Below are 288,358 nucleotides of genomic sequence, written 5' to 3'. Positions count from 1 at the left end.
TTTTCGGTATAGGTTAATGTCTTCATATAGCCCCATAGAACGATACCTCCCGATTTCCAGCATTTTGGAAGTTGTGGCTTTCATATCCTTCCGAAATGGCTGAAATTTGGTATTTAGTCTTGGTTTTCGGTAAAAAACGTTAGGCCTTATAAAGCCCCCATAGGACGATACTCACGGATTTTCTATATTTTAAAAGTTTTAGCCAGGGGTATAAAACATTATAACAGGTACAAAGCATTCTTCCAAAAATCAGACTGCATACGTCCACGTTTTGCCAAAGGCCCCATGTAAGGGTACCACCAAATTTAAGATTCTTTTGAATTAGTTGTTAATTGGAATTTTGTGTTGCCAGAAGATAGAAAACTTACTTTAAAAAAAAAACAAAACAAAAAACTATCCATATACATATGTATATTTTCGTCCATAGGTGAACAAGATGAGCATTCGCCTTTAGGTTCTCGTACAATTCACCATGCAAATGCTTTCTTCGTGTTCATCATTGTTTCCCAGCAAAATTTGAAAGAAGGGGTTCCATGCGATGATGTGATTTCATGGCATCTTTTGCATTGGTTCAAACGAAGTCACGAAAGATCCGATCTTCTCATTAGCATATTAACCAATGCAAAGGAAGTCGAGAAAGATCCGATCTTTTCATCAGCATTTGAGGAAGAAAGGAAGTCGTGAAAGATCCGATCTTTTCATCAGTATTTGAACCCATTTTTTATCGATCCAATAGAGATGAATTTTGTGTTTTTATTTATACAATTTTTTCTAAATATATAAGATAAATTATTTACAATAGGTTTGATGTTTTCGAAGACTCGAAATCACAACCAACGTTGTTAAAACTCTCGTCGTAATGATAATGTCATTGCAAAAGGTTGGTGAAAATGACATGCCAAAGCATTGGTAGAAATGATATGCCAAAGCATTGGTGAAAATGACATGTCAAAGCATTGGTGTAAATGACATGCTTTGGATCCAAAAATGAATAGCATCTTTTGGGGTCCACGCTCATATAAAATTCATCGATGAAGATGCTAAAAAGATGACATGCCAGCTCACTTGAACCCATGATTGAATGGCATCTTTGGCATCGAACATTTTGCTGGGTTTAATCTAACCCCATGAACCAATATTGCCCAATATTATGTACCTCTAGGGGTTTTTGTCAAATTTTCGAACCGAGATTGCTATAATTTGGTATTGTGTTTTGTCAAGGGTAGCAAGAACAACGAAGAGCTCTTTTAAAGGGTGTTGCTACATTTTCCATCCGAAGTGGATCTTACTTGGTGTATAAAGTGATTATCATCAGTTAAGGTATTATTATGTACCTCTAGGGGTTTTTGTCAAATTTTCGAACCGAGATTGCTATAATTTGGTATTGTGTTTTGTCAAGGGTAGCAAGAACAACGAAGAGCTCTTTTAAAGGGTGTTGCTACATTTTCCATCCGAAGTGGATCTTACTTGGTGTATAAAGTGATTATCATCAGTTAAGGTATTATTCTCCTCAAAGGAATTATACTTAACGTAGAGAAAGTGCTTAGTAGTTACTAATTGTTAGACAGCGGAATCCTATGCAAATGCATATATGGTTAGGATGGTCGTAGAGAAAATCTGATTAGACAGAAACTCGTTTTATTACAAAATAAAACGAATTAGGCCCAGAAATTTTTGCATATTTTGCATATCATGCATATTTGGACATATTTGTACATATCTGCATAAAATGAGCATATGCAAAACCATATGCAAAAATATATTCAAGGATTTATGATCTAAATATCCCACCGAAATGGCTGAAATTTGGTACTAAGTCTTCGTTAGGGGTATGCTACTTTACAACTGAAATCTGTCCGCATAGCTCCACGTCTTCATATAGCCCCCATAGAACGGTACCTACCGATATTCGGTATTTTGAAAGGTGAAGCCTCAATATCCCACCGAAATGACTGAAAGTTGGTATTAAGCCTTCGTTGGGGGTATAAAACATTCTACCTGAAATTTATCGGCACAGGTCCACGTCTTCATGTAGCCCCCATAGAATGGTACCTCCCGATTTCTGGTATTTTGAAGGTTGTGCCCTCAATATCCCTCCGAAATGGCTGAAATTTGATATTAAGTCTTCGTTGGGGGTATAAAACTTTAAACCTGAAATTTATCGGTATAGGTCCACGTCTTCATATAGACCCCACAGAATGGTACCTCCCGATTTTAGGTATTTAGAGGTTGTGGCCTCAATATCCCTCCGAAATGGCTGAAATTTGGTATTAAGTCTTCCTTGGGGGTATAAAACCTTTCACCTGAAATTTCTCGATATTGGTCCACGTCTTTATATAGCCCCCATAGAATGGTACCTCCGGATTTTTGGTATTTTGAATGTTGTGCCCTCACTATCCCTCCGAAATGGCTGAAATTTGGTATTAAGTCTTCGTTGGGAGTATAAAACTTTCCACCTGAAATTTATCGGTATAGGTCCACGTCTTCATATAGACCGCACAGAATGGTACCTCCTGATTTTCGGTATTTTGAAGGTTGTGGCCTCAATATCCCACTGAAATGACTGAAATTTGGCATTTTATCTTCGTTTTGGGTATAAAGCTCTCCACCTGAAATTTGCCGCTATAGGTTCACGTCTTCATATGCAAAAATTTATGCATTTTTCATAATTTTGCATATGTCATATGTTTCGATTGCAATGTAATCAGAAGCCGAAAATATGCCCAGTCCAAAAATTTGACATAAATCGGACCAAAAATAGGGGTTGCATAAAATTCCGCTGTCATATTTACTTCAATACAATGGTGGTGGATGGTATAAAAAGTTCGGTCGAACTTAACGCTTTTCTTACTTGTTCTGACCACGGCTGCTGTATTTTTTTAATGTGGCCACTAATGGTGTCGATTTGAGTACATGCGTGCCCAATTTTTAATATTTCGACCACAAACTTTCTCACTCGACCACGGTACGTTGTCAATTCTCGAAACTGTTGACACCACCTCGTTGTCAAATTGACAACGACGTGCTCTATTCGACCACAAACGGTGTTGATACACAATCGACAACGGATTTGGACAGTTTGGTGTCATTTTTTTCTCTGGGTGCAGAGCTGACAATTGCTTACAAAAATCGAAAAAATTTAAAATATTCCAAAAGGTTTTGTTATAAATTTCGCACTACTATGGATTTCTTGTCCGTATGTTGGAATACATAACTATAATGTCTTAGGGTAATCCAGCCTATTTTTCCATTCTTCAAGGCATATGTTATTTCCCTAAATATCTATATAAAATTATAATAAAACAAGCCGTACAAAGGACACATTATTGTCGACATTATCATTTCCCAAACTGACGCCATAATCATCATAATATTATCCATTGGGAAAAGCCAAGATACCTATAACGAAAAGTTTTAATGAAGAGCCACTTAGCAGCATTACAACAATGTCATGTGAAACCTAATAAAAAATAATATGAAACTTTAAATTACACGAACTTTCAAAGTAAACTAACTTTGCATTAGTACCCATAGCAGCAGCAAATAGCAAAAGAGTCCTTTGAAAAGGAGTACTTACAACGAATGTGTAACACAAACCCTTACATATTCATGTGTACCATACTAGCAATCTAGCTGTTACCTGTTTTCTATGTTGAATAATATATTAAGCAAAAGGGTCACATTGATAAGCCGGACATCGTTATGCGAACTATGCTACTCTGCATTAGTTCGGCTTTCAGCAGCAATAAATGTAATTCGATTTCATATGGTCAAGTGGTGGTCATTTATTGCAATGAGTAGGGAAGGAGGTCCTTATCAATTTAAAACAATTTTGTACTCATAGATAACCATCGTCGTATCTTCTTCAAAGCTTTAGAATTATTTCGATCTTTGGCAATAACGTTATCGTTCGTTTCCCCTTCCTCTGGTTTGTGGCATTTTCTTATCTTGACAACATTTTGCATGGTGAACATAAATTCTTCTGTTCGAAAATTTGTGCAGCTAGGAAATAAGACAAACAGGAAATCAATGTCTACACTCAGGTATGTTAAACTTGTAAAGGGAGAGAATTTCACAAAATATATTCATGTAAAAACAGTGGAACGAAACGTTCTTATCTCTAGCTTAGTGAGTGAGATGCATTGAGCGTTTGGGTAGGCATATCAATCAATAGAGGGCTCCATTAATTTACTATAATCTATTCTATAATCCAACCAAATTTAACGATGTTACATATAGTTACATAGTTGTCACAACAAAACCTAAAGCTGACGCACCGCATTAAAGATACGATGATTTAAGGTATGAGTTCGGTTGCGGATTTGTAGTTAGCTAAAAAAAATTCTACAGCATCAGTTTTATTATATTTTACGAGCGCTTAGAAGAAACATATTACCACTGTTCTGCCCAGAACATTAAAATTATTCTAGGCGATTTTATATCAGAATTGGAGAGGAGAATATCGTTGACCTAACAGTCGAGAAATTCAGTCTCCACAGCGAAGCGTCGGAAAATAGAATGAGGCTGATAGACTTCGCACCGGTCCCTCACTGGGAACCTCAAATGTCAAATTACAGATAGTTTGGTCAACAAGTGTAGCTAAACTCCTCAAAACACCTAAAATCAGGAGGTACCTTTATATGGGGGCTACGCCAAAACGTGGACCAATATTGACAATTGTAGTTGGAGAAGTTTCGTTACTATTGAAAAACTCAAATGTAAAATTACAGGTAGTTTGGTTAAACAATGAAGGGGGGAGTCTATAAAGGGCTATACCAAGACGTGCACTTATATTAAAACTTTATTTTGGAGATATTTCGTGGCCACTGGGAAACAAATGTCAAATTACAGGTAGTTTGGTTCATAAATGTCGATACATTTTTTAAAATGACGGAAACCGGGAAGTCCAAAACATGAACCTATCTTGACAATTTGTGGTGGAGAAGTTTAGTGACCACTGGAAACCTCAAAAATGTAGGTAAGAAAATCGGGAGATCTATCTTGACAATATGTGGTGAAGATATGTTGTGGCCACTAGGAACCTCTAACGGCAAATTGCAGATAGTTCGGTCAAAATGTAGCTACCATCCTCAAAACATGGACCTTTCTCGACAATTGGTGGTGGAGAAGTTTAGTGACCTATGGGAACCTCAAGTGTAAATTACAAGTAGTTCGGAAAAAATGTAGGTAAGATATTCAAAATACCAAAAATCGGGAGGTATCGTAATAGCGGGGCTATACCAATACGTAGATCTATCTTGACACTTTTTTTGTTGAGATATATTGTGGCCACTAGGAACCTCTAACGTCACATTACAAGTAGTTCGGTCAAAAAATGTAGCTATAATCCTCAAAATACCGAAAGATGAGAGCTACCGTTGAATTGGGGCTATACTAAAACATGAACCTATCTTGACAATTTTTATGGAGATGTTTTGTGACCACTGGAACCTCTAACGCCAAATTACAAGTAGTTCGGTCAACAAATGTAGTTAAAATCACCAAAATAAGGAAAATCGGGAGGTACCGTTGAATTGGGGCTATACCAAAACATGAACCTATCTTGAAAATTTTTGGTGGAGAAGTTAAGTGACTACTAGGAACTTCAAACGTTAAATTACAGGTAGTTTGGTCAACAAATTTAGGTGAAATACTCAAAATATCAAAAATCGGGAGGTAGCTTTACATGGGGACTATACCAAAACGTGGACATATCTTGACAATTTTTGTGGAGAAGTTTTGTGACCACTGAGAACCTCTAACGTCAAATTACAAGTAGTTCGGTCAACAAATGTAGTTACAATCACCAAAGTTTCGTGGCCCCTGGGAACCTCAAATATAAAATTAAAGGTATTTCAGTCACAAAATATACGTAAAATACTAAAAATAACGAAAATCGAGAGGTACCGTTATATGGGAGCTACATTAAAACATGGGCCGCTTTTCGAACTTGACCTGCCTGTGTCAAAAAGAATCTCTGGTGCGAAAATATAACGTTCTAGATCAATTATTTCGCACGATAGAGCAATCACAACAGAAAAAATTCTCTCATTTTCCTGCTGAAAGAAGTTACTCCTCTCTCCTTTTCCCCCGATACCTCCCTCGGAAAAGCGGTCATATGAAACAATTGAGATATACCTTAGCCAAAATGAAGTCCGATGATTATACTAAAGATTAAAGAATCAAATCCGTTGTTACTAGTGTATCAACACCGTTTGTGGTCGAAGTGACCACGCCGTTGTCAAGTTGACAACGATATGGTGTCAACGGTTTCGAGAATTGACAACGTACCGTGGTCAAGGTGAGCATGTTTGTGTTCGAAGTATTGAAAATTGAGCACGCATGTGCTCCTATTGACACCGTTAGTGGTCAGATTAAAAAATACAACAGCCATGGTCACAAAAAAAAAATTGAACACAACTGTGCTCATATTAACATCATACGGTGTTGATTTTGAATCGACTTTTTTCCTCTGTGTAGTGTACTCAGAATATGGAAAGAACATTTTTGTAAACAGTTGGTATGTATCTAACATTGGCTAAGACGACTAAAATACTACAGCAGGTGCTGATGGTTTACCAGTCGAGCTGTTCAAACCCGGCGCCACGGTTATAAGGTTTATTCATCATATAGTTAGCACCATCTGGCAGGAAGAACACATACCCTACGATAGGTAGCTGAGCATATAATCGTGTCAGGGATATTGTATGAACGACATATGGTCAACGAAATAATTGGGTATAATTGGTATTTACCTTGCGGTCGACACTTACCATATTTTTGCCTATTATAAATCAGAGGGGGCCACCGTAGGGCAATGGTTAGCACGTCCGCCTTGCACGCTAAAGGTCGTAGGGTCGATTCCCAGGCCAGACAACATCAATTTTTCAACGGTGGCAAAATACCCCTCAGTGATGTTGGCGACATTTCCTGAGTATTTAAGCCATGAAAAACTTCTCTACAAGTGGTGTCGTAAGACACGCCGTTCGGACTCGGCAATAAAAAGTTGGTCCCATATCATTGAGCCAATATGAATCGGCGTGCACTCATTGATATGAGAGAAGTCTCCCTTGTCCCATCTGGGATGTTTGTGGAACAATTATTATTATTAACTAGCTGAACCCGGTGCGCTTTGCTGCCCCGACTACGATAAAATATAATGGAATGCCAGAATTATTTTAACGTTTTTAATATCATAACAAATAAGTATAGGAGATATGAAGGCGTTATATACCTATTCAGGGTTGTTATGGAGCTACTATGGTATTTTTGTATGTTTCAGGAGGTAACACTCCTCCGAAAGCCTTTCCGCCTATAAGTATTCCTAATGATTTAGATATATCATAATAAAACATAAATCTTAAGAAGTCTCTCAAAGACATGATACTTAATAGCTGTAGGCTTGGTCAATTCCTTCCCGACTATAAGTACTTCTGTAAATAATGATGAGTTTTACTGACTGCTAAGTCTTCAAAATTTCATTGAAATTGAACATACGTAACAAAAACATTATAGCGACCGAAAATATATATGGGTAGCTATATTCCTATATGAACCGCTCTCGATATAATTTGTCATATTTATTTTTAGACCAAATCCCGTCTCACATTCACATTTTGTGCATAAAATACAGAAAATCAGCCGAAAATATATATGGGAGCTATATTCTAATCTGAACCGATTTCGGTATAATTTGTCCCATTTATTTCTAGAACGAATTTCGTCACGCTTTCCAAATTTCAGTGAATTTAAACATATGTAGTGTGTCCAAATCTGAACCGATATAATTTGGCATATTTATATTTGGAACAAATTCCGTCAGACATCCCAAATTTCAGCGACATTGGACACATATAGCGTGTTTAGAGCATCAAATACAGAAAATCGGCCTAAAATATAGATAGGAGCAATATCCAAATCTGAACCGATTTCGATATGATTTGGCACATTTATGTATAGACCAAATCCCGTTAAGCATTCCAAATTTCACCGAAATTGGACATAAATAGTGAGTTTGGTTCATAAAATACAGGAAATCGGCCGAAAATGTATACAGGAGCTATAACCAAATCTGAACCGATTTCGATATAATTTGGCACATTTATTTCTAGACCAAGTTCTGTAACACATTCCAAATTTCAGCGAAATTGGGCACATTTATGTCTAGACCAAATTCCGTTACAAATTTCAGCGAAATTGGACATATACAGCGTGTTTGGTGCATAAAATAAGGAAATCGGCCAAAAATATATGTGTGTGGGAGCTATATCCAAATCTGAACCGATTTTGATATAATTTGGCACGTTTATTTCCAGACCAAGTTCCGTCGTACATTCCAAATTTCATCGAAATTGGACATAAATAGCATGTTTGGTACATAAAATAAGGAAATCGGCCGAAAATATATGTATGTGGGAGCTATATCCAAATCTGAACCGATTTGAATATAATTTGGTAAATTTATTTCTACATCAAATTCCGTCACGCATACAAAATTTGGAGATTGTATCTGTAACAGTTCTAAAGATATTTGCATACAAAATCTAAATTTTTTGGAGGTACCTCCGGTTTTGATGCTATATCTCCAGATCAACGCGAAATTTCAAAAAATGATATAGCCTATTTTCATTCCAGGCCATGTAGCAATGTACCCTAAACATTTCAGTAAGATCTGTTCAGCGGTTTTCGAGTCTATAAGGCACAAACAAACAAACAAACAAACAAACAAATAAACAAACAGACAAACAAATTTCAATTTTATTTATATAGATAGCTGAACCCGGCGCGCTTTGCTGCCCCGACTACGATAAAATATAATGGAATGCCATAATTATATTAACGTTTTTAATATTTTAACGAATAAATATAGGAGATATGAAGAAGTTATATACCTATTCAGGGTTGTTATGGAGCTAGTATGGTATTTTTTAAGTTTCAGGAGGTAACACTCCTTCGAAAGCCTTTCCGCCTATAAGTATTCCTAATGATTTAGATATATCATAATAAAACATAAATCTTAAGAAGTCTTTCAAAGATATGACACCAAGGCCGTTGGTCAATTATAACTATAAGTACTTCTGTAAATAATGATGACTTTTACTGACTGCTAAGTCTTCAAAATTTCATTGAAATTGAACATACATACGTAACAAAAACATTAAATCGACCGAAAATATATATCGGTAGCTATATTCCTATATGAACCGCTCTCGATATAATTTGTCATATTTATTTTTAGACCAAATCCCGATTTCGGTATAATTTGTCCCATTTATATCTAGAACGAATTGCGTCACGCTTTCCAAATTTCAGTGAAATTGGACATATGTAGTGTGTCCAAATCTGAACCGGTCTCGATAGAATTTGGCACATTTATTTTTGGAACAAATTCCGTCAGACATCCCAAATTTCAGCTACATTGGACACATATAGCGTGTTTAGAGCATCAAATGCAGAAAATCGGCCTAAAATATAGATAGGAGCAATATCCAAATCTGAACCGATTTCGATATGATTTGGCACATTTATGTCTAGACCAAATCCCGTTACGCATTCCAAATTTCACAGAAATTGGACGTAAATAGCGAGTTTGGTTCATAAAATACAGGAAATCGGCCGAAAATATATACAGTAGCTATATCCAAATCTGAACCGATTTCGATATAATTTGGCACATTTATTTCTAGACCAAGTTCTGTAACACATTCCAAATTTCAGCGAAATTGGACATATATAGCGTGCTTGGTGCATAAACTACAGAAAATCGGCCGAAAATATATATGGGAGCTATATTCAAATCTGAACCGATCTCTATATAATTTGGCACATTTATTTCTAGAACAAATTCCGTAAGAAATTCAAAATTTCAGCGCAATTGGGCATTTATAGCGTGTTTGGTGCATAAAATAAGGAAGTCGGCCGAAAATATATGTGTATGGGAGCTATATCCAAATCTGAACCGATTTTGATATAAATTGGCACGTTTATTTCCAGACCAAGTTCCGTCATACATTCCAAAATTCATCGAAATTGGACATAAATAGCATGTTTGGTACATAAAATAAGAAAATCGGCCGAAAATATATGTATGTGGGAGCTATATCCAAATCTGAACCGATTTGAATATAATTTGGTAAATTTATTTCTACATCAAATTCCGTCACACATACAAAATTTGGAGATTGTATCTGTAATACTTCTAAAGATATTTGCATACAAAATCTAAATTTTTTGGAGGTACATCCGGTTTTGATGCTATATCTCCAGATCAACGCGAAATTTCAAAAAATGATATAGCCTATTTTCATTCCAGGCCATGTAGCAATGTACCCTAAACATTTCAGTAAGATCTGTTCAGCGGTTTTCGAGTCTATAAGGCACAAACAAACAAACAAATAAACAAACAGACAAACAAATTTCAATTTTATATATATAGATTATAAATCAGCATTCGACATCACCATACGCTTAAAGTAATTCCAAGCCATGTCGTCTGCTTTGTCATTGCCCTAAACACAACAAACAACATCAGTTTTGAAATAAGAAAGACAACAGTATTGTCCAACAGATGCGACTTTGGCTCCAACAAAAATACAAAATTTTGATACTACAAAACTTTGACTAAAGTATGGTTCTGAAGCTTGGGTATTCGCGCAAAAATAACGCAGTGCCTGTTTTGTTTGAGAGAAAAATTATTCGAAACGAAAATTATTGTAGACGTATCGAGATACAACGATTGCATTTGCTAGGTCATGTCATAAAAATTAGCGATGATGAACCCGCTAAAAAGGCGTATAAATACGGCTCGCATGCCGGTACACACAAAACTGGAAGACCACTGCTTCGATGAGTACATAAATGGAAGATGAGATCAAAAACACGATATTCCGAATTGGAATTGCCAAACAGCAAAATGAAGGAATGGCTGTCGTTTCTTAGTAACCATTATGGTCGCGCAATTCTGAGGCCGTAAACGCTCTGAATTTGTATCATTCTGTCCTGGAATTTGTTTGGGATCTATGTTTCACTTTTCTGATAACCTTCAGTAGTGCTATTCTGTAATTAACGACAAATGTCGGTAGTTAACGACAACTTTCGGTAAGTGCTATTCTGTATATCAATTTTAACGATTTTTGTTGGTAAATTCTGTCGTTAATTACCGAAAATGATTGTTAAGTTAAGTATTAACGACAGTACATTATTACAATATTTCGCTGATTTCTTTTAACAACGGCGTTTTATATGAACATATGCTATGTTAATAAAGAGGATACACAAGGTAAATTCCGCTTTATTGAGAAAAAATCTTCTTAATGCATTTACATAAGTTTTAACTGTGTACAATAACATGGGGCAGCTTCGCCACTGTTGTGCTTTCGACAGTGCCGATTTTATTGAAACTGCATAAAGATCATCAAAGAGAACTTGTATATCTTCGATCAGATCATAACTTTCCTTTAGACCACCTTTATGCAGCATCAATTAAATCGGCGCTGGGAAAGGCGCAACAGTGGCGGAGCTGCCCTATGTTACCCTGCGTATGAAGACTGCGCTAACCTTTGTTTTACCTATTAAATGCTTCAAAAGAACTCAAGTGTGGTACTGCTATGTAAGACCTATACCAATGTCCTTTACACTATCTTTCTAGGAGGATTTCGTTAGCTTTAATTTAGCATTGAGGCCAACACGTAAATAGTATTACTATAACCTACTTTGTTCTGTGATAATCTTATAGATTTAAACTCAGCATCACTAACAATCAGAATGCTAAAAATGACGTATAAGCTTGGATTTTCGAACTTTTCATACTCTCCGCTATGAGAAGTTTTATTTAATGTGGGCGTGAATTCAATATGTGAATATATAATCTCAAATTACGGTAACGTTGAACCACGATCACTGAAGGGGCTTAAGTCATGTCAAATATCAAAGCTGAATTTCGTCGGTATGAGTTAACGATTTCTACAATCGGTAACATAAAGTTACAGAATAGCACATTCGTTAACTCAACCGAATATTTTCGTTAACTACCGATGTCGGTTCGTTATTGAAAAAGTTACAGAATCGCACATTATAGTTTCTTATGTTGGTAAAGCTTATATCAATGACTACAACTGTCTCCGTTTAGTGTTTTAAGTACGAGGGGAACTAGAAACGTTTCAGTCCTAGGCAACATACAGTGTTGTCAGGCGCCCTTTGATTTTTTTTTGCAAAGTTTAACAGTTTTTAGCCTAAGCGTACTCAGGATAGTTTGACATACGACCATGTGCTGTGTTGTTTACAGCAACTTGAAAAAAATCAATTTGGTAAAAAATGGAATTTACTTGTGAACATTATTGTCCGACCATTCTTCACAATTTTCGACGTGGATAATCACGGCAAGAGTGCATCGATCAAATGAAATCTATGTATGTCTAAAAAGGACATCTTATAGCACTATGAAAAACCGGTTAAATTAAACCGTGATTTATCGGATAAGGCAAGATCACCATGTTATACGACTATATCGTGAGATAGAGGCATCCTAGGACATTTCTACCACCAACTAACATTTGATATTTTATGAACACTTGGCCGCAAAAATGGAGTTTTTTTCGTTAGATCCAGCAGAATTTGATAATGGCTCAAAAAGGGCTACGATACGATGGCGGTGCTTCAAACGACGTTTATAAGATCGTCACAGACAACGAATCTTGGATCTATACGTGTGGGCCCGAAACAAAACAGAAATCGACTGTGTGGGTCTTCAAAGACAAGCCAAATCCAAAGAAAGTTGTTCATGGAAGAAACACTTCGAAGCAGATGGTCACCGGTTTTTTCGGCTAAACTGACCATGTGTTACTATACACCACGAGGAACGTTTGTCTGAAATCTACGGAGAAATTCGAAAAACGAAAAAGAAAAGACGAATCATTGTGAACCATTACAATGAGATCTCTCACACCTTTGATCTCTTTTGTCATGCATGTAAAGTTCGTCACGAAAGAATTCATTTCGCAATAACTCAAAAGTTTGACCTACGGCATAACTGTCCTTCCCAGTTCATAATATTATCTTCATTGACTTTCATTGTCAAAAGGAATTTTTCGCCCCCCAGCCTTTGATCTTCAAATTTGGCGTGCTGATATTTTCCCTTAAAATCGGTTCAAGAAAACGGGGTTTTTGTTCTAAAGGGTGTTTTTTTAAGCTAGATAGAACTTTAAATTGTAAAAAGTAACACAAACAAGTAAAAAGTCGTTAAGTTCGGCCGGGCCGAAATTTTTATACCCTCCTCCATAAAATAGTCTTAATTAAAATGGAATAATTAGGGTCCTTTTACAATTTTAGGTGGAACAACTTTTCGACAATGGTTAGACTCCTACTGCCTCCCACTATTGCTTAAATTACACTGTGAACACAAATGTTGGGACAGAGATAATTCCTTTTGGAGATGATTCGAACTTCCGCGTTATGGCGTGATGAAGTTTTTGCAAGAGACCCTGTAAGCCATCATGAATTAGCATTATATCTTTGTTTGTTGTTTTTGCAGAGCACTTAAGCAACAGTGAACAAAGATATAACGCTAATTCCTGATGGCCCACAGGGTCTCTAACAAAAATTTCATCACGCCATAACGCGGAAGTTCGACTCACGGTGGATCTGTCCTTCGGGGTTCATAATATACTCACCAAGGCCTTTCTTCCCCAAGAGGAATTTTCCGAGCCCCAGACTTTCACCTCCATTTTGTTGCACAGTGTTATCTGATCTAATCTAAAAAAATGTGTTCAGCTAGGGGAAAGGTACCACCTACGGGGCTATATCAAAGAGTCAACCTATCTTTAAATTTGTTGGCGGAAAAGTTTTATACCTGCAGGGAACTTCAAGAGTCAAATTGAGGGTAGTTTCATCAAAACAATGTAGACCCTCAAAAATGGACCCATGTTGACGAATTTTAGTGAAGAAATTTCGTGACCACTGAAAATTCCCGAAAATCGGGAGGTACAGTTATATGGGGGGATATACCAAAACATGGACCTATATTGAAGATTATTTTTGAATAGACAAAATTGTACCTAAAATTCTCAAAATACCGATCATTACAGCTAGTTCGGTTAAAAATTGCAGCTAAAATTCTCAAAATACCGTAAATGGGGAGATACCGTTATATGGGGGCTATACCAAAACATGGACCTATGTAGACGATTTTTCGTTGGAGATGTTTTATGAGCACTGAGAACTTCAAATGTCAAATTACAGCTATTTCGGTTAAAAACTGTAGCTAAAATTCTCAAAATACCGAAAATTGGGAGGTACCGTTATATGGGGGCTATACCAAAAATTGAAACTATGTTGACGATGCTTGGTGGAGATGTTTCATGACCACTGAGAACCTCAAATGGCAAATTACAGCTAGTTCGGTTAAAAATTGTAGCTAAAATTCTCAAAATACCGAAAATCGGGAGGTACCGTTATATGGGGGCTATACCAAAACATGGACCTATGTTGACGATGCTTGGTGGAGATGTTTCATGACCAATGAGAACCTCAAATGGCAAATTACAGCTAGTTCGGTTAAAAATTGTAGCTAAAATTCTCAAAATACCGAAACTCGGGAGGTACCGTTATATGGGGGCTATACCAAAACATGGACCTATGTTGACGATGTTTCGTGGAGATATTTCATGACCACTGAGAACCTCAAATGTCGAATTGCAGATAGTTCGGTTAAAAATTGTGGCTAAAATTCTCAAAATACCGAAAATCGGGAGGTACCGTTATATGGGGACTATACCAAAACATCGACCTATGCCCATATCCTTTGGGATATAAATTTGTTGATCACTAGGAACCCTAAATCCCAAATTATAGCTAATTCGGTCTGCAAATGTGGCGAAGAACGTCAAAATACCTCAAATCCGGAGGTACCGTTATATGGGGGCTATACCAAAAAGTGGACCGATATAGCCCATCTTCGAACTTGACCTGCCTATGGAAAAAAGACCCTCGGGTGCAAAATTTCAGCCCTCTATTTCAATTATTGTGGACGCTAGAGTGATTACAACAGACTGACAGACGGACAGACAGACGGACATGGCTAGATCGTCTTAGAATTTTATCCTGATCAAGAATATATATACTTTATAGGGTCGGAAATGATTAGTTCGATGTGTTACAAACAGAATGACAAACTTAATATACCCTCCATACTATGGTGGAGGGTATAAAAATTAAATTGTAATCAATTTTTTTTTTATTCGAAAGATCAATACGTGACATTAACATTTGAAAATGATTTCGGGCATATGGGCACCGCGGAATTGAGTTAGAAGAATGAAATGTTCTACAAAAAGATTCGCCAATCGATTTGACTGAAGACATGTAATGTCAAAACGAAGCTACAATATCACCAAACAGAGATTTAAAGCTATTTTCTCAAGCATTATGTGGGGAAAAGCAACAAATTCATCACGCGATATCTCCGAAACTTGACATATGGCGAACATTTTTCTTTTGGGTTCTTAATATACTCACTAAGGTCTTTCATCTCCAAATGGAATTTTCCACCCCCAAAAATGCTGCTGCACAGCGTTATAGCAAACCTTCAGGTGGATGTGGCGGAATATGATTTCTCTAAGTTGTCAGATCGTATACGCTATCTCTGCAAAAGAATTACCGTTGAAAGTAACAAATGCGGAACTGTTTTGAGACACAGGTGGTCTTGTTTACTTTTTATATATCCTGGTACATTTTTAGTCGATCTGGAATCGAGATATCATAAAACGCCTTAGCTTTCAGATATTACCGGTTTGAGACCTATAGGACATTGTCTACATCTATAATCCACATGTTCATCGACCTACTAAGAATATTCTGTGCCTCATATTGATATTGTAGCCAGATAATTGATACTTGTAGCTAGATAATTCTTGTCATGAATAAAATTCAAAAAATGTCATGATTTTTACAAACGTTTCTGCAGAAAATTTTTCCCAGATACTTGAGAATGCCAGATACCGGGAGTTAACATGAACATGATATAGGACTATACCAAAATGTGTACATTAGGCCGGGGCGATTTGAAAACCTTAATGAGCCCTTCGCGATTCTGATTCCAGCGATTGAACTGAGCAAAACAGTCCACTGGACCATATATCTACCGTGAAAATCGAGCCTCCCGATTTTGACTTTAAGTTTTTTATTGACGTTTTTTGGATATTTTGGCATATAACAGCCAAACCATTGAGATTTTCGATCCAACGCAAATACAAAAATTGTAGCCAAGACAGTAATTAAGAACTCTCTAATCTCTAAGTGGTCAAAAACCTCCACTGCATCCACCTAAAATTGATGCTGACATTTTGAAGCCGGAATTTCGGGGTTTTTTGATTTTTTTTTAATAATTCGGTCGCGCAAGAAGATAATATTCAAAGCTCATAATAAGATTATAGAATTCGTGATTTTACGTCGTTTAATGCATATGTCATGAGTGTGCTCCTTACAGCATCCTGAATTTAGTTTTTTTTACGCGACCTTCCGCGATCGAATCAATCCACTAAAACCGCGGATATACATAGATACCTTGGAAATACGAAAATCGGCAAAAATGTATTTTGACAAATCGGCGTATTAAACCGCGATTTTCTTTAACATTTCTTACATAAATGGAATCCTTTATACGCGATTATAATATTTGCGAAAACACGTGTCATAAAAAAACAGAGATACGCGAGTAATATGGGTATTTGGCCAAAAATTGAATGTGGAGGCACATCCGCGGTTCTTGAAGAATCTATTTGAAACATGTATATATAGACGTATTTTTGATGGGTGCTACTGAAACCGGGTGCGCATCAAAATCGTATGCAATTTGCAGGATTTTTACCCACTTTAAGGTTTTTTGCATTGTGTGATGCACCTGGCGGCACACTTTGACCGCTAAGTGAAACATCGAAATATGCATAAATATTGAAAGAGATTGATTCGCTGTATCCAAAAACGGATGAGCATCAACTGATTTAAACTTACTCTCAAATAATAAGCTTATTAATTTCCACATTTTTTGAATGATTGTGATTTCAATATTACTCTTAATTTCCTATCCTTATAGGTTATCACAGTAAGCATATAAGCTTTCACGATGGTAAACCATATTTCTTGATGAAGTTTTGCAGTACACATTAATTATTGTATGGGATTTTTGCGAAATAGTTGGAAAATTCCCAAATATTTTTTTCTAATTTTTCGAATCAAACCAAAAAAAAAAAAAAAAAATAATTTAAAAAATTAAGTTTCAGTGTTTTATTTAGAAATGCACTTAAAACTAAAAAATAATTTATCGCTTAGCCTCAATAAATATATTCTTTCTCATGATAGAATCTCTCAAATAAAACGCTTGCATTTAAATTATGAATGGTGGCAAAATCAAACGGCAAGCGTTTTATTTGAAAGATTCTATCATGAGAAAGAATATATTTATTGAGGCTAAGCGACAAATTATTTTTTAGTTTTAAGTGCATTTCTCAATAAAACACTGAAACTTAATTTTTTAAATTATTTTTTATTTTTAAATTTTACAGTCCATTTGAGCAGAAAATGTAGAAATTGGGTGGCTATATTAAACCTTGACCTACGTCCACAATTTTTAGTGGGTAAGTTCCTGGACTATTGAGAATTCCAAATGCCAAGTTACAGCAAATTCGGGCTGAAAATGAAGACAAAATCCTCAAAATACCAGAAGTCGGGAAAAATGGACCCATATTGGTTTTGGTTTCATATTCTTGTATTGTCATCTAAATCTGAAAAATGTGCAAAGTTTTAGTTCGATTGGTCAACTGCAACCGTGCTAAAAATCAGTTACCAGATTTTAAAAGCGGGTCAAGTTAGACACCGTAAAAACACTGTAAGAATGGACCCATATTAGTTTTGATTTCATATTCATGTATTGTCATCCAAATCTGAAAAGTGTGCAAAGTTTATGTATGATTGGTCAACTGCAACTGCGTGAAAAATGAGTTACCAGATTTGAAAAGCAAAATACCGGAAATCGGGTGCTACCGTTATATGGGGGCTATAGGAAACAATGGACCCATATTGGTTTTGGTTTCATATTCATGTATTGTCATCTTAATCTAAAAAGTGAGCAAAGTTTTAGTTCGATTGTCAACTGCAACCGTGTTAAAAATCAGTTACCAGATTTGAAAAGGGGGTTAAGTTAGACACCGTAAAAATACTGTAAGAATGGACCAATATTAGTTTTGATTTCATATTCATGTATACTTACTTACTTACTTAGCTGGCCCATTACAGAACATTTGTTCTATAGGCCGAACTAAGAAGAGATCTCCATTCCTCTCTATTTGTTGCTTTGCACACTGGAATACCGCGCCTTGTCATCTCATCATCCACTTGTTTGCGCCATCTATTCCTTGGCCTGCCAATTCTGCGTGCACCGCCATGTGGCATGTATTCATACGCCTTTTTAGCGGGTTCATCATCGATCATTCTTATGATATGGCCTAGCCAACGCAATCGCTGCATCTCGATACGTTTAACAATATTGATGTCGTTGTATAGCAGATACAGCTCGTGGTTCATGCGACGTCGATATTCACCGTCAACGCAGATTGGTCCGTAGATCTTTCGAAGAATTTTTCTCTCAAACACACCAAGCACTGCCATGTCTGCTTGCGCAAGTACCCAGGCTTCGGAGCCATACATCAGCACGGGTAGTATCAGTGTTTTGTAGAGCGTTATTTTTGTTTGACGAGATGTGGCTTTGTTTTTAAACTGCTTACTTAATCCAAAGTAGCATCTGTTGGCCAATACAATTCTTCTTTTTATTTCACAACTGATGTCGTTTGTTGTGTTGACGGAGGTGCCGAGGTAGACGAAGTCTTTTTCTACCTCTATATTATAGGAACCAACTTCCACAGTCGGTCCGAGCTCAATGGACGCATTGCGCGTCGACACCATCAACTTGGTCTTCTCACCGTTTACCGCCAGACCCACTTTAGCAGATTCTCCTTCGACCTTTATAAAGGTATCAGTTACTTCTTTTACTGATCGACCCATGATGTCTATATCATCAGCATAAGCAAGTAACATGTGACTGTTGGTGTAGATTGTGCCACTTCTTTTGACGTTTGCCTCTCGTATAACCTTTTCTAGCAGGATGTTGAAGAGGTCACACGAAAGGCTGTCTCCTTGTCTGAAACCTCTTTTGGTACCAAACTCTTCGGAGAGGTTCTTTCCTATTTTAACTGAGGACCTCGTGTCAGTTAGAGTCATTTTACAAAGCCGGATGAGCTTTGCGGGAATACCAAATTCAGACATGGCTTGGAATACCTTTGAACGCAGCGGACTGTCGAAGGCTGCTTTATAATCGACAAAAAGGTGGTAGGTGTCGATCTGCATCTCTTGGGTCTTCTCCAGGATTTGCCGCAGGGTAAATATCTGGTCAATGGTGGACTTGCCAGGTCTAAAGCCGCATTGGTATGGTCCAATAATCTCGTTGACCATTGGCTTTAGTCGTTCGCACAATATCCCTGACACGATCTTGTAGGCAATAGGGAGTAGACTTATGCCCCTATAGTTAGAGCATACAGTCTTATCTCCCTTCTTGTGGACGGGGCACAGGATACTCAGGTTCCAATCGTCGGGTACTCGTTCTTCCTGCCAGATGGTGCTAACTAGCTGATGAATACACCTTATCAGCGTGTCGCCTCCGGTTTTGAACAGCTCGGCTGGTAAGCCATCGGCCCCTGCTGCCTTATTATTCTTCAGCCGATTTATTGCTGTCTTTACCTCATCTTGGCTGGGCGGTATACATTCAATACCATCTTCTGGGATTGGGACTGTGGTATCTTCGTCGTCTTCGCTGCTATTGGATACCAACAGATTTGAAAAATGTTCTTTCCATATCCTGAGTACACTATCTGTATCAGTTACCAAATTACCTTGCTGGTCTCTACAGGAGGATGTGCCTGTACCAAAGCCATCAGTTTGATGCTTGACTCTTTGGTAGAATTTTCGGACTTCATTCTGGCTCCTGTACATCTCGATTTTTTCACACTCCCGCTTTTCCATCTCTCTCTTTTTCCTGCGGAAAAGACGTTTCTCCTCTCTCCTTTTCTCCCTGTATCTCTCTCGTGCGCTACGCGTTGCTACGGATTGTAAAGTAGCCTTATATGCCGCATTTTTCTCTTCGGTGGCAGCACGACACTCCTCATCATACCATGGATTCCTTGGTGGAGGTCTCTGGTATCCAAGTATGGATTTTGCGGCTGTTTGCATGGAGTGGGCAATGCTTTGCCATTGCGCTGATATGTTATCGGGATGAGGAGGGCTTTGATTAAGCAATTGGGCTAGTTGAGTGGAATATGCTGTGGCTATCTGTTGTGATTGCAGCTTACCGATGTCTAACTTTCGTGTTGTGTCTGTTCGTACTTTGTTTGCTACGTTTAAGCGGGTGCGTACCTTTGCTGCAACAAGGTAGTGGTCCGAATCAATGTTTGCGCCTCGGAACGATCGTACATCCAACACGCTCGATGAATGTCTTCCATCTATCACAACAGGATCAATTTGGTTTCTTGTTTTCTGATCTGGAGACAGCCAGGTGCCCTTATGAATATCGAGATGATTAAATCTGGTACTGCTAACTACCATGTTTTTTGCAGCTACAAAGTCTATCAGTCTCATACCATTGTCAGATGTTTCACTGTGGAGACTGAATTTCCCGACTGTTGGGCCAAAGATATTCTCCTTTCCAATTTTGGCATTAAAATCGCCTAGAATGATTTTAATGTCATGGGCAGGGCAACGGTCATATGTTTCTTCTAAGCGCTCGTAAAATATATCTTTGGTCTGTTCATCCTTTTCTTCAGTGGGAGCATGAGCGCAGATAAAGCTGATGTTGAAGAATTTAGCTTTTATTCGAATTGCAGCAAGTCTTTCATTCACTGGAGTGAAGCTGGATACAAGATGTTTTAGTCTCCGACTAACTACGAATCCACAACCAAACTCATGCTTTACGTCATGGCAGCTATAATACAGTGCGTCACCTTTAGGTGTTGTTGTGACGCCTTTCCCAATCCATCGTATTTCCTGTATGGCAGTAATATCGGTCTTGTACTTTTCAAGTACGTCTGCCAATGCGAAGACTGCACCTTCTCTATAAAGAGTGCGAACATTCCAGGTGCAGATTCGCAGATCATGGTCCTTAAAACGTTTGCGGGGTTCGTCAACTTTAGAGGGGTTTGTTTTTCTTTTCTTTCGTTTTTTCATAGTAGGCTGTTTTTTCTAGGGGAGGGTTACTAACCCGACGCCCAAACCCAAGTTTTTAACGTTCTTATGGGTGAACGCGCGGCACATGTTAGCTCACTACCTTTAACGGGTGTTAAAGGCAGTTCCCCAGGTGACACCACGGGGAGGTCAGTGTCCACTTGGGATGAAAGAGGGACCAAGATAAATCCTGGGCTTTGCCATGTTAAAACCGGTCAGGACCGTTCCTTGGTATCTTCCATCCCCTACGTCACCCATTCATGTATTGTCATCCAAATCCAAAAAGTGTGCAAATTTTAAGTTCGATTGGTCAACCGCAATTATGTGAAAAATGAGTTACCAGATTTGAAAAGCAAATTAGATAAGACACTGTAAAATAGTGTAAAAATGGACCAATATTGCTTTTGATTTCATATTCATGTATTGTCATTCACATCTGAAAAGTGTGCAAAGTTTTAGTTCGATTGGTAAACTGCAACTGTGTTAAAAATGAGTTACCAGATTTGAACTAAACACACACCAAAGCAAGTTAAATAAAACACTGTAACTGTAATAAAAACACTGTAAAAATATATTTGCAACAATATTTTCCAACAATAAGTTTTTCTCTTTTGTTGTTGCTATAATATGCAATTTATGTACCCAATCTTTATAAATTTGGTATCATATTTTTCTACGCATTATCTAGATTCCGCATATATTTTTTAATTTATTTTTTGACGGTTTGTACGGATTCTGGGACAGGATAATTTGGATTTACTTAAAATTTTTTTTATTATTTGTTGATTTTCCGCGAAAATAATAAATTTATTAACTATTAAACATCTACCAATAGATATGGAATGCTGTTAACAATTTATGCATACATTTTCTCATAACAACAAATACGAAATTTTTAAATATTTTTTATTTATATGGGAATAAAACCCCTATAATTTTTGCGCGCATAGTCCAATTTTGTGAACGCGAAGAGATTTGAAACCAGAATTTTTTCTTAACCTCTATGCCAAAAATTGTAGATGTGCTCGGAAAAATGTTTTTTTAATTTTTTCAAATGGAATTTACATCGCCAGAATATGCTGTTGAAGCGTTCAAAACCCATGTTTTGGAGATGTCTCAATCGGAGTGGAAAAAGTGCTTGAACAATTGGTTTGGGCGAATGAAAAAGTGTATAAATCATGTTGCAGACTATATAAGAAAACAATAAAACTATTTTTAATGGTACATATTTTTTTCATTACTAGGTCAGAGACATTTCCCATTCCCTTCGTATTACATATTTTGAAATTTCTTATTTGTAAAGTAAGCCAGCTTTATCATAGATTTGTTGTTTTTAAATTTTAAATTTTATTAAGCTGGCTTACTTTACAAATAAGAAGTAAAACAGACATCACAACAAAACTGCCGAAGTGAATCTATTATGAAATTATATTTTATATTAAAATTGAATATTGAGTCACCCCTGGTATTGGTATCGCTCCTTCCCCAGAAGAAATGATGCTAATCGTATGGCTTTCTAGGAAAAGATCGATTTCCTCTAGCAAAATATATGACGCAATTTTATACCTCGTTAGAATTTTGTATTACACATTTCGTTCACAATTATTCTTACACACCCACTGTAAAGCACTTAACAGTTCCTATAACCAAATGAATTGCACAGTTGTGTAAGGGGGTTTGGGGTTATTTCGTCTAAAGTTAATAACTTAGTTGGTGTACTGAGATTACAGATAATTGGCTCTTAGCTATCGTCTATGTCAATGTTGGTTTTCTTTTCTGTTCTTATTTTAACAATTTGTTGAAAACAAAAATTTCCAAAAAACTTAATGAAAAGGAAACAGACCAAAAAATCTATAATGATAACCATCTTCAACTGAATTGAATGAATCTGAAGAGGGATTAAATCATAGACTAAAGGGTAAACTGTGGATAATCATTGTTAAAAAGTAAGTTATGTGCAAAAAATCTTGTTCTGTGGCTGTTTTGTTCATAAATGAATGTTGATGATAAATTATAAAATTCATGGAATTTTTCTCCATAAAATTTCTGGAGCATTTGGGATACCGGAAGTTATGGATCAAATATGTAGATTTGTAACACAGCAATGTGGTATTCTCGACATGCATAAACTGCTTAGTATGCTCATATTGTTCTTGTTAAATATGTACTCGACAAATTTGTGGGATGATTGTGATCATTAGCATTTGAACTAATGCAAAGAAAGGCTTGAAAGATCCGATCTTTTCATCAGCATTTGAACCCACGCCAAGGAAGTCGTGAAAGATCCGATATTTCATCAGCATTTGAACCCATTCCATCTATCCAATAGAGATGAATTTTGTGCTTTTATTTATACACATTTCTTGTCGGAGAATCAAAATCACAACCAAGGTTGTTAAAACTCTCGTGGTAATGATAATGTCATTACAAAGCATTGGTGAAAATTACTTGCCAAAGCATTGGTGTAAATGACATGCTTTGGATTCAAAAATGAATAGCATCTTTTGGGGTCCACGCTCATATAAAATTCATCGATGAAGATGCTAAAAAGATGGCATGCCAGATCACTTGCACCCATGTTTGAATGACATATTTGGCATCGAACATTTTGCTGGGCATACATACGTTTTATGGGAAAGAAGTGTTTCAATTCACACAGGCTTAGGCAAAGCCGACTGATACTTTTTATACCCTCCACCATAGTATGGAGGGTATGTTACGTTAAGTTGTTGTTAAGTTTGTAACACATCGAACTAATCATTTGCGACCATATGAAGTATATGGGGGTTTCTGAGTGAAATCGGACACTTTTTCAGGATGAGGTTTTTGATTTCCTTTATTTTTTCCTGTGGTGATGCTGCTCATTAGCAAAATATTTTAGTATATTTTCAGATTTTTTTGACTAACGGTTCCAGAGATATCGCGCCTTGAAAAAGTCAAATTCTGTAAAAACTATATGCAAAGAAATACTCATAACTTCTTTAATATTGGTCCAATTTGAATAAATCTTTTTGTGTGTGTTTTGTTGTTTTATCTCTTATTAAATAAAAAATAACAAAAAAAAATTGCACAGTGGGCTTGAATGCTATTTTCGCGATTTAATATTTAAAATCAATATTTGAAGATGTTCGACCCCTTCGATTTTCTTTAAATTTTTTTGTATTAAACTACGTTCAATTACAAAACTTTTATGTCCTGTGTGGTAATGGGATTCGGACTATTACTATTTTTTCTGAATTTTTTAAAATTTGTCAATACAATTTTTCCTTTATACCAGCGTGAAACATTTGTTATTTTACACAAAAAATACAAAATTAAATTTGTTTAACATTTGTTTTGTTGCTTTATTTACGAACTTATCTTAAAAGTCTTAAAAACCGCGACATTTTTCGATTTTGAAGATGGTTTAGCAATTATTGTATTTAACAATTATTGTATGACTGAATGGCGTTTTTTGTGCCCACGATAAGTTTAGCCACTTCATATCTCAAATTCAACTCCTCTTTCGAATTTAAATAATCATCTTCTTGAAAAAATCTCTCTTTAATAATTGGTAGATTATTTGGCTCAGATGCCCATTCATGTAATTCCCAAACCGTGGTTATTTTATTATCAATTTATTTAGCTTATTGTCCGGCTGGTACATTTATTGCTAATACATTTTCAAAATAGAAAAAATTACGCACTTTTAAGATTCCTAAATAAAACAACAAAATTACAGCCTGTTCATGTATGTCGACCGAAAGGTTTTTTGCGCTTCGGAAGTGGAATAAAATCATTTTCTGTTCATGTAAACGCCTTCGAAACGAAAATCTATGCGACCGACAAGCCATACGAAATAACACGTAAACGTACACTTTTCCATTCAATTTGGGTTTATGTATTTCGAAAGGACTGTCTCTTATAGAAAGAGAATGTCAAAATCACTCACTTGCTTTGTAGCTGCCGAGTAGAACGTAAACTCGCGAATTACACCGAAAATCTTACAACAAATTTATGCAACACATTCTTGAAACAAAATAAAAATTTTATAGGCACTTTTTAATGACGATTTCATTCATTATGTTCAAGAAATCAATAAAATAAAATTATTCAAAATACCGACACATTTTATTTTTCAAACAAAACAAATCACACATATTCCAATGTTTGTATGTATATGTGGATTTTGTTTTCATTTCTCATTTGGCTCTCATTTATGGAACATAGTTGTACAAATGTACATTCAAATTAGTAGTATTTCGCATAGGATACGTAACGGCAGTCGCACGATAGTTTGCGAAATACATGAACGCATTTTTAGGCGGAAGTGAGTGACTGCTTTCCTTTCGTACAGGTTTCCGTGCGACATACATGAACAGGCGGTCAATGTAAAAAAATTTATTTTGTATTGTTTTGGTAAAATAAAAAATGTTTCACTCGTTTCAATACAATTGAAAAACTTAAAAAAATTCAGAAAAAATAGTAATCGTCCGAATCCCATTACCACATAGGACTTAAAATTTTTGTAATTGAACGTAGTTTAATACAAAAAAAATTAAAGAAAATCGAAGGCGTCGAACATCTTTAAAAATTGATTTTAAATATTAAATCGCGAAAATAGCATCCAAGCCCACTGTGCATTTTTTGCTATTTTTTATTAAGTAGCTGATAAAATAACAAAGCATACAAAAAAAATTTTTCACATTGGACCAATATTAAAGAAGTTATGAGTATTTCTTTGCATGTAGTTTTTACAGAATTTGACCTTTTCAAGGCGCGATATCTCTGGAACCGTTAGTTAAAAAAAATCTGAAACTATACTAAAATATTTTGCTAATGAGCAGCATCACCACAGCAAAAAATAAAGGAAATCAAAAACCTCATCTTGAAATAGTGTCCGATTTCACTCACAAACCCCCGTATATATTCCTGATCAGTATAAAATTCTAAGACGATCTAGCCATGTTCGTCTGTCCGTCTGTTATAATCAATCTAGAGTCCGCAATAATTGAGACAGAACGCTAAAATTTTGCACCTGAGTGTCTTTTTTTCCATAGGCAGGTGGATGCGGATTTAAAGTATTTTGAGGTTTTTAGCTACATTTTCTGACCGAATTAGCTGAAATTTAATATTTATAGGTCAGGTTCGAATATGGACAATATCGGTCCACTCCAACGGGTACCTCCCACACAAATTTCGGATAAAGTGAAGTTTAAAAGCTCCACTCGGATCGTTTTGAAATTTGTTTTAGCAGGTTGTCCTTGCGTTCTCCTTTACGACGGTACAATTTTTTCTTGCAAGTCCATACTTCCCGAGATAATGGCCTAAAAACTCCAAGAAACCTGAAGACGCCAATAAAAATGGTAAATCTGCAAGATACTTCTCGAAGGGAGTTTCTGATTGGTTCAAACTTTGTACATGGTATTATTTTATCCAGTCATGTATCAGGTTCGAATATGGACTGTATCGGTTCTCTCCTTCGGGTACCTCCCACACAAAATTCGGATAAAGTGAAGTTTAAAAGCTCCTCTCGAATTGTTTTGAAATTTGTTTAAGGAAGGTTTTCCTTGAGTTCCCCTTTACGACGGTACAATTTTTTTGTGCAAATCCATACTTACCGAAAGAATGGCCAAAAAAAACTCCAACAAATCCTGAGGACGTCAATAAAAATGGTAAATCTGCAAGATAATTCTAGCAGGGAGTTTCTGATTGGTTCAAACTTTCTCGGTTCTCTCCTTCTGGTACCTGCCACAAAAAAATCAGAAAAAGTCAAGTTTAAGAGCTCCTCTCGGATCGTTTTGATTCTTAATTCAGTAAGCTGTCCCAGCGCACAGTGGTCAAAACCACTGATCTAGCGGCGCGAAATTAAAAACTTGCAAATGAATTGAGATGTCTCACTGAAATTTTGCACAAGCTCAGCCTGTGTCTGTGAGTAATAATGGGCCAAATATGAACAATATCGACTAATGTTATTTTTTATTATAGCCCCCATATAACGGTACCTTCTGTATTTTGAGGATTTAAATAGATTCGTAGTAAATTAGCTGTCATTTAATACTTGGTTCCTAGTCATCATTAAATATTTCCACCAAAAATTGTGGACATAGGTGTACGTTTTGATATAGTCCCTATGTAACCGTACCTCCCGATTTAAGGTATTTTGAATATCATAACCACATTTTTCAACCGACTTGACTGTAATTTTGCATTCCTTGTTATCACTGCGTGTAAAATCTTCTTACAAAATATTTTCAATACGAATTAATGTTTCCATGTAGCCCCCTTTTATGGTACCCCGGATTCCTTGAAAGTTTATTTGTTATCCCATGTGTAAAACAGTGTTTTAGTGCCTCCGGCAGTAGAACTTCTCCATTCAAACATTTCTCAAGATAGTTCCATATTTTGATATAGCTCCCATACAAATGCACAGCTAAATTTGTATTAATTTCAGGCAAAATCCCATATTTTAAAAGCAGTTATCAGAAGAATTGCAGATATATTGGTTATTCCGTATCCAGAAAGTCCTATTTAATTCCCCAAAAAATAATCGAACCCAATTTTGGCCAAGTTAACAATACGTACAAGCGCGTACAACCAATAAAAACACTATGTAAAAATAATCCCGCGACGGCCAGTTCTATGCACCGGATTGACTCTGGGGATCTTCGACCAGGGGCCGTCACCTCAACAATTATGTGTTTGTGTTCGTGAATTTTGTTCACCATGGGAGCGGCAATTTATCCCGGAAAGCCTGCTCCGAGCACTTCTGGTCCGTGCCGGGATAGAAATGAACCCCGGGCCAGTATGGATCTGTTCCGTTTGCCAGATCCGCATCCACCAGATGTCAACAATGGTGAGATGTAATGGATGTATGGAATGGGTGCATTTTCGTGGGTGCTCTGGCCTTAGTAGTACCCGGGATTACAACGACAGGTATGTTGCTGCTTGCTGCATCAGTGCATCACCCAGCGCGTCTTGTACGTCGTCGTCTGACTCTTCGTCGTCGTCGGAATACGAGACGCACCCGCAGTCTCCCCAACAACAACAACAAATGCATCTGACACCACATGTTGTTGTTTAACGGCCCGGAAATGCATCTTTGCTGCAATTCAATTGCAACGGTCTCCGCAATAAGGTCAGTGAAATTATGGACTTTATGAGTCGGAAAAACATCATGGTCACCGCGATCCATGAAACAAAGCTCACCGCCACCTGTACCTTAAGTTGTGATGGTTACAACGTTTTGCGGAAGGATCGCACAAGAAGCGGAGGGGGAGGACTTGCCTTCTTAATACACCAGTCTGTCCAGTACAGACCTATCTCGCTTGAGCTTAGCTCTAGTGACCCATACATGGAGTGTATGGGGGTAGCAGTAAAGTGTGGTACTGCCGAGGTAGAGCTGCTTAATGTGTACATACCACGGATGAATAGCTGTGCCCGGCGTTATATGCCCAATATTCATGAGCATCATGAGCTTTGGCATTCCGCCCTAGGTAATGACCAGAGGGGTACAGCGCTGGCAGAGCAAATCGATAGCTCCACGTTTTGCGCGGTGAATGAGGACGCTCCTAGGAGCATTAGAGGAAACTGCCACAGTTCGCCAGATATCACCATTGTGGCACCAGGTCTGATAAATGACGTATCCTGGCAATCCGTGATTTCTCTTAGTTCGGACCACCTACCTATCATCGTTTCCGTAAACAGACCACCCGACTTCATATCCTCTGAACGCCGTACTTTCCTGAATCACCGCTTCAGACAATTGCCCACCCCCACAGATCCTCGGGTAGCTGAGAGAACTTTCCGAGACATCATCACTAAAGCAGCCGCTCGCTACATATCTGCTGGTCGAATACCCGAAATAAGAGAATATAGAGAAAACTAATCTCCAGTTATGTTTGAAACGTTGGGTAATCAACTATATGTGTGGACGCCAGTCGTTTGTAGAATTCAGAAACAAGAAGTCCAAAACCCGTAGAGTGAAACAGGGAGTTCCCCAAGGAGGGGTGATATCTCCCGAACAGTTTAACCTCTACTTTTCTGAAATTCCACACCCTCCAGACGGCATAGAGATCGTGGATAATTGTACGATCTTGGCATCGGGTCCTATCGTCGATGACATATGTGATAGGTTAAATGCCTACATAGCTGACCTAGTGCAGTTCTACCATCTGAGGAATATGAAAATATCCGCCGCTAAATCCACAGCCACGCTGTTCACCACATGGATGGCTGAGATGAGGCTCCCACTGAACATATTGGTCGATGGTGCACTGATTCCAATCACTAACTACCCTTAAATACTGGGTGTAACGTTCGATAGCATGTTCAAGTCATCCGCGCATGCCACAGCTATTTGCAATAAGATCAGAAGTAGGAACAAGGTTCTCAAGTCGCTGGCCGGCAGCACTTGGGGTGCTGATAAAGAAACCTTGTTGACCACCTACAATGCAATAGTCCGGTCTGTGGTAAGCTATGCGGCGTCAGCGTGGTCTGCAAAGGCGCATTGCAGTGGAAGAAGATTCAAACCTGCCAGAATGCCGCCCTAAGGACTGCAACAGTGTGCCACCTCATGACACCAGTGGACCATCTTCATTAGGAGGCGAAGGTTTTATCGGCGCGTCTGCACAATAAGATGTTGTCGATGCAGTACCTGATTGGGTGTTACCGTGAGCATCCCTGTCATGATTTAATGGACAGGCCCCCCACCCAGACACGTCAGGAGAGACCTTCATGATCTAAAGAGAGAGAGAGAGGTCCAAAGGTATAAAAGAGAACCGCTAGATCAACGAGCCTATCAGGCAGGCTTGAATCGCTTTCACACCAAGATGTTTGCGCAAGCAGTGCGAAGATACAGTGTGAATGCTGTACTTGGAGTCCATCCCCCATCCATCGCAGCAGAAGAACTCCAGCTGCCAAGGCAAACACGATTGGTTTTAGCTCAGTTAAGATCCGGACGATGCAGCCGCCTCAATTCGTATTGGGCCAGAATTGACGCCACGATACCCAACATATGCACAGCATGTGGATTGGGACCACACGATACTCTGCATTTTTTCAACTGCCCAGCTAACCCCACTCACCTGTCACCTCATTCTTTATGGACGCAAACAGTCCAGGTTGCAGAAGTCTTGAGTCTGGATACAGAGGAACTTGATAACTGAAATAATACACAAACGAACATACATGCGTTGCGACAACAACAACAACTATGAAAATTGAATTTTTCAATTGAAAATAAATGTTGTTCAGTTTTATTACCACTTTATTTAACATTTAAACTAATATGAAGTTAATTTTTAGCAACATTTTTTAATTCTTATGCAGCAAAATAACTGAGTGAATATTGACAACAACAAAAATCAAAAAGCACATGTTTTGTCAGCAAAGTGTCTGTGATCGATACAATGGAAAATATTTCGTAATTTTATAGTTTGATTTTTTGACTTTCGCGCCGTTTCGACCAGTGTGCACAGGCCCAATTTACAACGGTACAATTTTTCCGGAGTAAGTCCATACTTCCTGAGATAATGTCCCAAAAGCTCCAAAAACCCTGCCTACACATTCTAAAATGGCTGTTGTGCAAAATAAGTCTAAAACAATTTCAAAAATGTCTTCCAAACTTAGTTTAACGTAATTTAATATTTATGAAAAAGTTTGGTTACTAAAAATATTTGGTATATTTCAATGGTTTGGTATAGCCCCACAGTACGTTACCTACAGATTTTAAAGCAAGCTCGTGAAACAAAATCAATGTATTTTATATACGGCATTATTATTGTGTTTGGTTTGGTTTTGTTGATGGTTTTTTTTTTTTGTCAGTTGCTGAGGGTATATCTTCGTCAGCAAAGCTGACTGATACTTTCTTACTTGTTTTCTTATAAAACAAATACGTATATCAAAAAATGTATCTTTCGTTGCTCTGTCATTTAAGGAAAATAAAAATAAACTTTTTTGATAAATTTAGAAAAAATGTTTTGCGAAAAATCGGAGTCCAGTTTTTTTCACGACTCCAGCAAAATTGCTCAACATTGACTCTACACCCCAGGTTGTACCTATAAAACTTGGAACGGTTAGTGACATATTTTAGAAAAACAAACCACAAAACTGAAAGCATGTGTTGAAAACATATTCTTGACTCTATTATAAACATCACCTTTATTTCGTTTCTTTCACACATTGCGCCTTTGACTGCTAATGAATGTTTTATAAACTCATATGCTACGACATTGTTAAAGAATGTATATACAAATCAACAAACAACTACCCGAAGCTTGTACTGAAAATAACCAAAGAAAAAAACCTCGACACATCTTCTGTTTATTAAGGGCCAACTGGTGTTAACAACATTCAACCACAAGTCATAGCAAGAAAATGAAACAATGCAACAAAGACAGAACAACCAACATTCATGTTAGTTATGTTGACTTGTGTTCGTTGTCCTGTTGGGTTTTAGCTAAGATCCAGCAACAAAAGGGCTAACAGAAAACAAAACACCAAACAACAGCCATTGTCGAAAACTTTACAATTTTGACCTCTCTTAACACAATACTCAAAGGCCAAACAGTTGCAACTAACAACTACAACAGAGGCAGCAGTAGCAATAACCAAAAAGCAGCGGGAGTTTGAGAACATTCATACACACAAAATGCTCAAGCCAAAACAATCCACAGCTTCCGGTAAGAAAAAGTTTTCCTTTTTCTTAGCAACCACCACCTCCACATCTAACACAAGCAACAACAAATAACCTTTTGTTGACATGCCAAAAGACCAAGCTCATTTAATGGAGGTGAAGGATAAGGAAATCTTTTAGTTTGTCCGAAAAATCGTCCTAGCTAGCTGAACTATGTATTATGCATATTTCCAAAGGACATCGTTTAAAATGTCACAGTAAGTGTTCTACACCAGCTGTTAGCCCCATGTTGCCAACTTACCAAGCTAGGCTGTTGCATGCTTTTGACTAAACATGAATTGGTCATTGGTTGGTTGGATGGATGGTTGCTTGGTGGCAAGGAAAGTTTTTTCCCTCTTTTTTTGTCAGACGACAACGCTTTGTTAAGGCTGATTGCTGTGTTGTGGCAGCATTTTTTGCTGTAAACGACAGCAATTTGTTTGCTACTGTGTATTGCAATTTTTTAACATAAACATACAAATTTAATTGACAATGGACAACACTCAAAAGGCCCACAATGAAAGCAAAATAACTTTAGGTTTCATGGTAGACATCTTGTCTTAATAGCAAGTGGACAATAATATTGAAACCCCAATTTAGTGTACTGGCTTTGGTTAAGAACGGACTACTTTCATGCTTTAATTATGAAATCTCTTCATTTCATATATCGAAAAGAAGCTAAGCTCTCCTTGATTTAATGGCAACAACTCATCATCAAAAAGTTAACAAAACCTGCCAACACTCTACTCAAAACACAACATAAAGCCAGCCAGTCAGTATGTAAATCATTTGACAACTGGCTAACAGGAAACACAACAGCATAGGCAAATCTATGGCAGGACATTATTCACAAATTCAAACAAGAACAGCAACAAAAAAACTCAGTAGTACTTTTGTGTGCAACACATTTGTCGGACATTCATAAACATGATTATGAAGTGCATTATGACATTGACGACGAGATGTTGGTTAACCAGAAAACCTACAACTGTCATAACAATGTAAACGAACATGCAAGCTTTTAGACTTTTAGAAATATGCATCCATTAAATTTAAAGGTGTGAGAATGAACATATTACCATGTATATCAATTGTGGAAATGAAATTTTGTAGAAAAATACGAAATATCCTGCTCCTCTATGAATACATGTGTATGTACATTATGCTTGGCCGGACCGAACTTTATATACCCTCCATGGTATTTAGAACCAGGGCTTCGGAGTAAAGCCATTTTTGGTCAGACTATATTTTTCGTTTTCTTCGCGGAGGTGTTCTATCCGTTGAGAACCCAGGATACAAAGTAACACCCACTTCAGTATGAACTTGTCACTAAAATCGTACAGTATTGTTATAAGATTCTCTACGAAAACAAAGACCTACGACCTTAACACAGTTGCAGTTGACCAATCGAACTGACATTTTCACACTTTTCAGATTTGGATGACAATACATGAATGTAAAACGAAACCCAAAATAGCTCCATTTTTTCCTATAGTCGGACGGGGCCGACCATGTGATATCCTACACGACAACTTCTAGGAATTAGCTATGTGCAACCACTTTGCACGCTAAATGTCCGGATATGATTCCGAGGCCTGGCCACATCAAATTTACTGAGTATTTCAGCCGTGAAAAACTTCTCTACAAGTGGCAACTTAGGACACGCCTTTCGGATTCAGCGATAAAAAATACGTCACATATCAATGACATAACATGAATCCATTGGTATAAGACAAGCCTCCCTTGTCCCTACTGGGATATTTGTGGAACAATTATATAAATTATACATTTCTAAACAATATGCCAAAATTGGAAAATTCACATTGATTGTGGGTTTACTGAAGATCTATCGTCCTCACATATGCTTGGTAATGCACGCAGTTTTGTGATTTTCAGGGCATTTCGAAAATTGTTAATTGTGGTTACATACATATTTATATACCAATAGAAATAACTAATAATGACTAGAAAATAATCAAACAAATTTCATGCAAACAAATTTATAAATACCAAAATTATTCATATTCAACAAGTGAGCACAGGCTATAGTCGGGATGGGACCGACCATGTGATACCCTACACCACTACCCCTGTGCATAAGCTTTTCACTGGTAAACATTTCTTTTAGGGAATATAATCCGACTACCACCGAAAATAATATGCCTCTTTCTCTCTGGGACCCCCATAAGCAACCAAAATTTCGTGAGCATCCGATCAAAATTACGACCTGTAGCTTGATTGCAAAAAATGGAAGAATTGGATGCACTACCGACTATTGTGGTATCTCCCTTGTTTGACCACCTTCGCCAACCTGCTTTACACCAATGTAAAGGTAATATTTTCTTCTTCCACTGACAGGTTTTGCCGTTGGAATACCACTACTAGAAGCCGATATATTCACAAAGAATACAATTTTGAATTTGTCTCCTAATGAGTTTTTCCCCATTCCGACCCCTAAATATTATCCGACTATAACCAAAATCAATAGGCTTCTTCCTCGGTGGAGCCCCCATCTACCCCCAAAATTTCGTCACTATCCGATCAAAATTCGAACTTGTAGCGGGATTACAAAAAATGCAAAAATTGGGTATATTACTGAATTTTGCAATATCTCGGTTTGCACACTTACGCCAACATACTTCGCATCAATATAAACGAGATCTTTTCTTCTTCCATTGATGGGTATTCCTTCTGGAATACTCCAACCAGAAGCGGAGATACTCGCATAAGAAAAAAACGTCGACTTTCCTCCACATAAGATTTCCGCTAATTCCGACTCCTGAATATTTTCCGACCATCACCAAACTAAATAGGCTTCTTCCTCTGTGGGACCCGCATCCACTCCCAAAAAATTCGTAACGATCCGATCAAAATTGCGACCTGTAGCGTGATTAAAAACAAATCAGAAAATGGATTGCATTACCGACTATTGCGATATCTCTGTTGTTTGAGCAGCTACGACAACCTACTTTACATCGTTGTAAAGGTGATATTTTCTACTTTCCTTGCCAGGTTTTGCATTTGATATACCTCTTAAAGAAACAGGGATATTGGCTCTGAAATAAAACGTAGATCTTTTCTCCAAATAAGTTTTTGCCAATTCCGACCCCTGAATATTATCCGACCATCATTAAAATCAGTAGGCTTCTTCCTCTGTGGGATCCCTATTAACCCCCAATTTCGTGACAATCCGATCAAAATTGCGACCTGTAGCGTGATTACAAAAAAATCGGAAAATGGGATGCATTATCGACTATTGCCATATCTCTGCTATTTGACCACCTACGACAACCTACTTTACATCGTTGTAAAGGTGATATTTTCTACTTTCCTTGCCCAGTTTTGCTTTTGATATACCTCTTAAAGAAACAGAGATATCGGCTTTGAAATAAAATGTTGACTTTTCTCCAAATAAGTGTTTGCCCATTCCGACCCCTAAATATTATCGGACCATCACCAAATTCAATAGGCTTCTTCATCTGTGAGACCCCCATTAACCCTCAAATTTTCGTGACGATCCGATCAAAATTGCGACCTATAGCGTGATTTCCAAAAAAATAGAAAAATGGGGTGTGTTACCGACTACTGCGATATCTCCGTCATTTGGTTACTTACGCCGACCTAGTTTGCATCATTGTAAAGACTGGATCTTCTACTTTCATAGTCAGGCTTTACTTTTGGAAAGTTTACAACTAAAGATGTCATATTCGTCAATATAATTAAAATAGCAAAAATGAAAATTGGCGTTTTATTTGCTACTATTGTGATATATTCGTTGTTTTATCACCTACGGGCACCTACTTTACATCATTAGAAAGGTGATATTTTCTACTTTAATTTTCAGGTTTTTTGGTATACCCCATATAGAAGCTGAGATATTCGCTTTGGAAGAAAACGTTGTCTTTTTATCCACCTAAGTTTTTCGCCCTTTCCGACCCCTAAATATTATCCGACCATCACCAAAATCAATAGGCTTCTTCCCCTCCGGGACCCCCATCAACATGCAAAATTTCCTGACGATCCGATCAAAATTGCGACCTGTAGCGTGATTACAAGGTTTAGATGGACAGACGGACAGACGGACGGACGGACTGACGGACGGACACACATAGCCAGATCGACTCAGCTCGTCGAGACATTCATGTATGTATGGGTAAGTATGGGTCTACGACCATTATTTCGATGCGTTACAAACTTTTTTGGCAAAACCAACTTATAATACCCTCCCCACATAGTGGTGTAGGGTATAATGAAGAACGCACAATGATTAGTGCAAAATGACATCACTTAGAAAAACCACACAATAGAGTGGTAGTGGTAAAATAAGTCAAAAACCTTGGAATTGTCTTTAAAATGGAAAAAACACTCACATATTTCTGCTAGTATTTGGAATGCTAAAAAAATATAGTTTATTCGTTCCTGCTACATGAAAACAATTTTGATAACACAGTCGAAAAGTCATAACCCTTTTCTTTTATATACACAATTGTTTAATTTATACCTCTCCGTGTACTCGATAACTTGTACTAATTATTACCAATTCTTTGAATTTTGACAGTTGTTTAATGGAGAAGTTGGTAAAAAAAATTGTTTCAGCAACATTTAGTACAAATTATCGAGTACAAGGACACATTAGTCTTGTTGTATAGGATATAAATAAATATATTAAGAAAAATATTCGCCGCAATATTGTCATTAAAGTTGCCAAATGCACTATACACCTAAAAGGCAAAGATTTCAAGGAATATTAATTTACAAAACGATGAAATTCCACATCTGTCTCTAGGTTTGCTTACATCCTGATGTTAACTTTAAAAGCGCAATATTTCGAGCACTACTTTCACAATCTGATTGGCTTTTTCTTTTTCCGGATTGTCGAGTAGAAAAATCTCACTATTTTTTACTCGTAGAGCACTTTCATTTAAGTGTTTGTTATTACCAATTACAATTTAAAAAAGTATTATTATATAACTTCCACGAGTGATTTAATCATATAAAATAATTTATTTTCCTTACAATTCGTTAATCCGAACAATTTGATAATTCGGACAACGCCGAAACCTGTGGTGTAGGGATTATCGCGAATGTACTGTATATATGGGAGCAATATCCAAATCTGAATCGATTCTTACCAAAATAGGGATCGCCCTAGGGCTAAAGAATACCCAATTTTTATGCGAAGTGGTCTATAAATGTGACCTGTGCTTTGTTTTCAAAAAGACATGGCGAGATGGATAAGTGCGAATCTATGCAGATCATCAAAAGGAACTGTGGGTCTATTTCGTTTCATTTTGCATGTTGCAAACTCATTCACTAAGACATAATACCCTTAGGGTATTAAAATATAGTTATCAGTGAAATCATGAATAAAAATTCCGTGCAGAATTTGTTTCCTTTCCCCAACTTCACAATTTTTTATTTCCGTATTTATGCCCAAAAAGGGAATATTTGTGTCGATTCGACTAGAATACGCCATAATGAAGCGAATCTAGTAGTTTTCAACTTTTAAAAAATATTGATTTTAAAAGAATTTCACTTTTTAAAATTATTTTCCGTGTGGAAAATTCAGAGGGAAATATTCATGATGGCACCGTATATATTTTTTATATGCTTTTAATAAAATATGAAAGATTTTATGTAATATTCAATATTTTCTTAGTCTTAATTTCTAGCTCATTTGTTATTCTGTCAGACAATTTTGGCCGAGCAGAAACTATCAACATATTTGGATACGTACATTTTGACATTTCTGATTGAGTTTTTGAACAAATTTGTATTAGAAAGCAACTTATGTTGTAATAAGAAGGCAGGGTTATAGAAAATTTTCTAAGTTTTTTAGTCCAGATTTATTGCTGTGGCGGAATAATAATTAATAACATGATAATCTGCTGAGAAATCGACGTTTAACGACAATAAACTTAATTTAGAACACTTTTTGATGACTTTCCAAATTTAGTTTGATGATTTTTGTCAAAAAAATTACTTGCATATTTTTTGCATATCTTGTGCATATGCAAAATATGCAAATATGCAAAAAAATAAAAAATATGAGCCTGTCATTGCATTCAGTTTTCTTCAAAACGAATTTTGGTCCAATCAGAATTTTCGTATCTTTATAAATAAAAAATATGCAAATATGCAAAATCCGATGTCTATTAATAACTAAAACAACTTTTATTCCACTTAAATATTGAAAAAGGTTACGCACAAACCATTTTTAACTTATATGATATATGAAAAAAGTTATATATAATATAAAATTATATATATAATGATATGTGCCCTTAACCTTGTTTTCAGTTTAATATCTGCTTACAGTGACTTAAAGAAATTGTCCAAAATTCTTAAAAAATAAAAACTTTAAAAGCTTCTTGTGCAGAAGCTTTTTTATCGAATCACTTTATAATAAATATTTTATGCAATCTTAGGTAATAACTCCTACTCGTAGTAAAAAATACTGAATATATTAAAATAAAAACAAGTGAGCCAAGGCTACAGTCGGGTCGGGGCCGACTATATGATACCCTACACCACTACCCCTGTGCTTTTAACTGGTAAAATTCAAAATATTTGAATTGGGATAGCTTAGCTCCTTTGCTCTAATGTGTTCATAAATACAGGTCAATTTTGTTGAAACGCATTTAAGTACATCGTCTGTACAACTTAAATAAAAATTGGAAAAGTGGGATGTACGCCAACCATCAATATGCTTCCTTCTCTGTGAGACCCCCATCAACCCCCAAAATTTCGTGAGGATCCGATCAAAATTCCGACCTGTAGTGTGACTGCACAAAAAATGGAAAAAAGGATGCATTACCGAATATTGCGATATCTCTGTTGTTTGACCACCTATGACAACCAATTTCACATCGTTGCAAAGGTGATATTTTCTACTTTCCTCGCCATACCTCGATATACCTCTTACAGAAGAGAGATATTCGCTTTGAAATAAAAAGTTGGCTTTTTCTCCAAATGAGTTTTCTTAACATTCCGACCCCTTACTAATATCCGACCATCACCAAAATCAATGGACTTCTTACTCTGTAGGACCCGCATTAACCCCCAAAAATTCGTGACGATCCGATCAAACTTGCGACATGTAGCGTGATTACAAAAAAAAAATTGAAAAAATGGGATGTATTACCGACTATTGCGATATCTCCGTTATTTGGGCACCTACGCCAACTTACTTTGCATCATTATAAAGATGGGAATTTTTACTTTCATAGCCAGACTTTGCTTTTGGAAAGTCGCCAACAAAAACTGTTATATTCGTCATTATAACTAAAATCGCAAAAATGAAAAGTTCGGTTAAATTTGCGGCTATTGCGATATCTTTGACCACCTACGACAACTACCTTTACATCGTAAGAAAGGTGATATTTTCTACTTTCATTAGCAGGTTTTGCTTTGGATATACCCCTTATAGAAGCGGAGATATTTGCTTTGGAAAAAACGTTGATTTTTTCTCCAAATAAGTTTTTTTCCCATTCCGACCCCAAAATATTATCCTACCACCACCAAAATCAATTGGCTTATTCCCCTCCGGGTCCCTCATCAACACCCAAAATTTGGTGACGATCCGATCAAAATTGCGACCTGTAGCGTGATTACAAGGTTTAGATGGACAGACGGACGGTCGGACACACATAGCCAGATCGACTCAGGTCGTCGAGACAATCATTTTGGTATATATAAGTATGGGTCTACGACCATTATTTCGATGCGCTACAAACTTTTTGGGCAAAACCAACTTATAATACCCTCCCCACATAGTGGTGTAGGGTATAATGAAAGTAACATAATGTGTAATATTTTAAAATAACTTCGTTTACATGAACAGTAGGGCTATAACCAAAAAAATACCACCACATATCCGTGTAGAGCATGGAAAACTATTATGAAATACGGCGTCAATTTTTCTCTATCGCGAAAAAAGTTTCCGCGCCAAATGCATTGAAGTTCAGTAATGCATTTTTTAATTTTAGCTGTTATGACAACATATTTGCTTTTAATTAAAATTTTTATTTTTTTGTAATCTAATTTAAAATCATTATCAAAGCGTTCTGGACCAATTTGTTCTCAAATCGCGCCATTTCGGAGCATTTTATGAATTTTTGACACTATTGCAGTTTTTGCTTTTTCTTTATAAACTCGTGAATTTTATGTTTATATTTTTTGTACCTACCGGACAAAAGAATATGGGGTCATTTGCAACGAAGTCGCGAAAGTTATAGGCTGTTTTTGTTGACTTTGCCTGTGAGAATCGTATATGTTTTTTACAAAAATACAACACCAGTACCACGTGGGGAATTTTGTCCTAATAATGAAAACGCGTTTTTAAGATCGATTCGGTGAAAAAAGTTTCCGCGCCGACTGTAATTACTAAAACCCTTTTGATATTTTTTCTACTTATAATTTTAAATTTGCTTTGTTTGAATAAATATTCATAGAAAATAAGTATGTAATTAAAAAAATTAAGTAACAGTGTTTTATTTATAAATGCACTTAAAAGTAGAAAATAATTTTGATGATGGAATCTCTCAAATAAAACGCTTGCATTTAAATTAAAACTTGTGATAATATTGAACGGCAAGCGTTTTATTTGAGAGATTACATCATCAAAATTATTTTCTACTTTTAAGTGCATTTATAAATAAAACACTGTTACTTAATTTTTTTAATTACATACTTATTTTCTAGTTTTTAGTGCATTTAAAAATAGAACACTGAAACTTATTATTTTATAATTACACTGTGATACAAAAATGGACAAAATTTTTTTGCAGGATTTCTGATGCACAAATTCGGTTTTGTGGGAGTCCATAGAAGACGAAAATACCTTTGGTTTCTTTGGGTCACTTCGGGTTTTGATTTTATAACGGTAAATGTTGTGAAAAATTGACTTTCTTGGATTTTCAAATTTAAACGGACATTACTTCTTTTTTCCACAACCGATTTGCATACACTGTTTTGTATTATTATTTTTATTATAAAGGAAAATATGAAAAAAACCAAAAAGTTGAAACACAAAAAATTCCATAACGCATTCATTTTTTAACGGATTTTCTTAGTTTTTCCCATTTTGGAAAGCCAACTAAATTTCCTACTAGCTAACTGTAAATAATTGTACTGTTAGGCGTCATTTACGCAGCCTAGATCACAAGGAAAAACATTTTACTGTTTTTTAATGCGTTTTTGTCACACTTAAACCACTATTACATAGCCATTTGTTAACCGATTTTAAAAATCGATGGCTTGTTCGAAAGGCATTACTCTCCCCTTTATAACGAAAAACAGTGTGTGCAAATCGGTTGTGGAAAAAAGAAGTAATGTCCGTTTAAATTTGAAAATCCAAGAAAGTAAATTTTTCACTACATTTACCGTTATAAAATCAAAACCCGAAGTGACACAAAGAAACCAAAGGTATTTTCGTCTTCTGTGGGCTCCCACAAAACCGAATTTATGCATTAGAACACCTGCAAATTTTCACTGTAGCACAGTGTTTTTTTTAAGATTTTTGTAAATACATTTTTTTTAAGATTTTCAATTTTATTTGTATATACTTGAGATTATAAATGATGGTGCCCATATAGCGGTACCACCCGATTTAAGTTGTTTTGAGGATTTTGTCTACGAGTTCCCAGTTGTACAGGAACATCCCCACCAAAATTGTGTACATGGGTCAGATTTTGAAATAAGTATTTATTTTTTGACCGTTTGTGTGCTTGTGTGTGTGGATGTGTGTAGTAGTGAACAAGTTAGACTGAATGTGGAAAAGGCAAGTTGAGAAGGGGAAGTTCGGAGAAGGTTGTTTGGAAGTTCGGAGGGGGGTGGAAGTTCCTAACATCCACCTTCATAACACCACCCCTTCGAACAACCTACACCGATCTTCCGAACAACCTCATCCAAACTTCCGAAAAATCTCCTCCGGACAACCTCATCCGAACTTTCAAACAAACTCCTCGGAACTTCCGAACAACATTCACTTTAACACCTAACAACTTACACCGAACCACCGAAAAACCACCGCCTAACTACCTCCTCCGAACTTTCCCCTCTCAACATGCTTTTTCACCCCATAACCAATTTAGGCCGAAAATGTAGATACAAACTTTATAATGCCTGAAATTGGGTGGTACCATTTATATGGGGCTATATCAAAACCTGGACCTATGTCCACAATTTTTGGTGGAGAAGTTGGGAACTCGAAATCAAAGTTACAGCAATTTCGGCCCAAAAATTAAGACAAAAACACTTGAAATCGGGTGGAGCCGTAATATGGGGGCTATACCAACACCTGGACCTATGTCCATAATTTTGAACGGGTACGTTTCTGCACCTAGTTGTCAAAAAGCAGCCAATACGGGCTTAAAATCACGATAAAATACCTTAAATCGAGTGGTACCGCTGGATGGGAGCTACAGGAAAAAATGGACCCATATTGATTTTGGTTTTATATTCATGTATTGTCATCCAAATCTGAAAAGTGTACAAAGTTTTAGTTCGATTGGTCAATTACAACTGTGTGCAAAATGAGTTACCAGATTTGAAAAGCAAATTAGATAAAAAACTGTAAAACAGTGTAAAAATGGATCAATATTGGTTTTGATTTCATATTCATGTATTGTCATTCATATCTGAAAAGTGTGCAAAGTTTTAGTTCGCTTGGTCAATTACAACTGTCTTAAAAATGAGTTACCCGATTTGAAAAGCATGTAAAATTGAACGCTGTGCAACACTGTAAAAATGGACCAATATTGGTTTTGATTTCATATTCATGTATTGTCATCCAAATCTAAAAAGTTTGCAAAGTTTTAGTTCGTTTGGTCAATTGCAACTGTGCGGGAAATAAGTTACCAGATTTGAAAATCAAAATACCGGAAATCAGGTGGTACCCTTATATGGGAGCTATAGGAAAAAATGGACCCATATTGATTTTGGTTTCATATTCACGTATTTTCATCTAGATCTGAAAAGTGTGCAAAGTTTTACTTCGATTGGTCAACTGCAACCGTTTTAAAAATCAGTTACCAGATTTGAAAAGGGGGTCAAGTTAGACACCGTAAAAACACTGTAAGAATGGACCAATATTAGTTTTGATTTCATATACATGTATTGTCATCCAATTCTGAAATGTGTGCAAATTTTAAGATCGATTGGTCAACTGCAACTGTGTGAAAAATTAGTTACCAGATTTGAAAAGCAAATTAGATAAAACACTGTAAAACAGTGTAAAAATGAACCAATATTGGTTTTGATTTCATATTCGTGTATTGTCTTCTAAATCTGAGAAGTGTGCAAAGTTTTAGTTCGATTGGTCAACTGCAAACGTGTTAAAAATGAGTTACCAGATTTGAACTAAACACACACCAAGGCAAGTTAAATAAAACACTGTAAAAATACAATTCTCACAGGCAAAGTCATTAAAAACTGTCTGTAACTTTCGCGAATTTGTTGCAAATGACACCATATTCTCTTGTCCGATAGGTACAATAAATATAAACATAAAATTCACGAGTTTATAAAGGAAAAACAAAAATTGCAATAGTGTCAAAAATTCATAAAATGCTCCGAAATGGCGCGATTTGATAACAAATTGGTCCAGAACGCCTTGGTAATGATTTTAAATTAGATTACAAAAAATAAAAAATTTAATTAAAAGCAAATATGTTGTCATAACAGCTAAAATTAAAAAATGCATTACTGAACTTCAATGCATTTGGTGCGGAAACTTTTTTCGCGATAGAGAAAAAATTACACCTTTTTTCATAATAGTTTTTCATGCTCTACACGGCTATGTGGTGGTATTTTTGATATTTGCAAAAAAGTGCAAAAAGTTATATCCCTAATGAACAGTGAAACAAATATTTCATATTACTTCATATTCCAATAAAACTATAGCATATGAGATATAATTGCTGTCACAACAATTTTGTTTTGGCAATGATAAAAATGTAGCAGAAAAACATATTTGGAATTCTTTTCATTTTATTTCAGGAACATCGGCTAACATTTTCATGCATAATTGTGTGGCTGTGAAATTGTGAAGTATGTACTCAAATACATATTACAGTGCATTTTAATAGTTTGGGCCACCATATAGCCGTATGAGACAACCGTGCAATCAGCAGCATAAACAGTGCATTAACGGGAGTCATAATTGTCTGAGCATAGGAGACTTTAATGCACACCATGTAATGACCAGAATTAGCGGAGAGTGCCATAGGTCGCCAACCTTTTTCCTGGTCTGACAAATGACCTCACTTGCCAATCCGTAATTTTGATACCCTCCACCATGGTAGTGGGGGTATATTAAGTTTGGTTTTCGGTTTGTGACGCATTGAAATAATAATTTGCGACCCTATAAAGTATATATTCTTGATCGGGGTAAAATTCTGATCTATGCGTATTGGTTAGTCCGTCCGTCTGTGGTATTCACTCTAGCATCCTCAAAATTTGAAATAGGTCGCTAAAATTTCGAAAAATGCGTGATTTGTTTGAAGGCAGGTCAAGTTGAGCTCTATCGGCCCAAGTTTTGGTATAGCCCAAATATAAGGGTACCCCCATCTTCAGTTGTGTTAGCTTCATTTTTAGGCCGAATTACCTATTATTTGACATTTGGGGTTTGACATTTAGAAGTCAAAAAACTAATCTACCAAAAATTTTGGACATAGGTCCATGTTTTGGAAGAGCCCCCATATAGCCCCCGATTTCCAGTATTTTGACGCTGGCCATTTAGAGTTCCTAACTGCCAAGAAACTTATCTACCAAAATTGTGGAAATAAGTCCACATATTGGAGTAGTTCCCATTTAACAGTTTACCCGATTTCAGGTGTTATGACGGTTTAAGCTACATTTACGGACCGTATTAGCTATAATTTATACCTAGTGGTCAGAAAACTTCTCTAGTAAAAATTTTGGCCATATAGACATACGTTTTAGTATAACCCCCATACCACGGTACAGCCCACTTTCAGGTATGTATTTGGATGTTATTATCTACATCTGCCTGTAATTATACCCTACACCACTATGTGGGGAGGGTATTATAAGTTGGTTTTGGCCAAAAAGTTTGTAACGCATCGAAATAATGGTCGTAGACCCATACTTATATATATCAAAATGAATGTCTCGACGAGCTGAGTCGATCTGGCTATGTGTGTCCGTCCGTCAGTCCGTACGTCTGTCCGTATGTCCGTCTGTCCATCTAAACCTTGTAATCACGCTACAGGCCGCAATTTTGATCGCATCGTCACGAAATTTTGGATGTTGACGGGGGTCCCGGAGGGGAAGAAGCCTATTGATTTTGGTGATGGTCGGATAATATTTAGGGGTCGGAAAGGGCAAAAAACTTAGGTGGATAAAAAGACAACGTTTTTTTTCCAAAGCCAATATCTCAGCTTCTATATGGGGTATACCAAAAGCAAAACCTGACAATGAAAGCAGAAAATATCACCTTTTTAATGATGTAAAGTAGGTGCTCGTAGGTGATCAAACAACGAAGATATCGCAATAGTAGCAAATAAAACCCCAATTTTCATTTTTGCTATTTTATTTATATTGACGAATATCACAGCTTTCATTGAAAATTTTCCAAAAGCAAAGCCTGACTATGAAAGTAGAAGATCCCGTCTTTACAATGATGCAAACTAGGTCGGCGTAGGTAACCAAATAACGGAGATATCGCAATAGTCGATAATACATCCCATTTTTCTATTTTTTGGAAATCACGCTACAGGTCGCAATATTGATCGGATCGTCACGAAAATTTCAGGGTTAATGGGGGTCTTACAGATGAAGAAGCATATCGATTTTGGTGGTGGTCGGATAGTATTTAGGGGTCGGAATGGGCAAACACTTATTTGGAGAAAAATCAACATTTTATTTCAAAGCCAATTTCTCTGTTTCTTTAAGAGGTATATCAAAAGCAAATCCAGGAAAGGAAAGTAGAAAATATCACCTTTACAACGGTGTAAAGCAGGTTGTCGTAGGTGGTCAAATAGCAAAGATATGGCAATAGCCGATAATGCATCCCATTTTCCGATTTTTTTGTAATCACGCTACAGGTCGCAATTTTGATCGGATGGTCACGAAATTTTGGGGGTTAATGGGGGTCCCAAAAAGGAAGAAGTCTATTGATTTTGATGATGGTCGGATAATATTCAGGGGTCGGAATGGGCAAACACTTATTTGGAGAAAGGTCAACGTTTTATTTCAAAGCCAATATCTCTGTTTCTTTAAGAGGTATATCAAAAGCAAAATCAGGCAGGGAAAGTAGAAAATATCACCTTTACAACGATGTAAATTAGGTTGTCATAGGTGGTCAAATAGCAGAGATATGGCAATAGTCGATAATGCATCCCATTTCCGATTTTTTTGTAATCACGCCACAGGTCGCAATTTTGATCGGATCGTCACGAAAGTTTAGGGGTTAATGGGGGTCCCACAGACGAAGAAGCCTACTGATTTTAATGATGGTCGGATAATATTCAAGGGTCGGAATGGGTAAAAACTTATTTGGAGAAAAGGTCTACGTTTTATTTCAAAGCCAATATCTCTGTTTCTTTAAGAGGTATATCAAAAGCAAAACCTGGCAAGGAAAGTAGAAAATATCACCTTTACAACGATGTAAAGTAGGTTGTCGTAGCTGCTCAAACAACAGTGATATCGCAATAGTCGGTAATGCATCCCATTTTCCGATTTGTTTGTAATCACGCTACAGGTCGCAATTTTAATCGGATCGTCACGAATTTCTTTGGAGTTGATGCGGCTCCCACATAGGAAGAAGCCTATTGATTTTGGTGATAGCCGGATAATATTTAGGGATCGGAATGGGGAAAAACTCATTTGGAGAGAAATTCAAAGTTTTATTCTTTGTGAATATATTGGCTTCTAGTAGGAGTATTCCTACGACAAAGCCTGTCAATGGAAGAAGAAAATATTAACTTTACATTGGTGTAAAGCAGGTTGGCGAAGGTGGTCAAACAAGGGAGATACCACAATAGTCGGTAATGCATCCAATTCTTCCATTTTTTTGCAATCAAGCTGCAGGTCGTAATTTTGATCGGATGGTCAAGAAAAGTTGGTTGCTTATGGGGGTCCCAGAGACAAAGAGGCATATTATTTTTGGTGGTAGTCGGTTTATATTCCCTAAAAGAAATGCTTTCCAGTGAAAAGCTTATGCACGGGGGTAGTGGTGTAGGGTATCACATGGTCGGCCCCGTCCCGACTATAGCCTTTGCTCACTTGTTTGAGATTTAAGGTTCCCAGTAGTCAACAAACTTCCCTATTAAAATTTATGGATATAGGCCCACGTTTTTGGATATAACGGTATCGGCCGATTTCAGTTACTTTTATGTTTTTATTTAAATGTTCGGTAGTTATCAAAAAACGTCTCCGCCAAAAGTTGTGGACATAGTACCACATTTTGAAATAATACGGTACCGCCATATTTAAAGTATTTGGATGTTTGAAATTTGGGGTTCAAAGGTTTAAAACTTACCCGTAAAAAATTGTGTGCATCGGCCCATGTTGTGGTATAGCCACCATAAAACAATGCCAACCTATTTTAGGTATTTTCAAATTTTTAGATAAACATATTAACTAAAATTTGGTATTTGGGGTTGCCGGAGGTCAAAAAACAAAATCGGTCCACCCGAATTTAACGTTTTTGTATTTCTGTTGGTTCAGACCATCTCCTTGTAGTCATTTCCATCAACAGACCGACCAATTTCATCATTCTCTAAACGCCGCGCCTTTATCAATCATGGAAAAGCTAATTGGCTTAATTTCTGAGAGTTCGCCAAACACCGCTTCAGAAAAACAGAAGGGTTACACAGTTCTGTTTTTCGAAAAAGGGCTTTCCGAGACGTTATCATTATTGTAGCTGCTCCCTAAATACCTGCTGATCGAATATCAGACAGAAGCAAGATCAAATTTCCAAGCAGAGGCAGCGGAACCAGCAAATTAGCGTGATGAGCTTCGTCAAGGTTTGTGGGTAAGAACAAGCAAAATATAAAAGGTGCATGATTGGAGACGCAATATGTGAATTGTGGGCAACGTTTAATTCACTCTCAAACACTGGAAAAGAAGATGATACGACCAAAATTAAGTATGGCTACTTTACGCTGAACGATCCGAAGAGATGCTCAAGTTATTTTAATCGGCAGTTTAGTTTAAAACTAGTTAAAAGTAATGCAGTGATGCACAATTGTCCACTGCCTAGCTCATCCCCATGTTAAAATAGTTAGTTGGCGTAATGGAAAATAATCGAAAAATAACCACTTGTGGTTATTTTTAAATTACTTATAAACTATTTTTAAAATAATTTATTTCCCCGCAGGGATGTTTAACTGGTGTTATGAGGAGACACCCTGTTGAAGATCCCAGGGTGTCATTCCGGCGGGTTTGAATATTTTCCGCTGCATACCATACTGGCGCCGCATAGCTTACCACAGACCGGCCAAGGTTTCTTTGTAAGCACACCAAGTGATGCAGGACAGCGACTTGAGAAACTCGTTCCTACTCCAGGTCTTGTCGCAATATGTCTTGCACGGACGACTAAAAGATGCTGTCGAAAGATACACCAAATATCATGGAGTGGCTAGAGGTCGGAATCAGGACACCATCGACTCATATGTTCAGTTTAAGCCCCATTTAAGTCGTCAAGGTGGGGAACGGTGTGGAAGTGAATTTAGCGGCGGATATTTTCACATTCCTCAGATGGAAATATTGCACTATGTCAGCTATGTAGATATTTAACTTACCACAAACAATTGTCATCGACGATACGACCCGACGCCAAGATCGTACAATCAGACCGCCTGATTCCATAACCTCTGAGCGCCTCACTTTAATCAATTATGGGAATGCTAATTGGCATAGTTTCAGAGAGTTCACTCACCGCTTCATAGATCTGGCCAACCATTCTGGTGTTCGGGTAGTAGAGAGGTCGTAGGTGCCATAAAAAACTATCATGTGAATGCGGTCCTCGGAGTACATCCCACAAACTTGAGTATTTTTGGCTCACCTACTTTCGAGATGGTGTAGCCGTCTAAATTCTTGTAGGGCAAGAATTGCTAGCACCGTGCAAAACATCTGCACAGATTGGGCTATAAAACCCACACCTAATCAACTAACTCCAGTTGATTTTTTTTTACAACTCATTGAAGTAGCTAGACCTGCAGATAGAGGCAGAGCCGGAATAATCAGGTACTGTTATAACCACTTAGCAAAATTCTAGCCTAATTTTCTGAGTACTTGAGCTATGGGTACTCGCCTTTCGGACTCGACGAAAAAAGGATGTCGCACTTAAAAATGCTGATTTTCTATTTTTTACTATGCCTATACCATAAGAGTCACTGTCCCGACTTAATATAAATACTATACATATTATATATTTTTATTGAAATTTATTTTCACATTTTTGTATGTGTGTTTTGTCTACAAATACATGCATGCATTTATGTGGTTTATGGTAAACCGCAATGCGAAAAATGTCAACTTGTGGCATGAAAGTGTGCAAAAAATGTATAAGACACACTACATGTGTACAATCTAGCAAAAGTTTCATAAAAAATATTTACCCGAAAAAAGTTTTTAAAAATTCAACAAGGAAAAAAAACAAAAACAACCCGAACTATTTTGACTCATCATTTAAGGATAGCTAAAGCCTGGTAAAAATACACATCTACATCCCAAAAGGGAAGCTGAAAACAAACATGCGTTTGTGTGTCTTCGGGCATAATTCAGCCATTTTTAGGGAATGGGTACAAACACTTCAGCCTGTTTATTTGACTTTGCTGATATGGCACATGATAACTTCACACTTAAGCAACAACAAACATATGTTCAAACAAACTTGGGCTTGAAGGCCCACTTATATTGTGATCAAAATAAGTCAGGGGGTGCATGATGGAGAGGACACGACACAAAAGCCCCCGAGTAAGCAAATAAAAAAGACAACAACTTCCGCCAGAAAATGTCACACAGTACGATACGAAGTTTGTGTAGTATTGTCGATGTCTGCACATGTTAGGCTGTCAAATTGTTAGACACCAAGACACTCCGGCCGGAAGTACTTGTTAAACCAACAACAGAAACATTCTACAATGACAGTGAAACGTAACGCACCAAGCATAGCCAGAATTTCATTGGCAAACCACAATTATTTCCCCTGCCTCCCAAGACAACAACAACAAAAACAGCAACAACGACCAAAGCTCGGCATAAATGTTGCAGATGATCAAACTAAATCGTCCTCAAACATCAGACAAGCATCAACCCACAAGAAATGTTATTTGAAGTGAAATTTTATTTGAGTTCAAAAAAAGTGCACACACACACACCCGCCTTACACACATCTAATAGAACAACAATAAGAACAACGGAATTTTTACAGACACTTGTCTTTTCATAGCAAATTTAACAATTGAATAAATGAGCATTTGGTTCTGTGCCAATAAGGATAGATGAGACATATTGTTTTGATGTTTTTATTTAAAACACATGCAAAAATGAATTCCATATTCATTGGAAACAAATGCAAAGACTTATACGAATTCTAAGGCGTACTGTGGTCACTCACAAAATATGCATACTCGTTAGGGTTTTGTGGTTTTTGTGAAGCATATTACAAAGATGAAGGTGTGAATTTTTGGTAACATCTGTGTTCCAGACATGACCAAATTAAGGATAACAAGTTAAAAAATCGTTAATTTCGGCCGGGGCAAACATTTTGTACCCTACACAATAAAATATTCTGAACGAAAATGGTATAATTAGTTTTCCTTCCTCTCCATAACATTAGAAAAAGATATTTTATTACCACGCACAATCCCAAATACCTAAATTAGATCAGAAAAGTGTGAAATGTGTGGAACTATGTTGAACATTTTTCGTGGAGAAGTTTTGTGACCATTGGGAATCTCAACTGTCAAATTAAAAATAGTTCTGTCAAAAATGTAGCTAAAATCCTCAAAATATCGAAAATCGGGAGGTACCGTTATATGGGGGCTAAACAAATACATGGACATATGCTGACAAATTTTAGTGGGGATGTTTTGTGGAAGCAGGGAACCTCAAATGGAAAATTACACCTAGTTCGGTTAAAAAATTTTGCTAAAATACTGAAAATCAGGAGGTATCGTTACATGGGATCTAGACCAAAACATCGACCTATATTAACATTTTAAGCAGGAAACTTCAAACGGCAAATAACAGATAGTTCGGTTCAAAATTGTGCCTAAAATCCTCAAAAGACCGAAAATCGGGTGGTATCTTTATAGGGAGTTATACCAAAACATGTACCTATATTATTAATTTTAAATGGAGAAGTTAGGTGACCACTGCGTATGTCAAATATCAAATTACAGGGAGTTCGGTCGAAAAATGTAGCTAAAATCGAGAAAATACAAAAAATCGGGTGGTACTGTTACGTAGGAGATATACGAAAACACGAATCTACATACATTGACAATTTTTGATGGATACATTTTATGGCCACTAGGTATCTAAAATATCAAATTATAGAGAGTTCGATCAAAAATTTAGCTAACATACCCAAAATACAGAAAATCGGGAGGTACCGTTATGTGGGTGCTATACCAAAACCTGATCCTATGTTGTCAATTTTAAGTGGAACATTTTTGTGAACTCTGGGAACCTAAAATGTCTAATTAAAGCTAGGTCGGGAGGTACAGTTATATAGGGGTTATACCAAAAAAAAAAAAAAGAACCATGTTCACAGTTTTTAGTGGAAAAGTTGTGTGTAGCGGGAAACCCCAAGTGGTTAAAAAATTTACCTAAAATCCATAAAATATTGGAAAACGGGAGGTATCCTTATATGGGGGCTATACCAAAACATGGACCTACCTTAATAATTATACCCTATGTGGAAAGTGTATTATAAGTTTGTTTTGGGAAAAATTCATGTAACACCGCGAAATATCGGTCGTAGTGGTATACCAATCTTCATATCTCGACGAGATAACGCGATTTTGAGATGTGTGTCCTTCCGTCCGTCCGTCTGTCCATTATAAATTGTAATCAAAATCCAGGCCGCAATTATGGACCGAAATTTTGCATGGAGATCGGGTTCAGAACAGAATAGACACCTATTGTTATTGGTGACGATCGTGAAATATTTAGCGCGTGAAATGGACCAAATACATAATTTTTATTCGATTTTGTAGCTGATCTGTAGGTCGCAAAAGTGGTCCGATCGCCTCGAAATTTTAACTAAAGTAACAGTATAACTCTAAACCCTTCAGAAGGCCACGGCAAACCACTGAAGTACAATCCCTAGTAAATCATACAATTACAATGAATACAGAAAATAACATATGGCCCTCAGTCTCCGGCAATCAGAGGGTGCTAAGAATCCCCGGAGGTAAAACAAAAACAAAACTTAGGATAGGAACTTGGAATGTGAGAAGTCTTTATGAACTTGGAAAACTAGACAACACCATAAGCGAAATGGAAAGACTACAAATTGATATCCTGGGTATCAGTGAAACGTGGTGGACGGAGGATGCAGAATTTATTTCCCAGAACGTAAAAATTTATCATTCCGGAAACAGAGAGGGAATTCACAGAAAGGGCGTTGCTATTATAGTAAAAAGTCACATAGGGACCTGTGTCACTGGATACGTTCCAATTTCTGATAGGGCGATGATGATAAAAATATCTGCAAAACCAATAAACATGAATTTAATACAAGTATATGCACCCACAAGCGATGGCGATAACGATGAATTGGAACAGTTTTATTGCGACGTTGAAAAGTTATTAAAGATGAAAAACCCCACGACATTACCATAATCCAGGGCGATTTTAATGCTAAAGTTGGGCAAGAAGTAACAAACGGAATCACAGGAAAATTTGGCTTAGGACAACGGAATGAAAGAGGAGAACGACTGATACAATTCTGTCAGGAACACAATTTTAAGGTTGCGAATACTATGTTTCGCATCCATCCAAGACGACTTTACACCTGGAAATCGCCACAGGATAATAACAGAAACATTGTTAGAAACCAAATTGATTACATTTTAATAAATAAGCGATATTCCTCCTGCATAAATAAATGTTCTACGTACCCAGGAGCTGATGTACCCTCGGACCATAACCTTCTGCTGTGCAAATTACAGATAAAGCTAACTACCATCCGAAAGAAAAAACCAAAGAAAAGAGTTAACATTCAAAAATTAAACGATCCCTCCACTAAACAAATCATGAAAAATCACCTTAATGTAGAACTACACAATATTGATGGAGAAGACATCGAGAATTTATGGAATAATGTAAAAAACTCCATGAATACAATAACCAGCAATATCCTTGGAACCACAACATCTAAAAGAGAAGACACGTGGATGACGGACGAAATACGCGCGCTTCGCATAGAAAGGAGCAAGCACAAAAATTCTAACTATGAAAGATATTGGGAAATAAATCAAGAAATAAAAATTGCAACTCGGGCCGCAAAAAATGCGCAACTCAATAAACAGTGCCAGGAAATTGAAAGACTCCAAATCCTACATGACGATTTCAATCTCCACAAAAAGTTAAAAGAGGCATCTGGAATTTATTCAAAAAGATCATCTACATTTATTTTTGCTGAGAATAATACAGCCATATACGAAACTGCAGAAAAGAAAAAACACTGGGAAAACTATATTAGAAATCTCTTTACCGACACTACAAGAACAGAAACTAATAACACTGATAGAGAAACCAATTTTAGAGGAAGACGCATTACCAAAAGTGAACTAGATATGGCCATAAATTCAATGAAAAACAATAAGGCTACCGGGCCGGATGAAGTCCCATCTGAATTATTTAAATTACTAGATGAAAGAAACACACAACTATTGTTGAAATTATACAACCAAATTTATGAAACAGGACAATACCCTCAAGATTGGCTGAAATCTACGTTTATAACGATTCCCAAGAAAAATAATGCGAAGACGTGCGGAGACTATAGATTAATAAGTCTTATGAGCCATGCTTTAAAAATATTCTTAAAGATAATACATAGGCGCATATACCCAATATGCGAATCACATATGGGAAAAACTCAATTTGGTTTCAGGGAAGGCATGGGTACTCGAGAGGCTCTACTTAGTTTGAATGTACTAATACAAAACTGCCGAGATGTGCAAAAGGATGTTTACATATGCTTTATCGACTACGAGAAGGCATTTGACACGGTCAACCATGACAAGTTGATGGAAATTTTGATATCAATTGGATTAGATGAAAGTGACCTTAAATGCATTAGAAACCTGTACTGGCAACAGAGAGCCAACATTCATATAGATGGTGAACTTACCAACGATGTTCCTATTTCAAAAGGCGTAAGACAGGGTTGTATACTATCCCCTCTTCTATTTAATGTATATTCCCAAAAAATATTTGAGGAGTCAATATGTGGGAAAAATATCGGAATTAGAATAAATAATACATTCATAAACAATATACGTTATGCCAACGACACCACATTACTTGCAAGCAGCCTCGCAGGATTACAAAAGCTAGTAGATGCTCTAGAACATTCTAGTACGTCATATGCCTTAAAGATTAATATAATGAAGACGAAGTATATGATTATAAGTAGAAGAAATATCGAATCCAACATTCCCTTATGTATTAATGGAACTCAAATAGAAAGAGTCTCCAAATTCAAATACCTCGGAGTGCAAATTAATGACCACTGGGACATATCAAAGGAAATAAAATGCCGAATTGAAATGGCAAGAAACTCTTTTTTTAAATATAGAAAAATACTAACGAGCCATGACATAACCATGGAAACTAAAAACTATTATACTCGGCAGAAACATGGACGCTAAAAGCAGCAGACGAAAGAAGACTGCACTCGTTTGAGGTTTGGATATACCGACGGATCTTAAAGATATCCTGGACAGATCACATCTCAAATAATGAAGTACTGAGACGAATGAACACCGAAAGTCAAATGATCAGATTGATAAAAACGAGAAAAACTGCTTATTTGGGACACCTTATGAGAAATAGCAAATATAATCTCCTCCAAGCAATCATAAGAACCAAAATAGAAGGACGTCGACCAAGAGGGAGACGAGAAATCACATGGATCAAAAACATTCTGGAATGGACAGGACACCAAGATGAAATAAGCCTTTTAAGCGCCGCCAGAAACAGAGAACTAGCTATTATAGAATGAAATTTTTAATTTTATAACATATAACCAAATAACTCTGTAATAATTAACATTGTATGATCGCTTATATCCGAATACGGATTTGCAAATAAAGAAGAAGAAGAAGAACAGTATATGACAAAGAAGAAGCTTGCAATTTGAGATAGTGATCAGATAATATTTAGCGGGTTAAATGGACCACAACTTTTGTGTGAAAATTTTTAATATACAGCTTATATATGTATTCCTGGAAGATACATTCCGCCCAAGTAAATGAAATTTGGAAGGCCATTTCTTGACCTTTCCATTGATGCCAATTATGTTGATTTACGTGCTCAGATAACAGAGTTACAGCCTAATATATCTAGTTATTTCTTTGTAGTATAATCAGAAGCACGCTAGAGGTGGCAGTTATAGATCAATAGTCACGATATTTTGCACGATGTAAGAGTTTAAGTCGAATTTTGGATGATAATCTCATATTATCTAGTGGGTTAAATGGACCATTACTTTAGCATGAAAAATATAAAAATTTAAATTTAAATTTATATAAAATTTAAAATTTGGTCCATATTTTACTTCCTGGAGGGCATGTACCAGCAAAGTAGCCTACATATGGAAATTTAACTACTGACCTTACCCCTGATGCAAATTGTATTAATGTGTCTCCTGGGTAACTACCGGGCCTACTGCCTAATATATAATAGGTTTTGTGTAAAATACAACATTTTCTTCCCATGCTACAATTTGTCTCCACCATGATATATAAATTCCCAGCATTATTGCAAATTACGTGGAACCCTAGCCATAAAATTGTTTGCATGTAAATTTATTGAATTTCTACTCATTATTAGTTGTTTTTTACCGGTTAAAATATATTTTTGATATCACAATATATATCCACAATGAACTATTTTCGAAATACCCTAAAAAGCACCAGATCGCGTGCATTTCCAAACAATATGTATGGTACAAGTGCACTTTTTTTGGACGATAGATCTTCAATAAACTCACAATGTTCCCTTTGAAAATTTGTATATAGCATTTGTAGTGTTCAATAAAATTGGAGCAATGTCCGTCTGTCGAAAATTTCATTGGCGAATTGCATTGTAATTGGGTATATTTGCAGCGGCTTATATATTTATTTATATTAGGTGTATTCCAAAAAGGAACCTGATATTCAAAGAAAATTTATAGATGTATCAGAAGAGGCTGCCAACGTCAATTTTCCAATTTTGGAACTTTTATTAGAAATGTATAATGATATACATAATTGTTCCACAAACTACCAAAGGACGTGTCCTAAGACACCGCATGTAGAGAAGTTTTTCATGGCTGAAATATTCAGAAAATGTCACCATCATTACTGAGAGGTATTTTGTCACCGTTGAAAATTTCATGTGGCCTGGCCTAGAAACTGAAACCGGGCATTCAGCGTGAAAGCGGGTGTGCATAACATTGCACCACGGTTGCACCCTATTAGATATGTCAAAACATTTTTTGATTTTTCAAGAATAGACTTCGGAGACATTTAATATGCTCAAAGCAAAAAAAAAAAAAATCATTACGTATCTTCGTTTCTAATATTATTCCATAGAGTGGACCTATATTTCAACTTCACATCAGCCTTGTACACACATTGTCGTCTGTTCGATTCTTCGGCGAGGTAACATCAAACTTTCAACGGTGGCAAAATACACCTCAGTACTGTTGGCGACATTTTCTGAGTATTTCAGCCATATAAAATTTCTCTTAAAGTGGTGTCTTAGCACACGCCCTTCGGACTCGGCGATAAACTGTGTTTGGTCCCAAGCTTAATGTGATAAGGTGGCAGAATCCAAAAAAAAGTATTTCTTACAATAAGCTTATTTGTTCCATAAAGGAATTTTGATTTGCTGAAAGCTAATTCCCAGGGACAGTGGTGTAGGGTATCACATGTTCGGCCCAGTCCGACTATAACCTTTGCTTACATGTTTTTGTTGGAGAAGTTTTGTTACCACTGGGAACCTCAAATGTCAAATTACACGGAGTTCGGTGAAACATCCTGAAAATACCGAAAATCGGAAGCTACCGTTATATGGGGACTATACCAAAACATGGACCTATGCCGACAATTTTTGGAGGAGAAGTTTTGTGACCATTGGAAGTTTCAACTGTCAAATTACAGGTAGTTCGGTCAAAAATGTAGCTTAAATCGTTAAAATGTTGAAAATCGGGAGGTACCGTTATGTGAGGGCTATACCAAAACAGAGACCTATTCTGACAATTTTTGGTGTAGAAGTTTCGTCACCATAGCGAACCTCAAAATGTGGAATTATAGAAAGTTCGGCCAAAAAATTTAGCTAACATCCCCTAAATACCGAAAATCAGGGGTACCGTTGTATGGGGGCTATACCAAAACATGGACCTATGTTAACAATTTTTGTTGGAGATGCTTTGTGACCACTGGGAACCTCAAATGTAAAATAAGAGATATTTCTGTCAACAAATGTAGATAATATCCTCAAAATACCGAAAATCGGGATGTACCGTTATATGGGCGCTATACCAAAACATGTACCTAAGCAGACAATTCGGGTGGAGAAGTTTTGTGTGCACTTGGAACCTAAAATGTTGAACTACAGCTAGTTAGGCCAAAAATTTTAGCTAAAATTATAAAAATACCGAAAATCAGGGGGCATCGTTATATGGGCGCTATACCAAAACATGGGCCTATGTTAACAATTTCAAATAGAGACGTTTTGCTACCAAAAACATCAAATTACAGGGAGTTCGGTCACAAAATATAGCTCAAATACTCAAAATAGTGAAAACCGGGAGCTACCTTTATATGGAGACAATACCAAAACACGGACCTATATTAACAATTTTTCTTGGAGAAGATTTGTGATCACTTGCGACCTTAAAATGTGAAATTATAGAGAGGTCGAAAAATGTACCTAAAATCCTCAAAATACCGAAAATCAAGTTATATGGGTGCAATACCAAAACATGAACCTATGTTAACAGTTTTAAATAGAGGCGTTTTGGTACCACTGGGTGTCTCAAATACGAAATTACAGGGAGTTCGATCGAAAAATGTTGCTGAGATCACCTAAATACCGAAAATCGGGAGTTACCGTTATATGGGGGTTATAACAAAACATGGACCTACATTAACAATTTTTAGTGGAGAAGTGTTGTGACTACTCTGAACCTCAAGTCAAATTACAGCTAGTTCGGTTAATATGGGGGCTGTACCAAAACATGGACATATGTTGAAGTTTTAAAAGGTTCATTTAGTATGGTTATCCAAAAGGCGAATTCAGGCCTTTGTCGTCATTTGCTGTCAAAAATTTTTGTGCGAAGAATCCACCAAAGAAAGAAGGAAACGAAAAAATTATTTTGCCAAGCTTAAAGTTTATTCAAAGAGTGACACATCTCAAAAACTCTAGTTTTGAGAAAAACGATATATTCTTGATAGAACTGAAATATTAGTCCAGTCGACCCCTACGAAAACATTGCGACTTTTTTGAATTTTTGTCAGAAGGTAGGGTTTGTTGTGCTGATTACGGAAATGTATAATTTTCATGGCGGATCTGGTTCGCCGGTTATTTGGCCCGAAAGGCTACATTTAAAACCGGGTCAGTCCCGGTTCTACCGAACCGATTACTGCAAGGTGGGTATCGTTTGAAAGCATATGGAAATACCTAACACGTGGCGTAGTTATTTTAACCGGTCAGCCTCATGATGTCCTTACGGACACTAATATCACGATATCTCATGAACGGTGGCTCCTATTGAAAAGTCAAGAAGACCATTCTTGTAGACAAATTTTAAGCCTACTTGTTATACATTAATCGATATCTGATAGGTCTTACCGTTTTTGAGAAAAATAAAAAAAACTGAATAAGGCCTCCAAAAAATTAACTTTCACCCTGAATAACTTTGTTTGCACACGTGGGATCGAATGGGACTTTTGGGACGTTACTTCCAATGGCAAACCCTAGCTTTCCATCAAAATTCAGCTTTGTGGGAATTTTTGCTATTTCCCCCTTATACGCATATCTATTTTGACTGTAATTCATTTTAATTAAAAATATGATTTTGGAAATAAATTTTTCAAGCTCGACTTCGAACTTAAAAACAAAAAAGTCGAAAATCAAAAATAATAAATTAAAAAATATGAAATCAAGACCTGAATTCGCCTTCTGGGTCACCTGGTATTTGCATAATGAAAACACCCAATAAAATACCATGATTTTTTAATTTTTATTTTTTATAAAAAAATTTTTATTATCACCAAATGACTATCTCTTAACAAAATCATAAAATATGAAAACATATGGGTTAATGCAAAATTTAAAAAAAAAAACAAAAAATTCGAAAATTGTATTCTCACTTCAAATATTTGCATATAATTTTAATTGAAGTGAAAGCTAATGATGTTTCCTGTCGTGCGATTATTAAATTGTGTCTATCTGTACAAAACAATTCTAAATTTCCGTGGTGAGTAAATATACTAATACGCAATTGGGTCTTACCCTAATATATTTACTTATATGTATGTACATTCCTTGCTAGATATGCCTTTTTGTGTTCAGAGCACTCTCATTCCAATGTTATTTTTTTCTAAATATCTACACTGTTTATACTGTCTATGGTTTTGCAACCGACAAAATCAACTAGCTGCAATGCCAAGGTTTTCAACCGATCACACAAAACCATTATTCATTAGCGACTCTATTCGAAAATACACCTTTTTCTGTTTTGGCCGATCAATCCGAAACCACGCAAATCGGGGTATAAGTGTAATTATTTTCGAAACAACCGCTATTCACCACAGCATTCTTTCTATAATAGTTATGCCTGCCTAAAAGTATACTTTGATAATTAGATTGTATTAATAAATGTTTTAAATTTAATGGTTGGGAAACTAACGTTAAACAAGTAAAAAGTATCTGTCGGAGATATACCCTCAGCATATTTGAATTGTAACTTTCATCTACGGATAGATCGAATGTATTTAGGGTCTTTTCAAAATTTTGTGGCACTTTTTGGACATTTGAACTTGCTGATTAGGATTAAAGCTCAAAAGTTTTGCGGAGGAGGGAATGGACCGACATAGTGCATTACGGAAGTGGATCTTATTTTGAGAGTCATATCTTTTCGATAGATGTCGCTGTTGGACCAGTATGCCAGGAAGCATGGACTTGTCCACGGAAAACATATATGGCTGTAAATAGGACTACAAAAAACATCATCGGTATAAATTTGCAAAGGATCTCCGAACAGACCCTAAACTGCACTTGGACACAAATGTTGAACTATTGTGGGGGAGGTATCCTAAGGAGGGGACTGATATGGGCCATTTTAGAAGTTAAACTAAGTTGGGAAAAAATATGACGAAGGCCAAATTTTGGACCAAATCGGTTTATCAATTCGAGAGTTATTGTGCTCTCCAGCTACTACATATGGTGCCATAACCACTGCCACTGACAAAATTTTTACCGTTGTAACTGAGACAGCGATTGCAAGTTGCTTCAACAGAAATCAAAGTTAGTCAAGAGCAGGTCTTAAAGTGAACTTATCCGAAATTTTGTGTGGGAGATACCCGAATGAATGGGCAAATATAGTCCATATTCAAACCTGATCTATACCTAGAAGATATATTAGCATACGTAAAGTATGGACAAAATCGGTCCTTCCCTTCAAGAGTTATCGTGCGCAAAATTTTTCCGAACATTTTTGAACTTTTGTGGGGGAGGTACCTGAAGGAGTGAACCGATATGGCTTATCTTAAACTAAGTTTGGACAAAATATTATCAGGGCCAAATTTTGGATCGAATCGGCAGACCCGTTCGAGAATTATCTTGCGCTCCAACCACTACACATGGTGTCATGGGGGTTTTTGAACCTTTGAGGCTTTTTTCTCAGGAAGTACGATTTTGTCCAAGTTGTTACAACAAAAATCAAAACGATTCGAGAGCAGGTCCTAAACTAAACTTTTCCGAAATTTTGTGTGGGAGGTACCCGAAGGCGTGGACCGATTGAGTCCATATTGGAACCTCATTTAAGTTTTGTAGAAATTTCACGATATGCAAAGTATGGACCAAATCGGTTACTCCCTTTAAGAGTTATCGTACGCACAAATTTTCCGAACATTTTCGAACTTTTGTGGGCGAGGTACCGGAAGGAGTGGACCGATATAACCCATCTTCGAACTTAAACTAAGTTTGGGCAAAATATTGCGAAAGCCAAATTTTGGACCAAATCGGTTCATCCGTTCGAGAGTTATCGTGCGCTCCAGCCAGACAGACAGACTGACGGACATTGCTAAATCGAATCCAAATTGTCTGAAACACAGTTCGTCCAAACATACTTGTGGTCTAAAACCATTATTTCGATTAGGCACATTTTGCCCGTAAATTAAAATTAAGTTTTAAAATTTTTATACCCTTCACAATATATTATGTTTGTTTTCCCTTTGTAACAATTGCAATAATCATATGCGACCATACAAAGTATGTACATCCAAAATCATTAAGATAGCCGACTCAAATTCTGCTTAATATTAGCTTATTTATCATATTTATTATTTTTTATTAATTATTTATTTTATGAAGGCAATCTGATATGAAAAAAACCCTAGCTCACTTTAAAATAAGTAAAAGAAACGTAAAGTTCGGTAATCCGTACACTAAAATTATTAGGATTTGTTTCTAGTCGATAATCCGGACATTACTATTTTTACACGTACTGCATTTTTTACTTCTGTATGTCTGTATGAAGGAGAGGGAGGTGAGACATATTGTAACCCTTTACCCTCAACACTATTTTATTTAATAGTCCGGTTAGTTTCTTTGTTGTTCGGTAATCCGGACAATTCGATAATACGGACACCGCCGAAACATGTGGTGCCAGGATTATCATGATTATACTGTACATATTTTGAACTAAAATATAATAATTAGTTTTCTTTCTGTTACGACTGTACCTATATATCGGTATTTTGAAGGTTGTAGCCTAAATATCTCATCGAAAAAGCTGAAATTTGCCATTTTGACTTCGGAGGGGGATATAAAACTTTCCAACTGAGTGTTCTCGGTACCTCCCGATTTTCGTTTTTTTTTTTTGAAGATTGTGGTCTCCATATCCCACCGAAAAGGCTGAAATTTGGTATTTATGCCTCGTTCATACTGACGGTAATTCGCTCTCTACTCGTTGTTCAAGCCCAAATTATCTATTAATTAATTTATTTTCCATACAAAATTCTAAGAGCGAACAACGATTTTTGTACATTGTTCAGTTCAAGGCACATTTATATAAGGTAGAAGTGACAATCAGCTGTATTTTTACTTCTTTTGTAAATTTTGTTTTAAAAATGTAGTAGGGTCTACTCATGATATTTGAAACTTCGAAATTTGCTACCATAAAATATTTCTGTTCATCCTAAACGTATAATAAAAATGACCTACGACAGTTCTGAATGCTTTATATTAATATTTTGATTCAAATTTGTTCTATTTTAAAGGATTTTCAAAATGTATTTATGTTTGTTGTATTCAATGTTAGTATTCAATATTTTCTTTGACATTTAATTTTCAATAACAACAATGTTGCTTTTGTTAATTTATTAGTTGTTGTAATTCATGTATATACCTTATATAAATTTGCCTTGGTTCAATTTAAATTACTCTCCGTACGACAATAAAATATGTCCCATCTCTAACAAATGTGAGTATTTATCGAAATAAATTAATTATGACAGATAAAATACAAAATTTAAATATTTGTGAAAAACAACAACTTTTTAATGACAGACAAAATACAAAATTTAAAAATTTATGAAAAACAACAACATTTTTAGAAAAACTGCAAAAGCGGTGAAGCGATTAGTATACATTCAAAGCACAGTTAATTTTGAAAATAGAAAATTTGAAAAATGTGTTGAAAGCATAACAATTTTAAGAAAAATAAAAACCATGAGTGAAAAGAATAGAATATAACATAAAATAGATGTTTGAAGGAAAGACAATTATTTTTATAGTTCATATCAAATAAAGGCTAGAGTTGGGTCATCTAGTTCCTAGTTCCTGGTACTAGTTCCAAAGCGTATGAGTAACATCATTAAATATAACGTGTGATAGTAAGTATACGCAGTTTGTTCAAAGAAAAAAGGTGGGCCATTGGAACTGCGAAGTGAACGAGATAGTTCCATATAGTTCCTTTGGCACAACTCTAATAAAGGCCTGGACACATAAGAAGCATGTCATTCTTGCTAAAGTCATATCTGGTAAATGACTAAAGACCAAGTTCGACCTAATTCAAATGTGATTCTGAAATCTTTTTATTAGGACGAACTTGGTCTTTAGTCTTTTATCAGATATGACTTCAGCAAGAATGCCATGCTTTTTATGTGTCGAGGCCTTAATTTTGCATGTCTTTTGTGTGAAACTTCCTTTAAAATAAAAAAAGTATCTGTATATATATCAAAGAGGTTAGTGAGTGAGTGAGTGACTGACATATTATCGCCCTGACGAAACCGCTGAAGCTAGAAAGCTGAAATTTCGACTGTGGGTTGCTGTCGGTGTGTAGGGGTGAGATAAGTCTGGGTTTTTGGAAATTCGACCTAGAAGGGTACGAAAAGTACTAAAAGGTACTAAATATGGTACCCTTTGTATTAGACAAACGGGAAGAGCTAGAATTCTGAAATTTGGAATGAGGGTAACTGATGGAGAGTTAGAAAGATGTACCAAAGGGTTTTTGGAAATTCGACCTATAAGTGTACGAAAAGTTACAAAATTCGGTACCAATTGTATATTTTGAGCGGATATAGCTAAATCTTCATATTTGGTATGGGAATCAAGGTTGTTCGTACTTATGTGTACGAGTAGTACTAAATGGTACTAAATTTGGTACAATTTGGATTTGGGTGAACGGATAGAGCTGAAAACCTGAAATTTGGAATTAAGATTACCGTTGAAGCGTACGATTGAGATATGGGGGTAGTTTTGGAAATTCATACTTATGTGCACAAAAAGTACTAAGTGGTACCAAATTTGGTACAATTTGGATTTAGATAGACATGGAAACCGGAACTTTGGAATTAAGATTACTGATGGAGTGAAGGATTGAGGTAGTTTTGGAAATTCTTACTTATGGGTACGAAAAGTAGTAAACGGTACTAAATTTGGTACAAATTGGATTTGTGTGAACGGATAGAGCTGGAATCCTGAAATTTGGAATTTAATTACTGGAGTGTAAGATTGAGTTAGTCTTGGAAATTCGTACTTATGGTTACGGAAAGTACTAAATGGTACTAAATTTGGTACAATTGAACGGATAGGGTTGGAATCCTGAAATTTATAATTAAGATTACTAATGGAGTGTATGATTGAGGTAGTTTCGGAAATTCGTACTTATGGGTACGGAAGTACTAAATGGTACTAAATTTGGTATAATTTATATTTGGGTGAACGGATACAGCTGGAATCCTGAAATTTCGAGTTAAGGTTACTATTGGAGTGTGGGATTGAGGAAGTTTTGGAAATTCGTACTTATGGGTACGAAAAGTAATAAATGGTACTAAATTTGGTACAATTTAGATTTGGGTCGACGGATAGAGTTGGAATCCTGAAATTCGCAATTACTGTTGGAGATAATTATTGAAATTCGTACTTTCATACGAAAAGTATTAATGGTATTATGAATAGAGGTGGAATTCGGAAATTTGGTATTATAGCCGTTGTTGGTGTGTAGGGTTGAGATATGGATGTGGTTGTGGATATACCGTGTTGGTCACACAATTAGCAAACCTCACTACCAACATTTATTTTGCCTAAAAAGACCTTCAAAGTAGTTGTATGGAATAAAGTATTTGTACTAATATATTCTCAGTAGTATGTTTAAAGAATACAACGCAATACAGAAACTGAAACATAACTGTCAATTTGACTAACCCCCAAAAATGTAAAAAATGTCCTAAATTCACTGGACACGTAATTAGCACACCTTAAAGAATCACTAATATTGTGAATAGTCTCAATATGTTCGTCCATTTTCAGTTTTAAATCCTTTTCGTTTGGGAATAAGTTCCAGTCTGCTAGTTATACTCTCCACCAGTCTCCGAAATTTCAGTGTCAGAAGGGATTATATGAGGTACACCTTGGGTCCCAAGGACTGATGGAAATTTCAGTTGTTTAGTGTTTTTATCGATTTTTGCACATGTAAACGATTTTAATGAGGCAAGTAGTTCATAGAAACATCAAATAAAACATCATATTCTTGTTCATCTCTGTAAATTTGCGAATAGTGGGATGTACCCAACAGTAGTGTGCATCTGTAAAATCCGTTTGACACAAAAATTTTCATTAAGAAACTGTAATATGATGGTTTGAGCTATTGATTATATAAACACTTATCCATCTGGACTGAATTTTACCGATATGTCGTGATGTATGCCACGATAAACCTATGTTAATCTCTATGGGACCTACGCAAATTTCAATAATTTTGTAAACATAAGGCAAATTGGAGATAGTCTAGTGAGACCACAAGATAATATGTTTCCCGGAGCTTAAAACGATTCAATTTAAAATCAATAATCCAGAAAACATTTAGTAGGCATATACTGCCTACTTTCATGGATTCTGACCAATTTCAGCAAACCTCAAAATCCTTTATTGTTAGAAAGGGGTTATACCTTTAAACATACTCATGTGCTACGTGTTCACCTAGCGCCAGCGTTCGAAAACTTACACTAAGGTACCGTACAATAACGTTTTGTAGCGTACCTAGCATGAAAAGTTACACTACGATAAGGTACCGTACATGTACACAAACTTTAAAAGAAATTTTAGAGTTTGTGTACATGTACCCAACGAAAATCGTAGCGTACATGTTTGGTACGCAACCACCATTGTAAAGTAACAACCACGTACCCAACCGAAATGGTTGGGTACGTACGTTATAAATGTTGCGTGTACATTAAAAAACCACGTAGCGTACATCATTATGTACCCTAAAAAATAAATAGAGGTTGCGTACACCTAAGTGATGTTTATAAAGAGGTTGCGTACGCCCGAGTGATGTTTATAAAGAAATATAAAATACTAGCAAAATGCCCGCTACCTCGTATGCGAAAAAGGAATAATATACAAATAAACAATATTTAATTTGGTTAACACTGAAAATTTTTATGAACCTATTTGAATTGATATTTAATTTCATTCAAGTACTGTTCGTACACGTTTTGTTCGAGTTTCAAAAAAAGACCTCTACACTTCAACTGCGGCCTACATTTAAAATTCCAATCCGCGTTTTATTAGAACGGTATGGGTATTTTGAACATTTGATCCACATTTTCCAACCGAATTTTGGACTTGTGATATCAAAATGTAGAAAACCTTTATTCAAAATATGTTGCCCTATATAACAGTTAATTTTTGAGACATATTATTTTATGCCTTTTTATTCTCAGGGTGTAAAAACCCTCTTGTAAAACATTAGCCGCATATATCTACCTTTTCAAATGAACTAACTATAACGTTCAGAATAGACATCAAAAATAAAAACAATTTCGTTGAAAAGGTAAGGTTGACTTTTTGATATCAGAACATTATTAAGAAACCGAATTAGTGTTAACATAGAAACAATAGTACATTATTCAGTACAATTTTTAAAATCCAGGACCTTAGCTCAAATGTTACATTTTTAGCTCTACTTGTTCACCCAATGCCAATGGTATTACATCTAGAAACCTTTCATACATTTAAAGCAAATGTGTTCTTCTTTGGCACGGCGGTGTCGATGATTTTCGGCAATTTACACACACACGACCCGAATGCACAGAAAGAGCGTACAAAAGAGAACAAATGTTTTGATTTGTTATTGTTTTATAGCTTGCGTGAATACAAACTTACTAACACACTGTTATAAGTTGCCAATATTTTGAATTTTCTCCGTTCTCTTTTTGGTCATGTCTGATTTAAAGGCGGATTTTAATAAACATTCTGATCCAATCTCAACAGTGATCCTCATAACAAATTTCATTTATCGGTTCACTCAATACCAGTGCTTCAATATTTAGTATTATTTAATACTTCTAGTACACTTATTGTAAGACCACCTCAAACAATGAACCTGACAAAAAGTACATTTCGTATTTTTCAAAAAATCAGCCCGCCCTCAACCAAATTTCAGAAATTTGTATGCATTCAAAAAATCCTTATCTAAACACCAACATAATACCTCATACAACAACAACTCATACAACATATCCCTTCATGCAACACTAAACTGGTACCAAATTTAGTACTCATAACATGTATAAGTTTCAAAAATTACTTCCTTTTATCCAAAACTATATCCCAACCGCGATTTAGTATTTTTTGTATACATACGTACGAATTTCCAAAACTTGCTGTCTATCTCCACTCTAAACATCAACTGCTATACTAATACTGAAAATCACAATTACAGCTTTACCCCTGTACACAATAGCAATTTGAACCAAATCCTGTGCCACTTAGTAATTTTCGTACAAACTCCACATTGTACCAAATTTAGTACTTTTCGTACCCATAAGTACGAATTTTCAAAACTTCCTCAATCCTACACTCCAGTAATAACCTTTACTTGAAATTTCAGGATTCCAGCTCTATCCGTTCACCCAAATATAAATTGTACCGAATTTAGTACCATTTGGTACTTTCCGTACCCACAAGTACGAATTTCCAAAACTACCTAAATCCTACACTCCATAAGTAATCTCAATTATAAATTTCAGGATTCCAGCTCTATCTGTTCACCCAAATATAAATTGTACCAAACATAGTACCATTTAGTACTTTCCGTACTCATAAGTACGAATTTCCAAGAATAATTCAATCCTACATTTTCAAATTTTAGGATTCCAGCTCTATTCGTTCCCCAAATCCAAACTGTACGAAATTTAGTACTTTTCGTACCCATAAGTACGAATTTCCAAAACATTTTCAATTCTACACTCCAACAGTAACCTTAACTCGAAATTTCAGGATTCCAGTTCTATCCGTTCCCTCAAATATAAATTGTACCAAATTTAGTACAATTTAGTACTTTCTGTACCCATAAGTATGAATTTTCAAAACAACCTCAATTCTTCACTCCATCAGTAATCTTAATTCCAAATTTCAGGATTCCAGCTCTGTCTGTTCACCCAAATCCAAATTGAGTACCATTTAGTACTTTTCGTACCCCCTAAGCACGAATTTCCAAAACTTGCTCAATCCTACACCCCAATAGTAATCTTAATTCAAGATTTCAGAATTCCAGCTCTATCCGTTCTCCTAAATTTAAATTGTACCAAATTTAGTACCATTTAGTACATTCCGTACCCATAAGTACGAATTCCCAAGACTAACTCAATCCTACAGTCCAACAGCAATCTTAATTCCAAATTTCAGGATTCCAGTTCTATACGTTAACCCAAATCTAAATTGTACCAAATTTAGTACTTTTCGTACCCATAAGTACGAATTTCCAAAACTACCTCAATCCTTCACTCCATCAGTAATCTTAATTCCAAATTTCAGTTTGCCAGGTCTGTCCGTTCACCCAAATTGTACCAAATTTAGTACCGTTTAGTACTTTTCGTACCCATAAGTACGAATTTCCAAAATTACCTCAATCCGTCACTCCATCAGTAACCTTAATTCCAAATTTTTGGTTTCCAGGGCTATCAAAATCCGAATTGTACCAAATTTAGTACTTTTCGTACACATAAGTATGAATTTCCAAAACTACCCACAAATCTCAATCTTACTCTTTGACGGTAATCTAAATTCCAAATGTCAGGTTTTCAGCTCTATCCGTTCACCAAAATCGAAATTGTACCAAATTTAGTACCATTTAGTACTTTAGTAACATGAGTACGAATTTCTAAAACCATTACTTTTCATAAAAACGACTTACCAACCTTGATTTCCATACCAAATTTCAAGATTCTAGCTAAAGCCGTTTAAAATATACAAATGGTACTAAATTTTATAACTTTTAGTACTTTTTGTACACTTATAGGTCGAAATTCCAAAAACCCTTTGGTACATCTTTCTAACTCTCCATCAGTGACCCTCATTCCAAATTTCAGAATTCTAGCTCTTCTCGTTTGCCTAATACAAAGGGTACCATATTTAGTACCTTTTAGTACTTTTCGTACCCTTCCAGTTCGAATTTCCAAAAACCCAGCCTTATCTTACCCCTACACACCAACAGCAACCCACACTCAAAATTTCAAGCTTCTAGCTTCAGCCGTTTCGTCTGGGCGATGATCTGTCACTCACTCACTCACTTATCACTAAGCTCTTTTATATAATAAAGATGAATGGCATGAGGAAAAATGCAACCATAAAAATAAGAGTGAATATCGTATAAATAAAATACAAAAGTAACTATATTTATATTTAACCAGTAAATATGAAAACATTTATTTATTTTATAAAAAATTAACGAATATAAAAAATATTAACATACTAAAGAAAATAGAATTTAACAGGAGAAAGCTTAACCTTCATAATTGAAATCCCCATTAACTTTTACCATTAATATATGTTCAAGATTTGTTGCTGACATGCAGTTGCGCTGATCAGATAATATGTACTTCATAGCAGAAAATAAGCGCTCCACGCTCACTTGGGTTGACGGTATTGCCTGTACAATATTAGCAATACAACTGATGATGGTTTTCTGAGAGTTCCAAAACGCTATTATATTTTAATTTAGTGGCAATCTTGATTGCCGCTCATAATTGGCAAAATCAACTTCTAAATTGTGTAAATCAGATGAACTCGGAATTTCTGTGGTAGGATCTATAATTTGCGGATAATCGGAAAAAGATTTGGCTGCATCTGGTCTACTCGGTGATGGAGCTTCCTCTAATATTGGGTGACTTGTATTGTGTTCTGAAACATAAATGATGAATGATATAAATAAATAGGCATTGTTCTGGTTTACTTAAGCAAACTTATCTTCTGTTGAGTTCATGCGTTTATATAACGATAGTATGTAGTTCTTCGCCCTTTGTTTTTGTTCGCAGGTTAAGCATACTTTGATTCGTGGATCCAAGAACACAGCTGCGTTAAACATTTCATTTTCTAAAAGTTTATCCTTTCTTATCTTCAAGGACTCCTTGAGAAGGGTTTTCATGTTGCTATTCGGTAAAGCGTCAATTTGAAATGTTATATCCATAACAATAATGTATAGTTCACTATAGCACAACTGTTCGCTTTGTAACTTAATGGTAGCATTGTAAATAGGTTTAAATTGTCCCAAGAATTCAGTTGCGAAAGACCATTCTTCAGATTCAAGAAATAAATCAGGATAATCCTTGCTTAGTGTATTTATAATTTCCTTCATTTCCAGGATATCTTTCAATCATTTTATATGTTGAATACCAACGTGTTGCACAATCAATGATAGGTTTTTTGTAGAGTTCACTTCTTAGAAAATTTAAAATCGTTTTACTTCTAAGTTTTTTTACCACGAATCGTATCTTATCGACATTGTCTTTTACTGCCGACTGTTTCAGAACATCGTTTACACACAGTTGGAGAGTGTGAGCACCACAACGAATGCTAGTAATTGTGTTCGATGAGAAAATCAATTGATTCAATTGTGTCAATAGCTATTCGGCAATCGATATCATCTTCATCTTCTTCGAAATCCACGGCATCATTATTTATCGACAATTGCATTTCACAGTTCAGGATTCGTACAGTTTTGAGCATATTTGATCCGTTGTCGGTTGTAATAGTTAATATATTACGTATATCAACATCATATTCCTTTCCAACATCATATTCCAGAAGTGTGACTTGATCTAAGCTCCTTTATAGCCAACGTTTTAACAACGATTTTACCATGTTTAATGTACTGAACATGTACTGAACTTAAGTCCAGCCTTGTTGCGACATCCATCTTAAGGGAAAATAATATCCCTTTAAGATCGTTTGAGATTTCCGTTTTAATATTTTTTTGAGAAAGCGATAATTCGTTCCATTACGTTATGTTCATTTACAGTTATCCCGAGTACACTTAAAACAGGTTCTATAAGAACTTTGAAGGCTTTATCTTCGGCCATATGTAAAGGACGTCCATTTTTTGTAAAAAGTTCCACCAATGCTGTTTCAATGTTTTTTGGATTCACACTTTTTTTAATAATACTTTGATGACTCTTTATACCCTACACCACTATGTGGGGAGGGTATTATAAGTTGGTTTTGGCCAAAAAGTTTGTAACGCATCGAAATAATGGTCGCAGACCCATACTTATATATACCAAAATGCATGTCTCGACGAGCTGAGTCGATCTGGCAGGTCGCAAATTTTGATCGGATCGTCACGAAATTTTGGGGGTTAATGGGGGTCCCAAAGAGAAAGAAGCCTATTGATTTTGATGATGGTCGGATAATATTAAGGGGTCGGAATGGGCAAACACTTATTTGGAGAAAGGTCAACGTTTTATTTCAAAGCCAATATCTCTGTTTCTTTAAGAGGTATATCTAAAGCAAAACCTGGCAAGGAAAGTAGAAAATATCACCTTTACAAAGATGTAAAGCAGGTTGTCGTAGGTGGTCAAACAACAGAGATATCGCAATAGTAGATAATGCATCCCATTTTCCGATTTTTTTGTAATCACGCTAGAGGTCGCAATTTTGATTGGATCGTCACGAATTTTTTGGGAGTTGATGCGGGTCCCACAGAGGAACAAGCCTATTTAGTTTGGTGATGGTCGGATAATATTCAGGAGTCGGACTAAGCGAAAAGCTTATGTGGAGAAAAGTCAACGTTTTTTATGCGGTTCTGGTTGGAGTATTCCAAAAGGAATACCCGTCAATGGAAGAAGAAAAGATCTCGTTTATATTGATGCAAAGTATGTTGGCGTAAGGGAGCAAACCGAGATATTGCAAAATTCAGTAATATACCCAATATTTCCATTTTTTGTAATCTCGCTACAAGTTGAAATTTTGATCGGATAGTGACGAAATTTTTGGGGGTAGATGGGGGCCCCACAGAGGAAGAAGTCTATTGATTTTGGTGATAGTCGGATAATATTTAGGGGTCGGAATGGGGAAAAACTCATTTGGAGACAAATTCAAAGTTTTATTCTTTGTGAATATATCGGCTTCTAGTAGGGGTATTCCAACGGCAAAGCCAATGTCAATGGAAGAAGAAAATATTACCTTTACATTGGTGTAAAGCAGGTTGGCGAAGGTGGTCAAACAAGGGAGATACCACAATAGTCGGTAATGCACCCAATTCTTCCATTTTTTGCAATCAAGCTACAGGTCGTTGCTTATGGGGGTCCCAGAGAGAAAGAGGCATATTATTTTTGGTGGTAGTCGGATTATATTCCCTAAAAGAAATGTTTACCAGTGAAAAGTTTATGCACAGGGGTAGTGGTGTAGGGTATCACATGGTCGGCCCCGTCCCGACTATAGCCTTTGCTCACTTGTTTTTCTTTTACGTTTTCCCGTTTTTGATCAATATAGTTCGCATACAAATCGGGATGCACAATTTTCAAATGTCGCTCTAAATTTGCGGAATGCCAATTTAAAACATTGTTGACACAATTTTGTAAATTGCACACTGTTTGATTTGATTCGTTTGTACTGAACATATCACGAAGAACAATATTTTTTGGTCTTGCCATTGTATACCCTCCACCATAGTATGGAGGGTATATTAAGTTTGTTTTTCCGTTTGTAACGCATTGAAATACTCATTGGCGACCCTATAAAGTATATATATTCTTGATCAGGGTAAAATTCTGAGTCGATCTGTGCACGTCCGTCCGTCCGTCTGTGGTAATCACTCTAGCATCCACAAAAATGGAGATAGAACGCTGAAATTTTGGGAAAATGCGTCTTTTGTTTGCAGGCAGGTCAAGTTCGATGATGGGCTATATCGGTCCACGTTTTGGTTTAGCCCCCATATAACGGTACCCCCAGATTTTCGGTATTTTGCCGTTTTTAGCTACATTTTCAGACCGATTTAGCTATAATTTGACATTTAGGGTTCTTAGGTGTCAATAAACTTATATAACAAAAGTTGTGGACATAGGTCCACGTTCTGGTATAGCCCCCATATAACGGTACCCCACGATTTACGGTATTTTGACGTTTTTAGCTACATTTTCAGACCGAGTTAGCTATAATTTGGCATTTAGGGCTCTTAAGCGTCACTTAACTTATATAACAAAACTTGTGGACATGGGTCCACGTTTTGGTATAGCCCCCATATAACGGTACCTCCTGATTTTCGTTATTTTGAGATTTGTACCTACAAGTTTTAACCGAATTAGCTGTAATTTTAACATTTGACATTTGAAGTTCTTAATGGTCACCACACCTCTCCACCAAAATTGTCTGAAATTTTGGGAAAATGCGTCCTTTGTTTGCAGGCAGGTCAAGTTCGATGATGGGCTATATCGGTCCACCTTTTGGTATAGCCCCATATAACGGTACACCAGATTTCAGGTGTTTTGACGTTTAAATTCACATTTCTAGACCGAATTAGCTATAATTTGATATTTGGGGTTCTTATTGACCAAAAAACTTATATTCGATATAATTATGAACGTAGGTCCATGTTTTGGTATAGCCCCAACGGTACCTCGGTATAACTGATTTCGGTAACCGCATATAACGGATTTTCGGTATTTTGAGTGTTTTACCTACAAGTTTTAACCCAATTATCTGTAATTTAAACATTTGACATTTGAAATTCTTAGTGGTCACCACACCTCTCCACCAAAAATTGTCAAGAAAGGTCGATGCATTGATAAAGTTCCTATATAAAAGTACCTCCCGATTTTCAGTAATTTGATAATTTTAGCTACAATAATAAACCGAACAATATTAACCGAAGAAAGGTCGATGTATTGATAAAGCTCCCATATAAAAGTACCTCCCGATTTTCAGTAATTTGATGATTTTAGCTACAATATTAAACCGAACTAGAAGTAATTTGACATTTGAAGTTCTTAGTAGTCACAACACCTCTCCATAATTCGGATATAGCTCTCATATAACGGCACCTCCCAATTTTCAGTAATTGGCAATTTTAGCTACAATTTTTAACCGAACTAACTATAATTTGACATCTTAAGGTTGTAGTGGTCACCACACATCTGCATCAACAATTTTCAACATAGCCCCAATATTATGATACTTTCCGATTTTAGGTACTTTGAGGATTTTACTCGCCCACCAAATATTGTCAACATATATAGTTAGATATAGGCACCATAAAATGAATGAAGCATTTTATGTACATTATCTGACATTTTAACGTACCCACTTTAAGTTAAGGACAGGAATGAAAACTAATTATTCCATTTTATTTCAGAATATTTTATGGTTGAGGGTATGAAAAGTTCGGCCCGGCCGAACTTAACGCTTTTTTACTTGTTATTATTAGTTTCACTCAACGTTTAAAAATGAACTAAATAGCATTTGCGGGGGTTCTTTGCATATATAGTTTGCAAAAAATGAATTTTGTTAAAAAATTACGCTACCTGCAACTATTCCAAAGGGTTTTCGCGAAATTTCCGTAAATTATACAATAAGACTACGATTATTGATGTGGTACCTGAATGGTTATATTTTATTACAATACACAAGAAAGGTAAAAACCAATATTGTGGTTTACAATTTTTTAACTCATAATTTTTATGATGTAAAAAAAGGACAGGTACTTTATGGAGTTGGTGTGCGAGGAATAATATTTCCACCTAGTTCTGACTTTCTAACTTATCAAAACCAAAAGCTCAGATAATTCTACCTTTAAACAAACTATAAAAATATAGCAGACCCAAAGACCGGATGTTGCCTTCACAGCTAGGTACCAGTCCTTGGGTACCTCAACGGCAATTCATAATTTGGAAAAACACAAAAAAAGCAAAAAGTAATTCTTATTGTGGTGATGTAGCATTTCTTTTTGTAAGATGATGTTGATACTCAAAACAACTAACTTGAAACTGTTCTTCGATGCTTTCTTGACTTTGCTAAAATATTGAAAATGAACCACATGTTTTCACAATACAAGTGATACGATTTTTAATAATAAAAAAACACCTCCATAACCTACAGGCCTATAGCAACCCTTTTGTAAATTGTCTAGATTTTAGATATTCGATGAGAGCGTTTTGTTTAGGCATTACTAACTTCTTGCATATGTATTTATGACATTTAAATAATGATATTTATAGTCATAATTAGTTGAAGATACATATTCATTTATATTTACTTGTATTTCATTTGTATATATTCCACAAAAATTAAACTTAATATTTTTAATACCTTATTAACCAAACAAATGTAAGTGTACCCTAGCAACACTTTCTTTCTAAAGGTACATTATGATGTACTCTACGTGGTTTTTTAATGTACGCGCTGATGTACGCAACCTTTTCGGTTGGGTACGTGGTTGTTACATTACGATGGAGGTTGCGTACCAAACATGTGTGTTTGACGAACTTTTCGAATCTCGTTGGGTACACTTACATAAACACTAAAATGGATTTTTAATGTTTGTGTACGCGTACATAAACTTTATAACTTTTTTTAGTGTTTGTGTACATGTACGGTACCTTATGATAAGGTACTGTTTGTTTCCGAACACTGCCTAGCGCTTTGTTGACAGTTTTGTAGTGATAGGTCTTTGGTGTTATTCAGACTTGTAATTTTGAATAACAAATGGTGTTATAAGTTGATCCTTCTTTACATAAGGGTGCATTTTATTGATCTTCATTCTATAAACCCCTTCTAAATCGAACATTTTCTTGAATGTATCATCTACCTTAAACACTTTTTGAAAAGTTTTTGCACTTTATATTTAAATTTCAGTAATCGGTTAACAATTCCAATAATTTCAGATCCAATTATACATTTGTTTTTAAAGTTTTGGCGACTTTCTGAAGTTTAGGTGTACATTACGAAAAATGGTCCGCTATTGGGATATATTTTGAGATTCCGGGGTGATAAATTATTTTTTCTTTGAAAAAATGATTTTTTCAATGCATTTTGAATATGAATTAACTTCAATATAAATTAATTTTTGTATATTAATTGAATTAAATTAAAAAATCATAGGGTGTGCTAATTATATGTCCCCTTGATAATTTGGGCGTCTTCACAAAACTTTTATTTTCAAAAAACCACTGATAATACTATTCACTTATATCATTAAATCTGTTAAATACATTATAGGAAAGGATTTTGTTTACGAAAATATTTCAATTTGCCCTATCAAAACTCTTAGCTGACTGAAATCATTTTGCCCCAAAGGGGTGTGCTAATTCTGTGACCAACACTGTACGTACAATAAGTGTACGAAAATTACTAAATGGCACAGAATTTGGTCCAAATTGTTATTGTGTAAAGGGGTAGAGCTGAAATTGTGAAATTCGGTATTAGTATAGCAGTTGACGTTTAGAGTGGAGTTAGAGAGGATGTTTTGGAAATTCGTACTAATGTATACGAAAAATACTAAATCGCGGTTGGGATATAGTTTTGGATAAAAGAAAGTAATTTTTGAAACTTATACATACTATAAGTACTAAATTTGGTACCAGTTTGGTGTTGCATGATGGGATATAGGTGGAATTTCGAATTGTTGTATGAGGGATTGTGTTGGTGTTTAGATACGGATTTTTTTGGAATGCATACAAATTCTAAAATTATGCTGAGGGCTGGATGATTTAATGAGAAATACGAAATTTACTAAATGCTATTAAATTTGACGTTGGGTGTAGCAATGAAGATGGAATTATATCATTAGTGCGTGAAAAGTACAAAATTGCAGTAAATTTGGTATAGGGCTAAGGAATAGAAGTGAAATTCTGATATATTATTGATTTGTCAGGTTCATTGTTAGAGGTGGTCGTACAATAAATGTACTAGAAGTATTAACTAATACTAAATATTGAAGCACTGGTATTGGGTGAATCGATAAACGAAATTTGTTATGAGGATAACTGTTGAGATTGGATCAGAATGTTTATTGAAATCCGCCCTTAAATGTATGAAAGGTTTCTACATGTAATACCATTGACATTTGGTGAACAAGTAGAGCTAAAACTATAACATTTGAGCTAAGGTCCTGGATTTTAAAAATTGTACTGAATAATGTACTATTGTTCTAGGTTAACACGAATTCGGTTTCTAAATAATGTACTGAAATCAAAAAGTCAAACGTACCTTTTCGACAAAATTGTTTTTATCTTTTTTTGTCTATTCTGGTAAGTTCATTTGAAAAGGTAGATCTATGCGGCTAATGTTTTACAAGAAGGTTTTTACATCCTGAGAAAAAAGGCCTAAAATAAAATGTCTCAAAAATTAACTGTTATATAGGGTAACATCTTCTTCTTCTACATTTTAATATCACAAATTCCAAAATTCGGTTGGAAAATGTGGCTAAAATTTTCAAAATACCCATACCGTTCTAATAAAACATGGACTGGAATTTAAAATGTAGGCCGCTGTTAAAGTGTAGAGGTCTTTTTTTGAAATTCGAACAAAACGTGTACATATGAGCAGTACTTGCAAGAAATTAAATAGCAATTAAAATAGGTATTAGTACATCAAAATTTTCAGTGTTCTCCATATTAAATGTTGTTTATTTGTATATTATTCCTTTTCCGCTTACGAAGTAGCGGGCATTTTGCTAGTTAAAATATAAACTATGCTGGTATGAAGTATGTACCAAGTCGTATGAACGGGTTAATTCGTATACTTATTTGTGAGAGCGAACAACGCACAGTGTTGCCGCATTGACAAAAATCAAAAAATGTGATGTTAACTTCTACATATCGCAACAGTTCAACAAAAGGGTAGTAACTCAAAATTCTGAAATTTTCACTTTTCATCAAAAAACGATACACAATAATCAACTCCACCTACTGTAAAAATCTCCTAATGTTTTATATACTCTTTCATCAAAAAATACCATTAAGTTACTCTTCATGTCTTCAGAGTAGCTTCTGTGTATCAACAAAAGAGACGTATTTCTAGTTGCGCCCACGTGTTTCAGGCATTTACATCGCCATTTTTTTCAACAAAAGAGTAGCATTTCGAATTATTACCTCTTTTTGTTGTCGATCGCCCCTATTTTTTAAGTTAAACGGGCGTATGTGTTATTTTCTTAGGCCCCTGAATAGCTACACCGATTTTCAGATTCGGTTCAGATTTGGATATAGTCCCCATATATATCTATCCCCGATTTTGCTATAACTCGGCCAAATTTAATCGAAAAGCCTTCAAATTTTATATGTGATATTTTCTTAGGCCCCTGAATAGATTCACCGATTTTCGTAAAAATCGGTTCAGATTTAAATATAGCCCCCATATATATCTTCCCCCGATTTTGCTATAATTCGCTCAATTTTGGATGAATAGCCTTCCAATTTAACATGGGCATTTTCTGAATATACATATTGAGACTACAAAAACCTTAATTGGGTTTTGTGTTCTTAGATCGGCTTTAGATTTTATGGTCTCATATAAACCGACCTAAAATGAGCCTTTTTCCAGTGATCGGACCTTTTTCTCCGAAGCTAATAAGAATTTTGCTTTGCAGTCTTCAGCAATATTGTAGCCCTAAAGTAGTAGAACTTATGTGTCAAACAGATGAACTAGGAAAAGCTGCATCTAGCGCATCAAACTCGTTAAAATATGGAAACGTTTACATAATATCTGAAGTTCTGGTCAGTAACAACTAAACTGTTGGAATTTGAAACCAGTAGCCATTCTAAAAATGTTCCAAATAATGTGACCATCAATTCTTCAGAACATTTCGAAACTCTAAAATTGTTATTTCACGTTGTTTTAGGGGTATTTCATAACATACCTTTTACAAAACTTATTTAAAACAATGTTCATATAGGCTGTTTATTCTCATGTTGGGGTTTTCAATTAATTATTGAAATATTTACCAAATTGTTGTTGAAAAGTTTGCTATAAACAAGGCGATGGAGGCATTTTACAACAATATAATGTTCTGAAGAGTTGTGTATTACATTCCAGAGAATATTTTCCCAAAAGGTAACATTAAGAAAAATTTAACATTTTTGGAGATACGCTGCGAAGTATACACAAATTTTAGAATTTTTAGATATGTTATAAAATTTGAGGCAATAAATGCAGTTTTTCGAGTTCACTATTCCTCCAAATATTTTCTTCTTGCTCTTATCTTCAAGTGTGTTGCAGATGTCAAAACAAGATTCGTATTGGTTTCAGAGATACAGCCCCGATTTGTTTTAAAAATTCGATATTTAACCATGTTTAGATGAGGCCATAAAAACCGAACCCGATCTAAGAAAACAAAACCCAAATATGGTTTTTGCCTATTGGTCCTCTACTTTCATAAAATTCTGGACAGAAGTTGTTTGCACGCGATTGGCTCAAAAATGTTGCACAGTGTTTGTAGGCTATTTTTCAAAAATTGACCGATTTATAGCAAAATTGGTGAAAGATATATATTTAGGCTATATCCAAATTTGTACCGATTTTTGAGAAATCAAATCAAAATCGGTAAAACTGAATAGTGGCCTGAGGAAACATCCCATGTTAAATTTGAGGGCTATTCATCAAAATTTAGCGATTTATAGCAAAAACGGGGAAAGACATATTTTACGAAAATCGGTGAAACTACTCAGGGGCCTAAGAAAATATCACATATAAAATTTAAAGGCTATTCGATTAAAATTGACCGAGTAATAGCAAAATCGGTTAAAGATATATATGGGGGCTATATCCAAATCTGAACCGATATGGACCAAAGTTGAAATGTTTCATTTCCTATGCCCTTATAAGTACTTGCACAAAAATTCATCAACCTAGGTCAACTCCTTCTATTTTTGTCCACTTTTGTATGGAAGCGGCAACACTGTGCAACGTAATTAAAGTACTCGTATGAACATGGCATTAGTCTTCATTGGGGGTATACAACTTTTCACCTGAAATCATATAGCCACCATAAAAGGGAACCTCCCGATTTTCGGTATTTTGAAGGTTGTGGGGCCAATATCCCACCGAAATGTTTGAAATTTGTTATTTAGTCTTCGTTGGGGGTATTAAAATTTCCAACTGAAATTTGCCGGTATAGGTTCACGTCTTTATATAGCACCCATAAAACGGTACCTCCAATTTTCGGTATTTTCGGTATTTCAGAAGAGAATTATCAGTATAGTTCCATGCCTTAACATATTTTTAGGTTTTATGTTTTTAAAGGTTTTAGCCGCATTATCCGACAGGAATATGTAAAAATCGTATGTTGTTATCGTTGGGGATGTACATAATTTCAGCATAGAATTATCAGTAAAAGTCCACGTTTTGATAAAGCTCTTATAATAGTAACTCGCGATTTGCGGTATTTTAATGGTTTTAGATTCATTATCCTACAGAAATGAGTAAAATACGGTATACAGTCTTCGGTGGGGATATACAGCATTGCTTTCAGGAATTGTTATATAGGTGTATGTTTTGATATAACCCTATAGAAGGTACCTCCCGAATTTCGGGATTTTGACGATTTTAGCCACATTATCTAACCAAAATGGCGGATTTGGTATTTTGTTGTCGTTGGGGGTACAAGATTTTCCCGCTGCGAATGGTAGGTAAAGATCCACTTTTTGATATAGCACCCAGAGGGCGTACCGCCCGAATTTCATTATTTGGATGGTTTTATCCACATTATCCTAACGAAATGGTTGAAATTTGGCATATTGTATTCGACATGGGTGTAAACATGTCTACAGAGGATTGTGGGTAAAGATGGACGTTTTGATATAGCTGTTATCAAAGAGATATTGCGGGTTCACACAGAAAATTATACATATATGCTCTGTTCCAGAAACTGCAAGAATCTACTATTTCTTACTACGATAACAGTTTTTCCTTTATGTTATCGGTAATAATAGTAAAAATTAGTAGATTCTCGCAGTTCTGGAACAGACCAATAGTTTAATATTTTGGTATGTACGCAGGCACCTATTGATTGCGGGAAGTTTTCCGAACACTGGCAACCCTACAAGAAAAATTACATCCAATTTGATCCGAAAATGTCGACAAAACTTAAAAATATCTGAAATCGAGCTGTACGGTAAACGTAGGCCTAAGTGCACAATTTTTAGTGGAGGAGATTTTCGATCACCCGGTACCCTAAAATTTATATTAAACTTCAAAATACCTAAAATCTGGCGGTACGGTAATATGGTGGTTATTTATAAATGTATGTCTATGTTCACAATTTTTGTTGGAGTAGTTTTCTGCCCGCTTTGAACACTAAATGTCAATTTGGCTGTCGATTAAAACTTCAAAATATCCAAAATCGGGCGTAACCTTTATATGGGGGTTATGCCAAAACGTGGACTGATATAGCCCATCTTTTCCCACATGCCTGCAAACAAAAGACGACTCTGTGCAAAATTTTAGAGACCTATCTCAATTCCTGATTCCGGCACATAAAGAAACAAGTAAAAAACGTTAAGTTCGGCCGGGCCGAACTTTTTATACCCTCCACCACGAACTGTATTGAAGTGAATAGGAACAATTAGTTTAATTTCTTTTATGAAAGTACTAAACTCTTCCTTTAATTGCAGGAGTAATACATATATCTCAACTGATAATACTCCCTTCAAAACAGCTCATATGGGGTGTCATCGTTGTTCTTTCCAAAACATGAATCAATATTTACAATTTAGAGAATTGAGCGAAATAAATACAATTGGGCAATACCGACTAGACCTAAACCTGGATATTCTGGATTTGGATAGATAACAACATCGGGAGCACCGTTCTATGGAGACTGTATAAAACGTTGACATGTACCGATAAATTTCTGGAGGTAGGCTTCGTAACTCCAGCGAAGACTAAATACCAAATTTCAGTTATTCCCGTTGAATAATGTGGCTAAAACATTCAAAATACCGAAAATTGGGAGGAGCTTTTCTATGGGCGCTATATAAAAACATGGAAGAATACCGGAAAATTTCCGGTGGAAAGTTTTATATCACCAACGGAGACTAAATATTACAATTCAACCGTCTCGATGGGATATTGAAGACACAACCTTCAAAATACCGAAAATCGGGAAGTACGCTTCTATGGGGGTTATTTAAAGAAAAGTGCTTATACCGATAATTCTCTTCTGCAATATTTTATACACCCATGGCAGTTTAAATACTAAATTTCAGTCATATCGGTGGTATATGGAGGCCACAACTTTCAAAATACCGTAAATCGGGAGGTACGGTCCTATGGGGGCTATTTGAAGACGTCGACCTATACCGGCACATTTCGGGTTGAATGTTTCATACCCCTATCAAAAACTTAATACCAAATATCAGCTATTTCGGTGGGGAACGAAGACTAACTACCAAATGTCAGTCATTTCGATGGGGTATTGAGTAGCAACTTTGAACAAACCGAACATCGGGAGGTACCGTTCTATGGGGGCTATACATGGACCTATACCGACAATTTCACGTGAAAAATTTTCCCAGCTAACTCTGAATACCAAATATCACAAATTTCGGTGAGATATTGAGGACATGAACTTCAAAATACCGAAAATCGAAAAGTACCGTTCTATGGGGGCTATATGAAGACATGGACCTATACCGACAAATACCAGGTAGAAAGTTTTATACCCTCAACAAAGACTAAGTACCAACGTGTAGCCATTTCGATGTTTTAATGAGGCTTCTTCTTCTTTATTTACTCATCCGTTATTCGGATATTGGTGATCGTACAATAATATTTCAATGATACATATATGATATTAAGTATATATTTATAATTATTTGTTGTTACACAATGATGTTCAGCTCCCTGTTCTTAGCGGCTTGTAAAAGAGTGTATTCATCATTATAGCCGGTCCATGTCTGGATATTTTTGAGCCAGGTTGTTTGTTTTCTACCTCTTCCGCGCATTCCGTCCATTCTTGCCTTAAGGATTATTTTTGTTGTCACATTTATGTCGTGACTTGTTAATACTTTTTTGTGTTTAAAAAGGCATCGCTCACTATTTCTATTCGGCTGTTAATTTCTTTTGAGTAGTCCCAACGGTCATTTATTAGTACTCCCAAATATTTAAATGTGTGTACCCTCTCGATTTCGGTTTCCTTTATAGTAAGCTTCACGTTGCGATGGTCGTTTTTTCTGCTTACCTATACTTTTCACTTGTGAGTGCCTTTTGGTTCCAATACAAATTTTTAATACATCGTAATTATTTTCCTTGTACTCCGATAGATGTCAAAATGTCCATTAATTTATCATGGTTAACCGTATCGAAGGCTTTCTCATAATCGATGAAGCAGATGAAAACATCTTTTTGGGCTTCTCTGCATTTCTGGACTAAGATTTGTGAACAGAATAGAGCTTCTCGGGTACCCATCCCTTCCTTAAACCTAAACTGCGTTTTTCCCATAGCATGTTCGCACTTGCTATATATTCGTTGATGAATTATTTTTAGGAATACTTTCACTACGTGACTCATTAAACTTATTAATCTGAATTCACAATATCGTTTTGCATTGTTTTTTCTTGAGAATGGCTATGAAAGTAGATTTGAGCCAATCTTCTGGATATTGTCCAGTGTCGTATACGTGGTTGAAAAGGGTGATGTGGAGTTCTTTATTGCTGGAATCTATTAGTTTTAAGACTTCAGAGGGTATTTCATCTGGTCCTGTGGCTTTTTTATCCTTTAGTTTGTACGGCGCGTTCTACTTCTAATCGTGTTATTGATGATCCAACTAGATAATTGCTTATATTATTCTCAAGAGGTGCTCGCTGCTCATCCGTGAAAAGTTTTTCTATATAATCTTTCCATATAGTCTTTCTTCCCTCCATATCAAACACTGCTTCATTATTATCATTAAATATAATTGCACTTGTCTTTCTTCAATACATCCCCGCAGATTCCTTTATCTTTTTATGTAGGTTAAAGTCGTCATGTATGGACTGTAGAAATTCAATTTCTTGACATTTTCTATTTAGTTGGTCATTTTTTGCTGCGCGGATTGCCTATCTTGTTTCTTTGTTTATTTCCCAGTACCTTTCATAATTTTTATTTTTATGTATACTTCTTTCTTCCCGAAGTTTTCAAATTTCTTCTGTTAGTTCTTACCATTGTTCGGTTTCCTAGGATGCTTTTAGTTACTGTGTTTATAGCCGTTTTTAGGTTGTTCCACAGTAGATCCTGATTGTCTCCCTTGATGTTTTCTAATTCTCCGTTGATTTGATGTTGCGGTTCGTTTTTTATGGCAGGGTCGCTAAGTTTTCCGATATCGATTTTTGGCTGGGATTTCCTTTTCCGTATAAGCGCAAGTTTGAGGCGCAGTTTTGAGACCAATAGATTGTGGTCTGTTGGAACATCTGCACCCGGATATGTTGTACACTTGGAAACACAGGAGTTATATCTTTTGTTTATCAATATATAGTCTATTTGATTTCTTACTATATGTCCATGGTTGTCTTGCGGTGATTTCCATGTGTATAATCTCCTGGGGTGTAGACGATAAAATGTGTTCATGATCTTCATATTATTTTCTTGGCAGAATTGGATAAGTCGGTCACCTCTATCGTTTCGGTCTCCAAGACCATATTTCCCAGTGATGTCTTTAACTTCATCGTTACCAACCTTCGCATTAAAATCACCTAGTATAATATTTATTTCATGGTTTTTTGTCATTCTTAATAGTTGCGCAATGTTGTTATAGACTTCCTCGATGTCATTGGCATTTGCATCGCATGTGGGAGCAAAAATTTGTATTATGTTGATGTTTATTGGTTTTGCCATTATTTTGAGTAGGATGACTCTATCTGACAGTGGAACATACCCAGTTACGCATGAGGCTATGTGGTTTTTTACAATGATACACACTCCATTTCTATGAAGGCCGCGCTGATTTCCTGAGTGGTAAACAGTGACATTTTCTGATCTAAAGTCACAACTGTCCTTCCACCATGTTTCGCTAACACCTAATATGTCTATTTTAAGACGATTCATTTCACTGATGGTGTTGTTCAGTTTTCCAGTTTCATAAAGACTTCGGACATTCCATGTCCCAATTGTTAATTTTTGTTTGGTTTTACCTCCGGGGATTCTTAGCACCCTCTCATGGCCGGAGACTGAGGGCCGTGTATTTTGCGTTGTATTGTTCATGTTGTACGATTTTCAAGGGATGTCACTTCAGTTGTTTCCCGTTGCCTTCTGAAGGGTTTATAGTTTTCCGTCTACATATTCAGCCGCTCCAATGGAGTACAGACGATGTTTGCTGCCGCCGAATCTCGATCAGACGCTGCCTTTTTCCTTTTATTTTTGGTTCGCCTGGGGAGGCGTCCGATGGGAGAAAAAAGAAAAAAAAATCCGCATGGATTAATGAGGCTAAAACCTTCAATATACCGAAAATTGGGATATACCGTTCTATGGGGGTACATCAAAACGTGGTTTTATTTTGTGATAAAACGAGTTTCTGTCTAATCAGATTTTCTCGACGACCATCCTAACCATATATGCATTTGCATAGGATTCCGCTGTCCACTAATCACCATAAAATTTTAAGTCGACAGAACGAACAATCTATCTGTCTTTCCGTCTATTGAAATCCACTCACTGTATCAAATATTTAAGGTAGAACTTTATAATTTGATACAGACGTTTCTATTACTACTAGGACAATAAGTATTGGAAATGGGCTATATCGATTCACGTTTTGGTATAGTCCTATAAATAAATACCGCCAGGTATTTTACTTTTGTTAAGCTACATTTTCTAGTCAAATTAGCTATATTTTAGCATTTAGGATTCCTAATTGTCCGATAACTTATCCACAAAAATTGTAAACAAGATCCACGTTTTGGAATATGTAACGGTACCACCCGTTTTCAGGTATTTTGAAAAATTTAATGTTATTTTATATTTAGTGTTCAAAATGGTAAAAAAAACACTTCACCAAAAATAGTGGAAAAAATCTATGTTTTGGTATACCCACATATAATGGTAACTGCTCGACTGAAGTTGTCACGTTCACGCTTTGGAATAGTCGACGGGTTTCGAAGTTTTTAACTGCACTTTCGGTCAATATTGTGTTTAATTTGGCATTTAGGGTTCCCATTTTCGGTCTATATTGGCTGTTATTTTATTTTAATTTGGTTTGCATATGCGGCTACGAGAGTTTTTAAATGTTTCTGTTGAATTCGCATTTAAACGAATTCGTCGGTCACATTTATTCTTGAGCTTGAGTCGTCATAAAATTGGGGAAGAGTTCTTTGCTTCAATGCAAAGAACTAAGAGAACTGATGAGTCCAAGTGGCGTTGGACGAAACTAGTATTCTCTGCCCTTCCGTAAAGTAAATCTATTTAAAAAATTTGTTGTTTTTAAAACTTGAAAACAACAAATCTGTGATTAAGCTGGGTCTTGCTTTAAAAATAAAAAGTAAACACACATCACAACAAAACTGCCAAAGTAAATCGGCGGATAAATTGTTTTTGTAAAGTTGACCTTTGTTTATTATACCATCCACCACAATATGGAGGTTATAATTTAATTTTCCATTTCAGTCCATTGTCAGAGATCCTATAAAATATATACATTATTGATCAGCATAAAATTCTATGTCGATATAACCATGTACGTCACAGCTCGCAATAGTTAAAATAGAGCTTTATAATTATACCCTACACCACTATGCACAGTGGGTGCGCCCGACGACAAAAATCAAAAAATTAATATCATCATTGTAAGAATTTAAGGATGCAAATCGCTTCCAAACAATCCACATTTTTCGAAACTCAACTTTTTTGCCATTTTTCGCGGTTTTTCAGGTGAAAATTCTTACGAACATGACTAATTTTGAGGAAAACATTGTAATATTATAGTCGAGTTTCTGAAACAGCTTAAGTTGAATCATTTAGTAAATTTCCTAAACTTCGTTTTCCTACTTATAACAATTCCTCTAATTTGCAAATATTTATACCCTCAGCATTTATGCTAACGAGGGTATATACACTTTCATACGGGCAAAATGTGCCTCATCGAAATAATGGTTTTGACCCCAAGTATGTTTGGACGAAATGTGTTTCAGACAATTTGGAGTCGATTGAGCAATGTCCGTCCGTCTGTCTGTCTGTCTGTCTGGCTGGCTGGAGCGCACGATAACTCTCGAACGGATGAACCGATTCGATTCAAATTTTGGCTTTCGTAATATTTTGTGCAAACTTAGTTTAAGTTCGAAGATGGGCAATATCGGTCCACTCCTTCCGGTACCTCCCCCTCAAAAGTTCGAAAATGTTCGGAAAATTTGTTCCCACTATAACTCTCCCTTCGATTTGGTCCATACTTTGCCCATCGTAAAATGTGTACCAGACTTAGATAATGATTCAATATAGAATCAATAGGCCTACTCCTTCGGGTACCTCCCACACAAAATTTCGGAAATGTTAAGTTTAGGGCCATCTCTTGAATCGCTCTGATTTTTGTTTTAGCAACTTGTATTCACTGCCCTCCATACGACGGTTCAAGTTTCATTTGGGGCAAGTCCATACTTCCCGAGAAAATAGCCTGAAAGTTGCAAAACACCCCTATGACACCGTGTGATGTAGTTGGAGCGCAAGATAAATCTAGAACGGATCTGCCGATTCGGTCCAAAATTTGGCCTTAGTAATATTTTGCCAAAACATAGTTTAAGTTTGAATATAAGCCATATCGGTCCACTCCTTCAGGTACCTCCCCCACAAAAGTTCAAAAATGTTCGGAAAGTTTGTTCATACTGTAACTCTTGAAGGGAGTGGCCGAATTGGTCCATAGTTTACACATCCTAATATATCTACTAGATATAGATCAGGTTCAAATATGGACTAGATTTGTCCACTCCATCCGGTACCTCCCACACAAAATGTTGGATAAGTTCACTTTAAGACCTGCTATCGAATCACTTTGATTTTTGTTAAAGCAACTTGCATTCGCTGCCTCATTTACGATGGTGAACGTTTTTTTTCAGGGGCGAGTCCGTACTTCTTGAGCAAACATCCCGAAGGGTGTAAAAAACCCTTACCACTTCCTTTTAGTATCTCCTCCGGAAAACTTTTGATCTCTAATCTTAATGAACATTTTTGTCGGTTCAAATTCCCAAAATTAAAGAAAAAACCTAAATACATAAGTTTTTTGGGAAAAAATTGTTTCAATATATACAGGCTGAGGGTATATCTCTGTCGGCAAAGCCGATTGATACTTTTTTACTTGTTTAATTATAATATTGGTCAAAATGAAAATATTGATTTTAGATGTGTGGATTTCCCTTAAGTTTTAGTTACTTTCCAAGCATTTGAAAGAATCGCCAAAATACCAAATTGAAGCCAAGGGTCTGTAGATTTGAAAACTGTTTAGACTTTTTGCGGACAATTGCTGTGTTGTCAGTTATGACCAAAAGATTAAGTCTGTTTTTTGGTGCTGAATTTATATTTATTGGAACATTTTTAAGTAATTTTATTATGCTTTCTTATATGTATGTATAATGCTTTTTGTGCTATTCGCGATTGCTATTATCAGGATAACTTGGAGTTGCACTGAAAAGTCGTGAAAGAAAATGGAAAGTTTTGGGGGTATTCACTTAAATAAATACTTTTTTTGTTTGGGACACCCTAATGCTGAACATTGCCAAAACGTGGAGATTTTCCACGCACTGAGAGCCAAAAATACATTATTACAGATAATTCTGCAGAAAAAGGTGATTAAAATTTATAAAGTACCGAAAATGGATGATTACCCTATATGGAGACTGTGGTCAAAAGTGGACCGATATCACATTTCTTAATATGGTGGTGTTCTGAACTTTGAGTTCATTATTAAAATCTATTCCTTTTGAATATTTGATTAAAATCTGCTGAAATAAATCGAGATATAAATCATATATGTAATATACCAAATCAAGAACCAATCAATACTGACAATTTTTCGCGAGGAGGTTTACTGTGCAATAAGAATTCCTTGTACCGTATTACAGCAAATTCGGTTGAATAATCTGTTGGTAACAGTAAAATACTTCAATTCAGGATGATTCGTTACATGGGAACACTGCAAGACGTAGAACTGCAATATTTTTGTTACAGTGTATTTAGGTCACTAGGTCTCATTGATAAAAATTTCAAAAAAATTTACGATATATTATCTAGAAATATTTTTGTCACTGTGCGTGAACAAAACAAACAAAAAACATCATTTGGTTGTTGCTTTTTTCACTCATACATTCACACATTAATTTGTTTTGTTTATATTTCTCTGTTCGGCGCTGTCGTAGACCCATACTTATATTTACCAAAATTATTGTCTTGAAGAGATGAATCGATCTCGATGTGTGTGTCCGTCCGTCCGTCTGTCCATCTAAACCTTGTAATCACGTTACAGGTCGCAATTTAAATCCGATCGTCACCAAAATTTGGGTTTTGATAAAGGTCCCGGAGGGGAAGAAGCCTATTGATTTTGGTGATGGTCGGATAATATTCAGGGGTCGGAATGGGCAAAAAACTTATTTGGAGAAAAAGTCAACGTTTCAAAGCGAATATCTCCGCTTCTATAAGAAGTATATCAAAAGCAGAACCTGCTGATGAAAGTAGAAAATATCACCTTTGCAACGATGTAACGTAGGTTGTCGAAGGTGTTCAAACAACGAAGATATCGCAATAGCCGCTAATAGAACCCAAGTTTTCATTTTTGCGATTTTAATAATAATGACGAATATCACAGCTTTGGTTGGGGACCTTCCAAAAACAAAGATTGACTATGAAAGTAGAAAATCCCATCTTTACAATGATGTAAAGCAGGTTGGCGTAGGTGGCCAAATAATGGAGATAACGCAATAGTCGGTAATATATCCCATTTTTTAATTTTTTTTGTAATCACGCTACACGTTGCAATTTTTATTGGATCGTCACGAAATTTTGGGTGTTAATGGGGGTCCCAAAGAGGAAACAACCTATTGATTTTGGTAATGGTCGGATATTATTCAGGATCGGAATTTGAAAAAAAAAACTTATTTGGAGAAAAGGCCAACGCTTTATTTCAAAGCGAATATCTCTCTTCAGTAAGAGGTATATCGAAAGCAAAACATGGCAAGGAAAGTAGAAAATATCACCTTTACAACGATGTGAAGTAGGTTGTCACAGGTGGTCAAACAACAGAGATATCGCAAAAGTCGGTAACGCATCCCCTTTATCCATTTTTTGTGCAATCACACACAGGTCGGAATTTTGATCGGATCCTCACGAAATTTTGGGGGTTGATTGGGGTCTCACAGAGAAAAAAAGCCTATTGATGGTTGGCGTACATCCCACTTTTCCAGTTTTTTATTTGAGTTGTACTGACGATGCACTTAAATGTTTTTCAACAAAATTGACCTGCATTAATCTAAGCTATCCCAATTTTAATATTCTGAATTTTATCAGTCAAAAGCTTATGCTCAGGGGTAGTGGTGTCGGGTATCACATAGTCGGCCCCGACCCGACTATAGCCCTGCCTCACTTTGGATTTTAATTTTACCGATTTTTGACGGTAACCCAAAAACAAGTTAGAGAATCCCACTACAGGCGTTAATATCTGTTATATTATAAAAGTTATAGACAAACTTTTAAAAATAGAACTTTTGTCGATTTGTTCCATATCCACGCTTATGACACAAATGTAAAATATTGTATAACACATGGAACAATGTGACAAAAACATTTCCCATATCTGTCCCAATAAATGCAAACCTTCTAGATCGAAATTTAAAGTTCTGTGGCTGAATTCTGGTTCTATGAAAATTTGAAATGAAAACTTTTATAAAGGAAATAAATGTCAAATGAAAAATTTGAAATGAAAACAATCAGTCTGTTCCAGAACTGCAAGAATCAACTAATTTTTACTATTTTTTCCGATAACATAAAGGAAAAAATGTTATCGTAGTAAAAAATAGTAGCTTCTTGCAGTTTCTGGAACAGAGCAAATTATAAAGGAAAAAAAAAAGTCAACTGAAAAATGTTATAAAGCAAATATTTTTCGAGTCAAATTTTCATTGAACAAGAATCCACACCCTGATTTCTTTAATGCGTTGTTAAATTTGTGAGTTAAAATAATATTAATTTCATACCTGAAGAAAACTCAAACTTTCGGGTCGAAACATGTATGTACATACATATATCTTGGAAACTGGGCACATAGAAAAAGGAGCATACGCGAAAACCCTAGAAACCACCTATATCTCAAAAGGTCAAAAATCTCGTATGGAACACATAAGCATGACACCGACAAGTTGTAGTCCCTACAAAAATATTAGTCAAATGTTCCGACTTTTGGAGCTATTTCAGCGTGCGAATGAAGTAAAAACTAATATATTTTTAAAAAAGTTCCATGTCATAGCTGTCACAGTCGCCAGATGTTGTACCAAAAATTTGACATTCAATTTTTTATTTTTGGCCTATGGCCAAATGGAACCACTGTGCGGTATTACATTGTAAATATGTTTTAGAAAGAATAACGATGACGGCCCATGAGAGCTTTCCTAAAGGGCTCAATGTGTAGAAAAACTCTACCCAGACAAATGTAAAGCCTAGATATTGCTCTTTTATGATTTCGATATTTTGTAACGAATAAGCGCACAGGTTGCTAATTTAAGTCATGGAATGAGAATATAAATATACATTATTCTACATTACGCCCATTTCAGCCGCTAAATATAATCTGGTATTCATACAACATTATTGTAGCCTTCTTCTATGTTACAAGCCTTAACCCCTTTGTAATCTTAGAGAGACGACAGGAGTCACGATTATATTCAGATAGTAGTCGGCGCAAGTGCGCATCGTTTAAAATACATTTTTGTACAGAATTTGTAAATCTACCACTTTTACTTTAGTCATTTTTGAAAAGACTTACATTTTCTTAGTAAATTAAAAAATCTAATCAGGAAAATTCACCCTCAACCCTGAATAAGACATTGCTTATACAGTGCCCGAAATAAACATAGGTTCACATGTAAATTTGTAATTTTTTCATAATTCAGATGACTTTTATAGGATTTTATAATTTTGTATTTTGGAGTTGGGCATTCCCCATGATGTCAATATATCAGTTATTTGGTTTTGCAACAAAATAAAAATATAAAATTTTTTTCCTTATTTTAGGTGCGAAAAAATGATAGTTTCAGGCCAATTTTTGCGGATTTACACGTATAAATTTTAGGAAAACTTTTTACAAATCGTTGTGTTTTTAAATCGCCGATGTCCAACGAGTAATTTAGTTTAGAAGTTGTCTCCGAATTATTTTCAAAACGCAGACTTGTTCAACACTTTAAAGCAGTTTTCAAGAAACAAATTTTTAACGTGGGAGAGGAGGCGAATCTGTGGTTGTCAGAGGCAATGATCACTTCAAATTGCATGAAAAGAGTAACAATCAAACAACTAAATCCAATTTATTAAAATGTTTTAGAAATTGGGCGCAAAATTTGAAAGTCAAAAAAGTCTGGAGGGTTCTCCAACACCACTTTGACGGCAAGAATCGCTTATTTTCCCATTTATTGGAGTTTAAATAATTTTGCATCTCAAAACAACAGTCAACGTGATCTTCCGGCATCGAAAATGCGATGTAAACAAACGTTAGTAAGCTCGAATCGACCTAGGAAGAATACAAAAATTGCCAGGGAAAACAGCAATCGAGCCTGAAGAAGAACAGACGTAGGTTTAGGTAAAAATGCTTATGAAAAATGGATGGAAAATTGTTTGAGTAATAGAAAAAATCCTTCCTAGCCATTTGGCATGAGAGCTCACAGAATTGTTAGTCGAAATCTGCCGGTTTTCTTTTTTGGGCTCGGTTGCAGTTTTACTTGGAAATTTTTGTATTCTTCCTTGGTCGATTCGAGCTTACTAACGTTTGTTTACATCGCATTTTCGATAGCTGAAGATCAAGTTGACTGTTGTTTTGGATGCAAAATTATTTTAACTGCAATAAATGGGAAAAATAAGCGATTCTTGCCGTCATAGTGGCGTTGGAGAACCCTACAGACTTTTTTCACGTTGAAATTTGCGCCCAACTTATGAAACTTTTTTAAAAACTGGATTCAGTTTTTTGATTGATACTCTTTTCATGCAATCTGAAATGATCCTTGCCTCTGACAACAAAAGATTCACCTCCTCTCCCACGTTAAAATTTTGTTTCTTAAAAACTGCTTTAAAGTGTTGAACAAATCTGCATTTTGAAAATAATTTGCGGACAACATCTAATCTAAATTACTCGTTGGACATCGGCGATCTAAAAAACAACGATTTGTAAAAAGTTTTCTTCAAATTTATACATGTAAATCCCCAATAATTGCCCTGAACCTATTATTATTTCGCAACAAAAATAAGGGAAACAATTTTACAAATTTTTATTTTGTCGCAAATTCAAATAATTGATATATTGATATCATAGGGAGAGTCCAACTCCATAACACAAAATTATAAAATCCTATAAAATTTATCTGAATTATGAAAAAAATAGAAATTTACATGTGAACCTATGTTTATTTCGGGCACTGTAATTTCAGACTTCTATGGAGGTAAAAGTCATTCTTTAATTTAATTCCCGCATTTTATGGCATTCGTTGGGTAGTGAAAGGCTCTAAGAGCTTCTGTCTTTTTTAACTCTATCCAGCGTCAGTTGGTCGCTAAAGCTTTGAAAGTTTCGTTGACGAATAATTAAATCTCTTTTTAAGAAATCGCACTACTGATCAGCAAAACTTCAAAATTTCAACTGTGTTTTCCAAACATCTATTGCAATTTAACAATAAATAAATTCAATATATGTATGTATTTGAGGTATTCTAATTCAACTTTAATAATGTTACAAAATGAAACTAAATTTCTATGCAAACAAAAATAACTAAATCAAAAATAATAATAATAAGTAGAAAACACAGTACTTATAGAAAAATTAAACTAATTCCTGAGATTCTTTATGACCTTAAGCCTATGGACCACGTAGTGGAGGTTCTGTAAATTCTTCATTCTTTGAAACACAACGTTTTGCATCGCGTACATTATCAATCAAGACATCCGAACTTAATGCAATAAGTTTTTCCAATGGGCATTGGAAATCACAGCCAGGTACAGTAAGAGGTAGGGCAGAATCTTTGGGATTATTACGGAAATAGATCTGTAGTTAGAAATGAAAACAAACAAAAAATATTTTAATTATTGATAATATTATTAAATTAATTTCCTTCAGAAATTACCTCAACATAATATTGTCCGCTATCCTTATTTTTGTGTAACTCAAACAATGTCATCGAGGAATAACGTGGCAGCTGCCGTTTCCAAATTTTCAGAGCTTGCATAATATTAACCACGGTAGAATCATGGCCACTGTAAATGAATAATTTACGTCCGGCAGGTTTTAAGGCATTGTGGGACTTATCTTTCATTTCATTAAACATTTTAGTTAAGAAAGGACCAGCCTTTATTTTTTGCATTTCACGTGTGTAAGCGTTGTAAATGTAACTTTGCTCGGCCAGGTATTGCAATTTGTCGGGGAAATATTGTTTAGTCCAGGCGGGTAATTCCAAGCCGTATTCAGTCTATTGATGAAAGAAAGTAATAACAAATTTGGTAAAATAAAATATCTCATATTTACACTCAATACAATTTCATACAAACCTCAGCCAACAGAGTCAGATACAGCGAATTGATATCCTCAGGTTCGGTAACATTTAAACCAGTTAGTTTCGTTAATTCACTGAATAAATACGCATGAGGTTTAATTTCTTCTTGTACTTTGGCAGAACTTAATACTTCTGTGAAAGCCTCGTGATAGCGGGGGCATGGTGTGCGAACCAATAAAAGCTGTAAATTAAAAAAAAAAAAAACACAAATCAAATAAACCAAACACATATTCAATTGCAAACATTTTTTGCTTACCGTATCCTCATTTAATTCTTGGGAAAATACCGGAACAGGTTGCCAATTAAATTTCGAATTCCATTCCATGGGAGTCCCTTTGGGTGGAAAAAGACTGGCCAACACAGTTTGTAGGCTCATGTGGGTCCGAGGCACACCCGTGGCCTGAGCATGGACCAGCTATAAAATATTTTTTTTCCCATTATTATTATTACTGAGTATTGGTTTTGTTTCCAAATATTTTTTAACTTACATCGGGAAAATAGTAACTATCGAAAAAGTTACCATAACGTTTTCGCAACCAGTTACCAATGCTGAATAGTTCACGTTTACCACTCTATTATGTATGACAAGGGTGGGGGGAACCAGACACGAGACATTCATTTCGGTTCAATTTGAAGTAGACAAGTAAAGTAGATTGTTTACGAGACAACATCATCATAGGATTGTTGTTGCCACAACAAGTGCAGCATGCAGTGATTTATTGCCACATACCACCGCAACATAGACCAAGGCAAGGGCAACCAAATCATCATTGTTGTTTTTGGTTAAAAAGTAAGCAAAACCATCAGGAAAAATGACATGCAAAAATAAGGAAAAAATACAAAAACAAATAAATAAATAAATCCATGAAAATGTATACAAGATTGTTAACTGTAATAGTTTTTTGTCTCGTTTGTTTGGTTGTGGTAGTTTCAGACCAACCTTTGTAACTGGGATTTTTGTCCAATTCATCATGGAAATCCTCAACACTGTTACAATGATATACCACCTGACCATATATTTCACCCGGTTTGGTTATGTGGTGTCTGAAATGCGTTTTCATTCTGCAGCGAAGTACTTTTGCATTTGCATAGTAATTTATTTTTAATGCTTCATATGTGGTCGCATAACTGAGGGATGTTTAAAAGCGTCGGTAGAGGCAGGCTGCTAATGGAGCCTTTATGTGTGAACAATAATTTCATGGAATGTTTATTTCCGTTTGCCAATAAAAACGCTTGGTTTCCTATGCCTATTACTTTAAAGCAGAATTCGGCACCTCTTTACTCGTGAGAAAGCAAAGAGAGCTGCTCTCTCCACTCACTAATTGAAAAACCATGCGCTGACAACAGTGTTTGCTCAAATTGTTGTTGTTGTGTGCCGAATTCTGCTTTAAAGTGATACTGTAAACCAGTGTTAATCACCACTGGGCTCGCGAGCCGTGTCTGTGTGAACACACACAGTCTCAATTGTGGTGAGTTTGAACGTTGCTCTCACCACCGACCATCTTCTTTGTTTTAGCAATGAATTAACTCACACGATGTTTATCTAGAGAGGGATAGATAATCTCGTGTGTGTGCCCAACACAAACGCAGCGGTTGAATTTGTTGTTGCTGGTGAACACTGCTGTAAACCAGCATCAGGCAAAGGGTGCACGCACGCTCTTTGGGAGCGTACATTTATTCACATCAGAATTCGGCACCTCTTTACTCGCGAGCAAGCACAGAGAGCTTCTGTCTCCACTCACTAATAGAAAAACCATGGACTGACAACAGTGTTTTGCTAAAGTTGTTGTTGTTGTGTGCCGAATGCTGATTCACGTATACAACATGTGGAGCAGTGTTAATCACCACTGGACTCGCGAGCCGTGTCTGTGTGAACACACACAGTCTCAATTGTGGTGAGTTTGAACGTTACTCTCACCACCGATCATCTTCTTTGTTTTAGCAATGAATTAACGCACACGATGTTTATCTAGAGAGGGATAGATAATCTCATGTGTGTGCCCAACACAAACGCAGCGGTTGAATTTGTTGTTGCTGGTGAACACTGATGTGGAGAGAACAAAACAATTTAGTCTCAGCTGAGCAGGCAATGAAGAAGGTTGTGTGTCGCTTCTTTTGTTTTTTGTGGATGCGTCCTCTTAGCGAAATGACTATTAAGCATGTTATGTCTCCAATACTAAGGCAAACAACGCAATGTACGTTGGTATGGGTTGCCTGGTGCTGCTGTAAACAATGGGGCAGTTCTCTATAAACCCCCATCGTCCCGAAGGAAACCATGAAAATATTCAATACTGCTCCATGGGTTGGTTAAGATTTGGAAATAATTCTTTCGATTTCACTGAACCTAACGGATAAGCGTCCCTATTTCAGAGAGTTCGTTGTTGTTGTAGCAGCTCAAATACATATGTTCGTTCGTATATTTTATTCAGTTATCTGGTTCTTGTTTCTCTGTATCCAGATTTAAAAAATCTGCAAACTGGACCGGCTTCGTCCATAAAAATCAGGAGACAGGTAAGTGGATTTAGCTGGACAATTAAACAAATGCAGGGTAATGTGCATGATGCATCGTCCGGATCTTAACTGGGCTAAAAGCTCTCGTGTTCGCCTTAGCAGCTACCGTTCTTCTGCAGCGATAGTAGGGGTGGTCTTCACACTGCATCTTTGTACTGCCTGCGCAACTGTATCAATATGAATTATCTAGAGGTTCTCGATTATACCTTTGGATCTCTCTCCAGATCATGAAGATTTCTCCTGACGTGCCAGGGTGGTTGAAGCCTGTCCACTAGATCGTTTCAGGAATGCTCACGGCGGTTACACCCAACCGGGTACTGCATCGACAACATCTTGTCGTGTTGATGTACCGGTAAACTTTTTATCTCCTCATTAAGATGGTCCACTTATGTCTGAGGAGACACCCTGCCGCAGTCCTCAGTGTGGTATTCTGGCAGGTTTGAATATTCTTTCAATCCGTAGCGCTAAACTTAACATACACCTCTGTCGCCGCATAGCTTCTCTCTAACTCTTGGGTTTTTAGGGTTCGAAGGACGCTCATTTGGATTCGTACCACACTTATTTGCTAGTCCCTTCGCCTCTGCTCTGAAATTTGGTCTGATTTCGAGTGTTCTAACAGCAGGTAAATTCTCTCAGCTAACTGAGGATCTGGTGGACAGAGCAGCTCTCTGAAGCTGTGATTGGTAAATTCTCTGAACTTTTGCCAAACAGCTTTTCGGGGATACAGAAAAGTACGGCGGTCGGAGGTTATAAAGTCGTGTGTTTCGTTAACGTAGACGATGATTGGAACATGGTCAAAGCCAAGGAAAATAACGGGTTGGCAAGACACGTCGGTTGTCAGACCGGATGTCACAATAGTGATGTCTGGCTAGTCATGTAAGTCTCCTCATATCCTCGTAGGGACGTCTTCGTTCACCGTGCGAAATGTAGAGCTATTAATTTGCTGGGCCAGCGCGTTACCCCTATGGTCATTGCCTAGGACGGAATGGCGAATCTCGTGAAGTCACCTAGAACAAGACGATTGTTGCTCTCCAAAAACAAACTAATATCGGGCATATAATGCGGAGCACAACAATTCATCGGCGCTATGTACACATTAAGCGATAGAGTCAAGCTCAAGCGAGATAGGTCTGTACTGGAAAGACTGTTGTATAAAGAAAACAAGTCCTTCTCCCCCGCTTCTTGTACGATCCTTCCGCAAAACGTTGTTGCAATTGTAACGTTGCAAGCTACAGGTGAAGGTGATCACTGTTTCCTAGATCGCGGCGACAAAGATGTCCTCTCGACACATAAAGTCTACAATTTCGCCGACTTTGTTGAGAAGACCGTTGCATTTGAATTGCGGGAACGATGCAACTCCGGGGTGCTGAACAACAACATGTGGTGTGAAATGCTGTGTTTGTTGTTAACAGCAACATAAGTCCTATCGGCTAAGGCCAGCGTAGTGGGTGCACCCATTCAATACACCCATTACATATCACCGATGTTGACATATGGTGGATGTCGATCTGCCAAATAGGTCCCACAGGTTCTTCTCTATCCCAGCACATTCCGGGATACGAGTATATTGCCGCTCCCAATGCGGAAAAAATACGAACGCAAACTCATACTTATGTGACGACCTCTGATCGAAGATTCCTCCGAGTCAATCCGGTGCAATAACCGGTCGCCGTGGGATTAAGTGTCAGTGGTAGTACTTGCTGATGCAAGGGTGACGTTTTAGTTTAACGCGCACCATGCATCATGATAAAACCCTTTGAAGTATTACTAAAAGCGGTACAGTTTTGAACATGTAACTACTTATTCCAAGCAATCATTACAATTCATAGGCTACGACATACTCGTCAATCACATACCCGATTTTGTTTAGTTCCGGCATAGACAAAAAGAGTACGGCAAATGCTAAGATTGACCATTGTTACGCAAACATTCAATATTTTTATAATTGTTAATTCTCATGTTTTCTAAACACTTTAGGGTATCAAGTGATCGTTGCTTATGCTCTTCCAACAATATCCTTACTTCCATTTTGTGTTTTTGAATTTATTTTTTTTACTTACATTTGTTATGTGTCCCCAACCATAGGGGTAGAAGGTTTGATTTACATGCGGATCATTGGGATAGGTGTCGGCAGGTGTGCGTGGTCCATGACGAAATACCTGTAATTTTACAAAGAAAAACATGAAATAACAAATTTTAAAACAACTTGAAAACGAAGTAAAAGTAGAAGTGATTTATACAGCTTTAATAATACAAGCATACAACCATCATATGTTGCAAAGATGGAATATTTTTACAATCATACATATGTTTGTATGACTACTTTACTACAGTTAATAGAAAAACATCATAATCTGGGGTTTATTTATATTTACTTGAAAATGTGAAATAGAATACAATATGCGTTCCTGTGCACAAAATAGCAAAAACATTTTTCAAATTGAGAAAGGAGAACATTTTAAAATTGGAGCTTTTGTTGGAGCACGTTGCAATGTTTCTTATGCAATTGTTGTGTGTTTAAGGTCTTTGGCTAGATTTTGTAATTTTTCTTTATTTTTATTCCTATTTCCATTCCTATACTTTATAAATGTAAAACAGCTAAAGAGCAAACTGTCAAATAGTCCCGTCATAAACATTTTATTTTCAAAATGTTCTAGCAGACGCGCGAAAATCAGTCCAACGCCAATCAGATGTCAATAAACAATCGTCTAGATTCTTCTCGACCCAAATTGCCTAGGAGAAAATATACGATGTCGCCTTCAAATTGCACCATGAACGGTAACTTTCATTTTTCTTTCATTTTATACAAATTTCAGCGGATTTGACGGTAGAAAGAGTGGTAAGTTTATATTTGTAATGGTAATCATCCACACAAGCAATGCTGTTTGTATACTCTTAGGTGGAAGTTGACTTTTGGCAGGTCTGGGAATGCACAATAGGGTTATGACTTTTTACAGCTTAGAACCCCTGTATGATATTTTTTAAAGCAGAACTTTTGAAAATTTTTTGAAGTCACTGTAAGCAGACATTTAACTGAAATCAGGGTACAGGGGCAGGGGCATACCACATAACCAAAATTACATAACCGTTTTTTTCCACTATAAATATACTTCACTAAAATGGAACTATTAGTTTCCTCTTAGGTGCAAACATTTTATCCTATGAAAATACCCAAAAGCCTAAATTAGGTCAAAAAATCTATCTAAAAATTTCTTCAATCTGGTGGTACCTCTATATGTGGTTCATACCAAAACAATGACTTATGTCGACGGTTTTTGTTGAAGCAGTTTCGGGATCTCTGGGAACTTCAAATGTCAAATACAGCTAGCTCGATTAAAACTTTCAGCTAAAATCCTCAAAATAACGAAAATTGGGGTAAAGTTATATGGGGGCTAATGTTAATGGTTTTTTGTGGAGAAGTTTAGTGACCATTGAAAACCTCAAGTGCTAGATTACAGCTAGTTCGGTTTAAAATTGTAACTAAATTCCGCAAAATACCGAAGATCGAAGGGTACCCTAATATGTGGGCTATTCCAAAACATGGACCTATATTTAAAATTTTTGGTGGAGAAATTTGGGGACCACTGAGAACCTAATTCATTCAAAAAATTTAACTAAAATCCACAAAACACCTGAAATCAGGAGGTACCGTTATATGGGGGATATACCAAAACGTGGACTAATCTTGGTAATTTTTAGTGCAGAAGTTTTTTGGTCATTGGGAACATTAAATGTAAAATTTCAGCTTATTCGGCCAGATAATGTAGCTAAAAGCCTCAAAATACCTTAAATTGGGAGGTATCGTTATATATGGGCTATACCCAAACATGGACCTATCTTGTCATTTTTTAGTGAAGAAGTTTTTCAGCTAATTAGCTCAGAAGCCTCAAAATTTAAAAACTTTAAATAACCGGGAGGTACCGTTATATGGGGCCTATACCAAAAAGTGGACCTATCTGTGCCATTTTATAGGTGCAGACGTTTCTGGACCTCTTGAAATTCCAAGTGCCCATTTGAAGGCAATTTGGCCGGAAAATGTAGCTAAAATCTTTATTTAGTTTACAGAGTTTTTTAAAACTTATCCGCGTTAAAACTTATTCGAATTTTAAAGTTTTTGCATACATTTTCTAATCGAATTAGCTATAATTTGGTATTCAAAGTTTCTAGTGGTCAAAACATACAATATTTTATAATACAACTAGCAAATGCCCGCTACTTCGTATGCGGAAAGGGCATAAAATATATATGAACAATATTTAATGTGGATGTGGTGAACACTGACGATTCTGTTGTATTAAAACCTATTTTTAATACCAACATTTAATCGATTTAATAATCCCTTTAAATCCAAAAAAAAAGCATATCTGCCGTATCGCACCCCTACACAGCTACATTTTTTTTATTTCGGATTTCCAAAACTACGACCTCATATCACAGACATACACCAACAGCGACTCATATTGTAAATTTCACACGTGACTTCTGGTTTTACTCCTTCACTTACACAGCATTCCCTCCCAATACGAATTTCCAAACAATAAACTTTATCTCACCCCTTCACAACAACAATAACGCACATTCACAATTCAAGGTTCTAACTCCAGCGGTTTCGACAAGAACCCGAATAGGTTCGTAAAATTTTCGGAATATATCCCCATATAACGATACCCACGACTTAGTGTTTTTTTAAAAATAGAACAAATCTATACTGTCCAATTTTCTTTACATTTGGACCTTGAATACTCAGAGGATATTAAAGCTTAATTTAAAAAATGTCTACTTCAATCCACTTTTATTAGAAGAGGTATTTTGAAGACTTACTGTATATTGAAGATTTTATGCACATTTTCCAACCGAACTCCGAAATTTATCTCAAAGTTCAGAGTGATCTTCATAACAAATATTTTTACATTTCGTGTTTTTTGTCCAAATTATATAATCCAAGCTTTGTTCCTACACCCAACACCAAATTTAGTACCATTTAGTACTTTTCGTTCACCTATAGTAGGTATTTTTCACTTTAACCGTTTACACAATACCAAAATGGTTTTGGTACCAACATGTTACCAAACTTTTCGTACACATAATTTAATGTTTCAAAGCTTACTTCCTTATACTCAACATATATCCCGACCGCAATTCACTTCTCCAGCTTTATATGTTCCGCTGAAAGCAATTATATTACTATTTAGTACTTTTTGTATAAATAAGTGCTGTTCACGCAAATACAAATTGTATCGAATTTAGTACCTTTAAGTATCTCAATTCTACATTCTAACAGTAACCTTAATTCCAAGTTTCACGATTCCAGCTCTATCTTCACCCAAATCCAAATCATACTAAACTCACTACCATTTAGGAATTTTCGACCTTTGGTACACCTTTCTTACTCTTTATCAGTGATCCTTATTCAAAATTTCAGCACTATTCGTTAATTCAAATCCAAATTGTACTATATTTAGTACTTTTCGTACACTTTTAGTACGAATTTCCAAAAACTTGCCTTTGTTACTCTCCATCAGTGACCCTTATTCAAAATTCCAAAATTCCTGCTCTATCCGTTCACCTTAATCCAAATTATACTAAATTTAGTACCATTTAGTACTTTTCGTACGCTTATAGTTCGAATTTCCAAAAACCTTTCTTTGTTACTCTCCACCAGTGACCCTCATTCCAAATTTCAGGATTCCAGCTCTATCCGTTCACCCGAATCCAAATTGTACTAAATTTAGTACCATTTAGTACTTTTGTTAATCTCCATCAGTGACCCCTCATTCCAAACTTCAGGATTCCAGCTCAATCCGTTCACCCAAATCCAAATTGTACTAAATTTAGTACCATTTAGTACTTTTCGTAAACTAATAGGTCGATTTTCCAAAAACCTTTCATTGTTACTTTTCATCAGTGACCTTCATTCCAAATTTCAGTATTCCAGCTCTACCCGTTAACCGAAATCAAATTGTACTAAATTGAGTACTTTTCGTGCACTTACGAATTTCCAAAAACTTTTCTTTGTTACTCTCCACCAGTGACCCTCATTCCCAATTTTAGGATTCCAGTACTTTTCGTACACTAATAGGTAGACATTCCAATAACCTTTGATTGTTACTTTTCTCGGTGACCTTTATTCCAAATTTCAGTATTCCAGCTCTATCCGTTCACCCAAATCCAAATTGTACTAAATTTACTACCATTAAGTACTTTTCGTACCCTTATAGTTCGAATTTCCAAAAACCTTTCATCGTTATTCTTCATCAGCGACTCTCATTTCAAATTTAAGGATTCCATCTCTATCCGTTTTCCGAAATCCAAAATGTACTAAATTTAGTACCATTTAGTACTTTTCGTACCCTTATAGTTCGAATTTCCAAAAACATTTCATCGTTATTCTTCATCAGCGTTTCTCATTTCAAATTTCAGGATTCCACCTCTATCCATTCACCCAAATCCAAATTGTACTAAATTTAGTACTTTTCGTGCACATACAGTTCGAATTTCCAAAAACTTTTCTTTGTTACTCTCCATCAGTGGCTCTCACTCAAAATTTCAGGATTCCAGCACAATCCGTTCATCGAAATCTAAATTGTACTAAATTTAGTACCATTTAGTACTTTTCGTACCCTTATAGTTCGAATTTCTAAAAACCTTTCATCGCTTCTCTTCATCAGTGACCCTCATTCCAAATTTCAAGATTCCAGCTCTATCCGTTCACCTAAATCCAAATAGTACTAAATTGAGTACCATTTAGTACTTTTCGTACATTAATAGGTAGAATTTCCAAAAACCTTTCTTTGTTACTCTTCATTAGTAACTCCCATTTCAAATTTCAGGATTCCAGCTCTATCCGTTCACCCAAATCCAAATTGTACTAAATTTAGTACCATTTAGTACTTTTCGTACCCTTATAGTTCGAATTTCCAAATACCTTTCATCGTTACTCTTCATCAGTGACCTTCATTCCAAATTTCGGGGTTCCTGCTCTATCTGCTCACCCAAATCTCAATTGTACTAAATTTAGTACCCTTTTGTACTTTTCGTACACTTATAGTTCGAATTTCCAAAAACCCGTTGGTACATCTTTCTAGCTCTCCATCAGTTACCCTCATTCCAAATTTCAGAATTCTAGCTCTTACCGTTTGCCTAATAGAAAGGGTACCATATTTAGTACCTTTTAGTACTTTTCGTACACTTCTGGGTCGAATTTCCAAAAACCCAGCCTTATCTCACCCCTACACACCAACAGCAACCTACACCCAAAATTTCAACTTTCTAGCTTCAGCGGTTTCATCTGGGCGCTGATGAATCAGTCAGTCAGTCAGTCACTCACCTCACTACTCTTTTATATATATAGATAAAGTCTAGTGGGTACTTTACACGATATGTTTTTTACATGTGGGTTGCCACTTTGCATATGCATTTTGTATTTAAAAAGTGACAATCCATATGTAAAAAACATATCGTGTAAAGTACCCATAAATACCAAATTTCAGCTATTCAGCTTAAAAATTCCCAAAATCGACAGGTGCCGTTCTATGGGGGCTGTATCAAACCGTGGACCTGCACCAGCAATTCTCTGCCGGAATATTTTATACCCCAACGAAGACAAAATACCAAATAGTAGTAATTTTGGTTGAGTACTGTGGCTGAAACCTTCAACATTCCCGAAATGTTGATCGATATATCCCACTTTCAATACCAAACCTTTTCTAAACTTAAGGTGGATTTGCCTGGTCTAAAACAACATTAATATAACCAAATTATTTAAGTTAATCAGAGGCTTTACACAATACACTGGATACAATTTTATAACCGATTGAATGGAGATTTATGATTCTATAATTAAAACGTACAGTCGGCAGATAACCCATCGGCACCTGCTGCCCTATAATTCTATTAGAATTTCTTTGAAGACAAATCCGATGTTTAACTGGGATTAATTAAACTATTTCCGTTAATTGTGTGAATAATATTGGAATAAAAATATTGGTATCAAACGAAAAATTCGCATTAATCATTGATTAACAAAAAAATGATTAAAGAAGAAAAGAACTGCAGTTCCAGTTGTTGCACATAAATAATTCAGCAGATGTAATCACAACCCATGCCATCTTGTCCATGGTCTCAGTAGGACGACCTAATGTACGTATTTATGAATACTCATTCCAAACTAAATACATTATTATTTATTATGTGTCCGTGGGACACCCTATTGTACATATTTATGAGTACATATTATAAACTAAATACCTTATTATTTATAATGTATAAGTTGGCACGAGACTTTCTGTATAAATTACCCCCTTTTTGGGTATGTATGTATGTAATTTAAAACCGCTTGCACCCACCAACTCACTCACTCACTACTGAGACGACAAAACCAATTATTTGATGAGGCCTACCACAATATCAACAGTTCTAATTTCAATACTCACTCTGTTGCTTTTATAAATGTTTTCAAAATTGTTATTCAAATGAATATTAATTTTTTTGCCACCACCCAACGACAACAGAAATATTTTATAGGCACACAAGCAGACATACCGTACATACATACATGTGGACAATCAGATATGGTAGAAATTAAAATAATTTATTTTACATTTGATAACGTTCAGCATAATTAAACTCTAGCCTGCACTTTGTTTGGGTCGCGTAAAAATTAGAAAAAATGAAAACAATTTGCATATTTACTAAATTAGAAGCGTATCGTTGCGACAAGTTTCAATTCTTTGTCACTTTGATTAGAAATCTATGCAAATGAAATCAATGTTTATTTAATTAGTATTTTTTGTTTTCGCGTTTACCTTTAATGTCTTATCATCAATTTGAAATGGAACACAATTGGATTTAAATTGTAATTGATACGAATCATTGATAAAAAAGGCTTTATTATTTTAAGTAAGATATGTGATTTTGTTTGATAATTGTAGATAAAATATTTCCTTGACCTGACTATATGTGTAGAGTGTAGTCATCCTTATTTAAACATAAAGAAAATATTTCTTGTTTCAAAACCCGTACAGTCGAACACACCGTAGGTTTTTGTGGATTTTATTGTTAATGGGGATCAACTACCAATAAGTATCAACAGAATAACTCGACTATAAGGGGCTAGGCTAAAGGAGTATTTGCAATCTCTTGCCGGCGGCTATCAACTACTCCACTTTAATCCTATGGGTTCTATCATACCGGATTGACCTAAAACCACACAATACACGTGTTCCGGCCAGCAGCTGCAACCTCAGTGCACACATGTTTGTATTTGTATAATTTTTCTGTGTTGGTAGCAGCATATGCCGGAACCTATGCTCCGGATTCTTTTGGTCCCTGCCGGGAATGAGGAAATCCCAGGGTCAATATGGATGTGCTCAGTTTGTCACATCAGTTTGTCACCACACTCAAACTTTGGTGAGATGCAATAGATGTCGGGAGTGGATGCATCTCAGGGGAATAGCTTTCCTATTGCACCAGTCTTTTAATATAGACCTTTCTCGCTTAAGCTTGGTTTTAATGACCCGTACATGAAATGTATAAGGGTAACATTCAGGTGTGGAACAGTCAAGGTAGATTAACTTAACATACATACCGTCGATAAATAGCTGTAATCCAGGTTATAGGCCCAATATTAGCCGCTTTGAGGGTCATAACAGTCTGGTCTTGGGGGACTTTGATGCTCATCATAAGTTGTAGCATTCGGTCCTCGGAAACAATCTGAGCAGACTGATAGCTCTACATTTTGCATGGTCAATGAGGACACCGCTACCTGAATTAGCGGTGAGTGCCACAGTTCGCCAGATATAGCCTTCGTGACACCTGGTCTGACAAATGACGTAACCTATCAATCCGTCGTTTCTCTTGGGTCAGACCATCTCCCCATAACTCTCCCAATCAGTAGACCGCCCAATTTCATCACCTCTGAACGAAGCACTTTTATCAATCGTGGGAAGTTCACAGAGTTCACTAATCACCGCTACAGAAGTCTACTCAGACCTTCTGATGTTGGAGTAGAAGAAGGGACGTTCCGATATATCATCCCTGCTGCAACCGCTCGCCATTTACCTGCTGGTCGAATACCCGACGGGATTAGCAAATGAGCGTGATGAGCTTACCGCAGAGTCAGGAACCTGACACTGGAAGTTAACGGGTTAGTCGGTAAACATAAGCGGAAAAAGTGAGTAAATAATACGAAGTGTTGCGACATTGGAGCAGGCATAAGTGAATTTTGGGCAACGTTTAAGTCACTTTCGAACCATGAAAAGATGGTAAATAGGACCTCAGTCACGTTTGGCGACTTTACCCTGACTAATCCGAAGAGGTGTGCAAGTTAGTTTACCCGACATTTTTTCGAGCACCCCGGGAGTAACAGGGCGGAGAAAAGAGTTTTAAGTCGCAACAGATCGAGAATGAACCACCACAATTTGCAATGGATGATGTTGCGAATGTTATCAGACACGCTAAATCATTCAAAGCATTGGGCCCTGATTGAGTTTCCATGGTAATGCTGAAACAACTGGATGAGCCGGGAGTCAAGAATCTCACTAACTCATCCTGTCCCGAAATCTGAAAAATGGGCAGGTTGGTCCGCTACTGAAGCCAGACAATAATGCCAGCAAAGATGAATCGTACAGACCGATTTCGCTTTTGACTCCACAGCGTCAAAAATAGCTATCCCGTTGCCGATCATAAGCATGGGTTCCGTAAGCAGCACGACAACAGCGTAGCACGCCATCTCCACACATATAAGTCGAGGACACAACCAAAGCACGCCGTGTGATAGAACAGTGATGGTGGCGCTCGACTTGTGAAAACCCTTTGATACTGTCAAGCACTTCCCGCTGTTTGAGGACATCCAGCAGACTATCCACCGGCCAAGTTTAAAACGTTGGATAATCAATTATATGTGTGGGATCCGCGAATTTAAGTGCAACGTGAAAATATTCAAATCCCAGGCATGTCAGGGGGATCTTCGTGATTTGTTCCAACATGTTTAAATAGCATTCACACATATGCAGTCGCAGATGGCATAAACACATATCGTGTGGATGCGGTACACGGGGAACATCCCCCATCTATTGCACTTGATGGGCGTCAGCTGCCAAGCCAAACCAGTGTAGTTTTGGTTCACGACGACAGCGTGCAAAACATTTGCCCAGCATGCGGCACAGGCCCGCACGACTCACCAATGCACCTTTTCGACTGCCCTTTCGAACCTACTCAACTAACTCCAGTAGCTTTGTGTCTACAAACCATCGAAGCAGTCACTTTTCTGGAAATAGACCCAGAGCCAGATTAAGCAGGAAAACAAACATAAAATATACTCTTACGGGAACAACAACGACAACTGCTCTTCGCAATGGCGACCACAAATGTCAAATTGCTGCCAACTCATACCACGTGATCAAAGCCTTAAATTGTATAGATCTATTAAATGGGGGCTATACAAAACATGAGGCTCAATAGTGTTCCTGTGAAATGAAAAACAATTCACTTCAAATTTTCATAGAAAAATAATCCGGTCCCTGGAAACACATGATGTCCCTTATTTTCATAGACCTGTATTTCCAAGTACTACAAACGAAATCTCAAAACTAATATAAGTTCGAAAAAATTTTAGTATCAAATCAAAATGACAAAACATGTGGAATTTGACACTTCACAGAGAACACTGTTTTACGAATATAATTTTTCGAGTGTATAAAAAAGTTAGATTTATGTTTTCTTGTTTTCGTTTTGAAATTAGTTTGTTGTATATAAGTTTGACAGAATTTTTAGGGGTCAATGGTCGCAATGAGAAAAGTAAATAAACAATAAAGCAAAGCAAATAAACATTGATTAAATGTTCATAGTTGAAATAACATTTAAAGAATAATAAAATAAATAATTGTAAAATATTAACGACAAATATCAGCTGGACGCATAAGGAAGTGGTTTTGCAACAGAAATACAAAATTCTATCTAATTATTTTTGGCTCTTTATAATGTAATCGTAAGCATGTAATCTATCATAGTTATTTTGAGAATATTAGGGCGACCCAAAAAATCAAAATCCTTTTTTCAGGAGTTTTTGTACGATTCGTCTTTTAGCCAATGTACTGCTAAAGATTTTCATCGATTGGACCATAATTGCAGTCTTTAGAGAAGAACAAAAATTGTTCAGTTCACACGAGTTAACGTTAACCGATCGCCATAAAATTTCATATATAAAATTTTTGAATCAAATGGATAAAATGTAGGAGGTAGCAGTTCCAAAAAAATGGGTCACCCTACTATACCCATATGTAGTATTCACCAATGAAAAGATTACGTCGAATTCTTAAAAACAAAAATTTTCATGAGAATAGCATTGCATTCATCATTTAGAAATGTTTACCGTATGTAGTCCCCAATGACAATGCTGTTGTCGTTATGGGAAGTGACCGAGATAACGGGCACGAAAATTCCGAAAAATACCGCCACAAACTTAAACATTGATTCTACAGGGAAATACTTTGATCGAACAATATGGAACCTTTTCAACCTTGACAGAACGAATAATTCTCCGTTTACTACATTTATGTTTCGAACATGGCCGACCATGTGATACCCTACTTCTCTACCTCTCCCAGCAAAAGTTCGGATATGTTAGTCTTTATGTAACCCATTACAAAGTAATGTAAACAAAAATAACTACTAATATTACTCTTTACTAAGTTATGATTACGGTGGCACAGAGCGTGTGTGTCCGACTACAAATCCGTGGGTTGTGTGTTCAACACTCACAGCCGCACAGTGCGAAATATTGGCACTTTAGTGGAACTTAACTCATAACTTCTAATGTAAACGACGTAAGTTACTAAAATTTTTCAAAAACGTTTCTTATATTTGTGTGTAGTATGTGGACAAATATGGGCCACAAAGAACCGCGATTTCTTATAGCCCCACGTATCGGTGGCGACGAGTTTTTACTTATTAGGTTCATTTTCCAACCGATTTTGGTATACTGGGGTTTCAGTGGATGGTGAACATCTGTAAAAAATATGGCCAATATCTTTTCGCGTTTTTGGTATAGTCCCCTTTGAGCGTTACTGGCCGATATGACATATTTTAAAGGCTCCAAGCACATTTACCAACCTATTTCTTTGTATTTTCGCATTTTCTCGTTTTTTTATTAGGTAGAAACCCGCTATGCGAAATATTAGCAACGTAGGTACTCGTTTTACTATAGCTCCAATATGTGGGGTCCCCTATATCAGATATTTTGAAGGTGTTAGATAATTATTGCCAACCGAGTTTAATTTACTTGAAAATTTGTATTCGTTAAATAGAACATTTTTTAATAAAACAATTTAAAGCATAGATCCTTGCTTTGGCCCTAACCGCCCTTCCCCCAAACATCCACAAACATTAACAAATGAAAATAAAAAAAAATATATATATTTTTTTTGAGTTTTTTTTTTTTATTTTTAGTATAGTGTCATTGATATATCATACATTTTACAAATTTAACGTTTCGATTACGTTTTTTGGCCCCTAAGGACCCCAATTTGGTCTCAAAATGTAAAACGTAAAAATACAGAAAATCAGAAGGTACAATTCTATGAGGGCTTTATCAAAAACTTACACTGACAAATTTCTATGGGAATTTTTGTAGCCCCAAAGAAGACCAAATACCAAATTTCAACCATTTCGGTAAGAAAATAAGGCTGAAACCGTTAAAATACCGAAAATCGGACCTATACCGACCAAAACGTGGACCTATACCGACAATTCCCCGCAAAAGTGTTTCATATCACCAATGAAGACTACATACTAAATTTTAGTCATTTTCGTTAGATAATGTGGCTAAAACCTTGAAAATACCGAAAATCGGGTGGTACCGTTCCATGGGGGCTGTATCAAAACGTCAACCTAGATAAACAATTTTTGGTGGAAATTTCTTTTAGGCTCTGAAAACACAAAATACCAAATTGAAACCAATTCAGTGGTCAAATGGGCCTAATACCTTCAATATTCATTAAAATGACGCGAACTTTATACGGGGCGTTATATGAGGGCTATACCAAAACGTGGACCTAAATACATAATATTTGGTCAAATTGTTTTTAGCCTCTAGGAACACAAAATACCAAATTACAACCAACTCGGTGCTCAAATGGGACTAAAAACATGTCTACTTTGAGAGTGGATTGTTCTAATCCTATGAAGGTTACACTCTCGAGTTATACATGCAAAAAAGCGTAATCACGAGTACTACTATCACATACTAAGCATTTAGATAAATCCCCAGCTGGATTTCCCGATTAGAGCAAAAATTCCAAAAACACAATTTTTCAGTCTTCAAAATGTCAGCATCCGTTTGAGGTAGATGTAGTGTATATATTAAAAAATCATATATAATAATCTTGTCTTTGAAGTGTATTCTTCATCTTCTTCTTTGAACATTGAGCTCTAGATTGTGTTATAAAGCCACTAATTTTTCCTACCATTTTAAATAAAAACAACAACAGTTTCCTCTCAAATTATTATTTTGAGAAACCCATCGGTGAATCCGGGTAAAACAGTTTATTTTCCCGAAATGCATTTGAAAGTTCTGATATACTGCTTGCGAGTTGCAATACACCGTAACATCAGTAAATTTTCTACAAAAAGGCTAATATGTTTTTTAGCTCATTTTTCTACTTTCAGTGGCCATAAAATAACTAGTTATTCTAGTGGTCATAGAATAACTAGTTATTCAGTGCGACATGCCCTTGTTAAAGGGGTTTTGGCCTTATTCTGAGGTGCTACCAAACTTTCCCCCCAAAAATGTGTCACGGTACCTCTCGAGTTTCAGTATTTTGAAGGTTTTAGCTACATTATATCACCGAGATGGCTGAAATTTGTCATTTCTCCCAGAAATGTGTCGGTATAGGGTGACGTTTTGATAAAGCCTTCAGAGAACGGTACCACCCGTCTTTCGTTATTTTGAATGTTTTAGCCACATTATCATACAGAAATGGGTGAAATGAAGTATAAAGTCTTCGTTGAGAATGTACAAAACTTCTGCAGAGAATTGTCTGCATAAGTCATCGTATTGTTATAGCCAGAAAAGCTTTTACCTCCAACAAAGACTAAATACCAAATTTCAACCATTTCGGTGGGTTGCTGTCGCCACAACCTTCAAAATAACTAAAATCGGGAGGAACCGTTTTATGGGGGCTATATGAAGGCGTGGAAAAATTTGGTAAAAGTGGCAAAAGTAAGGAAAAACGAGTAAAAGTGGTAAAACTTGAAGATTCTTGCACGTAAAGGAACAGGGCAATTAATATTATGTGAAAACATGGCTATATCGAGCCAAAAATCTAATATACTTTAAGTTTACTCAAATGTGATTGGTTGATTTGAATTTGTTGTCAAATTTTCCTTGGCCGATACCGGCCAACATTTAACTACAGAAAGGCTATAATAACGGGCTTTAGTATAGTTGTGTGACTTATATATTAGAAGGGAAATACCCAACGTTTTGCAAGCAATTATTAATAAATGTGATTCAATATTATTTTTAGATTATTAGCTTTTAGAAGTACAAAGAAAATGTGATATAATGTATGTTTTAATATATAACATATTACTACTTATATACGAATTATTTCTGTTAAGCTTTTATTTTGTTTCAGTGTTTAATAATAAGAAAAAAATTGTGCTACTTTTTGTGTCACTTTTTCGAAATACATATGACACTTTTTTCAGAAATGATACTTTTTGTGATACTCTTTGAAATTTTCCAGCGGTCACGCTGAAGCCACATTTCCGAGTATGTGCTCAAATTAGTTGGTTGCTCCTTTTTCTTCGTTTACAAATTGTCGATTGTTTTTGCTTCTGTATAACGTAGTGATTTCTCAGTATCCGCAATTTGTTATACGAGCTTTTGAGTTTTCCCATTCAACGAGGAGTACTCAATTGCGTATACCATGTATAGTTCATTTAATGAACGCGTCATTTCAGGTTAGGCTAGCTCGTTTATATAATTCTTGGCCTCCTGATTTGAGAAATTTAAGTTTTTCGTATTCAGCGCATTCTAGGAGTTTGCTTTGCCAATTTCAATAAATGCCTTTTAGCTAAAATCCTTTATTTTCTCCTAGATTGAACAATTTGACAGTTTTTGATGACTGTTATTTATTTTTTCTGCTATGTTTTTAAAGTGCACTTAATTTATGAATCATATAACTAATATTGTCCATAGTTAATTTATTTTAATCTGTTAATATTTAATAGAATATTCGGAGAGTAGTATATCCTTATTTAGGTTAAGCCAATTTTTGTGGCATACTGTAATTTATGTATATCAAATGGCCTGAAGGCCTACAATTATATGTCAATTAAATTAAATTAATTAATGTTTACTTTTCGAGTTGCATAGTGTTAAAATTTAACAATTTTTCTCATATTCAAAAACAATTGCAAGAAATTAAATTTTAGTGTTTTAAAGTGTAAGCATGAAATGCGATGACATTAGAATGGAATCATCAACTGGTGGTTGTTATCAGTATTTAAAAAATAATTATAACCAAAGTGGGTCAGAAATATATTTAAAATTGGAACATTAGAACATTGTTTAAATATTTTTTTAAAACAACTAATTTATTAGCAGGAAAAAATTGGCATTGTTCGCCAAGTGTAAGGCATGGAATACTACAGTTGGAAAATCGTTATACCCTAGACCACAATGTAAGTTTGGTTTTTGCAAGAATTCATGTAACACCGTAAAATACTAGTACTAGTAGTCTCCTCTTTTGGTATATTCTTCATAACTCGAGGAGATAGAGAGATAAAGACATGTGTGTCCGTCCGTCTGTAATCAAATTTAATCAAACTCCAGACCGCAATTATGGACCGATCGCCACGAAAATTTGTATGGAATTCGGGTTTAGACAGGAATATACACCTATTTTTATTGGTAATTATCGTAAAATATTTAGCGGGTTAAATGGATTAAATGGACCAAAACTTATATCTTAAGAGTTTTGGATGATGATCTAATATCATTTAGTGGCTTTTGTATGAAAAATATAGAAATTTAATGTTTGATCCATATGGGTGGCTTTTCCACCTTTTCGTTTTATGAAATATTAATTTTGATAAAGGCAAATGCCCCTTCTGGGGTATAAATGAATTTGAATAATTTTGGCATTTGTAATTATTTTTAGCATGTAAATTATTTGGGTAGAATATATTCTTGATATAACAAAGTATACCCACAATAAATTATTTTCGAAATACCTAAATCATATGTATTGTACAAATTCCAATTTTTTGACGACGATAAAACCTTAATAAACTTGTTATTTTCTCTTTAACCATTTTTATTTAACATTTGTATTTTTTATGAAAGTCGGAGCTGTGTTCATCGGTCGAAAATTTTACGGTTAAATATCAGAGATATGGCAAATTGCATTGTTATTGGGAATATTTGTTTGTATTAGGTGTATTCCCAAAGGAAACCTGGAATTCCACGAAAATTTAAAGATGTAGCAGAAGGGGATAAGCAATCTAAAATGTGATAGTTTGAAAATTTCAGTACTTTTCTGATTTTCAAAGAATAGACGTTGGAGACATTAGTTATTTTATATAAAAAATAATTTTTACAGTGTTTTATTTAACTTACTTTAGTGTGTGTTTAGTTCAAATCTGGTAACTCATTTTTAACACGGTTGCAGTTGATCAATCGATTTAAAACTTTGCACACTTTTCAAATTTGGATGACAATACAGGAATATGAAATCAAAACCAATAATGGTCCATTTTTACACTGTTTTACAGTGTTTTATCTAATTTGCTTTTCAAATCTGATAACTGATTTTTAACACGGTTGCAGTTGACCAATCCAACTAAAACTTTGCACAATTTTCAGATTTAGATGACAATACATGAATATGAAACCAAAACAAATATAGGTCCATTGTTTCCTATAGCCCCCATATAACGGTACACCCGATATCCGGTATTTTGCTTTTCAAATTTGGTGACTCATTTTTCACGCAGTTGCAGTTGACCAATCGTACTTAAACTTTGCACACTTTTCAGATTTGGATGACAATACATGAATATGAAATCAAAATCAATATCGGTGCATTCTTACAGTGTTTTTACGGTGTCTAACCTAAACCCCTTTTCAAATCTGGTAACTGCTTTTTAACACGGTTGCAGTTGACCAATCGAACTAAAACTATGCACATTTTTCAGATTTAGATGACACTACATGAATATGAAACCAAAACCAATATGGGTCCATTTTTTCCTATAGCCCCCATATTTTGAGGATTTTGTCTTCATTTTTAGACCGAATTTGCTGTAACTTGGCATTTGGAGTTCTCAATGGTTCAGGAACTTCCCCATTAAAAACTGTGGACGTAGGGCAAGGTTTAGTATAGCCTCCATATAACGGTACCACCCATTTCAAGTATTTTAATCTACATTTTCTGCTCAAATGGACTGTAATTCGGCATTTGGGGTCCTCAGTGGTAAAAAAAAATTATTTACTAAAAATTTAAAAATAAAAAATAATTAAAAAAATTTTGTTTTTTCAAAATAGTATGGCTTAATCCCATTGTTGTTGTTGTAATATTTTAAAACAACTGGTTTATTAGTGGAAAAGATTTGGCATTGTTCGCCAGGGGGTAAGGCAGGGAATACTGTAGTTTCGATCCACGCCACTGGATCTCATCAATTCCCTTGTCTCTTGTTTGTGGATATTCTCCACCGAAGTTATTTTTCAATAACTTCTTCAACAAGAAACTTTTTATACCCAAACATAAAGGTAAGCAAAGAAAAAAGTTCAATGAGAAGTTTTTGCTGTAAAGCAGACCAACCAAATTTTGGTGTGTGCATTCGTCGAAATTCGACGACACATACTAGTGGAAGAGGTTTGAATTGTTTTCGCAGACACTTTCGTCGGAGTTGTGTGAGGTTGCCAAGGAAAAACTTCTCATTGAACTTTTTTCTTTGCTTACCTTTATATTTCGTGCTGACGATTGATGTTTGGGTATAAAAAGTTTCTTGTTGAAGAAGTTATTGAAAAATAACTTTGGTGGAGAATATCCACAAACAAGAAACAAGGGAACTGATGAGATCCAGTGGCGTGGATCGAAACTATAGTATTCCCTGCCTTACCCTCTGGTGAACAATGCCAAATCTTTTCCACTAATAAACTAGTTGTTTTAAAATATTAAAACAACAACAATGGGATTAAGCCAGACTATTTTGAAAAAACAAAATTGCAAACGCTATCCCAATAAAAAACGCCACAATGTTTCTAATTAAAAAAATTAATTTACAGTGTTTTATTTATAATTACACTAAAAGCTAAAAAATAATTCTTCTTCAGGATGGAATCTCTCAAATAAAACGCTTGCCGTTTAATATGGTCGCCATTTGTAATGTAAATGCAAGCATTTTATTTGAGAGATTCCATCCTGAAGAAGAATTATTTTTTGGATTTCTGTGTAATTATAAATAAAACACTGTAAATTATTTTTTTTTAATTATTTTTTATTAACATTTGTTTTGTTTTTTTATTTAGGAGTTTATATTGAACATAGTAAAAACTGTGTATTTTTTTTTTTTTTTTTTTTTTTTTTTGATTTTGAAAATGGTTCAACAATTATTGTACCAGACGAACAATAAACTAACTAAATTGATGATCAAATAACTAAAGCTCGGGAATTGTATGACTTGGACGATCCAAATAATCTACCAAATATTAACGTGCTATTTTCTTCAGAAGATGATTTAAATACGAAAGAGGATTTGAATCGGAAATAAGGTTTATCGCGGGCACAAAAAAACATCATTCAGTAATACCCACTAATGTTGGTACAATAATTGCTGAACCATTTCAAAAATCGAAAAATTATAAATTCCTAAATAAAATAACAAAAGCAAATGTTGAAAAAAATATTTTTTATTTTTTAATAAAATGACATATGTTTCACACTGGTACTGTACTGACCATGGCGCTGTTGAACCAACTTTAAATGGATAGCTTACACCTGGAAAATTTGCGCGGATTCTGAAATTACAATGTTCATAGATGAGAAAAATCAAAAAACAAAACAAAAATCGCTGGGAAACCGGTTATATGAAGGCGATACAGTCAGTGCATTGTCCCAATCTCTCAAAAACGGTAAAACCTACGAAAATATCATAAAGGTCAATTTTGTAGAGAATTTTCTCAGCTACAATATTTAATCCCATTTTGATAGGACAAACAGCATGTCCTATCGAAATGACAAGCAAAATCGTGAAAACCTAAAAACCCCAAAAATGTGAAATTTGACCGCGATTTATTTACAAAGCGCTACGGCGATTTTTTTTTGTTTTTTGATTTTTCTCATCTATGAACATTGCTGTTTCAGAATCCGCGAAAATTTCCCAGGTGTAAGCACATTCAATTGAATTAATTGAGCTTATCATGACCTAAGGAGTTTTGTATTGAAAAAGTGATATCTAGCGAAGTCCACACACATCCAACCAATATGCTACGATCGTTTCGCTGGTGGTTTCAGCCAGCTCATCCGGCATATTTAGATGTGGTGCTAGACAAAGGCTGAATTTGAAAACTTGCATATATACAAAACGTATTGCAAGTTTGCAGTTGTGAAGTATTTTTGAAGCCTTTTTACTATTAAGTCAGCCTAGTGTCTCTGGTCTTCCTAGTATCCTTCTTCAATACACACACACGTATACAATCGAAGACTTTTTTCTTCATGAATTGTAATGCCTTCCAGTTAAGAAGTTTGATAGATTGGCAGTGACTTAGAACGCTAAGACCTCGACAACATTGTCTGTTTGTTGGAGAGGACCCAGGTTCAAACCTCAGCCGGGCTCATGCTATGCATTTTTAATTAATTGTTGTCTTATTAGGACGAAGGACATTTATTTGTGAGAGTTTTATTTAATTGAATTAATTGAGCTTATCTTGACCTAAGGAGTTTTCTATTGTAAAAGCGATATCTAGCGAAGTCCACACACATCCAACCAATATGCTACGATCGTTTCGCTAGTTTAAGCCAGCTCATCAGGCATATTTAGATGAGGTGCTAGGCAAAGGCTGAGTTTGAAAATTTGTATACATATATACTAAACGTATTGCAAATTTGCATAATTTTATCCGGATCATGAAAATACATGGGGAATTCTGAGTGAAATCGGACACTTGCTCATTTTGATTTCCTTTATTTTTTGCTGCGTTAATGCGGCTCCTCAGTAAAACATTTCAGTATATTTTCTGATTTTTTTACTAACGGTTGCAGAGATATCGCACCTTGAAAAAGTCGAATTCTGTAAAAACTATATTCAAAGAAATACTCCTCATAACATCTTTAATTTTTGCCCAAATAAAAAAATATTTTTTTGTATTTTTTGTTTTTTTTTTATCAGCTATCGAATAAAAAATTGAAAAAAAAAATTGAACAGTGGGATTGGGTGAAATTTTCGCGATTTAATATTTAAAATCAATGCTTACCAATGATTGTACTATTCGATTTTCTTTAATTATGAACATTGTAGTTCCAGAACCCGCGAAAAAGTTGGTTCAAGAGCACCGTGTGACAAATTAAAAAAAAATTAATGGCCTGTTTCTCTAAGACGATCCGAATTCAAATTCGTTCGAATTACTACCGAACTTTTGTTGTTGAATAAAATGTTTGATTGAGGACGAAATCTATAGCTCTGCGTGTTGCGTGTGCGTTCAAAAATACAAAAACAAAATACATGTATTTCAAATGGAAAACAACAACAAATCCATGTATTTTGTTTTTGTATTTTTGAACGCACACGCAGAGCTATAGGTTTCGCCCTGAAAAAATATTTTTCAAAAAACAGAAATTTGTTTTAGTTCGAACCAATTTGTATTCGTATCATCTTAGAGAAAAAGGCCATTAATTTTTTTTTTTTTTAATTTGCCACACGGTGCTTACACCTGGGAAATTTTCGCGGATTCTGGAACTACAATGTTCATAATTCAAGAAAATCGAATAGAACAATCATTGGTAAACATTGATTTTAAATATTAAATCGCGAAAATTTAAACCAATCCCACTGTTCATTTTTTTAAATTTTTTATTAGATAGCTGATAAAAAAAAAACAAAAAATACAAAAAAAATGATTTTTTTATTTGGACAAAACTTAAAGAAGTTATGAGGAGTATTTCTTTGAATATATTTTTTACAGAAAATATACTGAAATGTTTAACTGAGGAGCAGCATTAACACAGCAAAAAATAAAGGAAATCAAAATGCTAAAGTGTCCGATCTCACTCAGAATTCCCCATATATATTCATGATAAGGATAAAATTCTAAGTCGATCTTTTCACGTCCGTCAGTCTGTGGCAATCACTCCAACGCCCACAAAAATTGAGAGCTTGACAATAAAATTTATTTTAGATTTTTAGAAAGATGCCACATTTTCAGACAGAATTAGCTATAAGTTGCCATTTATAATTCCCAGGGATCAATAAATTTCTTCGCCAAAAATTATAGACATAGGTCCACGTATTGGTATAGCACCCACATAACGACAGGCATGGTGCTCTTGAAGCAACTTTAAATGGAAGGTGCTTACATCTGGGAAGTTTTTGAGGATTCTGAAACTACAATGTTCATAGATGAAAAAATCAAAAAACGAACAAATTCGCCGGAGCTCTTTTTAAATAAATCGCGATTCAAGTTGACATTTTTAAGGTTTTTTTTTTGGGGTTTCACAATTTTGTTTGGAAACCGCAAGTCCTATCGAATTTAGACAAAAGAAAATGTTGTAGCTATGAAAATTCTCTACAAGATTGACCTTCATGATAATTTCGTAGGTTTTACCGTTATTGAGATATAGAAGTTAAAATTGGGACAATGCATTGACCGTATCGATACCTTATAAAACAATGTCATACATGGTTCGCCTTAACTAACCTTAAGTGAAAACCGTTTACATCTGGGAAGTTTTTGCGGATTTTGAAACAGCAATGTTCATAGGTGAGAAAAATCCAAAAACAAGAAAAAATCGCTGGAGGGATTTTTAAAGTTCACATTTTTAGTTTTTTTTAGGTTTTCGCGATTTTGCTTGGAAACCGCAAGTCATATCGAAATGGGACTAAAGAAAATGTTGTAGCAGTGAAAATTCTGTACAAGATTTCCCTGCATAATATTTTCGTAGGTTTTACCGTTTTTGAGCTATAGAAGTTCAGATGAATCATTCAGATTTTTTTCTCTCAGGTCTTCGGGCTTTTGCTTGAAAACCGCAAGTCCTATCGGAATGGGACTAAATAAAACGTTGTAGCTATAAAAATTCTCTACAAGATTGGCTTTAGTATCTTTTTCCTAGGTTGTACCAGTTTTGAGATATATAAGTTTAAGTTGGTAAATTGCAGACGATACAGTCAGTGCATTGTCCCAATTTGAACTTCTATATCTCAACAACGGTAAAACCTACGAAAATACCATAAAGGTCAATCTTGTATAGAATTTTCATAGGTAGAACACTTTTTTGTCCTACTTCGATAGGACTTTCGGTTTCCAAGCAAAATCATGAAAACCTAAAAAACCCTTAAAAATGCCGACTTGAATCGCGATTTATTTAAAAAGAGCTCCGGCGATGTTTTTTTTTTTTTTTGTTTTTTGATTTTTCTCATCTACGAAGATTGTAGTTTCAGAATCCGCAAAAACTTCCCAGGAGTAAGCACCTTCCATTTAAAGTTGTTTCAAGAGCAAGGTGCAGGTATTTTAACGTGTTTAGCTACATTTTTAGACCGAAGTAGCTATAATTTGGCATTTAGGTTTCTCAGTAATTAAGAGACTTCTCCATCAACCATTGTGACCATAGGTTTACGTTCTGGTATAGCCCCCCAGGTGGTAACGATACCACCCGATTTTAGGTTTTTGGGCGTGTTAAGCTATATTTTCAGACCGAATTTGCTGTAATTTGGCATTTGGTTAGTGGTCAGAAAACTTCCCCATTACAAATTTTGTACAAGTATTATAGCCACAATATTCGGAAGGTTTTATCTACATTATCTGTATGAAATTTATGTAAAACGTATCCACAAAAATTTTAGACATATGGGCAAATCCCAGAAACAGTCTACCAGCCAAAATTTTTTTTATTTTATCCAAATTAATTTATTTTCTCACAGAAGATTAGACTGGATATCTAATTTTAGAAATATGTTAAAAACTTTTTGTTCTATCATTATTAACACAAAAATTATTACAAAATTCTACCCTACCTCAGGTTTTTTAATTTTATACAAAAATTGTACATTTTTTACATGTTCATATTATTACTTTAGTGTTAACATAAGTGGTAAACTTGAAAGCTATATTGTTATTCACTCAATTCTCTTAGATTTTGACAGAAAATATTATCTTTTACTATTTTGGAAAAAGTGAAATTAGGTATGAAAAGACAGATCCAAGTGGTGTAGCGTTCCTCACGAAAAGTTATATTTTTTTTATACCGTGGGCAGAAATTTCTTTTTTTTAAATTCATCTATAAATTTAAATTAAACTAATATCCTGCTTTTAAGGAAATAGAAAAAAATTTACAATAATAATAAAAAAAAATTACAGTGCATTAATTTCTGTAGCGTTTGTCACGATTTGAGTTCTCCCAGAAAAAAAATTGCCTTTTAATTCTGTTTTCACTTTCTCTTGTATTCTATTTGTTGTCTGTTTTCGTCACGATTTGAGTTCAGTTAATTGTTAAGAAACTTAAAAAATGAAATGATATTTCAAAGTTACATTTACAGTATAGTCTCGATAATCCGGACACTCGTTAATCCGGACAACGCGGTAATCCGACACTAGAATTTTTTAAATTGTAGACTCTGTAATCCGGACATCATACATTTTTCGTACCTCGATAATCCGGACACCAATATTTTCTTCTATTTTGAGTATTAGATTCTTATTTATTTCATTGACGTTTTCGTTCTTAGCAATAACAATTGGTGTATAAATGAGAAAAATTAAGCTTTTCAAAGTTTTCGGTCCAAATCATTCAAAACTGTTTTTTGACAATTTTAAAAATAAACCATATTCATCGGATTGACTGGGGTTCATTTTGAAAATCAAAACTATTTTGATATTCCTCAATCCATAAAATTCACACACACATTCTCATATTTTGCAAAATGTACACATACATACTACTTCAAATATTGACATAAAAATTTGATAGTGTATGGGCCGCTTTATAAAGGAAAAATACTGTCAAATGAAAAAAAATATATAAAGGAAATATGTATGTGTTTTTCATTTCTAATTTTCATAGAACAAGAATCCAGCCTGGCTGATAAGCAAAGATCAATGTTGCGTGTTCTTTTCCTCTGAAGAAATTAGTTCATTCGCCCTCCGATTAGTGAGAAAGTCCCTTGGGCCATGTAATGTGTTCCAAGGACATTTTATCCAGACATGTTTAAATCACTTAAAGCGTCGGGTTTAATAGTTTAGTTTTTATTGGGATTTGTAACTAAACGAGGAAACGAGTAGATACCATAGATATCAATAAACTAAAAAATCGTATGGCTCCTTTTATTTGCTTTCTTTGACATTCAAAATCACTGACGACTAAGGATTGTTGTATTGCATTCTCTGCAAAAGATTTGAATTCCATTTTGTCTTATTCGTTAGTCGACAAGATGAAGTCATTTGGTGATGTTCATAGAAATCGCTAAACATTCACCATAATGAGATGAGAGCATATGAATTTTGTAGTTCTATCGTGTCCCATGGAAAAGGGAAGTCATTATATGTACATGGACTACAAAGTTTATATCCTTAAAATAATTTTGAATTAATATACACCAGTTGGAAGGAAGTTTTAGGTGACAAAAATACTTAAGATATGTAACTTTACGATGGAGGAATATAAGAAGTATATTTGGTAGGCAGGAAAGCTACTCTCGGTCTTAAAATGGTCGCCACCCGTGATATTTGCTTAATATGAATTCGTTTACCTTAGATGTCAGGTTATTATATAGTAAAAGTCCCTTATTAATGACTTAAACTTTCAAAATTATATGTTTTTATTACTACTCGGTAATCCGGACATTTCGATAATCCGGACATCGCCGAAACATGTGGTGTCCGGATTATCGAGACTATACTGTATTTATTGATGGATGTGCAAGTCAATTTAAAAACAAATTCATTTTAAGTAGTATGCCCTTTTTCAAAGAAAAATTTGAGTGGAATTTTTTGCAACTGCTCAGGGAAAGGGTGCAGTAGACGGAATCGGAGCTGTCGTAAAGAAAAAAATTTGGAAAATGGTAAAAGGTCAGAATATTGTTCTTAATAATGCCCATGATTTTTTTAAATTGGCAAAAATGAATACAAATGGTATTTTCATTTTATATGTAAGCTGTAGTTATATAGAAAAATCAGCTGGAATTCTTTCGGAGAGATGGGCTAACGTTAAGAGCATTCCCGGAATTAAAAGCAAACATTATTTTTCGTCATATAACAAAAATGCGCTCAAAATCGCACTAACGTCAGATTCATTAAAACATAAAATTTATTTATAAACATATACGCATTGATAAACTTATTTAAGAACATAAAATATGACTTAAATATCGTTATTTGCAAGAAATATAGATTGTTTCGTTAAAATAAATACACAGGTTTTTATTTACTATATACTGGAAAAAATGTAGCGTGCGTCACATTAGGTTCGCTGATTTTGGAAAAAAAATACAAAATTGTTTGCCTAAAAATTAATTGTTTCAGAATTCTCTTATATTCATCTTTCTTTTAAATTTTTCATTTTGTGTGCTTTATTATTCAAAATTTGCTAAAAATTATGAAAACATACCACAACATCGGAAGCTACTTCCACTTTTTGTAGCGTGCGTCACAATAACTTATAATCAATTTTTTCCGCTAATTATACTTGTTAAACAAATTTTTTTTATAGCATTTGAATGTGCTCTCAAATTCTATTAAATACCATGTATAGATTCAATGCATCTATCAGGAAAGTTCAAAAAATGTTAATATTTTTGCCCGAAAACGGGTACAAATGTAGCGTTCGTCACGCAGGATTTACCCATATGTATGTGGGTTTTGGTATAGCTCCCATATATCGGTACTGCCCATTGAGGTCTATAACAAAACATGAACCACAGTCCATAATTCGGAGTCGGAGTCGTGAAAAATCCGACTACTGAGCTGGGGTCGAAGTCGAACCAAAATTGGCATGACTCCGCAAACCTGATCCTAGCTTTATTGTTTGTTTTTTACTATTTCATTCGCCACTATAATTTGAGTACGAAATATAGCGTTCAACTAGTAATGTAATTATTTTTGTGTTTGGAAATTCTATACGCCTCTTATTCTCGCTTAGAACACTGATAAGCTAGAACAAAAGAACATTATGCGGGCTATAAATGAGGCAACCTTGTGCTGCACTTGTTAGATCTACATACAAAAGTAAGTGGCGCCAATGTACATCTCTTGGTAAAGCAGACAGCAACAAGCAATGCCTAATATTATTTAAAAATCTAACCAGATAAGAAAATGCATAGCTCAGAGTCACTGTATTAAAACACGCGTCGTCGTAATGTCTACCATGTGTGTGATGCATCCCTGATTCAATGAAAAGACTTTGACCACATCTAAGTTTATAACGATAAGTGATTAAATCATAGCAATAGCAATCACGCTCACTAATTCAGAAAGTTCTTCTTCTCTTTCAGCAACATGAATTCATTTGCTCACTTTTAGCGATAAAACACTTTATAAATCTCTACTTACCACATGCAACAGTTCCAATGTTGATTGATCCGTTGAGCTGACAGCTGCTGCTGGCTTGACTGAATCGGCGGGAGTACCAAATAATCCCAAGACGGCAAATGTTAACACCAGAATAGAGACGGTAGCCGTCATTGCGAGACAAAGTTTTCGAGTTAAATGTGAGCGAGCCATAATGATTAGAGGTATTTTATATATTTAATTAATTCAAATACAACAACAGCAAAAAACAAAAACACATTACAGCAACAACGACAACGCACATGTGAAGCGTCACGAGAAATAAAAACGAAACATCAACGTACACACAAACTCACGTTTTATAAAAGTTTGTTATTCACACAATCTGCAAATAAAATAAAAAGCACAGATCGAAAACCGAGAAACAAATAGGTATTTGCCAGAATTTTTAACTGTTGCTTTTTTACAATTTGTGTTTTTTGTTGGATTTTATAGATATTGTTTATATTGTTTTAGCTGTGTTTAATTAAAGCGTAGCTCGCTTTGTGATTCCCACCGTCAATTATTGGTTAATGTTGATTTAAAACTTGTCGACTTTACCACGGACCGTTTTTCGTGAGTGTAGTCTCTTTTATGATATGTAATAATAATTCCGTATCGTAGAAATTTTGGGGTTCTTTTTTAAAACGCGTTTGTTTACATCATTTGTTTGTTGTCTTCTTTTAAACGTATATTTCACTTTATTACGAATCTACCTAAAATGAAAACAAACACAGTAAATTAATTAAAATTTTAAACTTGATTTTATTTTATAGATATGTTTTATTGATGGATGTGTCTAAAGTTCAGCATAAATTATTTACATTACTTATAAAAAATTATCTTATCTTTAAAAGTAAAATTTTGCAAAATAGACCTTTTTGGGCATGATTGCCTAAGAAAGCCATGAAAGTTGATATCAATCAAACCTTCATAAAGACCGCGAATTTCCAAACAAAACGTCCATAGTATAGATCATTCAAACAGGATAATAAAATCTCAACATGAACTAGGTAAGTAACATGGAAAAATGACAGGAAGCTCCCAAAACAATTACGAATACTCTTTTAGTAACTTTGGAAGTGGCAAAAGAGGGAAAAGTGGCAAAAAGGATCAGATCTCCCGAATAACTTGACATTTCGTGGTCAACTTACGCCGAAACGGACAATACACGCTTCGGGAATGCAGTGATCGAAATCAATAGAGTACATAACCACTTCATAGCTATGTGTTCAAAGGGGAAAATGTGATAATACTCGCAAACATTGTCTCGCCGACATAAGTTATTGCCGATTTTGATCAACCCTATCCCTTCTGGGAAAAATCACTAAGTCAGCCGTATACGTTAAACAAATGAGCAAAGGCTATACACGGTGCTCTTGAACCAAATTTAAATGGAATTTGCTTACACCTGGGAAGTTTTTGCGAATTCTGAAACTACAATATTCATAGATGAGAAAAATTAAACAAGTAAAAAGGAGTTAAGTTCGGCCGGGCCGAACCTTTCATACCCTCCACCATAAAATATTCTGAACTAAAATGGAATATTTAGTTTTCAATCCTGTCCCCATCTTTAAGTGGGTACGTTAAAATGTCAGATAATGTACATAAAATGCTTCATTCGGGAGGCCCTTTTTTATGGTGCCTATATCTAACTATGTATGTTGACAATTTTTTGTGGGCTAGAAATTGGGAGGTACCGTTATATAGGGGTTATAATAAAACAGGGACCTATGTTGACAGTTTTTGATGGGAGCCTTTAATGTCAAATAACTCCTAATTCGGTTAAAAATTGTAGCTAGAATCCTCGGTACATAATGCGGGAACTTCAAATGTCATTAACAGCTAGTTCGGAGGTACATATGTGGGCTATACGAAAATGAAAAATTTTTGTTGCAGAATTTTTGTTGGCTTTTAAATTTCAAATTACAGAAAGTTCGTCCAAAAAATAAAGCTAAGGTACGGAAAATCGGGAGGTTTGTTTTGGGGCTATACCACAACATGGACCTACTTTAGGTTAAACATTTTAAGTACAAAAATCCTCAAAGTACCGAAAATCGGGAAGTATCGTTATATTGAGGCTATGTTGAAAATTGTGGTGACCACTACAACCTGTGTGGTGACCACTACAACCTGTTTGGTGACCACTACAACCTTCAAATGTCAAATTATTATTAATATTATTTGCCAAATTACTGAAAATTGGGAGGTACCGTTATATGGGAGCTATATCCGAACATGGACCTATGTTGACAATTTTTGATGGAGAGGTGTTGTGACCAATAAGAACTTCAAATGTCAAATTACTGCTAGTTCGGTTCAATATTGTAGCTAAAATCATCAAATTACTGAAAATCGGGAGGTACTTTTATATGGGGGCTTTATCAATACATCGACCTTTCTTGACAATTTTTGGTGGAGAGGTGTGGTGACCACTAAGAATTTCAAACGTCAAATGTTCAAATTACAGATAATTCCGTTAAAACTTGGTAAAATTCTCAAAATACCGAAAATCGGGAGGTACCGTTATATGGGGCTATACCAAAACATGGACCTATGTTCATAATTTTTCGAATATAAGTTTTTTGGTCACTAGGAACCCTAAGTGCCAAATTATAGCTAATTCAATCTGCAAATGTGGCGAAGAACGTCAAAATACCTCAAATCCGGAGGTACCGTTATATGGGGGCTATACCAAAGAGTGGACCCATATAGCCCATCTTCGAACTTGACCTGCCTGCACCCTCGGGTGCAAAATTTCAGCACTCTATCTCAATTATTGCGGACGCTACAGTTATTACAACAGACGGACGGACGAACAGACGGACATGGCTAGATCGTCTTAGAATTTTATCCTGATCAAGAATATATATACTTTATAGGATCGCAAATGATTAGTTCGATGTGTTACAAACGGAAAAACAAACTTAATATACACTCCATACTATGGTGGAGGGTATACAAATGGAAAAATGGAATGCTTTACCGAATATTACATCTTCGTTGTTTTACCACCTACGCCATTCTACTTTGCATCATTGTAAAGGTGAAATTTTCTACTTTCATAGTCAGGCGTTTCTTTTTTCAACCAAAACTGTGATATTCGTTACAATCACAAAAATTAAAAGTTGGGTTGGATTACAATAAAATCTTCTTCTCAAAACAACAATACAATAACGCCAAACAGAGATATAAAGCTATTTTCTCAGGCATTATAGGTGGAAAATCAAAAAGTTCATCACGCGATATCTCAAAAACTTGACCTATCGCGAAAATTTCCTTTTGTGTTCTTAATATACTCACCAAGGGCTTTCATCTAAAAAAAGGAATTTTCCACCCCCAGACTTTGTGTTCCATTTTGTGTCACAGTGTTGGCAACAATTGCGATATCTCCGTTTTGTGACCGCCTACGCAACCTACTTTACATCGTTGTAAAGGTAATATTTTCTACTTCCATTGTCAGGTTTTGCTTTTAGTATACCCCTTGTAGAAAAAGAGATATTCGCTTTGAAATAAAACGCTGACTTTTTCTCCAAATATATTTTTTGCCAATTCCGACCCCTGAATATTATCCGACCTTAGGTATATTTTTGACCGCATTCTTAAATTTCGGACTGTTTGGTACATATCTATGGACCAGAATTGGAGTAAAAAGTATAAAAATCTAATGTTTATGTTTATTCGATATTTGGCTTTTAAGTACCTTTCAATGACAGTTCGTATGTTCCAGAAAGGTACTTACTGGTATCTCTGCTATAATATTGTAGTTGATTGTTTTCTTCAATATTGAACGGTTTAGTATCTGTGGACCAGAACCATAGAAAACAGCTTTGCTTAAATTTTGATCGGTTTGATATCTGTGGACCACAACCCGCGAAAAATTGTGCTGGTGTTGATTTTTTTGGTTACAGTCCTAATCTACACGTTTATTAGGAAGCCTACATCATTTATACATACATATTGGATTTTCTTGTCAATTTTTATCACTCAGTTAATAGGCTTGTAGCAAAATAATCTTTCAGCTTAGCATTAAGGGGAACTTTTTAATCAATATTTGAGAAAATGTATTTCGATAGAATGAATGTAAGTTTAATACTAACGTCAACACAACGTGAGCATTACCATGCAAGCTTAATTGCGGTGTTTTTCTGTGGGTATTTCCAGTTTTTCAGATTGTAGATTAATGTATATTTTCTTGCAACTACAACTCAATGTATTGGGGAAAATATTTTGATGGGACTTTACCCAAATGATGTGGAAGCCAAATATTTTTTTATTTGGTAACTAGATCTTTTTGCAGACTTGTAGGCAGGTGATGACAATGTCGGTAAAGTCAATGCGTACACAATTATGGTATTTCTCTGTGGATAATTTCAGCGAGGCAGAAATTCTGCTTAGTGTATGATTTCTTGTACAGATCAATAAATGTAATGGGGAAAATACTCTGATGGGACTTTACCCAAATGATGTGGAAGTTAACATTTTTCATTTGGTGACGAAATATTAATGCACACTAAGAAGCATGTATAAATTTTTATAGCAAGTGCTGAAAATTCGATTAATTCAATTAATTGTCAATTATATCCGTTCAATGTCAAAATTTTTCAATTAATTATCATTAATAAAATTTAGTTATTGGAACCATATGGAACTGATCCAAGACAAACAGTTACACTAGACTTTTTTTTAATTTTTTTGGAAGGTACACGATGGATTATACCGATTTAGTCCATATTCAAACCTCATTTGTGCCTGGAAGTAATATTACCATATGCAAAGTTAAGACCAATTCATTTACTCCCTTCGAGAGTAATCGTGCGGAAATAATCAGAGATAATCCCACAGGCTCTTTGAATCAGAAATGGTGAACTTGACATTGTAGTATTTTTATTTGAACTTTGTAGGATTCTCATTAGTAACTTATATTTATTAAACTACTTACAAAATTAACAAAATTCTATTTTAATTTTCCGCACTTTCAAATTTGTTATATCAAAAACTACTGTGGTGTTTTTCAGCAATGTCACGTACTTTATATACCTATAATGCATATTGTGTACTTGACACATTTCGAATGAGACTATTTCATGGGCAAGGCCACATGCCGAATAAATGTTTGTAAAATTAGCAGTGACAACGGAACTTTGAAAATACAGAAAGACAAAATATATGCAATAGGAATTCCTATACAAATGTATAGGTCGAAAAAAAATTAGGTAATATTGTTAGGATAACGAGGGTATATGGTAAAAATCAAATTTCCTTTACAATTCTATTTGGAAAAAATTAAAAACTTTTTTGCGAGCACATCTACGATTTTTGGAAAAATTTCTGGTTTCAAATCTGTTCGCGTTCACAAAATTGGCCGATACGCGCAAAAGTTATAGCGGTTTTTATTCTCTTATAAAGAAAAAATATTTTAAAATATCTTATTTGTTTTGTTTTTCAAAATAGTCAGGCTTAATCCCATAGTCGTTGTCTTAATATTTTATTAAAACAACTTTAATTTATTAGTGGGAAAAATTGGCGATGTTTACCAAGGGGTAATGCAGGGAAGACTATAGTTTCAGATCTCGCCACAGATCTTCATCAGTTCCCTTGTTTCTTGTTTTGCAATTAAAAACTTTTTGTACCCAAGTGTCAATTGCTCGTCAAATAGATACGTGAGCAAAGAAACACTCTGATCGAGAATTTCTTTGACACTACCTAAACTCGAGCAACTTCACTTGCAAACAAAACCAACTCTTTCCCACTGCTATGCGTTCGTCGATTCTCGACGAAAAAACACATAACTAACACATTCCATGCTACAAAATGTCGAAACCATGATAGAAAAGCATTAAAATCATAATAGAGCAATACCATTTTTTCATTGATGCAAAATACGATGCTGTACGGGGTTTTGAAGTTTTTATGCTACCTTTGATTAGAAGTAATGTAATACCTCGGAATATTAATCTTCTTCATTGATCGTATCGGATAAAGTCACCAAAGCAATTTCTAAATACGTTTGGTATTTTTTCTTTCTTAAGGGGTTATCCCTACTTGTCAATTTCAAAAAATCGAAAAAATTTTATTGGCTTATTTTGAAGTACAGGTAGAGTGTGCCGCAAAAAATGTCAAGTCGATCGGAGCAAAACTGTCTGAGATATTACCTCACTCATTGTCTACTTTGGACTTGCAATTCGACGCCACTCGAATTCAATTCACGATATGCATGAGGCAATATGGGCGATATTTGATCATTACAGTTCAGCGGCCGAGTGCACTCGTGAAGGAAGAATGTTGCGAAGGCAACACCAAATTTCCATTTTACAAGCTGCATCGTCGGCGGAAGAGCTCCTGTATGAACCTTGTCTTTAAGCGAGAAAGTTTTTTTATTTTTTTAGCCGATTTTTAGGCAAAAACCGGTCCATTTTTTCGTTAAAATCGAAATTTTGATTTTTACAGGTCACTATTTTTGTTAAAATTGTATTTTGAAAATTCTGTCTCGCTTAAAGACAACATTATTATGTTCTTAAAAAATATGAAGATTGGCTCATTCGTTTTTGAGCGAGCGTTGGCACTGCAAGACGCTTTTACAAAAAATGGGTTTCGCAGGTAGCCATTTACCACAAAACTGTGCAATAGTTTTCAACAACTAAAATTCCAAAGGTATTTTAAGATGTGCTCTTTCATAGGAATAAAATATTTATCTAAAAATATTGGCAGTTTTCTCAAAAAAAAAAAAAAATATGAAAATTGAGTTTTTTGGCCAGCACAACTAAACTAAAACTTCATCTAGAAATATGTTTTACCATCGCTAGAGCTTAACTGCTTACTGTGATAACTTATAAGGATAGGAAATTAAGAGTAATATTGATATTACAATCATTAAAAAAAAATATGAAAATTAAAATACCTGTTATTCGCAAATAAGTTAAGTCGGTTGATGCGCATCCGATTTTGGATACAGCGAACCAATCTCTTTCAATATCTATGCATATTTCGATGTTGCACTCAGCGGCCATTGTGCCGTCAGTTGCATTTCACAACGCCAATAACCTCAAATTGGGTAAACGTCGCGCAATGTACATATGTACATACGATTTTGATGCGCATCCGGTTTCATTAGCGCACATCAAAAATACGTCAATATACAGCTATTTTAAATAGATTCTTCAAGAAACGCGGATGTGCCACCATTTTCTATTTTGCGTAAAAGACCCATATTACTCGCGCATCTCTGTAATTTATGCACGCGTTTTCGCAAATATTATAATCGCTTATAAAGGATTCCATTTATGTAAAATTTGTTAAAGAAAATCGCAGTTTAGTACGCGGATTTGTCAAAATATATTTTGCTGATTTTCCTATTTCCAAGGTATCTATATCCGAGGTTTTAGTGGATGTATTCAAACGCGGAAGGGCTCATTAGAAGGGCTCATTAGATCCATAAAAAAAACTAAATTCACGTGGGGTACAAAGGAAATTGATTGACACATGTAAATTGTACAAGCAAAAATAGGTTTTTTTAAGAAAATTCACGCATACGATTTTGGTCTTTAGACTCCAATTACTAGGATGCTAGGAGCACACTCATTATATATACATTAGACGATGTAAAATCGCGAGTTCTATAATTCTACTATGAGTTTGGAATATTATATTGTTGCTCGTCCGGATTATTAAAAAAAATTAAAAAAAAACCCAAAATTCCGGCTTCAAAATGTCAGCATCAATTTTAGGTGAATTCAGTGGATGTATCAAAAAACCATAAACTAGTATTATGTTGCCCATGGAGCATTATTTGAATCTTTCTTTGGGCATAGGTCTATGAAATGTAAGGTTAAGCCATTAATCGGAAGGGAACATAAAAAACTTGTTCGCTCCAACCCATTTTTACCCATTTTTCTACATTGATGCCAACACAGCTTCCACGAAAATTAATTTTAATGGTATATATTATGGGATCCCTCCTAAAACACTTCATTTTAAAGAATTGCAGTCATACTATATAGAATACGTTAATAGTTCGCGAATTCTGAAAGGGTGAATCTCTGATTCATCGATTATAAAACATTTTTGGTTTTTATACCCTATGGAATACCCAATGTGGAAAAGGGTATTATAAGTTTGTTTTGCTAAAAATTCATGTAACACCGCGAAATATTCGTCGGAGACCCCCAATGTGGTATACCAATCTTCATATCTCGACGAGATAAAGCGATTTTGAGATGCGTGTCCGTCCGTCCGTTTGTCTGATCGTAACGAAATTTTGTATGGAGGTCGGGTTCAGATCAGAATAGATCCCTATTCTTATTGGTGATGATCGTGAAATATTTAGCGGGTGAAATGGACCAAAACATAATATTTATCCAATTTTCTAGCGGCTCTGTAGGTCCCAATAATAGTCCGATCAACGCGTAATTTTAAATAAGGAAAGAGTATATCCCAAAGGAGAGCTTGCAATTTGAGATGGCGATCGGATAATATTTAGAGGGTTAAATGGACCAAAACTTGTGTGTGAAAATTTTTAATATACAGCTTATATCTTAATTCCTGGAAGTGACATTCCGGACAAGTGAGATATACTTGAAAGTGGAACGCTTGACCTTTCAATTGATGCCAATTATGTTCGTGTGCATGATCAGATAACAGAGTTACAGCCTAATATATTCCGTTATTTGTTTGTAGTGTAATAATAAACTCGCTAGAAGTCGCAATTATACATCAATAGTCACGAAATTTTGCACCGGGTAAGAGTATAGGTCGAAAATGATGCCTACAATTTTGAATGATGATCTGATATTCTTTAGCGGGTGAAATGGACCATTACTTTTGTATGAAAAATATAAAAATTTTATTTTTGGTCGATATTTTAATTCCTTGAGGACATATATATTTCGCAAAGTAGCCTACTTATGGGAAAAAACTACTGACCTTTCCTCTGATGTAAATTGCAATAAAGTGTTTGCTAGATAACGGGCCTACTGCCTAATATGTAATGGGTTCTGTGTAGAGAACCATATTTTTATCCCATGCCACTTATTGTCTCTCCAAAAGTTTATGTAACACCACGAAATATTCGTCCTAGACCCCTTATTTGGTATGCCAAAATTCATATCTCGACGAGATAAAGCGATTTAGCGATGTGTGTGCGTCCATTAAAAATTTTAAACAAGCTTAAGGCCGCAATTATGGACCGATTGTAACGAATTTTTTAAGGAGGTTGGGTTCGGGCCAGAATAGAAATGATTAGTTTTTGCTGATGATCGTGAAATGTTCAGGGAATGAAATGGACCAAAAACAAAACTTTAACCAATTTTGTAGCGGCTCTGTAGGTCAAAATAATAACCCGCAAAATTTTAAACAAAGTTTGAGTTTATGATGAGAAGAAGCGTACAAACCAACGTAAAGATCAGATAATACTTAGCGGGTTAAATGGACTGAAACATTTGTGTGAAATTGGTAAAAATTTCAATAACGTAGCGGTTAAACAATGGAAGTAGTAGTACTACATAAGTGGGCATCATTACATTTTAGTTTGTGTGAACTAAATTTTCCTTTCCTGCTACAAAAATGTCTTTGTCATGCTAGATAACTTTTTGGTTTTGGTAATAAGTATTATACATTACATCTTTGATATTTGATAATTAAATTTTAACAATCATTGAAAAGAAGTTCCGTGGAGAGCGATTGTCCAGGGATAATGATATAGGGTACATATCCCATGGTCGGCTCCGTCCGACTATAGACTTTTCTTACTTGTTACCATATACATTTTCATACAGGCAAAATGTATGTTTGGACGAAATCTGTTTCAGACAATTTGGATTCGATAAAGCATGTCCGTCCGTCTCTCGTACGGATAAACCGATTGTGTCCAAAATTGGCATTCATGATTGGCAAACGATTCGATTTAAACTGGTGGATCTCCTAATATTTCGTACAAATGTGGTTTAATTTCAAAATGGTCTATAAAGGGGTTCTCCTTAGGGTAGTTTAGTATATATTGTGTTCTGAAGTTCCTTTGGAAAAGTATACCGATGTTACTCCTTGTGATCATGTTTACAGCGATATTATGTTTTTCGCGGACAAGTCCATGCCCTCTAAGTTATGCGGTCACCAATTAAAATGACTGGAGGGCGCGCTATTTATCGACAAAAAATGAAATAAGATCTGAAAACAGCCTAATAGATAATTATTGGGGAACAGGATTTTCGTCGCGTAGCCGGTATTCGATTCTTTTTGTCGATAGATTAAAGTTTCAATTCACACAGGCTGAGGATATATCTCTATCGGCAAAGCGATCGCATACTCTTTTACATGGTTTTTTTTTATTTCTTTATTTTTGGTATTGATAATTTTTTAGTATTCATCACGTCATCCAACCGAAATTGCTAAACTCGGCCCGACCGAACTTTACACTGTTTTACTTGTTAAAATTTCACAGTATATGTAACCACTTTACTAATTGAAAACGAAAGTTCAGGCACTGTTTAATCGTGCTAATTATTATTTTAAATCAGCATTTAGTATCTCACTATGAAGACTTTCATACAACTGTAAAATCTCACAATCACCAGTGTTTTAAAATGTTCGTCGGAGACCCTATAAAGTATATATATTTTCTAGACCATCATAAAATTCTAAGTCGATATAACCACGTCCGCCTGTCCGTTCGCCTCTTTAAATCAAGATACAGCTCGCAATATTTAAGATAGAGCTTTGTAATTTGGTACAGAAGTTTATATTACCCCTAGGATATTTGGTATTGAAAAATCGGCTATATCGGTCCACGTTTTGATATTCCCCCCATATAACGGTACCACCCGATTTTCCGTATTTTTAGGGTTTTAGCCTCATTATTCCACCGAAATGGCTGAAATTTGGTATTTAGTCTTTGTATTTGCACCTGAAATTTGTCGGTATAGGTCAATGTCTTTCTTCATATAGCCCCTATAAAACGGTACCTCCCGATTTTTTGTATTTTGAAAGTTCATACCTCAGTATTGTACCGAAATGGCTAAAACTTGGTATTTAGTCTTCATTGGAGGTATAAATCGTTCCACCTGAAATTAGTTGGTGATTTTTAAGGGTTTAGCGTAATTATCACGCCTAAACATTCCAGAAGAGAATTGTTGGTATAGGTCCACGTTTTCATATGTTTAATCCAATAGAACGGTACCTCCCGATTTTGGGTCGTGTGAAGGTTGGGGCCTCAATATCGCACCGAAAATGCTGAAAATTGGTATTTAGTCTTCATTGGGGGTATAAAATCAGACAGTATAGGTCCATGTTTTGGTATAGCCCCCATATAATGGTACCACCAGATTTAATCATTTTTGTGGATTATAGTCTCATTTTTCTACCGAATTGGTTGGTTAATGGTAGTTTGTGTTCCCAGAAGATAAAAAGCTTACTAGCATAAAACTATCCATATATATGCAGGTTTGGGTCTAATCCCCCTAAACCGATATTGCACAATTTTATGTTTTTCGCGGGGTTTTGTCAAACTTACGAACCGAGATTGCTGTAATTTGATATTGCGTTTTGTCACAGGATACTAAAGCTTAATTCAGAACATTGTTAGCATTTGTCCATGTTTTGGAAAGAACAACCAGGACGCCCCATGTGATCACTTTTAAAGGGTCTTGCTACAGTTTCATTCTGAAGTGGATTTAACTCAGTATTTTGGACTCTCAATTGATAGAAAACCTCTTAGCAGGAAATTGTCAATATAAAATGATTTCCGAGGAATAAGCCTTAGCATGGAGGAAGAACTCATACCATCTACAAAGTATATAAGGCGATGGGACAACATTTAGGTATTGTGAATTAAAACTTATGAATTAATTGAATTATTAAAAAAAACCTTAGTACTAGTAAAGTATCAAAAGAAATTATTTGTTCCTACTCACTTCAATACACTTTGCGGTGCAAGGTATAAAAAGTTCGGCCCGGCCGAACTTAAAGCCGTTCTTACTTGTTTACGTTATAATATGGGGGTTTCACTATTCTACAATGCACAAATTTACAGACAATTTACTTGAACATTTTCAAACTAATTACAGCAGTTTTAAGATAAAAAGAAGAGTAGTACTGACCTGTAGACGCTGCTTTGCGACGAACAAATGATTCAAATACAAAACATCCTCACGTCAGATATACTCTATATAAGTACTATAATACTACACGTGCAATTATATGTGCATGCGATCAAAAAAGTATGGGAAGTAGCAAAAATAAATTAACCCGCCAAAAGTTCAAGACAAACACTTTGATGCAAATAAATCTCACGTGAAAGGGAAAATATTGGATCTTATAATTAGGCAATTTTTCTTGCGGCAAATGTTTGATTGGTATTGGGGTGAGAATAAGTGTAAACTTTTACTTGTCAACATCGTCACTCAATAACAAAATGATAAATGTCGCATATAATATTGCTGTAGGTGAATCAGGAAATTGTCGGTATAATATTAAACGGCAATTAATTTTATTCCAAATCTGGGAATACGAATTAAGTAAGCAAATATCAATAATTACAAAATATTAATTACTTAAAATGAGTGTCATACTTTTAGTACACCACTATAATTTCACTTAGACATAAAAGCCAGCATTTTTTACACACATATTAGTATGTAAAATCATATCACATTGCTGATAACTTAATTTACCCTTTCATAAATTAGTTTGTTGTATTTTTTTTGCATTAATACCAAACAATTTAACAATTAAATTTTAGATTTAGAAAATTGTATAAATTATCACTAGTTTTATTTTGTTTTCTAACAAAGGCTTTTTATTTGTTGTTGCTTTTTGTTTATTTTGTTTTATCGTTTTAATTCTATTTTAATTCACGTTTGCTTTTCGACACTTCATAGTAAAAACTGTGTTATCCACTTTGTTCCACCAATAACTTTTGCTAGACTGTCGAGTAGTGGAGGTCTGCTTTTTTTATTGTCTGTCGTATTAATCTGATAATTCATTGTATTCTTTGAAGTGAGAAATGATAAACAAAATTTGACTCTGATAAAAAAGCATATTTAATGCACTCATAAAACCAGCTGATAGGTAGGTGTGCGTTTGGGGAAGGTGCGCTGATAGAACGAGTTTGTATGATACATATGTACTGTAGTGAAACTTTGATAAATGGGTATAGTAGTTTTATTTGAATGGTGGAAATATAATTTCTAAGACCTATTGAGAGAATAAACATAAAATTCGATCAAGAGCTGCTTGATTAACCTGAAAGCTGAACACTAAGAAAATATCATTTTTTGCCAGTTTCCGAGATGTAATGAGGGTATAACGTCTCGGAAATCGGCAGATAAAATGCTGACGAAGGCGAATACTATTACTTTTGTGTATAGTCAGGAATATATGGGCATTGTTTTTTTTTTTTTTTTTTTTTGTTGAAATTTAACATAGCTTAACTCAAGATTTACCCTTTTATAACACGCGAACTGTGATTGTATATTATACAAATTAAATTATTTTGTATAAAATCAAGTGTTTTTGAACGTGGCACAAAATATTGACCTTAAAAGTTGTTTTGCGTGGAAGCTGCGCATTTTCAAGTTGATCGATGAGCGTTGGAGGGGAAACATTTACTGTATTTTGTGTGCAGCATATAAACTACAAACGTGGTTTTCTCGAAATGACATTTAGAAATCGGCCACAAAAATATATGACAATCGGTTTATTAGTTTTTGAGCTAGAGTTGGCACCGCAAAATGCTTAAAAAAAAACAGGGTTTCGTAGGCGACCATTTGCCAAAAAACTTAATTTTTTCGTAATATTTTCCACTTTCAGATGAAGAAAAAATCTATCAAAAATGTTTCATAGTTTTCTCAGAAAAAATCATGAAAAATGGCTTTTATTGGGCTTTACAACATTGGCTTACATTCAGTTTAAAACATGGTCATGAATTTCTTATAATTTTTACCGTATGTAGTCCTTACGATTTGCGTTGCCCCTTCATTTTCACATATTTTGAAAGCTTAAAGATTTTCTCATGCGGAAGAATTCTGTCCAGAATATTCTCGTGAAAAAAATCCGTAAAACCGACAAAGGCTTTTTAAGTTGTATTTTGTTGCTATTTCAACGTAAGATCCAGCAACAACAATATACACTCCAAGTCAGTAGAATAGAACACCTAAATTTTTGTTAATGTTAGCTTATTTATCCCAATACCAATGAATCTACGTATTTAAAGTCTATGATGTTCCGTATCAAACACACACAAAATTATGTTTCTAGCTCTTCGCGAAATGACTTTCTGATCCATTTTTCGATAGTTCTATGAAAAATAGGCATTTATTTTTGGTCATCAGGATAGAACAGTCATTTTATTTTCGCGAATTTTTGAGATATTAACGCCGAATTTTCTTTCAGTCGATAAAGCAAGGCTTTCTAATAAATTTTCACCAAATAAAACCTATAAATATTTCCGCGAACACCGAAATAACAGCGTAAAAGGGTTTAACATGACAGATAATTGAAACATCCCGGAATATCAATAGGAGTCGCGCAGTAATGTCATATTTCTACACAATAAGATAGAATATGACACAGACAACCTCGACGGATCCAATCGAGTGCTTCGGATGCTAATAATTTCTCATAAGAACCTAGAAGTTTTCTTCAATAAAATGATTTTTCCGAGAACAACTCTGCCGTTTAATGGTTTGGAAATATGCTCCACATTTAGAAGAAGATAATCTGATATGAAAACACTGAGGGAAATTTCGGCACATTTTTCAAATTGAACACAACGTTTTGACTTTGAACTTTATATGTGTTCTTATTTCGGTGTCCGCGACTGTTCTCAACAGGGTTATGTTACAATATCTCCATACCGTATTTTACGATTTAGTAGTTTTTTTTAACTAAACTCGCATATGTAAAAGCTCCGTTTTCGCGGGAAAACACAGTCATGAAAATGGAGGCTTTAGGTTTCGTATGTTGCTTTTAAAAAGTACTAAAATTTCCCTCAGTGTATTAAAATAACGGTTGTTTTCATATCAGATTATCTTCCTCTAAATGTGGAGCATATTTCCAAACCTGTAAACGGAAGACTTGTTCGCTGAAAAATCATATTATTGAAGAAAACATCTAGGTTTTTATGAGAAATTTTGACGTTTTCAATAATTATTTTGAAAGTATTCCATATTATCGGCATCCGAAGCACTCGATTGGATCCGTCGAGGTTGTCTGGGTCATATTCTACCTTATTGTGCAGAAATACGATATTACTGCGCGACACCTATTGATATTCCGAGATGTTTCAATTATCTGTCATTTTAAAACCTTTTACGCTGTTATTTCGGTGTTCGCGGAAATATTTTTAGGTTTTATTTGGTGAAAAATTATTAGAGGAAGAAAATTCGGTGTTAATATCTTAAAAATTCGCGAAAATAAAATGACTGCTCTACCCTGATGACCAAAGATAAATGCCTATTTTTCATAGAACTATCGGAAAATGGATCAGAAAATTATTTCGCGAAGAGCTAGAAACATAATTTTTTCTGCGTTTGATACGGAACATCATAGACTTTAAATACCTAAAAGATTAACAAGTAGGAAAAGCGTTAAGTTCGGTCAGGCCGAACTTTTTATACCCTCCAACACAAATTTCAGCCATTTCGGTGAATTAATGTGGCCACAACCTTCAAAATACCGAAAATCGGAAGGTACCGTTCTATGGGGGCTATATGATGGCGTGAACCTATACCTAAAAATTTCTGGGGGAAAGTTTTATACCCCCAACGAAGACTAAATACCAAATTTCAGCCATCTCGGTGTGATAATGAGGCCACACTCTCAAAATACCGAAAATCGGGAGATATCGTCCTATGAGGGCTATATCAAAACGTGGACCTATATAAACACTTTACGGTGGAAATATTTCTTAGCCTCTGGAAACACAAAATATAAAGTTACAACCGATTCTGTTGTCAAATGGGACTAATACATTCAAAATATATTAAAATGACGCGTACTTTATATGTGGCGTTATATGGGGCTGTACCAAAACGTGGACCTATATAAACCAAATTTGGTAGGAATGTTTTTTGGTCTCTGGAGACACAAAATACTAATTTACAACCAATTCGGGGGTAAAATGAGAAAAATATCTTAAAAATTCCTTAAAACGACGACGCGTCACGCGTCATTTTTTATGGGTGCTACACGAAAGCGTGGACCTACATAGCCCGCTTTCAATACCAAAAGTCCTACGTACATTTATTAGATTTTCCCAAAATTTCATCCACCTACGTCAAACCGTTCGGACGCTAGAGTGATTTCCACAGACGGACAGACAGACAGACGGCCGGACATGGCTATATCGATGTAGAATTGCACGCTGATCAAGAATATATATACTTTGTGGGGTCTACAATGATTGTTTCGAGTAGTTACAAACGTAGTGACAAACTTAATATACCCCCCCCCCCCCTTCCTATGGTGGAGGGTATAAAAACGTAGTTTAATGGGTTTTGGGATAAACAAGCTAACATTAACAAAAATTTAGGTGTTCTATTCTACTGACGTGGGGTATATGTATGTAGATAAGAATTTTGAAGTATTTATGTCCTGTAGTTGAGTATTATATTCGACCAAATGTTCCTTCTAAAGAAGATGTAAGGAAAAACTAACAGATTAGCCTATATACGCCAAAATATAGGAACAAGTTAAAACATTGTGCACATTTTATTCATTTAGTGGTATAGGAATTCACTCTCAGAGTCTACCTGCAGTCAGAGCCGGAGTCGTGAAAAAACTGGTCTGGAGTCGTGCCAAAACTATGTACCTCACCACCGAAACCCTAGATGACACAACCTTCAAAATACCGAAAATCGGGAAGTACGCTTCTATGGGGGTTTTTGAAAAGGGCTTACATTGATAATTCTCTTCTGCAATACTTTATACATCCATGGCAGCTTAAATACTAAATTTAAGTCACATCGATGGTGTATTGAGGCACATTTCGGGTGGAATGTTTCATACCCCTATCAAAAACTTTATACCAAACTAGCGGACCCGGCGAACTTCGTCTCGCTATAAAGGAATAACATTTCATACAAAAACTCAATTTTCGATTTTTCCAATTTTCCGACTTTTCCAGAGAGATTTTCCAAAATTTTCTTCCGTAAAGACCTTCTCCTCGAAAATACGAATAACTGACAAAAAATTTTATAGAAATCGGCCTAGTCGTTCTCATTTTATGAATTACTATACATTTTTTACACCATTTTTATATATATAGATATCAGCTATTTCGGTACCGTTCTATGGCTATAGTACTTACTTGAAGGCTTTTTCTTATTTGTTGATTTTTCGCGAAAAGAAAAACTTCTCATTGAAGTGTTTTCTTTGTTCACCTTTATACTTTGAGCTGACAATTGATGTTTGGCTATAAAAAGCTTTTTGTTGAAGAAGTTATTGAAAAATAACTTCGGTGGAGAATATCCACAAACAAGAAACAAGGAAACTTATGAGATCCGGTGGCGAGAATCGAAAATAGTCTTCCCTACCTTACCCCTTGGTGAACAATGCCAACTAATAAATTAGTTGCTTTAAAATATTAATACAACTACAATGGGATTAAGCTAGACTATTAAAAAAACAACAAAACCAAAATGTAACAGCTATCCCAATAACAAACGCCGCCATGCTCTAAAATAAAAATAAATTTAGTACATATTTAAACATCTACGAATAGATATGGAATGCTGTTAACGATTTATGCATAAATTTTCTCATAAAAATAAATAAGAGATTTTTAAATATTTGTTTCTTTAAATGAGAATAAAAACCGCTATAACTATTGCGCGCATCGCCCAATTTTGTGAACGAATACAATTGAATTCTTGAATTACAAATGAAAAGTTACGAATTACAATTAGAATTCTCGAATAACAATTAAAATAATTCGAATTACATCTGAAAAAGGTGTAGTAAGTTTAGATTTCCTAAATCCACTGGATTTCAATTGCCAATTACATAGTTTATACGTCAAATAAAACACAATGGATGACGAGAATTTATTAAATATATGTATGTATCCAGTGGCTTTCGTAAATCTAAACGCACTATTAAATATCGACAACATTCCAAAATCTTAACATATAATTTCTTATTTGAACGCTTGGGATACTTCCCCTGACAAAAAGCTTGGAGAACAATTAAATGTTTTCTCGTGAATAATTCCTCACTACTATTTGTCTCGCATCGCTAACCAAAATGTGTTCTAAAGTTGAGACATTGACTCTGCTTACGACGTTTGCAGACGTAAACAACAACAATGTAGGAAATGTATACAAAACAAATAAAAGTGAACAAGAAACAGCTGATTTTTTATCAACTAGCCAGATAGACCACTTATTCAGTTGAGCTTCGACTATTTTTCATTGACCGAGAGTAGAACAAGTGTTTGGAATTTGTTTCTCGCATTCATTTGCATTCTCTCATTAAAATGAAGTGATCATTTGTTACGGTAGGCCACGCGTCGTTTTTGTTATGACATTTTTGGGTTTGACAATCACACGTAATGTTACACAATTAACATCTACAATAAAAAATTTAATATAATAAAGGCAATTATCATAAATTAATCGACACTTATTTCATATAGTAATTGGCATTTTCATTTTGGAGAGGGGAAATGGTGATGATGTACCTGTCAATTGACTTTTTTTTGGAGATAAAGATGATTCTATTAATATAATAATTTGTCAAATTAAGAAATAGTTAATTACATTGTGCAATAATTTTATATTTTTTGAAAGTAAATATTATCGCTACAAAAAGTGTAGTTGGGTTTTTCATCCAATATATTATTAATATTATTTTGGCAACCTTCATTTATTCCCTATAGAAACGTTGGAAGGGCCAAATATTTTTTGAATTTTAATTCACCACTAAATACTTAAAAAAAAGTTACACTTATATGTTATACGCATAATATCTCTATGTCGGTGAAATAATGCAACCAAAAAAAAAATGTTGAGAAGTGGAAACTTAATTTTGACGCTCACTGTAAGTTTGTCATTCCGTTTGTAACTCCTCGACATATTAAAGTTAAACATTTCTACAAAATTATGTATATATATATGCCAAATCTTAAGCAGCCCTTGAGTATATTTTTGTAAAATGGTAATTATTTAAGAAAACAAAGTTATAATTTTTTCATTTTTTTTTTATTATATCTGTATTATTAAAAACACAAACCTAAGAAAATCTGAATTTTAAAAAAAGTTAAAATTCAAAACATTTTAAGTTGCAAATATAAGTGGGCATAACTTAAGCACTACCAATTTAAGGAACAACAAGTAAAAAAGGTTTAAGTTCGTCCGGGCCGAACTTTTAAAACCCTCCTCCATAAAATATTTTTAAATGAAATAGAATAATTAGTTCCCTTTCCTGTCCACAATTTTAGGTGCAAAAAATGTTCGACCACGGATACCTCAAGTGCTTAAATTACCTAATATAATCTTAACAAATAAAAAATATCAGTCGACTTTGCCGACAGTGATATACCTCAGCCCATGTGAATTGATATATTAAATATATCTATCCGATAGAAGCCTAGACTTGACCACGAAAAATATAATATCGCTGTCAACAGAAAGAATCTTCGAGCAGGCCCTAAACTGGACTTAGTGGGTATGGTCACTTGTTGAGCACGAAAAAAACAAATTTTCATGATTTTTTTAATAGAAATCTACCAAACTATTTTACAAGATGATAGGTCACACCGTGAGCTACTTATGAATTTTTTATGTTGAAAATAATAAATACGAAACTCTGTTTCCACTAAAGCAGTTTGTCGTGCACACTTTAGTTTCAAAACGAATAAACCGAGCAGCGTATGTTTTTGTCGGATAATTAAGAACTAATGACCTTGTTCTTAAGCGAAACGGAAGAACCATTTAAAAAAAATTGAGGTGTCAAAGTAAATAATTTCGTTTATAACTAAAAAATTTGACAGTTTTTTTTCGCCATAAATCCGTCAAAGAAAATGTTTAAAAAAGTCTCTCGCTTAAGGACAAGCTTTTTATGTGTATAATAATCCCACAAAACCATATGAAGATCGGATCATCCGCACTCAAAAGCGCCATTTCGAGAAAACGGCGGATAAAACTTCGATTTGCACACAAATCAGAATCAATTTTCCTTTGTAAGGATCATATCTCAGCTAATTTTTGTCCGATCGACTCGAAATTTTTTGCAACATTTTCGATTCTAACTGTACATTAAAATGAGTCAATAAAAGTTTTTCGATTTGTAAAATTTGCAAGAGGCCACAACCCCTTAAACAAGAATGTTGAACTTATGTGGGAGAGGTACTCTAGGAGCAGATTTATACGGACCATTTTAAAAGTTAAACTAAACTTGGACAAAATATTAGGAGCTCTAAAGTTTGGACCAAATTGGTTGCTCCAAGATTGGTTGTTCAAGAGATATCGCACGACATCAGATTCCTTGGAATCTTTGCATTTTAGGTACAAAGTGTCTTTGGCAATATTACTGACAACAATACGGGGTATCTTTTTATGAAAAAAATTAACCCTCGTGCGAGTCACTAAACGGGTCTTTTTGGTACCCTTTTTTCAAAAACGTTTAAAAACTCATTTAAAATGTGATCGTATCAAAACAAAATATTCTACAAAATTATTTGTCATAAAATTTTACTATAGGTTCCGAATACACCAAAACTGTAAATCGTACCTAAACGTCAGGAATCTGCCAAAAGTAAAATGACGTTTTAGCGTTAATGTTGTACTTTATCTGAGTTTATTAAGTTTTGTCCCACAAAACTTCATTCTAGAAAGAAGACGTCAAAGACAAAAATATTATCCATAAAATTTTAATATAAGTCGCCGAATAAATGAAAAACGAATTTACAATATATATCAAGAAAATATATACATCAAGTTTGCCAACAAAACAAAATGATGTTTTTTACTTAGTATTTGTATGTAAGTCGAGCTTAATCTCATATTTGTTGTTTTCAAATTTAAAAACAACAAGTTTAAAGTGGGATATAGTTAAAATTGATTACTTTTGGGGATGGCAGAGAAGACTAGTTTCGCCCAACGCCACTTGGACTCATCAGTTCTCTTAGTTCTTTGTATTGATACAAAGAACCCTTCCCCAATTTTATGACGACTCGAGCTCAAGAATATGTGTGACTGATGAATAAACTGACCAGTGACTGACTAATGTAACCCTCGAAGGGAGAAACCGGTTTGGTCTTCATTTTGTACAACGTATTATTTCTTAGAGACTTGGATTACGTTCGAATATGGACTACATCGGAACACTCCTTCGGGTGCCTCCCACACAAATTTGGGAAAATGTGCCGTTTAAGGACTCGTCTCGGATTGTTTAAATTGTTTTTTTTTTTTTGCAATTTTTTGTCTTTGAGGCCCTTGGTTCGTACAATTTTTTTGGGGGTCAAAGTCCATTCTTCTTGGGAAATTGGTATTGAGTTTGCTTGTTTCCTTTATGTACGAGGCTGAGGGTATATCTCCGTCGGCACAGCTGACTGATACTTTCTAACTTGTATTAATACTATGTACCGAAAAAGCCCCGATTGGTCATTATAAAATTACGTTTCCAGTAATGACGGCGTATAATTGTATGTATGTTCTATATCTCTGGTATGTTGCCATGTATATCAACTTATGTATGTATGATCGCAATCATATAAAAGAAATTCCTTGGAAAATAGTGCCCAGGTGTAGTGGAGTAGAGTATCACATGATTGGCCCTGTCCGACTATAACCCTCTCTTACAGGTTTTCAATAATTTTCTTTAATTCTGAGTATCAAAAAATGTCGTAAACGCTTTTTTCAAATATATACAGTATCGGCCAAAACTAGAGCAGTACATTTTTTTTAAATGATAATTTTTTTAAGAAATCAAAGTTACAAATTTATTTTTTATTTTTCTTTTTATTTTTTATTTATATCTTTATTATTGGAAAACTCAAAAATAAGAAATTCAGAATTTAATAAACAAAAGTTAAAATTCAAAAAACCATTTTAGGTCGCAAATTTAAGCGGACAAAACTAAAGCACCCCCCAATTTGAGGTACAACAAAAACTATTGGGATCAATATTTCGTTGCGTATACTATATTCTGGATGACACAAGCACATCTTTTAGGCATAGAGGATACTAAAGTATTAATTATTGCAGGCGAAATATTGGATTTTCGGAAAATTTTGCTTAAATCCTCAAAATACTGAAAATCGGGAGGTACTGTTATATGGGGCTATACCCAAACGTGGACCTAGGTCCACGATTTTTTGTGGAAATGTTTTGTGAGCACTAGGAATCCTAAGTACAGCTAATTTAGTAGAAAAATTTGGCTTAAATACCAAAAATACCGAAGATGGGTAGGTACCGCTATAAGGGGGCTATACCAAAACATACCAACCAAAACCGTTTTGCTAAATATTAGCAACGTATTTTCTCGTTTTACTATAGCCCCAATATTAGGGGGGCACCCCATTTGGGATATTTAAATGGTGTTAGGTAATTACTGCCAACCGAGTTTGGTTTACTTTAAAATTTTTCTTCATTGAATAGAAAATATTCTAAAAAACAATTCAGATCATACATCCTTGCTTTGGCCCCTCCCCCAAGCATCCACATACATACGTTAGTAAATGAACAAAAAAATTGATTTTTTTTTATTGATATAATATAAATTTTACAAATTGAACGTTTCGACTGCGGATAGGTTTATCTTGTTACACGGTTCTGCAAATGAGTATATGATAAATAAATTTGCCCAGCCAAAATTTGGCAATTCATTTTGGTAAAGGTGGCACCACTGTCACTGCAAACGTCAAACTCTTCGGCTATGCAAAAGAAAAGACGAACTGCATTCTTTCATTTTTGCAAACTCAAAGTGGCCGGTCATTAGAAAAAAGTAATTTGCAACCAATTATACAACTTTAAGTTTTCCAACGCGATAGCCTAAACGTGTTAGGCAATATTGCAATATTCTTTCCTGTTTAAGTTGCAAATATAAGTGGGCATAACTTAAGCACTACCAATTTAAGGAACAACAAGTAAAAAAGGTTTAAGTTCGTCCGGGCCGAACTTTTAAAACCCTCCTCCATAAAATATTTTTAAATGAAATAGAATAATTAGTTCCCTTTCCTGTCCACAATTTTAGGTGCAAAAAATGTTCGACCACGGATACCTCAAGTGCTTAAATTACCTAATATAATCTTAACAAATAAAAAATATCAGTCGACTTTGCCGACAGTGATATACCTCAGCCCATGTGAATTGATATATTAAATATATCTATCCGATAGAAGCCTAGACTTGACCACGAAAAATATAATATCGCTGTCAACAGAAAGAATCTTCGAGCAGGCCCTAAACTGGACTTAGTGGGTATGGTCACTTGTTGAGCACGAAAAAAACAAATTTTCATGATTTTTTTAATAGAAATCTACCAAACTATTTTACAAGATGATAGGTCACACCGTGAGCTACTTATGAATTTTTTATGTTGAAAATAATAAATACGAAACTCTGTTTCCACTAAAGCAGTTTGTCGTGCACACTTTAGTTTCAAAACGAATAAACCGAGCAGCGTATGTTTTTGTCGGATAATTAAGAACTAATGACCTTGTTCTTAAGCGAAACGGAAGAACCATTTAAAAAAAAATTGAGGTGTCAAAGTAAATAATTTCGTTTATAACTAAAAAATTTGACAGTTTTTTTTCGCCATAAATCCGTCAAAGAAAATGTTTAAAAAAGTCTCTCGCTTAAGGACAAGCTTTTTATGTGTATAATAATCCCACAAAACCATATGAAGATCGGATCATCCGCACTCAAAAGCGCCATTTCGAGAAAACGGCGGATAAAACTTCGATTTACACACAAATCAGAATCAATTTTCCTTTGTAAGGATCATATCTCAGCTAATTTTTGTCCGATCGACTCGAAATTTTTTGCAACATTTTCGATTCTAACTGTACATTAAAATGAGTCAATAAAAGTTTTTCGATTTGTAAAATTTGCAAGAGGCCACAACCCCTTAAACAAGAATGTTGAACTTATGTGGGAGAGGTACTCTAGGAGCAGATTTATACGGACCATTTTAAAAGTTAAACTAAACTTGGACAAAATATTAGGAGCTCTAAAGTTTGGACCAAATTGGTTGCTCCAAGATTGGTTGTTCAAGAGATATCGCACGACATCAGATTCCTTGGAATCTTTGCATTTTAGGTACAAAGTGTCTTTGGCAATATTACTGACAACAATACGGGGTATCTTTTTATGAAAAAAATTAACCCTCGTGCGAGTCACTAAACGGGTCTTTTTGGTACCCTTTTTTAAAAAACGTTTAAAAACTCATTTAAAATGTGATCGTATCAAAACAAAATATTCTACAAAATTATTTGTCATAAAATTTTACTATAGGTTCCGAATACACCAAAACTGTAAATCGTACCTAAACGTCAGGAATCTGCCAAAAGTAAAATGACGTTTTAGCGTTAATGTTGTACTTTATCTGAGTTTATTAAGTTTTGTCCCACAAAACTTCATTCTAGAAAGAAGACGTCAAAGACAAAAATATTATCCATAAAATTTTAATATAAGTCGCCGAATAAATGAAAAACGAATTTACAATATATATCAAGAAAATATATACATCAAGTTTGCCAACAAAACAAAATGATGTTTTTTACTTAGTATTTGTATGTAAGTCGAGCTTAATCTCATATTTGTTGTTTTCAAATTTAAAAACAACAAGTTTAAAGTGGGATATAGTTAAAATTGATTACTTTTGGGGATGGCAGAGAAGACTAGTTTCGCCCAACGCCACTTGGACTCATCAGTTCTCTTAGTTCTTTGTATTGATACAAAGAACCCTTCCCCAATTTTATGACGACTCGAGCTCAAGAATATGTGTGACTGATGAATAAACTGACCAGTGACTGACTAATGTAACCCTCGAAGGGAGAAACCGGTTTGGTCTTCATTTTGTACAACGTATTATTTCTTAGAGACTTGGATTACGTTCGAATATGGACTACATCGGAACACTCCTTCGGGTGCCTCCCACACAAATTTGGGAAAATGTGCCGTTTAAGGACTCGTCTCGGATTGTTTAAATTGTTTTTTTTTTTTTGCAATTTTTTGTCTTTGAGGCCCTTGGTTCGTACAATTTTTTTGGGGGTCAAAGTCCATTCTTCTTGGGAAATTGGTATTGAGTTTGCTTGTTTCCTTTATGTACGAGGCTGAGGGTATATCTCCGTCGGCACAGCTGACTGATACTTTCTAACTTGTATTAATACTATGTACCGAAAAAGCCCCGATTGGTCATTATAAAATTACGTTTCCAGTAATGACGGCGTATAATTGTATGTATGTTCTATATCTCTGGTATGTTGCCATGTATATCAACTTATGTATGTATGATCGCAATCATATAAAAGAAATTCCTTGGAAAATAGTGCCCAGGTGTAGTGGAGTAGAGTATCACATGATTGGCCCTGTCCGACTATAACCCTCTCTTACAGGTTTTCAATAATTTTCTTTAATTCTGAGTATCAAAAAATGTCGTAAACGCTTTTTTCAAATATATACAGTATCGGCCAAAACTAGAGCAGTACATTTTTTTTAAATGATAATTTTTTTAAGAAATCAAAGTTACAAATTTATTTTTTATTTTTCTTTTTATTTTTTATTTATATCTTTATTATTGGAAAACTCAAAAATAAGAAATTCAGAATTTAATAAACAAAAGTTAAAATTCAAAAAACCATTTTAGGTCGCAAATTTAAGCGGACAAAACTAAAGCACCCCCCAATTTGAGGTACAACAAAAACTATTGGGATCAATATTTCGTTGCGTATACTATATTCTGGATGACACAAGCACATCTTTTAGGCATAGAGGATACTAAAGTATTAATTATTGCAGGCGAAATATTGGATTTTCGGAAAATTTTGCTTAAATCCTCAAAATACTGAAAATCGGGAGGTACTGTTATATGGGGCTATACCCAAACGTGGACCTAGGTCCACGATTTTTTGTGGAAATGTTTTGTGAGCACTAGGAATCCTAAGTACAGCTAATTTAGTAGAAAAATTTGGCTTAAATACCAAAAATACCGAAGATGGGTAGGTACCGCTATAAGGGGGCTATACCAAAACATACCAACCAAAACCGTTTTGCTAAATATTAGCAACGTATTTTCTCGTTTTACTATAGCCCCAATATTAGGGGGGCACCCCATTTGGGATATTTAAATGGTGTTAGGTAATTACTGCCAACCGAGTTTGGTTTACTTTAAAATTTTTCTTCATTGAATAGAAAATATTCTAAAAAACAATTCAGATCATACATCCTTGCTTTGGCCCCTCCCCCAAGCATCCACATACATACGTTAGTAAATGAACAAAAAAATTGATTTTTTTTTATTGATATAATATAAATTTTACAAATTGAACGTTTCGACTGCGGATAGGTTTATCTTGTTACACGGTTCTGCAAATGAGTATATGATAAATAAATTTGCCCAGCCAAAATTTGGCAATTCATTTTGGTAAAGGTGGCACCACTGTCACTGCAAACGTCAAACTCTTCGGCTATGCAAAAGAAAAGACGAACTGCATTCTTTCATTTTTGCAAACTCAAAGTGGCCGGTCATTAGAAAAAAGTAATTTGCAACCAATTATACAACTTTAAGTTTTCCAACGCGATAGCCTAAACGTGTTAGGCAATATTGCAATATTCTTTCCTGTTGGGATTAAACAAATACCGAAGTATTTGTGAAATGAAATAAGGGTGAGTTTCGTGTAGAAATTTCTACAAAGAACCGGTATACTAAGATTTCGTGTGCGTGTCCTTTTTTTATTTCTTTTGCGCAACAGGTTGAGCAAAACCACATGGTGTATGGCGAGCACAAGTTTTGTACAATTTTGTACGCAAAATCCCGCCACAACATGCTTGATCACCAGCTTTAATTAAATTGCAACCTTAATTTCGAAGGCAAAATAAAAAACAAACGCAATTATTGCAATTATTCTGCAAGGCATAACACCAGCCACAAGTGTGTTCTCTTATGGGAAATTATAATGGAAAGTGTTGACCGTGGCCACCACTCGCAATTTGTAAGGGCGCTTCAAGAATTTTTGTGACCAATCTGCTCCCCTAAAACATCACCACCAGCTGACTGTGGTAATACACATCGAAAGCTTAATTGTAAATTTGAAGCCACCGTTCCCGCCTACCAACATCATTTCGGCAAGCACGCAAAGGGTCATGGCGTCATAGTATCTACCCTTAGCCACCAGACAACTGTACCCAGCAATACATAATAACACCCTCAGCACCTTAATGCAACATGTGACCAGTGTTCTACCCAACATCCAATACCTAGTTGGACACATTATTGGAAGCATATTGGAGTATTCTGGACAAGATTCTGGCAGATAAGTACCAATATGTAGCAAAGAGTGCCGAATGAGCATTTTTAAAGGCAATAGTGGGTTTTGTATTTTAGTGAATTATTGATTAAGATTAGCACCTCTTATTCATCTACCACAGGCGGGGTGATATGAGGTCTAACATTTTATAAATATTATCGAATGAAAGCCGATTTTGTCACGTATGGTGCATTATACATAAAAATGCGTATTTTATAAAATCAAATAGCACAAGCGTATTTAAGTATGTGGTATCTATATTAATAAAAGAGTAAAGTGATTGACTCACTGACTGACTGATTGATTCATCAACGCCCAGACGAAACGGCTGAAGCTAGAATCCTGAAATTTTGGGTGTGGATCACTCTTGGCCCGAAGGGGTCAGATAAGGCTGGGTTTTTGGAAATTCGAACTGGAAGGGTACGAAAAGTACTAAAAGGTACTAAATATGGTACCGTTTGTATTTGGCGAACCGGTACAGCTAGAACTTTGCAATTTCGAATTAAGGTCACTGATGAAGTGTAGGAAAAATGTGCTAAAGGGTTTTTGGAAATTCGAACTATAAGTGTACTAAATTTGGTACCAATTCGTATATTGTGAACGGAGAAAGATTAAAGATTAAAATTTGGTGTGAGAATCAAGGTTAAAAGGTACGGTTGACATAAGGAGGTGGTTTAGGAAATGTGTACGAAAAGTACTAAATGGTACTAAATTTGGTACAATTATGATTTGGGCGAACGGATAGAGCTGGAATCCTGAAATTTTGAACTTAGGCTACAGTTGGAGAGTAAAATGGAAGTAATTTTGAAAATTCGTACTTATGGGTACGAAAAGTACTAAATGGTACTAAATTTGGTACAATTATGATTTGGGCAAACGGATAGAGCTGGAATCCTGAAATTTTGAACTAAGGCTACTTACTGTTGGAGAGTAAAATGGATGTAGTTTTAAAAATTCGTACTTATGGGTACGAAAAGTACTAAATGGTACTAAATTTGGTACAATTAGGATTTAGGTTGAACGGATAGAGCTGGAATCCTAAAATTTTGAATTAAGGCTACAGTTGGAGGGTAGAATGGAGGTAGTTTTGAAAGTACTAAATGGTACTAAATTTGGTACAATTACGATTTGGGCGAACGGATAGAGATGGAAACCTGAAATTTGAATTAAGGCTGATGTTAGATAGTAGAATGGAAGTAGTTTTGAAAATTCGTACTTATGAGTACGAAAAGTACTAAATGGTACTAAATTTGGTACAATTACGATTTGGGCGAACGGATAGAGATGGAAACCTGAAATTTGAATTAAGGCTGCTCTTAGAGAGTAGAATGGAAGCAGTTTTGAAAATTCGTACTTATGGGTACAACAAGTACTAAATGGTAATAAATTTTTTACAATTTGGATTTAGGTTGAGCGGATAGAGCTGGAATCCTGAAATTTTTGAATTAAGGCTGCAGTTGCAGTGTAGAATGGAAGTGGATTTGAAAATTCGTACTTATGGGTACGAATAGTACTAAATGGTACTAAATTTGGTACATTTACGATTTGGGCGAACGGATAGAGCTGGAATCCTGAAATTTTGTACTAAGGCTACTGTTGGAGATTAGAATGGAAGTAGTTTTGAAAATTCATGCCTATGGGTACGGAATGTACTAAATGATACTAAATTTGGTACAATTATGATTGAGGCGAACGGATAGAGCTGGAATCCTGAAATTTTGAATTAAGATTGATGTTGTAGTATGGAATGGAGATAATTTGGAAATTCGTACTGGGTTACGAAAAGTAATAAATTTGGTACAATTAAGATTTGGGTCATCGGATAGAGCTGAATTTCTGAAATTGGGAATAAAACTTGCTGTTGGATTGTAGAATGGAGTTGTTTTGAAAATTCGTACTTAAGGTTACGAAAAGTACTAAGTGGTACTAAATTTGGTAGAATTTGAATTTAGGGTGAACGGATAGAGCTGTAGCCCTAAAATTTCGAATTAACATTGATGTTAGAGCATAGGATTGAGATAATTGGGAAATTAGTACTTCGTAGGCTACATTTGGAGTGTAAAATGGAAGTAGTTTTGAAAATTCGTACAAAAAGTACACGGTGCGCCTTAACTAATTTTAAATGAAAGGTGCTTACACCTGGGAAGTTTTTGCAGATTCTGAAACTACAATGCTCATAGATGAGAAATATAAAAAAATATCGCCGGAGGGATTTTCAAATAAATCGCGATTTAAGTTCACATTTTAAGGGGTTCTTTAGGTTTTCACGATTTTGCTTGGAAACCGCGAGTCATATGTAAATGGGCCTAAAGAAAATATTGCAGCTGTGAAAATTCTCCACAAGATTGACCTTTATGATACTTTCGTAGGTTTCACCGTTTTTGAGTTATAGAAGTCCAAATTGAGACAATGCACTGACTGTAATTGAGATTAATGTTGAAGTGTAGGATTGAGGTAGTTTTGGAAATTCGTACTTATGAATACGAAAATCACTAAATTTGGTATAATTTGGATTTTGGTCAACGGATAGACCTAGAATCCTGAAATGTGGAATTGAGATTTTTGTTGGAGTGTAGGATTCTGGTAGTTTTGGAAATTCGTACTTATGGGAACGAAAAGTACTAAATTTGGTACAATTGGGATTTGGAATCTGGAATCCTGCAATTTGGAATTGAGATTATAGTTGAAGTCTAGGATTGAAGTAGTTTTGGAAATTCGTACTAAATGGTACTAAATTTGATACAGTGGGCATTTGGGGGAACGGATAGAGCTGGAATCCTGGAATTTGGTAATACTACGGTTGGAGTGTAGGATTGAGACATGCAGGTAGTTTTTGAAATTCGTACTTATAGGCACGAAATACACCAAATGGTACAACTTGAATTTGAATCCTGACAGCGCTGGAATCCTGTTTTTTGAAATTAAGTTTACTGGTGAAGTGAAGGATTAAGGTAGTTTTGGAAAATCGTTCTTATGGGTACGAAGAGTACTTAATGACACTTAATTTGTTGTTGGGTGTAGGGACAGTTCTGGAATCTGTATTTTTTTTGGATTTAGTGTGAGTATTGGTGTGCAATGTTGGTCTCGCTGTTAATATGTAAGGCTGATATTTTTGATCTTTTGAAAATCGAACTAAAGCGGTACGAACAGTACTTAAATATTAAATAATAAATATTGATTAAAATTGGTATAAGTACAACAAAACTTTCAGTGTTCGCCATTTCCATTATATTATATTATTGTTTATTTGTTTTTTTATATCCTTTCCGCATACGAAGTAGCGGGCACTTTGCTAGTCATATATAAAAGTATTCACTGGGTTTTAACGGTTCGTCTCCCCTTATCTAACGGTTCCTCCGTACCGCGTAACAATACCTTAGGTACGGTCACGTTTTGGAGCTGCAAGTTTTTGCGCCTTTCAAAATTTGTTTTTGTTATACCCTACACCACTATGTAGAAAGTTTGTTTTGGTAAAAATGCATGTAACACCGCGAAATATTCGTCGGAGACCCCAAATGTGGTATACCAATCTTCATATCTCGACGAGATAAAGCGATTTTGAGATGTGTGTCCGTCCTTCCGTCCGTCTGTCCATTTTAAATTTTAATCAAACTCCAGGCCGCAATTACGCAATCGTCACGAAATTTTGTATGGAGGTCGGGTTCAGACCAGAATAGATCCCTATTTTTATTGCTTACGATCGTGAAATATTTAGCGGGCGAAATGGACCAAAAACAAAATTTTTATCTAATTTTGTAGCGGCTCTGTAGGTCGCAATAATAGTCCGATCAAAGCGAAATTTAAAACAAGGTAAGGGTATATGACGAAGCTTGCAATTTGAGATGATGATCAGATATTATTTAAAGGGTTAAATGGACCACAATTTTTGTGTGAAAATTATGAACATTTTTAATATACAGCTTATATCTTTATTCCTGGAATAGACATTCCGGGTAAGTATGCTATACTTGGAAAATAAACGAGTGACCTTTCTATTGATGCAAATTGTGTTGGTGTACATGATAAGGTAACAGAGTTACCGCCTTATATATCCAATTATTTGTTTGTAGTGTAATAATAAACACGCTAGAGGTCGCAATTATAACTCAATAGTCACGAAATCTTGCACGTGGTAAGACTTTAGGTCGAAGAAGATGCTACAATTTTGGATGATGATCTGATATTATTTAGCGGTTGAAATGGACCATTAATTTTGTATGAAAAATATAAATATTTTATATTTGGTCCATATTTTACTTCCGGGAGGGCATATACCGCCAAAGTAGCCTACATATGAAAAGATAAGGACTGACCTTTCCACTGATACAAATTGCAATAATGAGTTTGGTAGATAACGGGGCTACTGAACCAAATTTTCCTCCCATTCTATAATTGTCTCTATCATGACAGAGAAATTCCCAGTATGTGCATTATTGCGAATTGCGTGGAGCCCATGTGTATTAATTGTCCAATTGGATTTTTTATACATATCGCACCTGTTCAACAGAAGGGTAGTAAATTTTAACTTTTTATTAAGAAAATGAATTACCCTACCCGCTTTAAAAATCTGTCATTTCTTTGTCTTTCTTTCGTCAAAAATACCGGTATTTCACTTTTCATTCTACTACTTATGTACCAACAGTTTTTGTCTGTACTGAAAAATAGAACATTTTGAGTTACTACCTTTTTGTTGAACAGGTGCGATATATTGTAGCATGTGGTCGCTTCGCCACGTTTTTTCTTTCAAAATGTACTCGGTATCGCTACCGTTAAAGTTTTTTTGAAATATTAATTTTGGTGAAGGTGAAGGCACCCAATGACCTCCTCCTGGCGTATAATTTTGGGATTTATACATACCGCCAAGTCCGAACGGCGTTCCCTAAGACACCACTTGTAGAGAAGTTTTTCATGGTTGAAATACTCAAGAAATGTCGTCAACATTACTAAGAGGTATTTTGCCACAGTTGATCAATTCCCCGGCCAAGTAACTTCAAACGGTGGGAAAAATATCCCTCAGTAATGTTGGCGACATTTTCTGTTTATTTGTTCCATAAATGAATTTTGATTTGCTGAAAGCTAATTTGCAGGGGTAGTGGTGTAGGGTATCACATGGTCGGCCCGCCCGACTAAAGTCTTTGCTCACTTGTTTTTTTCTTGTCTTTCGCCTAATTTTTCTAATCTCTTTTATGATATACGATAATGAGCAAAAGGAGTAGACAAAAAATATAGTAATACTTCGGTTCTGCAATTATAGATCGTGCAACCATATAAAATAATAATCATATTCCCAGTTGTGAAAATTTATTTCCCGATCTTTTCTATCGGTACAAATAAAATTAATTATAAATTATTTTTGATATTAAATAGGATTCGGAACCTAGTTTTCCGAATCTGCATCAACCGTATAATTAATGGGATTTAGAAGCCAGTTGTGATTATATTTTCAATTAGAAATCGTTTCATTTTAAATCATAAAGAGTTTAGAACAATTTGGCAAATTTAAATCAAAACTATAAACCAATTTGCGACCATTAGTTAGGCATCAGGATTCAAAATTATATATACTTATTAATGCCTTTCGATTTTCTAGTGAATAGTGCACAATGGCACAACAAAATGGGATGGACATCCGTTCATTATACCCTCAGCCTTTAGGCTAAAGAGGGTATATACACTTTGATACGATGAAAATGTGCCTCATCGAAATAATGGTTTTAGACCCCAAGTATGTTTGGACGAAATGTGTTTCAGACAATTTGGATCTAGCCATGTCCGTCCGTCTGTCTGTCTGTCCTGCTGGCTGGAGCGCACGATAATTCTCGAACGGATGAACCGATTTGGTCCATTTGGCTTTCGTAATATTTTGCCCAAACTTAGTTTAAGTTCGAAGATGGGCTACATCGGTCCACTCCTTCCGGTACCTCCCCCACAAAAGTTCGAAAATGATCGGAAATTTGTGCGCACGATAACTCTTGAAGGGGGTAACCGATTTGGTTCATACTTTGCCCATCGTGAAATATGTACCAGACTTAGATAAGGACTCAATAGGTCTACTCCTTCGGGTACCTCCTACACAAAATTTCGGATAAGTTCAGTTTAGGACCTGCTCTCGAATCGCTCTGATTTTTGTTTTAGCAACTTGTATTTACTTCCCCCCATACGACGGTTCAAGTTTCATCAGGGACAAGTCCAAACTTTCGGATAAGTTCACTTTAAGACCTGCTATCAAATCACTTTTATTTTTGTTGAAGCAACTTGCATTCGCTGCCTCAATTATGATGGTAAAAGTTTTTTCAGGGGCAAAACCACACTTCTTAAGTAGACAGCCCGAAGGCAGTAAAACCCCCCTATGGCACCATATGTAGTGGCTGGAGATCGACTTCCATAATGGTCAATGTCGATCCATTCCTTTAAGTATTTCCTCCGCAAAACTTCTGCTCTTTAATCTAATCAACATTTTTGTCGGTTCATACGTTCAAAATTTTTAAAACCCTCTAAATACATACGTTTTTTGGGAAAAAATTGTTTCAATATACACAGGCTGAGGGTATATCTCTTTCGGCCAAGCCGACTGATACTTTTTTTACTTGTTTTGAATCATTTTTAGTTATCCGGTGTATGCATATTTACACCTAATAAACAAATTGTCAATTATTTACGTCGTACTTAAGTAATCAATATTCTCAGAATTTATTGTTGATGTAGTTTCTTATATGTAAGAAATTTTCTCTTATGTTTTGTTATTATCCTCTGAATAAATGGATAAGGTAAATGTTATACGAAAATAATTCTTGAGCATTATGATGTGCTAAAAGGCTTTCGGTAAAGGTAAGGTAGAAGGAAAGGGTCAGCCTATGGCAGTTTTTGGGAGTCATCATCATCGATGATGCTCATTGGGGATTTTGTAGAGAATCCATTGGGAGGGCATGGTAGGCATTATTCAGGGGATACTTAGCAATAGAATTCAACAAGAATCTCATTAGTTTAATGTACTTTAATTTTTGAGTAAAGTTCCACTAAAGTTCACATATTTCGAACGATGCGACGACCAGCAAAAAAACCCTTCATATCGACAAAAAATAAAGGAGCCAGACTTGAATTTAGATGGTAAAAGGCGTGGACCAAATGGGCAACGGTTAAATCCTAAATATTGCAAAGACACTGTAAAACATGGAGGCGGAACATAATGGTCTGGGATTTTTTTCTCGGCCCAAAGGATTGGACCAATTTATAAAATTAATGGAATTATGGACCATTTCAAGTACCGTAACGTATTAAAATGCGCGATGTTGCCTTATGCCGAAGAAGATATGCCACTTAGATAGACCTTCCAGGAAGATAACGAGCCAAATCATGTATCGAAAGTGGTTAAGGAGTGATTCCAAAACAATTCGACAAAAGCTCTCCATTGGCCTGCCCAATACCCTCAACATAGCTCCCGATTGGGACTTGTGGGAGATCGTTAACTCAAAAATCAACTGAACAAAATGCAAAACCAAAGAAAATTTATTTGAAGCCGCAAAAGTAGCCAAGGAAGCAATATCGCAAGCAATAATTAATAATTTAATATCCTCTATGCCTGAAAGATGTGCTTGTGTCATCCAGAATAGAGGATTCGCAACGAAATATTGATTTCATTAGTTTTTGTTATACTTCAAATTCAAATGGGGGGCTGCTTTAGTTTTGTCCGCTTATATTTGCGACCTAAAATGTTTTTTGAATTTTAACTTTTGTTTATTAAATTCGGATTTCCTTATTTTTGTGGTTTCCAATAATAAAAATATAAATAAATAAAAAGAAAAATAAAAATACATTTATAACTTTGATTTCTTAAAAAAATTATGATTTTAAAAAAAGCACTGATGGGGTGCTTTAGTTTTGGCCGACGCTGTAGGTAAAAAAATGAAAATTTTTCAAAGTGGTTTGTGCTTGATCTTTTTCAATATGTAAATGAAATAAACGTTAATATAGTTATTAGTAGGTTTAAGCTTATTCATTCGTGCAATAAAAAATAATTTTTGAGAAAAAAATTTTGTTCATCCCATAAAGTTTTTTAAAAAATATTTTTTTTAAAATCGATTTGTGCGTGAACTTTTTGTATACTTCAAGGGAATAAACGTTATTTGAGTGATTAATGGGTAAACATTCATTCATTCTGGAAATCATTTTTGAGAAAAAACGTCGAAAAGTCATAACCCTAATGTCCACATTTTGGTACAGTATGAGGGTTAACTTACCTCACAATTTTAGGAACTTTGTTAATTTAGCTAGTATATTTTCCGACAAAATACCTCCTATTTTGAGTAAAGTTTCACTTTATGTTTGCAAGTGGTTAAAAAACTTATCTACAAACATTTTAGACATTTTGGTTCCTTCCGAACCAAATTGTTGTAATTTGGTATTGAAAGGTACAATAACACCGCTCGATGTGATGTCTTGTAAAGGATTTGTCTACTGTAGTGACTGTCAAAGACAAGATTCATTAAAAATTCTATTTGGTCAGTATTACTATATGCAGTGGTCCAAAGCTGTAGACATTAAAAGACTCGAGGCATTTGAGATATGGGTTTACAGAAGAATACTAAAAATACCCTGGACAGCTCACATATCGAACGAAGAGGTTCTCAGAAGAATGAACCGCACCAGAGAACTAACAACGCATATCAAAAAGCAAAAGAGCGCATTCCTAGGACACATTATGAGGAATCCCAAATATAAACAACTTCAATTAATTCTCCTAGCAAATATAGAAGGTAGAAATTTGAGAGGTAGAAAAGAAACAACTTGGCTCAAGAACATACAGCAATGGACCGGATATCATAACGCAGACCACCTTATCAACACATCTTTAGTCAAATCATAAATAACATTTAATGAAAATAGAAACTATGTAATTGTATGATCGCTAATATTGGTATTTTGGATTCTCATTGGGTTCATATTTAGGTATATACCCCATATTAAAGTGTCTCCAGATTTTACTTATTTAGAACGACGTACACGTATCGTCCAAATGGAATTTTCGGAACGTTGCTTAAATGAAAGTGATATTCTTCTGTTAGCATATTTCACTTCTTCTAGGAATAGGCTTTGCGGAAGTGCTTCGCAACTTCATTTTACTTCAATACAACTCATGGTGGAGTGTATAAAAAATCGACCGGCCGAGGTTAACGCCGTTCATATTTGTTTCTTTTTAGATCGCGTTTTATGACCACATGTAATCCGAGCTAAAAATACTCCTTTGTGGACATCGTCATTTAACGGTACCGCCCGCTTTCAGGCATTTAATGTTTTAATCTACATTTTCGGCCAAAATTTTCTGTTATTGGTAAATAATATTCCCAGTAGCCAGAAAGTTTGCCCACCACAAATTGTTCACATTAATACTTTCGTTACTGAAAGAAAACTAAATACAGTCGGACCTCGATTATCAGTGATGGTCGGGACCGGAGGCATTACGGATAACGGCTATATAAAACCTGGACCTATGCTGACAAACTTCTGAAGGAAAGATAAGTAGCCTCAAAAAAGACTAAATATGTATTCATTTGCAACCATTTCTGTAGGATAATGCAGCTAAATCCTTGAAATCTCCCGAAAATCGTGCTGTACCGTTCTATGGGGGTAATCCAAAATCCAAATCCCGGATAAGGGAGGCAATGCTTTTATGCAGTTTTTGAACATATTTTGAAGTAAAAGTGGCATAGTATCGTACAATAATATGAAAATCTGCAATTTTTTAAGTTAGTAACGGCAATCCACCAAAATTTTAAAAGATACTTAATATCATCATCATCAGGTTTATCTGAATTGACTTTGTCCCATGGTTTTTAGTGATACCATAACTACACAAATTGTGTAATACGGGAGAATTTCCTGTTTTTGTTTGTTTACCTTTTGTTTGCTTATTCGAATTAATATGAAAGTGTTCTTTTAATGCCGTGTAATGAAATTTATAACGAAAAATAGAGGAAATGGAACAAAGTCCAACATTTCTTTTCTATCACGGATAATGGAGGTTCCCGGATAATCGATGCACGGATAATCGAGGTTCAACTGTATTTAATTTCAGTTTAAAAAGTTCGGCCCTGCCGAACATAAAGCTTTTTACTTTTTTATTGTTTTAAATTACGTAAGACAAAAAACTTTGAATAATAAACTTTATTTTATTTCTTGTTATTTTAATTTACACATTTCATCATAAGAAGCAGTTGGCATTACTTCCTGTGTTAATTCCAATAACTTTTCCAGAGGACATTGAAAACTACAACCCGGTATGGTTAGGGGCTGTGGCTCTAATTTTGGATCATTTTGGAAATATATCTGCAACATAGAAAATATGGATTTAATTTGAAATAATAAGAAGTATATATTTATATGTATATGCAGTTTTTCCTTACTTCCACATAATATTCATTGGTTTCTTGGTTCTGACGCATTTCAAATGCAATTAAAGCGGAAAATCTGGGCATTTGCCTCTTCCATACTTTAAGGGACATTAACACATTCGTTATTGTCCAATCATGAGCACAATAAAGAAACATTTTCCTCTCTTCGGGTTGAAGTGTGCCATTGGCTTTAGCTAGCATTTGTTGAAAGATTTTATGCAAAAATGGACCACCTTTTATGCGTTGCATTTCCGTTGTATAAACATTGTAAATATAACTCTGTTCAGCCATAAATTGCAAACGATCTGGATAATAAGCTTCAGTCCACGCTGGTAAATCCAAACCATATAATTGCTAATATTAAATAGAAATAAAAACATGCATGTATGATAGTATCAGTAGAATTGGATAAATGTTGTTCCATCTTACCTCTGCCAATAGCGTAATGTAAAGTGATGTAATATCCGCCGCTGTGGTAATATTCCAACCAGTAATTGTAGAAAGTTCTTCAAACAGGGATCGATATTTACCAACTTCTTGTTGAACTTGTGGTAATTGTAAAACTTCATCTAGAGATCGATCGTAACGTGGGCACTCGACTTTCATGCGTAGCCACTAGAAATGGAAATTAAATATGTTTACTCAAAACAATTAGTGTATCGAAAGAAAAGTCAAGAGTAATATGTTTCTGCGGGAAAATAATTTTGAAAATGATGATTTTTTTAGGATTCGAATTGTCAAATTGGTATCTCTCAAAGCAAACTTAATTGGTATCTCCTAGAACTGCAAGAATCTACTAATTTTTACTATTTTTTCGATAACATAAAGGAAAATTTGAATTAATTCTCTTGCGTGTTGAGCTATTATGAGCTAAGAAGTTCATTGAAAAATTAAGAATCCACCGAATTCCCACACATTCAACCATCTTCTAAATTGTTTTCTGTAACGATAAAGGTGTTTTTATGGTGTTGGAAGGCATTACTACTTATGAAGGACTTGGGCGTCAATGTTTTTCACCCTAAATGCGCACGAACAATTACAAAGGAGTTCTAAATCAGGCTTTTCCAGTAGTGAGAAACATTTTCGATTGTCCGATTAGCCAAATTTTTTACTTGAAGTTTTAACTTTATATTGCCTTCGTTGTAAAAAAATGGATGTTAAAGAAAATTTGGTAGGGTGTTCTGTTCAAGTGAGTGGCAGTGTATGTACAAAAATACTTTAACATAGGTCTCCGTTTTGCTTTAGGGTCTAATAACCGTACCCCCGACTTGAGGTATTTTAACGATATTATGTGCATTTTAAACGCATTTATTTGTAATTTGGCATTTTGGCTTTCGAGTGATTCCAACACCTCTTTGCTAAAAAATATTTACATCGGTAAGCGCGATGGTATAGCCCCCATACAGCGGAACCCTCCAATTATTTAAAACGTTTAGAACATGTTTCCAAAATATTTGGAACACAGAAATACAAAAACAAAAACTTTCAGAACCTACAGACTTCCCTCGATGCGCCTCAACTAACTTTAAATGATAATTGCTTACACCTGGGATGTTTTTGCGAATTCTGAAACTACAATGTTCATAGATGAGAAAAACAAAAAAAAAAACGCCTGAGGGATTTTTAAATAAATCGCGGTCACATTTTTAGAGTGTTTTTAGGTTTTCACGATTTTGCTCGAAATGGGAATAAATTGTTTAAATAAATCGAGGTCAAAGTTCACTTTTTTTAGGGATTTTTTAGGTTTTCAGAATTTTGCATGGAAACCGCAAGCCCTATCGAAATGGCAGTTGTAGCAGTGAAAATTTTCTATAACATTTCTTTAGTCCCATTTCGATAAGACCTTCGGTTTCCAAGCAAAATCGTGAAAACCTAAAATAAACCTAATAATGTGAACTTTGACCGCGATTTATTTAAAAATCCCTCCAGCATTTGTTCATGTTTGTGGTGTAACGTTGAAGATATTGTTGTAATTAAGGATCCCAACACGCATTGATGAAAAGTTAAAGGCCAAAAATGAGGACGCGACTTTTGTAATACGTTAACGAAAAATTCAATTAATTTTAATGCTTCTATTACACTGTGCAACATTTTTAAGGTGATCTTGTGCAAACAATTCGAACTGAGGATTTTTTTAAAGTACAGACCCAAACGACAAGAAACCCTAGTTGGGTTTTGTTGTGTCAGATCCAGCTCGTATTTTATGGCCCCATCTAAACATGGTTAAATATTGAGTTTTAAAGAAATTCGGGGCTATACATTTGAAACCAATGCGAATATTCTTCTGACCTCTGAAGCAAATTTGTAGATAAGGATAAGAATAAAATAATTGAAAAAATAATGGACTCGAAAAACTACATTTGTTGCCTCAAATTTCAAAATATATGCAAAAATTCCAAAACTTTTATACATTTCGCACCGTATCTCCAAAACCGTTAATTTTATCTGAATATTTTCTTTTGGAAAAATATTCCCTAGAATGTAGTACACAACTCTTCAGAACATGTCAATGTCAATGTCTCTATGCAGTTGTTTTCAGTACATTTTTCAACGGCGATTTAATAAAAATTTCAATAATGTAGTGAAATTCGAAATGCGAGAAATTCGAAATGTGAACTGTGTTTGAAATAAGTGTTGTAAAAGATATGATGCAAAATATCGCTGAAACAACACGAAGTTAGCATTTTAGAGTTTCAACATGTTCTAAAGAATTGTTGAGAACTTTATTTGGAAGATTTTTGTTACTTGGTTCAACTCCCAATAGTTTAGCCGATACTGACGTGAATTTCAGGAATTATGTAAAATTTTCTATATTTTATAGATTTTGATGCCCTAGATGGAGTTTTTCTTAAGTGGTTTTTTTAAAAGGTAAGTTCTACTAGGTTATGGCTACTATATTGTTGAAGACAGGCCAAGGCCAAATTCCTATTCGTTTCTGAGATAATGGCCTGATAAATGCAAAAAAGTGTAGATTTAGCCCGGTTTAGATGAGGCCATATAATCCGAACTGGATTTGACAGGACAAAACCCTACTAGGGTTTTTGTATGTACTTTCAAAAAATCCATACTAGAAGTTTTTTGCATTTTCAGTGTTGCATAGTGTTATTAAAAACTTACCTTGCAATATTTTAAAACCTGAAAATGCAAAAAACTCCTCCGAAACGGTTGGACCGAATTCGATGAAATTTTGTGTGTGAAGTTTTTAGGTCTGAGAATAGGTTTTTAGCAATTTTTTATACTGGTCAGTGGAGTGACCAGGATACCTCCCCCACAAAATTTTTAGGAAAACGTGAAATCAAAGATAGTTTTGAATGTATTGTTTAAAAATTGATTGCAATACTATGGTAATATCTGTTTTGATCCGGAATGGTCATCTCGGAAGTGGAATATCGCGGTCAGCCCAATTTTTTAAAAATATATAAAAAATATATAATAGGTAATGTCCTTAATTTTAGTAAGCGTGCTTCAATAATTGGGAAAGCGCGATCCACCCCAGATTTTGGAATGCAGTACAACCCAAATAATGTTATATGTCCCTTGATCGAAATTCCAAAAAATCGATTGAGAAATCAGGCAAAACATAATTTCAAAGATGGTTAAATAACCAGAACGTCTAAAAAATGTGCATTGGGCTCTAAAGCGATGGGCCAGCAATTCGGTGTATATATAACCTGTCTAAATGTGTATAGGGTTCTTTAAGACTGACATGATTTTTTAAGTTAAAATTCCGAATCCGCTGGACCAAATTGGATAAAATTGTGTGTAGGTTCATAAGGTGGGAGAATACCAAAAATGGAGGGTGTGGGGGACCTCCCCAACAACGGGTTTTAACAAATCGCTAAATATCAGAGATTATTAGACGTATTGGTACTCAATACAATTGCAATTGTGGCCTCTGCCATTAATAGGTGTTTTGGAAGCAGAATACCACGATTGCGCCCAATTTTTGAAAACTTTATTCTTACTGATTAGATTTACAAATTTAGTAGCGTTTTAGAGTCATATTTTATGAATCACAGATGTTTTCATGTTAACAAGAAGTAAAAACGACGTTAAGTTCGACCGGCCCCAAGTATTATGCACACCACCATAAATTATATTGAAATCAGGTTTAAGCCATTCCGGTTGAATAATGTGGCTTAAACATTCAAAATCCCAAAAAAACGGTAGGTATCGTTTTATGAATGAAAACATGGTTTTATATCGATAATTCTCTGCTAAAATATTTGATACCTCCAAGGAAGACTAAGTACCAAATATAGCCATTTCTGTTGAATAATGCAGCTAAATCCTTGAAAATCGGAAGGTATCGTTCAATGAAGACACATAAAAAACTTCTACCGATTATTCTATGCGGGAATGTTTTATACCCACAATGAAGACAACACACCAAATTGCCATAGCCATTTCGGTGGGATAATGGGACTAAAACCTCCAAGTTATCGAAACTCGGGAGGTACCGTCCTATATGCCGATAATTCTCTGCAGAAATGGTTTATACCCCCAAGGGTATGGTTTATACCCCCAAGCCATTTCGTACGAATAATGTGGCTATAAACTTGAAAATACCGAAGATCGAGGAGTACCGTGCAATGAAAACTATTTAGAAACCTGTGCCTGTACCGAATATTCTATGTTTTATACCCACACTGAATACTAAATACCAAATTGCAGCTATTTCGGTGGGATAATGAGACACTCGGGCGCTACCGTTCTAGGGTAGTTCTATCAAAACGTGGACCTATGCTGATAATCGTTTGCAAAAATGCTTTATTCCTCTAAGGGAGACTAAATACCAAAGTATTGTCATTTCGGTAGGATAATGCGGCTAAAACCTTGAAAATTCCGAAAATCGGGCGGTCAATCAATGCTATATCAAAATGTGGACTGATGGTATGAAAAAAATAGAAACTTCTGTACCAAATTGAAAAGCTCTATGTTTAATATATTGATTTCAGCAGATAGACGCACATCGTTATATTCAATTATTTGTTATGTTGATCACGAATATATACTTTAAACTTTCTCCGACGAATATTCCGATGTGTTACAAACAGAATCATAAAGTTAATTATACCCTTCATATTATGGTGGAGGCTATAATTAAAGTAATTTCTCTTTTTTACATCTGGAGATACCATTGCATGAGGGTTATACCAAAACGTCGATTTATCGTCAATTCGGTTCGAATATCTAGAGGTATCAATATTAGATAGATAAATTGTAAATAGATTACTAAAAATAAGGTAACATTAGGCAAATATTTGATGCAACGACCGGTAGTGTGAGTTTACTTAGAGCAAGTGAGCATAAATTTCAATGCATTCTTTGCGCTAAGCGCACCGGTCGCTGGACCAAATATTTGCCTAATGTGACCTTACCTTAAGCCTTACCTGGAAATTCAAAACGACGGGCCAGCAACGCGGAACCGAGTAGCTAGTTATAATATATAATTGTTCCACAAACATCCCATAAGGGACAAGCGAGACTTCTCTTATATCAATGAGTGCACCCCGATTCATATATGAATATATATTAGGTCGATGATATGGGACCTACAGTTTATCGCCGAGTCCGAACGGCGTGTCTAAGACAAGATTTTTGTAGAGAAGTTTTTTATGGTTGAAATACTCAGGAAATGTCGCCAACATTACTGAGGGGTATTTTGCCACCGTTATACACATAAATTATACAATCAAAGAGAGACTTTTTTAAAAAAATTGACTTTCCATTTTTCGTTAAAATGTAAAGTTTGAAATTGACAACAGTTCACTATTTATACCCTACTAGCTAAACCCGGTGCGCTTCGCTACCCCGACTAAGATAAAATATAATGGAATGATATAATTATATTAACTTTTTAATATTTTAACGTATAAATATAGACTATATGAAGGCGGTCGCTACCCATTCAGGGCTATTATGAAGCTACTATGGTATTTTTGTATGTTTCAGGAGATAACACTCCTCCAAAAGCTTTTTAGACTATAAGTATCCCTACGTAGGATAAATACTCTTACACTATTAATTTTTCTTTAATTCGACAGATTGGATAAAAATTGAATTGAATAAAAGTAAGAATAGAACCAGTTTTTAGAACCTTAAAGTTTAGCATAGTTGTAATTTATTTTATACATTGGACTTATTTTTTCCAATTCATATACATATTAACCTATTGTGATACCTTAAATTACACTTGTATTTAAAATTTTTAATCCAATAATGCTTTAGATATATCATAATAAAATATTTCTCATAAAAAATCTCTCAAAGATTTGATATTTCATAGCTGTAGCCCTGGTCAATTCGTTCCCAGATATAAGTACTTGTGTATATAATGATGACATCTACTGACTACTTCAAAATTTCATTGAAATTGGACATACGTAACAAAAACATGAAATCGACCGAAAATATATATGGGAGCTATATTCCGATATGAACCAATCTCAATATAATTTGGCACAATAATTTGTAGACCAAATTCCGTTATACATATCAGATTTCATTGAAATTGGACATACATGCAGTGTTTGGTGCATAAAATACAGGAAATCAGTCGAAAATATATATGGGAGCTATATTCAAATCTGAACCGATTTCGATATAATGTGTCCCATTTATTTCTAGAACAAATTCCGTCACGCATTCCAAATTTAAGCGAAATTGGACATATATAGAGTGTGTGATGCATCAAATACAGAAAATCGGCCGAAAATATATATAGGAGCAATATCCAAATCTGAACCGGTTTCGATATAATTTGGCACATTTATGTCTAGGCCAAATTTCGTTACACATTCCAAATTTCAGAGAATTTCTCATATATAGCGTGTTTGGTGCATAAAATATAGGAAATCGGCCGAAAATATATATGGAAGCTATATCAAAATCTGAAGCGATTTCGATATAATTTGGCACATTTATTTCTAGATCAAGTTCTGAAGCGATTTCGATATAATTTTGCACATTTATTTCTAGATCAAGTTCTGTAACACAATCCATTCAGCGAAATTGGACCTATAATGCGTGCTTGGTGCATAAAATACAGGGAATCGGCCGAAAATATATATATGGGAGCTATATTCAAATCTGAACCGATCTCTATATAATTTCGCACATTTATTTCTAGAACAAATTTCGTTAAACCCTCCAAATTTCAGCGAAATTGAACAAATATAGCGTGTTTGGTGCATCAATTGTGGAAAATCGGCCGAAAATATATATTGGAGCTATATCCAAATCTGAACCGTTTTCGATATAATTCGGCACATTTATGCCTAGACCAAATTCCGTTACACATTCCAAATTTCAGCGAAATTGGACTTATATAGCGTGCTTGGTGCATAAAATACAGGAAATCGGCCGAAAATATATATGGGAGCTATATTCAAATCTGAACCGGTCTCTATATAATTTCGCACATTTATTTCTAGAACAAATTTCGTCAGACCCTCCAAATTTCAGAGAAATTGAACAAATATAGCGTGTTTGGTGCATCAATTGTGGAAAATCGGCCGAAAATATATATTGGAGCTATATCCAAATCTGAACCGTTTTCGATATAATTCGGCACATTTATGCCTAGACCAAATTCCGTTACACATTCCAAATTTCATCGTAATTGGACTTATATAGCGTGTTTTGTGCATCAAATGCGGAAAATCGGCCGAAAATATATATGGGAGCTATATCCAAATCTGAACCATCTCGATATAATTTGGCACATTTATTTCTAGATCAAATTCCGTGAGAAATTCAAAATTTCAGCGAAATTGGACCTATATAGCGTGCTTGGTTCATAAAATACAGAAAATCGGCCGAAAATATATATGGGAGCTATATCCAAATCTGGACCGATCTCTATATAATTTCGCACATTTATTTCTAGAACAAATTTCGTCAGACCCTCCAAATTTCAGAGAAATTGAACAAATATAGCGTGTTTGGTGCATCAATTGTGGAAAATCGGCCGAAAATATATATTGGAGCTATATCCAAATCTGAACCGTTTTCGATATAATTCGGCACATTTATGCCTAGACCAAATTCCGTTACACATTCCAAATTTCATCGTAATTGGACTTATATAGCGTGTTTGGTGCATCAATCGGCCGAAAATATATATGGGAGCTATATCCAAATCTGAACCGATTTCGATAAAATTCGGTACATTTATTTCTAGATCAAGTTCTGTAACACATTCCAAATTTCAGCGAAATTGGACTTATATAGCGTGCTTGGTGCATAAAATACAGGAAATCGGCCGAAAATATATATGGGAGCTATATTCAAATCTGAACCGATTTCTATATAATTTAGCACGTTTGTTTCTAGAACAAATTCCGTAAGAAATTCAAAATTTCAGCGTAATTGGACATATATAGCGTGTTTGGTGCATAAAATAAGGAAGTCGGCCGAAAATATATGTGTATGGGAGCTATATCCAAATCTGAACCAATCTCGATATAATTTGGCACATTTATTTTTAGAACAAATTCCGTGAGAAATTCAAAATTTCAGCGAAATTGGACATATATAGCGCCTTTGGTACATAAAATAAGGAAGTCGGACGAAAATATATGTATGTGGGAGCTATATCCAAATCTGAACCGATTTGGATATAGTTTGGTAAATTTATTTCTACATTAAATTCCGTCACACATACAAAATTTGGAGATTGTATCTGTAATAGTTCTAAAGATATTTGCATACAAAATCTAAATTTTTTGGAGGTACCTCCGGTTTTGATGCTATATCTCCAGATCAAAACGAAGTTCCAAAAAATGATATAGCCTATTTTCATTCCAGGCCATGTAGCAATGTACCCTAAACATTTCAGTAAAATCTGTTCAGCGGTTTTCGAGTCTATAAGGCACAAACAAACAAACAGACAAACAAATTTCAATTTTATATATATAGATAGATACCACAATGTGGAAAAGGGTATTATAAGATTGTTTTGGTAAAATTTCATGTAACACCGCGAAATATTCGTCGGAGACCCCCAATGTGGTATACCAATCTTCATATCTCGACGAGATAAAGCGATTTTGAGGTGTGTGTCCGTCCGTCCGTCTGTCCATTATAAATTGTAAACACGCTCCAGGCCGCAATTATGGACCGATCGTCACGAAATTTTGTATGGAGGTCGGGTTCAGATCAGAATAGATCCCTATTCTTATTGGTGATGATCGTGAACTATTTAGAGGGTGAAATGGACCAAAAACATAATATTTATCCAATTTTCTAGCGGCTCCGTAGGTCTCAATAATAGTCCGATCAACGCGTAATTTTAAGTAAGGTAAGAGTATATCACAAATGAGAAGCTTGCAATTTGAGATGGCGATCGGATAATAAATGGACCAAAACTTTTGTGTGAACAAGGTGAACATTTTTAATATACAGCTTATATCTTAATTCCTGGAAGTGACATTCCGGACAAGTGATATATATTTGAAAGTGGAACGCTTGACCTTTCAATTGATGCCAATTATGTTGGTGTGTATGATCAGAGAACAGAGTTACAGCCTAATATATTCCGTTATTTGTTTGTAGTTTAATAATAAACTCGCTAGAAGTCGCAATTATACATCAATAGTCACGAAATTTTGCACCAGGTAAGAGTATAGGTCGAAAAAGATGCCTACAATTTTGAATGATGATCTGATATTCTTTAGCGGGTGAAATGGACCATTACTTTTGTATGAAAAATATAAAAATTCTATTTTTGGTCGATATTTTAATTCCTTGAGGACATATATATTTCGCAAGCCTACATATGGAAAAAACTACTGACCTTTACTCTGATGTAAATTGCAATAAAGTGTTTGCTAGATAACGGGCCCACTGCCTAATATATAAGGGTTCTGTGTAAAGAACCACATTTTTATCCCATGCTACATATTGTCTCTCCAAAAGTTTATGTAACACCACGAAATATTTCTCCTAGACCTCTTATTTGGTATGCCAAAATTCATATCTCGACGAGATAAAACGAATTATCGATGTGTGACCGTCCATTAAAAATTGTAAACAAGCTTAAGGCCGCAATTTTGGACCGATTGTAACGAATTTTTTAAGGAGGTTGGGTTCGGGCCAGAATAGAAATGATTAGTTTTTGGTGATGATAGTGAAATGTTCAGGGGATGAAATGGACCAAAAACAAAATTTTAACCAATTTTGTAGCGGCTCTGTAGGTCAAAATAATAACCCGCAAAATTTTAACAAAGTTTGAGTTTATGATGAAGAAGAAGCGTACAAACCAACGTGAAGATCAGAAAATACTTAGCGGGTTAAATGAACTGAAACTTTTGTGTGAAATTGGTAAAAATGTCAATAACGTAGCGGTTAAACAACGGAAGTAGTAGTACTACATAAGTGGGTTTCATTACATTTTAGTTTGTGTGAACTAAATTTTCCTTTCCTGCTACAAAAATGTCTTTGTCATGCTAGATGACTTTTTGGTTTTGGTCATAAAACAAGCTTTGCCGACAGAGATAAACCCTCAGGCTGTGTATATTGAAACATTTTTTTTTTCCCAAAATACGTATGTATTTAGGGGGGTTTAAAAATTTTGGGCATTTGAACCGACAAAAATGTTGATAAGGATTAAAGATCAAAAGTTTTGCGGAGGAGATACTAAAAGGAATGGATCGACATTGACCGTTATGGAAGTGGATCTCCAGCCACAACATATGGTGCCATAGGGGGTTTTTACACTCTTCGGGCTGTTTGCTCAAGAAGTATAGACTTGCCCCTAAAAACTTTTACCATCGTAATTGAGGCAGCGAATGCAAGTTGCTTCAACAAAAATCAAAGTGATTCGATATCAGGTCTTAAAGTGAACTTATCCGAAATTTTGTGTGGGAGGTACCGGATGGAGTGGACCGATATGGTTTATCTTCAAACTTAAACTATGTTTGAACAAAATATTACTAAGACCAAATATTGGACCGAATCGGCAGATCCCTTGTAGAGTTATCTTGCGCTACAACCACCTCACACGGTCTCATAGGGATTTTTTGCAACTTTCAGGCTATTTGCTCAGGAAGTATGGACTTGCCCTTGATGAAACTTGTACCGTCGTATGGAGGGCAGTGAATACAAGTTGCTAAAACAAAAGTCAAAGCGATTCGAGAGATGGCCCTAAACTGAATTTTTCCGAAATTTTGTGTGGGAGGTACCCGAAGGAGTAGACCGATTGAGTCCATATTGAAGCTTTCTTTAAGTCTGGCACACATTTCACGATGGGTAAAGTATGGACCAAATCGGTTACTACCTTAAAGAGTTATGGTGCGCACAAATTTTCCGAACATTTTCGAACTTTTGTGGGGGAGGTACCGGAAGGAGTGGACCGATATAGCCCACCTTCGAACTTAAACTAAGTTTGCGTAAAATATTACGAAAGCCAAGATTTGAAACGAATCGGTTTATCCGTTCGAGAGTTATCGTGCGCTCCAACCAGCCAGACAGACGGACGGACATTGCTCAATCGACTACAAATTGTCTGAAACACATTTCGTCCAAATATACTTGGGGTCTAAAACCATTATTTCGATGAGGCACATTTTGCCCGTATGAAAGTGTATATGGGCAAAACTGCCAATTATTTCATATTCCATTTCCAAAAAATTGAATTTTTTCTTTCCGCGCTACATTAACGATTTTTGGTACATAGGTTAAGAAAAAATTCCCCAGTACAGATCCGCTCGCGAGCAAATTTTTGGTTGTTGCGGACAAATGTTATCGCTGTTTTACTTCTGCTTTTAAGAAAAAATTATTATAAAAACGCTAATTATTTTATTGAGCACAATTGGCACTAAAAAGTTATCACGAAGTGACGTCATTAAGTAGATTGCATAATATTTGTAAAATGTTACTCAGCATTCGCGGAATTTACAAAAAATTTACAAAATTTTAAATGTAATCCGAATTGTTGAAAATATAGGTCTATTTACCCGTCAAAAATTAGAAAAAAGTAACAGTTTTAAAGAAAGACTTCACGGGGAATCAAATGAGACCAAACTTATAATCATCGGGATAGTAGTTAGGATATTATAGCCAAAATAAGCACATATTTGTGATACAAAAAACAAATTTTGGTTTGGAATAATAGTTTTCACATGCATTCTAGAGCATAGCCGACCAAGAAGAGGGCACACAAAATTCTCAATATTTGCAACTTTTGACAGTGTGTTAGTAACGTTGTATGCACGCATGCTGCAAAACAAAAACAAATCAAAACATTTTTGTGCTCTTTCGTTGCGTTCGGGTCGTGTGTGTGTGAATTGCCGAAAAACTTCGTAACTTTAACAATATCAAAGCACGACATTGTTCTAGAGTTGAAAATATTGGAAAATTCTATAGGAGTACTTCTTTTATTTTTCTTGAAACTCCCAAGAAAATGGGCGGATTTGGTTTTATCCACATTCACATGGAAGGCTTTCCATTGAGGAAAGTTATCGGGTTGTTGAAATAAGTCATTAGACTTCTTAAACGGAAACAGAGTTCAAATAAACCGCTTTAACTTATATGCATTATTAAAATATGTGTAAATCGCGTAATTATCAAAATCGTTTTGTCCGCATGTGATTTTCATGTACAGCAAGACCCTATCTTTTAATTTGTATATATTTTTCGAAATATAATTCGGATGCTAAGATGTAGCATCGGCCGCATCTTAGCATTAAAAAACCTATAAAACATCGCTAATTTGCGCCAAGTTCATACAATTTCGTTCCGCATCCGGTTTTAGTGTCCACTAGAAAATCTGCATCGATATATACCTATTTCAAGGTAATCAGTCAAGAACCGTGGATGTAGCATCACACACTATTTTTGGGATAAAATGAATGTAGTTCCCTTATCAGTGAAGCTTTTAAATCTCTGTTTCCGCAAAAAGGAAGATGCTGCACTAGTTTTTTCATAGCAGTGCAAGCGGCCGACAGAATACGCGATAAAATGCGCGATATTTTCAAAAACAATATTAGGTGATTTTCCTACCTTGGAATTTCTCCTATCTCAAGTTTTAGTTGATGGATTTTAACGAATAATGATTTATTAGATCCGCAACGTAAAAATCCAAAATTTGCAATCATGCACGAGTAAATCGAATGCCAATTGTACAAATTAGACCCGAAATATATGATTTTTAGAAATTTGTTCGCACAAAATTTTCGTATTTGGATACAGATTTCTCTGAAGCTGTGTAGGCTACATTCACGACACATATATCAAATAAATCAGAATCGTGAGTTTTTCATCCCTATATATGATTTATTGAAAAAGCTGTTTGCGGAACGAAATTATAAGACAATTTCAAAAACACTTAAAATCTTGCTTCAAAATGTCAGCATCAGTTAATGGTAGACGCAGATAAAATTTTGAGAAGTTATACACTAGTGAGATGATCCCTATTTAGTTCCCTTCTACTTTTACTTTAACGGGAAAATCGTGAAAAGTGTGGTTTAATCACAAATCGAGAGAAAACAAAAAAAGACATGTTGGCTTCAACCCATTTTTACCCATTTTTTAACATAAATATAGCCACAGCTTCCACGCAAATCAACTTTGAAGGCCAATATTTTTTGCCAAGTCTAAAAACATTTCATTTTATCCAAAAGCATGTAAATTGTACAATATACAACCACTATTCGCGAGTTATAAACGGGTAAACCTTGGCTTCAACGATGTTAAATTTTCAATAATATTGCCCATATACCCTCCTTAGCCTAAAGGCTGAGGGTATAAAAAATGTTTAAATAAATCGCGGTCAAAGTTCACTTTTTTTAGGGATTTTTTTAGGTTTTCAGAATTTTGCATGGAAACCGCAAGCCCTATCGAAATGGCAGTTGTAGCAGTGAACATTTTCTACAACATTTCTTTAGTCCCATTTGGATAAGACCTTCGGTTTCCAAGCAAAATAGTGATAACCTAAAATAAACCTAATAATGTGAACTTTGACCGCGATTTATTTAAAAATCCCTCCAGCATTTGTTCATGTTTTTGGTGTAACGTTGCAGATATTGTTGTAAATAAGGATCCCAAAACCCATTGATGAAAAGTTAAAGGCCAAAAATGAGGACGCGACTTTTGTAATACATTAACGAAAAATTCAATTAATTTTAATTATTCTATTATTACAAACTTACCTTTCATTGTTTTAAAACCAACACAAAAATCAGTAATGCTATTAAAACTAAGAAACAAGTGAGCCAAGGCTATAGTCGGATCGGGGCCGACTATGTGATACCCTACACCACTAACCCTGTGCATAAGCATTTGACTGGTAAAATTCAAAATATTAAAATTGGGACAGCTTATTGCCTTTGCTCTGATTTTGTTGAAACGCATTAAGGTGCATCGTCAGTACAACTCAAATAAAAAATTGGAAAAGTGGGATGTACGCCAACCATCAATAGGCTTCTTTCTCTGTGAGACCCCCATCAACCCCCAAAATTTCGTGACGATCCAATCAAAATTGCGACGTGCAGCGTGATTACAAAAAAATTAAAATGGGATGTATTACCGACTATTGCGATATCTCCGTTATTTGGCCACCTACGCTAACCTGCTTTAAAGATGGGATTTACTACCTTCATAGTCAGACTTTGCTTGTGGAAGGTCCCCAACCAAAGCTGTGATATTCGTCATAATTATTAAAATCGCAAAAATGAAAAATTATGTTATATTAGCGGCTATTGTGATATCTTCGTTGTTTGACCACCTACATTACATCGTTGCAAAGGTGATATTTTCTACTTTTGTTAGCACGTTTTGCTTTTGATATACCCCTTATAGAAGCGGAGATATTTGCTTTCAAATAAAACGTTGACTTTTTCTCCAAAAAAGTTTTTTGCCCATTCCGACCTCTGAATATTATTCGAACATCACCAAAAACAATAGGCTTCTTTTCCTCCGGGACCTTCATCAACACCCAAATTTTGGTGACGATCGGATAAAAATTGCGACCTGTAGTGTGATTACAAAGTTCAGATGGACAGACGGACGGACACACATAGCCAGATCGACTCAGCTCGTCGAGACATTCATTTTGGTATATATATGTATGGGTCCACGACCATTATTTCGATGCGTTACAAACTTTTTGGCCAAAACCAACTTATAATACCCTACCCACGTAGTGGTGTAGGTTATAAATATTTTGTTTAAGGTGTTATAGCCACTTGCGAATTTTAATAAAGATATTTGATATCGGCTCATTACAGGTAGAATAGGATATGTTGCAAAAAAAAGCGAGTCGATCGGAACAAAATTGGCTGAGATATGCTCGTTGAAAGGAAAACCCCATTGTGTTTTTTGTATGTAAAATGGATGGCCCGTTTAAAGTTTTGAAAGCCGTGCCTACTGTAGCTGGAAAACGGATGACCCGCTCTTCATATGTTTTTGTGGGATTATTATACACATAAAATATACAATAAAAGGGAGACTTCTTAAAAAAATTGACTATCCATTTTTCGTTAAAATTTAAAGTTTGAAATTGACAACAGTTCACTATTTTTTAATTATATTTTTATTCTCTTTGGCTTTTGTACTATTTTTAAGTTCTTCATTATAGTATAATAAATCGGAAGAAGCACAAGGTGTGGCCTTTACGATGATAAACTTTCTAAAAAAGTTTGGTAGGTTTTTCTTGTAAACCATTCATGAAAAATGTTTTTTTGTGCTCAGTAAGTGGTTAGTCCAATGAAAATAGAGGACAAATAGAGTAAATTACAAAAATACAGTACTTACTTACTTAGTTGGTGTTGGTCTATTACATAACGTTTGTCCTATAAACCGAACTAAGATAAGATTTCCATTCCTCTCTGTTTGTTGCTTTGCCTTTTGGAATACCGAGTTTTTCAATCTCGCCTTCTACTTGTTCGCTCCATTGAAGCGATAGAGGACGGACACCTAAAATAGAGTACTGTTCTATATAAAAGAGAACGGTTGATCAACGTATATATATGGCATAAGCCCTGAGTGACAGTATAGAACGTGGACCTATTACATAGACAATTTTCAGCAAGCAAGTTATCTATCTGATCTAAATCTGTCTTATCCACTTGAAATTTGAAACAGTACGAAATTTAGTGTTCCTATAGGTAGGTCTGGCAATTTTTTTTCACATTGGCAGTTAGTCAGACATCCATATTTTAATCTTCAGTTTATCGTGTAGTTCAGTATCGTAGCGTTACAATTAAAATACATCGTACGAAGTTTCCATCCCTGGGGTTAAAAATACAAACCGTGCTATGCCACAAATTAAAGCATAATTTTAGGCAAATATAAATTTAATAACAAATTTCCCCAACAAAGATCGATCATGGACGGAATAACATCGTACAAAGTGAATTGCATGGAAAAAAACTTCTTTGACGCTTTAGAGTAAAAAGTTTAAATAGAAGCCACGATTCCAGTTCTCTTATATGAGTTTAATCACTTACAATATCCATTTCTTCAGGAATTGAAACAATGGGTATAGGTTGCCAATTCAATTTGAAATTCCATTCCATTGGCGTATTGACAGGTGGTAGCATACCAGCCAGTACCGTTGCCATTGACATCAAGGTGCGCGGTGATTCTGACGATTGAGCATAAATTAACTTGGGAGATACAAAAAAAATAGTTGATTTCAGTCTAAAATCTGCTACAACAAAAATTATTACTTACATCGGGTTTATAGTATGGCTTCAACAATTGCTGGTATCTTTTGCCTAATGAATTACCAATTTTGAATAGTTCCTTTTTAGCATCCTAAATAATAGATTCAAAAGTAAGAAGTATGTAGATTGGAGATTATTTTTAATTCCAAATTCAAATACATTACATTAGTCAAGTGACCCCAACCATATGGGAAGAATGTCTCATTGATATAGGGATCATTGGGATATGTGTTAACCGGGGTTCGTGGTCCATGGCGGAAAAGCTGAAATGAAAAAGAAGTAGATTAATGCCAAAAAAATTAGTGGAACCTATCAACCGAAAGGCAAATAATGACAATGGATCTTCTTCAAACTGTTAAGAGAAATTCAGTATAATTTTGGTTGCAGACTGTTTTATTGTTCTTCAACGGTCAGCTATATTTCACGAAAGGCGAAAAACACTGTCTTTCTTTTTTACCCTCCACCATACTCCACCATAGGATGGGGGTAAATTAAGTTTGTCACTACGTTTGTAACTACTCGAAATAATCATTGTAGACCCCACAAAGTATATATATTCTTGATCAGCGTGCAATTCTACATCGATATAGCCATGTCCGTCCGTCTGTCCGTCTGTGGAAATCACTCTAGCGTCCGAACGGATTGACGTAGGTTGATGAAACTTTGGGAAAATATATTATATGTACGTAGGACTTTTGGTATTGAAAGCGGACAATGTAGGTCCACGCTATCGTATAGCCGCCATACAAAATGACGCGTGACGCGTCGTCGTTTTAAGGAATTTTTAAGATATTTGTCCCATTTTACCACCGAATTGGTTGTAATTTGGTACTTTGTGTCTCCAGAGGCCAAAAAATATTCCTACCAAAGTTGGGTTATATAGGTCCACGTTTTGGTATAGCCCCCATATAAGGCCCCATATAAAGTACGCGTCATTTTAATATATTTTGAATTTATTAGACCCATTTGGCCACAGAATTGGTTGTAATTTGGTATTTTGTGTCTCCAGAGGCAAAAAACATTCCTACCAAAGTTGGGTTATATAGGTCCACGTTTTGGTATAGCTCCTACATAAGGCCCCTTATAAAGTACGCGTCATTTTAAAATATTTTGAATGTATCCGACCCATTTGACCAAAGAATCGGTTGTAACTTTGTATTTGTGTTTCCAGAGGCTAAGAAACATTTCTACCATAAAATGTTTATATAGGTCCACGTGTTGATATAGCCTCCTCCCGATTTTCGATATTTTGAAGGTTTTAGCCACATTATCACACCGAGATGGCTGAAATTTGGTATTTAGTATTCTTTAGGCTTATAAAACTTTCCCCCATAAATTTGTAGGCATAGGTCCACGCCATCATATAGCCCCCATAGAACAGTACCTTCCGAATTTCGGTTTTTTGAAGGTTGTGGTCACATTAATCCACCGAAATGGCTGAAATTTGTGGTGGAGGGTATAAAAAGTTCGGCCCGGCCGAACTTAACGCTTTTCTTACTTGTTTTTAAATAATTTTTTATACATTGGAATACTTTCATTCAATTCCTCTGGGCTAAATACTGTGTACGGATTTTGTTTGCAGTCACATGAAAACTGATGAGCTGACTATATTCGCTCCAATGACAACGTGATGACAAAGGTATTGCTGAAGTGGATTTTTTTTGTTTATGTGACACATTCCAACGATAACCTTTTGAGAAATGGAATTATCAATTTGAAAATATGTACACGAGTTGTAAGAGTAATGAACACAATTATGCACATTTAGTTACAAACCTTCAGGGCAACGGAAGCTATCGCTGATTTACAATGTCTAAAAAATTAATTTTATTTTATAAAGTGCTAATAATTTGGGATTTATTAAATGTTGTTGAAGTGTTATCAAGTGGAAGTGGAAATGGAAATGGTGATATGTTTGTAGATATTGAGTTTAGCGGTGACCTACCTAACAATAGAGATTATACAGATGTATACGTTGATAGGTATTAATTTATTTTAAGTTGGAGTTTTCTTTTATCTTAATTTTTCAATTTACCTAGGAATGCCGAGATTGAAGAACTCAATATAAATGTGAAAAATTTGGAGTCCAAGTTATTAGAAATTTCGAAGACATTGTATATTAATCAAAAGAATACGGGAAATTTACAACAAATGCAGGTCTTGGATAAAACTTTGCAAAAAATTGAACTAATGCTCAATAATATGGCAATTGTCATGGAGAAAAATCAACGAGACATTCAAAATTTACAACTAAGTATCAGTGCCAAAGGTATGTATAACAACTGAACTTTCTACATCCTCCACGAAAGGGCGAGAAGAAGGATCGCCTTTTACATATAAATAAGTTTTACATGACTGAAATACTGAGGGACCTTATCTTCTGGTATTATTTAACCCTACGACCCTATTTGCCCAATACATACCTGCTCAATCTCACGGCAGTTGGTTCTTACGTACCGGATTGACCGAAAACCATAGTGTTTCGGCCAGCGGCAGCTAACCCAGCATCAAACCTATGCTTCAACGCTATGCTATAACAACAATACATACTTGCTATTTATTCAATTGACAAATTTAGCTATAAATCGAATTTTGAACTTCACATAATGCTCGTTTTGACATATTTCCAGAAAGTAAAAAGTGCCGCATAAAAAATACAACATCGATTTCTTAAAACTCCCCTAGTGGTCACAAAATATCTCCACCAAAAATTGTCCACATAGGTCCATGTTTTGGTATAGTCCCCATATAACGGTACCTCCCATTTTTCGGTATTTTGAGGATTTTAGCTAATTTTTGACGAACTACCTCTAATTTAACATTTTATGTTCCCAGTGGTCTTGAAGGACCTCCACCAATTGGAGGATTTTAGCAACATATTTTAACGGAAGTACCTGTAATTTGAAGTTTGAGGTTCCCGGTGGTTACAAAATTACTCCACCAAATATTTCAAACATAGGTCCATATTTTGGTACAGCGCCCATATAATGGTACCTCCCGATTTTCAGTAGTTTGACAATTTTAGCTAGCTGTTTTTACCGAAAAGGAAGCATGATATTTCATTCATACTATGGTGGAGGGTATAACAACAAACTTCTTTATACCCTCAGCATTTATGCTAACGAGGGTATATACACTTTCATACGGGCAAATTGTGCCTCATAGGAATAATGTTTTTAGACCCCAAGTATGTTTGGACGAAATGTGTTTCAGACAATTTGGAGTCGATTAAGCAATGCCCGTCCGGCTGGCTGTAGCGCACGATACCTCTCGAAGGGATGAACCGATTCGGTTCAAATTTTGGCTTTCGTAATATTTTGCCCAAACTTAGTTTAAGTTCGAAGATGGACTATATCGGTCCACTTCTTCCGGTAGCTCCCACACAAAAGTTCGAAAATGTTCGGAAAATTTGTGCGCACGATAACTCTTGCAGGGAGTATTCGATTTAGTCCCTACTTTGCACATCGTGAAATTTATACCAGATTTAGATAAGGTTTCAATATGGACTCAATCGGTCCACTCCTTCGGGTACCTCCCACACAAAATTTCGGAAAAGTTCAGTTTGGGCCATCTCTCGAATCGCTTTGAATTTTGTTTTAGCAACTTGTATTCACTGCCCCCATACGACGGTATAGGTTTCATTAGCGGCAAGTCCATACTTCCTGAGAAAATAGCATGAAAGTTTCAAAAACCCCTATTACACCGTGTGAGGTGTTTGGAGCGCAAGATGACTCTAGAACGGATCTGCCGATTCGGTCCAAAATTTGGCCTTAGTAATATTTGTCCAAGCATGGTTTAAGTTCGAAGATAAGCCATATCGGTCCACTCCTTCAGGTACCTCCCCCACAAAAGTTCAAAAATGTTCGGAAAAATTGTTCGTACGGTAACTCTTGAAGGGAGTGGCCGAATTGGTCCATACTTTACACATCCTAATATATCTACCAGATATAGATCAGGTTCAAATATGGACTATATTTGTCCACTCCATCCGGTACCTCCCACACAAAATTTCGGATAAGTTCACTTAAGCCTAGAAGTGGAATTCTGTAACTCATTTTTTGAGTTACCGACAAAAATCGGTAACATTAAAAAGCAAAATTATGAATGAAAAGTAGCAATAAAAGTTGACAGCACTGTTGCTATCGGTAGAATTTAGCAACAGCTTTATTTTGGTTGTTAACTTACCGAAAAATTTCGTTAATTACCGAAATTGTAAGCATTTTAATTTTATCGATATTTGTAGGTAACTCGAAAAATGAGTTACAGAATTCCACTACTGTTATCGAATCACTTTGATTTTTGTTGAAGCAACTTGCATTCGCTGCCTCAATTACGATGGTAAAAGTTTTTTCAGGGGCAAGTCCATACTTCTTGAGCAAACATCCCGAAGGTTGTAAAACCCCCTATGGGACCATATGTAGTAGCTGGAGATCCACTTCCATAGTGGTCAATGTCGATCCATACCTTTTAGTATCTCCTCCGCAAAACTTTTGATATTTAATCCTAATCAACATTTTTGTCGGTTCAAACGCCCAAAATTTTTAAAACCCTCTAAATACATACGTTTTTTGGAAAAATTGTTTCAATATACACAGGCTGAGGGTATATCTCTGTCGGCAAACCGACTGAAACTTTTTTACTTGTTTTATTGAAAATGTATTAGCATTCATTAAGTTCGTTCAAATTCTGAAGAAAATATCGGATTTTACACCAGCACAAGCAGTATTTTTTTTTTTTCATTTCAAAACTATCCGAGGCTTAACCTTAAACTACACATAATTTCAAAATTTTGGTGGCTGTAGGATATTTTTGTATTCTTTTATTTTTTGAAATTTCTTGCCCATATCGAAAACTATGGGTTTCCCCATTAAAAGCCATACCGTTTTAATCAGGGCCACAAGGACTACCTGATTTAAAAATTCAATACAATTCAAGAATTAAACCAAGGTTTTATGCCTTTGGAGGAATTTTTAGTTATTTTAGGAACTGTTGCGTTATGCAGACGACAGAAATAAGAAACAGTGTTTTTAAGGAAGATTTGACACTACTTCAAGTTTAACTTTTCCTAATGACCCAGTCATGACCCAGTCAAACTCACAGCTTTATATACATTTTTTATTTTTCAGAAACCACAAGACATCATAATGGCGTTCCTGAAGTTGTATGGTATAATGGCTTATATTACCTAAATATGTGGGGAAGTTTGTGGCCTAGGCAAAACGCAGTGTCGCCAGGCATCGTTTGATATATTTTTAAGTTTGGCAGTTTTCAGCCTAAGCGTACCAGGACAGTTTGACGTACGACCATGTGTAGGGTTGTTTACAGTGACTTGATTGAGACACCTCCAAAACATGGGTTTTGAACGCTTTTACAGCATCTTCTGGCGATTGCTGCAATTTTGCGGGATCATACGCATAGTTCCATGATTCGTTACCTGAATCCATCTTATAAACGTCTTTTGAAGCATCGCGATCGTATTTTTTCGAAATTTCTTGCACCGATCAACACGGGATCAACGAGAAAAAATCCCCTTTTTGCGACCTAGTGTTCACGCAATATCAAATGTTAGTTGGTGGAATAAATGCCCAAGGATGCCTCTATCTCACGGTACATAGCATGACGATCTTGCATTATCCGTTCACACACGGCTTAACTTTTTCTGGCACAACGGCCGCTTTTGGACGACCCTCGCGAACTTCGGTTTTTGGCTAGTGTCAGCCACGATTGAATTCATTAACCAGTTTTTCTTAGTGCTATGTATGGTTCTTTATCGACATACAAAGATTTAATTTGATCGATACACTCTTGCCGTGGAAGGCAAATGTTCACAAGTAAATTCCATTTTTTTGAAAAGTGATTTTTTTAAGTCACTGTAAACAACCCATCACATGGTCGTATGTCAAGCTGTCTTAAGTACGCTTAGGCTAAAAACTCTCAAACTTTACAAAAAAAGTTAAATGACTCCTTGCGACACTGCGTGTTGCCTTAGCCAGAGACTTTTCTAGTTTCCCTTGTACGAGTAGATAAATATAAATATGTAAACTTTTACATTTCAGCAATGATGTTTCGTATTCAAATGAACACAGTGGCATCAAAGTTCCATCCAATGTTCTTGAACTAAAATGGTAAATGGTTTCAGCTGTCTACAACAAAAAAATATTTTTCTAAACAACTGTTCTTACTTTATTCACCAGTTCCGGAAACCAATTGCCACAATCTTGCCAGGACGTTACTGAATGTTTTTCGAATGTTTTCAAAATTGCCAATCACGGTTTCAACGATAATAAACCCTATTCTGTTGCCTGTGATCTAAACACCGACGATGGTGGCTGGACAATAATACAAAGACGTGATAAGGGTTTGATGGATTTCAATCAGAACTGGACCAGTTACGTTGAAGGTTTTGGTGAATTAAATGGAGATTTCTTTATTGGCTTGGAAACCTTGCACTATCTTACCACAGCAAAGGGGCCGCAAGAACTCTATATAATATTAAGAGATTTTGATGGTGTAGAACGTTTTGCTAAATATTCAGATTTTAGTATAGGTTCGTCTAATGATGACTATAGACTATTGATTGATGGTTATAGCGGAGATGCAGGCGACAGTTTAGGTAGTAATAATGGATACCCATTTTCCACTTGGGATCATGGTGCTGATAATTGTCCCAAACGTCTTAAAGGTGGTTGGTGGTTTTATTCGTGCGATGACAGGTAAATACTGAATTCTTATGTTATGAATATTTTAAAATTGCCTTGGATTTACAGTTCTTTCAGCAATTTAAATGGACCTTACTTGAAGGGGAAAAATCGCTTGAAAAAAGGAATAATGTGGAGCACATTTCGTGATGAATACTACTCATTGAAATTTGTTCAAATGATGATACGTCCTCGGAATTATTAGATACAAATAAGAAAAATATTACAGTGGATATAAAAATGTTGATTTTTATTATCAGTACGATAACAAATTAAGAAAAAATAAAAAAATCCAACTACCAAATAGGACTTAACATTTTTGTAATTAATCGTAGTTAAATATAAAAGATGTTAAAGAAAATAGAACCACAGCAAAAAATAAAGGAAATCAAAAACCTCATTTTGAAATTGTGTCCGATTTCACTCAGAAATCCCCACATATAGGTGATTTTGGTTTTTGTGATTTTTGATTTCGTTTAATATTTGCTGCTCCAGCATATTTCAATATTTTTTTGAATAACGGTTTCAGAGATATAGCGCTTTGAAAAAGTCGTATTCTGTAAAAATATAGATAGAAAATTTGTGAGTATACATTTTCATAATGAAACAAAATTTAAAAATATAAAAACCAATTATTGCATTGTATATATATTCGTTGTCGTTGCCAGATTAATAAAAATTACCCCTGAAGGTGTTGGAAAATCCCAACGAAACGTCAGGGTACACTGAAAGAAAAATGCTTCGTTGTATCAATGAACGGGTTTCATTGATTATTTTTCATTGATGCTATGAAATGTTACATTAATACAATGAAATGTTTAGTTAATGCTATGAAACCTTACGTTAACTAAAATATAATGATTTTTGGTTTCATTGAAGAAATGAAACGTATTTCATTGATGTAATGAATCTTCTAATTTCTTTAAATTTTAAAAAATATGTGAGTATTGAAAATATGCTAAATAGTGTGTGCTTAAAAAAAGTTGTATTCAAACATCTTTTAAGAAAATTGTGGAAAATTTTATATATTTGATGTTTTTAGTTGGCTCCAAAAATTAATGATATAGTTTCATTAACTAAATGAAATAGTTTCATTAAATAAGTGAAACAATTTCATTGAATAAATGAAACATTTTCATAAAATAAATGCAAGAGTTTCATTAAATAATTGAAACATTTTTGAAGCTCTCAATACTATTTTGCGGAATGAAACAAGTAAAAAAGTATCAGTCGGCTTTGCCGACAGAGATATATCCTCAGCCTGTGTATATGGAAACAAATTTTTCCCAAAATACGTATGTATTTAGGGGGTTTTAAAAATTTTGGGCGTTTGAACCGACAAAAATCGTTATTAGGATTAAAGATTAAAAGTTTTGCGGAGGAGATACTAAAAGGAATGGATTGACATTGACCGTTATGGAAGTGGATCTTCAGCCACAACATGTGGTGCCATAGGGGGTTTTTACATTCTTCGGGCTGTTTGCTCAAGAAGTATGGACCTGCCCCTAAAAAAACTTTTACCATCGTAATTGAGGCAGTGAACGCAAGTTGCTTGAACAAAAATCAAAGTGATTCGATATCAGGTTTTAAAGTGAACTTATCCGAAATTTTGTGTGGGAGGTACCGGATGGAGTGGACAAATATAGCCCATATTTGAACCTGATCTATATCTGGTAGATATATTAGGATGTGTAAAGTATAGACCAATTCGGCCACTCCCTTCAAGAGTTACCGTACAAAAAAATTTTCCGAACATGTTTGAACTTTTGTGGGGGAGGTACCTGAAGCAGTGGACCGATATGGCTTATCTTCAAACTTAAACTATGTTTGGACAAAATATTACTAAGGCCATATTTTGGACCGAATCGGCAGATCCGTTCGAGAGTTATCTTGCGCTCCAACCACCTCACACGGTGTCATAGGGGTTTTTTGCTATTTTCTCAGGAAGTATGGACTTGCCCCTGATGAAACTTGTACCGTCGTATGGAGGGCAGTGAATACAAGTTGTTGAAACAAAAATCAAAGCGATTCGAGAGCTGGCCCTAAACTGAACTTTTCCGAAATTTTGTGTGGGAGGTATCCGAAGGAGTGGACCGATTGAGTCCATATTGAAACCTTATCTAAGTCTGGTACACGCTCCACGATGGGCAAAGTATGAACCAAATCGGTTACTCCCTTCAAGAGTTATTGTGCGCACAAATTTTCCGAACATTTTCGAACTTTTGTGGGGGAGGTACCGGAAGGAGTGGACCGATATAGCCCATCTTCGAACTTAAACTAAGTTTGGGTAAAATATTACGAAACCCAAAATTTGAACCGAATCGGTTTATCCATTCTAAAGTTATCGTGCGCTCCAGCCAGCCAGACAGACAGACAGACAGACAGACGGACGGACATTGCTCAATCGACTCCAAATTGTCTGAAACACATTTCGTCCAAACATACTTGGGGTCTAAAACCATTATTTCGATGAGGCACATTTTGCCCGTATGAAAGTGTATATACCCTTCTGAAATCTTATCTATATTATGACCCTTATATTATCATTTTGCTGCTAATTATTTTTCTTTATAAAACAAATGTTTTAAATTTTCCACAATCATATATACATACAGTTAGTCAACTTAATTATTGCAAAACTAAAATTATTAAAAAATTTTAAATAAAACATCATTTTATTGGTATAAATAAATATCATTATTAATATTTTTGTTAACAATGCAATTCTTACACATGTTTATTAATATAATAAAATAAAAAGTAGCTAAATTTCACTAAACATTTTCTTAAAATTAACAAAAATGAGTACAACTCATTATTTGCACTGTCAACTAAAGAATTGCAAAACTCACAACTTTTCAGTCTTTCACGGTATTTTTCGAAAAGTTGGTTCTAATATTTCGTATGCCCACATTTGGCATCAAAAACAGCTTGTAAACGTATCTGAATTTAATAAATAAATTTCGGAATGTCATATTCCAATGGTATTTTTTAGCCATACTTCTTTATTGCATTTTATTTAGTCCCCCAGGTTAGTGGGCGACCTATTCCCGACTTTTTCCTCCAGGTGTACCTATGAATTTTCGATGGGGTTAATATCTAGACACTGGAACGGGGTGAAAATGACTTTGGTACAGTTGTATAACAACCAAGTCTTACACAAATTAGATTTATGCTTAGGGTCGTTGTCTTGGTAGTACTTATATTGCAATTTGTTTGAATTTTCAGGGTCAACAGGCCAAAATTTCTTGACGCTTTTGGTTAAATATTTTCTTAAAGCATCTAAATAAACCTCCTATGTCATTGTTTCTTCCAAAATCAGGATTTTACCAAGGTCAGTGCTTGGTATACAACCCCATACCATAAATAACACTTTTCCGAACTTTACGGTATGTATTAAATTTTTGTTTTCCATGGCTTTCAAGGGTTTTCCCAATACTTTTTGAGGTCCATTGTGGTAGTACAACATAATTTTAGTTTCATCAAAAAATATAACGACATCCCAATACTAAAGATGGCGTGAAAAGTTGTCTATAACAAGTCGGAATAGTTTCTATATATTGTGATGGGAGGGCAATGGTTTTTACCTTGTCTCTCGTGATGAGTGCTAGTTATTATGTACCACTTTTCTGACTTTTCCATGTAACACCCTTACTCCAAAATCATATTTTATTAGAAAAAGCTATTTTCTGGTGCTGTTTTGGGCTATTTCGTTAATTTCTTTAATCATTCTACAGTCAATTCGTGAGGTTACTATTTTGGACCTGCCATGTAACGCCCTCAGTTTGAGCCTGGCTTCTTTTTCGGTGCGGTATATGATGTTGTATACACATATCAGCTTACGAGAGGTGATTTTAGGGATTTCTCTTTCGGATTTAACATTATTATAATTGCAAAAGACCAAATGTAGCATATTTTCCGAAACTGTTTACCTGACTTTCTCTTTTTCTGAATATACCGTCTATGTTACACACACAAAAATTAATTTATGATCAAAAATTATGGATCTACATGTACACATACCATAAAAGTCTTAAAAATCCTTAAATGCAAAAAATCGCGGAGGAAACCTAACGATTTGATTGCACATTAATTCATTTTGCAATTATTTAGTTGACACCACAAAAACCAAGTACCTATCATCGTTTTTGCCCGTTGTTTTTGTTATTTCCAACCGATTTCTGGATTTATTGGCTTGATGTTGTCATTAACAGGTTAATCAACAGATATTTACAAAAAGCCCAACATTATTGAAAGAATTTCTTGTAGTAAGTCCTAATTAAACGTCTAAATGTCTAACAATTCATCGTTTGTAATAATATAGTTGACTAACGGTATATAGAATCACATACATCAAACATACATATGTATGTACGAATATTAGCAGAAGCGTCCGTAAAAGCGTAACTGTACAAAAATTCCTTACTTGCTTTACTAGCGATTGGCTTGGATATACATACATACATATTCATTCTCATTAAAATGTTTGTCTCATTTTTTCTACTTGGGTATCAAGGTTTATTCTCTCTGTATGTTATTCTCTGTCGTTCCTTGTTATGTATTTCATTGTTGTTATGAAGTAAATTCCAGCTGTGCGGTGTGAATGTGCGTGTGTGCGTTTAACAAGCAGAAAACAAGATTAGGCAAAACAACCCTGTCTTCCAAAAAGTTGACCAGCAAATTGCCAACGACATTGTATTAGTTAACATTATAACGCCGCCAAGTGCGGATGAATAAAAATTTTACGATTCGTGTTTTTAACTTAGAAAAGTAAGTATTTAAATATTGGACAAACTATTTCTATTTAGTTTTATGTATTCATTTGTTTATATAAGTGAATTTACATTTATTTGGTTTTTCTCTTTGTAATAGATGCAATCAATAGAAAATCTAAAGAAGAATGGAATGACGGAGAAAATGCCAAGAGTTTGGTGTCCAGCGACAAATAAAGACAAATAAATTACTGACAGTTTTTATGATTTTCAATTTTACTTAATGATGACAACGCCCAATAGGATCATAAACTTCGTTGAAAGTAGGTATGAAGTGTTTAATTTGAAAAGAAAACACAAATATTAAACTAAAACTCTTTCATGTAGTTTTTTATGTACAGTTGTTTTATGTGAACTTTGTATGCTGTATCCCAACATCATGGAAGTACACAGGGGATGACTGAGCGGCAAAATATGAAGGTAAGTTATTGTGTAAAAAACCAGTTATTTAGTAGCAAATTGTTTATTTTTTCAATTTTACTTACAGATGACAACGACCAATGGTATCATTAATGTATTTAGTTAATACCTAAGGAATCAAAAATGACGTATTGTATCCATGGTCAAAACTAATTGCAATAAAATGAATTAAACATATTTAGCGTTGACTTAATTTTTATGCATTACGTGAGTATGAAATGACTTCAAAAAATAAATGAAATCTTACGTTACATCAATGAAATGTATCATTGATTTTGAGCCAACGTAAGGCTTCATTGCATTAATGAAAGTATTTCTTTACATTAATGAAAGTATTTCATTATACTAATGAAAATATTTCATTGCATTAATGAAAGTATTTCATTGTATTAATGAAAGTATGTCATTGCAATAATGAAGAAGTTTCATTGCATCAATGAAAAAGTTTCATTTCATTAATGAAGATATTTCATTGCATCAATGAAGAAGTTTCTACGTTGGCTCAAAATCAATGACAAATTTCATTGATGGAACGAAAGATTTCGTTTATATTATGAAGCTTTTTCTTTCAGTGTAGAAAAATGAAATAAATAGTCTTTATTTTCATTGATTAACGAAGACCTTATAGCCCGATAAAAAACTTGAAAGGTCGAGAAACTTTAAATAAAAAGAATAGAAAAATGTTTTGATTAATTTCGAGCTTAATGACCGATGATTTTTGCAGGTGAAAAAGGAAAGCAGAAGATTCGAACCCACGCAACCACTATCTGACATGTTTAATATCGGCTGTGGAGAAGCTTCGCTATCATCTAATTTTTCGTCTTTTAAATGCAATTTCTTTTTTACAACGATGGATTCGTTGTATGGCCTCCATGACAAACGTTTAGCGTAGTCTTTGGATGTTATGAATGTGGCTTTGAACACTAACACGCCGTGACAATACTTTCTTATTTGTTCTCAAGGACGTGGATGGGCTCAAGCTGATTTTAATTTATTTGAAAATGTTTCCTATTAGGGCGAACATCATTTCTCGTTGGAGTCGCACTTAATGATTTGCAAAAATCGTCGGTTATTAAGCTCGACTCCAACGAGAAAATAATTAAAATTAATATTAAAAAATTATCTTCGCTCTAATAGGCAAAATTTTCAAATCAAATCAGCTGAGCCAGGCTGGGGTTTGAACCCACGTCCTTGAAAAAAAAAAACACAAGAAAAAAGGTGTTGTCACGGCGTGTTAGCTTCAGAGCCAAACTCATTACTTTCAAAGGGAGAACTAAGCGTTTGTCATGAGAGCACAACCAAATGGGCAAATACCCATTGTTGTTGCAAAAAACAAAAATTGAATTTGAAAGGAGAAAAGTTCGATGACAGAGAAGCCACTTTACAGCCAATATGTCTGGTGAGCCGCTCTACCAACGGCGAAACATGCATGTCACATAGTGGTGGTTGTGTGGGTTCGAATATTCGGCTTTCCTTTTTTTCGATTCGAGAAACGAGAAATTAATTAAAATCTTTTTGTTTGTATTTTTTGTTTATTATCAAATTGAAAACATACTTAAATGTTTTGCTGACGAACAGCATCAACACAGCAAAAGTGTCCGATTGTACTCAGAATTCCCCACATTTTCTTCTCAGGATAAAATTCCGAGTCGATATAGCCATGTTCGTCTCTTGTAATCACTCTACCGTCCCCAAAATTTGATCTAGAACGCTTTTTTGGCAACCGATTAACTTGTTTCCATATCCCCCACACAACGGTAACTTCCGATTTGCTTTGGGGGTTTTATCTAAAATTAACCGAACTAGCTGCAATTTGCCATTTGAGATACATTGAGGTTTTGGTGTAGGTATTTTGAGGAGTTTATCTACATTTTTGACAGAGCTATCTGTAATTTGATTTTTGAGGTTCCCTGCAGTCTCGAAACTTCTCAACATAGGTGTTTTGGTATAGCACCCGTATAACTTTACTTCCCGATTTCCGTATTTTGAGGGTTTTATATATAGTTTTGACTGAACCACATGTAATTTGACATTTGTGGCTCCCAGTGGTCACAGAACGTCTCCACGAAAAAGTGTCAACATAGGTCCATGTTTTTGTATAGTCCCATATAACAAAAATGTCTGAAATCGGGAGGTACCGTTATATGGAGGCTATTGCACGTGGACCTATGTCCAAAATTTTTTATGGAGAAGATTGTTGGCCACTGGTTGTGATAAATGTCAAATTACAGCGAATTTAGGCGAAAAATTTAAATACACAATTACTTCCAACTACCTGAAATCGGGCGGTACTGGTATATAGGGGCTATACCAAAACGTGGACAGAAATTCAGACAGATAATGTAGATAAAGTCTTCCAAATTACTGAAATCATGTGATATACCAAAACCTGTAGGCCTATTCTGTAACTTTTAACAACTATCGATATTGTTTAAATTTCTTTTGTTTTTGTAACAACAATAAAACAAACAAATGAAATTGTTGTAAAATAAACAATGAGTAATGTTGTTAAAATGTTACAGTTGTTAAAAGTTACAGAATAGGCCTACTGGACATTTGTCCCAAACGTTTAATGGAGAAGTTTTTTGATCACTAACCAAATCCCGAATGTTATATTACAGCTTATCCGGTTTAAAAAGGCAGCTAAAAACGTAAAAATATCTTAAATCGGGTGGAACCGTCAAAATACATGTTTTGACTACTAGGAACCCTAAATGCCAAGTTATACCTAATTCGAAGATCGTATGACACGGTCCACGCTTTGGTATATATATAACGGTTATGCTCGATTAATTTGACAATTACGGCTCCTAGAGGTAAAATTTAAAAATAACGTGTATTTACCAAAAAATGGGGACATATGTAGGACCATGTTTTGGAATAGCCACCCCTATAACGGTACCACCCGATTTCATGTATTTCGACGTTTTTTGATACATTCTCAAATCTAATTAGCTGTGATTTGGCATTCGAAGTTCTTAGTGTTCAGAAAGCTTCTCCAGTTAAACGTTTGGATATATGGGCAAAAATTCGTAAAATTGAGTTTTCCTTTTTAAAAAAAGTTAAAGTAAATATTACAACTTTTGAAGCGCATAGAAACCGCGTAGTAGTGGAAATGACATGATGCGCATCCGATTTTCGAAAACAGCGAATCAATCCCTTTTATTTGATATACACTTTGTGAAATTCTATTTGGTGACCAGAGGTCCGCAAAATGCCACTCGCTTTTAATGCATATTCGCTATTTCGTGCCTTTTTCATTGCTTGCTATTGCCATCTCTGTTTAATGCTAATGCGTGCTTTGCATTTTCGTTCATAAGAGTATGCCAATGCCACACACACAACACACTAAAAGAGCTCGTTGTCCTTTTTTTTGCACGCTGCCTTCGGAAAAGCTCGTTGCATTACAAAAAGCAGTATATATTTCTGGTCAACTTTACAAGTTAATAAACATAAAAAAATGAATGTTGAGACAATAAAAACAAATATTAATATTGGTGTTTATCGTATTATTAAAGAAACTAAAAGAAAAAGCGAAATTTGGCAAATGTATTCATTTATTGAAACAGAAGATGATACAATACTGTGTGGTGGTATGCAGTACTGTGCATACTGCATTTGCGAATCGTGTGAATACAAATGTGAAAGCAAGCAAGCACGCACTAAAGCAGTGAATCTTTTTTTGGGGTGAATCTGCTTTTGGCACAATCATATTTTTTATGTGCAAGGCACTGCACTATTCGCTTTTGGGAAAAGGCATGAGAGTGTGCCTTTTATATGCATTTTGCGGATCTCTGTTGGTGACCACGATGTAGCATCTGTTGCATATTAGGGTGTAAAAAAAACAGTAAAATGGCTATGATTTCTACGAGGTACATTTACATTTTATGCGCATCCGATTTCAATGATCACCATTAAAAAATACATCATTCTATGCCATTTCAGTGTCATCCATCGAGAACCGTGGATGTAGAATCGCACTCAGTTTTAAGGAAAAATCTATTATATCCCTGGATTCGCGATAGTCTTTAAATATCTGTTTTCGCAAATTTTAAACACGCGTATCGATCTATTTATTTAAGTAGAACTGACACATCCAAAACTCGTTTTAATACGCGATATGTTAAAAAACATTTTTTGCAAATTTTCGAAATTTGAGGGGTATCATATCCGCCGATCTAGTGGATGGATTATTAGATGGCTTTTACGAAAGTTGCAAAATTTGGACCAAAAAAATAGGTTTTTCAGAAAAATTTACACACAAAAATGCTGACTTTGAGCGCAGATTGCTGCGATCGTATGAAGACTACACGCTCGACTTATACAAAATGCAAATTCGAGAGTACAACAATCACATAATAAGCTTTTAGACAAATCTAGTTACGCGTCCGGATTAGTGCAAAAATTCCAAAACCACATGTTTTTTGCTTCAAAATGTCAACATCCTTTTGCCGCGGTTAAAGTGAAAATTCGAAAAAATTATACGTAGAAAGCTTAATGTCTGAAGTGTATTCTTTAACTTTCTCTTTGAGCATTAAGCTGTGCATTGTGTTCTAAAGCTAATAATTGGACAATAACAAACAAAAACGCGTTTGCTTCAACGCCCTATTTTCCCTATTTTTTTACATTAATGTGATCACATCTTCCGCACAAATAATTATTTTAAAAAACCTTCGGTGAATCGTGCTAAAACAGTTCATTTTACCGATACACGTTCAGAGTTTGTGTTGATGTACAACAGTTCGCGTGTTACAATACACCAAACATGCGCTTCAACATAAGTTAAATTTCTACAAATATGGAAATATGTCTCTGTTCTGTAATAGCCCCCATATAAGGGTGTTACCCGATTTCAGTTATTTTTAAGATTTTATCTGCATGAAATCTCTGAATTTTCTACAATTTGGAATTTAGGGTTCAAAGTAGTCAAAAAAAACTTCTCCACCAAAAATAGGTCTCTGTTTAAGAATATCGCCCATATAATGGTACCGCTGGATTTTAGGTATGTGGAAATTAGTATATATATTTGGGACCTAAAATTGCTCTCATTTGGAATTGAGGATTTATAGTGGTTAACAAACTTCTCCACCAAAAGTTGTGGACATAGACACGCGTTGAGGTATAGCCCAAATTTAACAAGATCTCCCGATTTCAGGTACTTTCAATTCTAAAGCGTTGGTCTACACCTAAAATTGTGGTATTTTCGCTACACATTAGTTCAAAATATTTTATGGTGGAGTTCGGCCCGGCCGAACTTAACGTTTTATACCCTACAGCACAATGTGGAAAGGGTACTTAATATAAGTTTGTTTTTCCGAAAATGTATGCAACCGTATGTATGCCGTAGATAGAAATGGACTGTAAAACTAATCGAGATAGCGGTGGCAACTCCTGTCGTTGTAGGCTTTTTTAGGTTAGATTAAAAGACAGTTTTATTGCTAATAATGACTATAAATTCAGTTGACTTTTATTAACGTCGTATTATGTGGAGGTTTCAAGTACAAGTGCCAGAACATAGGTTTGCCTGGCTTTGCGAACATACATTTTTTAGTTTGAAACGAAACGAAATTCAATGGAATCAAATAAAGATGGTGATCACTTATACATTGAGTGAAAGCTCGAATGTATTCACGATTACCAGATGTGATTAATTACTAATGTCTAAGTGTCAGTTGAAATTTAAATTTAATTCAAATATGTTAATTCATGTTCTTAACTATTTTTTGTTGAACACAGTTCAACATGCCGGCCCCTGTTGTTAAAACGCAGCTTAAAAGTGGCAACCTCCGGATATTATCCATCCGAAGACTGAGCTCTGTGCTATAGGCATGTTTGATGCAGTTTGGATTAACCCTGCCTGTAATACTTTCGAAAGTTGATCATTCGCTATTATTATTTCGATATTCACAGGATTGAAGAAGTGTGGGTCTGCTAAATCGGTGAGGTGATTATAAATTGATTGAAGTCGTTTTTCCTTTGTAGATTCGGGTACGCACATGTTCAGTTTGGTCTGTACTTCGCCAGTTATGTGGACCTTTACGGACTGGTCATGAAACGATAGTAAATTTATAGCAGTATATGTCTTCCCCGCTTTGTGGGTTAATGGCAATTGCAGTCTTTCCACTAGTTTTGCCGAAATTACAGTATGTGCTGCCCCTGTATTCAGCAATGTTCTCACTTTGTCACTTCCTTCTACTGTCACGACTTTCGCTAAGGCGGTTGGTAGGAAAATGTGGGTCCTTGTGCGACAGCTTAAGCGATCGCTAACGTTTGATCGTCGACGTGATGTGGAAGCAGAGGATGATGCATGGGATGCTGGGGACTTCGCACGTTTGGTGGTTTTATGATGTCGGCCTTTAGAGCAGGAAGGTTCTGGGTCGCATCGAGATGGTGAGGATTGTGTTTTCTTATACGGTTTTGACGAGGAGAGCACACTTCGACTTGAATCTACATGAAGCAGCGTATGGTGTTGTTTTTGGCATACAAGGCATGTTTTTCGGCTGGGACACCACTCACGGGTGTGGGCGGTACATAAACAATTGTAACAAAACCCCCTTTGACGGGCTTCATTGCGGCGCTGCGTTACGTCCATATTGTGGAAAGTGGGACAAGACTTCAGAAAGTGTCGCTCTTGGCAAATGCGACATTTTGGCAAACTAGAAGAAGTACTGAAATGTAGGATATTGTTAAATTATGTGAGCAGAGGAACACAACTAGCATTTTGGAAGAATACATAGCTTGACAAGAGGACGAACGATGATTCCGTTTTGAGTACGAATTTCTGCGACTCGAACTCTAGAATCTTTACCGGTAAACACTTTAGTTACACGTCCAAGTCTCCACTCGGAGGGAGGAAGATTGTCATCTTTTATAACGACAAAATCATCTGATTGCAAATCGCGTTGAGTTGTCTTCCATTTATATCTGCGCTGTAATTCAGTTATATACTCATTTTTCCACCTTTTAGCAAAGTGTAACTGAATGGTCTTTAGTCTTTGCCATCTATTTATCAGCGACAATTTATCGGAGATTTGTTCAGGAATTGCGACCAGAGGTGCGCCTCGCAACAGATGGCCCGGAGTTAGTGGGAGTAACTCATTAGGTTCTTCGCTTAACGGTGATAAGGGTCTTGAGTTAAGAATGCTTTCGATTCTTATTAACAGCGTTGAAAATTCTTCGAATGTATATTTCACATTTCCAGCTACCTTTTTCAAATGGCCTTTCATGCTTTTAACGGCGGCCTCCCATAAACCACCCATATGTGGGGCATGTGGGGGAATAAAGTGCCAGGTGAAGCCATGAAGGTTGTACTTTGAGACTACACTTTCTTCAGCAGAGCGTAAGAATTGTTTGTAATTTTGCATGAGCGAGCGATTGGCACCAAGAAAATTGGTTCCGTTGTCTGAGAAAACTTTACTGGGTAGTCCTCTTCGCCCAACGAATCTGCTAAACGTAGCAAGAAATGCTTCCGATGTCAGCTCGGAACAAACCTCCAAGTGCACGGCTCGGGTGGAAAGACAAACAAATATAGCTGCGTATCCTTTTTGAAGTTTTGCATTTCGCAGACGTGAGGTTTTTAGGTCGAAAGGACCAGCAAAATCGATCCCTGTATTGGAGAATGGTAAAGAAAAGGTACATCTATCACTAGGTAGGGCGGACATAATTTGTGTTTGCATTCGGTGTTTGTAAATGACGCATACGCGGCAATTGCGAATACAGAAACGAACCATACTTTTTAAGCGTATTACAAAGAATTCTTGTCGGATTGCTCGTAGCATAGATTGGTGTTCAGCGTGTAACAGAAGTTGATGAGTAAACTCAATTAATAGTTTACAAAATCGAGATTTTTCAGGTAAAATTATTGGATATTTCTCATTGTTGCTCATGTCAGAGTTGACTAGACGACCATTAACACGAAGTAATTTATGTTCATCGAGAAATGGATTTAGCGTTAACAGTCTGCTTTTTTTTGGTATGGGCTGTTTTGAGTCAAGGGCTGCATATTCCCATGGATAATGCGATTTTTGTGACATTCGTATCAGGTAGTACTTGACAAAGGAAATTTCTCTAGCTTCTATAACTTTTTCTCGCAGTCCTGGAGTAGAAATTTTGCGACAACCGTTAATAAATCGAAAAACATATGCATAAATTTTGAGAGCTCGGCTTAATGATGAAAAATTGTCTAGAAGATCGTCCTCAACAACCTGGGTGTGGAGAGCCAAAATTTTTCTTTCAAGTTCTGGTTCTTGGACTATGTGGTACTCGGGCCATTGAGAAGGTTCATCGTCTAACCACTTTGGTCCATGCCACCAAAGTGTATTGGAATTAAGTTCCTCTGCGGTACATCCTCGAGTTCCAAGATCGGCGGGGTTGTTAGCGGATGAGACGTGTCTCCAATTTGCATTTCCAACATTATCCAAGATCTCGGAGACTTTATTGGCTACGAAAGTTTTCCAATGATATGGCGGTTTACTGATCCACGATAGTGTAATTGTAGAATCAGTCCATAGATACAGTTCAGGGGTGGATATCTCAAGATTTTGACAAACAAATTTTACAAGTTTGGATAACATCGCTGCCCCACATAACTCCAATCTGGGCAGACTAACAGTTTTCAATGGAGCAACTTTGCTTTTAGAAACAAGTAAGTTCGTGTGAACAACATTATTTTTACAAGTGGTCCGAATGTACAAGCATGCACAGTATGCCTTTTCTGATGCATCGCAAAACCCGTGAATTTGAATTTTACCGTCAGGAGAAAATTTTATCCAACGGGGAATCCTAATATTTTGGATGTAAGAGAAATTTAAGATGAAGAATTTCCATTTTTCGAATGAATGTGGTTTGATTTCTTCATCCCAATTCGTGCCATCTATCCAAAGTTGCTGCATTAAAACTTTTGCGACAACAATTATGGGGGTTAACCAACCCGCAGGATCGAACAGCTTGGCAACAATTGACAAAACCTTGCGCTTTGTTATAGAAACAGTAGGCAATTCAATATGAGTAACTTTATAAAAGAAATGATCCGTCATAGCGTTCCATTGTATTCCAAGAGTTTTGGTCTCACTAACATCTTCAATTCTTAAGAAGTCTTCACTAAGAAGGTCCTCCGGGGGCAGATTGTTCAAAATTTGAGGATGATTAGAAGTGATCTTCTTTAATGGAAACCCAGCAGATTTTAATAAGTCAATCAACTCGTGAAGATAGGATTTTGCTTCTATGAGTGTATGAGCCCCGGACAAGATATCATCTACATAGGTCTGATTTTGTAATATGTAGGCTGCGGCTGGATGAGACATACTGTAATCTTCGCTTAATTGATGCAATGTTCTTATAGCCAAATATGGGGCACAGTTTACCCCAAAAGTAACAGTTTGTAAGCAAAAATCCTGGACTTTCTCTATAGGAGATGTCCTGAACAGAACTCTTTGATATTGTTGGTCGTCTTCATGAATCAAGATTTGACGGTACATTTTTTGAATGTCGCCATTGAACACATATTTGAATAATCGCCATTTCAGAACTATGTTCATCAAATCATTTTGTAACGTGGGGCCGGTGTAGAGAATATCGTTTAGAGATTGACCGCTTTCCGTTCGTTTTGACGCATTGAAAACGACTCGTACCTTAGTCGATGTTCGTTCAGGTTTAACAATGGCATGATGCGGTAAATAGTAAGATAGATAACGTTCGTTTTCGACAATTTCCGAACATGTTGTTGGGCTCATGTGTCCCAATGTTAGGTATTCTGACAGTACCGAATTATATTCTGATGCTAGATCAGGGTTCTTCTCCAGATTCGTCTCCATTCGTAAAAATTGGCCCATGGCAGCACGTCTTGAAGGCCCTAGATGTTTCCCGTGTGGCAAATTCTGAATGAACGGTAGTCGGACGATATATCGACCATCAGGTCTTCGACTTACAGTGTCTTTGTAAAAATTTTCGCACCATATGTCGGTTGCTGACAAAGTTTTGTCATTGCAAATATTTTCTATTTCCCAGAATCTTCGTAAATCTTCATTTAGAGGATCAATGGTGGCCGTCCAAGAAGCAAAGGCGTTTACAGACCTGGATAGCGGTTTTCCGCTGATTATCCAACCAAATTCGGTGTTTTGTGCTAACAAATTTCCACAGATATTCTTCTCTAGGCCTGGTTTTATGATGATTGGAAGTATATCACTTCCTATTAACATATCTATTGGCGCGGGTATGTAAAAGTTGGGATCTGCCAATTCTAGGCGTTTCAAGTTACTGAAGTTATAAATTGCGGTTGTGTGCGTGGGCATTAGATGATTAAGGTTTGACATAACAATAGCAGAAGTAGTTAACATGAAATCAGATTTCTTTGATTTTAAGGTGAGTTCGCAGATCCTAGAAGAATTTTCCAGAAGAGTCCCCCCGAGACCTGAAATCACCGTGTGAGATTTCTTTGTCGGAATCTCAAAGCGGTTTATGATTCGACTTGACACAAACGATTCTTGGGAGCCTTGATCAATAAAGACACGAATGGTAAACAGAATACCTTGGTGTTCTATATCCACCAGGGCTGTGGGCAAAACTGTTTTCTGTCCCGATTGCGAATAATGATTTTGTATATTCAGAGTGTTAGAGTATGCAGCAGCGGAGGTAGAAGGTAGTTCATCATTGTGGGTTTCCACATGGTATGATGTTGATGCGGATTTTGATACTTGCCAGTTTGATTTGTGTTGATTGCCTATCTCTGAATGTAACATAGTGTGGTGGGGACGTTGGCACGAGTGGCATAGATGTTTGCTTCTACATTTATTTGCTGTGTGTCCATATGACAAACAATTTTCACATATTTTGTTATCATAGACAAATTTCTTTTTTTCCGAAAGTGGCCAAGAACGAAATTTGAAACAAGCTCGTAAGGAATGATTTTGTTGACATGCCCTACATGGCTTTTGCGGCGAATCAGTGGACGTGGTGTAACTGTTAGCTTTATGAGAAATTGTTGCATTATTAAAAGGCTTCCTCATGTCGGAAATCGACTCAATCATGTCTAACCTCTTAGAAATAAAATCATCCAGATGATCCCAGGAGGGCAATTCCTTATGATTGGATAGAGAATTCTCCCACGCCGATAATGTTTCTTCCGGTAGCTTTGAAGAAACCCAGTACACCAATATGGGATCCCATGATATAACGGAAATGTTGTAAGTCCGGAGGACAGAAAGACAATTATTGATTGTGTATTGTAAATTTCTTAATGCTTTCCCCTTCTCGGAAGCCAGATGGTCTATTTCGAAAATTTTCCTCAACTGATGGTTAACGAGTATGCGTTTGTTTTCGTAACGCTGACGCAAAGCGTCCCAGGCAAGAGGGAAATTATCATCGTCTTTCTAAGTCATCCAGCTCGACTTGTAAGCTGGAAGCTGTGTATTCTTCATTAGCACAGAACGTTACCACTTGGTCCGAGAAGAAAATGAATTTGTGGGGAGCTTTTTCGGAGTCCTTTGTAGCCATTTTATGAAACAAAGAGAAGTTTTAACAGTTCGCAACTAAAATTTTTGTTCTATGAACTGAAGATATCAATGTTACGTAAAAATATTCTAGAAGAATATTTGAAATTGATATATATTCAGCTTCCAAGCTAGAACGGACAACAATCAAACCTTCGATTCTCAAAATAATCTTCTTGTTTCTCAGGATGAGAACAAAGTGAAGAGAAAATCCTACAAGGTCTGAAAATAACGTGCGAAATGTCGGAAATCGTATGTTCCAAACAGATTGAAATATGTACCTACCGGCAGTATGAACAGTAGAGTACTAATAATAAAATTGAGAGTTGAAAGAAATGCCTTTAAAATGAACACCGGTATTTATTGCCAATGAAGATTCGCATTAGGAATTCGCTTTCAATTGTATGATTATTTCAAATAATGGTGGCTATACCGAACAGCAAACTAAAGCGAACAGCACCATTAGCAACACATCAATATACTCTTAATATCTATCACTCTACAATGCTTGGAGTGGTAGAGACCTGCAGTAGTACTGGCTATGTAAGTTATGTTAAGAGTAGGACAATCTTGACTCACAGTTTGTTAAAAAAATAGCAATCCCAAACAGCACAGCACGTAAAATTAATTTGAAATAGTAGGTACGTCTGTTACTTTCTCTGATTTTATTCTCATTTGCAAGGAAACTGTAAAAAGTAAACAGACACCTTCTTAGTAAGCAGTCAGCTGACTTGCAGAAACAGAATAATTTGTCTGCCTATGAAGCAATGATGCACATGAAGTGAATGTTTTCGGAATTTTGTGTGGGAAAGAGAGTTGTAGTCAAAAATGTTTTATTTTATTGATAATAAATAAGAAAATTACCCAAAAAGGATTTTTACACTTTGCAATTCTGTTCCCAAAAAAGAAGAAAAAAAAGATAAGCAAACAACACAGTTAGGCTTGCTATTTACATAATAAAATTGTTTTCAATTTGCATAAACATATATCAACGAAAACTTAAAAACAGATGATTGATTGTTTTCCAGAAGAACAGTTGTATGTCGTAAAAGAACTGTCAAATGTCTCTCTAAATTCGATCTCTTTTGCTGACCCTTTGTGTCAACAGACGACTTCCAGCAACAATTGGTAAAAATTGTTACAAATTTTAGGGTAACTAGACAGACCTAGTAACAATGATCAACAACTAAAACAGGAGGACCTTTCACTCGTCTGACGATCAACAAATTGCTGAACTTAGTGAAAATATTGAACTATTGAACAGAAATACTTTTGGTGATATTATGTTTACATGTATACCCAAGGCCTATAAAAGGTCGGCCATTCAGAGCTCTGTTAACAACTTTTGACAACAAACATAATAGATTTTACATTATTTTGATTTCAGTTTCTTTGTATTTTAAGTCACAATAATGTTTTTGACAACAAACATAACAATCAGGTGGGCTTATTGTCCAACTGTATAAACTGTGTGTATACCGAAAGTATATGAAAGTTTAAAAAACTAAACCTTTTAGAATACGTTCGATCATATACTTTTTTTTTTTTTTAAATGTTGGTGACAAAGCAAGTTAAACACTGTCAAAGGCTATGATTTACGATCATAGAACAATTAGAACTTTCTTTCCCTTGAGTTTATCGAAGCAGAATATGCGATAGAATAAAAAAATAGATTATTACTTACAGTTGTTCTTGTAAGTGACGTTCCCTTTTTATGTGGCACAAACAACCAAGTTGAAAGTTGTATAATGGAACTACAGAAATTCTCACTATGATGGAAATCATAAACAAGAATAATTTAAGCAGTAAAGCGTTCTACCAGACTTTGACATACCTCTGACTGCAAGTACTGTACACAACGTATTTGTGTTTTCTTTAGACGATTCTTCTTTTCTGCTTTATGATATCATTCTCCTTATTCTTCGATTTTTGCTATTATTGGTGTTCACTTGTTCCGAATACCGTTGGTTGTGTGGAATGTGCGATTTAAAGTCGCTGGTGGGGAAAATCCAACTACGTACAATTTTGGTACATTGTTATCCACAGACGACTTTTACCCATAAGTAAAATTAGTTGCTGAGTTGACAATATTTAGAATTTGTTGTAAGCTATTGTTGAATGCACTGTTCATCGAACAATTGTTGTTTTCCTTGGTTATGTTTGACTTTGTTGAAGCATTAATCACAAATAATTTGTATTTATTTTCTGTTCTGTTGCACCAAACTGAATTTTGGGACTTTATGTTTATTGACTGATAGTCAGTGTAAAATAATTTAATGCCAATATTCCTTTTGTTTGTGCTGTTCACCAGTCTATTTCGCTGTTTTCTTTAGTTTTTTCTTTTTAACAAAGTAAATCAAATAGATTTTGACTGAGAATTATTTATATACTTTTCCAAGGTAGTAATCAACACTTTAATTTAATAATATTAATTTTTTTGGCTTTGGTTTTTATTCATTTGATGCGGCTTGTTTGACCAGCGTTGCCAGTATTTTTTAGCCTCTTTTCCCCAACTTGTCCAAAACTTTTCCCCAAAATTCCCCAGATTTTATTTAATTTCCTCAAAAAAATCCCCAAACATTTTTTTAACAAATAATTACAACAAAATCAAAAGTAGTTTTATTTTACTATTGAAATTCATATCATAAAACTTGGAAAGTATTCTATACACTTATATATGAATTAAATTAACGTTATTGAAAACTTCACTTTCAAGTGATTCAGAATCATTAGTGTCATTGGATTTATATAAATTTTTATAATGAAAGAGTTGTAACATTTCTTTAGGTGGGTCAAAATTTCTACAACAAATGCTGTTGTTAGAAAATTGATTATTTATTCTAGTAACTCGTACTGCATTTTATTTCTGAATATGGTTCAAAATAGAAGACTCTTTCTACTTAAGAATTACTCTTGCGGAAAGCCTATTTAATACCATCTCCAATTTACGAATGATAACTTTCTCCATTGCGATGCGTAAACATCCGTGGAGATTTTTGTGTTGACTGGTTCTTAAAAGGTTCGTATAGAGCTAAAATTTGGTCTGTTCCTTTACTTTTGAAAATGGTAAAACCGGCAAAAGTAGTAAACGTTGTAAACTGCTCCCATATGAATTGTATGGTGTCTGAAGTAAAGGAACGCTTTTCGAGTAAAAAGTGGTAAAACTTGAAGATTCTTGCACGTAAAGGAACAGAGCTATTGTGTTGACCCAGTAAATTGCTGCAAATATTGGGGTAAATTTGATTGTAAGTTTAAAAAATTCATATTTCGAAAACGACTCGGCAAAATTTACCAAGAAGAGCCCAATGAAGAGCCATGGACCTAGGCTATAATTTTGACTTGTACTTTTTTGAGTAAACAATTAGTAAAGTTAAAAAGATCAGTGCTGAATATCTTAAACGCTGTTAATACAAATGCTGAAACTAGGCATAGGTTTAAGATATTCAGCACTGGTCTTTTTAACTTTAATAATTGTTTTCTAAAGTCAAAATTAAAGCCTAGGTCCATGGCTCCCATGGTAAATTTGCCGAGTCGTTTTCGATCGATACCTCTATTTTTTTTTTCAATATCTTCTTAATTTGTTTATAAATGGTTTCAATATTCGACTGCACAGGGAAAAATGCATATTAGCAATGTGCACCGGTTTGAAAACTTAGATTAAGGTCCGTTCTTACATATTTTCTTTAAAATCCCTTTTTGTTATATCTTACTTTAAGAAAAATAAGGAATAAAGTACTCATTACCAGGAATTTGTTATTACATCTTCCATTCCATTTCAAGCAAAACAGTCCATCAAATTTACTCAAATCGGATTGGTTGACTTGAATTTGCTCTCAAATGTTTCTTGTTTTTGGGCGCAATTTAAATTTTAAAAGGAACACAAAGTTCCTTTTAATTTATCTGACACTTATTATTAAAGCAAACTTGTAGGAATACAAAACGGGTTATCTGTCCGATGTCGGCCAACATTTAACTACAAAAAGGATATAAAAACGGGCCTAAGCATATTCATCTCTTTTATAATTGGAGCCATGAATGTTAAATGAAGTTTAATTTTATCATTGCCCATCAATCCAGAAATCATTTCTGCAGTTAAGTCCCCTTCAGCAGTAGAAATGAAGGAAAATGTTATTTCAATTCAACCCACTGTTCTAGTTCGCTGTCAGTCGTCGAACCGCATGATAACACTTCAAATCTGTCATAAATTATTACAGCTGCGACCAGTTAGTATATGATGCATGTTATGTGTGCGTCACGTGTGGTTACTACTATTCACGTACTGAAATTAAAAAAGATCAGATAATCTGAAATAATTAGTCAAAAAAAAAAAAATCCCCAAAAATCCCCAAATATTTTTCAGATTTCCTCAACACTTTCCCAATTCCCCAAGTCGAAATTTTTTTCCACATTTCAAATAAAAATTCCCCAATTTGGGGAAAAGTCCCCAATACTGACAACGCTGTGTTTGACGGTCACCATAAAATGATTTATTATCATCAATTCTCTTTTGAGTTGGATCTGTCAATTTAATAAAGTGTATTTCAGTGTGTTAGTGGTTTTTCTACCATGTGTTGTGTAACTCTTTCGATCTCTCTTTTGTGATGTTTTATTAAGAGATGATAGGTTATTTAAGAGACTTGACAACCGTACTCCAACTTTTTAGTTATATGGTTTTTATAGCTGAATTGTTCATGGGTGTAGCGTTGTGGAATACTTATGGTATGGTTGCGTAGTATGTATGTACGTGTGTTTGCCGCTGTTGAGGCTCGGTATGCGACTTCAATTTTGATTGGAATTAAGAGCTTCTTGTAGAGGCTCTGTCGTAATTACTATTTGTGGTAATGGCCTCTGGATGAAGAGATTAGTTGTCGTGAGAAAAGAGACGAATTTATGATTTTTCTTAAGCGGTTTCAGCATCCACATATGTTATTGTTGGTGCAATATACTCTTTTTTCATAAATTCAGAAGAGATTTTTGAAGTATATTCGTGACATTAAATTTCAATGATTGCAACTACAAACAGTCAAGTTTGTGTCTGACTAGCAGAAAAGTTTAGACATGTATATTTGTATGTGTTCTCCAATATTGAAGTTCAAACTGATTGCTCGGTCTGACGAGAACTATTTTACCTTTGTTATATGCAATCAACTGTCGACAGCAATTTTGGGAAGGAAACAATAAAGCAATGGACTCTATGAAATTATGAAAAAGTGATGAATTCAAGTTTGACCATCAGAGAAAATTGGACCCCTGAGCAGCAATTTGTTACTCTCTCCTTATTAGGTAATGCTCGTTTTGCAAACAAAATTTCTTTCCTACGTGGAACATATGAAGCAAAATTTCCAACGACGTTTGTTGTGTAACTTCTGCAGCAAAGCAAATAAAGAACCGATTATTTGTTCTATTCACTTTTTTACGTAGATTTTTTGACTAATGCAGATATGCGGTTATGTAGTTATGCGGGTATATGCGTTTGATATTTTGTTTTTGTACACTCTTTAAACAGAGTGCACTTGCGGCGAGTGTGACTTGAACTGTTCAAGCGTTTACGGTATGAAACAACTTTTAGTGGACACAACCAATATTGCCAACAATTAACAATCTAACTGCTCACGATTTAACAATATCCTACATACCTTTTTTCCATTTGGATGTAGTGCCTCAAGAAATTTGAATTTGGTTGCGGTGGACGTAATCCAATATTAATAGGTAGCCTTCCTTCAAAATCCTTGCCGGCTCGATAGGACCATGTACAATTCCGGGAGCTTGCCGTAGATAGAAATGGACTGTAAAACTAATCGAGATAGCGGTGGCAACTCCTGTCGTTGTAGGCTTTTTTAGGTTAGATTAAAAGACAGTTTTATTGCTAATAATGACTATCAATTCAGTTGACTTTTATTAACGTCGTATTATGTGGAGGTTTCAAGTACAAGTGCCAGAACATAGGTTTGCCTGGCTTTGCGAACATACATTTTTTAGTTTGAAACGAAACGAAATTCAATGGAATCAAATAAAGATGGTGATCACTTATACATTGAGTGAAAGCTCGAATGTATTCACGATTACCAGATGTGATTAATTACTAATGTCTAAGTGTCAGTTGAAATTTAAATTTAATTCAAATATGTTAATTCATGTTCTTAACTATTTTTTGTTGAACACAGTTCAACAATCGCGAAATATTGGTCGTCACACCCCTTGTGGTATACCAAAATTCATATATCGACAAGATAAAGCCATTTTGAGATGTGTATCCGTCTGTCCATTAAAAACTGTAACCAAACTCCAGGCCACAATTATGGATCAATCATCACGAAATTTTGTATGGAGGTCGGGATCAGACCAGAATATACATCAATTGTTATTGGTGATGATCGCGATAAAAAACAAAATTGTTATTCATTTTTGTAGATGCTGTAGCTGGGAACCTCAAATGTGGAATTGCAGATACTTCGATCAAAAATTGTAGCTAAAATCCTGAAAATACCGAAAATCGGGAGGTTATATGGGGGCTATAACAAAACGTGGTCCTATATTGAAATTTTTTGAAGAGATGTGTTGTGACCACTAGTGACCATAAATATTGAATTACAGGTAGTTCGGCCAACAATGTAGCTAAAATCCTCAAAATACCGAAAATCGGGAGGTACCTTTATATGTGGGCTGTGGCAAAATGTGGATATATGTTGACGGTTTTTGGTGGAGATGTTTTGTGACCACTGGGAACCTCAAATGTCAAATTACAAGTTCGATTAAACATTGTAGCTACAATCCTCAAAGTACCGAAAATTGACAGGCACCGTTATATGGGGGTTATACCAAAACATGGATCTATATTGACAGTTTTTAGTGGAGATGTTTTGTTATCACTAGGAACCTCGGCTGTCAAATTACAGGTAGTTCGCTTAAAAAATGTAACTACAATCGTCAAAATATCGGAAATTGGAAGGTACCATTATATGGGGGCTGTACCAAAACGTGGACGAATGTTGACAGTTTTCGGTGGAGACGGTGTTTGACCACTGGGAACATCAAGCGTCAAATTACAGGTAGTTCGGTTAAAAATTGCAGCTAAAATCCTCAAAATACCGAAAATCTAGAAAAAAAATGTTATATGGGAGCTATACCAAAAATGAACCTATGTTCACAGTTTTCGGCGGAGATGTTTTGTGACCATTGGGAACTTCAAACGTCAAATTACAGGTAGTTCGGTTACAAATTGTAGTTAAGATCGTCAAAATACCGGAAATCGGGAGGAACCGATACCAAAACGTGGACCTATGTTAACAGATTTTGGTTTAGATGTTTTGTGACCACTGGGAATCTCTAACGTCCTATTACAGGTAGTTCGGTTAAAAAATGTAGCTAAAATCCTCAAAATACCGAAAATCGGAGGTATCGTTATTTGGGGGCTATACCAAAAAAATTGACCTATGTTGACGGTTTTTGGTGGAGATGTTTTGTGACCAAAAAATTTAGCTAAAATGGGGGGCTATACCAAAATGTGAGCCGATGTAGGCCATCTTCGAACTTGACCTGCCTATGGAAAAAGACACTCGGGTGCAAAAATGTGGCGCTCTAGCTCAATTATTGCGAACGCTAGAGTGATTACAACAGACGGACAGACAGTCAGACGGACATGGCTAAATCGTCTAAGATCAAGAATACATATACTTTATATGGTCGCAAACGATTAGTTCGATGTGTTACAAACAGAAAAACAAACTTAATATACCATCCATACTATGGTGGAGGGTATAAAAATTGAAGACTTAACTCATCGGCCAGAAGTTCCGAATTTCACCCGGATCGAATTTTTTTTTACGAATTTGGTGTACAATAACCATCAGTTCGAATGAAAAATATGTATGGGAGATATATCCAAATCGGAACCGATATAAGATGGTAAAGTTATTTCTTGCCCGAATTCCGCATTATTTTCCAAATTTCATCAAAATTGGACAGAATTTTCGTGTTTGGCCCATCAATTACATGAAATTGGGCGCACATATATGTAGATGGGAGCTATATCCAAATCTGAACCGATTTAGATATGATTTGGCAAACATTTTTCTAGGAATATTTCCGTCATACATTTTAAATTTCATCAAAATTTGACATATAGAACCTGATTGGCGCACCAAATACCTAAAATTGGGCGAAAATATACATGGGAGCTATATCCAAATCTAAACCGATTTCAACATAATTTAAGAATCATTTTTCTAGACCTAATTTCATCACACATTTTAAATTTTATCAAAATTGGACATACATAGCGTGAATAATGTACCAAATATCTAAAATCGGGCGAAAATATATATTGGAACTATATCTGAACCAATTTCAATATAACTTTGCAAATTTACTTCTAGGATGAATTCGTCACATTTTCAAAATTTCATCATAATTGGGCAGGATTAAACTTTTTGAAATCGGGCGAACATATGTATATGGGAGCTATGTCTACATATAAACCGATATTTACAGATTAGTTTCTAGGCCCATTATTAACATCTACAAAGAATTTTGAAGGTCTAGCTTGACACTGTGATTTGTTTCCTCACAACCCTGGCTTTGGCCCCACAGTGCAATTTTAGAAGGTGATCAGTTTATTTTTAGCTGGTTAAATGGGCCAAAATTTTTATGTCAAAATGGGTGAAATTTTTAGTATAATGATCACATCTTTATTCCTGGAAACACATTCCACCCACGTAAGTTTTATATTTTTCCATTGATGTCCATTATGTTGATGTATGTGGTCAGATAACAGAGTTACAGTCTAGTATATAGGGAGCCCACAATTTTAATTGCGTGTAGTGTAACCATAATCACGCAAGAGATCACAGCTATAGTTTTATACTGACAAAATTTTGCACGAGGTAAGAGTTTTGGTCAAGGAAGATGCAAATAATTTTGGATAGTGATCGGATAGTATTTAGCTGGTGAAATTGACCATAACATTTTTGAAAGAAATTTCCAAATTTAATTTTTGGTCAATTTTTAAATTCTGGGAAGACATATTCTGACAACCAACTCTTGACCTCACTCTTAATGACAGTTACATCAATGTAGCTGTAAGATAATGGAACTTCTGTGTAATATATACAGCTGCGAAAAAATAATAGCACCACTTCCAAAAAACGTTTTGGAGCCATTCTTATTTACACTTACAAATCTTGCTGAGCGTTTCAAGCATTTTTAGAACTAAAAGAATCAAAAGAATTAAAAAGTAATAAAAAAAATATAATTATGTTCGACACTTTTTATAAAAATAAACAAATTTTTACAAAAACGCCAAAAAAATGGGCGAAAAAATAATAGCACCACCGTTGAAAATTCTTTAAAAATATATATTATAAATTGGAAGCATTTCTACACTTTGTCACAGAAGAATAGTAGTACATCAAGAAAAACAAGTGTCTACTTAGTAATTGTTGAGTGCGCTAGTAACGCCTGGATATAGGCTTGGTATCGAGTCAAGCGGATTCTGGTATTGGTTGCAGGATTCTTCTTCAAGGACCTCAAAATAACTTTCCAAAATTGAGTTTCTGATTTCGGTTTTCATGCTGTAGTTTCTTTATTGACGTTAGTTTACAATTTTTGATTTATCATAGTCTAGGGACAACGCACAACCCTAGAGAATGGCCACAGAACTTCTATACGACAATTTCTTTGACTTTCTTCCAGATTAGAACCCAGTTTATTACTGTTCATATCCTTTTGGAAGGACCAAACTAGTGTCATCTTATATTCTATATGAAATGGAGTCATATTTTCTAGGATTTCAACGATAATAAGTTAATTCTTCACAGTTGTGTTACCATATATAGGGCTTAGTCTCTAACGACAAAGTCAGCTCCATACTATTACGGTTAAACAATCCTTTCTTAGTGGGGTTTTCTATATATTTTTGGATCTATTCAGAGTTTTTGAGAACATCTAACTAAGAAATTAAAATATTTCATTCCAAACATAAATATTTTGAACCATAACTACATAAAATATTGTCCCACAGTTAATCTAGCAAATGTAGAATTTTCTTGTGACCATTTTTCGGCTCCTATACGATGCTTTAAAATTATGGCGTTTCCTGGAACTGTGTGCTTTTAAATTATGTTCTCTGAGATATTTGCGAACTTCTTGTACTTTTTCCTATACAATATGGTCCTTTTATAGCCTACTAAGACCTTTAAAATAGTACCTTTTTGCATTTCAGATGAAAATTTTGACAAGATGTTGTGTCAGGGATCAATTAATTCCCCAAATTTCCGCATTTTCTTTACAGACAATCGCGTGACGAATCATTTTCTTAGATTTTCAAACAACTCTGCCAACTTATTTGTAAAACTTTGCTGTCAACGTAGGTGTTATTAATTATTTTGGGCTTCTCTGCACTGTAGCCGCATTTACGACCTATTTTAATTTAAAACATCGCATTTTTTTAAGTTGGAATGCTAAAAATGGAAATTAATGTTCAATAAGTCAAACAAGTGTTTAAATGCAAGAAAATGTCCCAAAAGTAAAATTCAATTCAATTTTTTTTTCAATTCAATTAGTTCTTTATTGCAAATATTAACAGTTTGTAGTATACAATAAATAATAACTTATATGTAAAGAGACCAGCCGACTTGGGCTTTACTACTTAAATATATTAAATATGTAATATATTATAATAACCAAGTAATGACATATTTGCTTTGAGAAAAATATAACAAAAAACTCATTAATTTTGTTTTTTATATTAAGATAAAAACTTAAAAGGTAGTGGTAAGGTATGTAAAATAAAAGGAAAGGAGAAGAAAAGGGAAGGATAAAGATGTGGAAGGGAGAAAGGAGGGGAAAGATTAAAGGGTTAAAGCCCTTATATGATCAAATTGTGAGTTGGAACATTTATCAAAGAATTTTAAAGTAACATAATCGATTTTTTCCATCACTTTAGGAATGTTGTGAAAAGAATGTAGACGATTGGTTGAAAAATGATATGGCAGATTATACATTAGTTTCAGAAGCTTGTTTTGAACAATTTGCAATCTTTTGATGTGGCAAGATGATGAGTCGCACCAAACAGGTGCGGCGTAATATAAGATTGGATGAAATATAACCTTTAATATTAATAGTTTATTAGTAATCAGTAAGTTAGATTTACGATTTATAAAGGGATATAAAATTTTTGTGGCGATGTTTATTTTATTTATTATGTAAGATATATGTTCATTAAAAAGCATTTTTGTATCAAGCACCATACCCAGGTATTTCACTTTCTTTTCCCACTTGACTTCTGTGTTACCAACCTTTATCATAGTTTGAGGTAAATATATCGATTTTCGCTTGCGGGTGAAAAATATAGCATTAGATTTAGAAGTATTCACAAGTATATTCCATTTATTAAAATAACGCAGAACTACGTTCACAGATTCTTGTAGGTTATTTAACATGTCAACAGCAAGAGTACCAGCACTTAAAATCGCTGTATCGTCGCAAAAATTGATGATTCACAACCAGGTAGGCAAGGGAAATCGTAAGTAAAAATATTGTACAGAATCGGAGATAAACAAGATCCCTGAGGGCATCCTGCAGGTATGAAGTACTTGTTAGAGCATTTTGTTCCAACATAAACTTTGAAGTATCTTTGTGTTAAAAAACTCTTTATAATTTTGATAATTTGACTAGACCTACAGTTATTAGTTTATAAATTAAAGCGTCATGCCAGACGGAATCGATGGCTGCTTTAATATCTAATAATACCATGGCAGTTGATTTACCTTGATTAAAGTTGTGCTTTACAGAGTTCTTAATTCTTACTAATGGCTGGATTGTATTGTGTTCAGCCCTGAAGCCAAACTGTTGTTGAGAGAGGATATTCTTATCTTCAATATAGTTGACAATCATTTCCTTAATAACCTTTTCAAATATTTTGCTTAAAGAGTTAAGCAGACTAATTGGACGATAAGAATCAGGATAGCATTCGTTTTTTCCAGGTTTAGGAATAGCAATGATTTTTGAGGTCTTCCAATCCGTAGGATAATGTCCAAACTTAAAGCACATATTAAAGATTTTGCAAAGAAGAGTAATTGCAACTGCTGGTAGCTTTTTAAGGTATTGTTGTTAATACCATCAACACCTGGACTTTTTTTGGATTTAAGGTTCTTAATAATATCTTTAATATAATTTTCCGTTATTGTTATATGACATTGTTCTGAACTAGTAAAATTTGATACTGTTTCGAATACAGTATCTTTCGTTATTTGATCGGTTAAACCATTTGAAACTGTGTGGTTTGAATAGAATTTTTTGGCCAGAACTTCTGCTTTTTCTGTATTGGTGGCATAAATACTGTCACCATCTTTTAAAAAAGGTATACATTTTGACTTCTTTCTAATAATTTTTGTCAGTTTCCAAAGTTTTTGAGATGATTTATTAATAGAACCAAGCATATTATTCCATTTTGAATTTTTGTATTCTGAAATTTTACTCTCAATGACTCTGTTTAAAAATGTCATTTCCGCTTTGAAATGAGAGAGTCTATATCTAATCCAATTTCTTCTTGAATTATTTCGAATTGTAATTAAATTCAAAATGTGTCTAGGTAGCCGACTTACAAAGGAATTTGACTCCTCTTTTTTCGGAACCCTAGCCTCAATGGCATCTTGTATAAGCGTTGTGAACTTCAATATAATACCATCTATATCTTCGACATTTGAAATTGAATCGTTAATAATATTTGAGATATTATTGTTTATATGTCTTTTAAAAATATTCCATCTTGCATGTTTGTAGTCGAACTTTAAATTGTTATTTAAATTACAATACGAATTGTAAATTACTCTAACCGGTAAATGGTCTGAGCCTAATTTGTCAAGTGTTGATGCTACTGACAGTTTTTCAGGAACATTAGTTAAGAAAAAGTCTAGTACAGAGGGAAGTGTACGTGCATTAGACGGTATTAATGTTGGTTCAGGAGGATACATAATCCCAAATTTATTACACGCAAGATGGTTGTGCAGTATGTTACCCCAGCAATTGGATCTTACACAACCCCAAAGTTGATTTTTGCAGTTAAAGTCACCACCTAGTATGTAACGCCCTTGAATACGTGAAAGTTTCCCTAGGTCAGCTTTAAAATCATTTTTTCTATCATCATTTGGCCCGGCATTACCACCAGGAAAATAACAGCTGAATACATTAAGATAGGAATTATCGTTTAAAAAATTTTAATACCGACATTTTCAATAAGTTTTGTTGAAATTTTGCCCAAAGGCTCATGACAAATAGTTTTTTTAATGACTACAGCAACTCCGCCGCCTATTTGGCCTTCGCGGTCTGAGCGATAGCAATTAAAATTGACATGCTTCATGGAGATATAATTTTTCAACCAGGTTTCGCTTACTAAAGCGACGTCAGCATCTTCATTAATTAAAAAATCAAAAAATTCATCTAATTATTTACGAATTCCTCTGGAATTCCACGTAACTATCTTAAGAGGACTACAATTCATGGTAAAAATTTAAAGGCAATACTTGTGATCGCTTGAAATTGATCAGATTTAGATTTACAATTTTTCAGTAAAGTTATTAGCTCTAAGGTAATATTTTGAAGTTCTTCAATAGTGAACAAATCATTGTGGGTCTGCATTATTTCCGGACGAACTGTGTTGTTCCAAGCATTGGGCACCGGTTGTTGTGGGATGTGAGTTTTATTTACAATCCGTTCTCTCATTTCCATGTACGAGATTCGTCTCGGACAATTAATATCGGAAGATTTATGCTCTCCGTTGCAGTTGGCGCATTTAACAGTGTTAACATTGCAATCAGTTGTAGCGTGTTGCCCAGCGCATTTAGCACAAAATGTTTTAATATTGCAGTTGTTTGAACCATGTCCAAACATTTGGCAATTGTAACATTGCGTGATTTTGTTTGGGAATCTAATTTGGTAACTCCATTTCACACGATCGCGGTTAATGCTATAGTATTTCTCCCTCAATTCTTTAATTGTAATAGAACCTTTTCTAAGGTAGACAATGTAAAGAACAAAATCCTTATTTTCTTTTGTTTTACGTTCAACAAGTTTGACATCTGTGCACAACAAACCAAGTTTGGTCAGATCAGATTTTACAACCTCAGGGGATTTTTTATCCAACCCTGATAATACTACTTTATATGGTCGATTATTCTTGGATGTGTTAGAGAAAAACTCTATCTTTGACTCTTTGAGATGTTTAACAATTTTATCATACTCAAATTGAAACTCACAGAACAATTTATGACATAAATTATGACATAAATTTTATGTCCAATTGACATTTTTCTCAGAGAGTATCTAACAATTTTTAACTCATTGCAGATTTTATGAATTTGCTCAGAAGAGCATTTCACAATAGTAATGGGCGGTATATGTTTCTTCGTAGAAACAGCACTGGTTTTGGTTGAGTTATCATTGTTTTCTTTTTCACCGTCTTCTTGTAGTTGAAGTGGGAGATAATAGTTATGTGATGTTCTCTTCGATGTACTCGCAACGTTATCAGTTTCTCTCGTTCGTTTGCCCGAACCCATATTCGAGCAATGAAGAGACGTGCTCTTTACTGTTGGCACTCAGTATGTTTTTTGTTGTTGTTAATTACTTGTTTGTAATAGAAAAATAAATTGTTTTTGTTTTTTTTTTTCATCCAATCGTTGTTGGTGCAATTCACCGTAACAAAAAATTCTGTACGTTTTGAAACAATGCGTGAACGATGTGCTATGATCGAACTGCCGAAAGAGACTAAAAAAAAGTAAAATATTTTCTATAGAAAATATAAGTAGTGCTATTATTTTTTCGGCTATTTTTTGGTTAAAGCTGCCAAAAACAAATATTTATAATAATGTGAATATAACTTTTATTTTTTATAAAAGGGGACACCTTAGGATATGAACCTAACAACAACATTAGTGGAAACAACAGCAATCTTTGTTTTTGTAGTGACAAACAAATTGTTCATGGTGGTGCTATTATTGTTTTCGCAACTGTAAGTGTGGTCCTTTATTGTTTCGGATTGTTTGTAAAGAACTACATGCGTAAGGGGGAAATAGAAAAAATTCCCACAAAGCTGAATTTTGGTGGAAAGCTAGGGTTTGCCATTAGAAGAAACTTCCTAAAAGTCCCCATCGATCCCATGTGTCCAAACGAATTTCTTCTGGGTCAAAGGTAATTTTTTGGTGGTCTTATTCAGTTTTTCTGATTTTTCTCAAAAAAGATAAGACCTATCAGAAATCGACTAAAGTAAAAGTTGTAGGCCTAAACATTTTCTAGAAGAATTATCCTTGTGACTTTTCAATAGAAGTCACTATCGTGATACAAGTGTCACATTACACATGTGAAGAAGTAAGCCGCGTAAGAACATCTTGAGGCGGACCGGTTAAAATAACAACGCAATGTGTTAGGAATTTCCATAAGCTTCCAAACGATACCTACCTTGCAGTAATCGGCTCAAGATCCGCCGCCTATGAAAATTATATATTTCCGTAATCAGCGCAACAAACCCTAACTTTTGACAAAAATTCAAAAAAATCGGGGAGTTTTCGTTGGGGTCGTTCCCGTTGGGCCTACGATTATGCATGTGGGTTAAATGTACTATTGTTGCATAAAATGACTCTAACATGGAATAACTCTACTAAACACGCTCCGATTTTGTTGGAATTTTTTAAAATATAGGTATAATTTCTCTCATTAAGGAAACATATATTTTTTTTTTTTGGGTGCGACAGGCCCGGTTACTCCGTTTATTTTAGCTGTTTCATCTAAATATGTGCGTATTGCATATAAATGATGTGTTTCTTAGAACCGTTATATCTCAAGAATGGTTCCTTCTAGGAAAAAAATTATAAAGACCAAACTTGTAGAGAATTTTTCTGTCTACAATATTTTCTAGTGACTAGTCACTGTTTGATTAGACCCACCGTTTTCAAGAAAAAAAATCCGAAAACCTAAAAAATCCCGAATAATTGGTTTTGCACACATGGGATTGATGGGGACTTTTAGGACATTGCTTTCAATGGCAAACCCTAGCTCTCTACCTAAATTCAGCTTTGTGGGAATTTTTTCTATTTTAATGTCTTTTTTGACTTGACTATTTTTTTTTTCAAATCGTGATAGAGAAATTCCCAGTTTTTTTAAATAGATGCAAATTACAAAGATTGGGTCTTGATGTTTTTGTGCTACACTTGGTGAAAGTAATGTAATGCCTTAAAATATTGGTCGTTTTTTCATTGGTCAATTCCGTAAAAATCACGGAAGCCACTTCTTAGGCTATTTTGATATTTTTCTAATCCAAATTTTTATTTTTTTAAGAAACATGTATGTGTATTTAGGCAAAACTTAGCCAAAAATGTACGTATGTGCTATATCTCTGGTATGTTATCGTGTTTATCGACTTAGTATGTATGAACTGACGGCATAAAAATATACCGCAATCATATAAAAGAAATTCCGTGGAAAACTAATGCCCAGAGGTAGTGGTGTAGGGTATCACATGGTCGGCCCCGTCCGACTATAGCCCTCTCTTAGATGTTTTTACTTGTTTATGTATACGATGTTATTGTTTATCGCCATTTATCGCTGAACGGCCCCTACTGCCTTGTTTGTCCCAATGCAGCGCAGCTTTTGACATACTTTCAAGGTTTTCAGAGGTGTTTTATTCAATAGATAGTTTGGTGATTGTGTTTTTTAATTCAGATTAAACAATAATTTACCTTGTTAATTGTTACTACAATAACGAAGAAGAGAGTTCATAGATGCGGTGAAATTACGCAATTTGGCATTGAGAGACAATTATTGTGAAAAGCATAAATGCATTATTAGGGTTTCAACAATGTTAACAAGTTTGATATGACAAGTATTAAAGAGCTATAGTCGGACGGAGTCAACTACATAGTACCCTGCAACAACACTCTCACCCAAAAAAAAAAACTTAACAAATAATGAGTTTTTATACCACTTTTTGCAAGTCGTGACTAGTTTCAAAATACCATACTAACCCATTATTTTAACAAGGCCATGTCGCACTAAATAACTAGTTATTCTATGTCCACTAGAATAACTAGTTATTCTATGGCCTCTAAAAGTTGAAAAATAAGCTAAAAAACATATGTTCTATTTCTAGAACAGTTGTGGTGGAATTTGTTTTCAATTTCAGTACACTTCATATTTTTATTTTTCTCTCTGCAGATTTGATCATGGGAAGTTCTGATTTGGCCGAAACACTACACACTGTGCCACGCCTGCGAACATTAAGGGTTGTTAAAACGCTAACATTTGAACCATCAACTGTTCTTTATTTTGTTAATAAAATACTCGCGTACCGACAGTGAGCATTGAACACACAACCCTTGGATTTGTAGTCGGACACACACACTCTGTGCCACCGTACTGATTTCTTGGTAAAGAGTAAAATAGGTATTTTTATCTTGTAATAGTTTTAAGAAATATCCCATTATCAGCTTACTGGTAATGCAGAAATTAGATTGTTTACATTAGTTTGTAATGGGTTACATAATGACTAATGGATCCGAATTGTTACTGTCAAAACAATTTGTATTTTATATATCGTCACCTCAAATGCCCAAAACCGTAACCCGCAACACCATAAGTATACAGGAGAAGCAAAAATGTTATAAAATGAAAACTGTTTAATCGAATATAAATCTTATGAGGGCGCGCATTTTGAGTGTTATCAATCATGTACAAATGGGAGTAAGTAATGAAACCAAAAGCGCGGAAACGTTTGGTTTTGGGATCCTTCATTACAACAATATCTGCAAAGATACCCCCATTTCTTGAATAGGATAAAAACGAATTTTGATTTTCATGTGGCTTCGGGCATTTCTGGTGACGACATGTAAAATGTTTCTACGGGAGGTTTTGTACTATATTCGTCACTCTGCACATTGATTCAGAATTCAATTTTCTGGTCAAACATCCCACGCTTTGTCATAACCGATTTCCAACATATTTACTTACTTACTTAGCTGGCCCATTACAGAACATTTGTTCTATAGGCCTAACTAAGAAAAGATCTCCATTTCTCTCTGTCTATTGCTTCTCCTTCTGGAATACAGCGCCTTGTCAGATCTTCATCCACTTGTTTGCGCCATCTATTCTTTGGCTTGCCAATTCTGCGTGCACCGCCAAGCGGCTCATATTTATACGCCTTTTTAGCGGGTTCATCATCGCTCATTCTTATGATATGGCCTTGCCAACGCAATCGTTGCATCTCAATACGTTTAACTATATTGATGTCGTTGTATAGCAGATACAGCTCGTGGTTCATGCAACGTCGATATTCACCGTTAACGCTGATTCGTCCGTAGATCTTTCGAAGAATTTTTCTCTCAAACACAACAAGCACTGCCTTATCTGCTTGCGCAAGTACCCAAGCTTCGGAACCATACATCAGCACGGGTAGTATCAGTGTTTGGTAAAGCGTTATTTTTGTTAGACGAGATGTGGTTTTGTTTTTAAACTGGTTACTTAAGCCAAAGTAGCATCTGTTAGCCAATACAATTCTTCTTTTTATTTCACAACTGATGTCGTTCGGCGGTGCCGAAGTAGACGAAGTCTTTTACTACCTCAAAATTATAGGAACCAACGTCAACAGTTGGCCCGATCTCTATGGACGCATTGCGCGTCGACACCATCAACTTAGTCTTCCCGCCGTTTACCGCCAGACCCACTTTAGCAGATTCTCCTTCGACCTTCATAAAGGTATCTGTTACTTCTTTGACTGATCGTCCCATGATGTCTATATCATCAACATAATCAAGTAACATGTGGCTATTGGTGTAGATTGTGCCACTTCTTTTGACGTTTGCCTCTCGAATAACCTTTTCCGGCAGGATGTTGAAGAGATCACACGAGAGGCTGTCTCCTTGCCTGAAACCTCTTTTGTTACAAAATTCTTCGGAGAGGTTCTTTCCTATTTTAACTGAGGATCTCGTGTCAGTTAAAGCCATTATACAAAGCCGAATGAGCTTTGCGTGGATACCAAATTCAGAGATGGCCTGGAATACCTTTGAACGTAATGGGCTGTCGAAGGCTGCTTTATAATCGACAAAAAGGTGGTAGTTGTCGATCTACATCTCTTGGGTCTTCTCCAGGATTTGCCACAGGGTAAATATCTGGTCAATGGTGGACTTGCCAGGTCTAAAGCCGCATTGGTATGGCCCAATTATCTCGTTGATCATAGGCTTTAGTCGTTCGCACAATATCCCTGACACGATGTTGTAGGCAATCGGGAGTAGACTTATGCCCCTATAGTTAGAGCATACAGTCTTATCTCCTTTCTTATGGACGGGTCACAGGATACTCAGGTTCCAATCGTCGGGTACTCGTTCTTCCTGCCAGATGGTGCTAACTAGCTGATGAATACGCTATATCAGCGTGTTGCCTCCGGTTTTGAACAGCTCGGCTGGTAAGCCATCGGCTCCTGCTGCCTTATTATTCTTCAGCCGGTTTTTTGCTGTCTTTACCTCATCTTGGCTGGGCGGTATACATTCAATACCATCTTCTGGGATTGGATCTGTGGTATCTTCGTCTTCGCTACTATTGGATACCAGCAGATTGGAAAAATTCTCTTTCCATATCCTGAGCACACTCTCTGTATCAGTTACCAAATTACCTAGCTGGTCTCTACAGGAGGAGTTGCCTGTATATGCCGCATTTTTCTCCTCGGTAGCAGCACGACACTCCTGATCATACCATGGATTCCTTGGTGGAGGTCTCTGGTATCCAAGTATGGATTTTGCGGCTGTTTGCATGGAATGCGCAATACTTTGGCATTGCGCTGATACATTATCGGGATGAGGAGTGCTTTGATTAAGCAATTGGGCTAGTTGAGTGGAGTATGCTGTGGCTATCTGTTGTGATTGCAGCTTACCGATATCTAACTTTCGTGTTGTGTCTGTTCGTACTTTGTTTGCTACGTTTAACCGGATGCGTACCTTTGCTGCAACTAGGTAGTAGTCCGAGTCTATGTTTGCTCCTCGGAACGAGCGCACATCCAACACGCTCGATGAATGTCTTCCATCTATCACAACGTGATCAATTTGATTTCTTCTTTTCTGATCTGGAGACAGCCAGGTGCCCTTATGGATGTCGAGATGTTTAAATCTGGTGCTGCTATTTACCATGTATTTTGCCGCTGCGTATTCTATCTGCCTCATTCCATTGTCAGATGTTTCATTGTGGAGACTGAATTTTCCGACTGTTGGGCCAAAGATATTTTCCTTTCCAATTTTGGCATTAAAATCGCCTAGAATAATTTTAATGTCATGGGTAGGACAACGGTCATATGTTTCTTCCAAGCGCTCATAAAATATATCTTTGGTCTTTCTGTTCGTCCTTGTCTTCAGTGGGAGCATGAGCGCAAATAAGGCTGATGTTGAAGAATTTTACTTTTATTCGAATTGTAGCAAGACTTTCATTCACGGGTGTGAAGCTGGAGACCAGGTGTTTTAACCTCCGACCAACTACAAATCCGCAACCAAACTCATGCTTTATGTCATGGCAGCTATAATACAGTGCGTCACCTATAGGTGTTGTTGTGACGCCTTTCCCGTTCCATCGTATTTCCTGTATGGCAATAATGTCGGCCTTGTACTTTTCAAGTACATCTGCCAATGCGTAAACTGCACTTTCTCTATAAAGAGTGTGAATATTCCAGGTGCAGATTCGCAGATCATGGTCCTTAAAACGTTTGCGGGGGTCGTCAACTTTAGAGGGATTTGTTTTTCGTTCTTTTGTTTTTTCATAGTAGGCTGTTTTTTCTAGGGAGGCGCCCAAACCCAAGTTTTTAACGTTCTTATGGGTGAACGCGCGGCACATGTTAGCTCACTACCTTTAACGGGTGTTAAAGGCAGCTCCCCAGGTGACACCACGGGGAGGTCAGTGTCCACTTGAGATGAGAGAGGGACCAAGATAAATCCTAGACTTTGACATGTTAAAGCCAGTCAGAACCGTTCCTTGGTATCTCTCATCCCCTACGTCACCCTTCCAACATATTTAGGGAATCCGGAATAGCCGTGGGCTTGGAAACAACATACATATATTGGCTGGGTTATTTGGAAAATTTTGTAATCAATCGTTTATAAGAAGGCCATGCATAGCATCAGGAGTCATATTCGTGTTTCTATGGACCGTCCTAATTGAACACGTGTAGACGAACAGCGTACTAGGTAAACGTTAGACAAAAATTATAATCCCCACTTGTATTACACTGTGCAACAAATTATTTCAAAATGGTGGGAAAACCCGACTACATTATGAAAGTAGAGCTAAAAATATGATACACTTGTGTCGGCGTTTTAAAGCATACATCGGGAAGTATTCAAAGTAGGCGGAGCAATATCTTGGAATCCTTGCATTTTAGGTATTTAGTGTCTTTGGTAACTCATGCGGTTCATCAAAGTGGTATTTTTGGTCCTTTTTTCAAAAATCGTTTAAAACCTCTTTAAAATGTGATAATATCAAATCCAAAAATTCTACAAAATTGTTCGTCATAAAATTTTACCATAGCTAATCGTCAGGAATCTCTAAAAATGAAAAACACGTTTGTGGGCTAGAGTCGGACTTCAGCTGAGTTTATTCAAAATTGTCCCACAAAACATATGACGTCAAATACAAATATATTCTTCGTCAAATTTCACTATAGGTCACCAAAGAAATGAAGTCTCCATTTACATTATACATATATCATGAAAATATAAGTATCAATTTTGCTGAAAAACATGAAAATATTTCCCAATTTTTTGATGAAAGCTGTTTCCTTTTTTCGACTTATATCTATCTATATCTAGCTATAATATTTTCTTAAGAAAATTAGATTACAAGTTTATATATTTTAGGATGAAATTATTTGTTTTAATTTTGGACTGTTTATTTTACATAATTCCATACTGGGATATTGTTAAAAGAGGAAATGTTCCAAATCAAATTTCACTATGAATCTGTGAACAAAAGAAATCTGTAACCATAACATATAACATTCTGAGCAGCCCTTGTTTTTGTCAATGAAGCATTTTTGGTTTTTTATTTTTGTCTTATTAAGGCGAAGGTCATTTATAGTGATATTTAATTAATTCTCTTTCGAGTTGAGCTTATTAGACCTATTATATACATTGGAAAATTAGCAGTCTACCGAAGTCCCACGCATTCAACCATTACGCTACGTTTCACGGGTGGTTTGGTGTTTAATCATAACGACAATCTGGATAAAAATCGTAAAATATGACCTTAAGCTATATATAAAAAAACAAGCGCTGCTCAGAATGTTATATGTTATGGTTATAGATTTGTTTTGTTCAGAGACTCATAGTGAAATTTGATTTGGAACATTTCTTCTTTTGACGATAACCCCAAAAAGTGAAGGATTTTGTTAGATTTTGACCTAAAATATATAAATTTGTAATCTAATTTTCCTATAAAAATATTATAGTTAGATATATGGTTTATTCAAAAACTCATAGTGAAATTTTGTTTAGAATTTTTCTTCCATTGCCATTTTTCACTTCGAACCAAGTTTCATATTACTTTCATGTATCAACTCAAAAAAGAAGGAAAAAAATTTCATCAAAAAACAAGTAAGCAAAGGCTATAGTCGGACGGGCCCGACCATGTGATACCCTACACCACAACCTCTAGGAATTAGCTTTGTGCAACCGCCTTGCACGCTGAAAGTCCGGGTTCGATTCCCAGGCCTGGTCACATCAAATTTTCAACGGTGGCAAAATACCCCTTAGTAATGTTGGCAATATTTCCCGAGTATTTCAGCCAAGAGAAACGTCTCTACAAGTGGCAATTTAGGACACGCCGTTCGGACTCGGCGATAAAAACTAGGTCTCATATCAATAATTTAATATGAATCCATTTATATAAGAGAAGCCTCCGTTGTCCCTACTGGGATATATGTGGAACAATTATATAAATTATACATTTCTAAAGATATTCGAAAATTGGAAAATTCACATTGATTAGCCCCTCCTGCTACATCTTCAAATTTTCTTTGAATATCAGGTTCCTTTTAGAATAACTTAAAATTAATAAATATACATATATACAATGCGAATTGCTATATCTCTGATATTTGATATTTCGGAAAATTGTGAGTTTATTAAAGATCCATCGTCCAAAAATTGACACTTGTGCCTTACATATGCTCGATAAAGAAAGTATTTTTGTGATATCAAAAATAAATTTTATACTGGTAGAAATAACTATTAATTTGCATACTAACAAATTTATAAATCCCAAAATTATTCATATTCAAATGCACACCAAAGAAGATAGTATAAGTCAGCTGCGCTAACGGTGATATACACTAAGCCTCTGAACAATAAACGGAACAAACACAATAATTGTTCCGTATAAAAATATATTGATTTTGTATCACGAGTTTGCTTCAAAATACGTGGAATCGGTAGGTATCGTAATCAGTTTTGAGTTTTGAAAAAGTTTGAGAATTATTTTTCGGATTTGTAATTTTAGTTGGAGCCGGCAGGTTTTTTTGGAACTGTTGGACCATTATCTCATGAAGTATGGACGGACCCCAAAAAAATTTACCGTTGCAGTAGGGACCGTGAAAAGAACCTTCTTCAAAAAAATTCAAATAGATCCGATACTAGTCCTCAAACTGCACTTTTCCCAAATTTTGTGTGCGAGGTACTGGAAGGACGAGACCGATATAGGTCATATTCGAACCTAATACATGACTGAATGAAATAATACGATGTGCAAAGTTTGGACCAATCAGAAAATCCGCTAAAGAGTTATCTTGTGGATTTGGGATTTTATTTAGGTTTTTTAATTGTTTTTCAGGGTTTCTTGGAGCTTTTCGGCCATAATCTCAGGAAGTATTGACTTTCTATTATAATTGTACCATCGTAAAGGGGACCGCAAGGACAATCTGCTGAAAAAAATTCAAAACGATTCGAGAGGACTCTTAAATTTCACTGTACCGATTTTTGTGTGGGACGTACCCGAAGGTGTGGACCGGTATAGTCTTACCTGATCGATTGCTCACTTCGCCAGTTATCGCTCACACAATTTTTCGAAAAAAAATTTTGAACTTTTATGGGGGAGGTGTGGACCTATACATCAAATATTCGAAATTAAACTAAGTTTGGGCAAAATATTACCAAGTATAAAATTTGGTTCGAATCGGTAGATCCGTTCGAGAGTTATCGTGCGCACCAGCCAGCTAGACAGTAAGAGAGACAGATGAACGAACAGGGCTAATTCGACTCCAAATTGTCTGAGACGAATTTCGTCCACACATACTTGGGGTCTAAAACCAATTTTTCGATAAGACACATCTTTGATCTTATTTTAGATATATTCCCTTTACTGTAAATCCTGAGGTATAAAATAGTTGGGGAGGCGACCCCATGCTGCAATATTTGTATAAAATTATTGTGTTGCAAATTATTGTATATTGGAGAACTAAACAGAAAATTTCTCTGTCATGATAGACAATTTGTAGCATGGTAGGAAGTTGTGGTTCTCCACACAAAACCCATTATATATGTATTCGGCAGTAGGCCCGTTATCTAGCAGACACATTATTGCAATTTGCATCAGGGGAAAGGCCAGTAGTTATTTTTCCATATGTATGCTACTTTGCCGGTATATGCCTACAGGAATTAAAATATGGACCAAAAATAAAATTTGTATATTTTTCATACAAAAGTAATGGTCTATGTCACGCGCTAAATAATATCAGATCATCGTGCAAAATTATAGGCATTTTCTTCAACCTAAATTCTTACCTCGTGCAAAATTTCGTGATTATTGAGTTATAATTGCGACCTCTAGCGTGTTTATGATTACACTACAAACAAAAAACTGGATATATTAGGCTGTAACTCTGTTATCTGATCATGTACATCAACATAATTGACATCAATGGAAAGGTCAAGAGATCGTCTTCCAAATATAACTCCAGAGGGAAGAATGTGTCTTTCAGGAACAAAGATATAAGCTGTATATTAAATTTTTTCACAATTTTCACACAAAAGTTGTGGTCCATTTAACCCTCTAAATATTATCTGATCGTCATCTCAAATTGCAAGCTTCTTCTGAGTCATATACTCTTACCTTATTTAAAATTTCGCGTTGATCGGACTATTATTGCAACCTACAGAGCCGGTACAAAATTTGATAAATATTTTGTTTTTGGTCCATTTCACCCCCTAAATATTTCACGATCATCACCAATTAAAATAGCGATCTATTCTGATGTGAAACCGACCTCCATACGAAATTTCGTGACGATCGGTCCATAATTGCGGCCTGTAGTTTGATTACAATTTATAATGGACAGACGGACACACGGACGGACGGACGGACACACATCTCAAAATCGCTTTATCTCGCCGAGATATGAAGATTGGTATACCACATTGGGGGTCTCCGACGAATATTTCGCGGTGTTACATGAATTTTTACCAAAACAAACTTATAATACCCTTTCCACATAGTGGTGTAGGGTATAATTAGGAAATATTTTTATGTTTCTTCAGCAAAATTTATACTTATATTTTGATGATATATAATTTGTCCGTTCCTTTACTTTTAAAAATGGTAACAGTGGCAAAAAATGGTAAAAGTGGTGAAGTGCTATCATATATATCGTATGCTTTTTAAAGTAAGGGAACACTTTGAGGGTAAAAAGTGGTAAAATCTGGTAACTTCAGGCACGTAAAGGAACACGACTAATGTAAATGTAGATTTCATTTCTTTGGTGACCTATAGTGAAATTTGACAAAGAATATAATTGTCTTTGACGTCATCCTTCTACATTTATATTTTGTGGGACAATTTTGAATAAACTCAGATGAAGTTCGGCTTTAACTCTAAAACGTGTTTTTCATTTTTATAGATTCCTGGCGATTAGATAAGATTTACCGGTCTTCAACGGTTTTCGAAAAAAGGACCAAAAAGACCTCTTTGATGAACCGCAACATTTTGAACAAAAATATTCCCCACATACTCCTTACTACTAAAGTTGCCGAAGCCACTATATACCTAAAATGCAAGAATTCGGAACTTGCCCGCCTAGATCTATTTTTAGATCTACTTTCATAATCTGCTCAGTTTTCCTCCTCATTTTTTTTTTGTTGCACAGTGTTATTTAAACCAAACTACGAATTCTTATAAATTCTTCTGTAGGGTATTACATGGGTCAACTATAAAATTAGTTTAATTGTTTATTTTTTAGCCTTTTATGTTATTTTATCGCAATTTTTGGCCTCAATTACGTTTAAACGATTAGTAATTGTATGAAGTCATTTTGTGGTATGCAAAACAGAAACACATCATTCCATTACTGGTCATTCAAGCTATTCTAACTAAAATATGCATTTTAAATTTCATATTTTCGTTATTCTCATCGTTTGGGCAGTGTTTTGTCAAAATATTATCAATGGAAAATCTACCTTCAAATTTACCAACATCAAGTGTCACGATCATGATGTATCATTTTCTAGTTTTGAAGTGTGTAAACTCAAGGTTGTAAGGCGTGGTGTGGTGGCATTGAATATTCGCGTTGGATTATATAAAACACCTGTGACAAATTCTACGGTATTTTTGAAGCTATTATTTATTAAGAAAAATTCTCTACATACACTATTGATATTTTTCAACAGATAAACTTGGCATTGTACAAACGAGCAAGTGGCTATCGTCCTTTTCTTTACAATGTCACTGAGAATGTTTGTGCCTTCTTTGCGAATCGTAAACGATATCCAGTTTTAAAAGTTTTATTTGATATATTTTTAGTCCACTCAAACTTGAATCATACTTGTCCATATTATGTAAGTGAAAATAGTTTTTGAACAACGATTAAGAGTGACACATAATTTTTAAACCTCCATTTTAGGATGCAATTATTGTCAAGGACTTAGTGCTGGAGGAGAAGATGTTTAATTATTTTCCAATACCCGAAGGAGAGTATCTCTTTAAAATGCAAGTTTACGCATACAATGATTTGAAGGCTACGGTGGAAGTGTTCTACCTTCGGAAAGATTGATTTTTTCTTGTCTTTTTCGATACCCAAAACAAATATTGCAACAGTGCAGAAAAGTCTTAGCTTTCGTTCATTTGTGATTGTGAAAACATAGTTTCTTTGGTTATTAAATGAAAATAAAATGTAATTTATAAATAAATAAAATATATGTTCAATCAATCAAATACCAGTAATAGAAAGACCACAGCAAGGAATACAAGTTTGTGAAAATGGTTATTTGGTTTTAATGGAATAACGTCCTACTTTTAAACAAAAATTGCATAAATTACTTACCCAAATATCAAAACAAAGTAAATTCCCGAGCCCATACAGTCAACAAAGATATAAAAGAAGATTTCTGAGTAAAATCGGACAATATTTCAAAATGAGGTTTTTGATTTCCTTTATTTTTTGCTATGCACTATAGTGCTTGCTCAGTTTTTGAGGCAAAAAGTCGATTTTGCAACTTTTAATAATAATAATTTTTTAGTTGGCATTGAAAAAAGAACATGTCAAGATTTATTATATGAATGATATTTTTCAAAATAGCGCCATTATCGCGGTTTAAATTGCCGTCAAATTGAGAATTTCGGTTCAAAGAAAATTTATAGATGTATCAGAAGGGGCTATCAATGTCAACTTTCCCATTTCGGAACTTTTATTAGAAATGTATAATGATATACATAATTGTTCCTCAAACATCCCAGTAGGTATAAGGGAGGCTTCTCTCATATGAATGAGTGCGTCGCGATTCATACTTGCTCAATGATAAGGGACCTACTGTTTATCGCCGAGTCCGAACGACGTGTCCTAAGACACCGCATGTAGAGAAGTTTTTCATGGCTGCGATACTCAGAAAATGTCACAATCATTACTGAGGGGTATTTTGCCACCGTTGAAAATTTGATGTGGTCTGGCCTAGGAACCGAACCCGAACATTCAGCGTGAAAGGCGGGTGTGCATACCATTGCACGTGGCACCCTATTAGATATGTCAAAACATGGAAATTTTAAATTTTTTTGATTTTTGAAGAACAGATTTCGGAGATATTTAATATGCTCAAAGCAAAAAAAAAATCATTACGTATCTCCGTTTCTAATATTATTCCATAGAGTGGAGATATATTTCAACTTCACGCCGTTCGCACTTGGCGATAAACTGTAGGTCCCAAGCTTAGTGTGATAAGGTGGCATAATCGACAAAGTTATTTCTTACAATAAGCTTATTTGTTCCATAAAGGAAATTTGATTTGCTGAAAGCTAATTCCCAGGAGCAGTGGTATAGGGTATCACATGGTCGGCCCCGTCCGACTATAACCTTTACTTACTTGTTTTGGATATATTACATATTTAAGAAGAGGGCGTGCTAAAATAGTGCCTTTAAAAATTGGGCATAGGCGGGGTACCTCCGCCCCACAAAATATATAGCCTAACCACGGGTCCTGCCTGTACATTATCTGAAATTTCGAAATTTCGAAAAATCAACGGGTGCACCCCGATTCATATTAAGCTCAATGATATGGAACCTAGTGTTTATCGCCTAGTCCGAACGACGTGTCCTAAGACACCACTTGTGGAGAAGTTTTTCAAAGCTGAAATACTCAGAAAATGTCGCCAACATTACTGAGGGGTATTTTGCCACCGTTTAAAAATATTTGATGTTGCCTGGCCGGGGAATCGAACCCCCGACCTTCTGCGTGCAAGGCGGGCGTGCATACCATTGCATATACATATATAACATATTAAAAAAGTGGGCGTGCTAAAATTAAGTTTTTAAACAAGTAAGATCGGCGTTAAGTTCGGCCGTGCCGAACTTGTTATACCCTCCACAACAAGTATTGAAGTAAAATGGAATAATTAGTTTCCTTTCGTGTATGAAGAAGACTTAATACTAAATTTCAGCAATTTCGATAAAACAATGTGAGGCACCATTCTATGGGGGCTATTTCAAAACGCCGATCTATACCGACAAATTTCTGACGGAAAGTTTTTAGGCTCAAAGAAGACTAAATACCAAATTTCCTATATTTCGGCAAGAGAATGTGGCTAAAACTTAAAAAATACCGGAAATCAAGAAGTACGCTTCTATGGGGATATAGGAAGACGTGGACCTATACTGATAATACTCTTCTGGAATATTTTATAACTCTTGGAAGACGAAATAACGAATTTCAGCCATTTCGGTTGGATATTGACGTCACAATCTTCAGTATTACGAAAATCGGGAGGTACCGTTCTATGGGGGCTATATCGAAACGTGAACCTATACCGACGAATTTTAGTCAGAAATGGGGCAATATGAAAGCGTGGACCTGTACAGACATATTTCTGGCGAACAGTTTTGTATCACATTGAAGACTAAATACCAAATTTCAGCCATTTCGGTGGAATATTGAAGACACAACCTTCAAAATACGAAAAATCGGGAGGTACCTTTCCATGGGGGCTATATGAAGGCATGGACCTATACCGACAAATTTAAAGGGGAAGTTTGAGTACCCCCAACGAATATTGAGGCCACAACGTTCAAAATACCAAAAATCGGGAGGTACCGTTCTATGGGGCTATATGAAGGCATGGACCGATACCGACAAAGTTCTGGGGGAAAGTTTTATACCACCAACGTAGACTAAGTACCATATTTCAGCCATTTCAGTGTGATAATGAAGCTAAAACCTTCAAAATACCGAAAATCGGGAGGTACCGTTCTATGGGGGCTATATGAAGGTGTGGACCGATACCGACAAAATTCTGGGGAAAAGTTTTATACCCCTATAGAAGACTACGTACCAAATTTCAGCCATTTTGGTAGGATAATGAAGCTAAAACCTTCAAAATACCGAAAATCGGGAGGTACCGTTCTATGGGGGCTATATGAAGGTGTGGACCGATACCGACAAAATTCTGGGGAAAAGTTTTATACCCCTATAGAAGACTACGTACCAAATTTCAGCCATTTCGGTGTGATAATGAAGCTAAAACCTTCAAAATACCGAAAATCGGGAGGTACCATTCTATGGGGGCTATATGAAGGTGTGGACCGATATATCCCATTTTCAATACCAACCATCCTGCAAGTAATAAAAACCTCTGTACCAAATTTTGACTCTCTATCTTTAAAATTGCGAGCTGTAGCTTGATTTCAACAGACAGACGGACGGACAGACAGACAGACATGGTCAAATCGACATAGTCAAATCAATAAATATATTCCTCTTCATGATGGGATCTCCCAAATAAAACGCTTGCATTTAAATTAAAAATGGTGACAAAATTAAATGGCAAATAAAAGCAAGCGTTTTATTTGAGAAATCCCATCATTACGAAGAATATATACATAATGAGGCTAAGAGAAAATTTTTTTTCTGGTTTTTATTGCATTCTTAAATAAAACACTGTAATTTATTTTTTTTCTAATTATTGTTTTTTTATTTAATTTTTAATTTTATTTTTCAACCCATTAACCCTATCGTCATTCTTGGTCTTAATTGTAAAATAATTTATAATTTTACAAAAAAAAAAATAATTTTATTTAGTATTCAAAGCGAAAACACGTCATTCCATAACTGACCGCTTGGGATTCCAGTTATAACATGAATATAAAAGTATATATTTACTGTATTATTATGGTGTGGGCAGTTTTTTGTCAAAATATCATCAATGGAAAATCTACGTTCAAATTTACCAACATCAAGTGTCACGATCATGATGTATCATTTTCTAGATTTGAAGTTTATAAACTAAACGTTTTAAGGCGTGGTGTGGTGGCATTGAATATTCGCGTTGGTTTATATAAAACTCCCGTAACAAATTCTACGGTATTCTTGAAACTATTAATTACATATTATGAAGAATTCTCTACATAAACATTTTATATTTATAAACAGATAAACTTAGCATTGTATAAACGAGCAAACGGCTATCGTCCTTTTCTTTACAACATCACTCAAGATGTGTGTGCCTTCTTTGCCAATCGCAAAAGATATCCTGTTATAAAAGTGTTACTTGATATATTTTTATACCATTCAAATTTGAATCATACTTGTCCGTATTATGTAAGTAAAAATAAGTTTTGAAAAACGATTAAGAATACCACATAAGGAATGCATTTCTCATCTCCATGTTAGGATGCAATTATTGTTAAGGACTTAGTGCTGGAGGAGAAGATGTTTAATTTTTTCCCAGCACCCGAAGGCGAGTATCTCTTAAAATTGAACGTTTTCGCATACAACGATTTAAAAGCAAGCGTGGAAGTGTCCATCTCCCGAAAAGATTAATTAATATAAATTAATTTAATAATTAATTAATATAAAAAACTATAAAGCGTAGCGTTCAACTATGGTTAGTTTTCGTAGATTGGATTATGAAAACTTAATTTTGTTCGGTTGTAAAATAAAAAATAACTTATAAATAAAATATACTTGTAAAATAAAAGACATGGTGAACGTTTTTATTTGTGATGGTGATCATTACACTTTTCAAAATAGACAGGTTTAATATCAGAGTTTTTGTTTTACTATTTTTTTGAAACAACTTTTATTTATTAGTGGGAAAAATTGGTATTGGATTGGGTTTTCCCACAGATACCCATCAGTTTCTTTCAATTTCACGAATTCTCATTCAAATGAATTTACCAATTACGCCTATTCTTGATCTCGGGTCATTATACAATTAGGGAAGAGTTTTTTGTTTCAATACAGAAAAACCCACACCCAATCCGGGCCCCCCCGAAATGATTTGCGTTCCCATAGGATATTAGCTTATCTTACACATTTTTTTAATTTTTCAGTAAAATTTTAAAATGTTTTAGATTTTTAAAGAAATATGTAAAGTATTTGGGTCAACTACATTGGTTTACTTATTGAAAGTATGAAATAATGAAGAAGTTAGGTTTTTTGAGAAATTGTCTGCATAGTTGTTGGTAAGTTTTAATGTGTTGTTTAAGCGTTTAATAGTAATTTTAGGCTGACTCTAAGTGTTGTTGAGTTCAGAACAAGATGTTTACTGGCTTTTAAACAATATCTAGAAAAAACATTCTTGTGGTCCTTATTCTCTATTATGTTTCAAATTTGCAAAAAAAAACTATACCAACCATTTTTTATGATAAAACTTCTGTTCCACCGCAGTCTCGTTTCTTGAGATTATTAGAAACTGGTCTCTTGTTACAAATTAGTAAATGTCTATTGTACAAAAAAGGATTTTTCTGTCGTACTTTTATGTTTTGTTCTACTTTTCGGGTGCAACCGTGGTGCAATGGTATGCACGCAGAAGGTCGGTGGTTCGATTCAAAAAAAAAAAAAAAAAAAACTGATCGGAAACAGATTCTCTTCTTCGTCAAAATCTCAACAAGAATCAGTCGGCTTTGCGGACAGGAATATACCCTGAGTCTGTGTGAACTGAAATTTTCATCTATGGACAGATCTAATAGGGGCCACACAACCAAAATCCTTTAACCCAAAGCTATGTATTAGGAGATTTTCAGAATTGTGTAGCCATTTTCGGACGTATGAACTTGGCGACAAAATGTGGATTATATCATTGATCACAAGTGTTGCGGAGAAGGTACCTAAAGAAATGGACCGGACCGACATAGTTCATTTTGGAAGTAGATTTTATTTTGGAAGTCATTCCTTTTAAAAGATTTTGCTCCCACCAGTCATTTCAGTTCGTCACAGAATATTTTTCAGTTTTTTTTCAGGAAATATGGACTTGCCCACGAAAAACACAATACCGTTCTAAACACAAGGAATACCTTCAGTAAACATTTATAAGGATCCTCGAACAGACCTTAAACTGCATTTAACAACTATTTTGATGGTTTTTGAAGGATGTACCGCAGTATAAGGTTCAAAAGTTGTCGTGCGCACCAGTCACTACACATGACGGCCGTAGGTGTTCTTTACAGCTTTCGGGCCATTTTCTCTGAAAGTATGGAATTGCCCCTGAAAAACTTGTACTGTAGTAATAGTGGCCCCGAGAACACTTGTTGCAAAAAATGAAAGCGTTTCCAGAGAGGTCTTTTTATACCCTCAGCCTTTAGGCTAAGGAGGGTATATACACTTTGATACGATGAAAATGTGCCTCATCGAAATAATGGTTTTAGACCCCAAGTATGTTTGGACGAAATGTGTTTCAGACAATTTGGAGTCGATCTAGCCATGTCCGTCCGTCTGTCTGTCTGGCTGGAGCGCACGATAACTCTCGAACGGATGAACCGATTCGGTTCAAATTTTGGCTTTCGTAATATTTTGCCCAAACTTAGTTTAAGTTCGAAGATGAGCTACATCGGTCCACTCCTTCAGGTACCTCCCCCATAAATGTTCGGAAAAATTGTTCGTACGGTAACTCTTGAAGGGAGTGGCCGAATTGGTCTGTACTTTACACATCCTAATATATCTACCAGATATAGATCAGGTTCAAATATGGACTATATTGGTCCACTCCATCCGGTACCTCCCACACAAAATTTCGGATAAGTTCACTTTAAGACCTAATATCGAATCACTTTGATTTTTGTTGAAGCAACTTGTATTCGCTGCTTCAATTACGATGGTAAAACTTTTTTTAGGGGCAAGTCCATACTTCTTGAGCAAACATCCCGAAGAATGTAAAAACCCCCTATGGCACCATATGTTGTGGCTGGAGATCCACTACCATAACGGTCAATGTCGATCCATTCCTTTTAGTATCTCCTCCGCAAAACTTTTGATCTTTAATCCTAATCAAAATTTTTGTCGGTTTAAATGCCCAAATTTTTAAAACCCCCTTAATACATACATACGTATTTTGGGAAAAAATGGTTTCAATATACACAGGCTGAGGGTATACTTTTGAGGGACTGATACTTTTTAACTTGTTATATATTAATTTATTTGTATCATATTTTTACTTATAACTAAATTATTAGCAAAAAGGAAGTGAAGCCATGACTACTTAGGTCTTCAGCTTACACTTATCCACTTATTTATTGTCGAGAGAGGTCTTAAACTGCACATCTCTGAACATTTTTGAAATACTCTGTGGAAGGTTACCGAAAGAATGGATTGATATGGTCCATCTTCGAAGTTGATTAAAATTTGGACAAAATAAAACGAAGGCCAAATTTTGGACCGATCTGTTGGAGAATCATCGTGTCCTCCACCAAGACGGACGAAAATAGCTAAGTCGACTTCAAGTTTTCTGAAACAGATTTCTTCCAAACACACTTTGGCGCTAAAACCATTATTTCGATGAGATTTATTTTGAATAAAGGCCAGGGATGGAAAATTAAAAATTTTAAAAAGTACTAAAATGGTAATTTTTTCATTGAAAAGGTACTTTTTTAAATTAAAAATTTTTTCTCAGTAAAAAAACAACAACATGAAATTTGAAGTATGTTGCAAAATCGGATATATTTTTATACCTTCCTGGGGGATATAATTAACTTTGTTTCCGTTTGTAACACATCAAAATATTCGTCGGAGACTACCGGTTCCTGACGATTTTCGATATTTTGAAGGTGTGATCCATATTATCATACTAAATTGTTGAAATTTGGTATTTAGTCTTCATCATGGCACAATTACCCACGTAGTGGTATCGTAAAATTTTGAATATGCTATGTCAAAATCTTCTTTGTTGTTGTCGAAATTACAACAAAAATAATTTTTTTATAAAGGGATTTGACTTTTTATATTGAACAGCTGTGATACCACTACCTGGGTAATTGTGCCTGTGGTCTTCGTTGGGGTTACAAAACTCACAACCAGAAATTTGACAGTGGTGGTCCACGTCCAAACTGTACCATCCGATTTTCGACATTTTAAAGGTACATGCTCATTATCCCATCGAAATAACTATTTTTTATTCGATATGGGTATAAAACATTCCTATAGACAATTGTGGGTATAGATCAGAGAAGGGCTTCTTTGCAAAGAAGTATAGTGAGGGCGCCCACTTAGTTGTTTTTGCATTTGCTTCTCTCTCTCACGTACAGTGTTGTGAATAAAAGCAAACGATAAACATCATGTGGTTCTTGTTTTCTTCACCTATACATACACACAGCGTCTTGGGCGACGCTGGTATAGATGCATGCTTTCATAAAGGCCAGTCCGATAGTCCGACTTTCGTTTTGATCGCTAATCAAATTATTATACCCTCCACCATAGTATGGAGGATGTATTAAGTTTGTCATTCCGTTTGTAACACATCGAACTAATCATTTGCGACCCTATAAAGTATATATATTCTTGATCAGGATAAAATTCTAGGACGATCTAGCCATGTCCGTCTGTCCGTCCGTCTGTTGTAATCACTCTAGCGTCCGCAATAATTGAGATAGAGTGCTAAAATTTTGCACCCGAGGGTCTTTTTCCATAGGCAGGTCAAGTTCGAAGATGGGCTATATCGGTCCACTATTTGGTATAGCCCCCATATAACGGTACCTCCGGATTTGAGCCATTTTGACGTTCTTCGCCACATTTGCAGACCGAATTAGCTATAATTTGGCACTTAGGGTTCCTAGTGATCAACAAACTTATATCCCAAAGGATATGGGCATAGGTCCATGTTTTGGTATAGTCCCCATATAACGGTACCTCCCGATTTTCGGTATTTTGAGAATTTTAGCCACAATTTCCAACCAAACTATCTGCAATTTGGCATTTGAGGTTCTCAGTATTCATGAAACATCTCCACGAAACATCGTCAACATAGGTTCATGTTTTGGTGTAGCCCCCATATATCGGTACCTCCCGATTTTCGGTATTTTGGAAATTTTAGCTACAATTTTTAACCGAACTAGCTGTAATTTGCCATTTGGAGTTCTCAGTGGTCATGAAATATCTCCACCAAACATCGCCAACATAGGTCCATGCTTTGGTATAGCCCCCATATAACGGTGCCTCCCGATTTTCGGTATTTTGAGAATTTTAGCTACAATTTTTAACCGAACTAGCTGTAATTTGCCATTTGAAGTTCTCAGTGGTCTTAAAACATCTCCAAAGAAACATCGTCAACATAGGTTCATGTTTTGGTATAGCCCCCATATAACGGTATCTCCCGATTTTCGGTATTTTGAGAATTTTAGCTGAACACATTTTTTTAGATTAGATTAGATCACAATGTGCAACAAAATGGAGATGAAAGTCTGGGGCACGGAAAATTCCTCTTGGGAAAGAAAGGCCTTGGTGAGTATATTATGAACCCCGAAGGACAGATCCGCCGTGAGTCGAACTTCCGCGTTATGGCGTGATGAAATTTTTGCTACAGACCCTGTGGGCCATCGGGAATTAACGTTATATCTTTGTTCACTGTTGCTTAAGTGCTCTACAAAAAACAACAAACAAAAATATAATGCTAATTCATGATGGCTTACACGGTCTCTTGCTAAAACTTCATCACGCCATAATGCGGAAGTTCGACTCAGGGCGCATCTGTCCTTCGGGGTTTTTATTATACACACACCAAAGGCTTTCATCTCCAAAATGAATTATCTCTGCCCCAACATTTGTGTTCACAGTGTAATTTAAGCAATAGTGGGAGGCAGTAGGAGTCTATCCATTGTCGAAAAGTTGTTCCACCTAAAATTGTGAAAGGACCATAATTATTCCATTTTAATTAAGACTATTTTATGGTGGAGGGTATAAAAAGTTCGGCCGGCCGAACTTAACGACTTTTTACTTGTTTTTTTTTTTAATAATTCGTAACAGATAGCCCAAAAACATGTCTTGGTGGTCGATGTTAACTTTGTTTTACGTCAGCAATCAAAGCGATAGTCGGACTATCGATAGGTTGCCAGAAATAATGTAGCCCATAGAAGAGGTTTTCCAACTTTTCAGATTGGAAGGTACTACGATACCAGTCGTACCGGTCGGTGTGAAGTCTTTTAAATGACTAGACTACTTTATTAACTGTTACTTTGTATTTCTGGGTGGAAGAGCTCCACGAAGAATATGATCAATAAAGGTTTATATTTTGGTATATTCCCAATATGAAGGTACATACATTTTGCATATATAACAATTTTAAGCTTAGAAGCAAAGTGTGAATTTTGCATTTTTAGTTTCACATAAATGTTCTGTTCCAGAACTGCAACAATCTACTAATTTTTACTATTTTTTCCGATAATATAAAGGAAAAAATGCTATCGTAGTAAAAAAATAGCAGATTCTTGCAGGTTCTGGAACAAAGCAAAAATTGTTCAACCTGTGGTATTTGAAATGGTACTGAAATGGTCGTGGGGGTACTTCGGTACTTTATATAGTGAAATGGTACTCAAAAAAGTACTATTGTACTGAATTTTCCATCCCTGATAAAGGCTGAAGTATAAAAAATGTAGATTGGGAAACATTTTGTTCATGGATTTTTGCTAAAAGAATGTATACATGTATTGATCTGGGATTGGACGCTAGAATTTCATTTTAAAAGAATTCAAGACTGGTTGCCAGAGTTTTCCTAGTTCCTGATCAATTTATGAGAAGATCCACGATCGGAAACCAGAGTTTCTATAAGAGAAATCCGACGATTGGACGCCAAAATAGTCTATTTACATGCACGATTGGGCAATAGAATTCGTCATTTACATACCCGGATTAGGTGCTAGAATTTCATTATTGATAGACTCACTATTGCTCAGAAAATTTTTTTTATTAAGAAAACCACTATCGCCCTTCAGAAATTCTTTGTGATAAGATCTACCATTGGACACCAAAATAACTTTAGGGAAATAACGATAGTTGGTTACCATACTCTGGAGTGGAAAATTGAAGCCTGAAACAAGGGAATTTGGCCAAGAAATCTTACGCCATTTTAATTAAAAAATAGTAATGAAAATTTTTCATCAGTAAAATAAGCATAAAATAAAGTTTAAATCATTGCTAAATAATAAATTTTCGCTAACATTAACTTTAAAAATTTTGGTCAGGTGGGCCCCCCCCCCCCCCCCCCCGAAATGAAATCCTGGCTACGTCCCTGTATGGAGGGTATAATTAAATTTGTCATTCCGTTTGTAACACATCGAAATATTCATCGGATACCCTATAAAGTATATATATTCTTGATCACTGTTTTATCAATTTGAACTTCTATATCTCCAAAATTGTAAAACCTAGGAAAAAAGTCGAAGATAATCTTTACAGCTACAACACTTTCTCTAATCTTATTTCCATAAGATTAGCGCTTTCCATGCAAAATCTTGAAAACCTAAAAATGTGACTTTTGACCGCTATTTATTTAAAAATCCCTCCAGACTTTTTTTCTTGTTTTTCGATTTTTCTCATCTATGAACATTGTTACTTCAGAATCCACAAAAACTACCCAGGTGTAAGCTGCTTTCATTAAAAGTAAGTTAAAATGCACCGTGCAATAATTCTGAAATTTGGGACTTACTGCTCATGTATACTCGCAGAAAAATATATGTTAGGAATATGTTTGGATGCAAACAAATATATGTTTGGATCCAAACATATTATGTATATATTTTGTAACATATCTCAATTTTATTTCGTATATTAAACATAAAATGGAGAGTGGATTTTTGTCAAGATGCGTAACAATAGGGCTCTCGTTTATTTCATAATAAAGAGCTGGTGTATGGTGCAATAGAAGACGTAGAAGCGACCACGGGAGGGTGAAAAATTTGTTATTGCTTTGGTGATGTGTATGCGATATGCGGCCAAACACGTGTGTTCCGTTCATTGTTGTTGTTGTTGCGATTTTTTCCACAAGCAGCCATTTTTTTCTGTAACAGTTAACCAACCTAGCAAGCAAAGAGGAAAACAAACAAGTAAAAAAGTATCAATCGGCTTTGCCGACAGAGATATGCCCTCAGCCTATGTGAATTGAAACGTCCATCTATTGAAAATATCGAATCTACGCATTTTGTAGCCCTTTTCGAAATTTTCCGATAAAGAATATATTTGGTTTGAAGCTCAAAAGTGTGGCGGAGGATGTACTTGAAGGAATGGACCGACATAGTCCATTTTGGAAGTGGATCTTATTTTGTGATTCATTATTTTTATAGATTTTGTGCCCACTTGGCCACGAAAAACAAAAAATCGCTTAAGCAGGACCACCAAGAATAGCATCGGTATAATTTTCCAAAGGTTCTTCAAATAGATCCTATACTACTAAACCGAGAAGAGAGAAGACCGATTTCTGAAGGAAAACTACATTTGGACAAAATATTAGGAGATTCAAAGTTCGGACGGTTGCTCTATTCAGCAGATATAGCGTGTACTATTATAGTGCCATTATTTAAATTTTGCGGTGGGGGAGGTACCGGAAGGTGCGCACCGATAGTGCCAATCTTCAAACTTAAACTTAGTTTGGACTGAATATTACGAAGGCAAAATTTTGGACAGACTCGGCTGATTTTTTCGAGAGCTGTTGTACGCATAGTGCCATAGGGATTTTTACAGCTTTCGGGCGGGATTGGTCTCACTCCATATGCGGCAATTTTGCTTATTAACAAACCCGTTAAGCCAAAAATGCGCCTCATCGCTGAACACAATTTTGCGATAAAACAACGGGTCAATTGCCAACTGCTCTAGAGCGAATCGACGACTGATTTTCAAAGTAAATTTGGATAATTTCGTAGCGTTGTTCAAGCGTGAGTCTATTCATGATGATTTGTCAGAGTATACTGAAACAAATAAAAAAAAAAGTTTCATCAAAGTTTAATTTTTTTGTTACTTTTTACAATTTAAAGTTCTATCTAGCTTAAAAAAACACCCTTTATGTCTGGTAGAAACTTCACGATGTGCAAAGTATGGACCAAATCGGTTACTTCCTTCAAGAGTTATATTTATATCAAACATTGAATTCCGAACCAACGTGTCTGACTAATTTCGTTTATGATTTTCTACTTCTATTTCCATGGATTTCTCAGGATAAACTTAGGGTATTCTTGAATTTCCCCTATTTGAATGAAATTCTACCTTTCGTTGACGCAGATAAATCACCAAAAGTACCGTCCACTATAATCCCAAAGGAAACACATATGTATATTTCCCACTAATATACCCGAAGAGGCTAGGTAGACGCCTATCTATCAATATGTGCACCCCGATTCATATTTCTTCAATGTGATCTCTTAATAACGTCGTGTTCAACGAAACCACTAGAAGAGAAGTGTATGGCTGGAAAACTCAGGAAATGTAGCCTACATTAGGCAGAGGGTTTTTTCAGGGCTGAATAAATATAATGCCATCTAGCCTGGGAGTTCAATATGGGCATTTAGTGTGCAAAGCGGGCATGCTGGCCAAAACACCGCAATGGTACCCATCTCCACCATCACCCGGGAAATATTGACCTTATAATAAAATCAACATTTTTGATCGATTCACACCAAAAAACAACATTATTTTTAGCTATAATTCCAGGTTAGAATGTGCGAAAATGTCTAGGAGAATGAATATTATGGTATAATATGTAAAGTTGGTGTACTCGGGTTGTTTAACATAGCAAAAAAGCCTTAAATCAGCAAGCGTGGATTTTATTACAAAGCAGAGTATACATACATCATAGTATGGAGAGTATAATTAAATTTGTCATTCCGTTTGTTACACATCGAAATATTCACCGGAGACCCTATTAGGTATATATTCTTGATCAACATAAAATTCTAAGTCGATATAAACATGTCCGTCTGTCCGTCCGTCCGTCAGTTGAAATCAAGATACAGCTCGCAATTTTAAAAATAGAACTTTATAATTTGGTATACAAGTTTATGGCTGAAACTTGATACTTTGATTTCATTGGTGGTATAAAACATACCACCTGAAATTTGTCGGTATAGGTCCACGTCTTCATTTACCCCCCATAGAACGGTACCTTCCGATTTTCAGAATTTTGAAGGTTTTGGCCTCAGTATCCCCCCGAAAGGGCTGAAATTTGGCAGTTAGTTGTTGTTGGGTGTATAAAACGAACCATCTGAAATTTGTCGGTATAGGCCCACGCCTTCATATAACTCCGTAGAACAGTTCCTCCCGATTTTTTGTATTTTGAATGTTATGGCCTTAATAGCCCACCGAAATGGCTGAATTGGTACATAGTGTTCGTTGAGGGTATACAATTTTCCACCTGATATTTGTCGGCATAGGACTTCGTTTTGATATAACCCCCATCGAACGTTACCTGTCGATTTTCGGTATTCTGAAATTTGGCAGTGGGTGACGTAGGGGATGGAATATACCAAGGAACGGTCCTGACCGGTTTTAACATGGCAAAGCCCAGGATTTATCTTGGTCCCTCTTTCATCTCAAGTGGACACTGACCTCCCCGTGGTGTCACCTGGGGAACTGCCTTTAACACCGGTTAAAGGTAGTGAGCTAACATGTGCCGCGCGTTCACCCATAAGAACGTTAAAAACTTGGGTTTGGGCGTCGGGTTAGTAACCCTCCCCTAGAAAAAACAGCCTACTATGAAAAAACGAAAGAAAAGAAAAACAAACCCCTCTAATGTTGACGAACCCCGCAAACGTTTTAAGGACCATGATCTGCGAATCTACACCTGGAATGTTCGCACTCTTTATAGAGAAGGTGCAGTCTTCGCATTGGCAGACGTATTTAAAAAGTACAAGGCCGATATTACTGCCATACAGGAAATACGATGGATTGGGAAAGGCGTCACAACAACACCTAAAGGTGACGCACTGTATTATAGCTGCCATGACGTAAAGCATGAGTTTGGTTGCGGATTCGTAGTTAGTCGGAGACTAAAACATCTAGTATCCAGCTTCATCCCAGTGAATGAAAGACTTGTGCAATTCGAATAAAAGCTATATTCTTCAACATCAGCTTTATTTGCGCTCATGCTCCCACTGAAGAAAAGGACGAACAGACCAAAGATATATTTTACGAGCGCTTAGAAGAAACATATGACCGTTGCCCTGCCCATGACATTAAAATCATTCTAGGCGATTTTAATGCCAAAATTGGAAAGGAGAATATCTTTGGCCCAACAGTCGGGAAATTCAGTCTCCACAGTGAAACATCTGACAATGGTATGAAGCTGATAGACTTTGCAGCTGCAAGAAACATGGTAGTTAGCAGTACCAGATTTAAGCATCTCGATATTCATAAGGGCACCTGGCTGTCGCCAGATCAAAGAACAAGAAAGCAAATTGATCACGCTGTGATAGATGGAAGACATGCATCAAGCGTGTTGGATGTACGATCGTTCCGAGGTGCAAACATAGACTCGGGCCACTACCATGTTGCAGCAAAGGTACGTACCAGATTAAACGTAGCAAACAAAGTGCGAACAGACACAACACGGAAGTTGGATATCGGTAAGCTGCAATCACAACAGATAGCCACAGCATATTCCACTCAACTGGCCCAACTGCTTAATCAAAGCACTCCTCATCCCGATAACATATCAGCGCAATGGCAAAGTATTGCCCACTCCATGCAAACAGCCGCAAAATCGATACTTGGATACCAGAGACCTCCACCAAGGAATACATGGTATGATCAGGAGTGTCGTGCTGCTACCGAAGAGAAAAATGCTGCATATAGGGCCATGCACGCGTCTTTACGAAAAAGTTAACTACAACTCTCTTTCCCATACAAAAACCCAAAATAGCATTCTCTTCTTGTGCACCATTGCTTTACAACCAGAAGCAACGCGTAGCGCACGAGAGAGGTATCTAGAGAAAAGGAGAGAGGAAAAAAGTCTTTTCCGCAGGAAAAAGAGAGAGAGATGGAAAAGCGGGAGTGTGAACAAATCAAGATGTACAGGAGACAGAATGAAGTCCGAAAATTTTACCAAAGAGTGAAACATCAAACTGATGTTTGGCACTGATGTGTGCCAGTTCCACATCCTCCTGTAGAGACCAGCAAGGTAATCTGGAAACTGATAGAGATAGGGTGCTAAGGATATGGAAAGAACATTTTTCCATATTGTGCGAACGACTAAAGCCCATGGTCAACGAAATAATTGGACCATACCAATGCGGATTTAGACCTGGCAAGTCCACCATTGACCAGATATTTACCCTGCGTCAAATCCTGGAGAAGACCCAAGAGATGCAGATCGACACCTACCACCTTTTTGTCGATTATAAAGCAGCCTTCGACAGCCCGCTACGTTCAAAGGTATTCCAAGCAATGTCTGAATTTGGTATCCCCGCAAAGCTCATTCGGCTTTGTAAAATGACTCTGACAAAAGATCTTCAGTTAAAATAGGAAAGAACCTCTCCGAAGAGTTTTGTACCAAAAGAGGTTCCAGGCAAGGATACAGCTTTTCGTGTGGTCTTTTCAACATCCTGCTAGAAAAGGTTATACGGGAGGCAAACGTCAAAAGAAGTGGCACAATCTACACCAACAGCCACATGTTACTTGCTTATGCTGATGATATAGACATCATGGGACGATCAGTAAAAGAAGTAACCGATACCTTTATGAAGGTCGAAGGAGAATCTGCTAAAGTGGGTCTGGCGGTAAACGGCGAGAAGACCAAGCTGATGGTGTCGACGCGCAATGCGTCCATTGAGATCGGACCAACTGTTGAAGTTGGTTCCTATAATTTTGAGGTAGTAAAAGACTTCTTATACCTCGGCACCGCTGTAAACACAACAAACGACATCAGTTGTGAAATAAAAAGAAGAATTGTATTGGCCAACAGATGCTACTTTGGCTTAAGTAAGCATTTTAAAAACAAAGCCACAACGCGTCAAACGAAAATAACGCTTTACAAAACACTGATACTACCCGTGCTGATGTATGGTGCCGAAGCCTGGGTACTTGCGAAAGCAAATAAGGCAGTGCTTGGCGTGTTTGAGAGAAAAATTCTTCGAAAGATCTAAGGACCGATCTGCGTTGACGGTGAATATCGACGTCGTATGAACCACGAGCTATATCTGCTATACAACTACATCAATATAGTTAAACGTATCGAGATGCAGCGATTGCGTTGTTTTACATTGAAATTTACGCTCCCTTGCTCTCAGTCACCGCCCACTGGTGCATGTGTTTGTTTTTTTGCCTTTAGAGTTTGTATTTGTTTGCATCCAAACATATAATTTGTTTGCACCGAAACATATAATTTGTTTGCACCCAAACCTATAATTTGCTTGCACCCAACATATATTTGTTTGTAGGACCCAAACACATGTTACGTTTGGGACTGCTTGCAAACAAATATATGTTTGCTGCAAAATATGTTTGGGACATATGTTAGAGAGGCTTTTTTTCTGTGTGCATTTATACAAGAACAAAACATCCCTTGCAAAAAACCATTAAACCATTTTTTCTACCGGATTGGTCGTGGTCCAACATTATAAAACGGAGTTAAAAGGCCAAAATATGCCTTTATTTTGTTAGAAAAATAAAAAAATTACTTTAAAAAGTAATTTTATATCTTATATCTATAATATCCATATGTCGGTGTAATAATGTAATTAAAAATTTTTTGAGATGTGTAAGCTTTATTTTAACGCTCGCTGTATGTATATTGTTTGAATAAATAAATGTAAAACTATTCCATTATTTCTTCTTTTATAAAAAGTTTTCGTGCGAGATCGTGTCTTCGCGAAAAACGCCGTGGTCGTGCGTGAATGTGCAAAAAAAATGCGTTTTATTTGAGAGATCCTATCATTAAGAATATACTTATTGAGGCTAAGAGAACACTGTAACTTATTTTTTTAGTTATTTTTTGTTTTTATTTTTTTAACTATTCCGAACAACCCCTCCGAACTTCTGAACAATCTTCTGCGAAATTTCTCAACTTGCCCATTGCCCCTTCCACCTTTAACGGAACCCCATAACCACATTACAGCCAATTTGGGCTAAAAATTAAGGTAAAATCCTCAAAATATCTGAAATCGGGTGGTGACGCTATACGGCGCTATACCAACCCCTAGACCTATGTCCGCAATTTTTGGCGGTGATGTTTCTATACCATTGTGAACCCCAAATGCCAAATTACAGCCAATTCGGTCTAAAAATCGTGTGGTACTGTTATTTGGGGGCCATAGGAAAAAAAGGACCCATATTCGTTTAGGTTTCATATTCATGTATTGTCATCCAATCCTGAAAAGCGTGCAAAGTATTAGTTCGATTGGAAAAATGCAACTGTGAGGAAAATGAGTTACTAGATTTGAACTAAACAGACACCAAAGCAAGTTAAATTAAACACTGTAAAAACACTTTCGTCTATTCACTCCAAAAATCACATTTTTAGCTATAATTCCAGGATAGAATATCTGAAAATGTCTATATATATAAAATATAAATTTAATCTATATAAATAAAAATCAAATGTCGTTTGTTGGTAATGGTATCAGTTGAGAACAGATGGACCTATTTGGATAAACTAATGAGCTAATATTCCTGAAATTTCAAGGAATGTTGGCGATGGCCCCCGGTGAAAATAGGTTACATATTTTGTTGAAGTTCGGAGGAGGCGATATACCATATTTATTTAAAAATGCTATATCTATTTAAATAAAAATCAAATGTCGTTCGTTGGTAATGGCATCAGTTGAGAAAGGCTGGACCGATTTGGTTAATTCTTTTTTTGAAATGTTCGTCGTAACCCAACATAGGTTTTTATGCAAAGAAAATTTTAACACGCCCACTTTTTTCAATTTTAATCTTTTCTACAAGAACTAATGAACTGATTTTCCTGAAATTGTCATGAAATATACAGGGATGGCCCCCGGTGAAAATAGGCTACAAATTTAGCTTCGGAGTGGTCGGGGTCCTTCCCCTATAGGAAATAGGATGCATATTTTCTTGAATTCGAAGGGGACAGGGTACTTCCATTTACCATATTTAGAAAACATCATATCTTTATGAATAAAAATCAAATGCCGTCCTAACCCAACTTAGGTTTTTATAGAAAGAAAATTTTACCGCGCCCACTTTTTATACCCTCAGCATTTATGCTAACGAGGGTATATACTCTTTCATACGGGCAAGTATGTTTGGACGAAATCCGTTTCAGACAATTTGGAGTTGATTTAGCCATGTCCGTCCGTCTGTCTGGCTGGCTGGAGCGCACGATAACTCTCGAACGGATGAACCGATTCGGTCCAAAATTTGGCTTTCGTAATATTTTGTCCAAACTTAGTTTAAGTTCGAAGATGGGTTATATCGGTCCACTCCTTCCGGCACCTCCCCCACAAAAGTTCAAAAATGTTCGGAAAATTTGTTCGCACGATAACTCTTGAAGGGAGTAACCGCTTTGGTCCATACTTTGCACATCGTGAAATTTCTATCAAACTTAGTTGAGGCTCCAATATTGACTCAACAGGTCCACTCCTTCGTGTACCTCCAACACAAAATTTCGGAAACGTTCAGTTTAGGACCTGCTCTCGAATCTCTTCGATTTTTGTTGTAGCAACTTGTAAACACTGCCCTCCATACGACGGTACAAGTTTTAATATGGGCATGTCCAACTTCCTGAGAAAATAGCCTGAAATGTGCAAAAAACCCTATAACACCGTGTGTAGTGTTTGGAGCGCAGTATAACTCTCGAATGGATCTGCCGATTCGGTCCAAAATTTGGAATTTGTAATATTTTGTACAAGATAAGATAAGCCATATCGGTCCACTCCTTCAGGTACCTCCCCCACAAAAGTTCAAAAATGCTCGGAAACATTGTGCGCACCATAACTCTTGAAGGGAGTGACCGATTTGGTCCATACTTTATACGTTCTAATAAATCTTCCAGATATAGATCAGGTTAGAATATGGACTATATTTGTCCACTCCTTCGGGTACCTCCAACACAAAACTTCGGATAAGTTCGCTTTAAGACCTGCTCTCGAATCACTTCGATTTTTGATAAAGCAACTTGCATTCGCTCCCTCCATTACGACAGTAAAAGTTTATGGCACCATATGTAGTGGCTGGAGAACACGAAGTGATCAAGCGATTTGGTCAAAATTTTGGCCTTTGTCATATTTTGTCCAAACTTAGTTTCAGTTCGGAGATAGGCAATACCGGTCAACAACTTCCGATACTTCCCCCAATATTTAAAAAAAAATTCACTAAAATGCTATGCACGATATCTCTTAACGGGCTGTCGGCAAAGCCGACTGATACTTTTTTACTTGTTTCAATTTTCATTTCAATTTAAAGTTCTGCAAAAACTAAAATTGTCAGGGAATGTACAGGGATGGCCCCCGAAAACAAGCTACATATTTCATTGTATTCAGGAAGGGGCGGGGTATCTCCCCTTTGCAATACCGGTCAACAACTTCCGATACTTCCCCCAATATTTAAAAACAAATTCACTAAAATGCTATGCACGATATCTCTTAACGGGCTGTCGGCAAAGCCGACTGATACTTTTTTACTTGTTTCAATTTTCATTTCAATTTAAAGTTCTGCAAAAACTAAAATTGTCAGGGAATGTACAGGGATGGCCCCCGAAAACAAGCTACATATTTCATTGTATTCAGGAAGGGGCGGGGTATCTCCCCTTTGCGATATATTTAAAAAACGCTATATTTGCAAAATTTACGCATGTTTCGGTTTAAAAATTTACGGATGTAGTACTTCTTTGGGGACTTCGTCCACTCCTGCTTTTTAAAATCTCATATCTCCAATACTACTGACCCGATTTTCATCAAATTTTCAGCAAAACCTCAATGTTTGTTATGTATATTTTATGAATTCCGGAGGAGGTGGGGTACCTTCCCCACGTCTTTCTTTTAAACGCTATATGTATAAGCCAAGCGGTTTCAGCATAAATTTTGGGAGGCAATTATTTTTCCAAAACTACTGAACCTAATTTCATGCAATTTTCAGAAAATGTTCAGGAATTCCCGTGCTCCAAAATGATATATACTTGTAGACGAATTTCGGGAGACTATTGTTTTATAATCGCTATATTTGCTAAACTTATGAGTGCATCGCCTTGCAAACTAATTTTCGAGAAAACGGTGGTTTCTCCCCCGATCAATAAAAACGATATATTTACAAATTTCCTTAAATGGTGAGGTTCAACGGTCTATCAGCCATGAACAACTAAAATATATAAGTCTCAATAAGCGGGATAAACTGACATAGCCATTTTTTTTAAATTTTATAATTAGATCGCTTTAGGACAATGATAGGGGACATGGACGATAATAAATCCTAAACAGCATCAATGGGCGAAAAATTCCGACAGTCCGTAAGAGAAAAGAAAGGTTACAGACAAAATCTGTTGATAAATTTAAAATCCTCCTCGGTTTGACAATGGACCGAAGACGTGAGGTAGAAACTGCCTATTTTTGAATTGTCAACCATAAAGTCCATACAAATTTGTCATTTAAACTCACTACGACGGGTCAGCAACGCGGACCGGGGTCTGCTAGTAATAAAATATAAATTTAATAATGTTTGGTAATAGTTTGGCTGAAGGTCATTAAAAGACTGTTTTTTATTTGGTTGGTTTAAGTTTTATTTCCAATATGTCAATTGTCTTCGACAATCATCCTCAGGGTTCTGAATTTATGGAAGAAGAGGGACTATTGTCTTTCTAATGTCAACGTCAGTTGACCTTCAACCAAACTATTACCAAACAAAATTATATTTCAACAGGTCAACAATAACAAAAAACAACATAAATTTAATAATAATTTCTAGATCATCAGCAAAGGTGGATAGGTGTATTTTTTTGTTTTCCGATACGCTTGATGGATAGATTCTTTTAACATTTTTTATATACGAAACGATCAATTAGCTGAGATCTGTTGCATTTGATAAAATAAATATTTAATTTTTCGTTTATTTACCACATGGACTAGTTTTAAGGTTGAATTAGAATTGTCGACTCTTAGACCACTTAAATTAATTTTTACAGTATAAACTTGATTTGCACTTAAATTACATATAATAAACAATAAAAACAGCAACTTTGCAAAATACCGAAAACAATTTGAAAGCGTTGACATTTTTTAAGTGTTGTTATGCCATTCAAAGCCCCGGCGAAACTGAATTGCAATTTATGTCAACAACAAGAAAAAAGCAATAACAAAATCAAACGCAAATTGTCATACAATACAACATTTTAAAAAGCAGGCACCTGGAAGTTATTTTACATAGTTTCTTTTGTTATAAAATAGAATAACAATTAAACATAAATAAATACACAAAAAAAGTGGTTTGCATTTTTTTATTGAAACTAAATTCCAAAGCAAAGGTGAAATAGCGCTAGTATTTAGCATCTAATCAAAATAATTAAATGAAATGGATTAGCTTATATTTTGAATATACGGTCGACGTGTATATTCAAAATCAGATATGAGAAGATAGTGAAAGTGTTATTTTATTTTAAATGTTGTATTTATTTTGTGGCGTAGAGTCACTCTAGTTGTTATGTGTAGAACAAAGTCAGTAAGCTAAAATAAACGTTTTTTCTCTTTCATTAGTTAGATACTGTTTGTTTATCATTTCTATTTAATTGGCATTTAGCGTTTTTATAGTTAAATGAAAGGAGCTTACACCTGCACAGTTTTTGCGGATTCTGAAACAACAATGTTTATAGATGAGAAAAATCAAAAACAAAAGAAAATGGCCGTAGCGCCTTTTAAATACATCACGGTCAAAGTTCACATTTTTAGGGTTTTTTAGAATTTCACGATTTTGATGGGAAACCGCAAGCCCTATCAGTGTGGAAGTAAAGAAAATGTCCTACAAAAATTCTCTACAAGAATTTATGATATTGTCGTAGGTTTTATAATTTTTGTTATATAAAAGTTCAAATTGGGATAATTCACTGACTGTATCGTCCTCTTTATAAAACAATGTCATGACTGAAATTTCCCAACTTAAACTTATATATCTCCAAAATGGTACAACCTACGAAAAACTTACGAAAGCCAGTCTTGTAGAGAATTTTCGCAGCTATAAGACTTTTTCTAGTCCCATTTCGATAAGACTCAGAGTTTTCAAAAAACCTAAAAATGTGACCTGAACTTCTATATCTCAAAAATGGTAAAACATAGTAACAAATCGTAACCGCCAATCCTCTAGAGAATTTTCACAGCTACAACATTTGCTTTAGCTCCATTTCCTTTAGCAAAATCGTGAAAACCTTAAAAAAATAAAAAAAAACTACTCACATTGATCGCGATTTATTTAAAAAGCGCTCCGGCGATTTTTTTTTAGTTTTTGATTTTTCCCATCTATGAATATTGTAGTTCCAGAATCCACAAAAAACTTCCCAGATATAAGCTCCTTTTATTTAAAGTTGGTTCAAGAGCACCGTTTTACTTGTAATAAAAAAATTAAAAATTAAGTTTGGCACAAGACATACTCAACTGTAAATTTCTTAATTGTTATAATGTTTACCTAGAAAATGTTTTTTTTAATATTATAGATACGCTTTAATAAGTAAGAACGGCGTTAAGAGCGTCCGGAAAAACTTTGTATACCCTTCACCACGAGTTATATTGAAGTAAAATTGAAAAATTAATTTGCTGTCGTTTGTGAAAATACTAAGCTCTTCCGCCACTTCATGGCATATTCCTAGTAGAAATGGAATAGGTTAGCTCAATAATACAGTCGTACCTCGTAATGGCAATGGAAACGGATAATAAATTTTCCCGGAAAATGTAGTATCACTGTTTCTCTTATATATTTAATCAACCAAGCTAATAAATATTTATAAATAAGAACAATTATGAATTTAATATGAACCTTAAAGTGTTGAAACTGTACCACGATAACTCATTTGTACATCGTGTTTGTCTATTGTAATTTAGTAGAATGAATTATAATCCCGGAACAAAACAAAAAATGCTGTGCATAATAACACTATGCAACAATGAAAATGCAAACAACTTCTAGTATGCTTTTTTTGAAAGTAAATATTGAGACTACAAAGTTCAGATTTTATGGCCTCATCTAAACCGGGCTAAAACTACAGTTTTTTTGCAAGTATTTGACCTTTAGTCCCGGTCCACACTAGAGTGAATTCCCCACTACAGCAATTTTATGATTTTACTTTACTATGGTAGTCGATCTAGAGACGCATAACTTCATGAATTTTTTTTCAGTGAAATCATTCTAGTGTGGACCGGGACTTATCTCAGAAACTATTAAGAATTTCACCATGCTGTCTTTGGTAATATTGTAGCCCTAAACTAGTAGAACTTATCTTTTGAACAGACTACATAAGAAAAACTCCATCTACATAATTGCTGAAATTGTGGTCAGTATCACCTACACTGTTGGGTGTTGAAACAAGTAACCTTTTGCAAAAATATTTCACATAAGGTTCTCAACAATTCTTCAAAACATTCTGAAACTCTAAAGTACTTACTTCATGTTGTTTCAGCGGTATTTTGCATCATATCTTTTACAAAACGTTTTTCAAACAGCGTTCACACCAACAGTTTATTTTAGCATTTCGGATTTCACCACATTATTGACTTATTTATTAAATGGTCGTTCAAAAATATACTGAAAAAAACGAAATAGACGCATTTTACAAAAATGACATGTTCTGCAGAGTTGTGTATTACATTCCATCGAATATTTTTCCGAAGGAAAACATAAAGAAAAATTGACGGTTTTGGAGATATGGTGCGAAATGTTTACAAATTATGGAAATTTTCCATATTTTATTCAATTTGAGCCAATAAATTTTTTTTTCGAGTTCGCTATTTCTCCATATATATTATTCTTGTCCTTATCTACAAATTTGCTTCAGAGGTCAGAAGAAGATTCGCATTGGTTTCAGAGATATAACCCCGAATTGCTTTAAAAATTCAATATTTAACCATGTTTAGATGCCGCCATAAAATCCAAGCTGGATCTGACACAACAAAACTCAACTAGGGTTTTTGTCGTTTGGGTATGTACTTTCAAAAAATTCTCATCTCAAATTGTTTGCACAAGATTACCTTAAAAATGTAAAATAATCGATTCTCGAATAATCGAGGTTCGACTGTATCACTTTTTATACTTTTAACCCTTAGGCTAACAAGGGTATTGTGATACGACGAAAAATGTGCCTCATCGAAATAATGGTTTTAGACCCTGTTTATGCTGAGCCGAAAAGAGGTTGTGCTGACGGCGTCAGCGTAAAAGTTGGTGGCGATGGCGTGTGAACGTCATTGCACACACACAGAGTGCACAGTATTGGTATTCAGCTTATAAAAACAATAACAAAAAATAACCTGTTTGCCGGGTCTGTAAGTGCAGTTCTTTTTTTTATCTAGTCTTTTTTGGCAAACGGCAACATAAGCACGCTCCCCCTAAAGTGATCTAACATAAAGAACATTGAACAACACTTAACACAAAATTGTAAATACTTAAAGAACACAAGTTAAAAACAAAGCACAAACAAGAAATTGTTAAACTTATACAAATTACAAGAACATTAGTATACAATCAAACTACAAATACAACCCAAGTTACACATATCTAAAAGAATTAAAACTTACCTAGAATAAATAGTTAAAAGGTTTAAAACTTAAATCTAAAATAAACTACTTAAAAGCTTAATTGGAAAAAAACCTAACCTAAACCTAAAAAATATTGCACTATTCCCAAGAAATTCTATTGCCTATTGGAAAGTGAATTTGCTTAACTTAACCTAAAGCTACTTACCTACACTACCAATTTGTTTAAAATATTGTGAACTATATTGAACTAAATTTAAAACCTACAACATTTGGCTAATTAAAACTCTAAAATTTCCTAATTAAAACCCTAAAACCTACTGAATTTATTTACCTAAGTGTCTATAACAGAATATTGTGAACTAAATTGGAAATAGAATTGAAAATAAAACCATAAATAAAAAACATAAAATACAACGATATTTTTTAACTAAATTGAAAACGGTAACAAAAGGTAAAAAAAAGGGCAAACATTAATTGATCCTTCGTAGCCGAATAGTGTTTTTGTTTATTAATAAACAAAGTGTTACAAGTGAGACATAAACCAGTGCAGCAACAAGAACAACATACAGCATTACAAGATTAAAGTGAATTACACAAAAGAAGACGATTAACAAAGTAAAAGAAATAACAAATAACTACAAAACAATAAAGGAATATAAAAAAAAAGTAATTATACATAGAACTGTGAAAAATTGGTTAATAACCGGGGACTATTTTCATCAACAATCAACATTAAAACAACATCACAACAAGAAGAAGAACAACAGACACTGGAAAAACAGAGAACAGCTGGGTAAAAAGACACACAAACACACATTCCAATAAGAATCAAAGGAGATCAAAGTGAGTATTAAATGAGCTTTTGATTGTGGCGTATAAAGAGAAACAAGGAATACAGGGTACGGCGATATCTGACTCCGACACTGTTCCCTTTGATCGTAAAACGCCTTTATTTTAAAGTAATTTGACACCTTTGGACCCTTGATTACGAACTGATATTGACCCTTTATACTGGAAATACACAAATACGTACACACTTTCACACATACATACACGAGTCTCGATTTCTCTCCTTGAATATTTGGAAAATTTGGAAATTTCTTCCAAGAATTGGGAAATTACCAGTGTGTTTTTAAAGGGACATAATTTTACTGGAAAAATTGGAATATTTGGAAAGAAATATACTCTCTTGTCACTCTCTTTGTCTGTCCGTTTACAGTGAGACCTTTGTAAAATTGAACCGGCATAATAAAAGTTTTTATATACAACTTTTTTGAAAACATATTGAGGAAATCAATTTTCCTTGAAATTATTGGTTTTTTGGAAATTACTGCTTGTTATTTTGAATTCTGCTCTTATTATTTTTTTTTTTTTGAAATAACCTCGTCGTATACATAAAAAGCGTTTATTGTTGCGATTTTGGCGCAAATTTGTGGCGTCATAATTGTGACACAACAATTTACATGAACTTAGCAGACACTTTGGAGAATAATTTACATAACAACTACAATACCGATATATATATCGTTTATATGCAAACTTTGGCGCAAACTTTTGGCGTCATAGTTTGACAACCATAACCTTGCAATTTTTACATATATTTTTGTGGGAATTTTTTGGAAAAGAATCGCCGTTTATTAAAGACTCATACATAACCCTACAACATTTGTTACATAGAGACACAGACACATTTGAACATTGTTAAATATTTGTAAATAATCGCCATATTAGCATCCCAATACATCAATTTTGGGAATATTTGGAAAAATTTGGCGGTTTTTTGAGAAATTTTGTAACAATTTGGAGCAAATAAAACACGAATTAAGGAAATAGAAGCGTTTGGTGGACAAGCGCTGAAATACTTTGAGGTTAACTAACCACACAAATTTGAGCATTTTTTACAAAACATTTTTACAAAGCATTTGGTATACAAGCGCAGTGATTTGTAGGTTAACTAACCTTAAAAATATACTTAAACATATTTCTATACATTTCTTTGAAAACACTTAACCCAAATTTACACAACTTTATGAAAATTTCTGAACTTATACAAAATCTTTGAAAATTTTTGAACACTTTTTGAATTCTTGCTGATGGAAATTTTTGTTCTTGATACGAAATATTTTCATCTTTCTTGAATTCTTTTGTTGAAACATTTTTCTGTGGTTTTTTTACAACATTTTGCTAAAATATTTTTCTTTGAAAGCTAAAATTTACTTTATACCTTGCTGAAACATTTGACCCAAATCATTCTTTGTTGGATATAATTGGAGTTTTTCATTTATTTTGCTGAATTTTTGCCGCTGACCCAAACTTTGTTCGAGATTGAAACATTTTGCTGGGATTCTTAAATTTTCTGATTTGATTAATTTTTGGTCTACATCATACTGTTTTTAGAGCTACAACATATAATAAAATCCTCCTACCAAAGGAATTAAGTGATTTTTTTGTTCTTTTGCCGCAAAACTCTCTGTAACTTACCATTTCTTCTGTGCAACCCAGCACACATTTTCTTGTCGGATATTTTTTGGAATTCTTTTGAATTGAAAATAATTTTTCTGTGTTTTTTTGTTTGCTATCGTCTATTGCATTTGCACAAAATCTTTCGTGGAAACAAAGGAATAGCCGTTTATAAATTTTCTGACTCATCTAAACAATTTTCCTTAGCGATTTTTTATAATCCAATTTGGACTCTTTTTCTGGCTTTTCTTTCGGATATATTTTTTATATCAAATATTCTTTGGACTCGAAGGCTCCCCACAAAATTAGATCCACTTGTCGTCAATCAACTTAATTGGGAATTAACAACAAAATTTTGCAAAGACAAAATTCTTGATTTGTTTTAAACACCCAAGAAAAATAACACTTTGTCCTCGTAAAGGGCAACTTTGTCAAACCTTTGTAAAACAAAAATTTGTTCTAAAGTCTGACCCTTGTTACAATAAGGATGGATAAAACTAAGTGCACAAAATTTGCAAACTGCGTTAATGACTTGCAGGATTACGTTTCAATTTTAAGCATTGCTAACACTGATGACGACATACATACCCTGGAGGCATCACGAGTGGAACTTAACTCTTTTTACGACCAAGTAAAGAAAGCTTATGTGGAATGCCGCGATTATGAGCCAGAAGAGGGACAAAAACCAATCGATAAAAACAAGCTGAGGACACATTATTTAGAGGCAATTGATGTTTATAAAAAGGCGATTGCAGCAATCAATGGACAAATTCAGACGCTAAAGCAGAAGGAATCAGAGGAGAAAATAAAACGAGAGACCCTGATGGCGCAGAAGCAAAACGATTCAACAGCAATTTCAAGATTACCAGCATGTGACACAGACGTTTTTAAGGGAGGCTATAATGCTTGGCCGAGTTTCCGTGACTTATTTACCGCAATCTACATAAGAGGCTCAAAGTTGAGTAATGTGGAGAAATATTTTCATTTGACCCAGAAGACTTCTGGTGAAGCAAGAGAATTAATAAGCCATGTTCCTCTTACAAATGACGGTTTTGAGCTAGCTTGGAAGATTTTAACTAACAGATATGAAAATAAGAGGATGCAGGTGAACGAGCAACTGAAAATTTTATTCAATTTACCAAACGTTACTTCAGACTCAAGTCACAGCATTCAAAAGTTACAGCGAACAGTGAATAGCTGCATTCAAACTCTGGAAACTCTAAAGGTCGAAGTTTCAGGATGGGACCCAATATTAACATATATTTGTTCCAGCAAACTTCCAAGAACATTTTTAGAAGAATTCGAAAATACCCTTGAAGATTGTAAGACTCTACCAACGTGGAACGATTTCAATAACTTTTTGACTCACAAATTCAAAACTTTGGAATCTGTGGGAAACATAAGGCCCAGTTTTTCGAAACAAAATCAACAAACTCCATACAGACAAGATAATTCGAAGAAAATGAAGTTCACAAGCAGCTTTCAAACTAATATAAATCAGAAGGCTCAGAGTTCGAAGGGTACATTAAATGCAAATGCTACTCAGCAGCCCAAGACACAATATCAAAATTCGTGTCAAATTTGCAAAGCTAATCATTTTATACGAGATTGCCCACAGTTTCTGGCTAAAAATGTGAATGACAGGATTCATGTTGTAAAAATCTCACATCTCTGCTATAATTGTTTATCTACGAACCACGGCGTGAAAGAATGCAAAAGTCGTTTTGGGTGCAGAACTTGTAATTTGAAACACCATACACTACTACACAAGGGAAAGGAGACCCTATCTGCAATACAGACTACAGTTCAAGAGGAAGCACGACCTAGTACTAGTGCTGCCGCTCTTACGACACTTATACAGTCCACAACAAACCAAGAACCAGAAAATATTACAACTTTGACTCTCCAGGATGGTGGAAATAGAGATCAACATCCCGGAGACACTTTACTTTTCACAGCCATAGTACAAATTGAGGCTAATGGTCATTATTACGATGCTCGTGCGATAATTGACTCAGGATCACAATCCACGTTCATTACTGAGAAGTTAAAAAATCGTTTAAGTTTGCCAACAAAACGAAATCTTGTTCATGTTACTGGAATAAACCAACTCATTTCGGAAACTTCTGCTAAAGCATGCGTTTTTAAACTACGATCTAAGCTTGACCCAAATTTTAAACTGGAAGTTTGGGCCCCTGTTTTGAAATCTTTGCCTTCGAATTTACCACCATATACTTTAGAAAAAACACAAATGCGCGATGCTACGAACTTGGAATTAGCAGACCCGAAATTTTACGTCAGCCAACCAGTTGATCTCCTAATAGGGATGGACATAGGACCCCTTATATTTACAATTGGAACACCTATGAAGTCAATTGGATCTCTTTTGGCCCAAAAAACAGTTTTTGGATGGATAATTGGCGGACCCTTGAAGGATGAATCTCAAAAGAAGAGACAAATATCACTTTGCAATACCATATCAATTGAGAAAATTTTAACACGTTTTTGGAGGTGGAGGAGACCCCAAAACAAGTTTTGAGATCAGATGAAGATGCATTTTGTGAGCAAATCTTCTTGGAGACTACTAAAAGGAATAAGGAAGGGCGTTACATAGTGACCCTCCCCTTTAAAAAATGCGAAGAACTTGGAGACTCAAGAAATATTGCTCTAGCTCAATTTTATCGGATGGAAAGAAAGCTCATGAAGACCCCAGAAATTAAGGAATTATATGATAGTACAATTCTTGAATACCTTGAGCTGGGACACATGAGAAAAATTTCTCCAAATGATATCTCCAAGACTCCAAACTACTATCTACCGCACCATGCAGTAATTAGACCCGAAAAGATTACTTCAAAATTGCGAGTTGTTTTCAATGCATCATGTCCCACTTCAAATAAAAGAAGTCTGAATGATAACTTGTACGCTGGTCCAGTTTTACAGCAAGACATCGTATTGCAAGTATTGAAGTGGAGATTTTTCCGATACGTTTATAATGCCGACGTTACCAAGATGTACCGGCAGATATTATTGGATCCTACTCAAACAAAATTTCAAAGAATATTATTCAGGAAATCTCCGTCTGACCCCATAGAGGATTACGAATTACAAACTGTTACCTTTGGCGTAAACTGCGCACCCTTCTTGGCGCTTAGAACACTTATATAATTAGCTGAAGATACAAAAGACACATACCCAATTGCCTCAAAAGTTATTTTGGAAAACTTATACGTTGACGACGTTCTTGCAGGAGGTCATTCAATAGAAGATACTATTAAATCTCGCAAAGAGTTAACAGCTGCCATGGAATCGGCTGGTTTTGAGCTTATGAAATGGACAGCTAACGACCCAAAAATAATAAAGGATCTAGCCAAAGAACAACTAAATCCAGTTAATTCACTCGATATTTCCGATGATGCCTCCACAAAGACACTTGGAATAAAATGGAATATTTCTGGTGATTTTTTCTCGTTCACACCACCCACAATGGAAATTAAAACATCTTACACAAAAAGAGAAGTCCTATCGACAATTGCCAAACTGTTCGACCCTTGTGGGTGGCTTGCTCCCATTGTAGTTTTCGCCAAATTAGTGATGCAGCAGATTTGGTTGGACAAGATTAACTGGGATGACATATTGAAAGCAATTACTATGATGAACTGGCAGAACTTTGTTAAGAATAGTAGAGACATTAAACACTTAAAGATTCCTCGGTGGATAAATTACTCTCCAGACAATGACGTGGAAATTCACGGATTCTGTGACGCGTCTGAGAGCGCATACGCTGCAGCTTTATACATCAGAACCCGAGACACAAATAATGAAATAAAAACATCTTTGTTAACTGCTAAGACACGAGTTGCCCCAATTAAGAAAATTTCACTTCCCAGACTCGAACTTTGTGGAGCTGTTCTTTTATCCAAATTGGCATCAACAATATTAAGCAATCTCCAAATTTCAAAGTTTAACGTTCACTATTGGACAGACTCAACAATTGTCCTTGCATGGCTGAGAAAACCCCCTTGCCACTGGTCAACGTTTGTGGGAAACCGTGTATCTGAAATTTTAGAAAATGTTGGAATAGAGAATTGGGCCCACGTTGACTCTAAGGATAACCCAGCGGACATTGCTAGTCGTGGGTCCTCACCCAGCGAGCTTAAAGATTACCAACTCTGGTGGAATGGGCCAGAATGGTTAAAATTACCAAGAAATGGTTGGCCATCTAAAGAAATTGGCGAGGTAACACTGGAAGCAAAAACATCAAAAGTGCTGATGTTAAATATGGAAGAAATTATGGAAAAGGACCCCATGAGAAACATATCTTCTTTAACACGAGTATACAGAGCTTATGCGCAAGCACTCAGATTTTGGAAAAATACCCTCGTTTGTAGACAAAATCCTCTAACTTCTGACATTGAACTTACTGCTGATGAAATTCAGGCCGGCAAACGTGCCAGTATAATTCGCACCCAACGTTTCTTTTTCCCAGAAGAGTTTCATGCATTAGAGAAACGATCCAGAATTCCTCCAAAGAGTCCTTTGCTATCTTTTAACCCCTACATAGATCCAAAGGGTATTATGCGAGCTCATGGGAGGTTGGTTCAATCGCCAGCCCTCACTTTCGAAGAACGACACCCAATAATTCTTCCTCACAATGCGAAACTTACTACTTTACTCGTCGAACATACACACAAGGTGACTTTACACGGTGGTAACCAATTGATGCTGAGAATTTTGCGATCTGGATTTTGAATACCCAGACTCAAATCCTTGATAAAAAGGACAATACGGAATTGTAGGGTTTGCATTCTGTACAAGAGGAAAACCGAAAATCAAATTATGGCTTCACTCCCCCCTGAAAGAACTTTGCTGACTAGACCCTTTACTAACACTGGCGTAGATTTTGCGGGACCATTCAGCATACGAAACTTTACGGGAAGAGCATGTCTTATTACAAAGGGATATGTCTGCCTTTTCGTATGCTTTGCTACGAAAGCCATACACCTCGAACCAACTAGTGACCTCTCGACTCAGTCATTTCTAGCGGCATTCTCCAGATTTATTAGTAGGCGTGGATGCCCATCTTGTGTATACTCCGACAACGGAACTAATTTTGTTGGGGCCGTTGATGTTCTAAAGAAAGACAGACTCTTGTTCATGAAGGATTTACAAACTAAAGCGATTGTTCAAAACTCCCATCAAAATCTAGATTGGAAATTTATTCCACCCGGCGCTCCACACATGGGCGGTTTGTGGGAGGCCGGCGTGAAGTCTTTTAAAACGCATTTGAAGAAATGCATACCAAAAATGACTTTTACCTTCGAAGAATTTTCCACAATTTTGTCAAAAATCGAAGCTTGTCTTAATTCAAGACCCTTGAGTCCAGCTAGTGAGGATCCTAGCGATTTGTCGCCTCTGACCCCAGGCCATTTCTTAATCGGTACCCCAATGTTAGCCCCTCCTGAAGCCGATGTTTCCGACCAAGATGTTAGCACTGTCAATAGGTGGAAGCGTTTGAAAATTATCTCCCAATATTTTTGTAATAGATGGAAAACTGAATACCTACATGAGCTCCATCGTCGTACTAAATGGAAGTACCAACAAGACAATCTTAAAGAGGGTGATTTAATTGTACTTAAAGATGAACGTTCGGCTCCAACTGATTGGAAGTTGAGACGAATTATAAAGACCCACCAGGGAACCGACCGAAACGTTAGAGTGGTAGACATAAAGACTGCTAGTGGTAACATCAGCCGACCCATAACGAAGGTTGTCAAGTTATTTTCCGACTGACTAGTCGAGGCCCTCCTTTCAAAAGACATAGTACTCCTTTCTCTCTCTTTTTCAAAGATGGCCGCATACTTACCCGATGTTGACTGGCAGGACAATGTAAGCCCCAACCGAGAGGAAGGTCGCCCCAGCCGTTCTGACCGACGTCCACTTCGGTTAGTAGCCGAACGCAGTCCTCAGAGAAATGCCAACAGACCAGCCAATGCCAACGTACCAGCCAATGCCAACGTACCAGCCAATGCCAACAACAGGGGACCAGCCCGGGCAGCAGTTCGTCAGCCTAGTCCAGATCGACGCCAATGTAGCCGCTCAGATGTTCGTCCAAATCTCGGTCAAAGGGCAGGAAGACCCAGCCACTGGCAGTTCTCGTGCGGACTATGCCAAGCAGATCACGCTCTGAACTCCTGCCAACGCTTCAGAGAGCAGACGCCATATCAACGGTACGAGACAGTGGAACGCAGGGGATATTGTCGAAATTGTCTCGCCAGAAGTCATCTGGCCCCCGACCGCCCTTGCCTCACTGGTTGCAGAAGGTGCGATTACCGGCACCACACCCTCTTACATGGCGCTCCTCAACTCAGTGATTCATTGCAGCCAGCCACAATTTCTGAGCCACCCTTTACTTGGGATCTTGTTTTTGTACCCACAGCTATGGTTCGGGTCACAACCGAAGATATGGACACATATTACTCTGTGAGGGCTCTCCTTAATCAGTCCGCGGTTATGTCTCGGATCGGTTACGCTACATTTCAAAGAATAGGACTAAGGTCATTCAGATATATGGAGCGAAGATTTACCAGTTTTAAAATAATGACCCGGCGAAATAACAGTACATGGGCTCTCAAGGTCAACGCCATTGTAACGGATGAGTTGCCACGTCGAGTTTATTCCGATCCCCTTCTCGAGGACCCCACTCCATATTTCACGGAGCCCGCTCTTGCTGACCCCGATCCAAGGAGCAATATACCTATAGATCTGGAACTAGGTGCTGACGTGTATTCGGCGATTAGAAAGGATGGATGTACGGTTGCTGGCGTTGGCGATGTGAAGGCATATAACACTTACCTGTGATATGTTTTTTCGGGTCCTATAAGAAATATGCCCATCAACTGAAGTCACACATATTCACCCGGGGGGGAGAATGTTTATGCTGAGCCGAAAAGAGGTTGTGCTGACGGCGTCAGCGTAAAAGTTGGTGGCGATGGCGTGTGTACGTCATTGCACACACACAGAGTGCACAGTATTGGTATTCAGCTTATAAAAACAATAACAAAAAATAACCTGTTTGCCGGGTCTGTAAGTGCAGTTCTTTTTTTTATCTAGTCTTTTTTGGCAAACGGCAACATAAGCACGCTCCCCCTAAAGTGATCTAACATAAAGAACATTGAACAACACTTAACACAAAATTGTAAATACTTAAAGAACACAAGTTAAAAACAAAGCACAAACAAGAAATTGTTAAACTTATACAAATTACAAGAACATTAGTATACAATGTTCTAGGTAAGTTTTAATTCTTTTAGATATGTGTAACTTGTGTGTAACACAAGTTACACATATCTAAAAGAATTAAAACTTACCTAGAATAAATAGTTAAAAGGTTTAAAACTTAAATCTAAAATAAACTACTTAAAAGCTTAATTGGAAAAAAACCTAACCTAAACCTAAAAAATATTGCACTATTCCCAAGAAATTCTATTGCCTATTGGAAAGTGAATTTGCTTAACTTAACCTAAAGCTACTTACCTACACTACCAATTTGTTTAAAATATTGTGAACTATATTGAACTAAATTTAAAACCTACAACATTTGGCTAATTAAAACTCTAAAATTTCCTAATTAAAACCCTAAAACCTACTGAATTTATTTACCTAAGTGTCTATAACAGAATATTGTGAACTAAATTGGAAATAGAATTGAAAATAAAACCATAAATAAAAAACATAAAATACAACGATATTTTTTAACTAAATTGAAAACGGTAACAAAAGGTAAAAAAAAGGGCAAACAGACCCCAAGTGTGTTTGGACGAAATTCGTTCCAGTCTGTCTGGTTGGCTGGTGTGGACGATAACGTTTCGTTATATTTTGTCAAAACTTAAATAAAGTTTGAAAATGGGCCATATCGGTCCACTCCTTCGGGTACCTCCCCCACAAAAGTTCAATTTTTATACCCTCCACCATATGGAGGGTATAATTAAATTTGTCATTCCGTTTGTAACACATCGAAATATTCATCGGAGACCCTATAAAGTATATATATTATTGATCAGCATAAAATTCTATGTCGATTTGACCATGTCCGTCTGTCCGTCCGTCTGTCTGTCTGTTGAAATCAAGATACAGCTCGCAATTTTAAAGATAGAGAGTCAAAATTTGGTACAGAAGTTTTTATTACTTGCAGGATGGTTGGTATTGAAAATGGGATATATCGGTCTACGTTTTGATATAGCCCCCATAGAACGGTACCTCCCGATTTTCGGTATTTTTAAGGTTTTAGCTTCATTATCCTACCAAAATGGCTGAAATTTGTTACGTAGTCTTCTTTAGGGGTATAAAACTTTCCCCCAGAATTTTGTCGGTATCGGTCCACACCTTCATATAGCCCCCATAGAACGGTACCTCCCGATTTTCGGTATTTTTAAGGTTTTAGCTTCATTATCCTACCAAAATGGCTGAAATTTGCTACGTAGTCTTCTTTAGGGGTATAAAACTTTCTTCCAGAATTTTGTCGGTATCGGTCCACACCTTCATATAGCCCCCATAGAACGGTACCTCCCGATTTTCGGTATTTTTAAGGTTTTAGCTTCATTATCCTACCAAAATGGCTGAAATTTGCTACGTAGTCTTCTTTAGGGGTATAAAACTTTCCCCCAGAATTTTGTCGGTATCGGTCCACACCTTCATATAGCCCCCATAGAACGGTACCTCCCGATTTTCGGTATTTATAATTTTTTAGCTTCGTTATCCTACCAAAATGGCTGAAATTTAGTACGTAGTCTTCTTTAAGGGTACAAAACTTTCTCCCAGAATTTTGTCGGTATCGGACCACACCTTCATATAGCCCCCATAGAACGGTACCTCCCTATTTTCGGCATTTTGAAGGTTTTAGCTTCATTATCACACCGAAATGGCTGAAATTTGGTACTTAGTCTACGTGGGTGGTATAAAACTTTCCCCCAGAACTTTGTCGGTATCGGTCCATGCCTTCATATAGCCCCCATAGAACGGTACCTCCCGATTTTCGGTATTTTGAACGTTGTGGCCTCAATATACCACAAAAATGGCTGAAATTTGGTATTTAGACTTCGTTGGGGGTACTCAAACTTCCCCTTTAAATTTGTCGGTATAGGTTCAAGCCTTCATATAGCCCCCATGGAAAGGTACCTCCCGATTTTTCTTATTTTGAAGGTTGTGTCTTCAATATTCCTCCAAAATGGCTGAAATTTTGTATTTAGTCTTCAATGTGATATAAAACTGTTCGCCAGAAATATGTCTGTACAGGACCACGCTTTCATATTGCCCCATTTCTGGCTAAAATTCATCGGTATAGGTCCACGTTTCGATATAGCCCCATAGAACGGTACCTCCCGATGTTCGTAATACTGAAGATTGCGACGTCAATATCCAACCGAAGTGGCTGAAATTCGTTATTTCGTCTTCCAAGAGTTATAAAATATTCCAGAAGAGTATTATCAGTATAGGTCCACGTCTTCCTATATCCCCATAGAAGCGTACTTCTTGATTTTCGGTATTTTTTAAGTTTTAGCCACATTATCTTACCAATATATAGGAAATTTGGTATTTAGTCTTCTTTGAGCCTAAAAACTTTCCGTAAGAAATTTGTCGGTATAGATCGACGTTTTGAAATAGCCCCCATAGAATGGTGCCTCACATTGTTTTACCGAAATTGCTGAAATTTAGTATTAAGTCTTCTTCATACACGAAAGGAAACAAATTATTTCATTTTACTTCAATACAACTTGTGGTGGAGGGTATAACAAGTTCGGCCCGGCCGAACTTAACGCCGTTCTTACTTGTTTTCTGTAAAATGGTGTGAACGATAACTCTCGAAGGGAGCAATCGATTTAGATCTGGTTTGAATATGAACTATATCGGTTCACTCCTTCGGGTACCTCCCACAAACAATTGGAATAAAGTGAAGTTTAGGAGCTCCTCTCTGATCGTTTCGATTTTTTTCAGTTGGTTGTCCTTGCGGCTTCCTTTACGACGGTACAATACTTCCTGAGATATTGGCGTAAAAGCTCCAAGAAACCCTGATGGCACAAAACAAAATGACAAATCCGCAAGATAATTATTGCAGGAAGTTTCTAATTGATGCAAACTTTACACATCATATTATTTCATGCAGTCATGTATCAGGTTTGTATATAGTCCACATACATCGGTCCACTCTTCCTCCCACACAAAATTCGGAAAAAGTGAAGTTTAAGAGCTCCTCTACCATCGTTTTCATTCTGTTTGTTGTAGGTAGTTCTAGCAGCCTCATTTAGAACGGTACAATTTTTTCCGGAATAAGTCAGTACTTCCTGAGATAATGGCACAAAAGCTCCAAAATCCTGCTGGCACATACTAAAATGGCTATTGTGCAAAATAACTCAAAAACTTTTTCAAAAATTTCTTCCAAACTTTTTTTAACGTTATTTAATATTTCGAGTCCTTTATGAAGAAGTTTGGTTACTCAATATGTTTCGTATATGTCAATGATTTCGTATAGCCCCACATAGCGGTACCTACAGATTTTAAATCAAACTCAAAATCAATATATTTTATATACGGCATAATTATTGTGTTTTGTTGTCTTTTTTTGTCAGTGGCTGATACTTTCATACTTGTTGAGATAGAGCTTTGTAATTTGGTATAGAAGTGTCTATTACCCACGGTTTTCTATAACCCCAATAGAATGGTACCACCTGATTTTTGGTACTTTGAAGGTTTTAGCCTCATTATCACGCCGAAATGGCTGAAATTTGGTACTTAGTCTTCATTGGGGGTATAAATCTTTCTCCCAGAAATTTGTCGGTATAGGCTCACGCCTTCATATAGCCGCCATAGAACAGTACCACCCGATTTTTCGGTATTTTGAAGGTTGTGGCCACAACAATCCACCGAAAAAGCTGAAATTTTGTAGTTGTTCTTTATTTGGGGTATAAAACTTTCCATATGAAATTCGTCGTAATAAGCCCACGCCTTCATATAGCCCCCATAGGACGGTACATCCCGATTTCCAATATTTTGAAGGTTGTGGCCTCAATATTCTACCGCAATGGCTGAAATTTGGTATTTGGTCTTCATTTGAGGCATAAAGAAATAGCTGAAATTTGATAGTTAGTCTTTTGGGGGTATTCAACTTTCCGCCCTAAATTTGTCGGTACAAGTCCACGCCTTCATAAAGCCCCTATAGAATGGTACCTCCCTGTTTCCGGTATTTTAAAGGATGTGGCCTCAATATTCAACCAAAATGGCTGCAATTTGGTATTTTGTCTTCAATTGGGGTACTAAACGTTTCATATGAAATTTGTCGTTATAGGTCCACTCTTACGTATAGCCTCCATAAAACGTTACCACCCGATTTTCGGTATTTTGAAGGTATTAGCCTCATTATCACACCGAAATGGCTGAAATTTGGTACTTAGTCTTCATTGGGGGTATAAATCTTTCTCCCAAAAATTTGTCGGTATAGGTTCACGCCTTCATATAGCGGCCATAGAACGGTACCTCCCGATTTTCGGTAATTTGAAGGTTGTAGCCAAGGCATATTTACATAAGGTAGAACTGACAATCAGCTGTATTCTTACTTTTTTTGTAAATTTAATTTTCAAAATGTAATAGAATCTACTCATGAAATTTGAAACTTCGAAATTTGCTACCATAAAATACTGCTTTTAATCCTAAACCTGTAATAAAAATTACCTACGAGAATTATGAATGCGTTATATTTACATTTTGATTCAAATTTGTTCTATTTTAGAGGATTTTCAAAATGTATTTTTCTTCCTGAAAAAATTATAATAACGACCCTATTATTCAATATTTATCTTTGACAACTAATTTTCAATAACAACAATGTTGTTTTTGTAAATTTGTTAGTTTTTGTAATTCATGCATATACCTTATATAAATTAGCCTTGGTTGTAGCTAGGTTGTAGCAACCCACCGAAATGTCTGAAATTTGGTATTTAGTCTTTGTTGGGGGTAATATTTAAGTAACTAACCTTTCTGACTGAAATTCGTCGGTATAGGTCCACGTTTCGATATAGACCCCATAGAACGGCACCTCCCGATTTTCGTAATTCTGAAGGTTGTGACGTCAATATCCCACCGAAAGACTGAAATTTTTTACTTAGTCTTCCATGGGGTTATAAAATATTCCAGAAGAGAATTATCAGTATAGGGTTCCTATATCCCCCATAGAAGCGTACCTCTTGATTTTCGGTATTTTGAAGGTTTTTATCGGAAATTTGGTATTACCCCAATCGATCTAGAGTTGGCGCCGATTTCAAAATGTCACTACGAAAAAACACGTTTAAATTTTTATTTTGCATACAAAACCCAATAAACTTTTCCCTTATACAGCTCATGCTCATGCAATATTGTTCCGATCGAATTGGAAATTTTACCACATATTCGATGATACTTTTACTTTAAAATAAGTCAATACAAATTTTTCGATTTTCTTAAATTTAAAAGTTGGGGTCACTCCATAAAATTTGGTCTCTCAATTTTACATGATTCCATACAGAATCAAGTCTAACATCTTTAGCAGACCTTGTTTTTTTGATATGGGGTTTAGGGCCATATTTTACCATGTTTATCCAGATTGTCGATATCATTGAGTACTTTAAATGTGTTATTGCGGTTTTTTCATCACGATTTCGCCCAGAAGATAGGTATAATTGCGCTCTTTACGGGAACATATATTTGCAGCACAATGGCTTTGTCCTCGGTGTTTTAGCCGGTTCGCCTGAATATGTGCATATTCCAATTCTACATACATACGTGTATATTAATTATGTGTCATTTAAAACAGCTATATCTCAAGAATTGATCGTTCTAGGTAAAAACAAAAAACCAAACATTGGCTGTAGTCACTTTTTGATTTGAGCCACCGTTTTCAAGAAAAAAACTGAAAACCAAAAAAACCTAAATTTTGAACCGACAACCTTGGAGGTGTTGGTGTTTTATCATTTGCTCTAAATTATACAAAACTTCAAATTCAATATCTTTGTTACAAAACAAATGAGTGTCTACTGTTTTCGCCATTTTTACAACTTTTTGAACTTCACTTTAAGGGGTTACCCCTACTTATCACTTTCAAAAATTAAAATAAATATTTTAGCACAGGTAGTATAGAGCATGTCGCAAAAAATGGCATGTCGATCGGAGCAAATTTGCCTATGATATGGCCGTTCAAAGCGAAGAACCCGTTGTGTTTTGTGCGTAGAGGCGAAGTTTATTGGTTTATTATACCACTTTACTATGGTTAGCTGATGTGAATTCCCTGGAAATTGAAATGTATAAGGGCATAAATCAGTTCTATAAAATAATATTCACGCAACTTTCGTCACCATTTAAGTTTACCAAAAATGCACACATACATACATACATATGTATTTTCTTTATGAAAACCCCTTAAGGGGTGATCCCCATTTAACATTTCAGAATATGGAAATATTCGTATTTTAAAGCATAATTAGCAAAGAATATTTGGTGAAATTTTTAAGTCGATCGGAACAATATTGCCTGAGATTTGGGCATTGGAAGGGAAAAATTGATTGTGTTTTGTATGTATTGAGACCAAGGTATATTTATACAAGGTAGAAGTGACAATCACCTGTATTTTTTCTTTTTTGTAAATTTGGGTTTTAAAATGTAATAGGGTCTACTCATTAAATTTGAAACTTCGAAATTTGCTGCCATAAAATTCTTCTTTCCATCCTAAACGAGTAATAAAGAGGACCTACGACAGTTCTGAATGTTTTATATTTACATTTTGATTCAAATTTGTTCTATTTTAGAGGATTTATGTTTTTCCTGAGAAAATTTTAAGAACGACCCTATTATTCAATATTTTCTTTGACATTTAATTTTCAATAACAACTATGTTGTTTTTGTAAATTTTTTAGTTGTTGTAATTCATGCATCTACCTTATATAAATATGCCTTGATTGAAATTAAAAAAAGTGTTTTTTACAGAAATGAAATTTTAATATCGGCGCCAACTCTAGCTCGAACATTAATGAACAGATTGTCATACAGTTTTGTGGGCTTATCAAGAACATCAACATCTAGTACTTCATCGATCGACTTTTTTTATATTTTGCTCGTTTTATGACCAAGAAACGTCAGTTTTTTAAATCAAACATTTAAATTTTTAATTTTTTTGTTTGTTTACACTTTTCAAACCGTAAATTGTATCGGTTTTTATCTTAATTGTTTTTGAACGATTAATAATTTTATGAAACAAATAAAACGATTTTTATTTGCTATTCAAAACAGAAAACATCATTTTATCACAGACCGTTCTAATAATTCGAATTAAAATATGAATTTGAAATTTTACACTTTCGGTATTCTTATCCTTTCGGGACTCCTTTGCCAAAATGCCATTGGAAAATCTACCTTTAAATTTACCAACATGAAGTGTTACGATCATGATGTGTCATTTTCTAGTTTTGAATTGTGTAAACTTAAAGTTGTAAGACGTGGTGTGGTGGCATTGAATCTTCGCGTTGGATTATATAAGACGCCAGTAAGAAATTCTACGGTAAGCCTATAATTTGTTATTGTAATACACATTTTATATAAATAAATAAAAATAAAATAAATTCTACAGTAATTTTGCTACTATTAATAACAACTGTGAACAATTCTCTATTCAAAATTATCTCTCTATTTATAAACAGATCAACTTAGCATTGTACAAACGAGCAAATGGCTATCGTCCCTTCCTTTACAATATCACCGAAAATGTTTGTGCCTTTTTTGCTAATCGTAAAAGATATCCTGTTTTGAAAGTGTTACTTGATTTATTTTTAGTCCACTCAAATTTGAATCATACTTGTCCTTATTATGTAAGTGAACATAGTATTTGAATAACGTTTGAGAGTGTCATCCACATAACCAATCAATTTCTAATATTCATTTTAGGATGCAATTATTGTTAAGGACTTAGTGCTGAACGAAGAGCTGTTTAAATTTCTGCCAGTACCCGAAGGAGAATATCTCTATAAATTGAAAGTTTTCGCATACAACGATTTAAAAGCAACCGCAGAAGTATACTTCTTTCGAAAAGATTGACTTTTTCTGTTAAAAATATATTGTAAAACTGCTATGAAAGGATTGAATATATAAAAATCACATTCGTTGAGAATCTTTTTAAATAAATTAACCAAAACTATGTTCATGTATTTTCTTAAACCGTAATCGTAGTGGAATTCAGTAAATTTGTTATTTAGTAAGTTACGTACAAAATTCGGTAAAATTAAAATTCAAAATGGCACAACTTAAAAAAATTTAAATTCAGCTGAAGTCGGCTGGGATTTGAACCTGTATCACCCCCAACCAACAGAAAATGTTGCTGACGTCTTAACGTTGTAAATCACAATCACTTAAAGAATCTTTCGATATGAATGACATACTACAATCTACGACGGAGAAAACTGTCGATTTTAATATGATGTAAGTTAATTTCTAGAAAAGAACGGGGACAATCGACCCGTATTTGGAAAGTAAAAAAGCTTCAGTTTAAATCCAAACATGCAACGTTGTAACGTTGTACGTATAAATAGGAGCCCGAAATGCCGAAAATTGTCTAGACACTTCTAATATGCCTGATGATGTTACCTAATCAGTTAACGAAACAATCTTCGCATAGCGGTTGATTTGTGGGGACTTCGCTAGATATAATTTTTTAATAGAATCTCCTAAGGTCGTACAGCTTGACTATTTGAATTAAAATCTCACAAATAATGGCAAATGCAAAAAATCAAAATGTTGGATGAATGTTCTAGAGTTGTGTAGCTCCGAAACGAACTAGTTCTATGGAACTATTCCAGATAAGGAATTATTGGAAATATATCCAGCTCTTGCGTTTATATAGTTCCTTTAGTTCATATAGCACCGTTCGTTCTTCTGGTTTCTTCAATTTAACGCTTATGTCGATCTTTTGTCGTTGCTGTTTATTCGCTGCAATTCATTTATTTGTATGCCAATTATCCATCAAACCATTAAGACATTTCGGTCTCGGAACTATTGGGAACGAAGGAAACAAAAAGAACGATGTAAGAGAAAGATTTGTTGAACAATTTCGGAACTATTTGGAACGAAAAAAACGATGAAAGAGAAAAATTCTTAAACCACGTCGGTCTCAGAAATATTTGGTAAAATGAAACTATATAAAGGAACTAGTTCCTTTTAGGAAAAGGAACTTAAAAGATTGATCCCCTTCGTTAACTAGATTGCCCAACTCTGGAATATTCAGACCTTATATAAATAATTAGTTTTTTCTCTTACGAAAGTCCATTCCAAAATGTGGACCTATATCCGCTAGGCCTAGAATGTAGATAATAACTTTAAAATACCAAAATTTGGGCTATACCGGTATATTGGACCTATGACACATCCTATGTCCACAATCTATGGCGGAAACATCTATTGATCACTGGGAAACCGAAATGACAAATTAGGCCGAAAATGTTGATAATAACCCAGCTAAATTTTCGATGTCAAATCATTAGCTTAATTATTGGTGCAAGTGAAATGGCATCGATGAAAATTCAGGTGAATCACCGATGAAATTTACAATGGAGTGACACACGCCTCACGAATTCTTTGCCATTGCATTTTGCACCAGTTCATTGTCATGGCATTTTGCACCAGTTCATTGTCATGGCATCTTGCACCAGTTCATTGTCATGGCATTGTGCACAAGTTCATTGTCATGGCATTGTGCACCAGTTCCTTGTTATGACATTTTGCACCAATGCATTGGATCTGGATTCCCAACAATCGGAAATTAAATTTCGGACCAATTCACAGTGGATCCACCCATTGGCCAAAAATAAAAAAATGAATGTCAAAATTTTGGTACAACATCTGGCAAATCTGACAGCTATGACATGGACGTTTTTAAAAATATATTAGTTTTTGTTTCATGCGAACGCGATCTTTTTAAGAATAGCTTCAAAAGTCGGAACATTTGACTAATATTTTTTGTTGTGGGTACAACCTATTTTTTAAGTTCAAGTAAATATATTCAAAATATCGCGAAACTAATATGTATAGCAAAATATTATAGTGGGTTTTGAAGGAGGAGGTAATAGCTTAGTTTTCATTAAAAAATAGTGTTTTAGCGTGTTGTGGAATTCTAGTTAGATGCATATTTTCTTGGTGTACAAAATACACCAATATGCCAATTCGATCATATACTTAAATTTGACCTAAGGTTTTAGTCATGATGCCCACCAGTGCCCACCTCGGGAATAATTTTCCAAAGTAGGTCATAGGTTTAAGATTATTCAGCATTAAAATCAGCTGCCATCTAGTGCCAGACTACAAATGGTGGGTGGCAGAATAAGGCAGCCCTAGAATATTGTTTCTATGGATATATTACGGTATGACTCTGTTATCTGACCGCGTACATTAACATAATTGGCATCAATGGAAAGGTCAAAAATTCTTCTTCCATATATGAATTACGATCTATATTAAAAATTTTACCAATTTTCAGAAAACAATTTTGGTTTTTTTTTAATCCGCTAAATTGGTTGGATTTTATGTTGTTTTGGAGATTGTTTTGTTTCCCCAAGCCCGTTTTTGCATCATAAGATAATAGCGAGCTTTGTTCATGTCATTTTGTATTCACAGCATAAAACAATTCCTACCGTATACCCCCTCCAGAGGGGAAAGGGGGGAATATGTTACGCTCGTGGTTTCTTAAAACACTCTTCGCAGCAGCACATAGCTGTAACCGGCGCATTGGCTTGATTTTTACACCCTAAATATTTTTGGCCACTTTCTCCATACAAGTGGATCCACTGTGCAATTATGCAATATGTTGAATACAATACACAGATAATGTCATTTTTTATTTTTACGTAATTTTCAAGATTATTATCTTTATGTGTTTTTAATACATTATATTGATCTGCCAAAATCATAGTTATCTCTTCCCATGGATGCAAGACATTTCATTCAATTATGTGCAATCTCTGAACCAGGCTCATAATTTGGGAAATCTAGAATAAATTTGAATTCTATTATTTTAAACAATTTATTCTGTAAGCAGTTACCGTGTTTTGGTGGTCTCATTTATACTTATTTAGATGGCTTTTTTTCTAAACAGAAAATATTGTTACACTAGCAGACCCCGGTCCGCGTTGCTGGCCCGTCGTAATGAGTTTTAATGACAACTTTTTATCGACTTTATGCTTGACAATTCAAAAATAGGTATTTTCTACCTCACTTCTTCGGTCCATTGTCAAACCGAGAAGGATTTTAAATTTATCAACAGAAGGTTACAGAACAAACCTTTCTTTTCTGTTACGGACTTTGTCGGATTTTTCGCCAATTTGTGCCTTTTAGGATTTAATATCGTCCATGTCCCTGTCTTTATTCTAAAGCGATCCAATTATAAAAGTTAAAAAAAATGGTTAAATCGAATTCTCCCGCTTATTTAGACTTATGTTTTAGCTTTTCATGGCTGATGGACCGTTGAACCTCTCCATTTAAGTACACCATTTACATTGATCGGGGGCGCAACCACCGTTGTCTCGAAAACTAATTTGCAACCTGATGCACTCATAACATTGGCAAATATAGCAAATATAATAGGCCCCGAAATTCGTCTACAAATATATAGCATTTTGGACCACGGGACATTCCTGAACATTTTCTGAAAATTAGGTTCAGTAGTTTTGGAAGAATAATGTTTTGAAAAGAGTCGGCGTGGTCATCATCGGCGAGGTCATCAGATATAACATATTAAAAAATTGGGCCTGGTCCGGTATTTTGGCTCCAAATATGTACCTAGGGTGCACACAACTTCATTGCCTACCAAAATGTATGCAGAAACCGATATAATCATGAGTGTGGCTTATACATATAGCGATTAACAGAAAGGCATGGGGAAGGTACCCCACCTCTTCCGAAATTCATAAAATATATATAACAACGGCAAATATTGAGCTTTTGCTGCAAATTTTATGGAAATCCCTTCAGTAGTATTGGAATTATGACATATTAAAAAAACAGGCGTGGTCGGGCCTATAGGCCCCAAAGAAGTGCCTAGATTGTAGATTAATCCGTAAATTTTTATTCCGATGCATGCATAATTTTTGCAAATATAAATTTTTTTTTAAAACATCCATTGGGGAGGTACCCCGCCCCCTCTGGAATTCAATAAAATATGTATCCTGTTTTCGGGGGCGTGGTAAACTTTTCTTTCCAAAAACCCTAAGTTGGGTTATGACAGCATTTGATTTTTATTCATAAAGGTAAGTCGTTTTTTAAATATGCCCCCTTCAAAATTCAAGAAATTATGCCAGTCCTTCCCTGACATTTTCAGGAAAATCGGTTCAGCAGTTTTGTAGATGTAACATATTTTAAAAAGTAGGTATGGTCAAGTCTTTGATTCCTAAAAAAGTAGGTAATGTCGGAGACACAACCACAATTGTCTCGCAAATTAACTTCCAAATAGATACATTCATAATTATTGTAAATATAACATTTTTAAAAAAGTAGGGTATAGGGGAAGTACCCCGCCCCCTTCAACTAAATTTGTAGCCTATTTTAATCGGGGGGCAATCCCTGTACTTTCTCTAGCAATTTCAGGAAAATCGGTTCAGTAGTTTTAATAGAAATGATAAAAATTGAAAATTTAAAGAAGTGGGCGTAAAAGTGGGCATGGTCAAATTTTCTTTGCATAAAAACCCAAGTCGAAAATCGGTACAGCCGTTCTCAATTGGTGCCATTACCAAAAACGATATTTGATTTTTATTTATAAAGATTTAAAAATTTAGACAAATCGCGATTTTCTTGAAAATCCCTTCAGTAGTTTTGTTGATATAACCTAATTAGAAAGTGAGCGTGGTCGAATCTTAAGTCCCAAAATAAGTACGTAAGGTTGGAGACACAATCGCCATTGACTCGCAAATAAATTCTCAAACCGATACATTCGTATTTGTTGCAAATATTGCATTTTTACAAAAATAGGGCATAGGGGAGGTACCCGCCCGATTAGATAGTCAGAAAATATGTAGCCTATTTTTATCGGAGTATGGTGCAGGCACATTCTCCTGCAAAGATGATGAAGGGAATCTGATAATTGATACAGATATCTTACTGAGGATCTGGAAGGAGCATTTCATGAAGCTCTTAGTAACGATTGTGGACGGCGATGAAGAGACCCCAGAACCAATCGCAAACTACGACGTTGAATGTATACCACGTAGCCAAAGCGCAGTCATGACAGCAATTAATCGACTGAAAAACAATAAAGCAATAAACCGGCGGCGAAATGCTGATAAGGAGTATGCATCAGTTAATTACCGAAATTTGACAGAAATAAAGTCTACCCAACTATTGGAACCAGAACCTCCTATGCCCCGTACACAAGAAAGGAGACAAGACGGTGTGTACAAACTACAGAGGCATAAGAATGCTACCAATCGCATACAAAGTGCTGTCGAGCGTACTGTGTGAACGTCTAAAACCTATGGTCAATAAAATAAGCGGGTTTTAGACCTGGTAAATTAACGATTGGCCGAATCTTCACACTGCGCAAAATACCACCTGTTGGTCAACTATAAGGCCGCCTTCGACAGTCTAATTCGAATTGAATTGCTACAGTAGCAAATCTCCTGTGCAATAGAAAGAAAGTGAAGTTGTTATAAAATAATTCCCTGATGATGATCGTGAAAAACGATCGAAATATCGGAAGTAAAATAAAATAATAAAGCAAAATTATCATTGTTTTATTACTGACCTCGAGTCAAACTATTGAAGAATTAAAAAAAAACTTAAATGGTGGCTACGCTTATTTTGGGACTATACACAAACGTGGACTTATACTGTATGATTTTTTGCTAGGCATGTTTTGTACCTGTATAAATGTTTTTTACCTTTAGGGAAGACTAAATTCCAATATTCAGTTATTCCGGTTGAATAATGTGGCTAAAACTTTCAAAACACCGAAAATCGGAGGGTGCCGTTCTATGGGGGCTATATGAAGGCGTGGACATATACCGACAAGACTAAATATCAAATTTCAGTCCCTTTGAGTTGAATACCGAAATTCGGGAGATACCGTTCTATGGGGGCTATATGAAGACGTGGACCTATACCGACAAATTTCAGGTGGAAGGTTTTGCACCCCCATCGAAGACATAGTACCAAATTTCAGTCATGTCGTTGGAATATTGAGGACACAACCTTCATAATACTGAAAATCGGGATGTACCGTTCTATGGGGGCTATAGGAAAACATGGACATATACCGGCAAATTTCAGGTGGAAAGTTTCGCACCCCAACGATGACTATATACCAAATTTTAGGTATTTAGGTGTTATATTGAGGCTAATATCTTTAAAATACGGAAAATCGGGAGGTACCGTTCTGTGGGCGTTATATCAAAACGTGGACCGATATGGCCCACATTCAATACCAAACATCTTGGGAAAAATAGAAACTTCTATACCATATTACAAAGTTCTGTCTTAACAAGTAAAAAAGTATCTGTCGCCTTTGCCGACAGATATATGGTAATATTCAAAAATGTTTTACAATCGTTGAAGTTGGGGTTCGCCATTTAATAAGACGCGAACTGTTAATATATTTTATAAAATATGAATATATTTATATTAATTGAAGTGTTTTAGCCACGATCTCATAGTATGGACCATGACAAATAATTTTCGTGGAAGCTGTGTTCGTGGTAATATTAAACAAGTAAAAAAGCATTAAGTTCGGCCGGGCCGAACTTTTCATACCCTCCACCATAAATATTCATTCCTGTCCCCAACTCTAAGTGAGTACGTTAAAATGTCAGATAAGGTACATAAAATGCTTCATTCGGGAGGCCCTTTTTTATGGTGCCTATATCTAACTGTTGACAATTTTTGGTGGGCTAGAAATTGGGATGTACTGTTATATAGGGGTTATAATAAAACATGGGTCTATGTTGAGAGTTTTTGATGGGAGCCTTTAATGTCAAATAACTCCTAATTCGGTTAAAAAAATTAGCTAGAATCCTCAAAATATCGAAAATCGGTACACAACGTGGGAACTTCAAATGTCATTAACAGCTAGTTCGGAGGTATCTGGGCTATACGAAAATATGAACTTAAATGAACAATTTTTGTTGCAGAATTTTTGTTGACTTTTAAATTTCAAATTACAGAAAGTTCGTCCAAAAATAAAGCTAAGGTACAGAAAATCGGGAGGTTTGTTTTGGGGCTATACAAAAACATGGACCTACGTTCGGTTAAACATTTTAAGTAAAATCCTCAAAGTACCGAAAATCGGTAAGTATCGTTATATTGGGGCTATGTTGAAAATTGTTGATGCAGATGCGTGGTGACCACTACAACCTTCAAATGTCAAATTACAGTTAGTTCTGTTAAAAATTGTAGCTAAAATGGCCAAATTACTGAAAATTGGGAGGTACCATTACATGGGAGCTATATCCTAACATGGACCTATGTTGACAATTTTTGATGGAGAGGTTTTGTGACCACTAAGAACTTCAAATGTCAAATTACTGCTAGTTCGGTTTAATATTGTAGCTAAAATCATCAAATTACTGAAAATCGGGAGGTACCGTTATATGGGGGCTTTCTTGACAATTTTTGGTGGAGAGGTGTGGTGACCACTAAGAATTTCAAATGTCAAATGTTCAAATTACAGATAATTCGGTTAAAACTCAAAATACCTGAAATCGGGCGGTAACGTTATATGGGGGCTATTCCAAAACATGGACCTATGTCCACTAGTTATATAAGTTTATTGACATTTAAGAACCCTAAATGTCAAATTATAGCTATATCGGTCTGAAAATGTAGATAAAAACGTCAAAATGTCGTAAATCGGGGGTACCGTTATATGGGGGCTATACCAACACGTGGACCTAGGTCCACAATTTTTGTTATATAAGTTTAGTTACACTTAAGAACTTCAAATGTCAAATTATAGCTTCATCGGTCTGAAAATGTAGCTAAAACCGTCAAAATACCGTAAATCGGGGGGTACCGTTATATGGGGGCTATACCAAAACGTGGACCTATGTCCACAACTTTTGTTATATAAGTTTATTGATACTTAAGAACCCTAAACGTCAAATTATAGCTAAATCGGTCTGAAAATGTAGCTAAAAACGTCAAAATACCGTAAATCGGGGGGTACCGTTATATGGGGGCTATACCAAAACGTGGACCTATGTCCACAACTTTTGTTATATAAGTTTATTGATACTTAAGAACCCTAAATGTCAAATTATAGCTACATCGGTCTGAAAATGTAGCTAAAAACGTCAAAATACCGTAAATCGGGGGGTACCGGTATATGGGGGCTATACCAAAACGTGGACCTATGTTCACAAATTTTGTTATATAAGTTTATTGACACTTAAGAACCCTAAATGTCAAATTATAGCTAAATCGGTCTGAAAATGTAGCTACAAACGTCAAAATACCGCAAATCGGGGGGTAGCGTTATATGGGGGCTATACCAAAACGTGGACCTATGTCCACAACTTTTGTTATATAAGTTTATTGTCATTTAAGAACCCAAAATATCAAATTATAGCTACATCGGCCTGAAAATGTAGCTAAAAACGTCAAAATACCGTAAATCGGGGTTACCGTTATATGGGGGCTATACCAAAACGTGGACCTATGTCCACAACTTTTGTTATATAAGTTTATTGATACTTAAGAACCCTAAATGTCAAATTATAGCTAAATCGGTCTGAAAATGTAGCTAAAACCGTCAAATTACCGTAAATCGGGGGGTACCGTTATATGGGGGCTATACCAAAACGTGGAACTATGTCCACAGCTTTTTTTATATAAGTTTATTGACATTTAAGAACCCTAAATGTCAAATTATAGCTACATCGGTCTGAAAATGTAGCTAAAAACGTCAAAATATCGTAAATCGGGGGTTACCGTTATATGGGGGCTATACCAAAACGTGGACCTATGTTCACAAATTTTGTTATATAAGTTTATTGACACTTAAGAACCCTAAATGTCAAATTATAACTAAATTGGTCTGAAAATATAGCTACAAACGTCAAAATACCGCAAATCGGGGGGGTACCGTTATATAGGGGCTATACCAAAACTTGGACCTATGTCCACAACTTTTGTTATATAAGTTTATTGTCATTTAAGAACCCTAAATGTCAAATTATAGCTACATCGGTCTGAAAATGTAGCTAAAAACGTCAAAATACCGCAAATTGGGGGTCCCGTTATATGGGGGCTATACCAAAACGTGGACCTATGTCCACAACTTTTGTTATATAAGTTTATTAACACTTAAGAACCCTAAATGTCAAATTATAGCTACATCGGTCTGATAATGTAGCTAAAAACGTCAAAATACCGTATATCTGGGGGTACCGTTATATGGGGGCTATACCAAAACGTGGACCTATGTCCACAACTTTTGTTATATAAGTTTATTGATACTTAAGAACCCTAAATGTTAAATGATAGCTAAATCGGTCTAAAAATGTAGCTAAAAACGTCAAAATACCGCAAATCGGGGGGTACCGTTATATGGGGGCTATACCAAAACGTGGACCTATGTCCACAACTTTTGTTATATGTGTTTATTTATACTTAAGAACCCTAAATGTCAAATTATAGCCAAATCGGTCTGAAAATGTAGCTAAAAACGTCAAAATACCGTAAATCGGGGGGTACCGTTATATGGGGGCTATACCAAAACGTGGACCGATATAGCCCATCATCGAACTTGACCTGCCTGCAAACAAAAGACGCATTTTCCCAAAATTTCAGCGTCCTATCTCCATTTTTGTGGATGCTAGAGTGATTACCACAGACGGACGGACGGACGGACGGACGGACGGACGGACGTGCTCAGATCGACTTAGAATTTTACCCTGATCAAGAATATATATACTTTATAGGGTCGCAAATGAGTATTTCAATGCGTTACAAACGGAAAAACAAACTTAATATACCCTCCATACTATGGTGGAGGGTATAAAAATGGGTAAAAATGTGTTGAAGTTTACAAGTTTTTTTGTGTTCTTTCTTGATTTCTGGTCAAACCACGGAAAATTCAGACCTGAGCTCAAAGAAAGAATTGAAGAATACTCCTTGGCCAACATGGCTCTAATGTATGACTTTTCGATATATACACTGCATCCCCCTAAAATCGATGCTGACATTTTGAAGTTTTGAAATCTGGGTTTTTTGAATTTTTCTTATAATTGGAGTGCGCAACCAGATAATTACCCAAACTATTTATTGGATTGTAGAACTCGTGATTCCACGTCGTTTGATGTATATCTCATGAGTGTGCTTCATACAGCTCCCTAGTAATAGGAGTCCAAATTCGAAATTTTGGTGCGTAAATTTTCTTCAAAAACCTATTTTTTGGCTTCAAAATTTACAACTGTGACTCAGGTACCCTTGAACCCCGCGTGATTTTAGTTTTTTTACGCGCCGGATCTGATGAACCCTTCCGGGTTCGAATCCATCCACTAAAACGCCAGATATAGATAGCTTGAAAGTAGGAAATTCTGCAAAATTATATTTTGATGATTCCGCGCATTGAACCGCGATTTTCTTTGGTTGTTTTTACATAAATGGAATCCTTTATACGCGATTATATTATTTTCCAAAACCGTGCGGCATAAATTACCGAGATTCTGGAGTAATATTCGTATTTCGTATAAAATAGAATTTGGTAGCACATCCGCGGTTATTGACGAATTTGTTTAAAATTTGTTATAATGACGTATTTTTTATAGGCGGTCACTGAAATCGGATGCGCCTTATAATCGTATGTACATCGCGCAATTTTTACCCACATAAAGGTTTTTTGAACAGTAAGATGCAGCTGACGGCACACTTTGGCCGCTGAATGAAAAGTGGAAAAATCGCTACATATTGATAGAGATGCACTCGCTGTATCTGAAAAGCGCATGCGCCTTAACTGATTTTAACGAATTCGCGAATTATACGTTTTTTAACTTTTATGTTTTTTCTTTGGTTATAATTTCAATATTACTTTCTATTTCATAATCCTATTGTTTATCAAAGTAAGCAAATACACTTTCGGGTTTGTCATCGCGTTTTCCCTGAAGAAGTTTCAGCGAAGTCCGTCAGTCCTTGCATCGAAATTTAGCGAAATAGTAGAATAACTCCCAAAAATGTTTTTTTCTATTTTCGTATTAAACAAAATAATATATTATTGAAATAATTTCCAACACTAAGTTTTCGTCTTTTGTTGTTGCTGTAATATGGCAGTTATAAATTCTATCGTTAAAATTTTGGTCTCATATTTTTCTACGCGTTGTCTAGAATCTGTACGTATTTCTAATTTATTTTTTCTAGTTTTATTTGTACTCTAAATTAGAATAAATTAAATTTACTCCAAGATTTTTTCAGTATTTCTTGATTTCCCGCGAAAATAGAAATACATTTAGTAGATATTTAGGCATCTACGGATAGATATTAATTGCTGTTAACGCCTTATATATACATTTTCTTATTACAGCAAAAATTGAATTTTTAAATATTTGTTCTTTATAAGGGAATAAAACCCCCCATAACTTTGGAGCGCAGCATCCAATTTTGTGAACGCGAACAGATTTAAAACCACGACTTTTTTCTCAATCTATGTTCCAAAAATTGCGGATGTGCTCGCAAAAAATTTTTTAACATTTCTTCCAATGGAATTGCAAAAGAAATTTGAAATTTACCATATACCCTCAGCCTGTGAAAATTGAAACACTTTTTTCACAAAAAAACTTATGTATTTAGGGGGTTTCAAAATTTTGGTCGTATGAACCGACAAAAATGTTGATTAGGATTAAAGTTCAAAAATTTTGCGGAAAGGCACTTAAAGTAATGGACCGACATAGACCATGGGGTTGCCATAGGGGGTTTTTACACCCTTCGGGCTGTTTTCTCAAGAAGTATGGACTTGCCCCTGAAACAACTTTTACCATCGTTATTGAGGCAGCGTATGTAAGTTGCTTCAACAAAAATCAAAGTGAAGCAATAGCAGGTCTTAATGTGAACTTATCCAAAATTTTGTGTGGGAGGTACGGGATGGAGTGGACAAACATAGTCCATATTAGAACCTGATCTATATCTGTTAGATATTATGAGAATGTGTAAAGTATGGACCAAATCGGTCACTCCAATCAAGAGTTATCGTGCGCACAATTTTTCAGAATATTTTTGAACTTTTGTGGGGTAGGTACCTGAAGGAGTGCACCGATATGGCTTATCTACGAACTTAAAGTAAGTTTGAAAACAATATTACGAAGGCAAAACGAAGGAAACTTGTACCTTCGTATAGGAGACAGCGAATACAAGATGTTACAACAAAAGCCAATGCGATTCGAGAGCAGGTCCTAAAGTGAACTTTTCTGAAATTTTGTGTAGGAGGTACTCGAAGGAGTTTACCGATTGAGTCCATATTGGAACCTCATCTATGTCTGGTAGAAATTTCATAATGTGCAAAGTATGGACCAAATCGGTTACTCCCTTCAAGAGTTATCGTACGCACAAAATTTCCGAACATTTTCGAACTTTTGTGGGGGAGGTACCGGAAGGAGTGGACCGATATAATCCATCTTTGAACTTGAACTAAGTTTGGACAAAATATTACAAAAGCCAAATTTTGGACCGAATCGGCAGATCCGTTCGAGAGTTATCTTGCGCTCCAACCACTACACACGGTGTCATAAGGTTTTTTTGTAACTTTCAGGCTATTTTCTCAGGAAGTATGGACTTGCCCCTAATGAAACTTACAGCGTCGTATAGAGGACAGCGAATACAACTTGCGTAAACAAAAATCAAAGCGTTTGGAGGCCAGGTCCTAAACTGAACATTTCCGAAATTTTGTGTGGGAGCTACCCGAAGGAGTGGACCGATTGAGTCCATATTGAAACCCCATCTAAGTTTGGTAGAAATTACACGATGTGCAAAGTATGGTCCAAATCGGTTATTCCTTAAAAGAGTTATCGTGTGCACAAGTTTTGCGACAATTTTTGAACATTTGTGGGGGAGGTACCTGAAGGAGTGCACCTATATGGCCCATCTTCGAACTTAAATCGAATATGGACAAAATATTTTGATACCCAAAATTTAAACCGAATCGATTTATCCGTTCGAGAGTTATCGTGCGCACCAGCCAGCCAGACAGACGGGCAGACAGACGGACGGACATTGCTAGATCTACTCAAAATTGTCTGAAACGGATATCGTACAAACATACTTCGGGTCTAAAACCATTATTTCGATGAGGCACATTTTTGGTCGTATCAAAGTGTAAATACCCTCTTTAGCCTAAAGGCTGAGGGTATAAAAATTGCAAGCTATATCTTGATTTCAATAGACGGACGTGGCTATATCGACTTAGAATTTTATGCTGATCAATAATATATATTTGGATTTCTGAGTGAAATCGGACCCTTTTCACAAAATGAGGTTGTTGATTTCCTTTATTTTTGCTGTGCTGATGCTGCTCATCTGAAAACATTTCAGTATATTTTCAGATTTTTTTGATTAATGGTTCCAGAGATATCGAGCCTTGAAAAAGTCGAATTCAGCAATTTAATACAAATTAGAATAAAAATTTGCACAGTGGGCTTCGATGCAATTTTCGCGATTTAATATTAAAATCAATCTTCGATTTTCTGGCAATTTTTATGTATTAAGCTATGACCAACTACTAAAAATGTTAAGTCCTATTTGGTAGCGGGATTTGAATGATTACTTTTTTTCTTATTTTTTTTAATTTTTCCTTTATACCAGTGCACAGTGGATCCACTTGTATGGAGAAAGTGGCCAAAAATATTTAGAGTGTAAAAATCAAGCCAATGCGCCGGTTACAGCTTTGTGCTGCTGTGAAGAGTGTTTCAAGAAACTACGAGCGTAACATTCTCCCCCTTTCCCCTCTGGAGGGGGTATACGGTTTTATGCTGGTTATACAAAATGGCATGAACAAAGACCCCGATTTTCTTATGATGCAAAAATAGGCTTGGGGAAACAAAACAATCTCCAAAACAACATAAAATCCAGCCAATTAAGCGGATTCAAAAAATCAAAATTGTTGTCTGAAAATTGATAACATTTTTAGTATAGTATAGATCTATAAGCGTTCTTCCTGTAACGCACGTACCGTCAGATAACATAGTTATACGCTAATATATCCATAGAAAGCCTATTTAGTCAGTGGCCCACAATTTATATGCTGGCACTAGATGGCAGCTGATTTTAATACTGAATAATCTTGATTCCATGAACTATTTTCGAAAATTATTCCCGGGGTGGGCACTGCTGGGCATCATGACTAAAACCTTAGGTCAAATTTAAGTATATGATCGAATTGGCATTACAAAATACACTAAGAAAATATGCAACCAACTAGAATTCCACAACACGCTTAAACACTTTTTTAATGAAAATTAAACTATTACCTCCTCCTCCTTCAAAATCCACTAAAATATTTTGCTATACGTATTAGTTTTGCGATATTTTGAATATATGTATTTACTTGCATTTAAAATATAGGTTGTACGCACAACAAAAAATATTAGTCAAATGTTCCGATTTTGAAGCTTTTCTCAAGAAGATCGCGTTCGAATTAAACAAAAACCAATATATTTTTAAACAAGTAAAAAAGCGTTAAGTTCGGCCGGGCCGAACTTTTCATACCCTCCACCATAAAATATTCTGAACTAAAATGGAATAATTAGTTTTCATTCATGTCCCCAACTTTAAGTGGGTAAGTTAAAATGTCAGATAATGTACATAAAATGCTTCATTCGGGTGGCCATTTTTTATGGTGTCTATATCTAACTATGTATGTTGACAATTTTTGGTGGGCTAGAAATTGGGAGGTACCGTTATATAGGGGTTGTAATAAAACATTGACCTATGTCGACAGTTTTTGATGGGAGCCTTTAATGCCAAATAACTCCTAATTCGGTTAAAAATTGTTGCTAGAATACTCAAAATACCGAAAATCGGTACATAACGTGGGAACTTCAAATGTCATTAACAGCTAGTTCGGAGGTATGTGGGCTATACGAACAATTTTTGTTGGCTTTTAAATTTAAAATTACAGAAAGTTCTTATAAAAAATAATGCTAAGGTACGGAAAATCGAGAGGTTTGTTTTAGGGCTATACCAGAACATGGACCTACGTTCGGTTAAACATTTTAAGTAAAATCCTCAAAGTACCGAAAATCGGGAAGTATCGTTATATTGGGGCAATGTTGAAAATTGTTGATGCATATGTAAGGTGACCACTACAACTTTCAAATGTCAAATTACAGTTAGTTCTGTTAAATATTGTAGCTAAAATTGCCAAATTACTGAAAATTGGGAGGTACCGTTACATGGGAGCTATATCCTAACATGGACCTATGTTGACAATTTTTGATGGAGAGGTTTTGTGACCACTAAGAACTTCAAATGTCAAATTACTGCTAGTTCGGTTTAATATTGTAGCTATGGGGGCTATGTATTGATAACATCGACCTTTCTTGACAATTT

General features: G+C 35.5%; 4 protein-coding genes across 13 annotated transcripts; 2 read left to right on the top strand and 2 right to left on the bottom strand.

Moving 5' to 3' along the window:
- Nucleotides 1-93,943: 93,943 nt before the first annotated feature.
- Nucleotides 93,944-138,034, bottom strand: LOC141404370 (prostatic acid phosphatase). 10 transcript variants are annotated; one of them, XM_073987920.1, is made up of 9 exons: nt 137,623-137,979; nt 137,152-137,490; nt 125,066-125,778; nt 99,363-99,461; nt 95,280-95,363; nt 95,048-95,206; nt 94,787-94,972; nt 94,366-94,707; nt 93,944-94,286 (listed from the first exon to the last, which is right to left on the bottom strand). In XM_073987920.1, exons 3-9 carry the CDS (start codon nt 125,234-125,236, stop codon nt 94,101-94,103), a joined length of 1,227 nt encoding a protein of 408 aa, XP_073844021.1. In that variant the 5' UTR covers nt 125,237-125,778; nt 137,152-137,490; nt 137,623-137,979; the 3' UTR covers nt 93,944-94,100. The 10 variants fall into 10 exon arrangements, with proteins under 10 accessions (XP_073844021.1, XP_073844018.1, XP_073844019.1 ...); XM_073987917.1 differs by lacking the exon at nt 137,152-137,490 and having other exon boundaries at nt 137,725-138,034; XM_073987918.1 differs by lacking the exon at nt 137,152-137,490 and having other exon boundaries at nt 137,623-138,013.
- A 24,634-nt stretch (nt 138,035-162,668) lies between these two features.
- On the bottom strand, nt 162,669-251,903 carry LOC141404371 (prostatic acid phosphatase-like). Its single transcript, XM_073987927.1, has 7 exons — nt 251,699-251,903; nt 179,745-179,843; nt 179,588-179,671; nt 179,362-179,520; nt 163,340-163,525; nt 162,923-163,264; nt 162,669-162,845 (listed from the first exon to the last, which is right to left on the bottom strand). The coding sequence occupies exons 1-7, from the start codon at nt 251,855-251,857 to the stop codon at nt 162,699-162,701; spliced, it is 1,176 nt and encodes a 391-aa protein (XP_073844028.1). The 5' UTR covers nt 251,858-251,903; the 3' UTR covers nt 162,669-162,698.
- On the top strand, nt 181,341-186,604 carry LOC141404372 (fibrinogen-like protein 1). The gene is made up of 6 exons (XM_073987928.1): nt 181,341-181,562; nt 181,620-181,849; nt 184,707-184,746; nt 185,637-185,705; nt 185,775-186,293; nt 186,348-186,604. The coding sequence occupies exons 1-6, from the start codon at nt 181,390-181,392 to the stop codon at nt 186,481-186,483; spliced, it is 1,167 nt and encodes a 388-aa protein (XP_073844029.1). The 5' UTR covers nt 181,341-181,389; the 3' UTR covers nt 186,484-186,604.
- Nucleotides 251,904-272,225: 20,322 nt separating the features above from the next.
- LOC141403190 (uncharacterized) lies at nt 272,226-272,887 on the top strand. The gene is made up of 3 exons (XM_073985368.1): nt 272,226-272,354; nt 272,494-272,661; nt 272,738-272,887. The coding sequence occupies exons 1-3, from the start codon at nt 272,226-272,228 to the stop codon at nt 272,885-272,887; spliced, it is 447 nt and encodes a 148-aa protein (XP_073841469.1).
- Nucleotides 272,888-288,358: the final 15,471 nt, after the last annotated feature.

This window comes from Musca autumnalis, unplaced genomic scaffold (genome assembly GCF_047663935.1).
Source record: "Musca autumnalis isolate F117 unplaced genomic scaffold, ASM4766393v1 scaffold_4, whole genome shotgun sequence".
Classification (NCBI taxonomy): Eukaryota; Metazoa; Arthropoda; class Insecta; order Diptera; family Muscidae; genus Musca; species Musca autumnalis.
Note: the sequence above shows the minus strand (reverse complement) of the source record. Positions and strands in the feature narration are given on the sequence as shown.

Excerpts from the sequence above, each read along its gene's own strand:
- LOC141404370 (XM_073987917.1), bottom strand. The coding sequence starts at position 125,236 with ATGGCTCGCTCACATTTAACTCGAAAACTTTGTCTCGCAATGACGGCT. Across the intron at positions 94,973-95,047 it reads AAGAATTAAATGAGGATACG|CTTTTATTGGTTCGCACACC; the intron begins GTAAGCAAAAAA and ends TTTAATTTACAG. Across the intron at positions 94,287-94,365 it reads GCGGACAATATTATGTTGAG|ATCTATTTCCGTAATAATCC; the intron begins GTAATTTCTGAA and ends TTCTAACTACAG.
- LOC141404372 (XM_073987928.1), top strand. The coding sequence starts at position 181,390 with ATGTCTAAAAAATTAATTTTATTTTATAAAGTGCTAATAATTTGGGAT. Across the intron at positions 181,563-181,619 it reads ACAGATGTATACGTTGATAG|GAATGCCGAGATTGAAGAAC; the intron begins GTATTAATTTAT and ends CAATTTACCTAG. Across the intron at positions 181,850-184,706 it reads ACTAAGTATCAGTGCCAAAG|AAACCACAAGACATCATAAT; the intron begins GTATGTATAACA and ends TTTATTTTTCAG.
- LOC141404371 (XM_073987927.1), bottom strand. The coding sequence starts at position 251,857 with ATGTCAACGCTTTCAAATTGTTTTCGGTATTTTGCAAAGTTGCTGTTT. Across the intron at positions 179,521-179,587 it reads AGCCATACTATAAACCCGAT|TTAATTTATGCTCAATCGTC; the intron begins GTAAGTAATAAT and ends GTATCTCCCAAG. Across the intron at positions 163,265-163,339 it reads ACATTACGCTATTGGCAGAG|CAATTATATGGTTTGGATTT; the intron begins GTAAGATGGAAC and ends ATTTAATATTAG.
- LOC141403190 (XM_073985368.1), top strand. The coding sequence starts at position 272,226 with ATGAAGTGTTACGATCATGATGTGTCATTTTCTAGTTTTGAATTGTGT. Across the intron at positions 272,355-272,493 it reads CGCCAGTAAGAAATTCTACG|ATCAACTTAGCATTGTACAA; the intron begins GTAAGCCTATAA and ends ATTTATAAACAG. Across the intron at positions 272,662-272,737 it reads ATCATACTTGTCCTTATTAT|GATGCAATTATTGTTAAGGA; the intron begins GTAAGTGAACAT and ends TATTCATTTTAG.